The sequence below is a fragment of the Rhinatrema bivittatum genome, chromosome 1 (genome assembly GCF_901001135.1).
Source record: "Rhinatrema bivittatum chromosome 1, aRhiBiv1.1, whole genome shotgun sequence".
NCBI lineage: Eukaryota > Metazoa > Chordata > Amphibia > Gymnophiona > Rhinatrematidae > Rhinatrema > Rhinatrema bivittatum.
The window spans coordinates 279507455-279795812 of record NC_042615.1 but is presented as its reverse complement, the minus strand read 5'-3'; the positions used below and the strand labels follow the sequence as shown (position 1 = coordinate 279795812).

Below are 288358 nucleotides of genomic sequence, written 5' to 3'. Positions count from 1 at the left end.
TTTACGCGCACTGAGGTTTTTAAAATCCAGCCGTTAATGAATTTGCACTTACGTATCCAAAAATGAAGCATCGTTTACTTAACTGGAGCTGCAAACATGCTGAAAGTAAAGGCATCTCCACCGGCTTAATAATGCTTCTAAAGTTTTAGAAAAATAAGATTTCAAGACATTTTCTAACTATCTTTAAAAAAAAATTAAAATTACTGTTTTATAAGGGACAAGGGGCTTACCTTAAAATTGAAAGCAGAGAGCTTGCTCACAGCATGACTGCTAAACTCTCCAGGTTGCTTAGCTTTGAGTCAGGGACGCCGAGCATGCACATTCAGATCAAAAGGCTTTAATAGAACAGAAGGCAGCGCGGCAATTTGCTGGTGACAGCTAATGCGACACTGCGCATGCAGTGTCAACAGAATATTTTCTCTTCAAGATTAAAAGAATTGTTTGTCAACAAAGCAGCCGCACTTCCCTCAAAACTGAAAATGAAAAGCATGTTCACACAGAGCCAACGACACTTTCCCAAAATGTTTAATTTTAAAACAGGAACGCCGCGCATTTGCATTCACTTAAGGCCGGATTTTTAATGGCCTGCGCGCATAAAACACAGGGGTTACGCGCGCAGCCGGGCCATGCGTGCGCCACGCACATTTTAAAAGGAGCCCAGCCGCGCGCATATCCCCTGTTACGCCCACAAGAGCTGGGCCTCGACAGAGGGGCGGTCTGGGAGGGCGGGGCGGGGCTATAGGTGCCCGGTACAGCGGCCATTTGTCTCTGTGCTGGGTGTTCGCTCACCAGCACCCTGCCGGCGCACACAATTATTTCCTGCTCCTTTGCAGGAGCAAAATGTAAGTGAAAAAATGGGGGAGGGGCTAGGATAGGGTTAGGGGGCTGGTAGGATAGGGGAAGGGGAAGGGAGGTTAGGGTAGGGGTAGGGAAGTTCCCTCCCAGTCCGCTCCTTAATTGGAGTGGACTGGGAGGGAGCTGGGGAAGGCCGACAATGCATCGCCATGCGAATTCGTGAAATTATACCCCCCCTTGCGCGCACCAACTGGAATTTTATAACATGCGCACGCCAGCGCGCGCATGTTATAAAATCACGCGTCCATGCGTGTGCGGCGGGTAGCGCATGCACATGCACACGTGCGCATTCTTTTTTAAAATCTACCCCATATTAGGAAATTAATAGAAAGAATGCAGTGCATGCTGCCATATTTACACATTGAACATTTTGAGAAATGCTGCATTCCTCTGGCATTCCTCTTCCATGGGGTTGGTGCTGATCTTAGAAGAGAAAATTGTTGAAGTTACAATCTCACTTCACACACCGGATGATCAATCCATCCCACCCCCACAAATGTGTGTACAGTCATACCTCCGAAGTAGTCCACAGTGACCTTTGTGATGGACCTCATTCCTTCCTCCTTGCTGTGCTGTCTCTGCATGTGATAGGAGCGAACATTTCTTGCTCTGGCACCAGGTCTTGGTTGATGCCATACTGGAGGTCAATATTGTGCAGCATACGGCACACCACTTCAATGTCCGCCACTTTCTCCGGCGAATACTGTAGCGCGCCTCCAGAACACAGTGGAGGCAGCGGAACTTGCTTTTCAGAACCCCGAATGTGCGTTCATTAACAGCTCTGGTTTTCACATGTGCCTCGTACAAAATTTCTGCTGATGAATATGGTGCAGACAAGGGAGTGAGCAGCCTTGCTTTGCAGCCATAATCAGCATCGCCTGTTAAAAAAAAAGAAAGGAAATTGAATTCTATTGTTTTGCTATTTGTGTACTAATTTTCAGAACATTCTGTCTTTGGTACCCTCCCCTGTGAACTGACATGTGTAGCAGATTAGTAGGGGCGTTGGCACCTATGTACCTGAAATCACATATTATTCTGCCTTTGGTACCCACCCCAGTGAGCTTACCTTTAAATTTTTTGGTTGTTTTGGTACCCAGAGGCAGGCGTGACTTTCCCAATAAAGGTAAGGAGGGGGTTTTAGATAGGGCTGGGGGGTGGGTTAGATAGGGAAAGGGAGGGAAAGGTGTGGGGGGGCAGAAGGAAAGTTCCCTCCAAGGCCGCTCCGATTTCGGAGTGGCCTCGGAGGGAATGAAGGAAGGCTGCACGGCTTGGCGAGCGTAAGTTGCACAATTGTGCACCCCCTTGCATGCGCCGACCCTGGATTTTATAACATGCGCTGCAGCGCGCGGATGTTATAAAATCGGGCATAGATTTGTTCGCGCCGGGTTGCGCGAACAAATCTATGCCCACGCGCTGCCCCTTATTATTTCCCCCTTAGAGAGCGCCCAAAACAATTTTACAGGGAATTGGGAGAAGCATTCGTGCTTTTAAAATACCACCAACCAAATCTGAAACAGAAAAGTTCTGGAGAAAGTTACATGAGGATCTTGTAGAGCACAACAGAGAAGTACAATAGATACCTACTAGCATGCAGGAGAATATGGAAAAGGCAAACATTGAAAATATGGACATTAGAAATAAAAGAACTGGAAGCTAGGTTAAGAATCACCCCAAACTGGAAAAGTCCAGGCCCTGATAGAGGGCCCTACTTTTGGCTTAAACTTTTAACATCTCTCTACCAAGGCATGGCATACTGCAAAAATCAATTGATTAAGCAGACATAATTAACACCACAATAGTTAATTACAGGAAGAACACTTCTCCTTCCTAAAGGAGTCCCAAGTAACATCCCAAAAACACTCACTAATCTACTTATCTACTTACAATTCTCACTGCAATGGATACAGATAGAATATATGATCACATAAATGTTAATATCATCATGGCCACAGAACAGAAGGGCAACAAGAGAAGCATATGGAACACCAAACAGTTGATGCAGAAGAAAGCCATCATGGCCAGCTGTCAAAGAAACCCAAAACCTGGTATGGCTTGGATTAACTGGAAGAAAACTCATGATAGCATTACACACTTTTGGGTAACAAATTGCCCTGAAATATACAAAATAAACCCTGAATTTGTAGATGATTTGAAGCTTTATAGCTCCTGTGATTATAATTTAGAGGAAAAACCCAAATACTGAAAAACTTCTCAGAAGACATTGGGATAACATTTGGCTTGGACAAATATAATAAGGTGACCTTCCTCAGCAGAAAAATATAAGCAAAACTGGAAAAATCTCTCAGACTGAAGACTGTAATATAAAGGAACTAGAGCAGGATGGTGCATATAAATATCTAGGAGTAGATAAAGATTCAACAATCCAACACAACTGAAAGAAAAATATCAACAAATAGTATTACAGGAAACAGAAACTGATATTGAACAGTGCTTTAACAGTACGGAATAAGATACAAGCCATCAATCAACTTGTAACCCCAATACTTACATAAAGCTTTGGAATCATAGACTGGTTCCAGAAAGATATCAATTAATTGGATGTAAGAACAGAAAACTCCTCCTTTCCCAATAGCTAATCTAAAAGAAACCATGCATGTCAAGATTGTACATCCCAAGAGTTGAAGGTGGTTTGGGTCTTATAAAAATAGAATTCACATACAGAGCAACCATCATAGGCCTTCAGGCATCCTCAACAGTGCTGAAGTACAAAAGAAAATGGCCACAAAAGATCTCTATCCATAAACTTGGGCAAACCTTCTGAAGAGCAGAGATGCAATCAGATACCAAGAAAATGTGGCAGAAAGATACAGAAATAGTCCCAATTGTATTGGGTGCCACTGGCTTGATTAGAAAGAGCTTCAAGTGCCCCTTGGAATGATGCTTGTATATAATACATCCTGTGAGCTCCAAGAAGAGGCACACTTTGGCACACTACAAGCACTGAGATGAGCACTAGTAGTACATTTGTGAGGTTGAGATCATACCCAACATACCCTGGCTCATGAAGGAGGTTCATTCCTGTTATTGTCTATGCAAAGCAAACTACCCTGAAAGAAAGAAGGAAAGAGAATGAGGGGAAGGAGCAGAGGTGTGGATTTCGTAACTCATGCAATCTACACGTAAAACTAGGTGACAAGGCTTTCTTTCTGACTTATTTATCATGGAGTAAACACTGCATTACTTATTACACGTTAGAACATACCAGCAAAATGTCCAGTCAGCTCATTATTCCTTATTTGCATGTCCATTACCATATTTACATAGGCAACCATGCTAAGTTTTACCATGGCCATGATGACCTCATTTATCAAGGACTTACTAGAGGTGGCAAAGGATTAGTTCTGATGTTATGAGGAGTTTATTGTGACGTAGTGCCTTATTGTACTTTAATACTTCTACCCCTATATCTTTTTTCCTTTTTAAGAACATAAGAACATAAGAAAATGCCATACTGGGTCAGACCAGGGGTCCATCAAGCCCAGCATCCTGTTTCCAACAGTGGCCAATCCAGGCCATAAGAACCTGGCAAGTCTATTCCATGTAACCATTGCTAATGGCAGTGGCTATTCTCTAAGTGAACTTAATAGCAGGTAATGGACTTCTCCTCCAAGAACTTATCCAATCCTTTTTTAAACACAGCTATATTAACTGCACTAACCACATCCTCCGGCAACAAATTCCAGAGTCTAATTGTTCGTTGGGTAAAAAAGAACTTTTTCCGATTAGTTTTAAATGTGCCCCATGCTAACTTCATGGAGTGCCCCCTAGTCTTTCTACTATCCGAAAGAGTAAATAACCGATTCACATCTACCCGTTCTAGACCTCTCATGATTTTAAACACCTCTATCATATCCCCCCTCAGTCGTCTCTTCTCCAAGCTGAAAAGTCCTAACCTCTTTAGTCTTTCCTTATAGGAGAGTTGTTCCATTCCCCTTATCATTTTGGTAGCCCTTCTCTGTACCTTCTCCATCGCAATTATATCTTTTTTGAGATGCGGCAACCAGAATTGTACACAGTATTCAAGGTGCGGTCTCACCATGGAGTGATACAGAGGCATTATGACATTTTCCGTTTTATTCACCATTCCCTTTCTAATAATTCCCAACATTCTGTTTGCTTTTTTGACTGCTGCAGCACACTGTACCGACGATTTCAATGTGTTATCCACTATGACACCTAGATCTCTTTCTTGGGTTGTAGCACCTAATATGGAACCCAACATTGTGTAATTATTAGGGATGTGAATCGTGTCCTCGATCGTCTTAACGATCGATTTCGGCTGGGAGGGGGAGGGAATCGTATTGTTGCCGTTTGGGGGGGTAAAATATCGTGAAAAATCGTGAAAAATCGTGAAAAATCTAAAAATCTAAAAATCGCAAAACCGGCACATTAAAACCCCCTAAAACCCACCCCCGACCCTTTAAATTAAATCCCCCACCCTCCCGAACCCCCCCCCAAATGAGTTAAATAACCTGCGGGTCCAGCGGCGGTCCGGAACGGCAGCGGTCCGGAACGGGCTCCTGCTCCTGAATCTTGTTGTCTTCAGCCGGCGCCATTTTCCAAAATGGCGCCGAAAAATGGCGGCGGCCATAGACGAACACGATTGGACGGCAGGAGGTCCTTCCGGACCCCCGCTGGACTTTTGGCAAGTCTCGTGGGGGTCAGGAGGCCCCCCACAAGCTGGCCAAAAGTTCCTGGAGGTCCAGCGGGGGTCAGGGAGCGATTTCCTGCCGCGAATCGTTTTCGTACGGAAAATGGCGCCGGCAGGAGATCGACTGCAGGAGGTCGTTCAGCGAGGGTTCCGGCGCCTCGCTGAACAACCTCCTGCAGTCGATCTCCTGCCGGCGCCATTTTCCGTACGAAAACGATTCGCGGCGGGAAATCGCTCCCTGACCCCCGCTGGACCTCCAGGAACTTTTGGCCAGCTTGTGGGGGGCCTCCTGACCCCCACGAGACTTGCCAAAAGTCCAGCGGGGGTCCGGAAGGACCTCCTGCCGTCCAATCGTGTTCGTCTATGGCCGCCGCCATTTTTCGGCGCCATTTTGGAAAATGGCGCCGGCTGAAGACAACAAGATTCAGGAGCAGGAGCCCGTTCCGGACCGCTGCCGTTCCGGACCGCCGCTGGACCCGCAGGTTATTTAACTCATTTGGGGGGGGTTCGGGAGGGTGGGGGATTTAATTTAAAGGGTCGGGGGTGGGTTTTAGGGGGTTTTAGTGTGCCGGCTCACGATTCTAACGATTTATCGTTATAAATCGTTAGAATCTCTATTGTATTGTGTTCCATAACGGTTTAAGACGATATTAAAATTATCGGACGATAATTTTAATCGTCCTAAAACGATTCACATCCCTAGTAATTATAGCATGGGTTATTTTTCCCTATATGCATCATCTTGCACTTATCCACATTAAATTTCATCTGCCATTTGGATGCCCAATTTTCCAGTCTCACAAGGTCTTCCTGCAATTTATCACAATCTGCTTGTGATTTAACTACTCTGAACAATTTTGTGTCATCTGCAAATTTGATTATCACACTTGTCGTATTTCTTTCCAGATCATTTATAAATATATTGAAAAGTAAGGGTCCCAATACAGATCCCTGAGGCACTCCACTGTCCACTCCTTTCCACTGAGAAAATTGCCCATTTAATCCTACTCTCTGTTTCCTGTCTTTTAGCCAGTTTGCAATCCACGAAAGGACATCGCCACCTATCCCATGACTTTTTACTTTTCCTAGAAGCCTCTCATGAGGAACTTTGTCAAATGCCTTCTGAAAATCCAAGTATACTATATCTACCGGTTCACCTTTATCCACATGTTTATTAACTCCTTCAAAAAAGTGAAGCAGATTTGTGAGGCAAGACTTGCCCTGGGTAAAGCCATGCTGACTTTGTTCCATTAAACCATGTCTTTCTATATGTTCTGTGATTTTGATGTTTAGAACACTTTCCACTATTTTTCCTGGCACTGAAGTCAGGCTAACCGGTCTGTAGTTTCCCGGATCGCCCCTGGAGCCCTTTTTAAATATTGGGGTTACATTTGCTATCCTCCAGTCTTCAGGTACAATGGATGATTTTAATGATAAGTTACAAATTTTTACTAATAGGTCTGAAATTTCATTTTTTAGTTCCTTCAGAACTCTGGGGTGTATGCCATCCGGTCCAGGTGATTTACTACTCTTCAGTTTGTCAATCAGGCCTACCACATCTTCTAGGTTCACCGTGATTTGATTCAGTCCATCTGAATCATTACCCATGAAAACCTTCTCCATTACGGGTACCTCCCCAACATCCTCTTCAGTAAACACCGAAGCAAAGAAATCATTTAATCTTTCCGCGATGGCCTTATCTTCTCTAAGTACCCCTTTAACCCCTCAATCATCTAACAGTCCAACTGACTCCCTCACAGGCTTTCTGGTTCGGATATATTTAAAAAAGTTTCTACTGTGAGTTTTTGCCTCTACAGCCAACTTCTTTTCAAATTCTCTCTTAGCCTGTCTTATCAATGTCTTACATTTAACTTGCCAATGTTTATGCTTTACCCTATTTTCTTCTGTTGGATCCTTCTTCCAATTTTTGAATGAAGATCTTTTGGCTAAAATAGCTTCTTTCACCTCCCCTTTTAACTATGCTGGTAATTGTTTTGCCTTCTTTCCACCTTTCTTAATGTGTGGAATACATCTGGACTGGGCTTCTAGAATGGTATTTTTTAACAATGACCACGCCTCTTGCACATTTTTTACTTTTGTAGCTGCTCCTTTCAGTTTTTTTCTAACAATTTTTCTCATTTTATCAAAGTTTCCCTTTTGAAAGTTTAGCACGAGAGCCTTGGATTTGCACACTGTTCCTTTTCCAGTCATTAAATCAAATTTGATCATATTATGATTACTATTGCCAAGCGGCCCCACCACCGTTACCTCTCTCACCAAGTCCTGTGCTCCACTGAGAATTAGATCTAAAATTGCTCCCTCTCTTGTAGGTTCCTGAACCAATTGCTCCATAAAGCTATCATTTATTCCATCCAGGAACGTTATCTCTCTAGCGTGACCCGATGATACATTTACCCAGTCTATATTGGGGTAATTGAAGTCTCCCATTATTACTGCACTACCAATTTGGTTAGCTTCCCTAATTTCTCTTAGCATTTCACTGTCCATCTCACCATCTTGACCAGGTGGACGGTAGTATACCCCTATCACTATAGTCTTCCCCGACACACAAGGGATTTCTACCCATAAAGATTCAATTTTGTATTTAGTCTCATGCAGGATGGTTATCCTGTTGGACTCTATGCCATCCCAGACATAAAGTGCCACACCTCCTCCCGAGTGCTCCTCTCTGTCATTGCGATATAATTTGTACCCCATAGCACTGTCCCATTGGTTATCCTCTTTCCACCATGTCTCTGAGATGCCAATTAAGTCTATGTCATCATTTACTGCTATACATTCTAATTCTCCCATCTTACTTCTTAGACTTCTGGCATTAGCATACAAACATTTCAAAGTTTGTTTTTTGTTTGTATTTTCATTCTGCTTTTTAATTGATAGGATAAGTTAGAATTTTTTAGCTCAGGTGAGTTTTTAGTTACAGGCACTTGGACTACTTTTCTAATTATTGGAACCTCACTGTCGGGGTGCCCTAATTCTAATGCATCATTAGTATCCTTTAAAGATACCTCTCTCCGAACCATGCGCTGCTTATTCACAAATTTAAATAATCAGGTTGGACAGCTGAAGTATAACAAATACTGGAAAAACTGATAGAGAATGATAAATTCTCAACAAAAGTATCACCCTGGATTCGTTCGAACCTACCACCGCCTTAGAGATCCAATCTCTGTTGAAGAAAATGAAACCTTCCTCCCATCCCTTCGACCACATACCATCAAAACTGCTTCTGCTAATACCCGAAATCATCTCCAAACCCCTAGCGGACATTATAAATTGCTCCTTAATACAGGGAATCTTCCCTGAAGCCCTAAAAACCGCCTCTCTTAAACCTCTACTAAAGAAGCCAGATCTTGATCCCAAGAACCCAAACAACTTCCGCCCAATATCCAACCTGCCTTTTGTAGCAAAAATCATGGAAAAATTGGTCAATTCACAACTCTCCACTTACCTCGAAGATCACCAAATACTACACCCCACACAATATGGATTCCGCAAGGAGTTAAGCACTGAAACCCTACTCCTGTCGCTAACAGACCATTTCATCTTGGGCTTGGACAAAGGTCAATCATTCCTACTAATTCTACTGGACCTGTCGGCAGCATTCGACACCGTCAACCATGCCACCCTCCTCAACCGCCTCTCGGATATAGGAATAACAGGTGCCACTCACACATGGTTCAAAACATTCCTCTGTAACAGAGGATACAAAGTCAAAATCAATAATAAAGAATCCCCCCGCTACAATTCCTCTATAGGAGTTCCTCAAGGTTCCTCACTATCCCCGACACTATTCAACATTTACCTTCTTCCTCTATGTCAATTGTTAACCAACCTGCAACTAAAACATTACTTATACGCGGACGACGTGCAAATTCTGATACCCGTCAAAGAATCTATCACAAAAACACTCAAATTCTGGGATAACTGCCTCCAAGAGATCAACGGACTCCTCGCAAACTTAAACCTGATTCTAAACTCGGCTAAAACAGAACTCCTCCTCATCACCCCAGACAACAGCAACCCCCCACAAATTGCTCTAACTAACACCATGGTAACACAAGCAAGGGACCTAGGGGTAATAATAGACAAACACTTGAAGCTAAAAACATTCATTAACAATACAACCAAGAACTGCTTTTACAAGCTGCAAGTAATCAAAAGAATGAAACCACTCCTACACTTTCAGGACTTCAGAACAGTCCTACAATCCGTAATATTCTCCAAGATAGACTATTGCAACTCTATCTTGCTAGGTCTCCCATCTTCTTACATCAAACCACTTCAGATACTTCAGAATTCGGCTGCCAGAATCCTAACTAATACCAGAAGAAGAGACCACATCTCTCCCATTCTAATAAATCTACACTGGCTGCCAATACACTACAGAATCCTCTACAAGTCCTTCACCATCATCCATAAATCAATCCACTCCCAAGCCCCGCTCAACCTCCAAATCCCCCTCAGACTACACACATCATCCAGACCCATCAGAGAAGTCTACAAAGGTTCACTGACTGTTCCACCATCTAAATCCACACATCATATTGCTCTCAGAGACCGGGCCTTCTCTACAGCGGGCCCCGCTCTTTGGAATACCCTACCACCGGATCTTAGACTTGAACCTTGCCTATTAACCTTTAGAAAAAGGCTCAAGACTTGGCTATTTAAACAAGCCTTTCCCGAGTCTAATAGCCAGGGGGAGATCCTACGGCAGGGAGAGAACCTACGGTAATACCCATGGAGAGACCTTACTGCACAACTGAGAGACACTTCTGCACAATGTAAATAATTCCCATTAAGGGACATTACGGCACAATGTAAATAAGCTACCTCTGTAAAGATTATATAATTCTTGTCTTTCCCTGTCTCTTTCCTTCCCAGTTTCAACAACCTTGTTATATTGTAACTTTTTACTTCCTCGACACTGGTTAAAAGAAAGTTATTGCACCCCTTGTTATATGTAAACCGGCATGATATGATTGTATCATGAATGCCGGTATAGAAAAGCTTTAAATAAATAAATAAAATAAATAAAAATTGGATGAAAACATTGGAATTATTACAATATTATTAAACACTGGTTATCGAAGGCTGAATTACATGTTGACCAAATTTTGTATAAATAACATAACTGTGCAGTAAAGAGCTTAAAATGGTGAAATAACTAATCATGAGGTTTTTTTGTTTGTTTGCTTTTCTTCTTATAGGTAGAAAAACATTCAAAAATAAATTTGGTGTTTTAGTCTTTGGAAGACTAATTTTAAAATAATATCCTTTTGGGACTGGGGTAGGTTTTTCATTTACACACAACATTTTTTTAATTTTTTAAAGACTGCGTGTACATTTTCATCACAAAACTACCCATACCAAATAGGTGTATTTGTGTGCAGATAATATTGCTGGAATAATTTTCAAAGCAAACTTGCACACATGTGTTTACTTTGAAAATTAGTGTAATTTATGTGGGGCTGTTACATTATCCCCCTCCCCCCAAGGGGGCAATTTCCTAACTCTCTACACTGGGAAAAGTCTGCAGGCACATTCTACCCACGGGCTTTGCACCAGGTTTAGAAGAGAAAGCAGCTGTGCGTTCTTTCACATTGGAGTTTGCTGCAAGCACAGAGTATTTGAGATACCTGCCCCTCTCTGTGGATGCTTTTTCCAAGGAAAAGAATGTTCGTAGAGTTGAAAATTCAGTCTAGGTGTGTATTTCTGTCTCCATTGACCTCCACAAACCGCAGGGAAAGCCTCCTGTCAATGTAGCTAAAATTGCACACATTGCAAAACGATGTGCAAACTTGTAACCACAATGAGAGAGGGCAGCCTTCAGATGGCCAATTTATGGGGGTAGATCACTATATACCCATAGGAATGGGTTTTTTAATTGTGCTCTTAAATCCATTTCTGTGTAAATAATATGTTGGAATTTTTATAGTATATATGATGTAGAGGTAATAAATACCTACCTAGTATGAGGCCCTTATAACTAGTCTCTCTCTCTCTCTCTCTTCCCCTAGGTGGACACTCTGGGAGCATTCGGATTTGCATCGCATCACAGGCATTAACGCATGCGAAAACATCTTAGTGCATTTTGATAAATGAGGGGGTTAGCCAGCAAACCATTTCAATGTAGACCTCAGGGAAGCCAAGGATACTTAAACTAATGGCAGATGGAGTCAACAAGGCCTATTTAATCTGCCCCTATACCCTCTGTCTCTAATGATGTTTCCCCTCTACTAAGGATTTACTGTGTGCCTCCAAAACAATTCAACCAAGGCAGAATACAATAAATTAAATAAGCAGGTAAAGGTATAACCAAACAACTTGAAAAAAGCAAAACCAGGAAGGTCCCTACAATCATGCAAAACCCACAAATTATGTAACAGCACAACTTAAACAAGCAAATTACTGATATGATAAATATGAAGGTCCAAAGGAATCATGGATCTTACAGATAGTACCTAGGATAAATAGAACACATCATAGACATTGTTATATATGCATGTACACAAACATTTATACACAGGGTACAGTATCTAGACAATGAGAGGTTTCCAATTAAAGGCCTGACTGTAAAGCTTGGCTTTCACCTGCTTCCTGAACTAAAGGTTGTCCTGAGTTCGATGGAGCTCTTCTGGGACAGTTCCAGAGAGTGGATGCTACTGCCAAAAAAACCTGTTGACAGGTGTCAGATCTTTTCATTTCTTTTGGTAAGGGAGTGACTAAGGAGGTTACTTTTCTGTTACTGTCTTTGCCCCTACTGACTCCACTGGGAGGTTTTCCCATGCACTCACCACTCTTTCTGCAGGCACAGGTTTATGAATTAGTAGTTATATATTTGAAATGGTTTGCTTAAAAGATCTGAGAGATGAGAGCAGGGGTCTTCACCCCTCCCCAGAAAATAGTGCTTAGCTGAAAAACCATCTGGGGTATCTGAATCTTGTTCTATCTCCAAATCTGGCTCTGCCTTTTTTAAGACTGTAAATGTGTCTGTTTTTGCTTTAAACAGTGCTATAAATAAACTCCTCTGGCTTTCTAGTCACTAGTGTGGGAGGAACTTTCTGCTGTAATCAGAACCATGGGATGTGCTGAGTTGCGCTGCTTGTTTATCCTGTGGGCTTTCTTGTATTATTGATCTGATGAGCTGTTTGTTTCCCATCCAGGGGCTGGCACACAGTCTTCGCTTCCCTTAGTTCTGGCCCCCATATTTGTGTGCACAGTAATGATCATAAACAGAATCCTGAAATGTTTTGCCCACACAGCCGCTGAAAGAAGAACCATCTCTGGGGCGGATCCAGCAGCCATTACGTCATGTGTCAGTGTTAAGGCAGCACATTTATTAAACCCTGGAATCCAAATATATTGAACAAATAGATGAAGCAGCCTGGAAAAAAAAAATAATAAACATACTAGGAAAATGAGAACAAGTTTTAATCACGATTTGTGGGTTGTTGTTTTTTTTTTTTTGGCCCAGCTGCTTTGACCTGTTTCTTTTTGCTTCCAGCCCATCTGGAGCTGGCGTCTACTGAGCATACAGTGCGATAAGCTTTCATCCACAGCTACTCTGGTTTTTATCACATTTTACCACTCTCCTCCTCTCCTACCCCAACTAGCCCAGCCATTGGCCAATTCGCAGCAAACAGTCCTTGGCCAAGGTCCTTGGCCGGGCTCCCACCAGACTCCAACAGATGTGCAGCCCCCCTGAGCCTGATTACTGGGTGTGGCTGCTGAGTGATGTCACCAGGCTTCCTTCCCAGCCGGGGGCTATGAGCTCTGCCTCCGCAGCATCCTGAGCCTCAGCCAGCCTGAGGAGCAGAAAAAAAAAAAAGGACTCAGGAATCAAACTCAGGTCTCCTACATGGCAATGTGTAAGCATTGCTGCAGAACCACCAGGGCGGTGCTCATGAGCAAGATTAACTGGGTGCTCACAGACATATCTCTATCTTTACATGTCCTTACAGCGCTATATTGTTCAAACAATTTTTTGAGATCAGTTTTGATAATTTTATGAGTTTCTCCAGTATATTTATTAACTTTTGTCCCAGTTCTCTTTCGCTTTGTTCAGTCTGGCAGCCTGCTGCAATTCTGTAGGAGACACAGGAGAAATCCGGTTGGGGATTTCAGGCTAGTGCCCCTACCCAGGACTCTTTCATTGCTCTAGAGCAGTTTCATTTCCCATGTCCTGCAACAGAAAATCTTTCCTTTGTGCTCACACTGTCATTTTTTTCCTTCTCTGTGATGCTGTGAAACTAAAGAAGGTTCAGAGATGGATTCCCAGACTATAATTAGACAAAAGGGCCATTCATAAATATGTGACCCTCAGATGTTTCTTCTTTTCTTTTTTTTCCTGCCTGGCAGTCGTTCCCCCCCTGCTTCTTTGAAATTTCAGCTCACTCAATCTGCCCTAAATGAACTATGGCACCAGGAGCTTTCATTCCCAGCAGCTCATTTGTATTTCCTTATTTTATTTCCTGCCCTAATGAGCCCAGTCAGCCTCCAGCTGACAGCATTTGCCTTTGGAGCCTGGCACTTGTGTTCTTAGGTTCAGGACTCCCTCTTAGGGGCCGTGAGTGCTGCCTCCTCGGCGTCCCCGGCCCGTGTTGGTTTGAGGAGGAGATGCTCTGGCACTCAGCTTTTGCCTTTTACAGCTGGGTAAGAGAGAGGGGCTGCAGGGAGAGACTCAGTGCCTCTCTCTCCGCTTTTTCTTCCTTTCTCCTGAAGCATTGAGTATCTGCAGCAAAGCCATATGTCTGTCTGTCTGTCCTCCACACTGAGGAGCTGGGGGTCTGGAAATGGACTGACAAGGGCTGACTAAGGAGATTCAGTTTCCCTCTCTAAAGAAACCCAAAGATACAGGTCCTGGTTAAACCTTCATGAAAAGGCACTATATTTATTTATTTATTTTATTTATTGAGTATTCTGCTTTTCAGGCACTTCAAAGTGGATTAAACTCAAGGACTGCAGGTATTTCCCTATACCCAGAGGGTTTACAGTCTAATAGAGAGATTAACTAAACCACAATAATTTACCACAGGAGGGGCAAAATATCACGGGGCAGGGAAGTGGGGTTGGTCCCACAATATTTGCCACTCCCCGGGAAAGAATAAAATCACAGAACATATAGATAGAAATGGCTTAATGGGTCACAGCCAGCAAGGATTTACCCAAGGCTAGACTTGCCTCACAAATCTGCTTCATTTTTTTGAAGGGGTTAGCCATCTGGATAAAAATGAACCGGTAGATGTAGTGTATTTGGATTTTCAGAAGGCGTTTGACAAAGTCCCTCATGAGAAACTTCTAAGAAAACTAAAAAGTCATGAGATAGGAGGCAATGTCCTTTCGTGGATTGCAAACAGGTTAAAAGATAGGAAACAGAGAGTAGGATTAAATGGTCAATTTTCTCAGTGGCTCAGGGAATCTGTACTTGGACAGATGCTTTTTAATATATTTATAAATGATCTGGAAAGGGGAACAATGAATGAGGTGATTAAATTTGCAGATGACACAAAATTATTCAGAGTGGTTAAATCAGAAACGAATTGTGATAAAACGCAGGAGGACCTTGCGAGAATGGGGGGGGGGGGGGGGGGGGGGCGCTAGGGGGCACTCCATGAAGTCAGCAAGTAACACATTTAAAACAAATCAGAGAAAATTCTTTTTCACTCAACGCATAATTAAGCTCTGGAATTCAGTGCCAGAGGATGTAGTTAAGGCAGTTAGCTTAGCTGGGTTTAAAAAAGGTTTGGACATGTTCCTGAAGGAGAAGTCCATAAACTGCTATTAGTCAAGTTGATTTAGGGCCAGATTTTCAAAAGGTTATGCACACCAGGCCTATTTTCAAAAGGCCCAGTGACGCACGTAAAGCCCCAGGACACGTGTAAGTCCCGGGGCTTGCAAAAAGGGGTGGAGAGGGGGTGGAGGGGTTTGGGGGGGGGGGGGGCGGGATGGGGCAGGGTCAGAGGCTCCCGGCAGAGCGGCCATTTGCCGCTGTGCTGGGGATCGCGCGCCGGCACTTGGCCAGTGCATGCAACTTACTTCAGCCTTGGGGCTGAAGTAAGTTTTAAAACAAAAGGAAAAAAAAAGAAAAAGGTAGGGGGGGGGAGGGGGGGGAGTTAGGGGAAGGGAAGGTGGGGTGGCGGGGTAGGGAAGTTCCCTCCAAGGCCACTCTGATTTCGGAGCAGCCTGGGAGGGAACGGGGGAAGGCAGCGCAATTGTGCACCCCCTTGCACGCGCCGACTCCCGATTTTATAACACGCGCGCGCATGTTATAAAATCGCGTGTGCATGTGTGCAGTGGCTATCCCTTGGGGAATAGCCACTGCTATTGCCGGCATTAGTGGCATGGGATCTATTTAATGTTTGGGTACTTGCCATGTACTTGTTTCCTGGGTCGGCTACCTTTAGAAACAAAATGCTGGTCTGATCCAGTTTGGCAACTTAAATATTGTGGTGATATTTTTTAATGCAGAAAAAATCTATGATAAAATTATTGCTGCAAAACAAACAAAAAAAAAAAGCATCAGCTTAAAGGGCCATGAAGCCCCAAAAAGGACCCCCCCCCTCTCCCCAAAAGTGACAAAATCCTCCGGGGCTCTTTGTAGATCCCCGCCATCTGTTGAGGTAGCCCCATATAAACCAAAGAGAAAAAGTAGATTTAAAACTCACGTGTTGATACCCCACCCCCTACCCAAGCCCCTCCCTTCTGAAACAACCTCCCCTTTCTGGGGTTCAAACCACGCCCCCATTATCTGACCTCCCCTTCACCCCATGAGATCCCCTTGAGACCTCCCTGACCCCTAGTCACTGGGGTCTATTGGCCCTACCCCGATCCCTCTTCCATTTAATAAATCCCTAGAGGTCTATGGTGCCCCTACCCAGACCCTTCCACATCTTAACTTGAAATCCCTGGTAATGTAGGGGCGGGCCAGGCGCCCCATAGACTCGAGCCGATTGATGCCACTTTCTAAAATGGCACCAACAGACTTTTGCCCCTATCACATGTGGTAGGGGCAAAGGCCATTCGGCGCCAGTTTGAAAAATGGTGTCAATTGACCAGAAGTAGGGTCACTCAGGGCTGACCCTAGATTACCAGGGATTTAAAGATAAGGTACGGGGTTGGGTAGCACAGTTCCCTCTAAGCTGAGAATGTGAGCAATTCCTCATACATTTCAGAGCATCGCTCACAGGGCCAGATTTTCTAACCTACGCGTGGGCGTAGATTTGTGCGTGCAACCTGGCGTGCACAAATCTACGCCCGATTTTATAGCATGCGCGCGCAGCTGCGCACAAGTTATAAAATCTGGGGTCGGCACGCGCAAGGGGGTGCACACTTGTGCATCTTACACGTGCCGAGCCCTATGGGAGCCCCGAGGGAACGGGGAAAGCGGCCTCAGCGGGAACATTCCTTTTGGCCCCCCCCCGCACCTTCCCCTCCCTTCCCCTATCTAACCCGACCCCCAGCCCTACCTAAATCCCCCCCTACCTTTATTATTTGTTGCGCCTGCGTAGGTTGTGCGCGCCGGCACTAACAGGCCTTTGGAGGCCTCTGGCCATGCCCCCGCCCCGGACCGCCCATGCCCACCCCTTTTTTCAAGCCCCGGGACATATGCGCGTCCCGGGGCTTGTGTGCGTCGCCGAGCCTATGCAAAATAGACGCGCGTAACCCTTTGAAAATCCACCCCACAGGGTTTTAGATAGTCACTCACAAGATTCTTTGTGCTATATACAGAAATGCAACACTAATACTGGCACTCAAAAATTGTTGGTTTAAAAAAATTGTTGATCACATAAAAAAAAAAATGTGCACACACCTAGTCACTTCTTGGTATCTGCCAAGACCCCTGGGAAGATTTTTTTGCGCTGGGAAATGTAGTTATTTTCGTCCTCGTACATGTTATCATCCTGATGTTCCTGGAAAAAAATAACAACTCCTTCAAACGAGATAAAATAATGTCTTTTTCTAAATCAGTCATGTCATTCTATTTGCATTGTATTGCCTATGCATTAGCTGCTTTGCATGCATTATGCAATTGTATGCACGCAAATGCATGCAAATCAGCTAATTTCAATAGAGGATGAAATTTAAAAAAAAAACACAATATCGTGAATATTGTTCGATATCACTGAAATAATAATCACTATTTAACATGCATTATAGCTATATCACAGCTTAGTATATCTAGGTCTAAGTTTGTACTTGAGGCAATGGAAGGTGAAGTGACTTGCCCAAATTCACAAGGAGTGGCATAGGAATTTGTACCCTGGCTTCATTGGTTTTCTTTAGTGACAAAATATCTGCAACAGACTTAGAGTGAGGTTTATATGAGAAAAAGACAAGTTGGCTCATGAATTAACCTGCCATATTTTCTTGCAAGAGGAGTTACACATAGAAAAATGCAAAACAATGTCCTGAAACAAAAAACAAAAACCCCTGAAATTTATGGTGCTTTTACACATTTTCCTGCACATATCTCCTCTTACGCAAAATGACACAATTTACAGCCATTCACCATAATAATCTTCCACATGTAGTCCACTTCGTAAATAATGAGCTCATGTGATTCAAAAAATGCAAAGTAACTCATTATTTGTCAATTAATAGAAAATCGGTGCACAATAACATCTCAGCGAGGTGTAGTTATCTTTTTTCGGGCTGTCCCAGGCAGGACCAGTGCAAGGGGATTGGGCGCCCTAGGCACCTTCTACCTTGCACCCCCTCCCTCATCACCCCCTCCCCCCCCAGTCACGCCACCACCTCCATTGGTGGGTGCAAGCCTGCAGTGCCACCACCCATCTGGTCCCACCACCACCCCCGAGCCATGTGGGGCCGAGAGCGGCTGCGCCACGGCGGCAAAGAGGAGTGGAGATTGCTGAACCTCCGCTCTTCTTTGGCACCGCCGTTCGCAGCCCCACATAGTTCGCGCACCCTAATGGTCGCCACTTTCGGCCCAGGCCTAGTTTGCCTATTTTTGCATGAAAGTTTCTACCCAATTCATTTTCATTGGTAGGAAACTTTCACATGAAGAGACTACTAACTTGAGGAAAATCCCATGGGTTAGTCCATTGACCCCCCAGAGTTTTTCTTTTTCTTACCTTCTTCAGAAATTTAGATCAGCAATCTGCAACAGAGCCCAGATGAGGGATCTGACTGAGGCTGCTGGACAGCATTCACATGAGACACACTTCCATAGGGAGTCCAACTTTCAAAGATCTCCGCGTGGCCCCCATAACCATATGTACGGGGGTACGCGGAGATTTATCCAAGGTTTTTTTCAAATCTGTGTGGTACAATCTGCCAGGGCCGGATTTAAGATTACGGCACCCATAGGCAGAGGACCGGTGGTAGGAGACTTTGCCTACAGAAATCAGACAGCAGCAGAGAGAGTCCCGGTTTTTAGGCATTTTCAGAGTTTGGCACCCAAGGCACGAGCCTATATTACTTTTGCCTAAATCTGGCTCTGAAATCTGCACAGGTTTTAAAACATGCTTATCTCTGTCCCCCCAAATAAGTGCGTATTCTAGTGCACACGTACTTTTAGCTGTAATGTATGTGTGTACTTTCACATGGATTACATATCTGATTATACTGGGGCAGGCATGTCGGCAAAATGGCAGGCCCCAGCTAGGCCGGGGTGGGGATGCCCGGAGACTCGCCCTCCTGGTTACTGAGCAGGAGGGTGAACGCCTCCCTACCCGTGGATTGAAACACAACCTCAGGACCACGAGGAAGGCAATACAATCGCCATGCAGCTCACTGCCGGAGAGTAAGTGCCTAGAGAGGAAGTAGATTTAGAAGTGAGATATGTCTGGTAAGCGAAAGTACAGAATTTTGGATTCTGACTACTTTGTACTAGTTTTTGGCTATGATGTAGTTATGTAAACATTGTTATATGTTTGGTATTTTATTGGAACTGTAAACTTCTATGCATGTATGTTTTAGAAAACTGTTACAAGAAGTCTTCTATTTCAAAGTAAATGAGGTAGGATAAAGTGGATGCAGCTGAAAAGACACGTGCGCAATGTGAAAGCTTTTCCTCTCCACATGCTTTTCTGAACAAAGGGGAGGGATAAAGGATGGCTAAGCAAAGGAGCTTTAATGCCACATGGGCACAAACAGCCAGGCAGCAGGCCTATATGCAGAGTTGTGAGAGCACTACAGTAGGTGCCACGCACCAATGTGAGAATGTCATCTGCTATCTCACTATGACCAAAGGGCAAAAACACTCATAGAGGAGGAATGGGAGGGGTTCCCAAGGGAACAGCATACCTCAAAAATGCAAACTCTATATCCCCAAGTTGGATTGAGGGATGCAACATCTATAGATGCCTACAAGGGTAGGAAGGCACAAACCAAAGGAAGGGAGGGGTAATGTGGCAGCCAAGGGAAAAGGCTGTGATACTTGCCCCTTATGTTGTATCTCTCCTCTAAATATACATCTCTGTATCTTCTAATCTCTATAGACAGAGGACCTGAAAAAGAAGGCCCAGGAACTGAGGCATTTGGAATGGGACTGGATCTAGTGGCTGTGTGCTTGGCCAGATGTGCCAAGAGGCAAGGACATTAAATGTCCATGTGCTAGGTTTAAGCCTTGCCAACCAAAGTGAAGCCAGTGACTGTATAGATGTTTCCTCTATGGACATTGAAGCAGCACCAATGACTTCTACATCTATGGGTCAGTAATGCACAGACTAACCTACATCCTCCTTTAGAGGCTTAGGTGGCGACTACACTTAGATCCACTATTGTGCACACACGCGGTATATAAAAACAATTTAAAATAAATAAATAAATAAACTAGAGGCCCCTCATTGCTTCAGAGTAACTCCTAGCCTTCTTTTAGAGTCAACTGGGACTCCTACCACTATCTGTCAGGTTACAGTCATTCTCCACTGCTACAGACTCTCATTCCCACCCTGCCAGATCATCACCCCATGCACAAAAGGGTCTCTGTAACCCAACTGGTAATAGGGCAGCATGGGATCTACTTAGTGTTTGGGTACTTGCCAGGTTCTTATGGCCTGGATTGGCCACTGTTGGAAACAGGATGCTGGGCTTGATGGACCCTTGGTCTGATCCAGTATGGCAATTTTTTATGTTCTTAACTGGCCCCATAACAGTGGTGACAGCGAGCTGTTACTGTCCCATATACCTGCAGCAGGGCTGGGGGAGGGGGGCAGGAGAGTGTGGGGTGGTTAGTTTAAGAGAACTTTTCTCATAGGGTTGTTTTTTGGGGGAAGGGGGAGATTCACACACAAATACATACACTAAACTTGCACGATGTCAGGAACGCACCAAAATAGCCCTCCCCAGACCACAAAACAAATTTGGAAGTGCAAATTTGGTTAGGCACTCCCCTATTTGGCTACATAACATGCACAGGCGCCCAGGGACAGACCACATGTAGCACCAACAATTTTAATTCCCCAGGTCTTGGGAGGGGGCAGGAGGGTGGGGGGTTATTATTTGATTTAAAGGGTTGGGATTGGGGTTTTTTTTTGGGGGGGTGGGGGGTTCCCACAGAAATAGAAAGACAAAGGTTTTCTGATCTGAAGGGTAGGCAGTAGGCGGGGGGAGGTGATAGTGAGGGGAGGGAGAATGAGGGGAGAGGTGAGTGTGAGGGGAGAGAGTTGGAGTGGGGACAGGGGAGGGAAGGGGGGGTGAGTGACCAAGGGGGAGGAGGATGAGTGACGGAGGTAAATGAGGAAGGGGAAGGGAGGGTAAAGAACCTGACTCTGCCACTGCAACGCGTGGCTGGGTACCGCTAGTATGTTTATAAAATAGGTAGGAAAAATAAATATATATGTGTTCTGAAACAGCATGCACTTTTGGAGCGTTAAGTACATATTTATTTTTATTTTTATTTATTTAACAGTTTTTTTTATACCGACCTTCATAGTAAATTTACCATATCAGATCGGTTTACAATTTAACAAAGGGAAAAACTAGAGTAACAGATTCACGTAAACGAAAGATAACAATAAGTAGGAATAAGTCAAAGTTACAATCAACAGGGGGAGAGAACTTGGAATTGAATAAGGTGCGTGGCTCTCACTTGTTGCGTTTGGCTGGTCGCAGGTCCGTCCTGCGACTGGCTACTCTTACCTCCAGCCCCGGATCAAAGGGGGCTTGCTGATGCTGCGGCTGGGCCCCGGTCAAAGACGCGGCCGGTCGCCACACAGGCCAAATGCACCGCGTTCAGAATGCTGCTCAGCTGAGCGAGGTGCTCCTAGGCACGCACGACTCGGGCACTTTTAAAGGGCCCACAGTGGGAAATGCTCCGCGGTGCCCCTGGATGATGTCACAAGCCTCTTCCTATATAAGGCCTGCTCTGCCCTGCCTCAGATGCCTTGGCAATAGATCGAACTCCTCGGAGTAGCTGTTTGCCACATCGTTCCTGCTTCTGTTGCAGTGCCTTGCCTTCATGTTCCTGGTTTCTTCCTGCTTCTTCAGTGTTCCTGTGTTCTTCTCTGGAGGTCCCTCATCTGTCTTCGGTGTCTTCCTGCTGTTTTACCTTGCCTTCCTTCCCCTGAATTGATTCCTCCGCTTGGATCCCCAGATTTGTCTTTGTTTGGATTCCTAGCTTTACTTCGGACCTCTTCTCGACCACTTTGGAATGCTGCCTGCCCAGATCTTGGCCTGCTCTTGTCTCTGCTGTCTGCTACCTGCTCTGACCTCTGCTTGGACTGAGTTTGTACTCTTCCTACTGGCCAACTGTCTCTTCAGCGACAGATTCATCTCTGCACAGAGGCCCTTGCCTATGTCCAGCCGGCCCTGGCACTCAAGAGCTCAACCTAAGGGAAACAAGGGCAGGTATTGGTGAAGTTCCTGTTTGGCCTCTGCTCCAGCCAGCATAGCCTGTAGGGTTCCTCCCTGTGGGTAGCGCCAACCTCACCTCAATCCAAGGGTCCACACCCGCAACATCACTATGCCGTTTAAAAAATACTAGGATAAATCTCTGTGCATCCACTCACACGTGCACATGCAGTATCATGAATAGCTTTGAAAGTTAGGCTCCCTGAATTGTATTCTCACATGATTGCTGTCATGAGTTAGCTATCACATGGGTTGTTTCTACATCCTGATGTACATGCCCAAGAGTGCCTGCATGAGCAGAGCTACAATGTCCATATATCACCATAGCAACACAAAGGTTAGTCATCATCTTTTTTACCTCTGAATTTTAAAACTTGGGGTGGGTTTTGCATTATGCAGGTGTTACACATGTATTTGTAGCTGTTGTTATAACCGGACAAGACAGACATATCAACTAAATCAGCCTGCCATTGTGCATCCACTTCTGACATGATCCTTTTGTTTCTTTTAAAATGTGTCCTACCAGATCTGTGTAAAGAATAAGCATCTTTACATTTTTTTTTGGTCACTCTTCTATTACATTTTTTAGCTACTCGAAGAAGAGGCAACTCCCTACTGCACCTGGTTCATAATAAATTGTAGTGGTACCTCTTCATGCTATGTGTGGCGGTAAACTCCTGAGCTATTATTTCTGTTTTTTTATATTGAGTTTTGCATCATTTTCTCGGGTTTCATGCATTCTCAAAATTTGAAAGACTTTCTTGTACAAAAAGTTATCAAATAATGCAACTTGGTTGCTAAAATGATCAAATGAGTTTTCTGCCTGTAAGAGGTGTATATGTGCCACATAAAAATAAAAGACATTTTATAATCCTGTGGATTGCAAAGTATATACAATCAATTCATTTATCACTTTTGATCTGCAGCACATTATTTATGAAATTCAGTGTGTTTGTAAATATGAGATTGATTGCATTCCCAGATCACTTGAAAGAAGAGTTCAGGAACATGTTAAGCACTAATAAACTATGTTTACTGACATCTGGAGTAGATAAATCTTTGGGAAAATGTCAAAAGGGATGTAAGTATAAGTTTTCCCTCTTCAGGATTGTTAAAAAAACATAAAGCAATACAGGGAAGGAACTGGAAGCAGAGTTTATTACAAACAAAGAAACTCAGTGGATTTTTCAAGATGAACTCTGTATATCTTTTAAGGCTAAGTGAATAGTTGATTATAAAGGGGGATACTCATTAAAACTTGTGCATGCAGAAGCGTAGTGGATAGGATCCAATGTGTTTCTCTAGACAAGTCATTTAGACTATTTCATATGTCTCTGTGCTTATTAAAAAGTAAATTTAAAATACATATATAATAATAAATTATAATTTGGTATATGATTTTTAAAATATATTTATATTTATTAATTTTGATAGAATTAATATATTTAGACATGTTCCATTTCCACAAGTGATTCTCTTAACTTTCTCTGTATTTTGATTTTTAAATTAATTAATGCTAGTCATTAATTGATTAATGATTGATGCAGGTATGTTTTGTTCTTAAATACTGTTTGATTGTAAAGTTTTGAAGATTAGTCTCTACTTTCCAAAATCAGATTCTGCCAAATAATGCCATAGACATGAATAGGAAAAGGTACCTCGGTTTTTATAATAATATTTTTAAAAATAAAATGAAAATAATTGTGAAACAGGTTAATTGATAACTAGTGTAATAGTTAGAAAATGTAATTATTATAATCCATTTCTACTTAAATAAATCTATAGCTTTACAAAGAATTCAAAAAGGCAGGTAATAAATCCAAATAATAAAATAAATAATAATTTTTATTCACACTTGCATTACTGAATAATTAAGATAAGGGAATACACATAAATCAAAATGACACACACACACACATTTTTTTCATTTCTCAAAATGAATTTCCATTGAACACAGCTTCGCTTCTGAAACACCTTTCCACAAGCAAATTCATTTAAAAGAACATCATTTACACTGTACATAATACCATTACTAGATACTCGATGGCATCCGTCATGGAGATGGCACCAGACACTAGAATCCCTGCTAGCAAGGATGGGAGATAAGTGCAGTAACTTCTGTCTGTTTGGAGAGGAATGCTGCTTCCAGCACTCATGACCTTAGTTAACCTTTGATATTTAAGAGCACTGACACCCCAGTCCTTTCAAGCTCTTCAAAAAAGGATACCCCAAAGTCAAATTTTCATCCTAGAGAGATAGTGCATGATGTGACCTCACAGCAGGTGCAAAGGCAGAACTGTTTTTTTTTTTTTGGGAGGGAGCCCAAGGTTAACATAGGTGGGTGCTGGCCAGCCACCCTCCCGGCCTATCCCCCTCCCTTACCCCATCCTATCTGGATCTTAACAGCAGTGGCTCCAAAACCCTTTTAATTTCTGGCAACACTATCTCCTGTCTCTTCACTGTCTCCATGACCTGTTACTGCTGCTTCTCATTCCCTCTGTGGTTAAGGCAGTTACTTTATATAATGTTAATTTCTCAGACTGTTGTACATAAGCTTCCACCCAGCCTAAACATTCCTGAACTTAGAAGGGGATAAGAAGAGGGGGGGGGGGGGGATAAATAATTACCAGCCAAAAGTAGTCAAAGACTTTGATTGCCTCAGATTTTTACATGTCTAGCCCAAGGGCACTGGTGTTTCCCAAGTTAGCCCCCTTAAAGCGTCAGGGCATCAACTTGCAATGATTTCAGTGCCTCCACACCCTCTATCTCCTGCATCTTTAAGGGGCTGACTTAGAAGAGACATGACCCTGCTGCTGGGGGGGGGGGGAGGGGAAGGCTGAGCCAAAAATGAGGGGCCACAGACCCCCAAGACCCACCCGTAACTATGCCTCTGCCTCACATTCCTTCCAAGCTATGGAGAGCACTCTAGGGTCGCTTACATCGTTAGGATACAGCAGTCTCAACTGAAATGCATAAAGCAGGGGGTAGCTTTGGAGTAGTGCACACGGAGGTGGGAAAATTAAGCACATGAGCGGAGTGAGTTAGCAAGTGCTTGGTATACCTAAGCAATGCAATGTAGGCATAATCCCCCACCCCCGTTTACCAGGGTTCACCTTCTTAGTCCTGGAGAGCACTGGATTCGCTCAACTAGGGCGGGGGAAAAGGTTCTGAGTCCCTCCGTGTAGACTGCTCTCAGATTATGTGGCATGTCAATCTGCATCTTCCCTTGCAGGCCGGAAGACTTGACAGATTAAATCCTTGTCGCAAAAATGGTGGTGGCCACCTTGGATTCTGCAATCTCCATAACTCTTCACCTAATTTGGCTGAAATCTTCAGGGTGCCTTCTCCAGGTATGGGACGCATCTCCCAGCAACCCAAAAGCCCTCAAAACTCCATGGGCCCCAAGTTAGGTGGAATTTTTGTATAACCCCCATCCCATTCTGGTCCTGAATACAGGGGAACAGATGAAGGACCACAGAACATGCAAGGCCCCATGACCTCCCGGTATTCCCACACGGTGTGCGGGGGGAAATAAGAGTCTTTTCAAAGCCCTTATGGTTGAATTTTAAAAGCCCAATGTGCATGAAAGCTGGGAGATACGCATGTATGTCTAGTCGGCGTGCACCACGTGGATTTTAAAAGGCACTCAAATATGCACGCATCTCCAGTTATGCGCACAAATAAGAAGTTGAAAAAAAGGGGCAGGCATAGGTGTAGTCTCAGTGAGGAATTTGTCAGACAAGGGCGTTCCAGGTCTTTAACATGAAATGTGTGTGTATTTACGTGCACAAGCGCAAGCCAGTGTCCTCTGCCACGTATCTTTACTATTGCTATGGATGGCGTGTAAGTAATAAAATAAAAAATTCTAGGCTAGTCAGTGGGGTTTTAAGGGTTGGTGCTAACAGGGTAAAAGGGAGGCTATTTAGCTAGGGGGATTAGGTAGTCCTATCCCTTACCTGAGCAAACTGGGAACAAACTGGGGAAACTGGTAATTTTGTTGGCGCGCATGTCTACTAAAATCCCCTCACTTATGCAGTAGAGGTGGCATTTTCAAACACATGTATGTGTCCATATAAAATTGTGTGCACATGTACGCACATACAGCCTAATTTATACTATATGCACATATACGTGCATATGTTATAATACGGCCACGTCCTTTGGTGCGAGCTGGCATACGCGCATACGTGTGCGCCTGCGTGGCTGTTTCAAAGCCATCTTAGGGTTTTGCATACTTAGGAGCTATTCCTTCTCACCAGTCAAGCACTCCATAAAAAGACACTCTCCTCACCAGTGCTGGTGTTCAAAGCAAAACTCTTGACTGATGACTGATGTGATGGCAAGGAAAAATCAAAGTCCAGAAAATCTGGTCAGGAGGCCCCCCCAAGCTGGCCAAAAGTCCCTGGGGGTCCAGCGGGGGTCCCAGAGCGATCTCCTGCCCTCGGGCCATCGGCTGGGAGTAATCAAAATGGCGCCGATAGCCTTTGCCCATACTATGTCACAGGGGCTACCGGCGCCATTGGTCAGCTCCTGTCACATGGTAGAAGCAAAAGATGGTGCCGATGGCCATGTGACAGGGGCTGACCAATGGCGCCGGTAGCCCCTGTGACATAGTAGTTCAGAGGCTATCGGCACCATTTTGAGCGAGGCTGGCACGCTGGGCACGGAGGGACAAATGGCTCCCGGGACCCCGCTGGACCACCAAGGATGTTAGTAAGTTTTGGGGAGGGATCGGGATGGGGGGGGTGGTTGTATTATAGTTAATTTTAATGCTTGGGGTGATTTTTAATTAAAAAAAAAAAAATGTGCCCCTCTCCCCGTACAAACCCGAAAAACGGATTTTCCCCGAAGTTCGGGGTTCAGGGCCCCCGACCCACGATGAATTAGGCAATTTTGTTGTAATTGCCTAATTCGTGATAAACGATTGCACATCTCTATTACACACTCCCTTGTAGCTGAGTAGATAGAGTTTCCAATAAGCAGTAGAGAGAGGATAGGTAGCAACAGTCTGTGATCCTCAGCAGAGGAGTCCCGTTCCACAATGGTGGTGTAGGGCCTGATGCAGTTAGACAACAAGGAGCTGTAGATGAACAGACTGGGAGAAGTAGTACTCACTCTCTATAGCTGATAGGTGGTGTTCCAGCAGGTAGAAGAATTGGTAGCAGGCACCAGGATAGACACACAGGCCCTCAAGGAGCGAGTACCTGGATTCAGGATAGGTACCTGTAAATAAGCAGAGCCCCCGAGGAGCAGGTACCCAAGTTAGTAGAAAACCCCGGAGGGTGAAGAGAGCTTCTAGCAGCAGTGAGAAGCTGCAGAGCTGCTTAGACCGGAAATCCAATCCTTGCTAACTCGAATAGCAGAAAAGAGAGCAGGTTTAAATACCCCACAGGAGTGGGGAACTTCCAGGGCTGGCCCCGGGTATTTCCTGTGCTGGACCCTTTTAATGAAGGGCTGACATCGCCGCACATGTCCAGACGACGTCAGAGGGTGTGGCTTCGGCGGCGGCAGCACTCCCGCCATGGAGAAAGGCCTCTCGGTGTCTCCAGGACCGCGGATCTGCTGTGGAGGCGGGTAAGCACCGTCGGCCATGGTCTGAGTGGTCGACCGGCATAACACTTTGATACTTTGAAGTACTGAAAAGTGGAATATATAAATATTAAGCACCTTCCTGATGTTATCTAACATTTATCTTCCAGAGATGAAACCAGACTGGCCCTTGTCCTGGGGCCACTTATCTGCTATTTATTTTTATTTATTTAAAATCTTTTCTATACCGTCGCTAAGTTATATACCATCGCAACGGTTTACATGTAGGCACATATTTAATGTAGGTAAAAGTGTACTATACTATAGGGATGTGCAGAGCAAAATTTTATGTTCATATTTTTTATGTCCGAAAGGGGGTCCCACTTGCGGCCAATATGGACATAAAAAAAATCCAATGAGTTGGGTATATGTACATATGTGCAAAAAAAAAATTTAAACCCCCTCACCCTCCTTAATCCCCCCCCCAGACTTACCACAACTCCCTGGTGATCGAGCGAGGAGTGAGGACGTCATTTCTGCAATCCTTGGCGAGAAGCATGTGACGTCGGTGGCACGTCGAGTGACGCGGCGTCACGTGATTCCCGGCAAGTTCGCGCCGGACGGCTCGTTCGGCCCAAAAAGAACTTTTGGCCAGCTTGAGGGGGTCAGGAGGCCCCCCCAAGCTGGCCTCCTGACCCCCCCAAGCTGGCCAAAAGTTCTTTTTGGGCCGAATGAGCCGTCCGGCGCGAACGAGCCGGGAATCACGTGACGCCGGCGTCACTCGACGTGCCGCCGACGTCACATGCTTCTCACCAAGGATTGCAGAAATGGCGTCCTCACTCCTCGCTCCATCACCAGGGAGTTGTGGTAAGTCGGGGGGGGGGGGGATTAAGGAGGGTGAGGGGGTTTATATTTTTATTTTGGCTCAACAATCGCGATTTCCCACATATCGAACATATCTATGTTCGATATGTGGGAAATCCGATCGTTTATGTCGAATCAATTTTTTAAGTAAAAAAAAAATATGAGTTGCGTTTTACTAATGCGGTCAATCCGAATGCACACCCCTACTATACTATATTCTAACCAGTGCCGTGAAAGGTTCGGTTACAATATATCATTAGACATAATAATTTTTAGAGAAGTAGGTCATGATCGAGTGTACCGAAGGTACTTTCACGGGTAATTTATCATACATAGTGTTATCATTATGTTTATTGTGATGTAGAGTTCATAGACTACTCTACTGTACCGTCCTAAGTACTGTGTGTCGGTGCTCATCTGCCTATTTCTGAATAATTCCTATTCTCCCGTCTCTTTGTAAAATGCTTGTTTAAAAAGCCATGTTTTGAGGAGTTCGCCATTTTACCTGCCTACTCGCCTTCGCCACTTAGACGCACGTTGCTGTACGCACGCCGAGATAGGCGCCCGTTGCTAAGCGCATGCGGATAGGCGCAGGCTGGCTAAGTGCACGCCGCTAGGTTAGGCGCACGTTCATAGGCGCACATACATAGACGCACATCCATAATACGCCGTTGGTAGGCGCACATTCATAGGTGCACGTCCATAAGACGCCCGTTTATAGGCGCACGTTCATAAGCCGCCGTTGGTAGGCGCACATTCATAGCGCACGTTTATAAGACGCCGCTCATAAGATGCCGTTGGTAGGCGCACATTCATAGGCGCACGTTTATAAGACACCGTTGGTAGGCGCACATTCTTAAGACGTTGGGAGGCGCACATTCATAGGAGCACGTCCATAAGACGCCTGTTCTTAGGTGCACGTCCATAAGACGCCCGTCCCGGCATGATTGAAGGGATGGCTCCCGGACCCCCCGCTAGACCACCAGGTACATGTAAAAGGTTTGTGGCGGGGTCGGGAGGGTGGGAGAAGCAAAGGGGTAATTTGAAAAGGGTGGGGTGGGGGTTTTTTTTCGGGCCATCAGCGCCTTTTTATCAGTGGTAGCCAAAATGGCGCCGATGGCCCGAGAGCGGGAGATTGTGCCGGGGACCCCCCCCCCCCACTGGACCACCAGGTAATTTAACTTTTTTTTTGGGGGGGGGTTCGGTGGGGTTTTGTTTATCTGCTCAGGCCTCACTAAAAAATGAACATCACATCTAGTGTGTGCTTATGGAGTGATGGGTGTTTTTGTTCAGATCTGGCTATATCACTTCCACGTTCAGTTCTTGTCTTTTGGATTGTAACAATTATATTTTCACAAGACCTGAGCAAGGGAGGTATTAATTTACTGTTATTTTTTTTTTCCATAGTAGGTTCTCATCAGCACCAACAGAACAGCATTTGTAGAGGTAGCACTGCTGCTCAAGACATTTGCATTTACTATCCATGTGGGAAAATGAGTGGCACACTGACTGTAATTCACTTTACTTGGGATTTACCGTATTTCAGGAATTGCAGCTCTCCATATTTATTTATTTATTTAAACATTTCTATACCACAGTATCCAAGTTTCTATGTGGGGCACAAATAATAGCATTCGTAAAATAAAAGTAAACAAATGGCATATGGAGCAGTTTTTCAAAAGGTTACGCGCACCGGGCCTATTTTCAAAAGGCCCGGCAATGAGCATAAAGCCCTGGGACGCCTGTAAAAAAAGGGGTGGGGAGGGGAGGGAGTGAAGAGGTGGTGGTCCAGGGGGCGGGGCGGGGTGGGGCGGGACCAGAGGCTCCCGGCACAGTGGCCATTTGCCGCTCTGCTGGGGCTCGTGTGCCCAGGGCTGAAGTAAGTTTTGAAATAAAAGAATATTCGGCAAAAAGGTAGGGGGGAAAGGGCGAGGGAGGTAGGGGAAGGGAAGGTGGGGTGGGGGAGGTAGGGAAGTTCCCTCAGAGGCTGTTCCGATTTTGGAGCAGCCTGGGAGGGAACAGGGAAAGGCCGTGCTGCTCGGTGCGGGCTCGGCGTGCACAAAGTGCACAACTGTGCACCCCCTTGCATGTGTTGACCCCTGATTTTATAACGTGCAGGCGCCTGCGCACGCATGCTATGAAATCGCAAGTCCATGCCAGCGCACCGGGTAGCGTGCGCACATGGACGTGCTCATGCAAGTTTTAAAATCTACCCTATAGTATGCAGTGTGTGTGATATTTTATCCATGCCGTCTTTTATGCTGGCAAAACCAAGTATATTGGATCTAGACTTTAAATTGAATAAAAATGGTATGTGGGTACCTAAAATAGTTTATCCATCAGAGAACCCTAAAATAGGGTAAGTAACACCACATCACAGAGTCTGTTCTGCAAAGAGGCATTGAAGTCTGCTCCGGATACAGTTCCAGGAAAGAGACTTGAAAAGATTTCCAACACATTAAGAAGAGAGTGGAAATTCACAGATGATTATGCTGCACTTAGCAAGCTGTTAATTAACAACATTTGACTTCTTGAGACACTGAATTGACAAAGCGACATATAAAGAATCAACAATAAGAAATCAAGTCCTCTTCACTAAGGGGGGTCATTTTCGGAGCGTATCGCACGCGAAAAGGGACTTTTCACGTGCGATAGCTAGATTGGGGCAGAGTCGGGGTGTCTGCCGGCGCACGATCCCCAGCAGAGCGGCAAATGGCCGCTGTGCCGGAAGCCTCTGGTCCCACCCCACCCCCTGGACCACCCCTCCTCACCCCCTCCCCTCCCCACCCCTTTTTTACAGGCATCCCAGGGTAAGAATCCTTTTCGCTGCCAGTAGCGCACCCAATAGCACCACCTTTTACAATGGCGCTATTGGGTGCGAAAGCCAGCAGTGATCGCACCGCAGAGGTGCGATCACTGCTGGCTTTTGCAGGCCCACCCTCCTGATTCCTCCCCTGTCCCCCATTACCGCCGGACTCTCTAAGGTCTGCAACCTTAGAAAATCCAGACCTAAATACAGTCCATAGTATCAATGCAAGAATATTTATGAACATATTTTCCCCTGAGGAAGCCTGGATGGCGAAACAGAGGCCTTTATAGGGACAGAGAGAATACAGGATATAGCAGAAGTAGAACTGAGACTACAGAAACATCATTGGAACAACATTCCTGTGAAACAATTACAAAGTATCCTTTCTTGTGGACTGAGATTCAACTGTATTCCCTTTTTTAATGAAGGCATCTTCCGTGTGACTCATTTGCAATTCACAAAGTATCTTTCTTGAACTCCAGCTCTATTGCAAGTGTGTCATTGTTTCATTACAAGCACTTTGTATATATTTTGACAATGTTTTATGTCAATATCTATACATGTTATAAATACATAACAATACAGAGAGTTAAGAAGCAGTGTGAATGAGGAATGATTGACTAGAGCAATTGATAAATATATGTGTGTGTTATTGTGTCAATTTTATTTTTTGAAATATTTTGAATAGTTTTGCTATTCTTTGCCATTCTGTAATAAACCTTGCAACATTAATCATCTTTCAAATCATTTTAAAACATTAGTGGTACATATATCTGCGTGTGTGTGTTAGGGGTGTCCATCCGTTTTCCACGTATTTGTAATCCGCAACTTATTTTTTGCAATCTGTTGAATACGTGGGGAGGCGAAACGCATCGCGACTCCCCACGTATTCAACAGATATCCGTTGTATTCGGCCTCCTAAATAAACATTTAAACCCCCCATCCTCCTGACCCCCCCCCCCCCCAAGACTTACCAAAACTCCCTGGTGGTCCAGCGGGGAGTCAGGAAGCCATCCCTGCACTCGTTTGCGGTTTCCTCACGGCGCTGATAGCCTGTGTCACAGGGGCTGCCGTTGCCATTGGTCAGCCCCTGTCACATGGTCACCGGCGCCATCTTGTGCTCCTACCACGTGACAGGTAGGTCATTTATTTATTTATTTATTTAGCACTTTTCTATACCGACCTTCATGGTTAAGGACCATATCAGATCGGTTTATATCGAAAGGGGGAACTGTAACAAGAACCATAGGTAAAAATAGGAAGAACAAAGTTACATTTAACAGGGGTAGTAAACTTGGAAGCAAAGACTGCTAGAAAGCAAAAAAAGTTTAAGGAACGTAGTGATTAGGATATTAACAACAGTTAATGTGTCAGGTAGGCTCTTATTCAGAACTTGAAGTTAGAATGGAGATCCTTAGTTCAAAGGGGGTATTTATTCGTCTAATGTGTGTCTGAGGATTGAGGGTGCTTTCGCACCCAATAGCGCCAGCGTGAAAGGTGGTGCTATTGGGCGCGCTACTGGCAGTGATAAGGTGTCCTGCTTTTTCGCCAGCAACGAAGTCGTCACTGAGTCCACCCCAATGCCACCCCGACTCATCCCCTTCCGGAGGGACTCCGCCCCGATTTAGCTATCGCATGCGAAAAGGGACTTTTCGCGTGCGATCCCTTTAGAAAATGCCCCCCTATGCTTTTTAATTTTCCTGTTATCTGGCTTGCCTTCAAACATGGTCAAGAAATGCAAGGGGAAGGTCAGAAAAAGTTTCCCTATAAGCTCCTCATCGAGTTGCCAGATGTCCATCATTGGATTCATTCAGCCTGTGAGTCAGGTGGGTCCTGGGGGAGCATTGTAGTCAGAAGGTTCAATTCCTAGCTCTGGGGTTGATATATGTCTCAGCCCAGGCCCCAGAGTGACCCCCCTCCCAGTGGATTGAGGATTGGGGAATCCAGCAACTGATGCATCAGTCCTCAGTCATCGCAAGATCTGAGAAGGTGAGAAGCCCCACTCTGGTGAATGAAGATTACTGGAACATGTTGGGTTTCCCTGAATTATGGGACCAGAGGAGCTCAACGGCAGCATTTGAGATGGAAATCTGTGGTCACTCCCAGTCATGTGGAAGGAGGTCATGTGGAAGGAGGTCGCTCCGGGACCCTCGTTGGACCCAACCAGAACTTTTGGCCAGCTTGGGGGGCCTCCTGACCCCCACAAGACTTGCCAAAAGTCCAGCGGGGGTCCAGGAGCGACCTCCTTTCACGCCGTCCGTCCGATCCCAATACTCAAAATGGCGCCGATCGCCGCCATTTTGAGACTCAAAATCGCCGTCCCACCAATACTCAAAATGGCGCCGATCGCCTTTTGCGATCGGCGCCATTTTGACTATTGGGATCGGATGGACGGCGTGAAAGGAGGTCACTCCTGGACCCCCGCTGGACTTTTGGCAAGTCTTGTGGGGTCAGGAGGCCGCCCCAAGCTGGCCAAAAGTTCCAGTTGGGTCCAACGAGGGTCCCGGAGCGACCTCCTGCCACATGACCTGTCACGTGGTAGGAGCACAAGATGGCGCCGGTGACCATGTGACAGGGGCTGACCAATGGCACCGGCAGCCCCTGTGACACAGGCTATCGGCGCTGTGAGGAAACCACAAACGAGTGCAGGGATGGCTTCCTGACTCCCCGCTGGACCACCAGGGAGTTTTGGTAAGTCTTGGGGGGGGGGGGGGGTCAGGAGGGTGGGGGGTTGTAGTTAATTTAGTAGTAACGTATTTACAGATCGACAACTTATTGAATTCTCCATACGTTCGCATGGAACGGAATTGACCCCCCACGAATACGGATCGCGTACTCAACGAAAACTTTTTGCCTGCACATCTCTAGTGTGTGTGCATGTGCGCATGCATTCAATCCTTTTTCCGCTGGCTAATAGAACTTGGGGACACATTTAGGATCGTTTAGGCAACAAATCATCCCATGCTCCCTGAGTCCTTTCCCAACAGGACTTAAATTCTTTTAAAGTCCTTAGGCTTGTGGAATATTTTTCTGTCACGTTCCAGTTTTCTTTTTTTTTTTTTTTTAAGAAAAACCTGACAACGCTCATCTGGAGTTGTTGTAAATTAAATCAGTTTACTGGGATACTTGATGCAAATGAGCAATCTGGTATATAGTACACTTTTGTCTAATGCAATCCAGACAGAAATTAAAAATACAAAGTTAGAGGCTAAGATGGGCTTGATTTTCTAAACTATCGCGGCTCTGTGAATTCGGCTGTACCGGGGGGGGCGGGCCTGCGAAAGCCGGCAGCGATCGCACCTCCATGGCGCGTTCGCTGCCGGCTTTCGCACCCAATAGCGCCACCGTGAAAGGTGGTGCTATTGGGCGCGCTACTGGCAGTGATAAGGTGTCCTGCCTTTTCGCCAGCAGCGAAGTCGTCACTGAGTCCACCCCAATGCCACCCCGACTCCTCCCCTTCCGGAGGGACTCCGCCCCAATTTAGCTATCGCATGCGAAAAGGGACTTTTCGCGTGCGATCCCTTTAGAAAATGCCCCCCTATGCTTTTTAATTTTCCTGTTACCTGGCTTGCCTTCAAACATGGTCAAGAAATGCAAGGGGAAGGTCAGAAAAAGTTTCCCTATAAGCTCCTCATCGAGTTGCCAGATGTCCATCATTGGATTCATTCAGCCTGTGAGTCAGGTGGGTCCTGGGGGAGCATTGTAGTCAGAAGGTTCAGTTCCTAGCTCTGGGGTTGATGTATGTTTCAGCCCAGGCCCCAGAGTGACCCCCCTCCCAGTGGATTGAGGATTGGGGAATCCAGCAACTGATGCATCGGTCCTCAGTCATCGCAAGATCTGAGAAGGTGAGAAGCCCCACTCTGGTGAATGAAGATTACTGAAACATGTTGGGTTTCCCTGAATTATGGGACCAGAGGAGCTCAACGGCAGCATTTGAGATGGAATCTGTGGTCACTCCCAGTTCTGCGTTTTCCAGTGCCTCTGTTTGAGGGGTTATCTAGGTTTAAGTTGTTTCTCTCCACTAAATAGTTTCTTCACAGTGCAGGAACGTTTCCAATTACAAGAGTTCAGTATGGCAGCCCAGGCTCATAAATTGACTCATGTCTTGGGGAAAGTGAAACAACGACTATAGTTCAAGCTTTCATTGTTCAGGATAAAGTAGTTGTGAGTAAGAAAATTGAGCATTTTGAGAATTATATGAAACATAACATTTAAGGTTTATTAATTTTCCCAAGATGCATTCTGTCTCACCTATTGACTTATTTAAGAAGTACCTGGATCAGATACTGAGGATGCCTGAGAATAGTATATCCTGTGTGAGCAAAATATATTATTTGCCCACTGGAAGAATTGTGCAACAGGAAACTGGCTTGCCAATTAGGGAACAGTCACTCCATGCCTTAGACTTGATAGCGTTATTGGAGAGATCAGCAGAGGAAGAGGTCTCACGAGTGTCACTCCTAGCCTCTTTTGTTTTCAATCAGGATAAGGACTGAGTTCTTCATTTGTATTTTTGTAATAGATTTATTGTACATTTATTCTTGTTTTCTTTTCTTTTAATTGTATTATTGGGATAATACACTTCTATTTACACATCTCAAGTGAATGCTTGTGTAATGCATTGAAAATAGTAAATATGAAGTTTTAAAAAAAATTACAATGGTTACAGTCTCATAAATTTGCTGCACTAGGCCAGGGGTTGGCAACTCCAGTCCACAAATGGGTCAAGTTTTCAGGATACCCACAATGAATATTTATGAAATATAGAAACATAGAAATGACAGCAGAAAAGGACCAAATGATCCACCCGGTCTGCCCAGCAAGCTTATGCCAGTATTTGCTGCAATGTGCAGGTTACCCCCATGCTTATCACTTTCCCAGACTGTAAAAGTCAGGACCCTTGGATGCTTTTTGAAACCAGTCCCCCTTAACCATTGCCGTGGAAGCAGAGAGCAATGTTGGAGTTGCATCAAAAGTATCAGGCTTAATGATTAAGGGTAGTAAAAGCCATCTCAGCAAGTTTATGTTTATTCTGTTGAAAAATACGAAGGTAATAGTTAATTGATGTCATCTTTATAATATTTTTTCCCCAAACCATAAAAGTCGGGGCCCTGGTTGCTTGCTGTCTGAATCCAGTTCCCCTTTTCCCATTGCTATTGAAGCAAAGAGCAATGATGGAGTTGCATTAGCAGTATCAAGGCTTATTTGTTAAGGGTAGCAAGTTACTGCCACACCAGCAAGTTACCCCCAGTTACTGCCATGCACTCTTCTCTTTATTTCTATCCTCTAGCATTTAAGAATCAACAGTGTTTATCCGTTCCCCTTTGAATTCCTTCACTGTTTTCGTCTTCACCACCTCCTCTGGAAAGGCATTCCAGGCATTCACACTACCTTCTCCGTGAAGAAATATTTCCTGACATTGGTTCTGAGTCATCCCTCCTGGAGTTTCATTTTGTGACCCCCTAGCTCTACTGATTTCTTTCCAACAGAGAAGGTTTGTTGATTGTGCATCATTAAAGCCTTTCAGGTATCTGAAGGTCTGTATCATATCTCCCCTGCATCTCCTCTCTTCCAGGGTGTACATATCTGAGATATATTTGCATGCAATTGTAGCAGAGTATACAGATCTCTCTTGTGCAGATTCATTGTGGATATCCTGAAAACCTGACATGTTTATGGCAAGAGAGGATTTGACTTGCCTTCCTCTGTACTAGGGAAAACCTTTCTACAAGCTCCCTCTTTAAAGGTGCTCCCACTCCGGAACTTTCCCTGTATTCGTACCTGAGCAATATAGTGCAGATATCCAGTAGATGTAAGTGGAAAATACACCTGAACAAGAAAAGATAAGTTCCTGCAAACATTCCTTCAACAGAAACTCTGCATTAATATCACACTTCGGGCAGTTCTCCAAAGTTGAAATCCACTTTTCTAAGCAACTGATGTAAACACTCAGTGCAGACATGGCACTAACTCCCCTTTCATACAAGATCACCTTCTGGCTCTCTCACTTTTAGGATTCGCTTGGACCCAAGAAGATTCCCAAATCCTAGAGGCCCAGTAACTTCACCCTTCAGTCCCAGCCACTTTCCTAGAATAGAAGAGTGAAAAAGAGAACAGAGAGCTAAAATGGGATCCTCAGTTTTATAGAAATAGCACTCCCTGCAAGACACCTCCCTAAGTCCAGTGCTTCCATTGGGCAAACTAGGTGGTCGCCTAGAGCACCAAAACTTTGGAAGCAGTAAGATTTCACTGGTGTAAGGCCCAGGACCACTGGCAGAGCCCATCCTGTCAGCAGCCAAAGAAGAGGAAGAGGCCCTGGGGCAAGGCCATTGGTGCAGCCCATCCCACCAGTGGCTGAACAGGATGAGGCCTGGGACTGTTGGTGGAACTCCATCCTACTAATGACTAAAGAATACAGGAGGAGGCCTGGAGCTGCCACATAAGAATAGAAGAGAAAGAGGGAACTGAATGCCTCTAAATGTGGAAGAGCGAAAAGAGGGACAGAGAGTACTGAGAGGCTGGTGGAGTGAAGAAAGAATGTGTGCTGAGCTGGTGGAGATGGAGAGTGTATATGTTGAGTGTGTCAAGGAGGACAGAGAAATGGTAATGAGTGGGTGGGAGGGAGAGAGAGAGTGAGAGAGAGAGAGAGAGAGAGAGTGAGTGAGTGAGAGAGAGAGAAAAGATGCTGAGCAATTGCCCTACATTTGTCAATAAGCACCGATTATGCCTGTGCCTTGGGCAGAAAGCATTTAGGGGCAGCAGGTTAGCTAAGATGTTCCATCTTCCATCTCTGGTGAATCTCATTCAGTAGGGAATGGCCCTGAGATTCACTCTGCTACCCCGTGACAGACCCTTACAGAAGATAGGGAGAGTGGAAACACAAAAAGTGCCTAGGAGTGGCACAATCCTAAATCCATACCTGGTGGACAATGTCGAAGAAACGAAGAAAAGAACCACAACTTGTCTTGTTACTGTAAATACAAAAAACCAAAAAGACTAAGGATCCACTTCTTTAAAACTGTATACACCCGATATGCTGATAATTATTCAAGATTTATAATGTTTTTGATAAGACCGCATCAGCAAGCCAGGCAACGGCAGTAGGGTAACTTGCCATCCGGACTACTCGTCACTTGCGGCGTTGTTATTAATGAATTGAAAGTCTGTATTTAAATGAATAAATGCATAAGTGACATCTGTTCCTTCAATTGTGATTGAAGAATAAAGCCCGACAATGGCCGGTTTCGCGATGAAAATCGCTTCTTCAGGAGTCAATTGTATAAATTTCAATAGATATAGAACAGATGCTTCATCCCGGACGATGCTGTCTCTCATACGTAAATCTTCAGAACGGTCCCGTTCTGAAGATTTACGTATGAGAGACAGCAAAGTTACGCCTGCTGAAAGCAGGCATAACTTTGCGCAAGCCGGCCAGCAGCCCCGCTCCGTCCTCCGGTCCTGGGGGCTGGTCCGGAGGCCTCAACCATGCCCCCGGGCTGGCGCCACGCCCCCGGGCCCGCCCCCGAAACGCCGCGGCATGCCCCCTCCTGCCCCTTTTCAAAAGCCCCGGGACTTACGCGCGTCCTGGGGCTTTATGCGCGCCGGCGGCCTATGCAAAATAGGCGCACAGGCCTTTTAAAATCTACCCCAATGTGTCTTCTATATCATACACAGAGCTTGCACTCAAGGGACTTAATGGGATAATTCCCTGTTTTGTAGTCATTGTTTGTGTTTTTTTTGCACAAGCAGCAGATATATTTGGTATTTTTGTTTAGTAATGGCCAAGAAATCTTTATCTAATTGTAACTGATTTTTGTGGCTTTTGGACAACATGTTTATAGTATCTGACAGCCTACAAGAATAATATTTTTTCTCAGAGTCTGGTGGGTGTGTCTTCGTTCTCTGAAGAAAGAAAAATAGAATGGATACAGAGTCTTGTAGCATATTTGAGTTTGTTTTGCATGTTTTTGGCTGTAATTATGGCTGTGAGTGGGAAAAATGATGAAAAAGATAATATTACTTTCTGATGGCAAAATGGATGGCAAGGTATGGATGTCAGGGATGAATGTAGTGTGATTGAGTGTGTGTGTGTGTGTGTGTGTGAATGTTTGCATGTCTGTGAATCACTATAAGGTATACTCTGGGAGGTGGATTGAGAAAAGTAAGGGTTTTTATGGGTCACTAATGGTCATGGTGGAGGATCTAGGCTGGGTAGTCTCTCATCAATTGGTTTGTAAGATATTTTTGGTAAAAAAAATTTCTGTTTATCTTCTGAGTGATGGCTGATTTGAGAATAGTCTCTTTAAATGCGGATGGGATACATTCACCTATAAAAAGGAAAAAGATATTAAGCCTTTTTAAGAAAGCCAAATCTAATATAGCCTTTCTCCAAGAAAATGATAAAGTGATGAAAAACATGGGAAGCTCAAACATGATTGGGTTGGTCAGTGACATTATGCATCTTTTTCTAGTAGACAGAGGGGAGTAGCCTTTTAAATTCACAAAAATTGCCCATTTTTGGTGGAAAGGTGTTGCGTTCGTGCCTTTTCTCACCCCTCGCTCCACCCTCTCTTCCTGGGATGCGACTCCCTTCGGCTCTGACGGACAGATGCAGCCGCGGCTTCTCTTCGCCTCTTGGTCCTGGTTCCCCTGGGCTGGCCTGACCCTACGAATCCACCATGTTCCCGATGATGTAAGGGCGCGTGCGCGCGCTCCAGACTTTGTACCAGCAAGGGCGCGAACCTCGGGGGCATCCCCCCTTAGTGATGTCATCCATCTAACCTCTAACGAGTTGGCAAGGAACTCCAACAGGACTTGCTTTGGCAGTCCACAATACTTGCAACAACGATCCGAGTCTGCGAGGGGAATCCTTCTCCACTGCTCGGCCTTTTCAAACTTACCAGGAGTACCCGCTCCATGGGGGCTCTGCTCTCTCTTCTTGATTTCAGATTGCCAGAACACTCGGAAGACTCCTCATTGCCTTGAAGCAATCGCGGACGTGAAGATAGTGAGTTCTATTACATAGGAATCGGTACTCGCTCCTCAAGGGCCTACATTCCTAATGCCCTGAAGACTCCCTTCCGTCCAAGACATTATCACAGGTACAGAGATCTAGAGTTACATTGGCAAGATTACAGATAGGAACCGTACTTGCTCCACGAGGGCCCATGTTCCTAGAATCCTTTACAGACTCTCTTCTACTCTAGAAGCCATTTCATATACAGCTATTGTGAGTTCTTATTACAAACTGTTTATAGGAACCAGTGCTCACCTACTGCTCCTGTTCCTGAATGTACTGAAGACTCTCTGTGGCATAGAGACCATTGTAGACATCTACTATTCTGAGTGTACCATCTTGTATCCAGTATACCTTGTCTACTCACTACTTCTAGTCTCTCTCTACAGCTCAGCGACCCAGAGATTATATTCCAGTATTAGAAGGACTTCAGCCTTGCCGAACACAGTGACTCACTACTGCCACCCCTGGTGGTCCAGCTTCTAGTCTAATAAAGAACTATTGTGTTTATCTCAAATTCTAGCCTAGTCAGTGGTTCCTCTCAGGATCTCCTCTTGGGGCGCTGTCATCTGCCATCGGCCCAGGGATTCACCATTTCCTCCAAGTGGTCATTTCTTCACTATTGTCACCCTGTGGGAGCCAACCACTATAGACCACTAACTCCGCTCACGGAAGTATTATATAGACAACTACTCCTCTTACTTGAGACTTGCCAGCAGCTTATATATACAGATTGCTACTCCGTAGCGGAGGCATGATAGATTGCTATCTCAGTAGCGAAGTACAATATATCTATTGTTAGCTCCTCTTCTCAGAAGAGTATCATTATACAAGATTGCCAACTCCTCTTCCTTGGAGAGTTGACCCATAACAGATTGCTACTCCTTAACAGATTGGTATCAGATTGCTACCTCCTTTCATTACAGGAGCATCTAACAGCAGTTCGCTAACAGATCTACAGATACTACTCCCCTCTGGAGGAGCAGGTCATGTCATATCGCTACCCCTTCCCCTTTCAGGAGAATAGCAGAACAGCTTGCTAACTCCACCCTCCTGGTGGGGTGAGCGACAGCAGATTGCTAACTCCTCCCCTCTGGAGGAGGAAAGCATAACAGATTGCTAACTCTGTCCCTCAGGAGGAGGAGAGCATGACAAAAGGAAAATAACTGATAAAGAGGGATGATATCTAATCCTAGTTGGGACTATAGCTAATGTCAAATTAATGTTATACAATGTTTATGCTCCTAATGTCATTACACAAACATTCTTTTAGAAGTCAGTGGTAGAACTTGGACAAACTCTTAACTATAAATTGGTGATGGGGGGATTTTAATTTACTACTCACACAAGGGAGTCAGCGGTTAACCACAACATATAATCTATCACAGGAAATGTGGAACCCAAAAACAAATTCAAAAATGGCCTAAGAAGGTGTCAGCAAGCCTTGACGTTATGTGTCACTCTCAAGCAGACACTAACCGGTCTTATCTATCATTCACCTTCATCATAATTTTAATGCAACAAACTTTTTTTCTTTTTTTCAATTATTAAAAATGTCCTCCATTCTTGATAAACAAATGACTCTTTCAAATAGCATTAATAAGAAAAGCCCTACACGGGCCGGTGTTTCGCTGGGTAAGCTTCCTCAGGGGCATATAGAAACACTTCAGTCGTAGAGCCACATTTCTAAAAAGAGAATAAGTAAAGAAGAATTGCACATCAAATAAAATAAGAGGTGAAATCAATACTTATCTCATGACACCACGGCTACCATTTCAGACGGGACCAGACGTCTCAACCATCTTGGAAGGAAGAAAATGGAGGAACCCGAACCGAGGCTAGCGTTCCTTTAAATAATGTCGACCATGAACTTGAAACATCTGTCAGATGATCGTAATTTGAATGACGTCAGCCATCAATCATGAATCAGTGTTGAACAATCTATCAATCATGATTTAGAAAACAACCTAAAATTCAACCTAAAAAAACATGTAAGTCCAGCTCAGTGTTTAATCCTGATGGGTGAACAGTTTTTAAACGATAAATCCACCGCTGTTCAGATTGCAACAACATACGTTCCCGATTGCCTCCCCGCCAGTGTGCAGGAATGTGTTCAATGGCACAGAATCGTAAATCATCAAAAGTGTGTCCCATCTCTGTACAGTGGGATTTTAATTTACCAATTTCTTTGGAATTAGACACCAAACCAACGTGAACAAAGAGTTTTCATAAGGCTATTGAAGGGGTTTATCTTTGAATGAAAGAACTGTGATTATTTATTTATGTATTTTATTTATCTATTTATTTATTTAGCCATTTTATAAACCGTCATTACAAATGAAGATCACAACGCTTTACAACATGACATACAAATTAAAAGACAGGAAACAGAGAGTAGGATTAAATGATCAATTTTCTCAGTGGAAAAGGGTAAACAGTGGAGTGCCTCAGGGATCTGTTATTGGACCGGTGCTTTTCAATATATATATAAATGATCTGGAAAGGAATACGAAGAGTGAGGTTATCAAATTTGTGGATGATACAAAATTATTCAGAGTAGTTAAATCAAAAGTGAACTGTGATACATTACAGGAGGGCCATGCAAGACTGGAAGATTGGGCATCCAAATGGCAGATGAAATTTAATGTGGACAAGTGCAAGGTGTTGCATATAGGGAAAAATAACCTTTGCTGTAGTTACACGATGTTAGGTTCCATATTAGGAGCTACAACCCAGGAAAAAGATCTAGGCATCATAGTGGATAATAATTTAAAATCGTCAGCTCAGTGTGCTGCAGCAGTCAAAAAAGCAAACAGAATGTTAGGAATTATTAGGAAGGGAATGGTTAATAAAATGGAAAATGTCATAATGCCTCTATACTGCTCAATGGTGAGACCGCACCTTGAATACTGTGTACAATTCTGGTCGCCATATCTCAAAAAAGATATAGTTGTGATGGAGAAGGTCCAGAGAAGGGTGACCAAAATGATAAAGGGGATGAAACAGCTCTCCTAATGAGGAAAGGCTGAAGAGGTTAGAACTGTTCAGCTTGGAGAAGAGACGGCTGAGGGGGAATATGATAGAGGTCTTTAAGATTATGAGAGGTCTTGAATGAGTAGATGTGACTCGGTTATTTACACTTTCGAATAATAGAAGGACTAGGGGGCATTCCATGAAGTTAGCAAGTAGCACATTTAAGACTAATTGGAGAAAATTATTTTTCACTCAATGCACAATAAAGCTCTGGAATTTGTTGCCAGAGGATGTGGTTAGTGTAGTTAGTGTAGCTGGGTTCAAAAAAGGTTTGGATAAGTTATTGGAGGAGAAGCCCATTAACGGCTATTAATCAAGTTTACTTAGGGAATAGCCACTGCTATTAATTGTATCAGTAGCATGGGATCTTCTTGGTGTTTGGGTAATTGCCAGGTTCTTGTGGCCTGGTTTGGCCTCTGTTGGAAACAGGATGCTGGGCTTGATGGATCCTTGGTCTGTCCCAGCATGGCAATTTCTTATGTTCTTATGTTCTTATAAATCGACATGTACATTGACTTGATGTAATCATATAATAAAGATTTTAAAGATCACACATACATTGACTAAAGTAATCAGGGGTCATAAAGATCTACAGGGATGTTCTAGTACTTTTTAACTGAAAGGTACTGGGATGTAAGGTTGGTGGTTTGTGAACATGTTACAGTTTTATTTATTTGGAAGTTGTTGGGATGTGATGGGGTATATTGATCATTGTTATTAATGGATTAGTCCTTGAAGTGCTTGCTCTGTGTTGAGGTAATTTTAAGTTACGTTGTAGGCATTTTTAAATAACCATGTTTTTAGATCACATTTGAATATCTTTCTATCTGGAGTCAATCATAGTGTCTCAAGTAGAGAGTTCCATAGAATAGGGCCTGCTATGGAGTACGCATGGTCTCTTATTTTTGATAGATGAGTATTCTATAATGATGGCACAGCTAGTAATCCTTTGTTTTGAAATCTTAGTGATCTCTGTGGCTTGCATGGTTGTAGTTCAATGCCTACCAGACCAGAGTTGTTAGAATGGATGGTGGCATGTATTAATGTTAAGACTTTGTAGTTGATTTGGGATTGTACAGGTAGCCAATGTAGAGCTATCAGAGAGTGCGAGATGTGATCTAATTTTCTTGAACCTGTTAAGGGTCTTACTGCAGCATTTTGAAGTAATTGTAGTTGTTTTAGTAGACAATTAGGTACTCCTAATAGAAGAGAGTATGCAGGACCATGCGGAAGTCTTCATGAGTCAGTAATGGTTTCAGTCTGCGTAGTAAGCACAGTTTAGCATAGCCTGATTTGATTAATTTATTTATGTGTTTTTCAATTGTAAGGTTCTCGTCAATCTGTGTTCCTAAGTCCCAATCTTGGTTTGAGGGTATAATATTAAAGTTACCCAGGTCAAGTGTCTGTGGTGTCACTATAGGTAGATTTCTTCTTAACCATATGATTTCAGGGTGGGGGGGGGGGTTTGTGTTTAGAGTTAGTTTGAGTTTAGATAATTCATGTTGTATAGCCTTTATGTGTGTTGCGAGAGACAGTGTTGTAATTTCAGGTGAATTGGTGCATGGTATGTAGAACTGAATGTCGTTGGCATATAGGTAGAAGGTGATTCCTAGATCAGATAGTAGTTTACATAGAGGAAGCATATAAATGTTGAATAGAGTTGCCAAGAGTGCTGAACCCTGGGGGACACCTGCCTCAATTGGGAAGGTGTCAGACATATGATTGCCCAGTTTGGCTTGGAAGAACTTTTTAATAGGAAGGAGGTGAACCACTTAATAACATTGCCGTCAATTCTGATTTTTCTCAATTGATGGCATAGTATGGTATGGTCAACAGTGTCAAAGGCTGCTGTTAGTTCAATTAGTACCAGGATGTAGGATTTGTCATTGTTATATCCCCGTAGTATGGAGTCCAGTAGGGGTACGAGTAAGGCCTCAGTTGAGCAATTTTTTCTGAACCCAAATTGGTTTGGATGAAGAATGTGATGGTCATCTAGGTAGACTTCTAGTTGTGATAATACTGCTTTTTCAAGAATTTTTGAGACGAAGGGCAGGTTGGATATTGGTCGGTAATTCTCCCAATTGTCAGAACTGCTAGAATTATTTTTTAGTATTGGTTTTATCACTGCTTGTTTCGCCCTATCTGGGACTAAACCTTCTGAGAGTGATTGATTGATTAATGACATGATTGTTGGCGTAATAATGCTGTGTATTACTTGATGCATGCAATATATTACATGTGGTGGAGAGGGATTTTACCTTTTATTCAAAGGTTCACAATTCTTATTCAAGAATTTATTATTTTTTAATACCAACTACTTTGTTTCCCAAATTATGTTCTGCATCTATTGACACCATTACAATCTTAGAACATGTTCCTGGAAATAACTGTCCTGGAAATAACTACTGGCTCCTCGAAGGTGCCATCCTTTTCATGGAAATTGCATTCTGCTCTTTTTCATGATAATCAGTTCAAGAACTATGTGAGGCAAAAGGGAAGGATTATGTGAAGTTTAATGCATCAGATGAACTGACTGGTGAAATATCTTGGAATGCTGGGAAAGCAGTGTTTTGAAGCCAAATTATTGCATATGTGACGCATAAAAACAAGATGAGAGATAAGGAGATTCTTCATTTGTATGACAAATTAAAATCTCTAAAGAAGCAACACATTTCCACAATGCAGCCAGATGTGCTACAGCACATAAATGTGATTAGAGAATCCTTGAATCATTTATTTCAAAGGGAAACACACCACATAATGCAATATTAGAGAGCCTACTCTATAGACAAAGTAATAAAGCAGGCAAACTCTTAGGGGCAGATTTTCAAAGGGTTACGCATGTAACCCCGAAAACCTGCTCCTGCATGTGCCGAGCTTATTTTGCATAGGCTCAGTGACATGCGCAAGCCCCGGGATGCGCATATCTCCTGGGGCTTTGAAAAAGGGGCGGGAAGGGGACAGGGCCGTGGGCGTAGCACCGGTCCGGGGGTGGTCCGGGGCGGTCCGTGGGCGGGATTGAGGCCTCCGGCACAGAGGCTGTGCCAGGGGATGATGCACCGGCAGCTGGCCGGCGTGCACAAGTTACGCCTGCCGATTTTGGAGCGACCTCGGAGGGAATGGGGAAAGCCATCGGTGATCCCCTAGGGCTCGGCGCACGCAAGGTGCACAAGTGTGCAGCCCCTTGCGCGTGCTGACCCAGGATTTTATAACGTGCGCGCGGCTGCGCGCACGTTATAAAATCGGGCGTACATTTGTGCGTGCCGGGTAGCGCGCACAAATGTAGGCCGCGCGCGCAGGTTAGAAAATCTGCCCCACAGCGCATATGGTTAAAAATATCAAAGCTAAGTATTTCATCACGTCACTTACTGATAAGAGTGGTAAATTACATACAACCATGGAAGGTATTACAGAAATTATGTTAGAGTACTACCGGACCTTCTACTCGAAGAAGCCGGAAAATGAACAAGAGTGAGATACATTTTTTAGGGATCTTTCCTTACCTACAATATCCCCATTCCATCTTCATGGTCTTATTATCAGTTTAGATGCAGAAAAAGCATCTGACAATGTCCAGTGATCTTATATGTTTTGGATACTGCAAAATATGAAATTCCAGACTCCTTTATTAACTGGATTCATTTATTGTATATGTTAACTGAGGCAAGCTTATTAATTAATGATGCAGCTTCAAAACTATTGTCACTTAATGGTGGCACTTGCCAAGGATGCCCCTTATCTCCATTACTTTCCATTGAACTCCCTGTTCATAAAAGAAGACTAAGATGCTGCAATTCAGTGCTTTATAGTAGGTAGAAGAGAATATAAGATCTTTCTATTCTCAGATGATATGCTCTTATTTTTTCAGGATCCTTTGGTTTCTCTTGATACGACTTTAACTGTAATTAAACAATTTGGAACCTTCACTGGGCTAAAAATTAATTTCTCTAAATCGGAAGCACTGCCTGTCTTGGATTCTACCAAACTTAAATGGCCTGGTTTATTTTCCCTGGTTTGGTCAAAAGGACACTTTAAATACTTGGGAGTATGGATACCCCGAAAACTTGCAAAATTGTATGAGCTGACTATTACTAGGTTGCTTGAATCTAATGATGAGCAGTTACAGGTTTGGAAAGACTTCCCCATCATGCTGTTTGCCCATTATGCATTATTTAAAATGTCACTACTGTCAAAATTATTATATCAACTGCAGATTATTCCATTTGGTTGAATGCTAAAGATGTTGCTCATTTGAGATCGTCTCTCAGACAGTTCATTTGATGGAGAAAAGTTGCAAAGATAAGCTTTACCACACTTATGCGCTTTAAAAAATATGGGGGTTTGCATCTCCCCCATTTCCATTTCTACAATGTTGCACGCCAATTATAATTTTGATGGGAATGATGTAATCTACGGTTCAAATATGAAGTGCCCCAATTAATTAATTATATTGCTCATCCTTTGGGGGTTATCAATGTATTACCTGCATCTGATAGTATAATGGCAGTCAAGCTTAAAAGGCATGTTTTGATAAAACCTGTAGTGTTAGCATGGAGGTCTATGTGCAAGTGTGTGTGTGTGTGTGTGTGTGTGTGTGTGTGCGTGGGGTGACAACCCCTATGCCACCAAATTAACAGAAATAGTGGGGAATCGGGAATTTACTCCAGGTAAATTCAAACCATGGAAACAAAAAGGTTTGGTCAACATGAGAGATTTTTATTGTACAACACAGGATACAATTATGTCTTTTGAGCAGCTGAAACATTAGTTTGACTTGCCAATGTATAAATTTTATATGTACTTGCAAACCATGCATTATTTATTCAAGGTGCTGTCCCAGCTATCTAAGCCAATTGCACAAAATTCATTTGTAGCGATAGTTAAACAATTGAAAAGGCAGAATATACCTTGTCATTCTGGTATAACTTCTGTTTTCTTTTAGAGAAGTCTTCCATGCTTTCCTCTCTTGTACATATCTGGTCAACAGATCTAGGTAGTGGGATTACTGAAAGCGAAATGGTTAAATATTTTTATTTAGCACATAAATCACCAATAGATGCCCAGCTACAGGAATTGCAGTTCAAAATGATACATAGGATGCTCACAGAGTCCCAGATACCGTGAGGTGGTAGATACTGATATATGTGATGAATGTAATATTCATAGGGGCATACATATACATAAGTTTGTTTTATGCCCTGCATTGTTTCCATTCTGGGAATCAGTGTTGTATTGTTTATTTTATTTATTTATTTATTTTAGTTTTTTCTATACCGGCATTCGTGAGATGTATCACATCATGCCGGTTTACAATAAACAGAGGAGTGATAAAAGGTACAGTGAACGAATTAAATAACAGGTGCTAAACCAAGAAATAGTTACAGTTACAATAAAACAGGGAATAAGTACAACTAGGGGCAAGAAGAAGAAATGATAGGAACTTTAACATAGTATATTAACTGCAGTATTTAACATAGTATATTAACATATTTATTATATAGTATATATATATATATATATATATATATATATATATATATATATTATATAGTATATTAACATATTTATATTTAACATAGTATTTAACATAGTATATTAATTGCAGTATTGTTACTGGGTTCTGTACACAAGCTGAATGATACTTCAAAGCATGTGATTAAATGTATTTGAATTTTGTTACTATTTAAAAAAAGCAACTATATTATCTCATTATAGTCAAGCCAAGAATCCATCTAAATATGAGTGGTATCAGAAACTGGCTGACTGGATGCAAATGGAAAGGTTAGATGCACTCCTCACAAATAAGATCGTCCATAGAGACTATAGAAATCTTTGGAATGCCAACTTTGTCTTACTAGCTGAGTCTCCTCAAAATTCTTTAAATTTAGGTGGCTATTCCATGAAATGGACATCAATCTCTCTGTAAAACATAAATGCTCGTTGGTCCATTCAGACATAAGAGACCGGGCTTTCTCTACAGCCATTCCACCTTTATGGAACTCCATCCCCTCAAATCTCAGAACAGAACCATGCATCTCAACTTTCAAAAAAAGACTAAAGACCTGGATATTCACACAAGCTTTCCCGGACGCCAATTGATAGAACACCTCCAAGCCACCCCTTATCTCCAACTATACCATGGTTAACTAATCTCCAACATGGTTAACTAATCTCCAACTCGGTTAACTAATCTCCAAATACACCATGGTCATCCTTATCTTCTATCGTTTACCTGTGTGAATTTAATAACCTTTCCTTTCTCTTCCTTCTCAGCCAAGTTCTTATTACCCTGTTATATGTAACTGCCTTTTCAACACCATTGTTATAGTTATGTTTACTATGCACCCCTGTTTTATGTGAACCAGCACGATGTGACTTCTGTCTCGAATGCCGGTATATAAAAATCTGAAATAAATAAATAAATAAATAAATATCTATGGTTTTGTAATACACATGATTAGCAATATAATATAGTGATTGTGATTGTGTTATGTGAATGGGTATGAATGAGATGATTGGGTTGCAGGTATGTATTGCGGTTTCTTTCTATTTTGTTTTTATGTTCTCATATGTTAAAATGCTTGTACGGATGTTATTCAAGGGGTTCTACTGTTAGAAGTCTTAGCAGTCCAACAATACTATTACGTTATTTGCCACTGTTAGACTGAAGTTATGTTTCTTTTTGTTTCAATAACCGATATCCTTGCACATGCCCTAATTCAATAAATAAAGATGGGGAAAAAAAGAAATAGATTGTTTGCACATTGAATTGTGTAGTTCTAGGGAATTATGTCCATACTTATGAATGAAAGTCCCTTATGAAACTAATTCTACAGCATTGTTTCATTCCTGACGTCTGAGTCAGTGCATTGAGTTGCACTACAGCACTTGCTTTTCCATACAGCTATGTGATACTTTCAGCTTCTCTTTGCCATTAGAACTTACTATCTGTGTACCAGGAGTTCATTGGTTTGTACCGGGCCAGCATGAGAGGTGTGAGAGGCTTGGGGCAGCAGGGCAATTGCCTGGAGCCACTTGCCATATGGGTCCCTGTGGGCCTGCTTGGAGGAGAAAGAAGCACAACCCAGTCCCAGGCTTAACCTGCCATTGGTGGAGATCTTCAGGCAGTGCTTTGACAATGGGTGAGAAAATCAGCATGGAACCCGTGAGCCAGCACACTCTTACAGGCCCTGCAGCAGCTGCCTCATCCCCCCCCCAGCAGGCTTCTTGTTATCAAGAAAATGCGGGTAAAGGACAAGACCATGGTCAGCACTGGCTCACAGGCCCCCCCCCCCCCGTTAATTTTTCCCCCTATTGCCACCACCTGAAGATCATCATTAGCTGGAACCAGGTAAATGTGGAAAAGGGAGAGAAGGACCTGGGAAGAGGTCATGGGTGGGGGGCATGAGGAAGACAACCCAGGAAGGGGCCAAAAGAGAGGAGGGCGAAGGCTTGTTTTTTTTCAGGATCCATTGGGAGGTTCAAGGACTAGTGACAGGTGTAGGTGGTGACAGGTGTAAGTGGAGAGGATCCTGGAAGGGGCCATGAGAAAAGAGGAGGAAGGAAAGGATCTGAGATAGTGGGTGACAGGAGCAGGAGACCAGGGAGAGGAGGGAAGGACTGGATTGGGTGGAGAGAGTCATGAGGGAAGGTAGAGAACCCAAGTCGAGGGAAATTGGGATTGAGACCTCCCTTCTATGTTCTTCCTTGGGTCCCAACATGTATAACACTGGCCTTAGATTTGGATCCCAGGGTTATTAGTTCAGCCTTTCTTGTCTCTGAAAGGCTGAAGTAATAATCCTTGCATACAAACCTATGATCTTTGGATAAAATGAAGGCACATTGAAATTAACATATTATACTTGTATAACATGTTTCTAAAGTGCTCTAAAATTGCATTCTATGTAAATTGTTTATTGTTATAATTTTAGGACTCCTATTTCCATTGCTTAGTTGGGAAAATGTAACCGAGCATACACTACATAACTTCTCATTGAGAATTCTGTCTTCCTCATGCTCTGTGTGTGCATCTGTACATCCGGGCTAAAAATTACATCTGGAACTTTACTTCTGAACAAACCCTGAGCCACTATCATTTCCTACATTTCCCAGAGTGCACTGCCAAAACTGTGGGTCTTCGCTGCTCATTGTAAGGACAGAGCCTAAAAATCCAGACCACAATCCCAGCAGCACTCCTCCAGGCAAAGAAAATTATCTGGTAACAGCAAACACACAAACTGCGGGGGGGAAGAGAGTCTAAAACCGCATTGCTTAGCTGTTACCATTTAGTCATTTATAAAGGGAAAGAAAGGAAGAAGGATAAGGAGAGGAGCTTAATGAAGAGCGAGACAGTGGAGAAAGAGAGTGTGTGTGTGTGTGTGTGTGGGTGGGTGGGGGGCATGAGGACGTAAAGGATCAGAAAGAAAACGAGGGATTCACAAGGAAGAGTTCAAGGTAAGAGAGGTGAAAAAAAAGGACAAGAGAGGAGAAGGAAGGGGATAATGATGGAGTGTTCTCCGGTTACTAGTGTGGATGGAGGCAAGTAGCAGCCAGCCCTTTAACTACAATAATCAACAATATAACTACACAAAACATCCTTTCTCTCTCGCTCTCTTTTTTTTTTTTACAGGAACTCCACCCAAAAACTGTAAGAAAAAGAACTTGGCAAGCAAACAAAAATTGAAATAAAATTAGTAAAAGATAAGAAATGAATGATGAAAGGGGGGACTTTAGTTGCTGATATGATGCTGCAATATGCGGAAGGATATACTAAGAGAAAGGATGTTATATGTAAGCATCATCCAGCTGTAGTAGCAGCGGTAGTGAAAAACAGAACAAATGTTCTCAGCATGGGCGCAGCTAAAATTCTGCCGTGCTTGTGCAGAGTAGGTTAATGTGTCACCGCAGCTCACAGTTAAGGCTCCCATAAGATCAGGCTACACCAGAAAGCCAGGGTGATGTCACACCTCCAAATCTACCCCAGAAAATGTGAAAATCGCAAGACACATTGAAATGTGATTCAGTGGGTTCCACACTGGCCAGGACACAGCCTCTCCAAACCAGTTTTCAGAATACATTAAACACCGTGCCATCTACCCTTAGAAAGGTTCCCCACCCCATTTCCTAAAAGCCCCTATATATTTCTTCTCAAAACCGTATCAGCCTGTCACTTTGTTGGGTCTCTTCTTCCTCCTGTTCATTCTTTACTCCTCTTTTTGGACCTAAGCATCTGGAAGGTCTTGTTAGAAATGACTAGAGGCCAGCCTGTCACGATTTGTCTTGGTGTGAGAAATCTTCTCATCTGTGTTTCATCTCAGCCTCTCTCCTCACTAACTCCAAGCAATGGAGGCATGTTATGACGCTTTCCTCAGTCACTGCAAAGCATTCTGGGGCTTTTCCATTTTGCATTTCTATTAACTAAAATAGGTGTTAAAAATCCCAGCATGCTTAAAGATAGGAATAGAAAATCACCCAATTGGCTTAGAAGGTCCCTGTTGGTTTTGGATTTGGTTAAGAGGTACACAAGGCTCATTTTCGGTTTATACTTTATTTTCCCCAGAAATGTATTATGGGATAAAATCAGAGCAAAACAAAATAATAATAAAATGGAGAAATTACTTACCTGATAATTATGTTTTCCGTAGTGAAGACAGATGGATTCAGGACCAGTGGGTTATGCTCCGCTGCCAGCAGATGCAGAAGGAGCTAGCTGATGTCACAGATATTTATACTCCTGCAGTGACTCCAAGGGAGGCCAAAGATGCTTCACTCTCTTCAAAAGCAACTGTGGACAGACTAGCAAACAACATGATTAAAAACAGACAACCATAACTGTACTCAACCAACAAGAAACACTAAGCTCAAGTAAGAATATAGGTACCCCAATCTAGGGACTGGATGAACATTTACCAGTAATCCCTTGGGACCCAGAGCCGCACAGGAGGACTATTGACACAACCAATCAGCAGCCGAGGGCGGGAAGCTGACTCCATCTACCTACACTAAGGAAAACAAAATTATCAGGTATGCAATTTCTCCATTTCCTAGCATGTAGACACTTGGACTCAGGACCAGTGGAATGTACCAAAGCTACTCCCAAACAGGATGGGAGGCTGCCTGCAGTCCAGTTAACACCGCACGTGCAAAGGCTGCATCCTCCCGGGCCTGCACATCCAGACGATAAAACCTGGAAAAAGTGTGTAAGGAGGACCATATCGCAGCTCGGCAGATATCCACGGGAGACAACAGTCGACCTTCTGCCCATGACGCTGCCTGAGCCCGAGTAGAATGAGCCCTAACCTGAGTAGGCAACAGCTTTTCAGCATCCACATATGCGGCTGTAACCACCTCCTTAATCCAGCAAGCAATTGTTGCCCGCGAAGCTGGTTCACCCTGCTTCCTTCCACCATGGAGGAGAAACAGGTGCTCCATCTTCCAGAAAGATTCAGAAACCTCCAGATACCTCACGACAAGCCTTGAGGCATCCAAGGGATGCAGGAGATAATAGTCCTCCGCGTCCCTGACCTTATCCAGGAACAGCAAGGAAATGGACTGATTCAAATGGAACAGTACGCAGCTGCCATGCCCCTAGAGTCACCCGAAGGAACAGCTCCCAGCAAGACAAGGCCTGCAGCTTGGAAATTCGATACGCAGAACAAATAGGCACCAGGAACACTGTCTTCAAGGTCAATAACTGCAAGGAAAGGCAAGCAGTGAATAGAATATAGGGCCCGCCAAGAAATCCAGCACCAAATTAAGACTCCACAATGGAACCGGTAATCTCAAGGGAGGCCAAAGATAATTCACTCCCTTCAAAAAACAGGCCATATCAGGATGAGATGATAAGGAGTCACCATTCAATGGGCCTCTGAAGCAGACAAGAGCCACAACCTATACCTTCAAGGAATTAAGGGCCAATCCTTTATTCAACCCATCCTGCAAAAAGTCCAGAATGAGTGGGATCTTAACTGAACCTGCTCCTCTCTTGGCTGATTGGGACGTAAGGACTGAGACCTACCAAAAGGCCAAGTCCTCTGAAAGGTCGACCCTCTGTAGGGGTGAAACTGCTTGGATCCCCGGAGACAACCCCCTCATACCAAAAGGGGTTCTACAATTGCTTCTTAACCTCCGGCAACCGAGGAACTGGCAATTTGCCCCACTTACTGGCCAATTTCCCCACTTACTGGCTAATTTGCCCCACTTACTGGCCCAAACATGAGTGAGCCTTTAAAAGGAATTTTTGTAAGATTAGCTTTGGAGGCTGTGTCAGCTGACCAATTTCACAACCATAATTGACACCTGTCCACTACCACCGAAGCCACTCTTTTGACCGAGGTATGGACCAAATCACAGCCTGGATCTGCTAAAAAGGTGGCAGCGGATTCCATAGCTGCTCCAGAATTCACTCCAGAATCATCAACTTCCTGAGAGAGAAGCAGATAAGATTGTGCCACAAGGGTGCGACAGGAAGCTATCTGTAAAGTCATCGCTACTGCCTCAAAGGTTTGCTTGAGGGTAGCCTCAATCCTTCTATCATGCACATCCTTCAAGGTCGCTCCTCCCTCCATGGGGATAGTTGTCCGCTTAGAGATTGCCCAGACCAGTGCATCCACTTTGGGAAAACACAAATACTCTCTCACTGCCGGATCCAGAGGGTACAGAACCTCCAATGTCCTACCCCCTTTGAAATTTGCCTCTGGGCCTTCCCATTCAAGATCAATCAATTCCTGAATGGTGTCCATAACAGGCTTTACACAAGGAAATCAAAATGGGATTCCTCTTCAGCCCCGACAAGGAATCCATACCAGGAACACCCAGCATCTTCAAGATCCGATAAATCAGGCCCGGCAGTTCATCTCTATGAAAGAAACTGTAACATGGTCTGATAAGGTTTCAGTCCCAGAGGAATTTCCCCATCTTCAAGGGAATCAGGATCTTCCTCATCATCATCAGTGCCATCCGTGTTCCTGTCAGGAATACCCACAGTGAACCGAAGCATGCCCCACTGCCCCAGTGCCTCACCATAGGGCTAGAAGAGGGAGGGGGGCCATTGGCTGAGGGTCTGACTTGACAGAATTGGGTGAAGCTGAGGACTGCGGCTGAGGAAAGGCTTGTAAACCCTGAAAAAACTCCACCCAAGAAAAAGCAGCTGGATCCAGTCCAAACCCAGAAGGAACTGGAGTGGGGCCCACTGAACTGCCATCGCCAGCAGAGGAGCCAGTCAAGAGAGTACCAAGGTCTGGTGTACCTCCAGAAAGAGCTGAAACCAGACCATCATCAGGATGGGAGGATCCAGGCTTAGCGAAGTCCGAGGAAGACAACTCTCCCTGAGCGTCCAGACAGTGCAGACACATATTAGAGGCAGGTCAGGCTGAGAAGCCCGAATATGACAGGCAACACAGAGAGAAAGGCACTTAGGTTTCTTGTTCACCGGTGCCATCAGTGCAAGGTGACGGTGAATGTGCATCCAACAGCTCACGCTTAAAAAATGTATGTGCACAAAAATTAGGCACCTCAAAAGTAAGTGCTGTAAAACACATGCACAACTTGTGCGCCAAAGCCTGAATGCACCACCACACTTAAAACTTTGTGTGTGCAAAAGGCACACCCAGCAGCGGACTCATGATGTCGGACCGGCCTGGGTATTCGCCACCCAGGCCGTCCCAGGACACGTCATGTGGTCTGCCCGATCCCCCTTGTGGCACAATCTTATTGACCGATCCCCCGATGGGCCAATCCGCCCCTGGGCACACCCAAAACTGAGCACACAACGCGAGCGCAGAGCTGACACATTGCTCACACCGACGTCCTGCAGAGGGCAGTAAAGCATGCAGAAAAGTGCACAAACAGGCCCACGTGGCCTACCATGCGGCTCACAGGCAAAAGACCTAACTGCGAGACCTAGTCCACCAGGGCTGCTCAACCTGCCAGGCTGCTCAGTTCCCCTAACCCCCACAGGAGCAGGAACAAATGTTGGAACAGCCCATAGAGCACAGAGGCCAAAGGAAATTCTACAAACCCCTCTGTCTGTTTCTTAAGGTAAAGCATTTCTTTCTTTTATTTGTTTTAAAAACCTTACCTGAGCTCAGCCCTTACTGGCTGAATACAGAGATGGTCTCCGGCTGCGGGGGCAAAGGGCATCTGCCATCACAGTGCACTTGGCCTCCTGCACCCACTGCCTTTAAGCTGTGCAATCAGCTAAGTCCACGCTGAGAAACCCAGCTTCCGGACCAAGGCACACCTCTGAGGGACCACGGAAATCACCTCAGGAATTCTCAACTGGGGGAGGGACCATCTGGTATCACCGCAGGACGGCGGGGCTCTTCCTTCTTAATTTAAAATTCTCCTTCCAAAATCTGAAACAACCTCCATAGGGAGATGCACGTCCACCATCTGCTGGAGACGAGAGAATACTGACAGGCTGGGGTCACTGCAGGAGTATATATATATATATCTGTGACATCAGCTTGCTCCGTCTCCATCTGTCGGCAGGGGAGCATAACCCACTGGTCCTGCGTCCATCTGTCTCCACAGGCTAGGAAACTATTCATTTTTCTGAATAAATAGCAGAGAAGCATAATGTGTGGCTCAACCTTTCCCTCCTCTCCCTGGAAGGGCAGGAACTGAGGACCAGGGACTGTACTGGGGTGTGGGGGAATAAGCAATGAGATAATGGGCTGGAGGAAAACTACATTTGTGTGTGTTCAGTGTTATAACCTTAGAGTAAAAAATAGTTTAAAAGAATTAAAGTCTTTGAGGAACCCGGGACTGTTAGTTCTTGTAAAATGTATAGGTTTGAAATGAAAATGGAAGACCCTAAAAATACAATCAGACTGCTAAAGTAAAGTGAGCTCAGCTGGGTGCAGTGTTTTTACCCGTGGTTGGACACGTGTCCAACCCCCCCCCCCCCCCCCCATGAAATTAATAGCGCTCGTCACATGATGAGGCTATTGGCTTTTTGCCTGGGATACAGAAAAGAAAATGTGCACCCAATCCACACATTTTATGCTCAGAAATTTCTGAGCAGCCCATTAAAGTGTACAAACTCCCCTCCCCCCCCCCCCAGAAAATACTGCTTAATATCCCCACGATATTAAGTAGAAGGAAACAAAAGGTTAAAACAAAATTTAAAGTGCGGCAAACCAGGTTGGGAAAATGGGCGTTCGTAAAATTGAGCGTCGGTTTTCTGAACCCGCTGACAGGCCATCATCTCTCCTGGGCTTCCGCTGCTGGGGAGGCACTAGGGACGCGCTATTGTCCCTAGTGCCTCCTTTTTAGCCAGACCCATTTAAACGTGGCATCACATGCCCAGAAGAGGTGGCTGGGCGTGCGTTAGGAAAGTGGGCGCTCAACACCGAGCGCCCGTTTTCCTGTGCCCTTCTCTGTATCAGCCTGAGTATGTGTCCTAGTGTTACAGGTAAGTGAATGTCAGGACTGGAATGTGACATGTTCAGTCTCATTCTTGGACATTCTCAAGATTCCAGGCTGGGATATAACGAATTGTGTTTCAGTATGAGCGGTCAGATTTGGAAGTGTTTTTTTCTGTTCACTCATTAGTAATTGCTGTGCCTGAATAATTGCTTATTTATGCAATGAGGGGTGTGTTTTGGCCTCTCCTCTACCGGTTGAGAGTAACCTATGCTATTCTCCTTAAAAATGCCTTGGAAGGCTGGATCATGGCTTTATCCTGAGCTTCTGTGGTTCTCAGATGCCAGGGCTGTATTAGCATGAACACAGCAAAACCGAATACAAAACACAGACACAAGGGCTCCTTTATTTGGTAAATGGCATCCAATCTATCATAGAGCAAAACAGTTCTGGGTAGACTTAACAATTTTCTTTTTTTCTTTTTTTTGGAATGTCAGAACCTGAAGACCACCCCTCACCCCCACCATATCAGGTTTTAAAGGAGAGTTGACTGTATAGCATGTGGGTGGAGGTCCGCTTAACAGGACCTCTTTTGTTACAAACAGCACTCCTCTCCTCAAATATCTCCTGGCAGTGAAACAAGTCCAGGCATACCAGCCAGCAGAACTGCTTCCTTGGGGGGGCGGGAGGGGAGGGGGAATTAAATCCAACTCCACTTTAGCTCACCCTCTCAAAGCCCAGCAAAGCTTAATATTAAATACGAGTGCACAATTGGTTACATGCATACACACACAAAAACCAGCATTAAAATATCCCATTCCCATCAAGCAATTTATTTTCATGAGTGACATCATCTTTTCTTTTTTTAAGTCTGCGCTGCAGCATACAGAAATAGTGACAAAATATAAATAGACATTTCTTCAACAGTTTTTTTTTAATTATTATTATTTTTACTTTTGAATAAAAATTCTGAATTACACTTGGCAAAAATTCTATCTGGAAACAGAAAAACCATATAGTTAATCAACTCTCTGTGAAGGCAATGACATCATTATAACATAATTTCTCCCCAAATATGTGATTATTATCACTATTTACATCAAGGAATCACCTATTCAAATAGCAATTACAGTTCAAAGCTTCATTGCAAATCAAAATCCCCTCCCCCCCCAAAATGTGTAATGCCAAAAATAATACAATTATGTTATACAAAGATTGAAAAATACTATTAAAACTATTAAATACTATTAAATCCCCTTACAAACAGCAGTGATGTTGACTTTAAAAACCATTTTAAGTATTTAACTTTTACAGTAAGTACAATTCTGAAAACATCTCTTCGGCTTGAGGTAGGAAACCCTCTAGAATCAGCTTGAAATGTTAAAATACTGTATTTACAATAAACACTTTATATACACTACAGAATCTAAGGACATTTTTAAATCTCATAAGATTTATTTTAAAAAAATGGATACTTTGGTAAACAAAACTGTATGACATCTGTGCAGTCCTGTTTTTTTTTCCATAATAACCTTTGATAGAATCTAATACATTCATTACAAGAAAAAAATACATTTTTGCATCTTATTAGGATTATGTGTGCATATATATATATAAATATATTTTTCTAAACACATAGCTGTATACATACACACACATAAGATATATATATTTATATATCTATATATATCTACATACAGGTATCTCATTAATTTGCACAATGCAAACTACTAAATAATGAAAACAGTTCAAAACTAGACTGATAATACCGTTTAGCTGTTGTATCACTGAATTTTTAACTGGAAACCCTTTACTTAAGACAGTGTATCGATGAAGATAAAAAACATTTGAAAGTTCGTTTTTAGTCCTTCTCCCCCTTGAATCTAAGCCTGGAGACCCTGAGGGTATGCTGGTTTTAGCTCATAAACCCCCCTTTTTATTCTGAAGCCCCAAAGTGTGCAACAGAAAGAGCTAAAAAAAAAAAAAAAAAGAGAACGAAATTACTGAACGAGGACCAAGAGGCGGTGAGGGGAGGGGAGAAAGGCCTGAATATCGGGAAAGAAAAATAAATCCAAGCCTTCTCCCTTCCTCCAATACCCGCTCTCTGCCCCTTTTCCTAAAAGGGCGATTATTTTTTTCCATCTGTAAGCTGAAACGCACTCAACATTTTTCTCCTCTTACATCAGGATCCGAGGACTGTGATTGGTTGTAAACAGTTGAACACTCTAAAGAATAATAATGATAAAAGGTTCATTCTGCTGCTGGTCTCCTGCTAAAAAGATTTGGAAAGTGGAAACGATTTAGTGGGTTAGCGGTTTTTACTTGCTAAAATAAGTGCTGTTTTAATAAACAGAAAAAGGGGGGGGGGGAGAGAGAGAAGAAACAGCCTGAAGCAGGGCAGCTACAAAAAAAAATGGGGGGGGAGGGGAGTAGGGCGCACAGCAAAAGGATTTCCAACCCTAGCATCAACAGAGCAAGCCATGAATTAGAAGCTGCATTTGTGCGCTTTAGCTCACAGTCCTCGATTTATTTTATTTTATTTTTTTTTGCCTAGGAAGTTCTGCTGGCGACTAAGACTGAAAGCAAGCAACTGGTCTGCAGCTTCTCACGTCCTATAACCGTCAGCAAACCCTGTAGTAAGGACGCGTGGATATGTATATATAAATGTAAGCGGTCGAGTTTATAACGCTCTGAGACTGTTTTTAAAGACACCGGGAAAAAAAAAACCAAAAAACCAACCCACAAAAACAAACATGTATGTAACGACTACAATGCCATGTTTCTCCAGTACAGACCTTCTCTTAGGTGATGGCGGTAGGAAGAGGTGTAGATTTCAGAATCTAAAAAACAGGGCTACCGAGCCACAACGTTCCAGTTGTTATTTGAATGAACTAAATCTATCAGGACGTAAGGACTCGGTAAAGCATCCTCAACCTCCTCGATACTATCACAGGTAGCCAGGGGCACTAGGACCCCCGGGGGTGCCTTTCCTTCCACCATAACATACAAACAAAACGTAATCATCAACAGGCTACAAATGAAAAACAAACAAAGAAAATAACAAAACAAAAAAAAAAAAGTACTTTTTTTTTTTTTTTTTCAAGTGCAAATCCGATTTCTTCTTCTTCTTCTTCTTAGGATGGTGGTGATGCTGCTGCTCAGAATATTTTCAGTCTCCTGCCCCCCACCGCTCGGCCGCCCTTCAGCGCCCTCTGCGGCGGCTGCTCTTTGGAGAGGGGGCAGTACTTGATGGTGTGCGCGTTGTCCCCGTTGGCGCTGCACAGCGGGCAGGTGTAGGCGCGCAGGATGGGGCACAGCACGCGGCCGTCGGGGCTCTTCAGCACGTGCGAGCCGTACACCTCCTCGGGGGCGCCGTTGTTGCGGCAGAAGACGCAGATCTTGGGCTCCTGCTTGGCCCGGCCCCCGCCGGCCTTCCGCGCCTTCCTCTCGGCGCCGAAGAGGTCGAAGCCCCCGAAGGGCCCGCCGAAGCCCTCCCGCTCCGGGCCCGGCAGCAGGCCGGGGCCCGGGAAGGGGTTGAAGAGGGAGAAGCGCTCCTCCAGGTCCAGGAGGGAGCCGGGCGGGCTGGAGGAGGCGGACGGGCAGCAGGAGGAGGAGGAGCAGCAGCAGCAGCAGCAGCAGTCCGAGTGGCTGGCCCCGTCCTCCCGGGCCGCGCAGGGGCACGGGGAGGCGGAGGGGGAGGGGGAGGCATCGCCCAGCCCCAGCGAAGCCTTCAGCGACTCGGTGATGGAGTTGGGGCTGGGGCGCGCGCCGCTCTTGCCCGGGTTCTTGCCCACCAGCGTCGACAGCCCCAGGTAATCGTTCCAGAAATTGAAGGTGTAGTCGTAAGGCCCCCCGGCGCTCAAGTAGTTGTGCTTTAGGAAATCCATGACTGCGCGCCCCCGCTGGCCCTTCCGATCGGGGCTGGGGAGGGGGGGGACGGGGACGGCGACTCTGCTGCCAGCAGCCAAGGAAAACAGCGCGCAGTCCCCCCGGCACAGGATGGCTGTGAAAAACGTCTCCCCCCGCCCCCCTCTCACTCCCCTCTTCGAGCTGGGCTTCCTTTTCGTGCTCTCTCCCTCCTCCCGGGGACGTGGTTGTGGCAGCGCTGTGCTGGTCCTCCGCCGCTTCGCGCTCGCACGGGCTGCACTGGCTGCTGCTACTGTTATGGGGCCGGGACTGTTGAGATGCTTAGGAGGAGAGAGAGAGAGAGAGGGGAGGAGATGGAGGAGGAGGAGGAGGAACCTTCCTTTCAGTCCCCTTTCTGTCAACACAGAAGCTCCTTCCCTGGCAGCCCCTCTGCAGGGATGCAGGGAAGTCCAGGATTGGATTTCAGCCCCATCAAATCTCCTTCCCCCAACAACGGCTAAAGTGAAAGCTTGGAATGGATTATCACTGCCTGACCGGCATGTGCGGCTTTTGTGCACGATGCATAGACGCAAAATGCTGCCACTGCACAGCTTTTAAACTTTGATGAAAAGAATAAAACCATCACGCGCATTGCTGCCGTACTCAGGTGGCCTTTCACGGATTAAACAGAGAAATTGACAGCAGATACGAAGGGACAGGCTCTAAGACTGTCCATTCCTGGATACACCTGATCTCAGGCTTTAAGCTCACAACCAAGGATCTTCTGTATTTATTTCGTGCCTTCTTGAATTCTGTTATTAACTGTTTTGGCCTCCACCACTTCCACTGGGAGGCTGTTCTATGTATCCACCTTTGCGCCTGTGAAGAAATATTTCCTTATGCTGCTTCTCAGTAGGGCTGACTTTTGGCAGCTGCAGAAGGTGCTGGAGGAGCTCTGCTTTAGTTGCATCACACAGGCCTAAACATGACCTTAAAATGGCCCACTGGTAGGAGGAACCTTTTCCAGACTGGTGTGTGAGCCCCATTTTCTCCCTACACTAGTTCTTCTCCAAAGCTGAGGTCTGAGATGCAGAGAGGGAGATGAGGTAAAGAGAATAATTAAGTGGAGTACATTTCTCTCACCAAGTTTTGCTGAGTACCTTCAAATGGTGACATATAATATCTTGACCAAGTCTCAAGTAAGGTGCCCACCATTATTAAAATTATCATTACATTGGTTACAGATTTACTATCGAGTTCAATATAAAATATTGATGCTAACACATAGGATTATTTCTAATTTGGAATTAGTTTGGCTAGGATGGACCGCATACCTTTACACCTTGCACCTTGCATTATGCTTTGCAAATAGTGGCCTTCTTGATGCAGGCTCACTTAGGAATAATTTGTGAGAGAGCAATATCAGAGGTGCTTCACATCACGGTTGACTGCAAAGAGTTCAAGAAGGCACTAAAAACCTGGCTCTTTAAGAGGGCATTTATTTTCATTTATTTAAAAAAATGTATATTCTGTCTATCCGTAGAACTAGGCGGATTACATAAATACATACATAATAGTAAACAACTCTATAAACACAAAAACAATAGAACAGCAATTAAAATAAACAATTAAACATTAAATAAAATACATCAATCTGCTAAATTCTGCCAATAACGTTTTACTGGTTGAAAATTTTCTACATACCAAACAGTAATTTTAGGGTTGGCTCTGTGTAATTTTATGCTTATCGACTGGTAATTCAGAATGTTTGTTTGTTTTTAAAATGTATTTCCCTGTACATACCAGGATCATTCCAGACGATGGGTTATGTGCCCTGTCCAGCAGATGGAGTCAGAAACAGATTTCTGGGGGAGGTGCTACATTACCTCACCACCCTCGTCATCATCCTCAGTATCTTTCTGACTCCAGCAGATGCGGGTTGTGGAACTTGGGTTCCCCACAACTTTACCTTTATTATTAATTTTTCTCTCATTTTTCTTTAAGGGATCAAGTAAAAAGTTCTCCTTATTTTATAGCTAATTTCTTTATTTGGGAAAAGTTTAAAAAAAAAAAATTCTTTTGAGGGAAATTGGGTGCAGTAACGGTTTGTTACCTCACCGGGGCTTCCTGACAAGCCTCTTTTCTCTCTCTTTACTACTCTTTCTCCGTTTCTGTTTGGCTGGGGTAAGTGTTTTTCCTTTTTGAATTTAATTTTCAGGTTACCTCAGCGCTTTTTCGTCGACGTTTTCTACGGAGGGTGCACGCTGGTGGTCCAGCCTCTCCCCCACTTCCCCCCTCCTCCTCCCACAACGCTATCTAGTCGACCCGCGGTCCCGCGAAGTACATTCCCCGGGACCACCGGCTGCCGGGAAGGAGATACCCCGGCGGTTTTTCTCGGGTCGGCAGGGGGGAGTTTCTTCTCTTTATTTCTCGCAGCCATCTCAGCGCGAGGCTATTCTTGCCGCGCTTGCTCGCCCCTCCCCCCCTCTCCCTTCATTGTTTTTTTCAATGCCGCGGCCGGCGACCTGTGTAATTTGCGGCCGGCAGGGAGCTAAAATCGTCAGGGAGGGGCGTTGCTCGGGCTGCCTCCCCGATGGGGAAACATGTCCGACTGAGGGGGACGCCGAGGGAATGGTGGACCGCGACTCAAGAAAAAGACAGGCCCCGTTCCCGCTCAGCACAGAAACGGCAGCCATTTTAATGTCAGACTCGGAAGCGGGGTTATCAGAGGAGGACACCCCGATTATTTCAGCACTCCCTTTGAGAACCCAGCGGACCTCAGCAGAACCCAGTCACCGGGAGGGTGAGGCCTCAGGGGCCCCCTCTGGAGGATTTTCTGCTTTTTCACCGGAGTTTGTTGTTTTGATGCACAAAGCTTTCCTTCATTTCAGGGATGCTTCTTCGGACTTTTCTGTTCCCCCTCCACCAAAGTTGGCCCGCCTTTCATCATTGCAGGGGGAGTCCCCCTCTCAAGGGACTTCCTCTCCTTCTGGTGCTCCACCTCAGCCTTCCAAGGATCCCTCAGCTGTACCTCCACCACCGGTTTCGTGCTCAGGGGGGGACCCTCCGGGAGATCCTTCGGGAGATGATCCCACTTTGCTTTCTCATCTGGAGGGAGATGATCCAAGGATCCTACGTATTTTCCAATCGGAGGAATTAGAGGACCTGATTCCTCATATTTTGACGGAAATGGACATCGACCCCCCACCTGAGCCGGTTGGACCACAACCAAACGTCAGGAAAGGTGACCCTCTCCTTGCGGGCTTAAGGCCTTTGGCCAAGGCTTTTCCCACTCACCCTTCTTTTCTACAATTAATTTCCCGTGAGTGGGACACTCCTGAGGCAACCCTCAGAGTTAGTAGAGCTATGGAAAAGCTCTACCCACTCCCACAGGATTTTCTGGACATCCTCAAAGTTCCCGCCGTGGACTCGGCAGTATCAGCTGTGACCAAACACACTACCATACCGGTCACGGGAGGTACGGCTCTGAAAGACACTCAGGATAGAAAATTGGAAGTCTTTCTCAAAAGGATTTTTGAAGTTTCCGCACTAGGTATGCGAGCGTCCATTTGCAGTGCTCTTGCTCAGAGAGCAGGTCTGCGCTGGGTACAGCAGTTGCTTACCTCGCAGGAGTTACCAGATGCTGAGGCCCTACAGGCGGATCGCCTGGAGGCCGTGATGGCATATGGGGCGGATGCCTTTTATGACCTACTCAGAGTCCTCGCCCGTTCTATGGTAGCGGCAGTCTCAGCTCGACGTCTGCTCTGGCTGCGAAACTGGTCTGCGGACGCATCCTCTAAAACGCGTCTGGGATCCCTTCCCTTTAAGGGTAAGTTTCTTTTTGGGGAAGATTTGGATCAGATCATTAAATCTTTGAATGAGAATTCAGTGCATAAGCTTCCGGAAGATCGTCCACGATCCTCAAGGTTTTCTTACTCTTCTTCCAGATCTCGATACAGGAATCAGCGTAGGACACGAAACACTCGTCAACAAGCTCCTCGGAACCCATCCTCTCGTTCAGGTTCCTGGAACCGGCCCTTTCGAGGGCGCCGTCCCGGCAGGGAGGGTCAGGGACGGGGTTCCTCTAATTCCTCCTCCTTCAAGACAAACCAATGATGCCAGTCGGACCCACGACCCGGTTCCCCGGCTGGGGGGCCGGATCTCTCTTTTACAGCGAGTGGGTCCAAATTACATCGGACCAGTGGGTCCTGGATATTCTAAAGAACGGCTACGCATTGGATTTTGTCCATCCTCCCAGAGACAGGTTCCTTTTCTCTCCTTGCGGATCCAGTTACAAGCAAGAAGCTGTCGCTTCCACTCTCGACCGACTTTCCGCACTGGGAGCGATATCACCTGTTCCTCCCTACGATTGGGGTCGAGGTCATTACTCCATCTATTTTGTTGTCCCAAAGAAGGAAGGTACCTTTCGTCCCATCCTGGACCTCAAGATGGTGAACAGGTCTCTTCGAGTTCCCCGTTTTCGCATGGAGACTCTTCGATCAGTTCTAGCAGCGGTACATCGAGGAGAATTTCTAGCTTCTTTGGATCTCACCGAGGCCTACTTGCATATTCCTATTCTCAAGGATCATCACTGCTACCTAAGATTCAAGATCTTAGGTCAACATTTTCAGTTCCGAGCCTTACCTTTCGGTCTGGCGACGGCTCCACGGGTCTTCACGAAAATCATGGTAGTGGTGGCAGCTGCATTGCGCCGGCAGGGCGTTCTGGTACACCCTTACCTAGACGATTGGCTCATACGAGCGAAGTCATCGAACCAGGGTTGCCGGATGGTCAGTATAGTGCTCCGCATGCTCCGGTCTCTCGGGTGGATTGTCAACTATGCCAAGAGTCACCTAGTTCCTTCCCAGTCCCTGGATTTCCTGGGGGCACATTTCGACACGAAACAGGGCATGGTATTCCTCAAGAAAGAAAGGGTTCAGTCCCTTCACGATCAGGTTCTCCGATTCTTGGATCTTCAAGAACCCACAGCATGGGATTACCTTCAGCTCCTGGGCACGATGGCCTCCACTATCGATCTTGTTCCTTGGGCTTTTTCCCACCTCCGCCCTCTTCAAAGGTCTCTACTCTCCAGATGGAAGCCGTCCTCACAAGACTACCAGATGGTACTCCCAATTCCGATGGATACCATCAACAGTCTTCAATGGTGGCTAGAATACCGAAACCTAGCTCAGGGAGTCTCTCTGGACATGCCAGAGTGGATAGTGGTCACCACGGATGCCAGTCTATCAGGATGGGGGGCGGTCTGTCAGGAGAGCTCTCTACAAGGTCAATGGACGGTGGAACAAGCCCGGTGGCCCATCAATCGTCTGGAGACCAGGGCGGTACGTCTGGCGTTAAAAGGGTTCCTTCCTCGGTTGCGTCACAGAGCTGTCAGGGTCCTTTCCGACAATGCGACCACGGTGTCCTACATCAACAGACAGGGGGGCACACGAAGTCTTCAAGTATCCTTGGAAGCGGACAAATTAATGCTCTGGGCGGAAAGACATCTGTTGCGTTTGGCAGCCTCCCACATTGCGGGAGTAGACAATATACAGGTGGACTTCCTAAGTCGTCAACGCCTGGATCCCGGAGAATGGGAACTCTCGGGGGAGGCGATGAATTTGATAATCTCCCGATGGGGTCCTCCCCACCTGGATCTCATGGCCACAGCAAGCAATGCAAAGACTCCGCGTTTCTTCAGTCGCAGAAGAGAACACGACGCAGAAGGAATCGATGCTCTAGCCCTGCCTTGGCCGCGGAACATCCTACTTTATGTCTTTCCACCGTGGCCTCTCGTGGGAAAAGTGATTCGAAGAATCGAGAATCACCACGGTCCAGTGGTCCTCGTGGCGCCAGAGTGGCCTCGTCGACCGTGGTTTGCGGATCTTCTTCTCCTGACCATGGAAGGCCCTCTACGTCTCAGCCACATTCCACGCCTACTCCGGCAGGGACCCATATTTTTACAGCAGGCCGATCGCTTCTGTCTAGCGGCCTGGCTTTTGAGAGGCGCAAACTGAGGTACAGAGGCTACCAGGAGGAGGTCATCTCGACTCTATTGCTTGCTCGTAAGAGATCTACTTCAGTCACTTATGTAAGAGTTTGGAAGGTCTTCGAAAATTGGTGCGGATCTCACGACATTCAGCCCACCAATGCATCCGTATCTCAAATTCTCTCCTTCCTTCAGGAAGGACTAGATCTCGGTCTCGCTTACAACTCACTTCGTGTACAGGTCGCGGCTTTGGGCGCTCTCTTATATAGTGGCGAGGGATCGCGTCTCTCCTCTCATCCGGATGTGGGTCGTTTCCTTAGAGGGGTGCGTCACTTGAAGCCTCCGTTACGTCCTCCTTGTCCGTCCTGGAATCTGAACTTAGTTTTACGAGCACTTAGCGGTTCACCTTTTGAACCCTTAAGATTTTCCTCTCTTAAGGATCTGACTTTTAAAACTATCTTCTTGGTGGCAATCTGTTCAGCGCGACGAACTTCAGAACTACAGGCGCTATCCTGTCGAGAACCGTATCTCCGTTTTTCAGATGACGGTGTGTCCCTCCGCACGGTTCCATCTTTTCTTCCTAAAGTGGTTTCGGCCTTCCACCTTAATCAGTCAGTTGAGTTGCCTTCCTTCAATTCAAACGAACCCAGGGATTTACGTCTTTTGGATGTAAAGCGATGCCTGTTGCGTTATTTGGAAGTTACCAATGAGTTTCGTCTTTCCGACCATCTCTTCGTTCTCTGGTCGGGTCCCAGGAAGGGTCACATGGCATCCAAAACGTCTATCGCTCGCTGGCTGAAGGGGACGATTGCTTCGGCTTATATTGGGGTCGGTAAGCAACCTCCTTTGGGGGTTAAGGCCCATTCCGTTCGCGCACAGGCGGCGTCATGGGCAGAGTCTAGCTCTGTTTCAATCCAGGAGATTTGCAGAGCGGCGACGTGGAAGTCTCTCCATACTTTCGCAAGGCATTATCGTCTGGATGTTTCGGCACCATCAGACGGTTCTTTTGGGGATCGAGTCATCCGAGCAGGGCTATCCATGGCCCGCCCATAGGAGGGAAGCTTGGGTACATCCCATCGTCTGGAATGATCCTGGTATGTACAGGGAAAAGAAAATTATTCCTTACCTGCTAATTTTCGTTCCTGTAATACCATGGATCATTCCAGACACCCTCCCGTTAGTTATTAGCAGGATTTAATTAGGGTGGGCTATCTCTGCTCGACTATGCTCTCCTTATTTTTCTGCTCACTCTAGCACTCAGAGTTGTTTGTTCAATATTTATGTGTTAACAAGTTCTCTGTTGAGGTTATCATTCTGTTCTTTAACAGTTTTTAAACTTTAAATTTTAGTTAATACGTTTCCTTGATCCCTCTCTTCCTCTTGGGCTTGGCTTTGCTAGGCTAGATACTGAGGATGATGACGAGGGTGGTGAGGTAATGTAGCACCTCCCCCAGAAATCTGTTTCTGACTCCATCTGCTGGACAGGGCACATAACCCATCGTCTGGAATGATCCATGGTATTACAGGAACGAAAATTAGCAGGTAAGGAATAATTTTCTTATGTTTGTAATTAGAAATTTCTTTGTTTTTTTATAATTATGGATGTTATGTTGTAAGCCGCCATGAACCGTGGCATGTGCGGCTAAGAAATACTAAATAAATAACTAAAGTATTAAAGGAAGGAAAAAGAAATATTTGCAGTGGCCGCCCATTGCCCAGGACAAAAAGGTGCCCATCATTATCTTCAGTACTAGGGCTAATGATGGTGGTAACAATAGTGCAGACCCTTTAGGTGAAGAAAACACCCCAGGAAAAAGGTAAAAGAACAACAGTCAGAGCAATTGGAGGTGGTAATGGGTGAGATATTGGTAAATGAGATTGATGTAGCACATGAGGATGAAAGCAATGTAAGACAGTCCAGGGAGCAGGCAGGAGAGAGATCAGGAGACAGAGGATGCATAACTGAGTGCCTAGCCTAAGTGGAAATGTTATTTATTTATATAAAAATGTATGTGCCACATTATCCAAAATTCTAAGTGGTTCACAATAAACCATTTGCAGTCATAATGTATTGACATAAATATATACATGTTCGCAGATGACATTAAGCTACATCTCCCTGAGACAAATAATATTTTGCCTGAACAAACTCTGCATTTGTTTTCAGCTGCCACACTATAAAAGATCACGGCACCTGTTATAATTGCGCTGCATAATCAGACTATTGCAGGTTAAGTACCTTGCTAAATAAAAATGTTTTCACGTGCTGTTTAAAAGTTCTAAAGCATGCCACTCTCCAAAGAGACTTTGGCAGTGAGTTCCATAGCATTGATCATGCTGCTGCGAACAACCTCTGGATATGAATGCCGGCATCCAGAAAAGGGAAAGACTACCTAACATAAACCTGACACCCAAAGTAAAAAGAACCCCCCCCCCCCCCCAAACACGATATATAAAATCAACAAGGCCATCAGCATAAAGGGACCATCTATTGATATCACACACACACACATAAATCAGATACTATATTGTGCAGCAAGACTCAATGGTGAGAGAGTCCTACCAACAAGGACACAGTGCCAGAAAAAAAAAGGTGAAAGATAACTCCTCCCTGGAAAAAAAAACAGATGGGGAAAAAAAATCACTGCGTGCAGACATTTCACTGGTAGATGAATACCTTCAAGGATTGAGGAGGCCAACAATAAAGAGAAAAATTCAAAACATCAAACTGCAACATGCTGCACTAACTGAAGATCTTAAGTTCAGATGCTCCAATAACGAACTGAAAATAGCAGCAGAATATGAAGCCTTGCAGAGATATTAAGAAGAAGGGGGGCAGCGCCTTTCAACACAGAATGGCAAACCTACTGAGGAGGGCTTTAAGTTAGAAACACTGGGGTGAGTGAACAAAACCCTTAAGGTAAGTAAAACATTAAATACTTCTTTGTGTACTTGATTTATATTCCACTTTTCAGTACTTCAGAGCAAATTACATTCAGGTACTGTAGGTATATAGAAATGGGAAATATGGGGAAAAAAAGGCAATATTTGGAAAGCTATGTAAACTAATGCTCACAGTATTGGGAATAAAATCTCAGGTCTAGAGGCAGTGATGGAAGAAGCTGATTTAGATATTGTAGCTGTCAGGGAGACCTGATACATGGAAACCCATGACTGGGTTATAGTTATGCCCTGCTTCAAACTATTCAGGAAGGACTGGGTAGGAAGGAAATGAGGAGGCGTGGCATTATATATTAAAACAGCTGCATTGCTTGGCATAAAAGGTGAGGAGGAGGCGCTGTGGGTTAATCAGGAAAGGGGGAATGGAATATCTATTTATATTGATGTAATATACAGGCTTCCATCACAAACAGAGGAAATGGAGAGTGATTTAATGGAGCATATTCACAGGATTGCTGTGAAAGGGGAGGTGCTGCAGCTAGGGGATTTTAATCTTCCAGATGTTGATTGGGCAGTATCTTCTAAAAGCAGGGAAATCCTGGATCCTTTGCAAAGGAGCACTGATCTTGGAACCCACATGGGAGGGGGCGATACTGGACTTGGTGTTCACCAACGGGGACAGTGTTTCTGATGTTGAAGTGGATGATCAGGTGGGAACTAGTGACCACTGGATGGTGTGGTTCAATATTAGGACACGAGAGATGAAAATTCATTCTAAGGTGAGGAAAACTAACGTTTTCAAAATAGGGGAGTACCACAAAAAAACACAGATAAGACTGGAAGTGAGATAAATCTCAGATGATTTTCAGAACAGTGTGAGGAGCTAATTAAACATAAAGTAGAAAAGGCGATGGGGTCAGCTGGGATACCTCCGAGGGTACAAAGGGAACTTAGAGATGTCCTAGCAGCTCCGCTGGCTGACTTTTTAATGCTTCTTTAGAATCTGGAGTAATTGTGGGGGACACTTACCTAAAAACTCACCTTGAGTTACTAGGCGGGCCTCCCATAGAGATATAAATATCTCTCTCTTTCTCCCTCCCCCCCCCCCCCCCCCCCCCCCCCCCGCTCTGATAGTAAACATGGTCCCCCCAGTGGTTGTATGTAGGAAATACCACAATTCTGGCACTTATCTCAAAGTGTGAAAAAGTTATCGCAATTTGTGATAACTTAGCTCTTCACATAGGTATTAGCACAAATTGCGATAAACTGACCATCACCATAAAACACACCCCTTTTTCTATCGCATGCGGATATTCAGTGGTGCAGCCGTGCTGCTGAATATACCCAGATAATTTTAAAGTTAGCTGGATAAGATAATCGGCTAACTTTAGACCTGCTCAATAGGAGGTCTAAAGTCAGTTGGATACCTTAGCTGAATAAGTGAGTATCGCTGCTTATCTGGCTATGTTAGCCGATAAGTAACTCCTGCCAGTTTCACCCCCGGAATGCCTTTTTTTTTTTTTTTTAATCTGGCTAGATTTTATCCAGATAATAACTTATCCAGCTAAAATGGATAAGCGGGATAAGAGGCTAAATATACCAAAACTTGCCATTTAGATGAATAACTTAAAGTTATCCACCTAAATGGATCCTGAATATCTGCCTCAGAATACACAATCACTTAGATGTTAATAACATCATGGCAACAGAACAGAAGGGCAACAAAAGAGGAGCATATGGTACCAAAAACTAGTTCGTGCTGAATAAAGCCATCAGGTTGAAAACTCAGTATATCATGGATTGAGTATAAAAAAGGTTTTGATAGCATTCCACACTTCTTGGATAATAAGATGTCTTGAAATGTTAGAGTGAACCCTGGTTTGATTGAGTACATCAAGTGTACCATGAAAATGTGGCAGACTACACGCCATCTGAATTATGAAGATGGGCAATATGTTATTCCTATCACCAACATCCAGCAAGGAATATTTCAGGGAGATTTTGTGTAATTATTCTTGTTTTGTCTTGCACAGAATCCACCAAGTGCCTGGGCTATGAATTTAAGTCCTAATCCTTGAGGCACTAATAATCCACAGATAATATTGCACCCTTTATTTGTAGATAATTTCAAGCTTTATAGCTGCTGTGATTGTCATTTAGCAGTGCAACCTTGAATAGTGAAAAATTTCTCAGATGATATTAGGCTGAAATTTGGCCTCAATAAATGTGCTAAAGTGATCCTCCTTAAAAGAAAATTAGGGAAAACTGAAAATATCTCTTTGACTAAAGACTGTAGCAAAAAAGAACTTGAACATGAAGGTGTATATAATATATATATATATATATATATATATCTAGGAGTAGAAGAAGATGCAACAATCTCATAAATTACTGAGTGAAAAGATCAGTAAAGAATGCTATAAGAGATTGCAGTTGTTACTGAAAGCACTTTAACAGCACGGAATAAGATACAAGCTATCACTTCCCTACTGTTTTGGACTGTGTATACTGGCCCAATAAAGATTTCAAACAATTAAATGTAAGACCAAGAAAATTCCTTCATGCCAGCCAAGTTTCAAGAATCAATGTATTTTGAGAATACACATTCCAAGGGACAATATGGGCCTTATAGAAAATGATTAAACATATAGAGCTGCTATTAAAACTTTTAAAAAGAACTTGAAAACTTGGCTATTCGGAATTGCGTTTAAAGAGAGTGATTGAGAATATCTTAATTATTATATTTTATAAGCTCACTGAGCAGCTATCGTTTACAACTGAGAGCACTAGACTGAAAACTTCACTTAAGTACTGTGAATATTAGGACGCTTTTCACTGATTTTATATCATTAACACATTTTATTGTGATTTTTTTTATTTGATTAATTTGTTTTAGTGGGGTGAAGTAATTTTATTTTTTTTTTTAATTTGTGATAATTTTTATTCTTATAAGTAATTAGATTTGTTTTATATGAATTTAAACTGTATTTTTACTGCATTTTATGCTTGGAAACCTTTGTGATGGCCTGTCTGAACAACGGTATATAAGAATTTAATAAATAAACAAATAAATAAATAAATATTATAGGCGGTGTCCCAGGTTTACTGAGGTCGATTCTGAGGCAAGAGTTGGCAAATTCTCTGGTAGATTTTTCAAAATTCTGCACTAATTATGTACAAAGGGCTGGATTTTAAGAGGTACGCACAGGCGTAGATTTGTGCGCGCAACCCGGCGCGCACAAATCTACGACTGATTTTATAACATGTGCTTCAGCCACACGCATGTTATAAAATCCAGGGTCGGTGTGCGCAAGGGGATGCACACTTGTGCACCTTGCACGTACCGAGGCCTAGGGGAGCCTCGATGGCTTTCCCTGTTCCCTCCGAGGCCGCTCCAAAATCGGAGCGGCCTCGGAGGGAACTTTCCTTCTGCCCCCCCCCCCCCCCACCTTCCCCTCCCTTCCCTTCCCCTCCCTAACCCGCCCCCCCCCAGCCCTACCTAAACCCCCCGGACCTTTGTTTGTAAAGTTGCATGCACCGACCTAGATGCCCTACGGAGGCCTCTGGCCACGCCCCCACCCTGGACCGCCCCGCCCCTTTTTTCAAGTCCCGGGACATACACGTGTCCCGGGGCTTGCGCGCGTCACCGGGCCTATGCAAAATAGGCTCGGCGCACGTAACCCCCCTGCGTGCGTAAATCCAGCTGGATTTTACGCGCGCAGGGCTTTTAAAATCTGCCCCAAAATTTGTATAAATGCATATTTTTTGCGTATTGCAATACATTTTTTTACTTTGTAAAAATAGTCATTTTCTGAAATTTCCGTGTCCTGTTAATTTATTTCATTCTTTATTAGAGGGAAAGGGACCTTAGTACTTAGGGCTTTGGAAGAAGGAGGGGACGGGGTCTTGGAATGCAGAGACGAGATGTCAGAAGATGGAAAGACTCTCAGAGGAGGGAAATGAAGGTGGGATCTCAGGCAGGAGGGGTTGTGGAATAAGGGATGGAGAAGGATAGAAGCACAGAGGGAAGAGAGGATGGAGGAATCAGGGGGAAAGAGAATGAGGAGGAGGGAGGATTGAGGATAGGAAGGTGGAAAGAAAGGGAGGCTTGGGGATGGGGTAGAAGAGCAGGAGAAGATCAGGAGGAAGGATATGGAAGAGAAAGGAGGAGGAGAGAAGATTGGGATGGGGTGGAGAAGGAGAAAAGATCAGAGACAGGTAAAAGAAGCAAAGGAAAAAAATGGGGAAGAAGGGAGGAGAACAGGTGGAGAGGCAAATCTTGAGAACTTGTGGAGTGAGATCCGTAGGGGGAAGTGTCCCTTCCCTGGCTCCAGCCCTGTTCCCTTCACATCCCAACCCCATCCTTCTCCCTCCTTTCCTGTTTCCAGCCCCAGTTCTTTTATTGTTCCCTATCCCACCTGCCCATACTAACACCCATCCACCCTTCCCCAGTATTTCTTTCACACAAACTCTTGATGCCCCAGTCTTCCTATCACTCACTTCCCATCTCCCTAGTCCCTGGTCACAAATCTTCTCCCAGCCCCTCCATCGCATTCCCTGGCTCCCAGCCCCTTTCTCATAATCCCTCCAACCTCGCTATCACATCCTCATCCTCTGTTTCACCCAACCCCCACAGTCTTTTCCTTATTCCTCCAACCTCTCATTTTTCATACAACCCACCTATCACTATTCCTTATCCCCCACCTTGCCTCTTCCTTTCTTACACAATATACCCTGTTCTTTTACCGTCACACCCCTCCTATCTCTTCCTTATTGTATTAGACAGGGACCGATAATGTGAAAAATCTTGGTGTTATGGGGCCAGTTAGGCCTCCAAAGAATTGAACCACTGACTGAGCTGAATAAATTATGAATATATCCTTATATATCAGGGTCACTTATAATGCTATGTATACACAAAACAATCCAAAAAACTTCCTGTTTTTTTATCATCAATACTCAAGTTTATATTGGACCATCATACTAAGCACTACCGATTGAAAAACCTTCATTGCTTTTCTCATAGTCATCGGACCAATTACTATATTTTTTTCTTTTTTTATCCCTTTTTGCATATCAAATTGATTATCCAGCTTATCTTGCAGTGCTGCTCTTGTGTTATATTTCTTTCAGTTCTCCTGACATGCGCCGTGTTTTGAGGCTCTCATCTGCATCATGGGATATTCCAGAAGTGTTTTTTGTGCAGTATTTTATCTCTAAAGGAACCAAAATACAAATAATATAAATAATATAAATGAATACAGCTTCCAGCACACAAATAAATATCAGTTCTCACCACTTACTTTTAGACACCATCATCCTCGAGTTCAAATCCAATCCCAGAAGTACAAAAAGTGTCTTATAAACTCACTAATTTTTTCATTGCATCAATTGAAACATCAATCTAAAATGACATCAGTAGCCCAGGCTTGTGTTTTTGGAGAATAATCTGGATAAAAGGAGCAACAGTATCTCTGACGTCATCTGTATCTATCATGTGTCAGTCAGATAAGAGAATATCACTCTGTTTCTGTATCGAGACCCAGAGGAGTGATATAGTGTAGGATATAGATCCTAGATCCAAAATTGATCCCTGCAATTCAGTCTTGCATCCAATTTCTCTCCCTGAGCAGAGGGGAGAATCTGGTCAATGATCCATCATCACAGGTCAGTAAATTCATGGGAGAATTCCATACTATAGGCCACCATCGGTGCTTGTAATTTCTTTTTATGAATACAACTCTTATGTTCTGTCAGACGAGTTTTTATCATCCTACTTGTTCTTCCTATATACAACATCTCACATGGACATTTTATGGCACAGAGTACATTTTTGAACATGCAATCTGTCTGAGCCCATAGACTGTATGTGCATCCTGAATGGAGGTCCTGCCTCACTGTAACTTCCAGTGTGGTGTTACACATTGGGAACTGTCCACAGGGTATGTGGCCTGTTAAAGGGGTGCCTTGTTCAACTGTATTAGGTGAAAGGAAAGACCTCACCATAAAATCTCTCAAACTCTTGCCTTTTGTATAAGCCACCAATAGATAGTGTTGAAAGATTGGATGGAGATGCAGTACATGCCAATGCTTTCGCAATATCAACACTATTGAATGTGCTTTTTCAGAATACCTTACTGTGTACACTAATCGGTTCTGTTCAGGATTCACATAATCTAAAAGTAGCTATCGAAGCTCAGTGCTTAAAGCCCTTTTGTACGTTGGTTTTATAATGCATTGGATAACCCTTCTGTAATAATCTTTAACAGAGATCCTGACCTGCTTCTCAAAATTATGTTTGTTAGAACTTATTGGGGCAGATTTTAAAACCTGTGCGCGGGTGCAGATTTGTTCGTGCAACCCTGCGCGAACAAATCTACGCCCAATTTTTTTTTTTTAAATTTTTAATTTATGCTTTTAACAAAAACATACAAGAATACCTCTTGACAAGAAAAACCAAGGAATTTCCACAATAATAATATCCATCAATCTCAAAACAATTTCTCAATATCAATTCCTTAACTATAGCCCTCTAAATGGGGCGGATACAATCCTCAACCTAACGAATTTTATATCAAAGTAATATTGTAGTCATTATAAACAACAGCATAATTAATATATTGGAACTAGCCAAAAGCTTACGGCTGTGTAGTATCAGAGGAACACTAACTGGTGTTTTCCCCACTAAAAATTGGGTCAATTGTGGAGGGTCATAAAAAATATTAGTAAAAATAGACCCCCCAGTTGTTGAACTTGAGTTCTCATCACCAGAAATTGTTTCCTTTTTTTCTGTGTGCTTCTTGAAACATCCGGGAATACCCTCACATTTTGACTTAGAAACTGTTCATTTCTGTGGCGGAAAAACAATCTCAGAAGCCAATCTTTGTCTGGCTCAAGAGTTAAAGTTACAATCAATGTAGCTGGGACTGCAAGTTCAGAATCTGATGTTTCGAGTAGTGTAGAGACTTGTATCCTTAATAGGAACCAGTATCTCTGGCCCTTCTCCCTGTATTGACACAGGAGCTTTTTTTTGGTGAGGTACATAATAGGCTTTAGATACTGGTGGTATCGCATTCTCAGGAATTTTTAACACTTCTAAGCGATATCTTTTAAACATCTCTCTTGATGGTATCAATTTTTTTTTTACCCGTCCTTTTATTAATAATTTTATTTTGTTTAAATATCTTATTGTATTTTAACTACCAGAATTTATTGTTGCTTTTATGATTTTATGATTCTATGATGTGAACCGTTGTGATGGTTCTTGCGAATGACGGCATACAAAATTTCCAAATAAATAAATGGTGTATGAGGAAAATTTATAAGCCTTAAGTTTCTATTCCTCCTTATTTTTCTGCTGAAGAGTCGATCCAAGAGTATTCGATTCCTTGATGGGAACAACGAGGCATATATTTAAATTGACAGCTACAAGAACCGCCATGGTCCACACCAGATCACAATATCATCAGAATTTGAATCTACAGTTCTGGTACAATGCTTACACCAGCCCAAATGATTGTATTGAACAAATTATTTTTTTGTTTGTATCTTTCTATGGCCATGACCTGTTTCTGTGCCACATTGATCTGTATACATTTTCCAGATTGTTACAAATTAAATTATTTTACCAAAATTCCTCTGAAAAAATGGATATTTCAATCATGATTCCAAATTCTTCATCGCTTCCTGAGGGACTTAGGGCCTCATTTTCTAAAGTATTGCAGGCCTGCGATACTTTAGAAGATGAGGGGCGGGGGGCTGAAACGGAGGGCAGGCCTGCGCTAGCCGGCAGCGATCGCACCATCGCGCCTTTCCAGAAAAAGATTCAGGCATATATGAAGGTGTGCTGGGCCAAAGGATTGAGTGCTGTTAGTGCCAGGAACACCCAACCTTGCCGTTCCCTCTGACATCTTCTTTGCCTGCTTGCAGAACCTATTTAAACTTTCGTGCAGTGGTGAATGAGTGGAAGCCTTTCTGGGAGAAGATTTGAGCATACCTGAGGGTGTGCTGGTCCAAAGGATTGATTGCAGTTAGCGCCGGGAACACCCATCCTTGCTGTTTACTCTGATGCCATCTTTGCCCACCCGCTGCACCTATTTAAACTTTGATGCAGTGGCGCACAGCTGCTGGTGCATAGCTGAAGTTGTGTGCCAAAGGGGTGTGCCCCGGGTGAAATTTTGGAAAGGCTCCTCTCCCCCCTTAGATTGAAAGGAAAAGGAAAGCTAGAGCAATTACCTCTACGCCAGCAGTGAGAGCAGTGAAGGGGCTGATGAATACTCATCTTGCTTGAAGAGTGAGTCAAACATTGAGAGAATCTATTCCTGATATTTCTTTTTCATCAGGAGCTTCAGCTGGTCCTGGCCATAACCAGTCCTCTCATACTCCCTCTGGACTTGTCAGTGCTAGCTCACCAGTTAATAACTTTGATCCAGTGGAGTCAACATCTTTACTGCCAATTACTGATAGAGGGAGCATGCAGCCCTTATAGGCTGTGCCTAATAGGGATGTGAATCGGGCTTCGAACGATTGAAAATATCGGACGATATTTTCAAAATCGTCAGAAATCGGGGGCTCCCCCAAAACGATAGGAAAACCCCACGATATTGATCGTGGGAGTTCTCTTATCGTTTTGGGGGAGGGCGGGAAAAAGGCACACAAAAATAACCCCTAAACCCACCCCAACCCTTTAAAACTAATCCCTTAGCTTCCCCCACCCTCCCGACCCCCCAAAAAATATTTTACAGGTACCTGGTGGTCCAGTGGGAGTTCCTGGAGCAATCTCCCACTCCCGAGCCATCGGCTGCCACTAATCAAAATGGGGCCGATGGCCCTTTGCCCTTACCATGTGACAGGGTATCCGTGCCATTGGCCGGACCCTGTCACATGGTAGGAGCACGGGATGGCCGGCGCCATCTTGTGCTCCTACCATGTGACAGGGGCTGACCAATGGCACCGGTAGCCCCTGTGACATAGTAAGGGCAAAGGCTATCGACGCTAGAGATGTGCTTCGTTGTTCGCCCGAAGTAGGAAATTGCCCGAAATTTCCTACTTCGGGTTTTTTTCGGAGGCCCGAAACCCGAAAAGAATTTTCCCCGACTTTCGGGGAAATTTCGGTTTTCGGGTTTGCCTGGGGGAGGAGCACACATTATTGGCAAGCCTTGGGGGGGTCAGGAGGGTCAGGAGCCCCCCTTCTGACCCCCCCAAGGCTTGCCAATAATCTCTGGGGGTCCAGCGGGGATCCGGGAGCCATTTCGTTGTCGGCTGCCAGTAATCAAAATGGCGCTGATAGCCTTTGCCCATATTATGTCACAGAGGCTTTCGGCGCCATTGGTCAGCTCCAGTCACATGACAGGAGCACAAGATGGCGCCGATGGCCATGTGACAGGGGCTGACCAATGGCGCCGGTAGCCCCTGTGACATGGTGTTCAGAGGCTGCGCGTCACCATTTTAAAGAGCACGGCTGCAGAAACATGGGCACGGAGGAGGGCAAATGGATCCCGGGACCCCGCTGGACCACCAGGGATCTACTTTGTAAGTCTTGGGGAGGGATCGGGATGGGGGGGTGGTGGTAGTGATAGATATGTAAAAAAAGAATTTTAAATGCTTGGGGTGTTTTTTTTTAAAGATTCCTTTGCCGTTTCGTTTTTTGGCCCGGTTTCGGGTTTCCTCATTTCGTTTTTTCGAAAAACGAGACGAGGAAACCCGAAATTTACCACGAAGTATCCGAGTCAAAAAACGACCCGGCAGGAAAAAACGAAGCACATCTCTAAGACGCCATTTTGAATACTGGCAGCTGACGGTCCAAGTGCAGGAGGTCGCTCCCGGACCCCCGCTGGACTTTTGGCAAGTCTTGTGGGGGTCAGGAGGGTCCCCCAAGACTTGCCAAAAGCCCCTGGTGGTCCATTGTAGTATTTTCTTTTTTTTCCCTTTGGTAAGCTTCCCAGTTTTTAAATGTGGACTGGATTTATTGGAATACTTTGTAATGAGTAGAAATGTCATCATGAAGGTTTGGATATTTTCCTTTATACTCCAATTTGTTTACTTTACTTTTTTTCATTGTATAATGATTGTTAAGAGTTTGATAATATATATGAAAAAAAGCCATCAGACAAGGGGGGGGGGCGCATAGTGGTACAGAACAGAGATGATTATGTCAGGCCAACACTGGTAAACAAAGTTTTTGTTTCCTTCAGGCTTTTTTGTGTTCTAAATAGATTTTTTGATGCTGATCACAGATATTACTTCGAAATTTGTACATCACATAAGGTTTTTGAGAAACGGACAAATTTGTGTTACAATAATTGTGAAATTTTAAAACATTTCGCTTACATATATTTTCTTGCTGGACAGTAGTTTTTATGATTTCTAAAATGCATGACCAATGGCACCGGTAGCCCCTGTGACATAGTAGGTCAAAGGCTATTGGCACCATTTTGATGCAAGGCAGGCCACACAGCCCGATGGCACGGAGGGACAAATCACTCGCGGGACCCTGCTGGACCACCAGGGATGGGGAGGGATCGGGATGGTGGGGGGTTGTATTTAATGTATTATTGTAAATTTTAATGCTTGGGGTGGTTTTTTATTTGAAAAAAATAAAATGTGGTTCCCCCCCCCCCCCATAGAAACCCGAAAACCACATTTTTCTCATAGTTCGGGGAAAATCTGTTTTGGGGGTGGGGCCCCTGAACTTCAACGAATTAGGCAATTTTGTTGAAATTGCCTAATTCGTCATAAATGAATGCACATCTCTAATGTCGAACTGGTTGAAAATCTGCTTCAGGCATACAAATTGATGAAGTGCAACATGTCATTGAAGATACATTTTCTTCTTTTCCAATTGGGCTTCTTCCCAGACAACATTGGCGCTGTGAGTGAAGAACATGGTGAAAGGTTTCATCAAGATATTAGAGATGTGTATCGTGTGATCGATCGTCTTAACGATCGATTTCGGCTGGGGGGGGAATCGGATCGTCGCGGTTTTGTTTTTTAAAATATTGTGTAAATCGGGGGAGGGCGGGAAAACCGGCACACTAAAACATCCCTAAAACCCACCCCGACCCTTTAAAATAAATCCCCCACCCTCCCGAACCCCCCCAAAATGTCTTAAATTACCTGGGGTCCAGTGGGGGGGTCCTGTTGTGATCTTCCACTCTTGGGCCACGAGTGCGTTGATAGAAAATGGCGCCGGCGCTACCTTTGCCCTGTCATATGACAGGGCAAAGGTAGCGCCGGTGCCATTTTGGTTCCTGTCCCTGACGTCACGAGCGTAGAAGATCGCTCCCGGACCCCCACCGTAAGGCAATATGGCCATATGGCCGGCACCATTTTTCATTACGGCAACACGACTCGAGCGCAGGAGGTCGTTCCCGGACCCCCGCTGGACTTTTGGCAAGTCTTGTGGGGGTCAGGAGGCCCCCCAAGCTGGCCAAAAGTCCCTGGGGGTCCAGGAATGACCTCCTGCACTCGAATCGTGTTGCTGTACGGCCGGCGCCATTTTGCAAAATGGCGCCGGCCGTACGGCAACACCTGTACTCCAAAAGAGCTTTTGGAGTGGCTGGAGGGCTACCCCATGGAAACCACCCCTTTGGGGCTGGTGTTTTGACAGTTTGTGAAGGCCATGAGCTTAGTGAACACATCTTCACAAGAGGCCTTCGTAGCCTTGTCTTCATCCAAGTTCTCAGCCTTGACTTTATCCAAGTCTTCATCTTTATCTACATCTAAGCCTTCAGTATGGTTCTTCTTTTCAGTTTTTGAAGTCAAATTATCCTTGGATCCTGTTTCTCTACCCTCGAGCCCCCAGTCGGTAAAGGATTTCCTTCTTCTCCTTAGAAGCAGAAGAGAGGAGGTTGGAAGAGGGGCTTTGAGGAGGGGGTACTGTTAAGATTACAACTCGTGGGAGGGTCCCATGAGCGGCTTTGCTCACCCGATTCTGGTGGACACCGCCTTTATTTTTTTGTGGCCTTGAAATGCTTCTGACTCTGCTTCTGCTGTTGTGGCGGGGATCGCTGCCATCTTCTGATGCTGCTGCTTCCCTCAGCAGAGAGTGTCCTCCAGCTCTTGCGGCCAAATGTCACCACCACAATTTATGCTCCTGTGCACACTAGGGACACGCATGTTTCATCTTCAGTTAAAGGGCCTGAGGTAGGAAAGCCCACAGCATCTTCAGTTGACATCATTGCCAGCTGCTCTATAAAAGGGCTCTTCAGACCTTCCATCAGGGCCTTCGCAAGGTTGGAAAGTTGCCTGTTTCCTGTGGCCTTCGTGTTCAGCATCCTGTTTTCAGCCTGTTTTGGTCTTTGCTTTGTTCCAGCACCTGGTCCAGTGTTCCATTGTCTTCAGCTTGTGTCAGTATCTTGCTAGCGTCCTGTGTCTTCAGTCTGTCCAGCTCCTGATGTCGTCAGCTTTAAGGCCAGTGTCCTGTTCCAAGTCTTCCAAGTCCTGCTCCTCAGTTCCTAATCCTGATCCATAGTCTTCTGAGTTCCTGCGTATTCTCTTCAGGAGCCTTGGTCCTGCTTTGGTCTGTTTGGTCCTTGTTCTCAGTCTTCGCCCTGTCCCTTGTCTTGCCTGGACTCCTTGACTTCAGTTTTTGCCTGGTTCCTCATCTTGCTTGGACTCCATGTCTTTAGTCTTCAGCTTTAGCCTAGCCCATGCCTGGATCTCCTTACCCGCCAGTAGCGCGGACCATGGCCAGCCCTGGGGCTGTGTCGGTCGCATCATGGAGCCGGGGCTCATACACACCTGTAGTTCAAAAGGGCTTTTGGAGTGACCGGATGACTAACCCCTGGACACCACCCCTTTGGGGCTGGCGTTCCTGACAATCATATGTTTGGGACACAAAACACATGCTCAGCAGGTTAGCAATAATTAATGAGGATATACAATCATGTCTTTTAGTATTCCTAGATGTGCAGTCTTTGTACACTAATGTCTCCCAATGAGAAGCATTACTGATCATGGAGTCAGTTTTAGAAAGGAGACTGAATATCACAGGATATCAACGGAGTTTATTGTCCAGGTGGCACAGATTGCATTAACTCAGAACTATTTTTGGTTCCAAGAAAGAATGTATTTACAAAAACATGGCATAATGATGGGGGCCACGATGGCTCCCAGTATAGCAAATTTATATGTGGCTGACTTTGAAGAAAAGTATGTTTATTCATCACCCTTTTGTGTCAATATACATGTGTAGTCAAGATATATTGACTTTTTTTTTTTTTTTTGCCCCTCTACAAAGGAGAAATGAAACACGTTTATGACATGGCTTAATTCGAGAAACCCACATCTGCAATTTACTATGGAGGTCCATTCTTAACATTTGTTGTTTTTAGACATGTGGATTTACAAACAAGGAACAAGACTAGCAACAACAGTATACAGAAAACCAACAGACTGGAATAATCTTTTATGATTTGATAGTTTTCACTCCCACAGCCTCCTTTCCAGTTAACCAGTGAGTCAGTTTTTGCAATTATGCAGAATATGTTCTAACAAACAAAATTTTGAGAAGCAGGCTCAGGATCTCTGTTAAAGATTATTACAGTTGGATTATCAAATGCGCGTTATAAAATCAGCATACAAAAGCACTTTAAATGTTGCACATCGATGGCTACTTTTAGATTATGTGTGGAACCTGAAGAGAACCAATTAGTGTGCACAATAAGGTATGCTGAAAAAGCACACTCAATATTGTTGATGTTGTGAAAGCATTGTCATGTATTGCAACTCCATCCAATCTTTCAACACTATCCATTGGTGGCTTATACAAAAGACAAGAGTTTGAAAGATTTTATGGTGAGGGCCTTTTAAAGGCCACACACCCTGTGGACAGTGCCCAATGTGTAACACCACTTTGAAAGTTACAGCAAGGTTGGACCCCAGTTCAGGACGCAACTACAATCTATGGACTGAAACAGATTGCACATTAAAAAATGTAGTCTGTGCCATAAAATGTCCATGTGAGATGTACATAGGAAGAACAAGTAGGATGATAATAACTCATCTGACAGAACATAAGAGTTTGGGTTCTGCTGCTCTCAGTGTTTGGCACTGGCAGCAGCACTTTTTCCTTAACTGCAAGGACTGTGAGCTAGGGCATGCCCACTGTCCCAGGGATGAAGTATTCTGGCACTGTGAGCAGCAGAGCCTAAAGCCATCCCACTGCACAACATTTTGAAGCTGTCTAGGGTGGCAATATTTCTTGCACTGACCCTGCCTCCTTCAGAGGAAGATTGCTAAGCTCCAGAAGGGATAAAAGAGGTGATGGGTGATGGGGTTAGTTATTTCTAAAGGTGTCTGTAAGCCAGGGAATGTTTCACATCAGTGGCAATGAGCATCAGGAAGTGCCAGCCACTGGCTCCCTGTCTCTTTCAGGATGAAGGCTACTTTAACTGAGGGGAACCTTGTAATAAATTAAAGATGCGGTGAGAAAACGACCTCACACTAGTTGGAGGATACAGCATTACTCGGAATCATTCCACTATCTATTTTTACCAAGTCATGTTTAGAACCACCAACCAAACCTCATGCCATCATAAGATTGTTTTAATCTAGTGCCAATTTTGTCACTTGGTGCATTCTGCCAGAAAATAAGCCCCACACTGCCCCAGGGCATGAGCTGGAAAGCCAGAACTGGGTTAGCATCTCATAATGGCATGGAATTTGGCTGGCAATTCTCCAACATGATCTCATTCCCTAAAATACATCATTCAAAGTGCCAATTAACTTGCATTATCTGAGTTATAAAGCAAATAACTATCCATTTGTGTTACTTTTAGTTCTTTTTTTTTGTATATGATACAACATTTCCACTCTTTCTAAAAATGGCAACAGGTTCAAAGACAAGGTCATTTTTGTTATTCTGTCTTAAGGACCTTTTGAAATGCCCAAAAGAGCCTGTTGAACAAGTTTAATTGCTTTTCATTTATACAAAATGAATTTATTACAGAATTCCTCTTACACAGTATGTGCTGAGTGTTTTGTTTTTCTCACTTTCACAATGGGTCTCAAATAGTCTAGTGCTTGAGATATTGAAAAACCCATAATAGGTCTTGTTAACCAAATAGGCAAATTAACTTGGTTCTTTCAGCAAATATATAGCCAGAAAGATAGATTCACACACACACACACATGTATGTCATGAAAGTATGACAAGATGGAGATTCTCAAGGATACGATTTGTAACCCTTGGGAATAAAATCATGATGTGATACTATGACAATTTTAGAGTAATTAGTTATTGTAACTAATTGCATTCACATGACATTACATTTATATGCTTCTCAATAGTTACTTTGCATTTTGAGGAATGAATGCTTGTGTTCTGCATGCCACATTTGTGCAGTCTTAACCAGCTTAGTATCTTTCCTTCTTAATACCTGGTAACTACTCACTCACCCTCCCCCAAGCTCAAAAAACCTCTCCAGTTCTCTGCCCTTTATGGCTTGAACTCCTTCCCTATGCTTGATCATTTTTTTTCTTCTCGGGTGACAAGTCAATCCCCCAGTTGGCTTGCTACCTCCCCCACTCCCCACCAGTTTTCTGTCTCTACCACTCCCCAGGAAAATTCTCAGCCTTGGACCCCATTCTTTCCAGTTTTTCTCTCTCTCTACCCCCCTGCAAGACCAACAACTTTATCTCCCCCGCCCTCAGGTTTGATCACCTGTTCCCAGCTCCCTATCTCTCTCTTTCTGCTGCCTCCAGCAAACCCCCCAATTTTCTCTCTGCCCTACACAAAGCTTGAACTCCTCAGCTCTCTCTCTCTGCTCCTCCTCAGTTCTCTTCCCTTACCCCATAAAGACTCCATAGTTTTCTCACTGCCCCCCTGACCCCTTTAGCAAAACCACAGCTTTCTCTCTGTCTGTCTTTCTTCCCCCATCCAGGTTTCATTCCTGGAGAAGCAGAAAGAGAGAAAGCTCCCCCAGTTCTCCCCCTGCACACTAGCAAGATCCCCACCACACTTTAGCAAGGCCCTCTAACTTTCTCTCTGTCTGCCACCCACTCTTTAGCAAGACCTGTAGGTCTCTCCTACCTTCCCCCTAGTTGCAATTTCTGCTTCTCTTGTTCAGGCTCCACTGGATCTCACTGCTTCTTCCTCTTTTCGGGCCAAGCAGACCAAGGCCGAAACTGTAAGCTCATTTCTTCCGGCCATTTCTTCCGGTCAGCCTAGGCCATCCTGCATCTCCTCCTTTTTTGCTTCCAGCTGACACAGATGCTATTTCTTCCTCTCTTTCAGCCCATATAGGCCTTCACTGTTATTGCTGCTGCTTCCTGGACCCCATGCCTAATTCTGTGGGTCAAATACATGATTCAGTGCAGGAGGGGGAATTCTGCGCAAATTGGGGTGAATTTTAAAAGCCAGGCTCATGCCAAAGCCGGGGAAATATGCGCAGACGTTGGGCTGGTGCGTGCCTTGTGGATTTTAAAAGGCGCCCGCATAGGCGCGTGTCTCCTGGTAGGCGCACAAATATTTTTTTCCAAAAAGGGGTGAGAAATGGGTGTGGTCTGGGGGGAGTATGGGCATTCCAGGATTTATGATTGAAACTAGCACATAAATACTTATGCCCACAAGCACGCTCTGGGGTCCACTACTGTGTAACTTTACTTCAGCTATGGATGGTGTGTAAATCCTAAAACAAAAAAGCCTAGGCTAGTCAGCGGGGTTTTAAGGGCAGAGGCTAACAGGGTAAATGGGAGGCTAAATAACTAGGGGGGTTAGAAAGTCCTATCCTTTACCTGGGCGAACTGGGAACAAACTGGGGAAGCTGGTAATTGTGTTGGTGCGTTATTACTAAAATCCCCCCACTTACACGGTAGAAGTGGCATTTACTCACACATGCGCACATCCATACAAAATTGTGCGTACATGTATGTGCGTACAGCCTATGTTATACCATGCATGCATATACATGCGAATGTGATAAAATGGCTGCGTCCTTTGGGGTGAGCCATCGCATGCACGAACATGTGCGCCTGCGCATTGCTATCAAATTTACCGTCATTCTGTACAACTTTGCAATACAGAATTCCCCTAGGAGTAAACAGTTATGTCTCGATAGAGTTGCTGGAGGGCTTTATTGGTGCCTGACCTAAAGTAGTAATTAATCACTTTTTTGCCCTGTTTACAAGACAGGATACCTTTGTTATTCTGAGATTTTTCCACTATTTAGAGGTGTTTTATGTTTTCTAACATTCGGAATGTAGTAAACAATTACATAAAAAGGATCAGTGTTTATTGGCCCATGGGCACAATAACTCTCCAAAAAAGGGATGAACATTTACCAAAATTTGGCATGCAGGAAGAAAATATGAATATCTCAGACCAGTTTGAAAATCAGAAACATCAGGTAGTTATTTTTAGAGAAGTCTCCCTTAAGTCTAGGACTCTCATCATAAAATGAACTATTGCCTGTGTTCTAACACTGAACCACATGATCCAGTGATCACTGGATCCAAGACTATCATCAACTATGACATCAGAAACACGCTCCTCATTGGTAACTACAAAGTCTAGAATTGTCTCTTCCCATGTGAGTTCTTTTACCAGTTGACAGAACAGTTCTCCCTGCAGAGAATCCAGAATCTCCCAGCTTCTAGAAGACACTGCAGCCAGGATCTCCCAATTAACATCTGGCAGACTGAAATCATCTAGCAATAGCACTTCCTCTTTCATAGCAATTTTGTGAATATCCTCCATTAAATCTCTATTACCTTTGCCTGCAAGGGAGGTCTGTATATTACACCAGTATAAACAGAGCAAGTTTGCTGCTGTAAATAGTGTTTTCCGTAGATAGCAGAATGAATTAGCCATGGCATGGGGGTGATTTCAGCTGGTGGCATAGAATGAACACATCTCTTCTAGCTAGTACAGCTTTGAGCTATACTGAGCATGTGCAGTAATTTCCATGTAGGTGTTGTCTCATGAGCATCCTCAGTTGATATCAGAGCTAATACTAGCCAGGCAGTGGAGTTTCCAGGGAGGTAAGTAGATATTTATCATTACTAATTCATCCTACTAACTATGGAAAACACCATTTATGGTAAGCAAATTTGTTTTTTCTGTCAATAAGCAGGCTGAATTAGCCATGACATGTGGAGCATCCCAAGATGAGGACTGCAGCGAAGCATTTACTTAAAAAGCAACTCAGACTCCACTGTTGCGAGTTGACTACTATGAGAATAAGTTATACAAAACTGCTTGTCCAAATTTACTGTCAGTCCTCCAGACAGTAGTGGGACCTAAACGCATGTATTGATGATCATGTTGCAACTTTGCAGATGTCGTCAAGAGGCACCTCTTGGAGGTGAGCAATGGAAGGGGCCATAGCTTTAAATTGATGAACTTTGATAGTGTGTGATTTTTAGGCCTGTGGCTGTGCAGCAGTGCTGAATAAAGTCTGCTATCCAATTGGACAAGGTACGTTCGGTGACTGCTGTACCACGCATCTTAGGGTCATGAGATACAACAGCTGAGAAGTCTGGTGATATGATTTAATCCTCTAGTGCGGCAGCCTCCCCTAAAATGATGTCCCTATGCCCATGAACTTACCTGGTTCTGGAGCTAGGCAACGTAGCCAGGGATATTCGATAAGTGTTGGCAATGTAGCAATTGCGCTTCAAATACTGCAACAAAGTATAACATTTGGCCGGCCACGGGATGGCCCCATGACCAGTCGCACTCACCATGGGAGGCCACCAGCCCCTTCCAACACTATGTTCCTCTTTTTGTGGCCTGAACACCACCACTTCTGCGCGCACACACACACACACACACACACACACACAATTTCTTTATAGGTCCCATGGCGGGAAACATGTCTCAGTTCCTCCTGATAATGTCAGGTCCCCTGGGCCATATAAAACCAGCTGGACCTCTGGATCTTCACCTCAGCAACAGATCCTCCTGCTTTGCAGTGCATTTTGCTACCTTCCTGTACCTCATTGCCCTGCCGTTTTGCCTTGCCTTGTTGCCCTGTCTTGCCCAGTCTGCCCTGCCTTGTCCTTGGTCCTCAGTGTCTCATCTTGTCTGTCTTGGCCTGATTTCTGGTTCCGATCTCTGCTACAGATTGATTCTGACTACTCTTTTGGTTTGCTGCCTGTTTTAACAACCCAGATACTAGGTGTTTTAAACAACCCAGATACTAGGGGTGTGCATTTGTTTTTGACGTATTGGCAATCCGCAACGTATATGTCCCTATTTGTTGTATTTGTGGGGTCGCGAAACGTGTGGCGAACCCCTACGAATACAACGTATCTAACGAATAAACCCCCCACCCTCCTGACCCCCCCCCCCCCCCCCCCAAGACTTACCAAAAGTCCCTGGTGGTCCAGCGGGGATCCTGGAGCGATCTCCTGCACTCGGGCTGTCGGCTGCTGGTATTCAAAATGGCGCCGATAGCCTTTGCCCTCACTATGTCACAGGGGCTACCGGTGCCATTGGTCGGCCCCTGTCACATGGTAGGAGCAATGGATGGCCAGTGCCGTCTTGTGCTCCTACCATGTGACATGGGCAGACCAATGGCACCGGTAGCCCCTGTGACATAGTAAGGGCAAAGGCTATCGCACTATTTTGAATACCGGCAGCCGACAGCCCGAGTGCAGGAGATCATACCAGGACCCCCGCTGGACCACCAGGGACTTTTGGTAAATCTTGGGGGGTCAGGAGGGTGGGTGTTTGTAGTTAATTAAATTTAAAGGGTTGGGATGGGGTTTTTTGGGGGAAACAAATACATACGTAACTAATGAACAGATCGGGGTCCCCCGAGAACGGATGCAATGGATTTGGCTCCCCACGAATACGAATACCGAATGGGACGAATCCGTCCCTGCTGCACATCCCTACCAGATACTGTCTCCTTGCTGCCTGCCATAGCCTTGGTCTGGAGCCAGATACTGTCTGCTTGCTGCCTGTCTAACCTTGGCCTGGACACAAATATTGTCTGCTCGCTGCCAGCCCTGACTGCAGCCTAAATCTTGACTATGTCTGACCGCTCCTTATGTGACATTTGCATAAGCCCTGCTGACCCCTGGAACTCAAGGGCTTAACTTGTGGAGAACAGGGTTGGTATAGCTGACGCTCCAACTCCAGTCCCAGTAAAAGCGAGTTCACCAGCTATAGGCATGGGCATAGTAGATTCACCTGCTAAGCTGTGTCAACCACACCACAGCTCAAGGGCTCACATCTGTGACACAAAGGGTCTACTAGGAACTGTTTTCTTGGTCCACTGTAAGTGGAGAGCTGCCAGAGAGAGGCTGTGTCAGCTTAAACCCTTGAAATTGACATGTGTTGGAGAAAGCCAGTGTTTCTAAATGTCACCAGCACCTGCAGGGTTAACAAGTTGAAAACATAGGGAACCCAGCTGTTCCCCCTCTGCTGACACAGTGCATAGTGAATGCAGGAGCCAATCAGAACAGCAAGATCACCTGGGAGGTTGGGTTGAGTTTCCTGAGCTGGGGTTTTGAGCCCTTAGAGGTAGATTTTAAAACAAGCGCGTGTGCGCAAATACAAAAGCATATCGGCGCGCGAGCAAGGACATGCTAGAATTTTTAATTGTATGTGTACTTGCGTGCATTATGTTTTAAAATGCACCAATCACATGTAAGTATGCTCCTAATTTTAAGAGGTTACTCGAGCACAGCTAGCACATGTGTCTTCCATAGGACCTTGTCAGCTTTTACCTGCGTATGTCAGCGAATTTTAAAACATGCTCTCATGAGGAGCATTCTCGGTTGTGCAATTAGTCCACCAGTTTTTCCAGTTAATAGCAAGGTCTTTCAGATGACTCTAGTTCTTCATCCTACATGACCCCAGTTGACCTGGACCTCTCACCCTGTCCTATAAGTCCTAAAACTTGAGATCTACAGACTTGCTCCTCATCAGGAGCAGTAAACGTTACGTGGATATCTAGCGTGCACGTGCTGCGATTTTCAGTTTTAAAATTTGGAGTTATGCACGTAAGTCTTGGCCTCATCCCGGAACAATCATTCCCTGCCCCTTTTCTGCCCTCTTATTCCTTACGCATGTATGGGTGCATTTTGCGGCTTTTTAAAATCCACATTGCTTGCACGCAGCCCACATACAAATGTATGTGAGCAATTTTGTGAGAGCAACGCTTTTGAAATTCATCTGTTAGTTTTTCTTCAGAGAGAGAGAGAGAGACTGGAAAAAATAACGAGTACTGAGAACAGGAGAGCCAGAACAGCAAAGAGTGCAGCCTTTAGCCAGCTGGAGAGAGATAGGTGACCATATTCCTGAAAGAAAAAGGAGAAACAGCATAGGAGCTGCCAGTGCCAATCAAGGAGCTGGTGTTCACCAGTGGGAGACATTCTGGGATTTCTGGACCAAATGCTGGGTGGCTGAATCCTCCATTCAGAAAAGGATTAAGATAAGTAAACACAAAACAAGAAGGAAGAGTACAATAGACTTTCAGAAAAGCTGTTAAGAAATGGAGAGTTTTTTTCTGCCTTAGTAATTGATGCAGAATCACAGTTCAGAGTAAACATAGCCATTTCACACTACCGTACCCATTTAGATTTGCTGACAACCTTTTATATCAACCTGAAAGGGCCCCAACTTTTGATATGCACATGTATATAGTGACTGGAGACAGACAATTAGGGATGAGATTTCTGGGCTCCCAGTGATAAACTGATTCTGGAGTTTATTTAGTGCTTGCACTCTTCAAATTCAAATTAAGCTTCAACCGAAGGAGATTATTACCTGCACTTTAACCATCAGTACTACTGTGTTGTTTCTGCTTTGCTTTCTTTAATTACAAATTGCCATACTTTATCTTCTAAAAGCACTGGCTAACTGTTATCTTATAGCTGTTAACATCATTGACTTTCCAGGCTAAATGTATATGGCTTTATTCACAGCTTGCTAGTACAAATTACCAGCTGTTTTCCTTGGTGTGTTAGCTGCCTAGGGTATATAGTGAGATGAATAAGGGGTTACCTGAGAAGGGCACTGATTATGGTATCAGGGTTGGGGACAACTTCTAGACCTCACTGCAAACTTGTAAGCATATTTATCTGTTTCTAGCTATTTGTTTCTTCTATGGTGATATTCCCCTTCCCTGGCCAAGGGAATAAATACATACTTCCAAATAAGCTAAGGCTCTTTTTTCAATCCAAAGTATGATGGGCCTACTCTACTTCATGTGTGTGTGGCGTGGAAAAAAATTTAGGCAGAACAATAGATTGATTGATATGAAAAGCCAAGGAAATCTTTGAAAGAAGCTTTGGGTGAGTAAGGAGCACCACCCTGTTGTGGAAGAACTGCATATATGATGGATTGGATAGTGAACCAGAACATGGAATTTGCTGACTCTTTTGGGGGATGTAACGTCTTCCAGAAACACTACTTTCCATGACAGGAATTGTAGAGGAGCAGAATCTAATGGTTTGAAAGGCAGTTTCATGAGTTGAGAGAGGATAATTTTCAGGTCCCATAGAATCAGAGGTTAATGCACCAAAAATGTAACCTGCAATAAGACTTTTATAAATTTTGATACCAATGGGTGAGTTGAGATTGGTTTCTTGTCAGTTGTACCATAGTGGGCCACTTTTGCGCTGAGATGTACTCTTATAGAAGATATAGCAAGGCCAGATTGAAAAAAGAAGAGTAAGTCAGTAATTGCTTAGGCTCACATGAAAACAAGTCCAAGGCATTTTGTTGACACCATATAGAAAATCTTTTCCATTTGAAACCAGAAGCTCCTTTGGTTGATGGCTTTCTAGCAAAAACTATTATGTCCTCAATCTTTCTAGGTAAATAGAGCTGAGCTATCACTATGTGTTCAACCTCCAAGTCATCAATTGAAGGGATGAGAGGTTTGGATGAAATAGTTTCTTTGTCTTGAGTTAACAATGCAGGGTCTGCTCCCAGATGAATGAGAAGACTTCTGAAAAGTTGAACAAGATCTGCCTGGGCCATGCTGGAGCTAAGACAATCAATCAAGCTCGGTCCTGTATTACTTTCTGCACTGTTTTGGTGATCATAGTTATCAATAGGAAAGAGTACATGAGATCTGTATTCCAACCTGAATTGGTAGAATCTAGTACAATTTCTCTAGCTTTCTGTCCTGATCCAATGCAAATAGGTTGATTGTTGGTAGATCCCATAAGTTGAATAGAACGTCTGGTGTTGATTGTTATAGAGATCACTCTTGCAGACTGAGACTCTGCTGAGATGATCTGCCAGAGTGTTGAAGATCCCTAGAAGGTAGGTGGCTTAAAGGATAGTTTGATACCTGCTTGCTCATTGCCAGATCTTTAAGAGAAGAGAGTTCAGGACCCTTTGCCCCCCCCCCCCCCGGTTTGTGATTTGGTTCTTGATTTGTATGAAAATGCTCTTCCTTTGGAAATGTGTGAAAGTCATCAGAGTATATCTGATTGCTCTTAATTCTAGGAGATTTATCTGAAAGTGAGTTTCCTCGAAGGAGCAAGTGCCTTGGGTTCAAAGAGATCCTGTATGGGAACCCATCCTTTTGTTGCTAAAGTTACTTGATGGGGAGGGCACGAAGTCCTGCTTAATGTTCCTGGCACTTGTAACATGGTTATCAAGGGTTGAGTTAGATGGTCCCACTGACAGTGCAGATCCCACTGTAGGTGATGGATGTGGAGGTGGGTTAGTGGAACCACATGAATGATCACCACCATGTGACCCAAAACAATGAGAATCATTCTGGCTGTCGAGCATTGCAAGGTCAGTAGCTTGTGAATAAATTATCTCATAGTGCTCGCTTGTTTTGATAGTAGAAAAGCTCTGTCCTACAAAGGGTCTATCCATGCTCTGATAAACTTTATTTTCTGGAATGGAACAAGGTTTGACTTCTTGGAATTCACTGAAATTCCCAATTTCTGTAGAAGCTGATGTATCTGAAACATTTTTCAGATACATCAGTGAAAAGAGATGTATCTGAAACATTTTTCAGATACATCAGTGAAAAGAGAAAAGTTCAAAGTGGTATAGTGAAATTGAAAGGTGGAAAGGATCAATGTGTGGAGAGAGACGAAGAAATGGCAGAAATATTAAATGAATACTTCAGTTCTGTGTTCACTAAAGAGGACCCTGGAGAAGGACCGTCACTAGTTAACAAGAAACTGGAGGGGAATGGAGTAGATGTAACTCCATTTACAGTAGAAAATGTATGGGAAGAGCTGGTGAAACTGAAAGTGGACAAAGCCATGGGGCCTGATGAAGTTCATCCCAGAATACTGAGGGAGCTCAGAGATGTGCTGGTGGGTCCGCTGTGTGACCTGTTCAATAGATCCCTAGAAACGGGAGTGGTGCCGAATGATTGGAGGAGAGCGGTGGTGGTCCCGCTTCACAAGAGTGGGAACAGAGAAGAGGCTGGTAACTACAGACCGGTTAGCCTCACTTCGGTGGTGGGAAAAGTAATGGAGTCACTGTTGAAAGAGAGAATAGTGAACTATCTACAGTCGGGAGAATTGCTGGACCAGAGGCAGCATGGATTCACCATTGGAAGATCCTGTCAGACAAATCTGATTGACTTTTTTGACTGGGTAACCAAGGAATTGGATCAAGGAAGAGCACGCGATGTCATCTACTTGGATTTCAGCAAAGCTTTTGACACTGTCCCGCACAGGAGACTGGTGAATAAAATGAGAAGCTTAGGAGTGAGTGCAGAGGTGGTGGCCTGGATTGCAAACTGGTTGACGGACAGAAGACAATATGTGATGGTAAATGGAACTCTCTCTGAAGAGAGAGCGGTTTTAAGCGGTGTACCGCAGGGATCAGTGTTGGGACAGGTCCTTTTCAATATCTTTGTGAGCGACATTGCGGAAGGGATAGAAGGTAAGGTATGTCTTTTTGCGGATGACACTAAGATCTGCAACAGAGTGGACACGCCGGAAGGAGTGGAGAGAATGAGACGGGATTTAAGGAAGATGGAAGAGTGGTCGAAGATATGGCAGCTGACATTCAATGCCAAGAAGTGCAGAGTCATGCATATGGGGAGTGGAAATCCGAATGAACTGTATTCGATGGGGGGAGAAAGGCTGATGTGCACAGAGCAGGAGAGAGACCTTGGGATGATGGTGTCTAATGAACTGAAGTCAGCGAAACAATGTGACAAGGCGATAGCTAAAGCCAGAAGAATGCTGGGCTGCATAGAGAGAGGAATATTGAGTAAGAAAAGGGAAGTGATTATCCCCTTGTACAGGTCCTTGGTGAGACCTCACCTGGAGTATTGTGTTCAGTTCTGGAGACCGTATCTCCGAAGAGACAGAGACAAGATGGAGGCGGTCCAGAGAAGGGCGACCAAAAAGGTGGAAGGTCTTCATCAAATGACTTATAAGGAGAGATTGAAGAATCTAAATATGTACACCCTGGAGGAAAGGAGGAGCAGAGGTGATATGATACAGACTTTCAGATACTTGAAAGGTTTTAATGATCCAAAGACAACGACAAACCTTTTCCGTAGGAAAAAAATCAGCAGAACCAGGGGTCACGATTTGAAGCTCCAGGGAGGAAGATTCAGAACCAATGTCAGGAAGTATTTCTTCACGGAGAGGGTGGTGGATGCCTGGAATGCCCTTACGAAGGCAGTGGTGAAGACCAGAACTGTGAAGGACTTCAAAGGAGCGTGGGATAAACACTGTGGATCCATAAAATCAAGAGGCCGTCAATAAAGAGTGGGTGGCTTACCAGAATGACGGCTACTGCCTGGAGATAAAACCCTTATTCAATAAACATACACATGGTTAACTGTGACTCCAACATCGCTCTAACCTACAACAGCAAGAGGAAATGTGGAAAAAAGGATTCACACTCACAAAGCAGGGATTAGCTGGCTTGTTACGGCGGTTACTACCCCAAACCAAATAAGCCTGATACTTCACTTTCAATGCATATCCAGCATAGCTCTCTGCTTCAACGGCAGGAGAGAAGAAAAACTGATACTTCACGCATATCCAGCATAGCTCTCTGCTTCAACGGCAGGGGAGAAGAAAAACTGATACTTCACGCATATCCAGCATAGCTCTCTGCTTCAACGGCAGGGGAGAAGAAAACCTGATACTTCACGCATATCCAGCATAGCTCTCTGCTTCAATGGCAGGGGAGAAGAAAAACTGATACTTCACGCATATCAAGCATAGCTCTCTGCTTCAACGGCAGGGGAGAAGAAAAACTGATACTTCACGCATATCCAGCATAGCTCCCTGCTTCAACGGCAGGGGAGAAGAAAAACTGATACTTCACGCATATCCAGCATAGCTCCCTGATTCAACGGCAGGGGAGAAGAAAAACTGATACTTCACGCATATCCAGCATAGCTCTCTGCTTCAACGGCAGGGGAGAAGAAAAACTGATACTTCACGCATATCCAGCATAGCTCCCTGCTTCAACGGCAGGGGAGAAGAAAAACTGATACTTCACGCATATCCAGCATAGCTCTCTGCTTCAACGGCAGGGGAGAAGAAAAAAGGATTCGCACTCACAAAGCGGGGAGTAGCTGGCTTGTTACGGCGGTTACTACCCCAAACCAAATAAGCCTGATACTTCACTTTCAATGCATATCCAGCATAGCTCTCTGCTTCAACGGCAGGGGAGAAGAAAAACTGATACTTCACGCATATCCAGCATAGCTCTCTGCTTCAACGGCAGGGGAGAAGAAAAACTGATACTTCACGCATATCCAGCATAGCTCCCTGCTTCAACGGCAGGGGAGAAGAAAAACAACCAATAAGGGCTGAATAACATAGTCTGGGTAAAACAAATAAGCATGGGTGTAGCTTGCTTATTGCGGCGGTTACTTCCCCTACTACCCCTAACTAATCAAGCTTGATATTTCACTTGGATGCAGCTCCATCACTGCTCTCTACATTAATGGTGGGGGTGGAAGGGAAATAGAACCAAAGAGCTAAGAGAAACAGATGTATGAGAAAAAAAATGTGTGAAGCTTGCTGGGCAGACTGGATGGGCCGTTTGGTCTTCTTCTGCCGTCATTTCTATGTTTCTATGTTTCTATGTATTGTGTAGTGTCTGCAATACTTCCTCCTGGGACTTAGCCGTGACTAGCCAATTGTCCAGGTATGGGAAGACTTGGACTTCTTGATATTGTAGGAATGCACTTGGTGAAAACTCTCGGAGTTGCTGACAGGCCAAATGGAAGTACTTGGTATTGATAATGGGAAGAATCCACCTTGAAGTGAAGGTAGCACCAATGTATAGGATGGATGGGTACGTGAGCATATGTATCTTTCAGATCAAGAGTGCACATCCATTCTCCCTTCTGGATGTAGGGAAGAATCACACTGAGGGAATTCATTTTGAATACTTTCGGAATAGATGTTTGTTCAGCTTTCTCAAATCTAGAATGGTTCTCAATCCCCCTGTCTTTTTGGGGATGAGAAAATATCAGAAATAGAACCCCTGGGATGTAGGGACTGACTCTAAAGCCCATTGCTGAAGAAGAGGTTCCACTTCCAGATGGATCTGAATTGAGAGTTCAACAATGAGGAAGCGATGGTAGCCAGTAAAAATGCAACTGGTATCCAAACTCCATGATCTTGAGAACCCAAAGGTCCTTTATTATTTGGTTCCTTTCTCTAGAAAGTGTGACTGATGGAGATTTGGAGGGATTAAAAACTAGCCTAGGCTTTGACTGGGTCTGCTGTGCAGCCTTAGGTTGCCAGCATTCATGTTGATGAGGGCTAGGTGCAAGTTGCTGCTGTTGCTTCTTTTCAAAGGAAAACAATGCCAGTTGTTTGCCATTTTGGGAACTGGTATAATGTAAACATGTTAAAATAGCCCACATACTGTACACACAATGTGGGTTATTGAAAATTATTTCAAGGGAGGACAATTTTCAGAAACCATTTAGCCAGGTAAATATCGAGTTTACCAGGGTAAATTGGTATTTGAAACTTGCCCAGCCCTCACCTGTCTAAAGGTTCATGTGGAAATCAGGAATGTTCTTACTTTTAGGCAGGTAATAGGCAGGCATTCCCAGGAGTGTGTTTAGGTCTAGGGAGGAAATAACACAGTTGGATTTCATTTTCAAATTTATACGTGTGCTATTTTCAAGAGAAAAAATGCCTGCAGAAAAAGCATATACAAATCTCTACAAGTAGTTTTTCCTGGAACAATTCTTAAAATTGGTGGAAAATTCCTGGGTGATTACATTACTATGTTACTATGGGTAAAAGTATCCATGGACTTAACAATACAAGCATTTTTGAAAATTGTCCCCTTAATGCCTATATATGCCAGTCTTTTAGTACAGGGATAGCCAACTCTGGTCCTCAAGAGCTACAAATAGACTTGGTTTCCAGGATATTCTCAGCTTGAGATAGTTTTACATGTGCTGCCTCCATAGTATGCAGATATATTCCATTCTTATATATTGTGGATAACCTGAACAATCATACTTGTTTGTGGCTCTTGAGGACCGGCACTGGCCAAGATAGATTTTTCTTCTTCTCTGGTAAAGGTCTGGCCTAAACTACATATTCAAGGTTAAAACAGGGAGTGAGCCGCAGGGGCCCCCATGACTCCATGAGAAAGACTTACTGTGAAGTAGAGATGACTCATAACTCTTCTGGGGCAGCATGCAAGAGTATTTTACTTGGGGAACTGGGATTAAGAAAACAACAAACATTATATACACAGGTTCATGGTTCTTTACAGGTGAATGAGCAGAACAATAGGCAGGGAGGAATATGAAGGACTTGCTTACTAGTAAAGGTTTACATCCTATCTTGGAAACCCTTACAGCCCCACCCGTTCCCATACAGGGTCAGGTGACACATCTGTCTAGCCTGAAGCATGACCTTTTGCTATCGTTCATTCAACAGGCCGTCCCTGTTTTAGTATATGTCTAGCAACGTTTTGCTTTGACTTGATCCATTACCCAAAGAGGGACATAGAGATAGTGCCATTTTGACTTCTCAGAAAACTTCTTATGAACTACTGTCTCAGTAGGATAAAGACAGGTTAGCTTGAAGTGTTGTGGTCCTACTTGGTTCCACCCAGTGGCCATCATTCCATTTAGCTACCAGAAGTTCAGCCACATTACAATGCCCATGGTTTCACCATTCATGAACTCTGAAACTTCAGGTTGTGGTACAGCAGGATAAATTATGGTTGGCTAATCATTCCCCATTGTTAGGGTATCTATAGAGATCTCCATGTCTGGACAACAACTAATCTATTGTAGGAGTACCCTTCCCAACAAATCTTAGTGTTTGTGTTGCATCTCATTAAAGTTAAAAACCATCATTAAGTTCTTACTACAAGTTCTCTATCTCCTTCCCAACAAAGGCCTAGGTTTCACGTAATGAAAGGCTTCCTGAGGGAAGTATTGTAAAGACAAAGCTATAACCATATGATGCATGTAAAACCCTTTTGTTCGGCTGAAATACTTGTGTCCTTTTGTAAAAAATGCAGCTTCACTATTAAAGAAGAAACACATTCAACTTGATGATACTGTCTCCTATGATAATATGTGTTTATTTCTGGCATTAGTAAGTTTCCAATAGTGTGTTACGCTGTAGCATTCCCCAATTGCCATACATCAAAATGGCGCTATCCAGTGGGTTGAATGCGCCAGAGTTGATTAACTTCAGTACAACCCCAGCGGACAGTGTCAGAAGAAAAAAGTGGATAACGAGGGAGCAGTGCGAGGCCTGGGCTTTGGGCCTGGGCCTTACCCAAGGCTAAGGCCCATGTGTCAGGACCAGGTCTCCAGGCCAGGTGCTGACATTGGGCCTAGGTCCGTGCCTAGGTTCTGGCATCAAGACCCAGCCTTCTGGATGGGTTGCACCATTGGACCTGGGGCTGGTCCAATGGTGCAACCAGGCATTGGGACCTGGCCTCCAGGTTGGGTCACGACATTGGTCTGGGATCAGGCCAAGATTCCAGCATCGGGACCCAACTTCTGGGCCAGGTCGCGGTGTCAGGCTTGGGTCTGGGTTCCGGTCTAGGCTGAGGCCTAGGCATCGGGACCTACCCTCCAGGCAAGTCTGCAATGTCAGGCCTGGGCCCAGGCTCCATTCTAGGCCCAGACTCTGTGACCCGAGGCCCAGCTTTGCCATCAGATATCCCCAATGGATCAGGTAAGAGACCCCAGCGTTGTACTCGGGCCTAGATCACGGGCTTTACTTTGGGCCTTGGTCTTTGCCTTAGCCAAGGCCCTGGCTTCGGGTCTAGGCCTAGGCCTAGGCCGAGGCGCCGGTGTCATGCTAAGGCATAGGCTGTGGCCCCTTCTTTGGGCCTCGGCCTATGCTTTAGGTGAGACCCGAGCTTCAGGCCTAGACTTAGGCCCGATGCATTCATTTCAAATGAATGCAACAAATTGCCCTTATTCGTTGCATTTTTTAAATTTGTTTTAAACAAATGCACATTCTTATTGAATACAGATAGCTATCTTAAAGTTATCCAGCTAACTATAGCCACATAACTTTAGGACAGCTCTTTGGCCAACCAGACCTAGCCGGCTAAGTCATCCAGCTAACTCTGAATATCGGACTTATTTGGCTAACTAACTAGTCAACTCAACTCCTCCCAGTTACGCCCCTGGAATGCCTCTAACTTAGCCGTCTAAATTCTAGCTGGTTATTTTATTAACCAGCTAGAATTTAGCCGTATAAGTGTCCAAATATTCATTTAGCCAGCTAACAACATAGAACTAATTACCAACACTCATACATTAACAACCCTTCCTATGAAAAAGCAGCATTGCAAATATTATACCAGGCCCTAAAGTACCTTCTGTTAGGAAAACAGAACAAGGTAGGGATCTACCACAACTCTAACAGAAACTACAAGCTAGCAGAATATCTCACATTGGTCAGACATGCAAAACACAGATAGACTCTTAATCACAGAATAAAGAGAAACTAAAGTATAAATAGAAATATGCAGACAAAATCTGAACTGGAAACAACAAGCCAAACTCTGTATGCAGTACAACAATGAAAAAAACATTCCTCTTAAAAGATCAAACAATAAAATCAAGAAGTATAAAATATCAATCATAATAGTAAAACTATACTAATAAAAATACATATTTAAAAACAATTGGGGGTAGATTTTCAAACCGCGCGATTTGGCGTACTTTTGCTGGCGCATCAGGCGCCAGCAAAAGTACGCGGGATTTTAGTAGATACGCGCGTAGCCGCGCGTATCCGCTAAAATCCTGGATCGGCGCGCGCAAGGCTATCAATTCCGTATAGCCGGCGCGCGCCGAGCTGCGCAGCCTACCCCCGTTCCCTCCAAGGCCGCTCCGAAATCGGAGCGGCCTCGGAGGGAACTTTCTTTTGCCCTCCCCTCACCTTCCCCTCCCTTCCCCTACCTAACCCACCCGCCCGGCCCTGTCTAAACCACCCCCTTACCTTTGTCGGGCGATTTACGCCTCCCGGAGGGAGACGTAAATCCCCGCGCGCCAGCGGGCCGCTAGCGCGCCAGGACGCAACCTGGGGGAGGGTCCGGAGGGCGCGGCCACGCCCCCGGGCCCGCCCCCGGAACGCTCCCGACACGCCCCGAAAACGCTGTGCAGTTCGGGCCCACCCCCCGACACGCCCCCGACATGCCCCCCTCAGAAAACCCCGGGACTTACGCGAGTCCCGGGGCTCTGCGCGCACCGGTAGGCCTATGTAAAATAGGCCTACCGGCGCGCAGGGCCCTGCTCGCCTAAATCTGCCCGGATTTGGGCAGATTTAGGCGAGCAGGGCTCTTAAAATCCGCCCCTTGATGAATAGAATATCAAATAAATATTTATAAAAAAATGTTAAAACATTTCCCAAACCCCAATAAAATATTTCAAAACAGCAGATACATCAAACACCTGTTATGGTGCAGACCCGTACCTCTCAAGCGGGAGAGTCCTCCCGACATGATGCGCTCTCTTCCTGCTGGCAGCATGGCCATGTGCCGCACTGCAGCGCACATATCAGCCTGGTGAGGCTCCTCTCCCCACTCTAACATTACTGACAGGCCCTGCGCCAGCACGGGAAAAATTGTTACTTGAACCGGCTTTTCATCACCATCGAATGCCTCTGCTATAGGCTTGCTTGTGCTGGTGCTCTTCATTTGGATTCCTTTTCTCCTTGTGACCTGGACTGTCTTTTGGATTGTTTGTTCTCTGCCTACCTCTGACCCAGACTGCCTTGTGGATTGTTTTCTCTCTGCCTGCCTCGAACCTGGGCTGTCTTTTGGATTGTTTTCTCTTTGCCTGCCTTGAACCTGGACTGCCTTGTGGATTGTTTGCTCGCTGCCTGCCTCTGACCTGGACTGTATTTGATCTCCCACCTGCTGCCTGTCTCTGACCCGGACTACAGGTAGATCCCGTCTCCTGACCACCTTGGCCGAAACTCGGAGCGATCTTATTCAAGGTAGTCTGTTATTCTATCACTTGGGTCCGCATACCTAACAACAACAAATAATTAAAATCAATAAGGATAAAAAAAAATCCCCTGCTCTCCATACCTAGGAACTGATTTCAAATACCCAGAGATTGTCGAGGGGTATGCACAGATTCTCTTGTTTCACTCTCACTTACACATACTCTCTCACACTCTCACTGACACAAATGTCCAGTCACATACTTCCTCACACTCACTGACACCATGTTTTCGTCTTCACTGCCTTTTCTCTCCTTCAGCTCTATGGGAGGGCTGGTTGTTTTTTTCCTTCAGGCATATCCATACCAGACTTTCTTCCAATGGGCACACAATTACATTAGCACAAATGTCCATGATAGTACGATACCCCCATCACTTTTACCAGGGCACTGTTCACACCCCTCAACAGTTCTAGACTTCTTTGTACAAATCTCCCCATTGCCACCCCAGACACAGCATTGGTAAGGACTTCTTGAGACAATACCTCAGAACAATTGTCCTTCTCTTGAACACAGTTTCTTCTCTCCTGGAGCATTCTGCTGTGCACCTTTGTGGGTAAATCCTTGTGAGGAGGACAAAAAAGATTCCACATTCCAGCCACTGACCTCTCCACGTCACCATTATGGTAAACTCCTCTGGGGGTGGAGGACACCTCTCCTTTCCAGCTGTGCTAGATTCCCCAGACCCCACACATAAGGAACCACTACAGGGCAGGTTCCCCACTGGGTTAACTCACCCTTCTATGTTAACTTCTTTTGACATATGGTTGTTCCCTTGGGAGGAAAAAACCCCACTACTTGCCACTCTGATACTTCTTGGCACCCGGTCCAACCCTAAAGGTGAACGAACACGTCTCCAACTCTAGAGGATTCCACTCCACTTGAAAGGTCCCCAGCAGGCCTTCCAGCCCATAGGCTGGATACTCCAGTGTGGTCACATAATCCCCACTCTAGACTGAGGCAGGGCAGAAGAGGAAAGGGCAAAACCCGCCAAAACCTTCCCTTTATACTGCCCACCCTATAGAATCCACCAATAATAAAGTCTCACTCTATTAAGGGGACATACATTCTTTTCCCAAAAAGCATCTTAAACAATTTACATCATGACTCATTTTATTTATTTATTTATTTATTTTTAATTTTTATATACCGAGGTTCTTATAGAGACTACAAATCACTCCGGTTTACATATAACGATAAACTGCCCAACAGAGATAAGGGGCTTTACATAGAACAGTGGCACATATGGAACAATATAACTGGATGACAATTTAACATAATGATAATAAATAATATAGTATAGTTTAACATTGTAATTAATAAAATTATGTAATATAATCTGTATAATTTAACTATTTAACTTGGATATAGTGACATATTAACCATGCCAGATATAAATAATAAGATAAAATGAATTTTTGAACTTAGAAATTGTAGTCCAGTTGCAGAGGAAAATATAAATAATAAGATTAATTTTTAGAACTCAAAGATTGTTGTCCAGTTGCAGAGACCTGAAGGTAGGACTTGGTATGGTGACCATAATTAGGGGATACTTCTTATTTGGGAAGACTTTCCGTCTTGGTAGGATTGTGAGTCTGGGAAGGCTTGTTGGAAAAGAAGAGTCTTTAGTCTTTTTTTGAACTCTTGATGATTGGGTTCAAGTCTTAGATTTGGGGGGAGCATGTTCCACTGGTGGGGGCCTGCTAAGGATAGCGCTCTTTTGCTCAGAGATGATTTACTTGTTGGGCATGCAGTGTTCCTTTGTAAGCGCTTCTGATTGGTCTAGAAGATGTGTGCGGTTGGAGTTGAAAGCTTAACGTGATGGGAGCTATTTTGTTTGTCGCTTTGTGGATGATTGTGAGTACCTTATAGAGTATCCTTTGTTTAATGGGAAGCCAATGTAGGTTACTAAGGATTGGGGTGATGTGATCTTTTTTGTTAGTGCTTGTTAGAATTCTAGCAGCAGAATTCTGTACCATCTGTAATGGTTTGATCGTGTTGTTGGGTAGACCTAGTAGCAGGGAGTTGCAATAGTCGAGCTTAGATAATATAATGGATTGAAGTACCAGCCTGAAGTCGGAGAAGTAAAGGAGGGGTTTAAATTTTTTGAGGACTTGCAGTTTGTAAAAGCAGTCCTTCGTGGTATTGTTTACGAACTTTTTTAGGTTAAGATGATTGTCAAGCCATGCTCCAAGGTCTCTGACGTCTGGTGAGAACATGTTATTAGCGTTTGGTAGAGAGAGGCTAGAAGAGATTGTGAAGGGATCCTGAGAGACAATGAGCATTTCGGTTTTATTGGCATTCAATACTAGGTTGAGGCTTGAGAGTAATTCCTTAATGGGCTGTAGGCATTCGTTCCAGTAAGTGATGGTTTTTTGAAGCGATTCTGTAATCGGGAGAAGGATTTGAATGTCGTCTGCATAGAGGTAATGGGTAAGCTTGAGGTTTGAGAGTAGGTGGCAGAGAGGGAGGAGGTAGATATTGAATAGGGTGGGAGAAAGTGATGATCCTTGCGGGACTCCTTGCTCTGTAAGGATTGGATGCGATTCTTTGTTGTTTATCCTTACTTTGTAGAATCTGTTGCTTAGGAAGGAGTGAAACCATTTGAGAGCTGTGCCTTTGATCCCTATATTAGCTAGTTGGTCTATAAGTGTAGTATGTTTTACCGTATCAAACGCCACAGAAAGATCAAGTAGAACCAGCAGGTAAGATTGTTTTTTCTCCAGGTTCACAAGGATGGTATCAGTGAGCGATAATAAGAGAGATTCGGTGTTTAGTCGTTTTCGGAAGCCATATTGAGCTGGGGATAGAATGTTATGATCTTCCAGATATTCTGACAGTTGCTTGTTGACAATTTTTTCCATCAGTTTGGCGATGAGTGGTAAGTTTGCAATAGGTCGGAAGTTAGCTGGGTCTGATGGAGAAGCATTTGGTTTCTTTAGTAACGGTTTGAGGATTGCCAATTTTAACTGGTTAGGAACTGAGCCTTGAGACAGGGATGTGTTGATAATTTCTGCTATTGGTTTGAGATGGTGTTTGGTATGGCAATGAGGAGATTTGTTGGTAATGGGTCTGATGGGTGTGAGGATGGTTTTAGTTTTTTGAGTGTATTTTCAATCTCCAGTGAAGAAGTGAGCTCGAATGAGTCCAAGCTTGTGTTTTGTTGAGGTACTGTTGTTAGATGGTGTGTTAAGGTGGGGCTATTGGATGTAATTGAATGGGTAAGGTTAGTGATTTTTGTCTTGAAGTAGTTGGCTAGTTCGTTAGCTTTGTTGAGCGCTTGGTGGTCTGGGATAGTGGGAGGAGATGGTTTGGTTAAAGAGGAGACGTAAGAAAAAAGAGCCTTTGAGTCGAAAATGAAGTTGTGTATTTTTTTTGCGTAGAATTCTTTCTTTGTTCTAAGGATAGTATTCCTGTAGGTGTTGAGGTGGGATTTGTAGATGGTTTGTGTCGAAGTGGATGAGTTTTTTCTCCAGCTTTGTTCTTTTTTTCTAAGAGATTGTTTGAGGGATTTAAGTTCGGCTGTAAACCAAGGTTTTCTATTGTCTAATGTAGGTTGTATGGTTTTGGTTGTAGTTGGGCAGATTTTATCTGCAATTTTATTGTTAATATTGATCCAAGAGGTGGTAGCAGTTGTTGCGTCTGTGAGGTCAAGTTGATTTAAAGCCCATCCAGTTGTCATTCCATGCAGAGGCAGTTCTATAATGAGGCAGGGTGAGGTAGCTGCTTCAGGCGGCCCCTCTCAGAACACCGCTGTGGCATCCATCTCACCCTGTTTGCCCCTACTGCGGCTGCCAACCCAGGCTGAAGGGAGAACAGACACTGTTGTGTGCCGTCGCAGGAGGCCAAGCCGGCAGTAGCTGAAGGGAGGAGGGATGGAGGGATGGGGGGAGGGGGCGGGGGAGTGGGGGGCAGGGTAGAGCAGGGGGCAGGGCAGAGCAGGGGGCAGGGTGGGGGCACCATCACATCCCTCGCCTCAGGTGGCAGATTGTCTTGAGCCACCCCTGATTCCATGGTACAACATGATATCTACTGAACACTTTTGCTAACCAGTCAGCACATGATTAGAGCAGAGGCTCCCCCAACTAGACGGTTTTGTAAACTCTGACCCAGCATAAAAAGAGTTATCCCAAGGGGGTCACCATAGTAGTCAAGGTAAAACAAATAAATCAGGATGTATTCCAGTCTCTGAATTAATAGTATTTCCATAATCAAACTTGCAACTGCAGATTTCCAAAAGTGCAATTGGCTGAATCCAATTCTGTTCAAGTGCAAAAGAGGCAACACATTAAACTTCAAAAATGACATTGGTGCCTGTCTCCACATCATATGAATATCTCACTCAGGGTTGAATAAGTGTTCTTCAGCAGTCTCTAATCCACTCAGCTAACTCAATCTGTCACAGCCATGCCCACTCTGCAGGACTCTAGGGTTCTCATCTTCATTCCAGAAAAGTATGGATAATATCAGGTTCAGTCCTATCCATTAAGTGGATTTTACTTACTGAGCCTATTAGGTAATGGCTACACAGGTCAGAAGTAACAATGAAGAACATCCTCCAGAGTCCTTAGGCTTTACTCTTTCCAGAAGATGGCTAGCAAAGATTAATTCTGTCAAGGGCATAGAAGTAGTCTTTCTTTGCCAGCTAACTCATTTATTTATTTAAAAATCTTATAAACCCATCTTCTCATGATTCAGACTCAGTGTGGTTTACAATGAACACATTCATAAAACACATAAAACCATCAACATACCAATAAAACATTACAAAAATTCAAAAGAATTAAACATAAAATCATCCCTTACCCATACACCTCTTTAAACAACAGCGTCTTAATCTGCTTTCTAAATTCATTTCAGCAACAGTCTTCAACCACAATTCGCTCTGCATTAGATCTCCAACAAAAGCTGACGGTAACTTCTAACAACTGTAGCACAGCAAGACTTTAGCAGGGCCTGAAGGCACCATTCCATCCATCAAGAAGAAGAGCAACCTTTGATGCTGACTGCCTCAATGTCTCTCCTACACGATAAATTCACTGGATCTTTCTGACTCCTCTCACCAGTTATATACATCACAAAAATAATAGGGGCTGTAAGTTTAATATTTTCTAGCTTTTAGAAAAGTAAGTGCCCAATTTAGGGACTCTGCCATGAGAAATTGTAAGCTCTCTACTTGCCTGTTTGATTACACTGCAAAATCTGGTGAATTGGCAGCTATGTAGAATCTAGTTATCTTAATGACAACTAAATGTAGCTATATACAAATGGCCAAGATTAGGATTTTTAACTAGATTTTTTTATACAAGAAACTAGTGGATCTAAATGCACTATTCTTTTTAACTAAGAGGGTCTCTATACTAAACTTATTACCGCTAAAGCAGACATTTCACATGTGTTGACCACGTTAGACAACATATAAGTTTGCAGAGCCGCAACTCATATTGTATAAGTTTTACCTCACCTGCATTAATCCTAATGTTGGCCTGTACTTCAGTAATGCTAACAACCTTGGGAATGAGTTGATAAGATGCAAAAGTACACTGATCAACTCATTACACTTTAACGCAGGATTTGATAATGCATGTTAAATCCCACCAAGTTTAACGCAGGACCTTTAATGCCAAAAGTATAGCTTATTTGCATTTTATATGTGGCAACCTATAAAAGTTCACCAGTTTAATCCAACACAAATTGTAGCTTGCCCTAGAACACCTGCAGAGAGGAGGTACGATGAGGTGCATTTTGGCAAGTTAAAAAGTCACTTCAGGTGTTTGGACAAATCAGGCAGTGCCTTAGTGTTGTACACCCCTCTCAAAAGGGCGAAGATTATACTCGTAAACTTCATTATATTTCGTCAGGCACTGAATCAGAGCTGATATAAATTCAGGTCTTGAGGAGGATCCCCTCTACCCCCTTCAGATGTCAAGAAAACTACTGATATTAGGATTCAGGTACTTTGTTGATATGTGATAGAAATTGAAAAGTATTTGCTTTAGAGAAGGAGGGTGCAACCTGAACAAGCACAACTACCATTTCATTACTTATTCCTTTATTTGTAGGCTGCTACTACTACTCTCTGTCCTCCTCTGAGTACTTTCTTTTCTGGAGCCATATAGAAGGTACCTCATGACAAGGGGGAGTCCAATTTACATTGAGGGTAGGACTTTGGTGCCTGTAGTACAGCAGCCCTGTCATCCAATCTGCCCAGGCCTGAACAGGTACATCTACAATGGGCAGAGTGTAGGAGGCAAGGGGTGTGTCTGTCGCATGGGCTCCATCTCAAACAGGCTACACTGGAAAGGCTGTAGGGCCCACCACAGGTTATAGAACAATGAAAGGTGTGAGTTGCTGGCCACACTGGTGTCTTATAAAGAATAATGCAGCCAGCCTATAGCTACTCTATGAACGTAACTAAATCCAGCCATGCAATACATGGTTAGGTTGTGGTTAAAAGTTATCCTAAAGTCAACTTGGCAGGCTTTAATATAGCCAGAGTGTCTCTTTGAAAATGTATCCAGATGAGGCAAAGAACCCCCTGATCAGCCATCCATCCCATGTCGACCCTCCTATAGATTGGCCCCATTCAGGGGCCCATTCCCCATTCCCCACTCCCAATCCCCCAAATGTAAAAAAAACCCTCCCTCTACACCTCATCCCGATCCCAAAAGCGACAAAGGAACATATACCCCCATCCCGAAGCTCTAACCCTTTCAATCTCCCGCCGCACCCCATGAGCCAAAATAATCCCCTCCTGAACCATCAAACCTCTTTCCCCCTTTCCCCAATCTGAACCACAATTACCCAGTTTCAAACTGCACCTCTTCAGACCCCATTCCTAATCCCCATAGTTTACAAACTCCTCCCCTGATCTCTGCATAATTGCAGATATCCTCCCCAACCATGCCCTCAGGAGTGCCTCCTGTCCCTGCGAGTAAACTTATGCACATGCAGGCCCTATGCACAGAAGTTTACCTGCACATAGGATGGGCAATTTTCTAAAAGCCCAGTTCTATAGGTAAAGCACTGTTTTACGCAGGGAAATGGCTTTTAAAATGACCTTCCTTATGATTAAAAAGCGGAATATAAATCAAATAAATTAATTGTTAGCTGCTTAGCCCCTGGCAGTTTTCAAAGGGACTGCTTTACCTGCCTAACTCCTGATATTATGCAGCTAGATCATTTGAAAATTGATTCCTAAGATAGAAACATTTGAAGGCTATTCAGAACAGGTGCCTTCAAAGAAATAAGATACTATACAAATCTTGAAAAATGCTATGATTTTGTAAAAGATTCTTCTTTATACTACTGTAGCCCTTGATAAAACATCACAGTACTCTGCCACATCAAAGGGATATATTACTGTTTTGTCCATCTTAGAGTTCCAAAAGAACTAAAACTAGAAATTGCAGACACACGCATTTGCAATTTTTCACTAACAAAGGCTGCTGTACCAGAGAACTGGAAGGTAGCCAATGTGACTCCAACTTTTAAGAAGGGCTTGGGGGTGGGAGTTGGAGGAACCAGAAAATTATAGACCTATAAGTCTGACATCAATACCAGGTAAGATGATGGAGCAGTGTTGCCAACCTTGCTTATTTACTGTGAGTTTGTGCTTGTTTTTTTTTTTGTTTTTTATTATTGGGCTTATTTTTTTTCAACTCATGTGTTTTTTGGGCTTGATGGGCGGGACTTGTGCCCTGATGTTTCTGTCACCTCTTGACTGACTGCTGCTGCTGCAATTTCCTGTCTCTCTTCCACCCAACCTCTAAGCCCAGTTGTCAATATGGGGATTGTGACTACAGCGTTAATAGCAAATTAAAACTAAAGGTCTGGGCCAAGAAGAAAATTATCCTGTGTGAACCCAGGTAAAAAAAAAAATCCAGGAGGAAAACATTTTAAACCCAGAAACAAGCAGTTCAGCTACTTCAAGCCCAATGGCGCGCTCTCTGCTGGTAGCGATTGCTTTCATAGTAGCATGATTCGGTCCCGCACAGGACGCTCATGAATAAAATGAGAAGCCTGGGAGCGAGTTCTAAGGTCGTGGAAAGGCTTGAAAATTGGCTGAGTGACAGATGTCAGTGAATAGCGGTAAATGGAGTCTGCTCTGAAGAGGGAAGAGTGATAACTGGAGTTCTTTAAAGACCTGTTCTGGGACTACTTTTTGTTCAATATCCTTGTGAATGATATTGCAAAGGCCAATGCAACTCTTTCGGCAAGATTACAAGTGCGTCATGGAATGAGACGCTGGGGTATTTGCTGTGCCAGCCGGTAATGTGCTGAAGCGATTCAATGAAAATATGTATCTTGACAATGCTGACAATACAGAGGATGAAGAGGTACTGGCTGTTGTCATCAATTGTCAGACCTTTTTTTAGTTAACTGTGAGAGGTACAATTTTTCCCTCCATTACACACACAAAAGTATTTTTTAAAGTACTTTCTAAGAAAAGTAATTTAAATCTCATGTGTTTTGGGCTTGTTTTTTCAGCAAAGCGCGTTGTTCTTTCATAACTACATGGCAACACTATGATGGAGACAATTATCAAAATCTTTAAGCACTTTTATGTGGAAATGGTATAATTAGGAATACCCAGCATGGATTCTGGGAAGGCAATTTATGTCTCATGAATTTGTTAGAATTCTTTAAATTGTAACTATGCACATAGATGTTGGAGAACCAATCAACATTGTGTATTTGGACTTTAAAAAGGCATTTGACAAAGTACTATATAAGAGAGAATTCTCTGGAAATTGATAGGCTATGGAATAGACGGTAACGTATGTGCATGGATCAGTAACTGGTTAAAGGGAAGGAGGAAGCAAGAAGGATTGAATGGTCAGTTCTCAAACTGGAAGGGGATTCATAGCGGGATGCCCCAAGAGTCTGCACTAGGCCCGGTATCATTCAATTTATTTATAAATAATTTAGAAGAGAGAGTAACAAGTGAGGTTGCAAAATTTTCAAATGATACCCAACTATGGAGAATAGTTAAAATGCAAGCTAACTGTGCAAAACTGCAGGATGATCTAGCTAGACTGGAAACTTGGGCATTCAGTATAATTTAATATAGACAGGTGCAAAGTGATGCATGTTGGAGAAAAAAAATATCCAAACTACCAGTACACACTATAGGGGTCCACCCTGGAAAACTGCTATCACGAAAGAAATCTTGTAATTATTGTGGACAACACATTGAAACCATCAGTACAGGGAGTAAGAGCAGCCAAAAAATCTAGCTGTATGTTAGAAATAATTTGGAAAGGATATGAAGAAAATTCGAAAGATATTATCATGCCTCTGTACAGAATGCTTGTGCAACCATACCTGGAGTTCTTCGTACAGTTCTGGTCACCCCACTTCAAAAAGATTTGACGGCACTCAAGAAGAGAAGAGCAACCAAAATGGTGAGAGGATTGGGCCATCTTTCATACTAAAAAAGGCTAAAAATATTAGGGATTTTTAGCTTCGAAAAGAGAAAACAGGGTAGGGGAGGACATGATAGAAGTCTACAAGATCATAAAAGGAAAAGAACAAGCCTAAAGCAAGTGGTTGCTTACCCTGTCCAAGAACACTAGGACCAGAAAGTATCCAATGAATCTATGCTAGAAATTTCAAGATGAACTCATGAAAGTGTTTCATTAGTCAGCAGAGAATTAAACTGTGGAATCTGCTGCTGCCAAATGTAGTCACAGCAAGCAGCATAGCAGGGTTCAAGATGGATCTGGAAGACCTGGACATAAATGGATATTAGAGATTGAGTGGGGTCCAAGTGGAGAACTTAAATGAGCTCTGGTTTTCATCTGGTCACTTTGGGGCCACTGTCAGAGACCAGGTTGCTGGGCTAGATGAACCACTGGTCTGTCCCAGCCTGGCCATTCTTATGTTTGTGTATAAACATGATGGCAGAAAGAGATTATACAGCCCATCTTGTCTGCTCAGCTCTATAATCCCTGCCACTCCCTCTGAATAGAAGTATATGTTCCCAACAATGCTCTGGAGCACAGCAGGTGCTCACCTGAAACAGCATATTCATTGTGAATGTCATGAAAACTAGACCTGTTTGTGACATTCCAGGACTGGAGTTGCCTACCCTTCAGCTTTCAGGTCATTCTCCATAAGATGGAAGAATATAATTCAAGTTCCTACTGATGGGAAATGGTAAACAGCGGTTCTTACTCTCCGGAAATAATTCACAGTAATGACAGTTAATTGTTCCTAAGACTGTTCTCTTTACTTCAAACAATTAGAAAAATAATTTTACATAATAAAACCCATGGGGAGGGCAATATTAAAAGCCATTTCTCTAGGTAAAATAGCATTTTACCCGCAGAAATGAGTTATTAGAAAATCACCCAAACTCAATCACCCAAATTTTTGAAGCCTAGCGCACGTAAAATCCGGGAGATAAATGTGTGGCCGGGCTGTGTGCATGCCGAGAGCATTTTAAAAATGGCACGGCCATGCATATATATCCCCATAGGCGTAAAAGTGCCAGGCTTGATGAAAGGGGTGGGGCGGGGCAGAAGCCAACTGGGACAGCGGCCATTAGGCCTGTTCCGGGGAAGCATGTGCCGGCAGCCAGCCAGCACTCAGAACTTACACCTGCTCAGAGAAGCGAGGAAGTTTTAAAACAAAATATTCTAGGGTAGATAGGGTTAGTTTAGGGGTCAGGAAGGAGAGGGGAAAAGGGAGGAAGGGTAGGTAGGGGGATAGGGAAGTTTCCTCCTAGTCTGCTCCTTAACTGGCGTGGACTGGGAGTGAACTGGGAAAGGCCTACTTGCGTCGCCACACGTATTTTTGTAAAATACCCCCCTTGCACACACGGGATAACACCTGCTCACACATGTGCGAGCAGATATTAAAATCCGGTGTGCATGTGCGTGTGAGAATCATATTTTATAACATGCTCGCGCTGACGACGAAGGCTTGAATGCCACTGGAGAAAACAAAAATCTCAATGAGATAGGGAAGATTGTAGAATGCACCAATTAATCTACCGCAAGGTCATCAGAGAAGCAAAAACTTCTCCAAGACAATTGTCCAAGCTAAAAACTCCCCAAGAGAACTCTTCCGCATAATCAAAAAGGTCCTTGGAACTGAAACACCTGAAAGACCTTCTCTAGCTACACACTCCAGCAATGAACGCATGGATTTCTTTCCTAACAAGTTCAACAACTTCAGAGCGGAACTAGACACCAACCCCAATGACCTACCTTGCTGGACTCAACAAACCACACCATCTCACTTCCTCATCAACTTTTATCCCATGACTCTAGATAAACTGGATTCAATTCCACAAATTTCCTAGAATATGCCTGCTCATCATGGCTTATCACACAGATCAAACAGTGTCTACCAAACCACCTCTAGGTCATCATCAACACCTCTCTATTAGAAGGACACCTCCCTAAATGCCTTAAAAAGCAGCAGTTAGACCCTTACTTAAGAAACCTGGACTAGACCAAAAATCTTTAGCAACTACCGACCAGACTCAATTCTTCCCTTCCTCAGCAAAATCATTGAAAAGTGATGTTGCTACAACTAAAACTACTACAAACTATGAACATCTGGACCTCTTCCAGTCTGACTCTGGACCCTTTCATAGCACAGAAACTGCACTATCGTGCCTCATGAATGATCTAGACTTATACCTAGTCAGAGGCAGCAGGTTCTACATGTCCTCTTTGATCTCTTGTTCTACCCTATTTCCCATCAACTTCTCATATCCCGCCTAAGTGGCCTAGGAGCTCTCCTGATTCAAATCATTTCTTTATGACCACACCTACGTTATCTCACATAGTCAGGCCTTCTCCTGCATGCACTCTCTCCTATGTGGTGTGCCACAAGACTCAATCCCCAATATCTACCTGGCACCAGTGAATAAACTAATCAGAGACTTCCAGATTCCATACCATATTTATGTGGATGATATTTAGCTACTGTGCCCCTTAGGCTATGACCCCAACCAGGTAATCTCAAATCTGAACAACTGCCTGAAATCAATAGCAAACTGGCTTCACCTAAACAAGCTAAAGCTAAATCCTCAAAAGACCAAAGTATGTTGGATTGGGAAAACTGACTATATTCACATCCACTCTAGAGTAATTCTAGAAAGATCCATTGTGCCTTTCAACCACAAAGTCCATAGCCCAAACCTTGTACTAAACTCAAAACTCTCATATGAGGCACAAATATTAGCAGTGACAAAGTCTGTCTTCCATCAACTACGTAAACTTCATCATCTTTGCCCGCTATTTAACAACTTAGCCTTCACCACTGTTGTCCAGGCTTGTGTTATCTCCCACCTGGATTACTGCAATCCTTGTATGCCAGTCTCCTGAAAAAGCTAAATCATCACTTACAATGTATACAAAATGCTGCAGCGCGGTGCCTGCTTAATACTAGCAAATTTGCATAGATCACCCCGCTGCTACAATCTCTACATTGGCTCCTAAACTCCTATGCCTCATTTTCAAGGTCCTAGTCCTGGCTTTCAGAGCACTCAAGGGCCTGGCTCCTGCCTACCAGAAAGACTGACTATCCCTGAGCACCCCCCTCCCCTTCTCTGTGCACATTGCCTTAAACTTAACTCCCAAGGAAATGCAGTCGCCCACACAAGAAAGAGAACCTTCACAGGATTAGCCCTGACCCTCTGAAACTCATTACTGCTGGACATCAGACTTGCACCTGACCTCCTCAGTTTTAGGAAGAGACTGTAAATTTGGCTGTTCTTTGAAGACTTTGGACCATAAACCAATCAAACAAGACCCACACCCCCACAATAAGAACTTCACACCAGGTCCCTGCTAGCAATGCTGCAACATCTCCCTGACTCTGACCCGCTCCTTGATATATTAATACAGTTCAATACTTTGCCAATTATTTTTCTGTTACAGAATGCACAATCTTATACTGTTTGCTCCCCCCTCCCCTGTGTTAAATTCAAAGTTTCTCTAGAGCCACCATTTTGGTACAGAAGCCCCAAATAATTCACCACTCCATATCATTTAAATTCTGTCTACTGGATACCACCTTAAGAAGCTTCCCTAAACTGACTCAGAACTTAGGAAGCTTCCCTATTCTGACTCAGACCTGCCTCCCTGGTCCACACATCCCCCTTTTTTACTTCTATCAGTAGTTTGTTACATAGTTTGATGCTTACTATATCATAACTAAGTATTTAAGATTTGCCATACTGGGTCAGCCAAAGATTCATAATGCTCAGTATCCTGTTTCCAACAGTGGCCAAGCCAGGTCATAAGTATCTGGCAGGATCCCAAGGGATAGATAGATTCCATGTTGCTTTTCCCAGAGAAAAGAAGTAGATGTCTGCAACTTCACCTCAATAATGGTTTATGGACTTTTTCTCCCGGAACTTGTGCAAACCTTTTTGAAATGCAGCTATACTAATAACTTTCACTAAATCCTCTGGCAACAAATTCCAGAGATGAATTATGCAATGAGTAAAAAAATATTTTCTCTTATTAGTTTTAAATGTATCATAGTAATTCCATTGTATGTGCCCTAGTCTGTCTATTCTTTGTAAGACTAAACAACTGATTTGCATTTACCTGTTCCACTCTACTCATTATTTTATAGACCTCTATCACATCTCCCCTCTTCCATCTCTTCTCCGGGCTGAACAGTCCTAATCTCCTTAGCCTTTCCTCATAGAAGAATTGTTCTATGCCCTTTATCATTTTGGTTGCCATTTTCTGTACCTTTTCTAATTCTGCTAAATGTTTGTGAGATTTGACCAGAACTGCACATAATTGAGATTGCACCATGGAGCAATACAGAGACATTATGATATTATCTGTTTTATTCTCCATTTCTTTCCTACTAACTCCTTGCATTCAATTTGCTTTCTTGGTTGCTGCTATACCCTGAGCAAAGATTTCAACACATTATTTTTATTTTATTTATTTATATATACCGACATTCATCTCAATTGAGATATCACACCAGTTTACATTCAGGTACTGTAGGTATTTTTCTATCCCCAGAGGGCTTACAATCTAAGTTTTTTGTACCTGAGGCAATGTAGGGTCACAAGGAGCGATAGCAGGACTTGAACCTTGGTCTTCTGGTCCATAGTCCAGCGCTCTAACCACTAGGCTATTCCTCCTCCCTGAATGATCTAGGCATCATCAAGATCTAGGCATCATCAATGATGATGCCTAGATCTTTTTCCTGAATAGTGACTTCTAATGTGGAACTTTGCATTGTGTAGCCATTATTTGAGTTACTCTTCCCTAAGTGAATCACTTTGCACTTGTATACATTAAATTTCATTTGCCATTCGCAAGCTCAGTCTTCCAGTTTTGCAAGGTCCTCTTGCAATTTCTCACAATCCTCTTGTGATTTAACAACTTTGAATAATTTTGTGTCATTGGCAATTTTGATCACCTCAATTGTTGTTCCCATTTCCAGGTCATTTATAAATATATTAAAAAGCAATGGTCCCAGAACGAATCTCTGGGATACTCCACTATTAGCCTTTCTCCTTTGGGAAAATTTACAATATAGCCCTATTCTATTTTCTATCTTTTAACCAGTTCATAATCCATAGGAGGATGCTGCTTCCTATCCCATGACTTTTTAATTTCCTAAATCATGTCTCATGAGGGATTTTGTCAAATAATTTCTGGAAATCCAGGTACACTTTATCAACTGGCTCACCTTTATCCACATATTTATTTATGCCCTCAAAGAAATGTGGCAGATTGGTGAGGCAAGTCTTCCCTTGGCTAAATCCTTATTGGCTTTCTCCCATTAAAATCTGCCTATCTATATGCTCAGCAATTTTGTTCGTTATGATAGTTTCTACCATTTTGCATGGCACAGATGTCAGACTTACTGGTCTGTAGTTTCCTTTATCACCCCTGGATCCCTTTCAAAAATTGATATTATACTGACAACCCTCCAGTGTTTTAATGTTGGTTTAAAAAATTACTAATAGCAGGTCTGCAGTTTCATTTTTCAGGATGTATACCATCTGTTCCAGGTGATGTGCTACTCTTTAGTTTGTTAATTTGCCCTGTTACATCTTCCAGGTACACTGAGATTTGTTTCAGTTCTGCTGAATTATCACCTTTGAATATCATTTCTGGCATGGTATCTCTCTTACATCTTCCTCAGTGAAGACCAAAACAAAGAATTAATTTAGTCTCTCTACTATGGTTTTGTCATTCCTAAGGGTCCCTTTTATCCCTTGATCATATAATGGTCCAACTGACTCTCTCACAGGCTTTTTACTTCTAATGTACCTATAAAGTTTTTATTATGATTTTTTGCTTCCATAGCAAACTTCTTTTCAAATTCTGTCTTAGCCTTCCTTATCAATATTTTGCATCTAACTTGCCTGTGCTTATGCTGTTTCCTGTTTTCATTTGGATTCTTTTTTCATTTCTTGATGAGCATGATGTAAATTCTTAACTTTTGCAGATGCTCCTTTAAGAATGTTCTTAACCATTTTCCTCATTTTATCATAGTCATCCTTCTGAAAGTTAAATGCTATCACTGTAGATTTCTTTAGTGTCCTTTCTCCAGTTATTAAGTCAAATTTGATCATGTTGTTATCACTATTGCCAAGTGGCTCCAACACTGTTACTTCTTGCATCAAATCCTGTGTTTCACTAAGGATTAGGTCTAAAATAATTTCCTCTCTTGTTGATTCTTGTACCAACTGCTTCATGAAGCAGTCATTTATTTCATCTAGGAACTTTACCTCTCTAGCATGTCCTGATGTGATATTCACTCATTCAATACCGGGGTAACTGAAATCATCCATTATTACTGTGTTGCTGATTTTATTAGCTTCCCTAATTTCTTTTAGCATTTCATTGTCTTTTTGTTCATTTTGGCCAGGTGGACAGTAATATACATCCCCTGCTAGTTTATTTCCCTTTTCACCTGGAATTTCTATCCATAAAGATTCAACATTTAGAATCCAATGGATTGCAAGATTCAAGGCAGCATTGTTTTACCAGAGGTAAAGCTTATCAGATGAATCTGATCAAATTCTTTGATTGGGTGACAGAGAGTTGGATCAAGGGAGAGCACTAGACATAGTGTACTTGGATTTCAGCAAGGCCTTTGACACATCTCCGCACAGAAGACTTCTAAATAAATTGTGTACTCTTGGTATGAATCCTAGAATGACTGACTGGGTTAGAAATTGGCTGAGTGGGAGGTAACAAAATGTGGTGGTATATGGAGTTTTCTATGAGGAGGTGGTTGTTACTATCAGCGTGGTTCAGGGATCAGTCCTTTGGCTGGTTTTTTGTTTGTTTTTTTTAACATTTTCGTGAGTGACGTAATGGAAGGGTTGTCGGAAAAGGTTTGGTTTTTTTGCCGATGATACCAAAATCTGTAACAGGGTGGACAGCCAGAAAGCAGTGGAAAACGTGAGAAATGATCTAGCGAAGCTCAAGGAATGGTCTAAGGTCTGACAGCTAAGATTTAATGCTAAAAATTGCAGGGTAATGCATTTAAGGTGCAAAATCCCAAGGGAAAAGTACAGTATTGGAGGTAAAATTCTTCTAAGCACAAAGGAAGAGCAGGATCTGGAGGTAATTGTATCTGATGATCTTAAGGTGGCCAAACAGGTGGATAAAGTGACTGTAAAAGCCAGAAAGATGCTTGACTGCATAGAGAGAGGAATGTTCAAAGAGGAACGTTCAGCAGAAAAAGGGAGGTGATATTGCCCTGTATAGGTCCCTGGTGAGACTTTACTTGGAATACTGTGTACAATTCTGGATACCGCACCTTCAAAAGGATATACACATGATGGAGTTCGCCCAGAGGATGACTAGTAAAATGGTCAGTGGTCTTCATTATAAAGCATATGGGGATAGCCTTGAAGATCTAAATAATTATGCATACTCTGGGGGGGAAATGAGATAGGGGAGATATGTCAGAGACATTCAAATTCCTCAAAGATTTTCATGCATAGGAAGTGAGCCTTTTTCAGTGGAAAGGAGGCTCTAGAATGAAGGGTTATGAGATGAGGTTGAAAGGGATAGATCAGGAGTCAACTTGGGAAATATTTCTTTACTCAGAGGGTAGTTGATGTGTGGACCAGCCTCCTAGTGGAAGTGGTAAAGACAACAACAGTATCTGAATTCAAGAAAGCATGGGATAAATACAGAGGATCTCTAAGGAAATGATGAGAATTATAATGCTAAATTAATTGGACAAATGGGCAGACTGGATGGGCCATGCGGTCTTTTTCTGCTGTCATGTTTCTATTTTCTGTTTCTAACATTGCATTTTGTTTCTTTCAGAACTTTTATTCTGTTTGACTCAATGCCATCTTTAATATATAGTGTCACCTCTCCACCAGTTTGATCCATCCTATCATTTTGATATAATCTGTTCCCTATCACAGTGACAGTCCTACCAGGACTCTGAGATGCCAGGTATATCAACCTCTTCATCCAGTGCTATACATTCTAACACTCCCATCTTATTTTTCAGACTTCTAGCATTTGTACACAAACATTTCAAAGTATGTTTTTTTGTGTGTGTTAACAACCTGGTTATCAGTTGACAGGTGTAATTTGGAAAATTTCTGCTCTGTCTGCTCTTTACTTAAAGGCACCTGGTTCATGTTAGCATTTATAGCAACCTCTCTATGGGGATGCCCTAAATTCCATTTTCTTAGTTTCCTTAAAAGATATATCATTCCAAACCATGTGCATGTAAGTGACTATCTGCTTTCCCCCATCATCTAGCTTAAAAGCTACTTTATCTCCTTTGTAAAGGTTAGTGCCAGCATCCTGATTCTACTCTGGTTTCGGTGGAGCCCAGCCTTTCAGAAAAGGTCCTCCTTTCCCCAAAATGATGCCCAGTTCCTAACAAATCTAAAACCCTCTTTCCTGCACCATCAACATGTGTAAGATTTAACTATGCAATGTAAGTAGTATAGGTTGATAAATTATCTGATACAGGTGTTAGGTAAAGCGATAGATCCATTCTGATTGGAGGAGGAATGACGTTAGGCACGCAGAAGGTACGTCGAAATGAGGTGCCATATGATAGGATAGAGGTAATTTAAAAGTCGGCGTTTTTCGCGGTTAGGTAGTTATGTTATGGGAAGGTTGGCAGCAGCAGTGAACCCGGTCAGGCTGCGGTAAAACTTTTGGAAATATCATTTGAATGTTGGAGATTGGCTGCCGGTAATAGAGCTGGTAACGATTTGGAGTTGCAGTTCAATTTAAAGACTTTAAGTCCGGTAAGTGTAAGTATTTGGTAAGTTAGAAAGTTGTAGGAATAGGTTGGTGATGTGATAAGCAGTTTATGGATTGACTATATGTGTTGTAGGAACTCAAGGCAAATCGCTTGTTTGAAGTGAAGAGACTTTTTACTCGTAACACTGCCACGGAGCCCTGTGGGCTGATGTATCTCAGATATTGATGTAAAAAAATATATAAGCAAAAGTCTTGCGAGCGGCAAGCCAGATGCTGGTAATTCACTGAAGGTGTATAAAAAAGGAAAAAATTGTTTCATGAATTTGGGTAAGAATATATCTGGCACTATCTTATTTAAATATTTGGTGATTTATTGAAGTTACCGATACTTAAAACAGTTGTGATGTCTATTTAATGTTTTTCAGTTAGAGGCAGTGTGGGGACCCTATGCATGTTATGGAGAGATATATGATATAATTCTGTGAAGACACGATGTCAATTTATGATACATGATCAACAGAAGGAATGTATACAATCAAATTACAGCATGTAAATTGATTTGTAAATATTATTATACCAAACCCTTGTATGTGATCCGTGGAGTTTCCCTGAAGAAGCCTGTTTATGCAGGCGAAACGAGAAATCTCGTCGGAGTATATTAGAATATGTTAATGGGTTTTCTCTGATGAATAATATCATATTACAGATGATGTATATATTCACACGAATGTATATGTATAGAGGATTTTTATGAATGTATGGAGTGTATGGAGTATGAATGTAGGTTTAATGGTTAAATTAATTAGATTTTAAAGTTTATTGTATATGCACAAGTGTCCCATACATGTCTAGATATTGTATGTATTGATAATTTTGTATACAAAATAAAAAAAAAAAATTTTGGGCATATGATATTGCCTAGTTCCTCTGGAATGATGCTATAGTTAATCAATAGGAAACAGCCAGCCACTGCTTGTTGCTAGTACTAGTAGCATGGGATCCATTTAATGTCTGGGAACTTGCCATGTACTTGTGACTTGGATTGGCCACTACTGGAGACAGAATAATGGGCTTGATGGACCCTTGGTCTGATCCAGTATGGCATATCATCTGCTTTTATGATCTTATGAGGGGTTTTATATCTAACATCTTACCAAAACACACTCAAGTCACATCACATGGCCTCAATTACTGTTTCCTATAAACATTCTGAAAGAGCTTTTGAACAGCACTTTGCTCCAGGCTGGATTTCTTTCCCATCTCTTTCACCTTCTGTTTTTTGGTAAAAAGCCTTAACTATTAAATCCAGCCCCCATCCAGCTGTTGTCTACGGTATATCCACCCTCACAAGGCATTGTTGACCTTGATGTAAGGCTTGCATTGTCTGCCTGCAGCTTTATTAAGAACACTTGCTCTGGACACCGTACTTATAAGTGATCCAGGCCAGGGATGAGTGGCTGATTATAAAAATTCTTTAGACCCACTAGGCATGAACTTAATTATCCGACTGGCCAATATTTAAGGATATGAGAACAGTTTTAAATGAACAGTGAATATAGGCAAGGAAGGAATGCACAAACTCCCCCCTCACTCCCCATCCTATGTAACTTATGTACAAGCAATGCAACACTGCAAAACAACATAGACATGCTGATTACTGCAAGGCTCAGGAGGACAGAGAAACAGAGGCCTCACAATGCACTGGTGTGATGTGCAAAAAGTGGGGATCAGACAAACATGTGGCCATGACATCTTGGGCCTGAAAAGAATAAGCTGGTTGTGCTATTTTCAGGCTCTCTGTGATTTTGCAATCTTGCCTTCACTTTTCAAGAAATCCCTAGAATGTTGGTGTTCCTTAAAAGCAGTGCTTCTCTAGCTTTTTCAATTCAGGATCCACTTAGAAGCTATTGTGTAATCACAGGCTCCACCTAGGGTGACCAACTGCCCGGTTTTCGACCCAACAGCCCAGTTTTCCAGCCTGTTGTACAGTGTCCGGTTAGAAGGATAACCGGACACTATAAAATCCGGTCAGGCAAGGCCAGGGGCCAATCAGTGGTGGCAGCCTGGCAGCGCTCCAATCTCCTGCCTGTTTTCAGGGCTCGGTTTGACTCTCCTCCTCCTCCTCTGCCTCTTCCATAACTGTGGAATTGACCTCCTCTAAATCCCATGCAGTGAGGCCCCATCTCTCCAACTAAAGATAATTAGTTGTGCCACACTTGTTGCTGCTTCGCGTTGTCCTCCTGGGAGTCGAAGAGGAAGAGGAGAGTCAAACCAGAGGCCCAAAGACAGGCAGGCAGAGTCTGCCTAGGAAAAAAATCAATGCTCGATTTAAAGGGCACCCACAGCAGTGTCCGGTCCTGCTCCATGGAAAAGTTGACAACCCTAGATCCACCACAAAATAAAATGACTTTTCTAAATCAAAACTTGGTGCTTTTTCATAATTCTGTTTTATATATATGATTCTATGGGGCAGATGTTCAAAGGGATACGCGCGTAAGATACGCGCGTAACCCCCGAAAAGCTGCCCCTGCGCGCGCCGAGCCTATCTTGCATAGGCTCGGTGGCGCGCACAAGCCCGGGAGCGCGAATGTCCCAGGGCTTGCAAAAAGGGGCGGGGAATGGGCGGTCCGGGGCGGTCTGGGGGGGGCGAGGCCTGAGCCTCCAGGCACAGCGGCCATTTGCTGCTGTGCCTGGGATTGTGGGCCGGCCGTTGGCCTCCCGGCAGGCGTGACTTCCTCAACAAAGGTAAGGGGGTGGTTCTAGGTAGGGCTGGGGGGCGGGTAAGTAGGGGAAGGGAGGGGAGGGGAAGGTGCGGGGGGGGGGGGGGCGGAAGGAAAGTTCCCTCCGAGGCCGCTCCAATTTCGGAGCGGCCTCGGAGGGAACAGAGGCAGGCTGTGCGGCTCGGCGCGAGCAAGTTGCACAATCGTGCACCCCTTTGCGCGCGCTGACCCTGGATTTTATAACATGTGCACGGCTGCGTGCGCATGTTGTAAAATCGGGCATATATTTGTTTGCGCCGGGTTGCGCGAACAAATCTGCTCCTGCGCACAGGTTTTAAAATCTGCCCCTATGAGTGTAAAATTATTTGCAGATCCTTTCCATGCTGTTCTACTTGGTAATTTTAATTTTGCCTGCTTTGGTGATCATAGAGCTGCTTTCTCTCCTGATCTGCCTGCATGTCCTGTCCAGCCCTAGCTTGGAAATGCCCATTTTCAGAGAAATGTTCAAAGAATGGGAACTGTTAGCAGCTACGCATATAAGAGGCATTTAAAAAATCAATCAGGGCCCAGTACACATAAAAATATGCCCAATTTCACATATACTTTCATGCACACTGAGAAGAGGCATTCTGGGGGCAGAGTTAGGCCAGGAATGTGACTTACATGCATACTCTTAGATTATAAAAGGTATTGTATGTGCATAAGTTCACCAGCAGAAGTTATGCCCTCAATAGAGCAGGTGTAACTTTGTGCAGGTAAGTATATGCAGCTTCTCAGCCGATTACCAGAGTATTTTCAAAGTAAGCTTACACATGCAAGTTTGCTTTGAAAATCCTTACTACAGTTTGCCTGTAAAAAAATAAAAATAATAATAATAATGTATTTCCCTGGGCCCCTGAACTTCAGAGGATAGGGAAATATTTCCAGTACTTGAATGTAATAGGCTTTGAAAGTGCTCGAAAAGCAGACTATAAATAAATAAATAAATACATACATACATAAGGAATGGTCCTGGGAGAGAGAGAGATTGAAGCAGGGTTGCATTAGTTCTAACAGTGAGTTCCTGTGCTTTTTTTTTTTTTTAATTAATTGATGCTGACCTGAAGAGCTCCTGCAGGAAGGAATTATAAACAAAAAAAATCACTTGGATAGGGAAGAAAAGTAAGAATATAAGAATATAAGAAATTGCCATGCTGAATCAGACCAAGGGTCCATCAAGCCCAGCATCCTGTTTCCAACAGATCTCTAGTGTATGTAAAGGGCAGAAATCATAGGGATGGGGTGAAAGAGAGATTGAGAGGACCAGGGATGGGAAGAGGAAGGGAGGTGGACCAGAAATGAGAAGAGGAAAAGACAGGACCAGAGATGGGGAAGAACAAGGGGGTGGGGGTGGGGTGTGGAGAATGCACACACAACAGGAATTTGGGGATGGACAAGAGGAGGGATTGGGAGGGAAGTTCTGGGATAGAGGAGGGGTAGGCTCCAGATCTGAGAGAAGGGAGAGGTAAGAAGGATCAGAAGTTTCTGGATCTGAAGGAGAGAACCCAAGATCAAAAGAGAAAGGATATGAATTACAGTAGGGGGCATGAGATGGGGCGTGGAGGAGGTAGGTGTCCCTACTGTAAACTTATCCTGCTCTCCCTTGCATCCCCTCCCTAACCTCTCACCAAATCTAGCATAGACACACACATGCCCAGCGAGCACCAATCCTTTCTCTCTCACCCACAGAAACATTTCCTCCCTCCTCCATTCCTCTCAGACACAAGGATCCCAGCTGATCCCTTCTCATCCCCTAGTGATCCTCCACTCATTCCCTCCTAACATCACCAAAATGATCCCCTTTGCTCAGTATGTTCCGGGCTCACCTCTCCCCGCCTGTTCCCTGCACATTGCCTAGGACGAGAGGGGGTGGATCAGGTTACAGAGAGTTGCTCTCTGTTGAGTGAGATCAGCAAAGCTGAAAAGCAGTAAATCTTCAACCAGCCTGCTGTCCCTCCATGCACAGGTTTAGTGAGCCTATTGACAAATCCAGGCCTGTCTGTGACCAAAAAACTACTTTTATTTTTCTTTGAGGCCTGCACAGTGTTTGATTGGAAATAAATCTCCTAATTAATAAATGGGGAAAGAAAATCTAAGGAAGATTTCTCTGCTAACCAAAATCTTCCTCTTCTTGAGCTGTATGCCAGTAAGACTGACAGACATACAATCAGAGAAAGAAAAGTAAATCTGAGTATCTGGCAAAAATTAGATAAGGATTCCTATTTTTTTCCAGTTCAGTGGTTCCAGCGAATGAGGCATACGCATACCTAGATTCTGCCGGAAGATAACTTGTGCAAAGATTAGAGAGTCTCTCGCTTTGATTTAGTAAAGCACAGGAGAGTAGTGTGGTGAACATGGACAGGAGAACCAGATGACAAAGATTTCAAGAAGGAGAAAGCATGCCCGCCACTCCAGCAGCACCAGCAAGGGCTGCAGAACTGTGAGCGACTTCTTGCACACCTGTTATTCAGGTGTGCAAGAAGTCGCTTTACTGGCCAGAAACACAGAGGAGCACAGACAGAAAATGCACCCAGAAATACTCAGAGACACAGAAACTGGTGCACAGAGAGAGGCACAAGGAAAGACTGACGGAAATTTAGTGCTCTCACCTCTTGAGTACTGAAGATAATCTATATTTTCCTGGCGATATTCTGAATAAGAACTGAAATCTGCAAGAAACAAAGAGTGAAAAAAGGTTGATACAAGAATCATAATTATGGTTTATGAAATTTGCACTACAAGTTTCTGTTGGTCATTTGAACTGAAACATGGTGGTGAATCCTTGTACCTGCAAGGTAAAAGAAAAAAAAAGTTGAACGTTTTTGAAAAACCTGTAAAGGAAAAGGAAAGTATTAAATTTTGAAAGGTAAACAGTTAAAGAAAATATTCTTACCTGCTGATTATTTCATGTGAAGTGGTTAAAGTATGTTCCTGGAAAGTATGTGTAAAAAAAAATGAACTTTTTATCAAAATAACTTTTCTTCAACTTGTGTTCTTTCATTAAATAAATTCACTAGAATTTGAGTCAAGGTATTTGTTGCTGTGAATTAACCCTTATTGAATTTCAGGATTTTATTATTGATTTTTTTTTTCACTTATTTCTCTCTTCCTTGCCTCTAGGGAAACCACTTGTACTGTTAATAATCACGATACAGAGAAGAAGGGTTCTTGCATGTACGACCGCCATTGGAGGAAAAGTGAGGGAGAGAGGATTTTCAGTTTTGTTCTGTGATCGTACTAAAGTTCTCCCTTTCCTGTTCCGCCCATACATATACTCTGCCTGGGCCTTTCCCTTCTTGGTACCTGCTGTTTGATGTATGCAGCACTGTCCTGGATATAGATAGAGTTGAGCTTCTCTTGATACTCTATTGAACAGCAACTGAGAAGTAAATACTCCCAGTCTGACAATGCTTATTCTGACACCATACAGAAATCCACTTTCAAGCCCTCAAGGGAAACCTCCAGCGAAATACAAGGCGTATGGGACTAATTCTCTTTTCACTACTCTTCACCTCTCTTGGTTCTCTCAACCTCAGGATTCTGCTTGGACCCTCAAGAAATCCCTCTTCTGGGAAGCCGGAGAGTTTTTTCCAACTTTGAACCTCAGCCACCTTCCCAGGATGGAAGACCGGATGAAAGAAGATGAGCCAAAGTGGCCTCATACGTTTCGTGAAATCACATTCCTCAGAAGACACCTCCCAATGGGGAGAGTTAAGGAGCGCTGTACATTCCTATGCTTTGAAAGATGCCCTCCCCATAAATGATTTGCTTGTTTATGTGCTGTCCACTCTTGTCATATTTATGCCGACTTTTCTGGACATAACGTTCGAAAGGAATTACGTGCATAAACCCTGGTTTGATGCACATAAATGGGCTTTTGAAGCTCAGTGGGTGGGGGATGGGGGGATAGTGCACATAAAAGTGTGTGTGTGGTTTACGTTTCCAGCCCAATGTAAGCAAAGGCTGCATTGGAGATCGTGGAGAGCAGGTAAGTTCCGATCTCACTCCCTGCAGCAGCAATTTTTTGGGTTCAGGAGGATGGGGGGAGGCTCTAGGAGTATGTGTGGGGGGGAGGGGGGTGCCAAATATTTAAACTGCAGGGAGATGGGGGGAAGGCAGTACTAGTTGTTATTATAGAAAGAACCGAGGAAGGATCTTGAGGGGAGGGAAGCAGCAGAGCCAGGCGCATTTTTACAAATGGACTTCTTGGGAGTAACATCTAAGAAGTAGCTTCTATCTATTTTGTCAGACCCCAGCATAGATGAGGAAATTACATTTATGAGATGTTATAGTATTAATTTTGGTATTTGCCACCCAAAACGTATGTGGTATCAAAGTATTCGTTTTGGTGACTGCCACCCCAATTTATGGAGCTCATTTCTATATGAGCTGTACATGGGAAGTTGCACAAAGTCATTTAAAATGATATTGAAAACCTATCTTTTAAATCTTGCAAAATCTCCAGTTCACTTCCTTTCTCTTCTGGCCCCATTCCCAGTTCACTCAGTCCCTCCCATCCTCAATTCACTCTGTCCCTCCTTCTCTCTGCAACCCCCAGTTCACTCTGTCCCTTCCTTCTTCCTGATCCCCAGTAGATTCACTCCCTTCCTTCCTCCCTGCTGAGTCACTCCATTTCTCCAACTCTATCACACCTTCCCCTCCCCACAAAAGCCGAGTCACTCGGTGCCCATCCTGGACCCCTCACTCACCCATTCATTCAGTTAAACATGAACACTGGAAGAGTAAACAGTGGGTCACATTCAATTCCAGCGCTACTTCTGACAGAAACAGCGCTAGAGCCCCAGGAGTGGGTAAGTTAATATCTCAGTCCCGGAAATGATTATATCAATGTTGGGGGGATGGGAGGGAAGAGATCCAGAGAGTGGGTGCCGGCCCAGCATTTGTACTTCAGGTGGGTGGGGGGACCCAAGGGGGAGAAGTCTTAATTTTAGATCCTTTATAGTAATGGCAAAGGGTGGTGGTAGGGGGGAGGGGCGGCCTGCAGACCATGGTAATTGCTTTGGACCCTTCGAAGGGGTTAGAGGGTCTTGGAGGCATGGTCCAACAAGACCTTATCTTAAAATGGGAGTGAGGAGGGAGAAACTCAGGCCGTGGGCCCATTTAAAGTTTTTTCTTTTTTTTTTATTATGACAGCGCAAATTATTACCCGAATATCAATGCAGACATCCGGGTAAGTAGTTCGTTATCCGACCACATAACTTAGCAGGGTATAGTTTAAAATCAGGGATGGTAACTTTAAAATGAGCGCACAGGTGCCCATATACACGTGCATGCTTAGGCTCGCACATTTACGATTTAAAATACACCAAGCACGTCAATATGTGCTACTAATTTTAAGTGGTTACAAGAGCAAACGTAATTCTTGTATCTTCCTTAAGACTTTGTCGGCTTTAAGGCACGCACGTAAGCGGATTTTAAAACGTGTGTGTGTGTGTGGAAGGACATCCAAGTTTTCCCAATTAGTCCACCAATTTGCCCTACTTGAGGCCATCCAGATCTTTCTGGTTCCTCCGCCTGCACTCCCCCCAGTTTACCCAGGTCCTTTACCCAGTGATTTTAGGTCTAAGAAGAGATTTCTGCACCTCATCAAGAACACAAGGAAATAAGCGCAGGTAACAGTTCAATGTGCACTGTGGGCATAAGATTTATACACATAACTGTTGGGCTCCCCCTTAACTCTGTACCTTTTTTTCCACCAATTGAGTTGCTCGTACACGTGCATATGTGCATGCAATTGGGCTGGTTTCAAACCTGAGTGGCTCGTACAAGCAACTCTTTAAAAATTATCCCCTTAATTAACTGGCAACTTAAGTCCTCCCTGAAATGCCCCCAGAGCATTTTTTTAATCTGGCTAGATTTTAGCCAGATAATTTCCATTTAGATAACATCCGAAGTGTCCGGCTCTGAGCTGTCCCCCCCGGACAGGAAAGAGACCGGAGAGGGTGCTTTGACATGGGAACCCCAAAGCTGCTAGAGGCTGAGAGTGATACCGGGGGTCCCGGCTCACTCGCTCTCAGCGGGACCGCTCTGACAAGCAAAAAAAAAAAAAGAGCAGTTATTTCTTTTCACTTTCCCTGGCCTAGTGGTCACTCTGGATCTTCTCCCTTCCGACGCTGTTTTTCGCCGTCTGATCCTGCATTGCTCCATTCCCAGGGGGGTGGGGGGAGGCCATTCGGCACCGTGGTTCTTTTTTCGGATTTGCAGCTAATCGAGGCTGGGGATCATGCCTCGTGGTGTGGGCCTGCTTGGCCTGTGGCAGCATGCGCTGAAATCTGCACAGACTGCTTGTCGGGCAGTGAAGGGCATTCAAAGCAGCCAATTCAGCACAAGCCAACAGAACAAGCCGATCGGCAGCATCAGCCCCTGGATCTTTTTCATCTCAGTGCCGGGACTGAGGCCTTGCTGCAGACTTTCAGTGATCAAGAGAGGGCATCGCTGGAGGAAAGGATCTCCCCACCGCCTCTTTCCCCTAGGCCTGCTGCTCCTGATGGGGTCGGATTGCCAGGGGGGCACAACGATTCTTCAGAGGAGGGGCAGGACCAGGATTCTGATGGGTCTTCCTCTTCATTCTCGTTGGAGTTTGTGCGGTTCATGCACAAGGTCTTTAAGGCCCGTAAGACGGTCAGGGGACATCGTCACAAGGTCCCATGTTGGCCCCATCATCGGTGGGGGCCATGAGCAGTCCTACTTCCCGTAAGCGTGCCAAATCACCCAGCGGAATGGAGGGTCCCAAGTCAAAGCACCCTCTCCGGTCTCTTTCCTGCCTGGGGGGACAGCTCAGAGCCGGATGATGGACGTTCTTCTCCGCAGGCCCCAGGGGAGGGGCTGGATGCGGATCCTCCTCTGCAAGCAGGCGAGCTTGCCTATGGTAGAGGGCGATGACCCAAAGGTGGTGCACTTGTTCCGGAAGGATGAACTGGGTCCCCTTATTCTGGCTATTATGGAGGAGCTGGGCATCGACATGCCTCCAGAGGATTCCCATTTTGGGGCCATGGATCCAGTGATGGTGGGGCTCAGGGGTCCAACTCGATCCTTTCCTTTTCATATGTCAGTTACGGATCTCTTGTTCAAGGAGTGGGACACTCCGGACCTTGGTTTGAAGGTGAGTCAAGCTATGGACAAACTGTACCTGCTTCTGGAGGAGGCCCTGTAGATTCTCAAGACTCCAAAGGTGGACGCCGCAGTCTCAGCTGTGACTAAGAAGACAACTATCCCAGTAAAGGGAGCCACTACCCTAAAGGATTTACAGGATAGGAAATTGGAGTTGCAGGTGAAGAAGATATTTGAGGTGTCGGCTCTGGGAGTCCGAGCTGCTATATTGATCAGTTTTGCGCTGCAAGCCAGTCTCCGCTGGGTGCAGGATTTACAGGCAGCAGCATTCCTCTCTGACGCAGAAGTGGTGCAAGCCAGCTGTCTAGAGGCTGCAGTGGCGTACAGGGTGGACACGCTGTATGACCTGTTGCGCACTTCAGGGAGGACCATGGTTTCGGCTGTCTCCGCTCGCAGGCGCCTCTGGCTTAGGCATTGGGCTGCGGATGTCTCCTCTAAGACGCAGTTGGGTTCCTTACCCTTCAAGGGCAAGCTGCTGTTTGGGCAACAGCTGGATGACATGATTAAGTCTCTGGGAGAGAACAAGGTCCATAAGTTGCCGGAGGATAGACCCAGATCGAGAGGATCCTTCCCTCAGCGGGCGAGATTTCGGTTTTGCCTCCCCTCCAGCAGATGGAGACAGAGACGTTTTAATGGACTCCATCCTATACCCCTGAGGTGCCACCTAGAGTCTGTCAGTATTACACTGTACCCAAGCAGAAAGATTAAAGCATAACTTCCACATAAACAACCTCCAACGAATGAAACCATGTGTTGACATTCCACCCATGAGGCCACTTGCGATCGAGTAGAATGAGCTTTAAAACCAACCAGAATTGGATGGCCCTGAACAAAGTAAGCCGAAACAATATCTTCCTTTAGCCAGCACATGATAGTGGCCCTTGAAGCTTTATGACCCTTCCTGGGTCCACTCCATAGAACGAATAGATGGTCCGAAAGACAGAAACTGTTCGTGACCTCCAAGTAACGCAAAAACAACCTCTTTACGTCCAACTTCCTTAAATCCCTAGACTCTGGAGTAGAAGAATCCAGACCCGCGAAAGAAGGGAGCACCACTGACTGATTCAAATGAAAGGAGGACACCACTTTCAGGAGAAAGGAGGAAACTGTTCTTAGGGAGACTCCTGCTTCAGAAATCCGTAAGAAGGGTTCCCTGCAAGATAAGGCCTGAAGCTCAGAAACACGCCTTGCTGAGGAAATAGCCACAAGAAAAATGACCTTCAATGTCAGATTTTTCAGGGTTGCTCGTTTTAATGGCTCAAAATGAGCATTACAAAGGGTGCAGAGAACCAGATTGAGCCTCCATGAAGGACAGGGGTTCCGGACAGGAGGACGCATATGCTTAGCCTCTCTCAGAAAATGAACCACATCTGGATGAGATGCTAGCGCAACCCCCTGCACCTTTCCACGAAAATAACCTGAACTCGTAGGGAAACAATTGATGAGATTCACCATGTCACTTTGCAACTTGCAGGTCAACGAGTCCAGAAACCATGCCCAGATTTTCAGGAATTATTACTGAGATGACAATTTTCCATTCAGCACTGACATTTTTTCCATAATCATCAGATGGTGCATGTGGATCTTCCACATTGTAACTGATGAAGGTTCTTTATCTATCCATTGAACCATTATACATTGACGAATAATCACACAAGATTTACGTACAAAAAGTAACAGATTTTCATCATTCGTCTCATAGTCATCTGACATATTTAAAAGACATAGATTTGGGTCTAAAGGCAAGGAAGAGCTGCCCAACCGAAAATACAGTGAAACACATCTCTCCCAAATTTCTTAATACAAGGACACTCCCAGAAACAATGAAGGAATGAGCTTGCTACTATTTCACATTTAAAACAGTTCCCAGAGACATAAATTGAGGCTTTCTGAGCCTGAAGTGGGTGGATGTGCATTCTATGCAGAAACTTAAAATGAAGCTCCCTCAAACTCACGCTTTCCACTAATATGAGTATTCACTCTAAGCTACTTGTAAAATCATTCACTCCTATATCCTTTCTCAGATCTAAGCTCCATTTACGCACCATCAAAAGATCAGAATCAGACAACTCTTGACTCACACATTTATACAGGTTAGAGAGCAATTTAGGGCGAGATTTAAGTTTCAAGATATAATTTTCAAAGCCTCCAGCCCTAAAAGTCCCTTGCTCCTGCTGCAACAAGGATTGAATATAATAATGATACACTTGTAGGTATGCATAAAGTCCTTATCATCCAGCCCAAACCTGGCTTTCAAGTGCTGAAATTCACAAATCCCATCCCTATCTTCCATCAAGAACTGCCCCAAGGTTAACATCCTTTTCCTGCCCATCTTCTAAAAATCTCATTCTTCAGACCCAGCAAAAACTCTTTACTACCAATTGTGAGACAACATAAAATGCTTGGCAATAGACCATAACTCTTTCGCACCCACCAAGTGGATTAACTAATACATGTACCTGAATGTAATCCACTTTGAAGCGCTGAAAAAATTGTGAAAAGAGGAATATAAATCTAAATAATTAAAAATAATTAAAATGATTTCTAATGCCAGCCTCTAAATATTTTGCGGGAGCATGGAGGACATAGGACAGTGACAACGGAGAAACCAGATGTTGTTCCAGGTCTACGTCTCCCACAGTGGAAAAAGAAAAAAATCCAGTCTCTAATAATTCTTCATAAACAGGCCATATTATAAAGCTGAATGTCTGGTAAATTCCAGCCTCCTGCCATCACTGTCCAGTGCAACACTTTAAAACAAAGTCTTACCTTTCCAAAGAAATTCTGAGACCATTTTATTCCATGTCCCCACATCTTCTTTCTTTAACATCACTGGCAGATGTTGCAATTGCTACAACCACTTGGGTAATATAATCATTTTAATCAGCTGAATATGGTCAAAGATAGATTACAGATAAGTTCTCTTAGCTCTCTAACAATTTTGCAGTTTCATTCATCAACAGCTTCATATTTAAGGAATATAGTTGATCAAATTTTATGGGAATAGTCAGGCCTAAATACTTTAACATCCAGTGCCCAGTGCAAAGGACATTCACCCACCCATAACAATCGCAAATGTCCCAAGACATCTGAGACTAGAGATTTCCCCATATTTATCTTCAGCCCAGAAAAAAACTGCAAAATTCCTCAAAATCACTATCAAATGCTCCAAGGATTCCCTTGGATTGGCCGGGCATACTAGCAGATCATCAGTAAATAAAGCCACTTTCATACCCACTGTGCCAAAGTTGACCATGGGGACCTCATATGCTAATATAATTTTCCTGGCCACTAGCTTCATGCTCACAATGAACAGTAATAGTGAAAGGGGACATCCTTACTGAGTGCCCCTTGACAGAGGAAATTGCTCTGAGATAATATCATTACAGAGCACTGCTGCCACCAGATGTTCATATAAAATTTTAATCCTGTCAAGTATGACAACTCGGAACCCAAATCTTTTCAGAGTAAAAAATAGGTAGTCCCAAGATAACTGGTCAAAGGCCTTTTCTAAGTCAAAGCTAATGAGTAAAGGGTCACTGCTAACAAATTTATCATCTGCCAGTGATACCAAGGTCCTATGCACATTTGCCTTGGTGTTCTGCCCTTGTATGAACCCGAGCAGGGAGAAGCACGGACATTCTAGTAGCCAAAATCTTGGCATATATTTTAACATCCACTGTACTGAACAACAACCCGATGACCCAATCAAACCAATATGAAATCACCAACTAGAAAGGGTCCAATATCAAGAAACTTTCTTGAACCTTCTGGTATCATAAACAGTGTGGGCAGTCAATTCAATTAGGCAAAGGCACCAATAATTTAATCATGTACCAGACTATTGCCCAATAGATTTTACTTTTTTTATGAATTTCATAAATTTTATGATACTAGCAGGTTCAAAAACGTTTCTTGATATATATTAATGTACACATTTAACAGTGAGATTGGCCTATATGAGGCCAGGGATTCCAAGTCCTTCCTTTTTTTTTTTTACAACACCATTATAAAAGCTCCATTAAGAGAAGGTGGAAGGTTCCTACTTTCCACCGCACTGGCAAACCTGACCCGCAATGAGCGAGCAACAAACTCATTCAGTATTTTGTAAAATTCTGATGGAAAACCATCAGGCCCAGGAAACTTGTGATTTTCCAATGTACCAATCACTGCTGACAATTCCTTCACAGTTAGTGTCCTATTCAGCCATTCCAGCTTATCTGGATCAAGCTGTGGCAAAGAATTCCTCTCTGCATATAGGGTTATCCCCAGATGAAGCATATGAGGAAGCATAATATTTCTGAAAAATAGAAGCTATCTCCTTGTTAGAGTGAACGCAATCTCCTGTGCCATTAAGCATAGTATTTATAAAGCAAGAACCCCTTACACTTACTTCGGCAAGCCAAACCCTGACCCACCTTGTTGCCATATATTAAGAATTTTTGTTTCTGAAATAACAAAGTGCAAGAGGGTCTTTGTTGCAGTAGAGCATTCAAGTTGTTTTGAGTTATATATATCCGCTCCCTGTGCTCTGTCACATTTCCAGCCAACTCCAATCATGCCCTATGCAACTGTTCTTCTACTGCCACAATACTCTTGTTCAGTTGCTTTTTTTTTGCTATCAAATAGATGATAATTTCACCGTATAAGACCGCCTTAGCAGTTTCTGAGTATAATTAGATTCTGAGACATGCTGCCCTTTAAATTCCTGAAACTCCTTCCATTTATCAATTATAATTGCATAAATTCTGCATCATCTATCAAATGCACTGGCATTCGCCAACAATAAGATCTATCCAACCTACTAAACCCAAACTCCAATGTCACTGGAGCATGATCTGAAACTGCATGGGTCCTTATATCAGATATCTGAACCCTAGAAAAAATATTCTTATTCCCCAAGTAATCTAAGCAACTCTGTTAAATGAGCTGGAGATGCATGTATGTACTCCTTCTCCCCAAGATGAAGCACCTTCTACACCTCTAAAAGACTTAAATGTCTGCACAGAAAGGGCACACCTTTACAAACATCCACACACATCCGGGGCTCTGCGGGATTTTTATCCATAAGAGGACCACAATACAATTAAGTTTCCCCCCCCCCCCCCCTAATTTTGATAGAAATATCTCCTAAAGCTCCCAGTGCCTCTTCAATAGCAGAGAAAAAGGAGTGTAAATATACATTGTTAGCATACACCGAACACAAAGCCAATCTAATCTCAAAAAATAGTCCCAGGCAAAGTAATAAAGCGACCTTCAGGGTCACTTATAACTCGTTCCTCAGTGTATGCCACAGAGTGGTGTAAAAGGATAGCCACTTCAGCTTTCCTAGATACCGGTGCTGAAGCTGCATAACGCAGTCGCATATTAACCCATTCCCTCTTCAATTTGGCATGCTCAACAGCACAAAGATGTGTTCCCTGCAATAGCTCTATTTTAGCACTGTGTCTCTTTAAGGAAGTTAAAACCTTTTCCTTTTAATCAGGGATCCATTTCTTTCCACATTCCAAGAAATAATATGGTTACTCACAGTGTCCTGAATGGAGAGGAGTATCATATAACATAGAATTGTAGTAAAAAGGAATCTGTGCTTCCCACCCTAAGCACAGACCCAAAGAAACAAACAGACACCCTCCACACACCCCCAACTGCACTCTCCCTCACAGATTTTGAGTCAAGATCCCAGCCCCACCAATCACTCCCACCCCAGCTCTCACCCTCTCCTCCAGATGCCCCACATACTACATCCTCTCTTCAGAGAGTAGCGATCACTGCTATCACTCATGTATCACATTTCCCATACAACTCATTCACAGCTTAGAGCTGCCACCCCCACCCACCTAAATTATCATCAATAACACATGCTTACCCACCAATCATACCCCCCTCAACTCCCTACCATGCACACCAAACGCATACAATATCCCTCAGCTAAAATACCCAATCTACAGTATATTCCAGCATCATGTAATACAGATCTTAAAATTCAGCTCAGAGAATATCATAAACAGGGGTAAGAACAATGCATAAAAATAGCATAAACCGCAGCCACATGACATATATCGCGAAGACAGATAAAACCGTTGTGCAGCTGGCTATTCTTACGACCATCGTGAACAAAAAAACTCTCGGCGTTCCACTAAACAGCAAATCCCAAAGTAGTGTAACAACTTATCTTCAACAGTGACTGGTCACACTCCAGATTGTAAATCCAGAGCCTGATAGCCCTCTGTAGCCAGTCCTGACATCTGTAAACTATAAATTGACAGAAAGCTTCAGTTGAGAAGCAAATATTAGCAAGATTCAGTTGTCATGCTGTTGGTTTCCCTGGCCTTCCAAGAAGCATCTTGCTTCCATCGCTGAAGTCAATTTATACTGCTGCCCCTTGTTTTAGATCCTCAGCTTGGTGGGAAATTGCAGTGTGAAACGCAGTTTCTTTTCCATCAAGACGGTACAAATTGGAGCCATTTCTTTTCTCTTTGCTATGACTGCTGCTGAAAAACCAGGATTTTCCCCATCTTCACAGCGCAGCTCACAGAAATTATTTCTTGTCGTTAAAATCCAGAACTTTCACCTGCTGCTCCATGAGGTTCCATGCAATGGACGCGCTCAAAACGAATGCCAACTTGGGCCTTGTCACTCATACCTAACGCTTCCAGAAAATGTGAATGGAACCAATTCAGCAACTGTGCTTCAGGGACATTTTTGGATAAGCCCAAAATCTCTAGATTATTTTTGCGGCTTTGATTCTCAAGGTTTTCAAATTTTTTCTCACACCATTTGTATTGCTTGTTCTAAACCCACCAGCTGTGACTCCAGCATGTTTACCTTCAAATTTGTTGCTGCAGCATCTGTTTCAATGTCTGTAAAGTGGTACACAAAGCAAAGACTGAATTTTGCATCCATTGCTGCCACAGACATATTAATTTTATCCAATTTCAAATCGACAGCAGCTGCCACCTCAGAGGAGACTTCACGGATAATTGACGCCAAGTCAGACCCTGCTGTTTCCTAGGCCTCCTCCACCATCTTAGGCTCCATAGCTTTTGCTTTCATCTTGTCCCTTTTGTAAGCTTTCACTGCCATAAAACCTTCAAGCCTGATTACCCAACAAAATTACTGTTCTTACCAAAAGTCTTTTCCATTAAGCAGACCAGAGAGCAAAGTAAATGGAGAAATCAATGGGTTAGTAGGGGTGTCACATGGCACCACTCTTTCTCACACCCTAGCATCTCACAGCATCACATGATCTCTGAACAACTTTAAGTTATCTGTCTAAATGGATTTTGAATATTGACCTCTTCCTGATTTTTGTTTTATTTATAGCTAGATTAAAAATGCACACTAATAGTATTAGTCTGAGTTGTAGGGAATTTTCACAAGATTTGCTGTGAGCTTATTGAGAGAAGAGAGGGAATTTTCTTAGAATTTGGTGAAAATTGTCTGGTCTACATGGATCGCAGATCATGTATCTCCCAAGCATCAGCAATTGCTTAATCATCCTTCTGGACTGCAGAGAAGTTTGTCTAAAGGATTCAACCATCATGTGACATTAAACTGAAAACTTATGCCAATATTCTGGCCAGAACTTAGAAGGGAATTTTGAAATCCAACATTTTGGTTTTCTTAAAGTGAACTGAACTGAGATAAATGGCAGGGTTTGTTATAATTTGTAAAAAAAACTAATTTTCTTTATTTTCCTGTGCTAATAAACAGGTCGATACAGTAAGGTCGAGGTAGAAACAGTGAGGCAGTGTCAGGCGCACCCTTCCTCCCCGCACGCACAGTTCTCTTCACTAACTCCCCGATACTCTCCTCTAATCGCATGCAAATGCATGCCGCAGCTTTAAAGCGGTAGGGAAGGGTTATGCCCGCGTAACCCATTTTACTGTATAGGCGCTTAATACAGCGCCTATACAGTAACCTGGGTGCGCTGGTACCTGTCATTTCAAATGACAGGCACCAGGAAGTGTAAAAATCAAAATTTCTAAATACCTGTCGGAGGGCCGCGTGGGTCCAGGTGGCCGGCGGGATCCGGGGGGCCAGTGGTCGCGTGTTAAATCTAGGCCGCGGGCGGGTGGGCGCCTGTTCCGGGCGGCGGGTGGACGCGCGTTAGTTTCAGACGGCCGCGTGGGTCCAGGCGGCCGGCGGCGGCGGGAGCCGGGTGGTCGCGTGTTAAATCTAGGCCGGGTCCGCACAGGCGCGCATTCATTCACTGCCGGTGGGGGCTGCAGCCCCCACCGGCATTTTCTCGATCATCTCTGTATCGCTTTTTTTTTTAAATTGTGTTTTATTGTTTTTGAGTATCTTAAGCGGTGTCGATGGATTTGTTACTAGACTCACAGTCCTAACTCCTACTAGGGGGAGGCGGTAAACTAACACGTTACGGCCGCGGCAAAACAGTGCGTTACTAATGAGAGAACCTGAGTGCCCTTTACGGTATCGGAGGGGAATAGCTAATTCCTTCATTATACAGCTAATTCGTTCATTTACATGCCGGGTGCAGGAAGGGTTACGCGTCTGTTTTAAGAAGCGCTACGGACGCGCAAAACTGGAGACTGTATCGCTGGTTTGCCTTACGTGTCCGAATTGTGCGCAGCGAGCTTGTTACAGACGAGAAATCTTCAACTGAACTTTACTGTATCGAGCTGAAAGTCTTCTTTCACTATAATGTCTTGTGCTTCTGTTTCCTATAGCATATAAGAATCTAAGGGGTAGATTTTAAAACATGGCCATGCCGATTTTATAACATGCGTGCTCCGGCATGTGCATGTTATAAAATTGGATGGCCGTGCGTTCCAATTAAGGAGCGGACTGGGAGGGAACTTCCCTACCCACCTACCTAAACTCCTTCTCTCTTCCCCTCTCCTCTCCTCTTCTCTTCTCTCCTCCCCACCCCTAAACCCTTCCTATTGACTTATGTTTGTTTTGTTTTATGATTTACTGCTCCTCTGAAGCAGAAATAGTTTGTGCGCGCTGGCCGGCTGCCGGCGCGTGCTTCCTCAGGACAGTGACTATTGGCCACTGTCCCGGTCAGCCTCCATCCCACCCCGTCCTGCCCTGCCCAGACCACGCCTCCCCGGCCGGCACTTTTTCAGGGCCTGGCACTTGTGTGCATATCGGGACTTACGCACATGGCCGGGCCCTTTTGAAACTGCGCGTGGTGCACGCAGGGCCCAGTCACGCACATAAAGTCCCGATTTTCACGCGCATGGCCGTTTTAAAATTCGGCCTTAAATATGTTAAGAAAATGTGCATGCACTGTTTTTGCTTATATTACTTGCAATAGTAAAACTGTGTGTTTATTTTATTTTATATTATTTTTCTTTTCTGCTTCAGCCTTTCCTTCCTACCTACTCAGAGAACCTATAGTTGTGTGGGAGTGTTACTTATGCCCTTTCTAAACTGCACCGCTGAGAGGTGGTGTTGTTTATGTGGGTTTACATTAGCATAGATAAATGTACAGTACACACAAAACTGCTTGCGCACATACTTTTACATAGCCAACTCCCTGGGTAATTTTTAAAAGGCCATTTACATGCATAAAACCAGGGTTTATGTGAGTAAATCCTTTTGAAAATTATCCCCATAAGATTGATGTCATTTCCTTAGTGTGTACTTTCATTATACCTGCCTTAACAACCTTAACTGAAGATGAAATAAAATAAAAATGATTTTCCCATGGGATACCAAGATTGCAATTTTCTATGCGTTTCACATGGGTAAAAACATGCTTATGAGCCATAAGACGGCATTCTGATTGCAGCCCTGCCTCTGTGTGTCCTTCAACATGTAGGGAGAAGGGCATGCGTTGGCTCAGTACACATCTGACCATGCACTGGGGGCGAATCTACATGCCACATAGCAGCACACATATTTTAGGTTGCTAAGGAAAGAGGCGTTCTTGGAGGCAGTTCCCTCCTCCCATAATTTTTAACGAGCAAAAGTTTATATTTTACTTGTCAGAGCAACATGGCCGCTTGTTTGCATAAGCAGCCACACTGGGCCCGTGGTACATTGCACATGAAAAGTGCCCACATGCTTTGCACCTGCTATTTGCGTGAGCGGCCGAGAGGAGGTAAAATAGTGCGTGCACGTTTGAAAATGTCAAATAGATGGTGCTGTTTTCCTCCCCCGACCTAAACACTCCCTCCTGGGGAATGCCTCTTTTCAGTCTGGCTCCAAGTATGTAAGATGTGAAAGCTTATGGGCACTTTTAACTATCAAAGGAGGGGAATTGTCAGCCAAGCCACTCTACCTGGGTAAGTCGCATTTTATTCAGGTAAATGGCTGTGCAGATTGTTCTCATTAAGATGTAGAATTAGATCGGGGGTGGAATTTATGACCATGACATTTCTGAGGGTTTCCAAGTTAATTTAATATTAAATAAGTCTTTGCTACGGCGAAGGACACATTACTCTTTTCAGTGGGTTCATTATCTAGATCCATCAGTAATAAAACATAGACCTAACTTATCATAAAGAACACCTCCTTGTTAAGTAAATTCACAAGCCACAGCTTGTCCAATCTGATATATGAGGAGTTAATTTTCTGGAATATAAAAACAGTAAGTTATTAAGTGACTCTAAATCTGTCAGCCCTGCACCACAGTCTCTACATGTTTCAGTAGCTGGCCCACTTTTCCCGGCAGCAGGAGAGAGATCATACACATCATCAGTTACTCAAACTCTCTAGCAATCCATTACCAATTTACTTTGGAAATCTGGGGGCTCTCCAATCACGGTCCCGTGTTGTGAACCATGCAGCTGGCATCTAGAGTTCATCCAGGTTTGTAGAATTAATTGATGTGTACAATGACATCCAGGCATCCAGTTCCCTGGTTCCAATCATTCTGCTGATTAATTCCATCTCCTGTATTTAAAAAAAAAAAAAAAAAAAAGCTAGAGTGGTCACATGTTCTGCTTTCGGAAAGAGAATTCTGGGTTTGTTTGTTTTTTATGTTTTCTGAATCCTGCTTAAGCCAGAGTAAGCTGCACAATTATCTTACATGGGTAGATCAAGGTTTTTTTTAAAAAAGGGGAGGCAGATGGTATGGTGATTCATCATTCCCCTACTCTTTCCTCACTCTAATGCTAATCCTACCTTCTATTCCTTCTCTCCTTCTCACCCCTCCCCCCCCAATCCTTTCAGGTTCTCCTTCATCCTCACTGCTTCCATCCTCATTTTTCTCTATCTTGCCCCCCCCCCCCAAGTTCTTCTCTGTCTCCCCTCCTCTCTCTCAGATATATCTCCTTCTCTCTACCAACCCTCTCTTAGGTTCATCTCCATCTCTCTCCCTGTCTCATGCTACTCTCTATCTCCTTCTCACTTCTTCCCGGGTTTCTCTCCATCTCCTTCTCCCCTACCAGGGTCCTCTTAATCTCTCCCTACTCTCGGATTCTTATCTCTCTTGTCCCTTCTTTCCCTTCAAAATCTCATCAGGTTTAATTCCATCTCCACATTCCTAATCAGACTTCTCTCTTATCCCTCGCTTCCAGATTCCTCTCTATCTTCCTTTTCCCTCCTTCAAATTCTTCTCAGTTTCTTGGGTCACAGCACTATAAATAGAGTAGTGAAAGGCCAGCAGGGTGGGGATACTGTCAGACTGGAGTTGGATTTTGGTGTGTGAAGGCATGTATGTGTTTGCAGCTGCAGTAATGGGAAATGAGAAACAGAAGGTCTGCAGGGAAGCATGGTTGGAGAGAGGATGCCAAGCTTCTGGTTAAGCCTTGAACCTGACCTGTGAGTTTCCAGTGAGGAAGGACATAGAACAGTAAGTAAAATGGGATCCTCCTAACACACCTACAGGCCGATGAAATATAATGCACTTGGCCGAGCATACGGCTTTACAAGCACATGGATGTGCATTTTGGACACATGTCCAAAACTCCTCATGCAATAAGGGGATTAGCACATCCAAAACACACGCCCAAACCAACGCAAAGCTAATAGCACTTATCACATGTAAATTCATGTTGATGAGGCTATTAGCTATTATCCCCCAATGCAAAAAAAAAAAAAAAAAGGTGCACTTGATGTGCACATTTTTACTTTAAAAAATTTACACCTGCCCCAGAGCAGGTATTAATTCTTGAGGAGCCCTGAAAGTTTACAGAAAAGCACAAAATATTGCTTTTCTGTAATTCCTCCAACTTAATATCATGGTGATATCAATAGAAAATTACCCCAAAGAGAGGAAGCATTCAGTAAAGAAGGACTAATAAGATCCATTCTTTTGGAAAGCTGGGGAGAAGCCTCATACTTTTAAAATACTGGAGATTTACTCTGCGTAATATATCGGAAGTTGGAATAAAATGTATTCATGATTTTTCTGTTGAATTTAGAACAGTGATCTCAAAGTTCCTGCTAAAGCCAATAATAGCAGAAAGTTTGTAAAGGAGAGAGATATGTGTAATCTGTGATCTCAGGAAGGCTTGGAGAATTTTGAAAAAGGCTTGGCAATTTTGAAAATTGCCTACGGAAAAAAGTACCTGCAGACACTTGCACCTCCTTTTTCTGAAATCTCTGCTGTAAGTCCGCTAAATGTGGGTTAAGGCCCACATGGTGTGGAATTTCATGCACCCTTTTACCTGCATATGGGATAGGAAGTTTTGAAAGAGCTAAAATGCTGTTTTACTCACAGAAATAGCTTTGAAAATTGCCAGGGTAAATGGGAGGATAAGGCTGTAGCAGAATTCTTTGCTTCAGTCAGATAAATGAACACTTCAGAACACTTTAACCCACACACACACACACTCAGGAAATAAAGAAAGTCAGGGTAACCAGTTATTACAGAACAAAAGTTATATCCTTAAATTTCAATCAAATGGAAAGCGAAAGAGAAGAAAAGGATTTTACTTGGGTAAATCACTGTTTACTCAGATAAATGGCTTTGAACAATGTCCTTATAAAATATAATTACCAATCGAGCAATTTTCAAAGGATTTTCCTGGGTAAAGATGTCTCTTGGATTCTCAAAAGGGAAAGAGCACTGCACCATCTCTGTCTCTGGCAGACAGTTAAAAAATTAGGCTCTTTCTATTAGTTGTTGTTACCTCTTTCTATTAGTTGTTACCTCTTTCTATTGTTGTTACCTCTTTCTATTAGTTGTTGTTACCATCATTATCAGTTTTCTTTTTCTTGCTTCTTCTGCTCTCTGTCTGATTCCTTTCTTTTTTGTGGTCTAATGGAGAAGTAAAGATATATATATTTATATATTTTTTTTCTTTATGGAGCAATTTGCATGGCTGTTATACAGTATGGGCCAGATTTTAAAAAAGTACGCGCGTGCGTACTTTTGTTCGCACAACTGGCGCAAACAAAAGTACGCTGGGTTTTAAAAGATACGCGCGTAGCCACGCGTATCTTTTAAAATCTGGAGTCGGCGCACACAAGGCTGTGCAAAATCTGTAGCCTGCGCGTGCCGAGCCGCACAGCCTACCTCCGTTCCCTCCGAGGCCGCTCCGAAATCGGAGCGGCCTCAGAGGGAACTTTCTTTCCGGCACCCCCCACCTTCCCTTTCCTTCCCCTAACTAACCTGCCCCCTCCCCCGGTCCTAACTAATTTCCCCCCCCCCCCCCACCTTTATTTCAAAAGTTACACCTGCCCGCCATGTTCTGGTCCGGGGGCTGGTCCGGAGGCCGCGTCCATGCCCCCGGAACGCCCCTGGGCCAGAACCACGCACATGGCCCCGCCCCCGGAATGCCCCCCGATGATGCGCCGGCCGCGACACGCCCCCCAGGAAAGCCCCGGGACTTATGCGCGTCCCGGGGCTTGCGTGCGCCGCCGAGCCTATGCAAGATAGGCTCGGCGCGCACAGGGGGTGGAAGGGGCAGCTTTTCAGGGGTTACGCGCGTATCTTATGCATGTAACCCTTTGAAAATCTGCTCCTGTGTACCTTGCTTTTCTTATCAATTGCTTGATGTAAACATTTTGAAATGCAAATATTAAAAAATATTTAGATCCTTTTTAAAGACTTGGCTTTTCAAACAAGCCTTCCCTCAAATCCCTTAACAACCCCCTGCTCCTCACCCCTCATATACACCTCATTCTATTCTACACTGTATATAATTGCTCCTGCTTAAATATTGTGCTGTCTATAATCGCTCCATTTTTACCATTATTCATAGCTGTTTTTTACCTTGTACATAGCCGTTTTATAACTATATATTAATCGCTCCTTCCACTTGTTGCTATTTATCCTCATGTTGCCCGTTGCGATTGTTCTCTCTCTTTTCCTTGCTTGTTTCTAGTTAATTGTATCCGTTCCCCTTTCCCTGTTCAATGTAATTTCCATTCTGCTAGTTCGCTGTAAACCGATATGATGCCCTCACTAATATCAGTATAGAAGACTTTTAAAACAAACAAACAAATAAACAAATAAACAAATAAATAAATAAATAAACAATATCATTTTATCCACTTAAATCATCTATCTAAAAACTCCCCCACCCCCTAACATGTAGGTACAATTAGGCTCGCAGTTCCAAAACCCACTTACTTTTACCTGCATTGTAATGAAGGTATTTGGGGTCAGGGCAGAAATATGCACATAATTTTGGATTTTCAGCTGTGCTTGGTCAGAAAAAGTATGCCTACACACTATATATATGTGTCAACAATTGGCCTATTTGGTTTGTGAAATGTATTAGTAGTCATCTTTATTATGTGATTATTTCTAATTTAATCCATGTTACATCTCCTTAAGCTCCTTGATAGATCTCTCTTGCTAGTTCCACAAATCTTTTACTAGCCTGATTTTTGTAATTTTTCTTTTATGTAGAAATAGGAGCACTGGTGGCTAAAAGGAATCAGTAAGTTTTGCTTGGGAATTTTTTTTTTTTAAGTATTGGGGAAAACTAAACTATTGGGTTATATTATTTAGTGTGTTTGTGCTTTTAATAGTCAGTAAGGCAGCTAATAAACAGAAGTTAGCATCCCTGGTGCTGCCTTGGAGGAAGAAGGTCTCATGATCGGAGAGCATTAACCTGGTGCAGCAGAAAAGGATCCTGTGGCAAGGACCTGCTCTCCAGGTGGTGCATTGTCCTTTCGCACTGAGGATGTGTCTCCCAGGGCTACTGCCAGGAGGCAAGGGTTAGGTCGGCCGTCATAGTTGGTGATTCAATTATTAGGAATGTAGACAGCTGGGTGGCTGGTGGGCATGAGGATCGCCTGGTAACATGCCTACCTGGTGCGAAGGTGGCAGACCTCACGCGTCACCTAGATAGGATTTTAGATAGTGCTGGGGAAGAGCCGGCTGTCATGGTACATGTGGGCACCAACGACATAGGAAAACATGGGAGGGAGGTTCTGGAAGCCAAATTTAGGCTCTTAGGTAGAAAGCTGAAATCCAGAACCTCTGAAATGCTCCCTGTTCCATGTGCAGGTCCCCAGTGGCAGGCAGAGCTCCGGAGTCTCAATGCGTGGATGAGACAATGGTGCAAGGAAGAGGAATTCAGTTTTGTAAGGAACTGGGGAACCTTTTGGGGAAGGGGAGTCTTTTCTGAAGGGATGGGCTCCACCTTAACCAGGGTGGAACCAGACTGCTGGCGCTAACCTTTAAAAAGGAGATAAAGCAGCTTTTAAACTAGAGCGAAGGGGAAAGCCGACAGTCGCTCAGCAGTGCATGGTTCGGAGGGAGGTATCTTCAAAGGATACTAATGATGCATTAGAATTAGGGCATCCCAACAGTGAGGTTCCAATAATAAGACAAGTAGTCCAAGTGCCTGTAACTAAAAACTCACCTGAGCTAAAAAATTCCAATTTATCCCTATCAATTAATATGCAGAATGAAAATACAAACAAAAAAACACACTTTGAAATGTTTGTATGCTAATGCCAGAAGTCTAAGAAGTAAGCTGGGAGAATTAGAATGTATAGCAGTGAATGATGATATAGGCTTAATTGGCATCTCAGAGACATGGTGGAAGGAGCATAACCGATGGGACAATGCTATACCGGGGTACAAATTATATCTCAATTACAGAGAGGAGCACTCGGGAGGCAATGTAGCACTTTATTTCTGGGATGGCATAGAGTCCAACAGGATAAACAACCTGCATGAGACAAAATGCACAATCAAATCTTTATGGGTACAAATCCCTTGTGTGTTGGGGAAGAGTATAGTGATAGGAGTATACTACCTTCCACCTGGCCAAGATGGTGAGATGGATGGTGGAATGCTAAGAGAAATTAGGGAAGCTAACCAAATTGGTAGTGAAGTAATAATGGAAGATTCCAATTACCCCAATATTGACTTGGTAAATGTATCATCGGAATATGCTAGATAGATAAAGTTCCTGGATGGAATAAATGACAGTTTTATGGAGCAATTGGTTCAGGAACTGATGAGAGACGGAGCAATTTTGGATCTAATTCTCAGTGGGGCACTGGATTTGATGAGAGAGGTAATGGTGGTGGGGCCACTTGGCAATAGTGATCATAATATGATCAAATTTGAATTAATGACTGGAAGGGAGACAGTAAGCATATCCACGGCTCTAGTGCTAAACTTTCAAAAGGATAAACTTTGATAAATTGAGAAAAATAGTTAGAATAAAACTGAAAGGAGCAGCTACAAAGGTAAAACGTGTGCAAGAGGTGTGGGCATTGTTAAAAAAAAAAAATCATCCTAGGAGCACAGTCCAGATGTATTTCACACATTAGGAAAGGTGGAAGGAAGGCAAAATGATTACTAGCATGGTTAAAAGGTGAGGTGAAAGAGCTATTTTAGCCAAAAGATCTTCATGCAAAAATTGGAAGAAGGATCCAACAAAAGAAAATAGGATAAAGCATAAGCGTTGGCAGGCTAAGAGAGAATTTCAAAAGAAGATGGCCGTAGAGGCAAAAACTCACAGTAAAAACTTTTAAAAATATATCCGAAGCAGAAAGCCTGCAAGGGAGTTAACTGGATCATTAGATGATCGAGGGGTTAAAAGGGCACTTAGAGAAGATAAGGCATTGCGGAAAAATTAAACAATTTCTTTGCTTTGGTGTTTACCGAAGAGGATGTTGGGGATATACCCGTTCCGTAGAAGGTTTTCATGGGTAATGATTCAGATAGACTGAACCAAATCACAGTGAACCTAGAAGATGTGGTAGGCCTGATTGACAAACTGAAGAGTAGTAAATCACCTGGACCGAATGGTATACACCCGAGGGTTCTGAAGGAACTAAAAAATGAAATTTCAGTTCTATTAGTAAAAATTTGTAACCTATCATTAAAATCATCCATTGTACCTGAAGACTGGAGGGTGGCTAATGTAACCCCAATATTTAAAAATGGCTTCCAGAGTGATCCGGGAAACTACAGACCAGTTAGCCTGACTTCAGTGCCAGGAAAAATAGTGGAAAATGTTCTAAATATCAAAATCACAGAACATATAGAAAGACATGGTTTAATGGAACAAAGTCAGCATGGCTTTACCCAAGGCAAGTTTTGCATCACAAATCTGCTTCACTTTTTTGAAGGGGTTAATAAACATGTAGATAAAGATGACCCAATAGATGTAGTGTATTTGGATTTTCAGAAGACATTTGACAAAGTTCCTCATGAGAGGTTTCTAGGAAAAGTAAAATGTCATGGGAGAGGTGGCAATGTCGTTTTGTGGATTACAAACTGGTTAAAAGACAGGAAACAGAGAGTAGGATTAAATGGACAATTTTCTCCCACTCCCCTCAGTGGAGGGGAGTGGGCAGTGGAGTGCCTCAGGGATCTTTACTGGGACCCATGCTTTTCAATATATTTATAAATGATCTGAAAAGGAATATGACGAGTGAGGTAATCAAATTTGCAGATGATACAAAATTGTTTAGAGTACTTAAATCACAAGCAGATTATGATAAACTACAGAAAGACCTTGTGAGACTGGAAAATTGGGCATCCAAATAGCAAATAAAATTTAATGTGGATAAGTCAAGGTGATGCATATAGGGAAAAATAACCCATTCTATAGTTACACAATGTTAGATTCCATATTACGAGCTAGGCGTCATAGTGGATAGCACATTGAAATCGTCGGTTCAGTGTGCTGCGGCAATTAAAAAACAAACAGAATGTTGGGAATTATTAGAAAGGGAAGGGTGAATAAAACGGAAAATGTCATAATGCCTCTGTATCGCTCCATGGTGAGACCGCACCTTGAATATTGTGTACAATTCTGGTCGCTGCATCTCAAAAAAGATATAATTGCGATGGAGAAGATACAGAGATAATGATATACATAATGATAAAGGGGATGGAACAGCTCCCCTATGAGGAAAGTCTAAAGAGGTTAGGACTGTTCAGCTTGGAGAAGAGACGGCTGAGGGGGGATATGATAGAGGTATTTAAAATCATGAGAGATCTAGAACAGGTAAATGTGAATCGGTTATTTACTGTTTCGGACAACAGTTTACTGACTTACTACACTTACATAAAGTATCTTTAAATTACACAGAAAAAAAAGGTGCAAAATCTCTGCAGTTAATTTTTCTTTCTGCAATTTTAAAAGTAAAAGTGCGTGGCTACGTGCACATTTTTACTTTGAAAACTGGTGTAAAGCCTGATGGTGAAAAATACAGTCTGGGGAGTATGAAAAATGCTTCTTACATGTCATTCTTGTAATGACAAAGCATCACTACTACCTAGATTCTTCAAAATATCTATTTTCCTGTTTCTTGGCACTGTAACTTTCTGGTTTGATCTTATTCCTTTCATTTGTCTCCTGAGATGCAGTATTTTCTTATATTTCATACTTTTTTGCAATAAAAGTTATGCACCACTTATCATGGCTACATTTTCATCTTCCAAAATGTCCTCTTAGTTTTAGTCTTTAGTTGTGCCTTCTGTTTGTATGTATTTGCAGAGTTTTAACAAGGTTCAGCACAGCAGAGCATGATTTACTTAGTTCATGTGGTTAGCTATGGCTAAGCAGGATTAAAATGTGAAGCAGTAAAAAAAGGTAAATCTGATTTTGGAGTATATTTATTAAGATGTTACGTGCATTATTGAGCATTATTAGTGAATAGATCCCATGTGAAATAATGGGAAGGGTGGTAAATAACACACATTACACATATTACCCAGCATGAACTTTAATATATAGATCCCTTTAGTTTACACATTTTATTAGCTCTGCTACTTTAAATAGGATTTTCAGAAACAATTTTTCTATTTAAAATAAGACTTTTGAAATATGAAGAACTTATAATTAGTTGTTCAAAAGCCACTCACATTTGCATCAAAACGGATCATACTAAAAGTATGAGCCAATCAAATAAAATCATCGTCTCTCATATCTCTATGAGGGTCTCATGCAGAGGCATACCAGATCACAGTGTGGCAACAGGTTAAAATACACACACATTTCATTATGATTTTACCCTTTGTAAATTCCAAGGCAAACACACTATCACATCCTCTTATTTACTAGAATACTCACACCTGTGGTTTTTCAGTGATGGAACTGCTGAGGTTTGGGTTGCAGCTCTGGCACTGAAAGGACACATGAGTTACTCTTTCAAACTTTAGTATGCTCCACACTGTATCAATACATAATCCAGGCATTCTGAATCTGAAATTCATCATTATTTTTGCATTAGCATCCATGATACTAATTGTTACACCATGGGAATTTGGGAATTATTTGATTCATTTCTAGAATCAACATGGGATGGGGTGAGTTGGGGGAGGAATTGGAAGGTCATAAAAGGCAGTGTGAGAGAGGAAGGATTCACAAGGGACAGTCATATAGAGACAAACAGGAAGCCTCCTCCAGGGAACAAGGGGAGGAGATAACAGATGCTGAAGGAAAAGGAACTATACCCAAGGAAAGTTAATACTATCCTTGTCTTTTAATTTAGGCCTATGGACTGGAAGGAAACTGCAAGAGGCAGCCTAATTCCTTTAACTAAGACAGACCCCTCTAGCAAAATTTCAGACACGTTCTGAAGCTCCTCCATCACCCTGATTCAAAAGGAATAGCAAAGCTAGTTTCTCCTATCATTCCAGCTATACTTGCACAGATATACAATAAACTGTGAACTCCCCTGACATTACTGGTACAGGAGCGCACAGAGATTGTGGAATAAACAGGAGCACACAGGAAGCATATAATTTAAAATAAGGTGTGTGTCCAGAATGTGTAACCTTTCCCAATGACACAAAGTATTGTGCCAAATCTTCATCCAGAAAAATATTTATTTTTCAATTTCAAGCTTCCAAGCAATTACAGTACCCCGACATGGCCGTGTTTCACCATGTTGGCTGGGTCAGGAGGGATCCAAAGGAGCAGATTTACATCTGTATAAAGAACAAGAAAATTATAAATAGAACAGTGGCAAAAAACATTATTTATTTATTTAAGTCTTTTATATACCGACATTCATGAAAAAGTATCATATCACATCGGTTTACAGGGAACTGGGGTATTATAACATTAGCAGTAACAAAAAGAGAGAAATTACAAAAAACAAGGTGTTATGGTAACTTGGGAAACTGAGAGCGAAGACAGCAGATGTTTAAATAATTATAAGTTTAACAAGTAAATTACTGTATGTGCAAGGGTCACATATAGCGCACTCTGTAAAATACAGAAATAGATACCTAACTAGAATATGTGCAAATAGAAAGTACACACCAAGTAGTAGTTCATAATATGAATATATAGGCAAAATGTCAAAGTAGCTTGTAGGCAAACAAAAAAGTAAAATTACTGTACAAAATCTTCTAAACATAGAGAAAAAAGATGGGGTAAAGGCATAATACATACCGAGTGGCATATGGTAAACAGAGGGTTAAGGTGATCATCAAAACATATTTTCAGAATATTCTAAAAGGTAACAGGATAAAAGTTACAATACCAAGGATATAGGAAATATTAAGGAAATTTATAGGACAACAATTGTTTAAAAGTGCATATTTACCTTTCTCAAAAAATGGGTTTAGAAGACCAGATTCGGCCGCATGGAAGGACACCTACTGAATGATTGGAAGAAATGTTTTAAAGGGATATTATTTAAAAAAAAAAAAAAAAAGGCAGCAAAACACGTTAAAAAACTAGCCAATCCTGTGCAAGTAGAATCAGACAGGTGAGAAGGAGTAAGAAAAATGAATGAAATGAGCCATCTGAGTGCAAGCAGGAACAGGAGGACCTGAAAGAAAACTTGGTCAATATAAAGACATTAGAAGAAGACCTGAAAGGGAACTAACTAGTCAATGCAAAGTTGATAAAATGCTTTACTCAAGAGTAACTTTACAGACAGGAAGGACTACATAAAGGATACCCACCAATGACTGAAGAAAAGTTTTAAAGGGGTAATTCAAAAAGCACAGAACTGCTAGGATACTAGACAAATTGCATAAGAATAGTAGGGATGGGAATCAGGTCAAGGAGGTGTGAGCCGAAAAATAGGGAACCTGAAAGAGAACTTAGTAAATATAGTGATGAAGGCGGAAATTGTACAAGAACGTGGACCACTCAATTTCTTTATTAAGACCAACAGGGGTGAGGGAGCCAAGTTCAAAAATCCAACATTGTTCATGCCAGATTAAGCTGTGAACTGTATGCACAGGTACATACGTACAGTTCACAACTTCCCTCATTGATATTGCTATGATTAATTAGTTTGGATGAAATAAACGCATCTGCCCATCAGCTTCAACCCTTCTTCCAGATTGCCATGTTGGGAAATTATTTGTCTGTGGCAATCCAGAGGAAGCCAAAGTAAAAACATGGCAGGGCTCATGCCAGTTCTGTTACCCAGTCTGACTGCCTTCCCGACACATTCCTCTGGATCAGCATTAAATCAATCCAAATCCCAGAGTACCTCTAGCAATGTTGTCTAACGGAAATTCAAATATTTTTAGTACAGTGGCTAAAAATACCTCTGACAGCAGCATATTCCACACTTTACAGGAACGATAATGCCACTACGTATGTCCCAAAAATTCCTCTTCCCTAAATCCTACTCTTGTAGTTCTCGAGTAATGCTTAGCACTGGAAGCCCCCTCCCCCCCTCCCCCCTTGAGCTTTTAAATTTGTTAAAAAAAAAAAATTCCCATTGAACATGAACTATGGCTTTTTAGAAGCTTGCTAACAATAAGGCTTTCATCTGACATGTTTGCCCTGGAGCACATCAGAGCGAGGGGCAGGTCTGAGAGAGCCACATGCATTATAGCAGCTTTTACAGCCCCAGCAGAACTTTGAAGTGCTAAAGGCCAGTCCTGGGGGAGCCTTTCTAAGAGGCTGCAGTCCTCTTTCAACTTAAGCTTTTTATTAGCAAACAAATAAAGCAGTAGGGATACTTTCCAGTAATGGTAGGGATTGCTGGAGAGTTACAGGGAGGAGAATAAGGGCCAGATTTAAATTCTGGACAAAAGTAGGTCATAAAAGCCTGCAAGTTACTTTTGTTTGTACAGTTTTGAAATAGCACATCTTTTGTCCCGGGCTTCAATTTCCTGCAGTTTTAGGAAGAGAAAAAAATCCACAGGAAAACAAAAAAAAAAAAAATTATCCATTTATAGAAGAGAGAGGGTTTGAATGGAGCTGGCAAACCTGAAAGTGAAGTGTAGGACCAAGCAGCGGGGCCAGACAGGAGACACATTAGGATACAATGAAAGCGGAGAGGTGCTGGTAGCTCCACTAATGTTTCTATGCATTTATACAATCATTCTTCACAGACAAAAGTGGGTCCAAATAGGGGTCTGATTTAGTTTGAAACAAAAGAAAAATAACTTGAACATTTTTTTTTTACTTTTGTTTTGTTTTGCTTACTGATTCTCCTTCTGCCACTCCGCCAACTAAACACACAAAAAAAAAGCCCCATCCCACTCCCCTGCATTTTGCGCCACAGCCCAGGTCCGAATGTTGCTGGGGCAGACCTCAATCACTTCTTCCCCATGGGATCTCTACTCAAAAATGCTGCTGGTCTCAGGTTTCAGCCAGCTCCATTTTGAAGCACAGCACTGGCGGAGCAGCGACAGTGGGGGATTGCTTTTGCCCCATTTGGACCCTGGCAATAGGATAAGATGCAAATTAACAGTAAGCAAATGAATGGACCTGCTGCTAAAACAGAGGGTATTGCAGTTTCCGGAATCCAGTGGATTACAAGATCCAAGGCAGCATGGCTTTATCAGAAGTAGGTCTTCTCAGACAAATCTGAGCAGTTTTTTTTGCGCGCGCATGTTACAAAATATGATATCCGGGCACACATGCAGGCCAGATTTTAACATCCTCGTGCGGTTGGGTGGGCTGTTCCGCACGGGGGGGGGATTCTGTAAATTACGCGCGGCAATGCGATCGGCCTTTTTCCCAGTCTGCTCCAATTAAGGAGCGGACTGGGAGGGAACTTCCTTACCCCCCTACCTAACCTTCCTCCCCTTTCCCCTCTACACACCGACCCTTAACCCCTACCTATCTACCCCAAATGTTTTTGTTTCAATACTTACTGCTCCTCTGGAGCAGAAGAATCTTCCGCTCGCCAGCCAGCTGCCGACATGCGCTTCCCCGCCCAGACCGCACACCCCCGGCCCGCCCCTTTTGAAAGGCCCAGCACTTCTACGCCTACCGGGGGGGTTACGAGCATGGCTGGGCCCGTTCTAAACATAGTCCCCAGATTTTACGCGCACATGGGTTTTAAAATCGGGCTGAAATTGAGCATCCTTGTTATGGGCCCTAAAATGACTGGCTTGGTTAGAAACTGGTTGAGTGGGAGGCAACAAAAGATAGTGACAAATAGGAGCATTACTAGCAGTGTCCCACAGGATCGGTCCTTGAACTGGTTCTTTTCAGCATTTTTCTGACCAGTGCTGGAGAGTGATTATCGGGAAAGGCTTGTCTTTTTGACAATGATAGCAAAATCTGCTACAGGACAGACAGACAGCAAGGAAGGTGTGGAAAACATGATAAGCAATCTAGCAAAGCTCAAGAAATGGTTTGGGGTCTGGCAGTTAAAATTTAATATTAAAAGATGCAGATTTATGCATTTAGGATGCAAAAACCCATGGGAGAGGTCAATATAGGGGGTGAAATTCTTCTAAGCATGAAAGAAGGCGTGAGATCTGGGAGTGATCATATTTGATGACTTTAAGTTGGCCAAACAGGTAGATAAGGTGAAAGCAAATGCCAGAAAAATACTTGGCTACATAGGGAGAGGAATGGTCAGCAGGAAAAAGGAGGTGATATTGCCCCAGGATAAATCCCTGGTGAAACCTCTGCTTGAGGCAGAAAAGGAAGGCTGCCGGGCCATGAGCGGAGCCCATCCCATTCACGGCAGAAAAAGAGGGAGGCCGCTGGGCTGAGAGTGGTAGAAGCAGGGCCGGTGGAAGCACTAGGTGGCCACCTAGAGCGCTACGGGTCTGGGGCCAGCAATTGTGTAGCCTTTTCTTCTTCCCACCCACGCAGCCTGGAAGAGGAAGTGGTGGTTCCGTGCGGGTGGGGAGAAGGAAAGGCCATGCAGTCGTGGTCTGAAGCAGGAGGAAGATCAGCGCGTGTCCCGGGTCATCACAGGAAGAGGCAGAATCGGCGTTTGAGTGCACGTGGAGCAGAAAAGGCATTGCCCCCCTCCCCACCGCAGGTGCAGGAAGCAGAGCCACACCAGCCCCTGTGGCCTCAAGAAAATGAAGAGTCCCCGACTGTCATGGGGGCTAAAGGAGGAAGCTGCTGCTGTGCTTCTGATGGGGAGAGGAGTAGGAAGAGAAAGACAGCGTGTTTGTGACTATGTGTGTGTTTGTGTGTGTATCTGGGAAACTCTGTGTGTGTCTGTGTGTTAGAGCATGCATGTGTGTGTGTGTGTGTAAGTGAGGGTGCATGTTTGTGTGTGAGAGAAGAAGCCTGTCAGAAGGGGTGTGTATGTGTGAGAGAGAGACAAATAGAGGGAGCCTGTGTGCAGGGGTGTGTGAAAGGTTATGCAAGAGAGAGAGAGCCTGTCTGAGAGAGAGGGGAACCGGAAATCAGTGGGTGGGGAGAGGAGACAGAGAAGTGAATCTAGAGGGGTGCTAAATACCTTAGGTATGCCACTGATATGGAGACAGACTTAAAGATCTAAACACAGAGGAAATGTGGGCTAGGGGAAATATGATAGAGATATTTAAATACCTCCTAGATTTCCATGCAGAGGAGGTGAGCCTATTTCAAAGGAAAGAAGGCTCTAGAACAAGGGGTCATGGAATGAAAGTGAAAGGGGGTAGACTCAGGAGTAATCTAAGGAAATATTTCTTTACAGAGAGTGTAGTGGATGCATGGAACAGCCTCCCCACAAAAGTGGTGGAGACAAAGACAATATCTGAATTCAAGAAAGCATGGGATAAACATAGAGGATCTCTGAGGGCGTGATAGGGATTATAAAGCTAAATAGTTGGTGTGGACGGGCAGACTAAATAGACCTTGATGATCGTTTTCTGCTGTCATGTTTCTATGAGGAGAAAGCCTGGCGGATACTCACTTCATCACTGGTTGTTACCTCTGCCATCTTCCCCCATGGTTCTCCAGCCATACCTAAATACAGGGGGAAACTCTATTGTCTTAAGTCTATTTGACATCCCCCTTCAATGAGTAGAACTATTGAGTCTCTACTGTTGCAGTTCCAATGAATCACTTCTTTCCCCAGTTCCGATTCTTCTTTTTCCCGACACAATGCTAATCTACCAGAACTCCTGCTACTCCAGACCAGAACTATCCCTGCTCTGTGATTTCCCTGTCCTGCTTCTTTCATTGTTAAAATACTCACTTCAAACAGTCCACTCTGAAACCACAATGTACTTGTATCCAGCATGACTGTTCAGCCTGCATGGTGTAGGTCTCCAAATTCTCACAGTCTCCAAATTGGTTGAACCACCGTTTCCAAAAAATCTTTAACACCCTTTATTCCTTCCCTATTGTTATTTGCATGGGTCAATGTAGTCAACTTTTCACAAAAGAAAACTATTTCAGGGCAAGAGACTTCCAAATGAAGTGAATGATATACAAATGTAATAGCAAACACGTTCTGCTGAAACTTTATACAAAGAATTAGCAAACTCATTCTGGAACCACATTATTTAAATCCCCTCGATTGCCCACAATCCAATCAGAAAAATATGCTAATGTCATGGATCTTAAGTCAATCAAAGAAGATTATGTCATTCTATAAATGAAATCAAACTTATGGGATGCAAGGTCTGGAGGTGGTAAATCCATCTTTGTTACTTCAAAATTAAGAGGTCATCTTGGTGCCCTTCTTGTGGATTACTGGGCAAGCATTCAATGACAAAAACAGCATAGATCTGAAAAAAAAGATATAAAAATATTAACAATGCTCTAGGAGAGGACCTTCCATCCTAAAATTCTTTAAGCAGCTTGTGAAGCCGATATTCAGAGCCATTTGTCCGGCTAAGTTCGGACTTAGCCGGACAAATGGCAGGATTTGAAAACACTTACTGGCTGACTGCCATTGAGTTATCCGGCTAAATAGTTAGCCAGATAAAACTTAGCTGGATAACTTGGAGGTGTTTCAGGGTGGAGTTAATTTATGCAGCTAACTCCAATATTCAGTTAGCCGTATAATGTAGCCAGCTAACTCTGATCATGCTGTAGAGCAGTCCTAAGGTTAGCCAGATAAAGTTATCTAGCTACCTTTAAAATAGTTGGTTATATTCAGTAGCTCTACTGCACCGCTGAAAATCTTAACAAAGTTAGGGCCTCATTTTCTAAAGTATCACAGGCCTTTAGAAGATGAGGGGCGGGGGGCCGAAACGGGGGGCGGGCCTGTGCTAGCCGGCAGCGATCGCACCGTCGTGGTGCGATCGCTGCCGGTTTCGCACCCAATAGCACCACCATAGGAGGTATAGCTATTGGGAGTGAAATAGGCAGTGAAAAGGCCCTTAGCTTTTCGCTGTGCGTGCCGTCGTTGCGGAGTCGGCCCCGGTGACGCCCCAACTCCTCTTTTTCCGGGGCCGACTCCACCGCCATTTTGGTATTGCACGCGAAAAGGGACATCTCGCGTGCGAAACGTCCCTTACCGCGTGTGATACTTTTGGAAAATAAGGCCCTTAGTCAGATAGGTTTATCCGACTAACATTACTGGCCAGATAGTTGCTGAAAATTGACCCTCCCTTGTGTTCAGATACACATTTCCTTAATATTCTGGTGAATTTTCCTATGTACAATAATTGGCAAGGAGAAATCAATATATACACAACATTAGCAGACTGACAGTTGAAAAAATGACACAATGTATAAGTCCAATGCGAAGTAGGATGCTGAAAACAGAAGAGATAATGTGATAGCACAAAAGATGTAACGTCCAGAGGCATAATGCTTGACGGAATTCTCAGCATGACTCAATAGAGAAACAAATGAAGATGGTAAAGTAGCTAGTGGAGAAGATCGGCCTGGTTTTTTGATTGCTTCAGTAGAATAAGCCTCTCTCTGACGGGTTTCCCTGATTTGCCTTGCAAGTGGGTGCACACACAGCTACATGAACTCCTGCCCACAGTTTTTGCCCTCAGCACCTTGTTATGCTGTTACCAGTTGCCACTCTTGCTGCTACTGCTCAGTCCTGCATCTGTATTGTTATACCATTCTTGTGGCCTGTCTCTTCCTCCAATTGTGCCTCTCTCTCTCTTACGGGAGTGCTTTGGCTCCAAAATAAAAATATTATAAAGAAAAAGAAACATCTTCTCCTTCCCTACCCTTCTATAGATGTCTTAGGATCCAGTAAACTTGCTTCTACTGCTGCCTGGCCTGCTCTTGCTGTTCAGACCAGTCCTTGTTCCCTGCCTGTCACTTGGTTCGGTGCCTTGCTGTTTTGTTGTACTACTCTTGAGTCTCAGTCTGTTCCTTCAGTTGTACCTCTCTCTTGGTTCAGCGCATTGCTATGTTATTGTACCACTCTTGCAGCTCAGCTTTGTCCTCCCGCTCTGTCTCTCTCTTAATTATAATGGAATATTTGGTGCCAAAAATAAAATAAAATCTTTCTTCTTCCACCTCACCTTTCTCCTGGTTCAGTGTCTTGCTGTTTTTTCCTTCATTATTATTATTATTATTATTATTATTTAACATTTTTATATACCGACATTCGTTCGGAACATCATATCGGTTTCCACAGAACTAGAAATGCAGCCAACAGAGCTTTACAGTGAACGATTTTAACACAGTAAAAAACAGTTGAGACACATAGTTAATGGGGGGCTAAGGGAGGACATAACAAAACAAGTATCTTTCGCGTTGCGTAAGTACACAGATAATTAATGATGCATAGGGAGGTTTAAAATTACTAATTAACTGGAGCTGAAGAAAATTAGGAATATTGAAAAGAGAGAAAGAGGGGGCTGAGGGAAAGGATTGAATAGATAAACATTGTTTAGGGGGCAGGGGGGTATATACATTGTTACTAGGGAAGTGCATTCATTAGAAATGAAATAGTAAATGAAACAAAATTTCCTATTTTGTTTAATTTTGTTCTCAAAATAAAACGATTGAAAATCTGACAAAATTTTGTTGGTTTTCAGGTTTTGTTTTGAAAACATAAAAAAAGTCATTGATTGGGCCTAGTCTTAGGCCCAGGCCCAAGGCCGAGGCCTCGCTTAGAGAATAGACTGAAGCTGAAAGCAGGGGCTGCAGCCCTCCCTTGAGCGTGACCCAGTGTCTCGGCCTAGATCTAGGCCAGGACCTCACCTAGGATTAGGCCGCAGCCCAACGCAGGAGCAGTGGCTTACGGCCGAGCATGACGCCAGGATCTCAGCCTCTGCCCAGGTCTGCTGCTGGGGCCTTGGCTGAGATCCAAGCAGAGGCCCAGGCCCCAAAACTTTGTCAGGGCCAGGAAACTTCCCGGCCCCCACTTATTTTATCCATCAGGGATCTGATGCCATGGTGCCGGCACAGGCTCATTGGCAGGGCCCAGCCCAGAGGCAGGATCCCGACTCCAGGGCCTCATCCTAGGCTCAGGTCCGACACTGGGGCCCAGCTCCTTCGCCACAGATGCCATAAGGAAAATCATCGGACCCCCTACAGAGATTTCCTCTAGTTTCTCCCTGCTAAGAGATAGTAAGTTCACCATCTTCCAACTTTTAGATGGTTAAATTAGTCTTTTGCCCTATAGACAGATCTGAGGACCAATGTGCATGTTAAGACCACTGTGGACCTCCTCTAGAGATTTGCTCTGGCTTCGCCCTGCTCAGAGATAGTAGATTCACCTTTGTCTGACAGATGGTTCTGTTAATCATTTGCTCTGTACCTAGGTTTGCCCATCATGACTACTGCAGACCTTCTCCAGAGTTTTTCTTGCTTCAGTTCATGGTTCTTGATGGTTTTCCCCTCTCGTGCACAGGAGTTTCTAGCATGAGAGAGCAGCCACTCAATTAATCCTGACTGAAGAAAGGTGCTTCTTCTATTGGGGAAGGTCTTCCTTTTTTAAACAACTGCACATCTTCCAGAGGGATTAGCATAGAGTGGTCAGAGAGGAAGGGGAAGGGAAAACTCACCCAATGTTCCTTCTAATTTTTGGAAAGGCTATGTGTGCAAAAATTTTCTTTTCTGCAAATTTTTATGAGCTGAGTTCAAATTTGTGTTATGAGCCAGTATAATGCAAATTATATTGTGTGTACTATGTTTTGCCACGTGTGTAGGGCGGTTCACAACCTGTGTGCATGTGTACAAACGCACAGCATAGAGGGAACATGTCACCCACCTACCCAGCCAGATCAGCCAAATCAACCTTAGTGATCAGTGGGGTGACAGATGTCATAGCCAGATCGCCATCACATGCCTCTCATGGTGTCTTGGGGGGGGGGGGGGTCTTAGCACTTTTGTTGTTCCCTTTGCTCCTTATTTGTAGCTTTGGAGTATTCTTGCCAATGTGGGTGCTGCTTCGCCCCTCTCATGGTGCCGTGGAGAGTTCATGCCACTGTTTGTACTGCTTTGACCCTCTATTGGTGTCTTGGCATGTTCCTGCCAATTTTGGTGCTGTTTTCCCCTCTCCTAGTGCCTAAATGTGTTTCTGCCACTGTCGGTGATTCTTTCCTGGCCTTTTGGTGCCTTGGGCTGTTCATGCCACTGGAGTCGGTGCCCTGTGCCCCTCTTTGTGAGTCCTGAAGTGGTCCTCATGCTACTGTTGGTGCTGCCTTGATCCTTCAAGGTGCCTTCGGGTGCCGCTGCCTCTGTGTGGGCTGTTTTGCCTTGTCAGAGTACCTTAGACTATTCATGCCAATTTTGGTGCCACTTCATCTCACTCTTTATGTTTTGGAGTGCTCTTTCCTCTGCCGCTGATATTCACTTGCACGGTTCCATAAAACTTGGGTAGGTAACCCCAATTTTAAAGCCAATTTTAAAGCCTCCATTGACATTAATGAAAAATGAATGACCATAAATTAATGCTTTTTTTTTTTTTTTGGCCCCAAAACAAATGAAACAAATCACTGAGCCAAACAAATGAAAGAACAAAATGAACCAAAACTTTTTTTCATGCACGATACTTCATATTCATTCTGAAAGCTAGAGGTGCAACGCCAATTTCAGCCCCCTCTGTGATCCTCATTATACGCAAATTATTCAACCAGATTCTGCTTTCAAAATCTTCCTGCCTTCTTGATGGCACACAGCATTTTTGAATGTGAGGTTATGAGAGTTTGTACCTTATGCACCTGATCATCCATCTCAGTAGTCCCTCCATTCAATTTCTTGCACTCAGCCGGTTAGACTTCTCAGCACTCAGCTGGTTAAAACCTTTTTTAGTATTTGTTGGTGAAGTGAACCCTTGGGCCAAGGCAGAATTGACACTTCCTGTGGGGGGGGGGGGGGGAGTCCCACAGGTCTCCGCCATCAGCAGGCAGAAGCAGAGGCCCAACTGGAGCTTCACCACTACTAGCCCACGTTCCCCTCAGGTTGAGCCCTCAGTTGCCTGGGCCGGCTGGACTTAGGTGCAGGCCTTGCTTATGATCTGTGGAGTAGTAGGTGCAAGCCAGTGCAGAAGGGTGAGCCCAGGAACAGAAGTGGACAGAGGAGGCAAGGAAGGAATGTTCAGAGTCCATGTCCAGTCCAAGGTTGAGGCAGGCAGCGTTCAACAGTGTCAAGGTCCAGGCAGTAACCTCGGCAGGCGGAATATAGTCGTAAGTAATAGGAAGGCAATGGTCAGAGGCAGGCAGCGGTCAAACAGCGTCATGTTCAAACCTGGGTCAAGCCAGGAATCCAATAGAAGACACACAGTAGAGGAAGGCTGAGGACCAGGAACGAGGAGACGCTGAAGACAAATGGAGGAGACTGACCACGAAAACTAACTCATGAAGAGGCTGCCACAAGGGACCACAGGAGACATGAGGATGCTCAGGAGCAGGACTGGAATGAAGAACAAGCAACTCTCAGGAGAGATGACCCATTGCCAAGGCACTAGAGGGAAGGTAAAGGAATTTTATATAGGGAGGAAGGAATGATGTCATCAGAAGGCGACCTTGGGTAGTTCCTGCCAATGGTCCTTTAAATCAGAGGCTTTTGAGGATGCGCATGCATGGGGATGCCCGGTACGCAGATGGAGTTGGAGGCAGGCAGGGCCTGCTGCATGCCAGCGGGTGCACCGGCCCACGGTGGATGGCCACACCAAGGTGCCAAGGAATTGACCAGCTTGGTAGGCTGGAAACAAGAAGGACGGCCACGCCATGGAGCTGGAAGGGAATGACATCTTTGGGAGCGAGGGTGAGTGCAGCGGTCCACAGCCTTGTCCCCTGGACCGGCAAACGTAACAGTATCATGATGTCATTGCCCACTGCTCATATGGTGGAATGAAGTAGTCTTAGATCAATAAGAACTTTGTGAATGTTGTCCACTGAGTCCGGCTCTGCCTTGTTTGCCACCATCATTTTCTTCTTCTCTGCCTCAATGCTGTTCAGTTTCCTGTTCTACACTATTTTTAAAATGTCTATTTCAGAAACATATTACAGTTTTCTATCTAGCATTGTTTGTCTTCTCTTACAGTCATGCTTGGAATCTGCAAAGTTAGATGTGAGTGGATGGAACCCGTGAAGGTTGGGAGCAGCAGGCTCACACATCCATCTTTGCTCACTAGCCCCATGTGACTCCCCCACCTCTTCAACCTGTGTCTTTATTCTACATGTTTATTTAAAGTCATTTTATAGTGAGTTGGGAAACAACGTTATTTTAAAAAATGAATATATGCAGTTTTTCCATATCAGTTTTGCATCTAACAGTGCTCCCCATCAGCCATCAGCTTTACATTACCAGTGCCTGTCTTTACCCACTACACCCTGTCCTCTAAACTGAAAGCAAACTGATTCTCCAAACCAAACATAAAAGCCTCCCTGCAGCAAAGTTTCCATCCATTATCATGAGAACATGTAATGAAGTTAATATGTTTGGTTTGGGGAATCAGTTTTTATCTATTATAACCAGGCCTCTTTTAAGTGGTTTATGCTTGTGTTGCCGTGCTGGTTCTAAGTGAAGCGTGCTTTATTTACCATGCCCATTGTAAGTGGAGTGGCCTGTGAGACTGATTAATTGTAACCAGGTTTGTTACACTGCAGAGACCAAGTGTGCTTTAGAACCAGCTCTCTTAAAAGTAGAATTTGCTGCGTAAAACAGATTATCCATAACGGCCAAGTGCAAAGGACTTAAACTGCAGTCAGAAAGATCAGAAAACTCACCTAGACAGTTCTGGTTATAAGATGAGGGTAGGATTTTTTTTTTTTTTCAGGGGGGAGGGAGTTTAAGAAAAATGCCTCTTGGCTTCCTCTCAGAATTGTGGACTAGGCTCCAGGAATGTATATGCCCATGGGACAGAAACGAGCAGCATAATCCAGCACTGGAGATAACAATGGGCCAGTGAGCCAGGTGAGGGATGAGAGAAGAGGGGGGGGGGGGCGGAGAGGAGAGGAGAAAAAGCAGAGGGAGGCGAGTAGGAAAGGATTAAAGGGGATGGTGACGGTTCGGATAAGGAGAGGGGAGGGGAGGGGAGAAGAAGTAGGAAAAAATTGCCAGTTAAAATGTCTTCTTTCATGAAAGTTGGCTGATCCCTGGCCCGGCACATCTACACCAGCTCTCATACTTATGGTTTCAAATCTACTCTCCTCAGAAACAGGGGTCATGTTACATTTGAGACTTATCTTCAGGCCCATACAGCAGTTTCAATGAGAAACAAGACTCTCTAATGCAAATGAATTTCAGATACCATGACTGTGATGCTATTTGTCGATAATCTGGCACTTCTCTGAGCAACCATCAAGGTATTTCAGCTGCCGAGAGATCGATATTCAAAGCGTTTGTCAAGTGACTGGCACAAATTCCAAGTTTTCAGTATTTTCCCCTGCTGACTGGCTAAATTTTGTCCAGATAATCATCACTAGCACATATTTCAGCCAGACAAAATAGCGATAGAGGCTTCCTGGGGGTGTGGTTAAATTTTAGCCGGTGAGTACTGATATTCAGTGCTTCCCAGCTAGAGATAGCCAGGTAAGTCTGGTCAAAAAATATATTTTTCCTAAATTAACTGAATAACTTTATCAGGATAATTTTAACAGGATATATTCAGCATAACATTCATTTTGCTGAATAAACTCATAACCTTCCCCCTCATCAATCCATCTACTGAATATTTATATTATATACCAACATTTGATCTGAGATATCACATTGGTTTACATTCAGGTACTGTAGTTATTTCCTTATCCCCAGAGGGCTTACAATCTAACAGGCCGATACAGTACCTCCACCTGAGCGCACTGTTAACCCGCATTTGGATGCGCGTTTTTGGTGCGCATTTTCGACATGCTAGCTTTACCCCTTATTCAGTAAGGGGTAATAGCGCATCGAAAATGCGCGTCCAACCCCACCGAGACTAATAGCGCCCGCGACATGCAAAGGCATGTTGATGGCCCTATTAGTCATTCCCGCGCGATACAGTAAGTAAAATGTGCAGCCAAGCCGCACATTTTACTTTAAGAAATTAGCGCCTACCCAAAGGTAGGCGCTAATTTCTGCCGGCACCAGGGAAGTAAAAACTGCTTTTCTGTGCACCCTCCGACTTAATATCATGGCGATATTAAGTCGGAGGTCCCAAAAGTTAAAAAAAGTTAAAAATAAAAAAAAATAAAAAAATTTAAAATCAGCCCGCAGCTCGCGGGTTGAAAACCGGACGCTCAATTTTGCCGGTGTCCGGTTTCCGAACATGTGGCTGTCAGCGGGCTCGAGAACTGACGCCGGCAAAATTGAACGTCGGCTGTCAAACCCGCTGATAGCCGCCGCTCCTGTCCAAAAAGAGGCACTAGGGACGTGCTAGTGTCCCTAGCGCCTCTTTTTACCGTGGGCCCTAATTTAAATATTTTGTTTTACTGTATGGTGTGCACAGGACACTGGCCTGTGCAGGGAGAGCAGATGCTTGCCCACTCTCTGTGAACTTTACTGTATTGGCCTGTAAGTTTGTACCTGAGGCAATGGAGGGTATTAGGGTAAAATGATTTGCCCAAGGTGTAACAGCAGGGCTTGACCCCTGGTCTCCTGGTTGTTAGCCTACTGCTCTAACCACTAGGCTATTCCTCCCCCTTAAGCTTGCAAAGCTTTTTGCTTTTACATACAGGATAACTAAAGTGTAGTGTGTTGTGTAATTGATCATATATTTTACCAATAAAGTATGTGCACTGGGATAGATAATAAAAACAGCCGCGGTCTGGCAACCCCATAGGTAGTTTTTATCCATGGGATTTGCTGCAATAACCAAAGCAAAACTACATGAGTAGTTTTGCTTTGATTACTAACCCCCCTGAAAAGTGCTCACACAAACTTGCCACCTGCTTCTTATGCTGGTATTCTTTTAAGGTAAAACTACGTGGGTAGTAGCATTCCCCAACTTAATCCAGGGACCTCCTGCAAGAAACAAAGGGAACAGTACACAAGTTGTTGATACAGACAAGTATTTTTACTCACCTAGAGGGCAGGCAATAATCAAACAGCCCATTTCTGCAGGTAAAACATGGCTTTCATTATTGCCCTTGTTATGTATGGTTTAGTTTATACAACCAATTCTTGTTTCATCTCTGTTTTCAAAGAAGCAGAGAACTCTGATGGGCTAGATTTGGATTTAATGCACAAGATTTGTGCTGGCACAGTTATTGCAGAGTACCTGTTTTGTGTCTTACTTTTAGCTCTATGTTGTTGCATTTCTGTGGATTCTGCAAGATTTAGTCTGTGTTGCCTAGGTATTTTTGGGGGAAGGGCTTGTATATGTACTATGCATAATGCTACACCACTTAGTTAAATATAGAAACATAGAAATGACAGCAGAAGAAGACCAATGGCCCATCCAGTCTGCCCAACAAGATTCATACTTATTTTTCTCATACTTATCTGTTACTCTGACCACTGAGGTCAGGGCCCTTATTGGTAACTTTTAGGTTCTAATTTCCTTTCACCCCCACCATTGATGTAGAGAGCGGTGCTGGAGCTGCATCAATGTGAAGTATCAAGCCTAATTGGTTAGGGGTAGTAGTAGTAGTAACCGCCGCAATAAGCAAGCTACTCCCACGCTTATTTGTTTACCCAGCCTTTGCAATATAGTCCTTGTTGGTTGTTGTCTGAATATAAGTCATCTTTTCTTCATTCCCTCCTGCCATTGAAGCAGTGAGCTGTGCAGTATATGTATTCTAAGTGAAGTATCAGGCATGATTGGTTCAGGGTACTAGCCGCCGCAACAAGCAAGCTACTCCCATGCTTATTTGTTTGTCCAGCCTGTGCAGTTTAGCCTTTGCTGGTTGTTTGAATATAAATCCTCTTTTCTTCATTCCCCCTGCCATTGAAGCAGAGAGCTGCTTGGATATGCATTGAAAGTGAAGTATCAGGCTAATTTGGGTTGGGGTAGTAACCGCCGCAACAAGCAAGCTACTCCCAAGCTTATTTGTGAATGCAGATCCTTTTCCCCACATTTCCTCTTGCCGTTGAAGCATAGAGCAATGTTGGAGTCACATTAACTGTGTGTATGTTTATTGAATAAGGGTAGTAGCCATCATTCCCGCAAACCATCCCCATGCATCTTCTCATTTCATTCACAATCCTCAAGACTTTACTTCATTCCTTACCCCCCTGCCATTGAAGCAGAGAGCTAACTTGCATTGAAAGTGAAGTATCAGACTTTCTCCCCTGCCGTCCCCTGCCGTTGAAGCAGAGAGCTGTGCTGGATATGCGTGAAGTATCAGACTTTCTCCCTTGCCGTTGAAGCAGAGAGCTATGCTGGATAGGCATTGAAAGTGAAGTATCAGGCTTATTTGGTTAGGAGTAGTAACCGCCGTAACCAGCAAGCTACTCCCCACATTTTTTGTGACTGGAAATCCACAAATAACTGGGGAGGGAGACAAATGGGCTGCAACATATTATACAGAATAGTTTGCAGCTCTGGAGGATGTGAAAGATTTTTGCACTCTATTTTCACAATTAATCCAAACAAATTTTAAAAAGGCTGTTATCAGTCAGCACTAATGTACCACTTGAACGGCTTGCACATTCGCAGATGACAAGAACTTTCCAAGCACTCTGCTGGCACCCGGCTCTTTTCATAGAGCCCGCAGTTCAACTTCTGCCACTTCCATCCTTAAAGGAGGCACCCCGAGGTAGTCACACACATTGAGGCAGCAGTGACACTCATCCACTTAGATGGACAAGCCTGACTGAGGTGACTTCATTTCCTTCCCAAGGAGCAATGACATGGTGAAGCAAGGGAGCAGGGTTGCTCCCTTTCACTTGGTGCTGGCTTCTGCTTCTGACTCCTCAGCAGCAGAGCCTGCACCTCTGCCAGCCGGCTGCTGCAACTCTTGCAAGCTCAGGCTGCTACCGCACACTTCCAGCTGTTTGCCGGGCTAGTAAGCTACTCGTTCAAACCCTTTAGAGCAAGTCCAGGTCACACCTGGCTAGAACTATTTTCCATCCCTGCACAGGGTTCACTGGAGCATACCATAGAGGGCCGGTAACTGGGGGTTACCTTGGCATGTTTGTCTTGGATTCCATAACGTTTTTACTCAGACTGCATCATAGTGAACAAAGAAATATGATAACCTTTCTTCTGGATAATAATATAGAATATTGCATCAAACATGGCAAACAATATCATTCAAGAGAACTGAAAACTCGTAAAGGAAGCCAGGCTAAATTAGTATTTTCCTTTGGCTCAGAGGGATTCTGGTTTTTCCTTTTCTTTTAGTTATGAGACCTTCTTCACAAATGTCAAGTTTCAAAGGGATCTAGCCAGGCAAGTAAGGACTTATACAGCTAGAATGAAGACTTTCAAAATCCACTCAGCTGAGTGGATAAATTTAGCCAGCTAAGTTTCTCTGAGCAGTTAAATTTAGGCGCTTAAATTCTGGGTGGGCGAAGATGGGACAGGAGGAGAAAGTTAGGGAGCTAGCACTGATTTCCAGCGTTAACTTCATAACTTGGTCGGACAAATTTAGGGAATGCTATAGCAGGGCTAAATCTGATCAGCCAGAGTTTCTCCCCTGCTGAAAGCTAAGGGTCAGATAAGAGGGGGGCCCCGTCAGCACCATCCACCCCTGCAAGATCCCCTGCCTGAGGAGACTAGTCTCTCTGGGATGGATGGAGAGAACATGATGTTCCTCTCCCGAGAAACACACACACACAATTCTCCTCCCACCACCTCCCCTCACTAGAGGTTTAAAAATCAGATATCCCTTATCCATGTCCTTTGCTCCCTCCATGCACCTGAAATTTCACACCCAAACAGGCCGAAGCAATATAGTGCGCTTGGCTGAGCACATGGCTTTGCATGCGCTTAGACGCGCATCCAAAATTCCTCATCCAACAAGAGGATTAGCCCATCCAAAAAGCGCTTCCAAACCAGCGCATTAGCTAACAGCACACATCGCATGTAAATTCATGTGGATGAGGCTATTAGATATTCCCCTCCCTCGATGCAAAAAAAAAAAAAATGTGGGCACGACACGCAATTTTAACTCTCAAAAAATTAACGCCTGCCCTGGAGCAGGCATTAATTCTTGAGAAACCCCAAAAGGTAACAGAAAAGCAGAAAATACTGCTGCTCTGTAGGTCCTCTGACTTAATATCGTGGCAATATTAAGTCGGAGGAACCAAACAAAGGAGAACCGGAAAAAAAATGAATAAATAAAATCTCTCTGGCGGTCAGCTTAGGAAAACGGATGCTCCTAAAATTGAGCGTCCGTTTTCCTAACCCACACTGACGGCCGCCTCTCCCGGGCGCCCGCTGCCGTGGAGGCTCTAGGGATGCACAATTTTCCTTAGCGCCTCCTTTTTTACTGCGGCAGCCCATTTAAATATTAAATCGGATGGCCAGGAGAGCTTCCATCATTACCTGCCTACCAACTTGCACCCATTCCAAGCCCTCACACTCACCCACAGTGACCCCAAGTGGAGCTGGGGCAGAAGAACTCACTCTTCCCTCCAGCATCGTGGTAGCAACATTACTTTTGGGGGATCTGTTACCTGGTACTTGTGATCTGAACAGGCTACTGTCGGAAACAGGATGCTGGGCGTTTTAGATCTGGATCTGACTTAGCAAGGCACGTCTTATGTTCTTATGGATGCTGAACCAGCAAGGTGGAATACTCCTACCCCCTCAGCTTGGGGCTCATTGTGAGTGAGTTTGGGGGAATGCAGTGAGTGCAGATTGGGAGGGGAATAATGTGGGGGCAACAAGATCTTGGAGATGGGGGCAGGAGGGGGAGATGGCAGATAGGGTATTTTTATATACGAAATATCGGCTGCCTGGAGGGAGTGGAGGATAATGGATAGGGGATCGTTTGATTTCAAAACATTGGATGCAGAGAGATGTGGGAGGGAGGGTTGTGGGGAAGCGGTGGGGGGGGGGGGGGGGGGGGGGGGGGGGGCAGTTGTCAGCTTTCTCCCTCCCAGCTGACTGACCACTTCGGGCAAGAGGGATGGGGGATCATAGGGGATTGGGGCTGTTGGCCCCCACTCATTAGTTTAAGTCAGTCAGGAGGTAGGGGGGTATTGCAGGGGGCCATGTCTTTACCCTTTCAATTTTATTGTGGCAGTGAGAGAGGACTCAGCCAATTATCAGCTGAAAATCTAGCTGGATAGATTCAGCTGAAAATCAGTTTAACTTAGCTTCATTTTGGTTGGCTAATTTAAGAACTCGGGCATTTTTTGAATATTGACCACTTTAAAACTTTTGCCATTGGCATAGAATGGGAAAAGTCACATTCTTTGACAATGGAAAAGGTCCTTTTTGAATAAGACAACTAGATGGTCTTTCTAGTAGTAGACTCTTATGGGAAGGAGAGTTCTGCTGGGCTTGGAGGTGGCTGGAACTGATGCCTTCACGCTTGGCAGGATCGGCATCCTTTCCATCGTTTCCTTCGTCATGCAGAGTTTCCTATTCCCAGTCTCCACTGTAGTGGTCTAAACTCTCACCATTTGTCAGGTGCCCTCAAATTCTGATATAAAGTCTACCATTTGTCCTAGGTAGTGTAAGCAGGCTTGTTATAGAAACTAACATGGAAATGCAATGACACATACAAGTTTTCTCCCTGCTGATTTTGTGGCTTCTGTCCTCCTCATGAGGATCCGAGAAGACTTGAGGGCAATGCCCATATTCTGCAGGTTGGTATTTTTATCATGTCTTGAGTCTCTCGTCTTTGCTGCAAGCTACCCTAAGCCACGGAGGTGGGTAAGATTCGCAGAACTGCCAAGTGATCCAGTCTCTGGAGGGAGGCTTCAGGCCAGTCCTGGCGTTTGACAGCACTCTCCACAAATACTTTGGTACCTCTAGTGCTGACGTGAAAGGAAAGAGGCAGGAGGGTAGATAGCACAATGCACTGGAATGTGAATTCAGAACTCAGGCACGTCTGGAAGTCTCTCTCTAGAATTGGCATCGCCTACCAGCTGTGAGCATGGAGTTTTCTTCCTGCTTATATGGGAAATTGGATGCTTGTTTCTGCTCTTCACTTGGCTATGCTGCCTCCTTCCTTTGATCAAACTGCGGTGGTCTAAGGAGATGTCATGCAGATTTAAGGTCACCTCCTGTGGGGATCAGTAGCAGCTGTGTTTGTAATAACAGGTAAGTACTTGGAAGTTGCTTGTGGATTAGGAGTCATCAATATTGTAAAGGTCAGTCAGGAACCTATAATGACTCAATTAATATAATTGTTTTCCCCTGGTTTCTAAATGGAACAAGACAATTTTGAAATGTATTGGCGAATTCTAAATTTCCTTTTACTTACAGGATTCAGCTTCAGCTGCTCTGGATCATTTAAATCTATTAAATCTCCAGGTTAGGCCCCTTTAAACAAAATTATGGATGAACAGAACAATATAATTAAGTAAAAAGCTACCTCCTTTTTGAAGTGGGGTGGCAGCATTAAAAGGTAAGATGGAGCTCATGAATTTAGCAAGAAGTTACTCTGATATGAAATCAATTTGAAACCTGTATAAACAGAAGAGTAAAAACAGTGCTATAAAACGATCAGTGCTGTGTCTGCTGGGTTTTTAGCAGGGTATTCAGCAGTACAAAACTTTTCTGGAAAGATCCACCATTGTCTCAGGAGCCAAAGTGGCTTCCTCAGATTGCTCTTCAGGCATGAGAATGAGCTGTCCATACATCCTCCACCCACCTGCTGAATCTCCTTCCTCCATTGCACAACCTTCTAATTTTATAACTCAAGGCGTCGAGGTAAAGTGTGCATATGCACAACGTTCGTGGACCCTTGAGCCGGTTGGGACAGTGGATGGTATGCTATGGAAGACCACAGCAAGCGTCCCAGCCGGGAGGCAGCTCAGAGAGACTCAGAAGAGGCTTCACCATTGGAAGTCCGAGGTCCCCCCAGGAGGAGCCTGTAGGGACCCGGACCTCTTGGACTTAGGTGGAGTCCTATGCGACCAAGGACCCAGGCAGCGGCTGAAGAGATGGACGAGGACTGGACCCAGGTAGCTGAAGAGTCTTCACCCTCGGAAGCCCGCAGCTCCTCCGGGAGGAGCCCGTGAGAGCCCGAGCTGCTGGGACGTAGGAGAATCCTTCTGGGCCCGCAAGTACCGGAAACCTGAGGTAAGGAAGAAGCTGAAGTCGGAGTCCAGGAGCGAAACCAGGTCAGAAGCCAGGAGTCAGAGATCCAAACCAAAGCCTGGGACGAAGCAGAAGATGGAGTCGTGGACAGAGCCGGGTCGGAAGCCAGAAGTTAGACGTCGATACCAAAACCAAGGGACGGAAGCAGAAGAGAAGTCAGGAAGCAAGCCGGGTTGGAGACAGAAGCAATCCAAAGTATTCGCAGCAACTAGCAAGTCAGGAAACCTGAGGAACCTCTTTGCAAGGCAAAGGCTGATGAAGCTGCAGGGTTTAAATGCCCTGCAGTGTGTGACGTCACCCGGAGGCCCTCCTATGATTTTCCCGCGCTGGCCCCTTTAAGGGTCGAGCCCCCGCACCTAAGGGGCGGGGCCCAGCGTGTCGGGTTGGCGGCATTCTCCTTGCTCGAGGGAGAGCCGCGGCAGGTGAAGGATTAGGCCTACACGGCCTAGGAGCGTTCCGTACGGGCCGGTCCGGCTCGGAGGTAGGAGGAGGGACCGGGGCACGGCCTGGTCCCGTAACAATAAAGTCTGCATGAGGATTTTCAAAGCCAATTTACTGTGTATAGCTTTGCTTTGAAAAGCCTTCCTTCATTGACCAGGTATGCGCAAGGCCGGTGGAAGCACTAGGCAAACTAGGCCTGGGCCTAGGGCACCGAGTTTTAGGGGGTACCATGAGCAGTGCTATCTTGAGGGGAACCAATGCCCCCAGTCGCAGGGAGGCTCATGCGGCCACCGGTGGACCTCATCCCACTGGTGGCTGAGCAGTGACATATAGCAGGCAGATCAGCAGGGCCGTGGTGGAGCTCACGTCACCACGGCCCGAAGAAAAAGGTTGCGTTCAAGCCTGCAGGTGCTCCTCCTCCTTCCTGCCTGTGCGGCCCAGAAGAAAACGTTGCCAGAGACGCACGGGCAGGAAGAAGGAGGAGCATCAGCCGCGTGTAGAAGAGGAGTAGCACTTATGGGCCGCCACGAATCCCAAGTCGCAGCGGCCCTAGAAGAGGAAGAGGCCCGGTAGCATGGCTGCCGCGGATCCCACATTGCAGGCAGCCCTAGAAGATCAGGGCCGCTGCAGAGTCCATCCTGCGGAGACCCGTGAAGAGGAGGCCCCGAAGTGAGAGAGAGGCTGAGGGCCTGTAGAGTGTGTATGTGCTTGTATGAGATGAGTTGAGAGATTGTGTGTGAGAGTGAGTTGAGAGACTGTGTGTGGGAGTGAGGACCTGAATGTTTGCAGAGACAGCATGTGAGAGCCTCTGTGTGTGTGAGAGAGATAGCATGTGACAGTGAGAGCCTTTGCTTGAGCAAGACAGCATGTAGAAGTGAGAGAGAGCCTGTGTGAGTGAGACTCAGACAGCATGTGCCAGTGAGAGACTGTGTGTATGAATGATTGTATGAGAGAGAGCATGTGACAGTGAGAGCCTGTGCTTGAGCAAGACAGCATGTGGGAGTGAGAGAGAGCCTGTGTGTGTGAGACTTAGACAGCATGTGCCAGTGAGAGACTGTGTGTATGAATGATTGTATGAGAGAGAGCATGTGACAGTGAGAGCCTGGGTTTGAGCAAGACAGCATGTGTGAGTGAGAGAGAGCGTGGGTGTGTGAGTCAGACAGCATGTGCCAGTGAGAGACTGTGTGTATGAATGATTGTATGAGAGAGAGCATGTGACAGTGAGAGCCTGTGTGTGTGTATGAGAGAGAACGCATATGAGAATGAGAACCTGACTGTGTTTGAGAGAAGAAGATGGAGAGAAAAGAAATAGAAAAAAAGACAATATAAAAGGAATTGGCAAAAAAATAAGAAAGGGAAGGTGGAAAAAAAAGCCTGTGACCAACCGATTAGAAAACTAAGATCAGACAGCAAAGGTTAAAAAAAAATTACTTTTTAGTGATTGGCACATGTAATCTTTGGGAATGTGCAAGAGTAGCACTTTCTCCATGCGGATCTCACAATGTACGAGATCAGCATGGAGGAAGTGGAAGCCACGGGGCCAGCACAGAGGAGGCAGCAGAATGGGCTTCAGTGCCAGTAGCAGCAATCGGCGCCTCCCCAATAGCCATGCGGCAGCAGTAACAGTGGCAGCAGAGGAATGAGAGAGGTTCCGAGGTTGCTGGCAAAAGAAAGAGAGGGGGTCTGCCTGTAGTGTATGCATGTGTATGAATGGGACTCTGCCTGGGGGTGTATGTGTGTGAATGCATAGGTGCCTGCCTGGGGGTCTGTGTGTGTGAGAATGAATGTGTGCATGCCTGGGGGATGGGGAGGGAGTGGTGTGAAAATGAATGGGTACCTGCCTGGGGGATGGTGAGGGAGTGGTGTGAAAATGAATGGGAGCCTGCCTGGGGGTCAGTGTGTATGTGAGAATGACTGGGAGCTTGCCTGGGTGTGTGTGTTTGTGTGTATGTGAGGGAGCCAGTGAGTGTGAGAGCATGAGTGTGTATGAGAAAATCCAGGGGAGTAAGAGTTTGTGTGTGGGAGGTGTGTGTGGAGGGGGAGAGAGTGTCTTAGAGCCTGAGAGTGTGTCAGTGTCTGTGAGAGCGAGAGGTTATGGTGGGTATAAGAGCATGAATGTGTATGTATGTGACAGTGTATGTGTGAAAGAGAATGGACATGTGAGTATGTGTGAGAGAGAGAGGATAACCTCCTAATCCTCGACAATATCAGCGTGACTGGCAATCAAGAGCTCCCACAGAAGGGGACAGCAGGGGCTTTTTAAAATCCTTATTAGTTTTAATTATTGAATGTTATGTGATATATGTGCTGTTTTGAAATATTTTATTGGTGGTTTGGGAAATTGTAAAAAATATATATGATTTTAATTAATAGAAATTCTATTTATCAGTAGTTTTAAAATATTCTTTTATTATGGTTTTACTATTATAACTGATGCTTTATGTTTCTTGATTTTATTTGTTTTATGAGGAATGGTGGTTCTGGTTTTCCATTGTTAATACACAGAGTCTGGCTTCTTGGGGTTTCCATTTCAGTTTTTCTAATTTGTGCTCCTTTATTTTGTATTCTGTATTTGGTGAGGGTCTGTCTCTGCTCTGTGTGTGTGACCGTGATGAGAGATTCTGCTAGCATGTATTGTCTGTATAGGGATCTATAGCAATAGGGTTTGTTTTGTTTCCTCAGTAGGTGGTGTATTGGTATTCTAGGACCCAGTGTAATATTTACCCTTACTTATTCACAGGTAGGGTTATTGTTGTTTGAGTCCTTGGTGTTATTACTGTTATGTTATGAAGGGATTGCAGTATAGATTTTGAGTGTCTTTTTTGCGGGGTTTTGTGTTAGTTCACAATGTGCCTGGCAGTGGAAGGTGTTTGTGCTGCTATTACTGTGAGGTGACACCAGAATTTGGAAATATCTTTTAGTTTGCTGAGCTGTAAGGGAAACATCCAAGCTCCATTGTTTGGGGGGAATTTCAATGGATGCACAGAGTTAGAGAACTGGAGGTGCAGGATTTGTATTGACTTTCTGTCCCTTCCTATATAGTCCAGACTTCACTCTCACAGCCATACAGAATTAGTTGAATGAGGCCATCAAATAATTTTATAGTGTGAAACTGGGCAGCTTTTAAAATTATGCAGAAGACCCTTTGGACTTTTTTATTAACACTTTTTTTAATAACCAATTTTAAAGCAGGATCCATGCTATAGAGGTGGGTGTGATGAAGAAATGTCATTTTGGCTCCCCCCCCCCCAAAAAAAAATTCTTCTGTCTAGAGATGCCACTGATTTTCTGTGACCTTAAGCATTAGTACAAGAAGGATTATGGGGGGATGCTGGAGAGGCACATAAATGCATTAGCTGGAGACCCTTGGTGCGCCACTAGGTGCGAACCATATGGGGCCGCAAGTGGCGGCAAAGAGCAGTGGAGATTTGGCGGGCCGCGAGCAGTGCCCAACCTGCTCGTGACCGAGAAAACCACACAGTCAGCAGGCGTGATCAAGAATGATGTAGGAGTCGGGGCTGAGACCGGGGGGGGGGGGGGGGGGGGGGGGTTCAAGGGAGAAGGCTCACTTAGGGCTCCTAATCCCCTTGCACCGGCCCTGGGTACGCGTCCACGTACAAAGTTACGCCTGCTCCAAGCAGTCCGTATCTTGGGCAAAGCAATTTACATACATACTTTTGAAAAATGCAAAATATATGTGTGCGCAGGCTGTGTTTCCCACTCCAGCTCCACCCTTCTGAATGCCTACTCCCAGTTCATGTAATAGTACCCGTGAAACTGGGTTTATGCGCACACTGGGCCTATTTTGCCACCATCATTTACATGTACAAGATTGAGTTTTGTGCATGGAAACAGTGTGAAAGTCAGTCCCTCAGACACCCTGTCATCTTTTCTTCTAACTTTCATCCACTGTCCTTTCAGGGACACCCAGAGCATCTCTTTAAGAACATTCTACCGCATGGTATCTTTCAAGCCACAGGCAGTTTAATCCCAGAAATGCCACAATGTTTGGCTTTGCTGTCCATGGTCCATGACAACTTAAATGGAAATGTCCAGCTCTCTCGGAAAACCTTTCCCTCTTTCTAGCCTCTTTCTGCCTCATTCTGTTGTCCTCAGTGGCAGAAGCAGACACTGCAGTCAGCAAACCGTCTTCTGAATCGACGCTGCATGCATGCGCCTCAGGAATTAGGTACATTTCCCTTTTCCTACTCTCGCACGGGAGCAAACCCAGGCGCATGGCAAAAAAAACTTTGAAAATCCCCACGAGAAAATGAACAAAAACCCCCACCGTTAATAGATTTGCCTAGTTGTTGCTTTTCTGTGGGGAAAATGTCATCACAGCAGAAAAGCTTGGATCAAGCAGAGCGAGGAGGGAAGATGGGGAGGGATTTGCAAATGTGCAATGCTGCACTTTTTTTTTTTTTACCATTTTCTGAGTGCACCTCAGAAAAGCTTCAATCGGCCCCCATTGTCTGTTCCTAGTGGCGAGCAGCACTTATTATTGTCTGTTGCAGATGGAAAGTGTTGTACCACCAAAGGGCTGGTCTAAGCTTCCCTGTCATACACATGGAGTGCCCTCCAGCCATAAGGTGTGCCAGGTCCCTGCTGTTGTGAGCATTTAATGCATTCTTCAAGTGGTTTGAAAGCATTCAGCCTTCAGCCTCACATAAGGCATGCTAGAGTAGAAACCCTGCAAAACACGCAGACTGTTTCATTGCTTTTAGAACCTTTGCAGAAGACTGTAGCATGTCTCTAAATTATTCAGAACTGTTTTGCTTGAAATTTTTTTTTTTAATGTCTACATTTAACTGTCCCAAGAGGCTGCCCTGATATTGCCTGCTTCATTCACAGTAGTTGCAGCACACATGCCCTATTCATCCTGCTTCTGGCTGTGTAAACATTTTCATGTCTCAGCAATGGTACTTGACTGAGCAAAGAATCCGGTGAATTGCAGCCTTTCTTCAGTCCTGCCTTTTAAGGAAAATGTCATCGGGTCGGACTTCCCAGAGAAGCCTGAAGCCTTTCGCGCTCCTCCGGTTCTCTCTTTCTCATTGCCTCAATCCAGCTTAATTCCAAGGACTTTTATTGGCAGGCCATGCACAGTTAGAGGCACAATTAGTATATGGAATAATTAAAAATCTACATTGAACGGCATTTCTCTTACATACATACACATACACATACACACACACACACACACACACACACACACACAAACCCATATAGGCCTAGTCTCACTCTATCTCTCCCTCTCAGCTCAGGCCACATAAAATCACATGGGGTCAAGCTTCAAAAGATTGACATGGTTGTAATCAATCTTCTGTTAATCTAACCAATTTAAAAATCTCTTCCCCTCATCCCACCCCTGCTAACCAGCTAAAATGTGTGCACACAAAATCAGTGTGCACAGATTTAGCCAGACAAAAAGGGACTAGCTCAGGATGTGCCTGGGGTGGGGGACTTTAAATGTAGCCTTTTAGTGTAATAAGTGCGCTGGCACGAATATTTGGCCTAAATCTGATTACACATGGTCGAATTTACCCAGGTACTTGGCCGCGCACTTAGGGGCTGATTATTTCAAAGCACTCCATGCACATAAGTCCCTGTTTTAGGCATTCAAATCGTGCTTTGCAAATTAGCCAGAAGGTTCTGCAGGTGAAAGCCCACACGAGGCCCGATTTGGCCGGCACTATTACCCGCTTTCCAAGCAGGCATTCCAGGGGCTGGGGTTGGTGCAGGGGAACGGATTTAGGAGCATAAATCTGCACGCATCTGCTATGAGCAAAGGTGTGACTTTCTGGCAAAAGTCTATGTGCACCACAGCCAAACCTGCAAATTTTCAGAGCACAAGTCAGCTTTGAAAATCTGGGCTACCCTCAGGTTTCAGCCCTAGGTGGGCTGTCTGGAAATTCCCCTCTCTTTCGGTTAGGTGCAGCTGAATATCTGGAAAAAAGATATATGGGTAAAGTTATCGCTCTGCAGCCGCTGAGTATTGGCCCCACAGAAAACATTGCACACAAGGTAACAAAGACATGTGCAATGCTTAGCAGAAGTGGGCCCAGAAAAATAGCACTGCAAGAGCGGAAGCTTTGATAACAGCATTAATTGCGCACAAGTTGCAGATATTAACGATGTCAATCATTTTTCTGCTTGACATTTTTAAGCAGTGGCACCATTTCATGGTTCCAACAGTCGCTGCTGCCCACTCACTTGCCTCACTCTCTTGCAATGCTTGCAAACACACGGGCCGATACCCCGCGATTGGATGCACGTTTTGGACGTGCTAGCTTTACCCCTTATTCAGTAAGGGGTAATAGCGCGTCCAAAACGTGCGTCCAACCCCCCCGAACCTAATAGCGCCCGCAACATGCAAATGCATGCTGATGGTCCTGTTAGGTATTCCCGCGCGATACAGAAAGTAAAATGCGCAGTCAAGCTGCACATTTTACTTTCATAAATTAGCGCCTACCCAAAGGTAGGCACTAATTTCTCCAGGCACTGGGGAAAGTGCACAGAAAAGCAGTAAAAACTGCTTTTCTGTGCACCCTCCGACTTAATATCGCCATGATATTAAGTCGGAGGGTGCACAGAAAAGCAGTTAAAGAGTAAGTTAAAGTAAGTTAAAGAGTAAAAAAATAGAAAAAAAAATTGGAAATAGGCCCGCGGCTCGCGGGTCGAAAACCGGACGCTCAATTTTGCCAGCGTCTGGTTTCTGAACCCGTGGCTGTCAGCGGGCTTGAGAACTGATGCTGGCAAAATTGAGCGTCGGCTGTCAAACTCGCTGACAGCCGCCGCTCCTGTCCAAAAAGAGGCGTTAGGGACGCGCCTCCGTGTCCCTAATTAAAATAAATTAAAATACTGAATCGCGCGCACAGGAGAGCAGGCGTTTGCCCGCTCTCCCGCGTTTTTACTGTATCGGCCCGCTAGAAGGCTATACTATCAGACACAGTCACTTTGGATTAAGAGCAGAGGGAGGGACCCCGAGTCTGAAAGAGAACCCACAAAGGGACAGATTAAGGAGGAAGATTAAGGGGATTGGCTGGGGGGGGGGAGGGGAGAGGGATTGGGAGGGGTGGGGGGGTGGATCCATGGCTTCTGTACTATCCAAGGCCCAAAGCACCTTTCATCTCTCCATGTTCAGACAGTCACACACTGCACTTTTTTCTTTAAAAAAAACAAAAAAGGAATCATGAGCTGAAAAATGTTTATAAAAAATGCTGTTTCCAAAAGTGATGGAAAATTGTAGTCAATCCTGCCACCATCAAAGACATTTTACCCTTATGGGCAGCCCTATTGCCAAGTCTTCTGCATCTCATGGGAGTCTCCTGGAGTGAGAAGCTCAGGAATGGGAAACTCCGGAGAGCAGGAGACAAGAGAAGCCCAGGGGAGGGTATCTCACTGGCACTGAAGGGGTTAAAGAGACAGGAAAAGAAAGAGGAGAGGAATGAGAGAGGGGGGGGGGAGTTGAATGGGTTGGGTGCCTCCTCCTCTAACCATGACTCCCTCCTTCCATACCCCCACTCCTCCCTCTTCAAAACTGCCTGCAAACTGGGATTTCGGCTCATCACGTTTCTCACTAATTTCACATTGAAACATTTTGCAATATGATGAATAAACAAGAATAATAAAAGTAATTATTCTGCTGCCCTATACCTCTCACATCCCAGCTCCATGCAGTAAAGTATTTCAACAGTGCTCTAGTATTTGTGCAAAGTCATTTTTAAGTCCCAAACTGAATTTTCCATTTATTTTTAAATTGCTTTGTCAGAATAAGTTTTCCTTTCTGAGTAGATATTTTGCTTTCATGATAGTTAGACACCTTCACTTTCATCTTTTGATTTTATTTTTCCTGGGAATTTCAATTTTATAACAAAAAGAATCATTTTTCCACTGATTTTTTTTTTTATATATAACATTGAAATTCCCAGGAAAAATAAAATATAACATGGAAAACAAGGGTTCCCTAATGATGGTCTATAAACACTTTATTTGTTTCTATTCACTTCTTTCAGGAAGAGCAGAGATGGAAATATGTACATTGCCCGTTCTCTGGCTCTGCGTTTTTGCAGACAATTCTTCAAGCTGGATGAGGCAATCTTGTTAATAAGGGGCCAATTCAAAGTAACTGCTCAGCTTCATATGTGCTCGAAATAGCTCAGTCAATCAATTTGATCACCCGATTCAGCCATTTCTAGCAAACGTCAACAGGAAGAGTGACTGAGATACAATAAAATATTTCTTATATCATCCTCTGGACGGGGAAAACATAAAACATCAGGATGCAGTCCTCAAAACACCAGGGTCCCCAAACTTGTCAAAGGAAAGGCCAAATAGGAAATTTGAAATCATCAAGAAAGCAGGGGGTGTAAATACCCCCGGGAGTTTCCTGATTAGGGCTGGTGGGGGAGGGCATATCTGGCCTTTGGTTGATGGGAAAGGAGAGAACAGAATTCCCAATGGTGTGGCGGAGAGAGGACCAATAATAAATCTTCCAGATTTCTCAGAAGTTGTCACCTTTCCACACCACCAAGAACCCTGCTCCCAGCCTTCCCCTGCAGGTGTGAGTGTGTGTGTGTGGCACACCACTTCCTCTCCCTTCACTCCTATTTCCACTCACTCCCTTTCCTTTCTCCACCCCTTTCATTCCCTCCCCTCCAGTCACTCCTCTCAGTCACTCCCACCTCTTTTATCTCACTCACTCCACTTTACACCCTTTCCTGCCCTCCCCTCACTCATCCCTCTCATTCACTCCCTTCCTTTCCCTTCCTTCCCCTCTCACCCATGCCACTCCCTCTCCTCCCTCCTTTTGTCTTCACTCACTCACCTCTCTTATGTTGTCAGAGCCTTGCCTCCCCACCAGCCGTGTCTTTCAGCTGTGTGGGTAGGACTGCCTCTTCCCCCTCTGGTGGGGTATGGCCTATCTGCCAGTGGCTTTCTTGAGCATCGTGGGTCCCAGCGCCTCTTTTCTCGGTGGTGGGGCCTGGCAACCTCTGCCAGTCTTTCTGCCAATGCCTTGGATTAAAAAAAAAAAACAAAACAACTTCCTCGACGGGCCCAATGCCGTGTGTAAGAAGAGCATGGCGAGCTGACTATATGAGCACTGCAGGCCGGGCCTACAGGTCATAATTTGGGGAACCCCTAACTCATACTAAAGGTGTGCAAAGCTTATCCGACCTCACAGGTAGGGCTGCTTCAGGAACTTCACATTTTTCATGTCTACGGGACTAGCGCTGTACACTTACTTTGACCTGATTGTGCTTGGAAAAGTTGTGCACATGATGAAAAGCTCATGCAGCTGGTCGCTAGGCATGTCCTACTTTCTCTAGCTCCAGTTATTAATAAACAGAATCTGTTTATTTTCATCTCACTGTCCTTTCAGTCCTGGCACTCTCTGTGTTTGGATGCAGATTCAAGAAAGTCTATTGGCCGGCCAATGTGTGCATATGTTGCCAAAGTAATCCCTAATGGGGCTGTTTTTTCAATAAGCTGGCCAGGTGCAAGGCAAGTGGGGCACTTTTGCTCTCATATAATTTTGGAATAAAAATGTGCTTAACCCTTACAAAGTGCCGGCGCATTTTGCCCCTGCTGCTTCTGCGCGCGGTAAGACGATGTGCGGACATTTGCTAAGACGGTTTGACATTGTGTGATTTCCTCCCCTCACCTATGCGTGTTCCTGGGAGAGCCTCTTCTAATGCAGCTACAGGTCTGTGTGCACAGGTAGTTTTAGTGCAAATTAGCTAACCAGCAACATCCCTTTGAGAACTGACTTCAAAATGGTAAAAAAAAAAAAAAAAAAAGAAGAAGAAGAAGAAAATTACAAACTGGACAACAGTAATGTGCTCAGGATTATTTCTGGTCAGATGACGTTTCTGGCCGAGTAGCAGGACATAACATATTTTGCTGCTAAAGCTGTTTCTCCCTTTTTTTCTTTTTTCTGTCTCTTCTCTGTCTCTTTAAATGCGACCTAATAATATGGCTATTCAAAAATGCATAAAACCCAACTTAAAAATCTCAAAATGTAAGAGAACTACAGTAACGAGAAGGATGAGAGATTTTAATTGAAGCATGAGGAATAAAGTTATAACGAGAGATTGAAATAATCTCAATACAGTGTACTGACTATTATGTGACATTTGTAATATTAATTTACTGTACTTCATGCCTTAGGTCTTAGATCTTTAGTAAGAAGTGTAATATGTTATGGAGCATTTCATTTGCTATATGTCAATTCCTGTCTATGAATACGATTTCCGTAAATGTCAATATTTGTTGATTTATAGCTATGAATGTTACTTTCGGAAACCGTTGTGATCTTAATATGGAACGACGGTATATAAAATGTCTAAATAAATGAAATAAATCTCTCTGTTCCCTCCATTCACATTCTTTGGTCTCTCTCCTTTCTTCCCTTCCCCTCTCTGTTTTTTTTTCTGTTTCTCAGTCAAAATTTACTTCAATTCAAACAAAAAAATGGAGGATGTCAAGTTTGTTAAAAACGGTCTTCCTCAAGATATACTCTCTCTGTAGCACTTCTTCTTTTTCACGCCTTCCTCTACTGCATCTTTCTAGCTGTCCGGCTGCCTTCTCTTTCTCATCTGCACTCTGCTGGGGAATCTGGCCATCTCTCTGAAGTCCTCCACACTGGAGGCATTTCCTTAATGGGAGAAGCACTCTTCTCATTTCCTGCAGCCTGAGAAGTTCAAGCTAGTCTTTTTCTAAAGCCCTTTTATTCTTTTTTTAGTTTTCAAGTCAACAGTGCCTTAAATTTGAAGAAAATGTAACTAAAAACTGTGTGCATTTCCTTCAGTTGACTAAATAAAAAAAAACCTACAATGACTGGCCTCATACAACCAGGAGATCAAAGCAGTGCTGATGATTAAAGTTAGTTACTCACCTCCTCCTCCTCCACCCTCAAGCATCTCTCTTGTTCCACTGCTCCTTTTACTCCCCTTGACCCCCCCTTGCATGGCTAAGTTTTAGCATGAGAGAAGGGGGAGAGAGAGAATGTATGTGTGTGTGTGTGTATGTGTGTGTGTGTGTGTGTGCGTGCATGCAGACAAATATACATTTATATGCAAAGAACAAAGAAATTAGAGCTTATGTACTAAAATACTTATTAACCTTTTTTATTTTTTATTTTTTTTGTGGGCTCATGCTAAAGTTCTCCTTAACAAGGGATGCACTCGATTTTTTTTACATGCCCACTAAGATGAAGCCTCTTTAACAGGAGTGCAAAATTAGTATGCAGTCTAAGGCAAAAAAAAAAAATTTAGCTTATGCACATGTCTCCAAATTCCCTGTGAAGACCAATTAGGTCAGGGGATTTGAAGAAGTAGCATGCATGCTAAAAAGTATGCATCTGTTCTGAGACACGCGTTAACCTTTAGGGTATGCTGGACAAACAATGGGGCGCATTTTAAAAGGGTTCCGCACGTAACCCTTTAAAACCCGCTCCTGCGCGCGCCAAGCCTATTTTGCATAGGCCTGGCGACGCGCGCAAGCCCCGGGATGCGCGTATGTCCCAGGGTTTGAAAAAAGGGGTGGGAAGTGGGTGGGGCGGTCCGGGGGTGGGGCAGGGACAGGACCGAGGCCTCCGGCACAGCGAGTGTGCCGGGGGATTGTGCGCCGGCACTTGACCGGTGCGCGCAACCTATGCTTGCCCAGAGGCAGGCGTAAATAAAAAAATAAGGTGGGGGGAGGGCTGGGGGGTGGGTTAGATAGGGGAATGTGGGGGGAAGGTGGAGGGGCGGAGGGAATGGGGAAAGCCATCGGGGCTCCCCTAGGGCTCGGAGTGCGCAAAGTGCACAAGTGTGCATCCCCTTGCGTGCGCCAACCCCAGATTTTATAACATGCACACGGCTGCGCGTGCATGTTATAAAATTGGGCATAGATATGTGTGTGCCATGTTGCGCGCACAAATCTACGCCCGCACATAATTCTTAAAATCCAGCCCAGTGGGTTTTGAAAATCCTGCCACTTTCACTGCTTGACCCAACAGGCTAAGTAGTTATCCAGCTAAAAACCTAGCTGGATATGGAATGGAGCAATGATTTCCATATAACTTAGTGGAAATTCAGCATTATCTGGCTAACTAGGAAATGCATCAAGCTGCAATAGGGCTCTAATGCACATTATACAGTGTATATTATGCAATATATGTGATCATTTCCATGGGCTTCACCAAGATTCCCTCCTCTATTACAATGAGCTGCTTTGCATGCATGAATTTTGCAAATCCACACAAAGCAACTCATTAATAGTCATTTTAATGTTAATAACTTATCACAGCTGATTTACTTACTTTTTCGCAGCCCTCCTCCGAAGACGGATATCGGCTCCCCTGCCTCCTGGAGGTGAAGATAGATGCCTGCACGGGCAAAAGCGGCCCCTGTGCGTGCAATTGGGCCGCTCAAGATGTGACGTCACATGCTGTGATGCCAAACGTCGTGACGTCACGCCTTGAGTGGCCCAATTGCACGAACATTGACATTTGAAATGACAGATACCAGCGTGTCCGTGAAACATGCTTCATGGACGCTTCTTGAATGCGGCTTGCATTTGCAAGCAATTTAAATACAGTATGGAGCGGTAGGTGAGCCAGGCTGTGCGTGCGGCAACCGCGGGTGCGCCCGGCACTAACGCAGCTCTTCCTACCCCTCCTTACTGTATCGACCTGTTAGTTTGGCTGCTGCTCGCTTTCCATTTCCAGCCATTTAGGGGTCTCATACACATCCATTATTTTATTTTCAGGATCATAAAGCTAAAGCTTTTCACGAACAGCTACAGCACTTCTGCCTGGAGATTAAGTTCTCAAATGACCATTATCACATGCTTACTTCTACATCCGATCTTGCAAGTTTGGGCGTGCCTATGCAAAATACCTTGCATGCAGTTCATCACCTTTTGTTGAGAATTTATACCAGCAAAACTACCTACAGTGCCTGGGTCATAATACATTTTCTTTAAAATCTGTTGGTGCATGCTTGTTTTATATGGCTGTAACCACAGAGGTCTGTTTCTTAAAAGAAAACTAAATCCTTGTTTTATCCCCATTTGAAGCCCAACAACTTCCAAAACACAACACCCTGCTGTTAATTATCCTTTGCTCAGATTTCACTCTGCAAGGATAGGGATGGTTGGGGGTTGGGGCATGTGTATCTACAGTGAGGGGAGGAGGGAAGGGGGGGGGGGGATTCTCCTTGTCTCTGTGTATAGAATGAGAGAAAGCTTCCTGCCAGCTCACAGCTAGTAACTTTTAAAACAGAGGGCCTAGAAAAAAAAGCATGCTTCTGGCTCTGTCATCATTAAAAAGCATCAGGGACATTTCTGCTGATGTTCTAGGGGGCGCATTTTTAGGGTTGGTTTGGGTTTTGTATTGTACTTCTGGTGAGATCATCAAAAACACCAGAGTCCATTAATTCTGTCATCATTAAAACGTGACAGGGCCCTTCCAGATGATATTCTAGGGGGTGTGTTTTTGGGGGTGTGGTAAGGGATGGACTTCTGGTGATATCATACCCATAACATCATAGGGGGTTTGGCTTGGGTTGGGGCATAGGCGGGGCCACCAGTGACATCATAGGGGGTTGGTTTGGGGGCGGGGCGTGGGAAGGACATCTCCATTCACTTCTATTGGGGGAGGAGCATGGGCAGGGTCTGGGTGGAGCTAGGGGAGGGGTCGGGGTGGGAGGGGTGTGGTCAGGGTTGGGATGAGGTGGGGTTGAGGGCAGGAGGAGGCGGGAGGGATGGGGCCACAACCCCATTCACTTCTATGGGGAGTGGGCAGGGTGTGGTGTGGCTTAGATCAGAAGTGAATGCTGATTGGCAGCTGTCATCTTATCTCACCTGTCAATCAGTTTGACATGTTGTGTATCCATAGACTACTTCCATGCATTAAAAAGATGGAAGGAAGGCAAAACGACTGCCAGCATGGTTAAAGGATGAGGTGAAAGAAGCTATTCTAGTCAAAAGAACATCTTTCAAAAAATGAAGAAAACACAAAACTGCATAAGCACTAGCATTGTTGAGGAAAGCAAAAGTAGAATATGAAAATTTGCTGTGGAAGCAAAAAGTCATAATAAAGACTTTTCAGGTACATTTGAAGCAAAAAGTCTGCAATGAAGTCAGTTGAACCATTAGATGATTGAAGGTTAAAAGGTGCACTAAGAGAGGACAAAGCCATAGTGGAGAGATTACAGACTAATATAGTAACATAGTAATGGTGGCAGATAAAGAGCAAATGGTCTGTCCAGTCTGCCCAGCAAGTTGTTCATGGTAGTAACTGCCACTCTGTGCAGGTTTCTCCCATGGACCCTTTTCTTCATTTCCAACCAAGAGTAGATTGGCCTATTTGGACTTCGGGCATGCCCCAATGGGCCAGTCCACCCTACCACGTAATTGGTGAGGGTTGCAGCAGCTTCTTGGCTGCAGAGCCTCTAGCTCTGGCCCCTTCTAAGGGTGCACATGTACCAACAGTGCCCCTTTTAAAGGGCTCGCAGTGGGAAAACCTCTGAAGCACCTGAAGATGAGGACACCAGCTGAGGCCTATAAGAGGCCACTTTGGCAGCCCTTCCATGCCTCAGCAATAGCTTGACTCAATAGGAGAAGTGCATTGCCTCTGCATTCCTGGTTCCTGTTCCCTGATACCTGCTTCCTGGTTCCTGTTTCTGCTGTGTGTTGTTCCTGAGTTCTGGTGTTCCGTTCCTGGTGCCTTGGTAGTCCGGTTTGTGTTCTGAGTTCTTGTCTTCGTGGTCAGTTTCCCCTTCATCTGTCTTCAGTGTCCCATCTTGCTCCTATGATTCCTCCTTGTTCCTTTTCTCATCAAATTGGACTTCTGGCTTGACCTTTGATTGGACCTTGATGTTGCTTGACCTTTACTTGCCACTGACCACTGCCTGTTTACTGATACTGACTGAACTCTGCCTGTCCCAATCACTGCCTGAACCTTGACACTGAAAACTCTGCCTGCCTCTAACCACAGCCAGATCCTGACCCTGCTTTGTCTATCACCTGCCCTGACTATTGCTTGTCCTGACCCTGTTGTCTTCTCATGCTGATCTGCAATGTATTCTACATCACAGATCTTCACCGCCATTGAGGACTGTACCTAAGTTCAGCTTTGGCACCCAAAAGCTCAACCTAAGGGGAAGAAGGGCTGATATTGATGAAGCTCCAGGTGGGCCTCTGCTTCAGGCAGCTCTGCTTGCCAATAGTGGGGACCAACTATTGGCAAGAGTTGATCCAACTCTTCAATCCAAGGGTCCATACCTGCAACATCAATATTTTTATGAGTGACATAGCAGAAGGATTGTCAGGAAAAGTTTGTCTTTTTGCCAATGATACCAAATCTCCAACAGGGTAGATAGCCAAGAAGATATGGAAAGCATGAGAAGGGGTCTAGAAAAGCTAAAGCAATGATCAAAGGTCTGGCATCTAATATTTAATGCTAAAATATGGAGAATAATGAATTTTGGCTGTAAAAACCCATGGAAGAGGTAAAGTATTGGGGATGAAATTATTCTAAGCAATAAAGAAAAGTAGAATCTTGGGGTGAATGTATGTGATGATCTTAAGTGGTGAAACAAGTGGATATTAGGGATGTGCATTTGTTTTCAATGCATGGGCAATCTGCAACACATAAGTCCCTATTCGTTGTTTTCGTGGGTTCGCGAAACGCATCATGATCCCCCATGAATAAAACATATCATATTAGTTTCATTCTTTTGGCTCGCAGAGATTTCTTAGCAGCCATTTGAAATAGGAGAAGGCCATGTGGGAGTATCCATAGTAAAAACCAGTCCTTTCCTGTGAGTCATAAGTGACCTCACAACCTTGTCATAGAGTGGGTCAGACAGGTTGGCAAGGAGACCAGAATGCAACCTATCAGAGCTAAGCATTTTTCTAATGCAGCCAATTGCCGCTCTCACTCAGTGCTCTGTGACACTATTCCTGATGACGCAGCACTATTTATACTTTAAGCACGTGGCGTACTATGCACTTTCTGTGCGGGGGTGGTCTGGGGAGGTGGTCCAGGGATGGTGGCTTTACTCAGAGCTAGTCTGAATGTCTCAAATCTGTATTCAATTGCTAGCTACTTTGATAGACTTTTCCATTGAAAAAAATATTTGTTCGATTTGGCTGCAGTGCCAGCTAGCCATGTTTTTTTTGACCGCACTTTTTTTTATTGATCTGAGATGGTCTCTCTGTCTGTGCCACTGAGAGAAGGTGCTAGCAGTGGCATTTTGCTGCTTATTTTACCCCCTGGGGTAGGTTGCAAGCAGGATGTGGGTGTTGGTGGGAGATATATTCAATTTCTAACTAGTTTGATAGAATTGCCATTGAAAAAGATATTTTATCGTTTTTGCTGCTGTGCAAGCCAGGCTTTTTATTTAACTGCAGTTTTTTTTTATTGTGCTCTTTTAGGTCAAGAAGGCAGTGCAGTGGGGGTCTGTGGGCAGTTTTGCAGACTCACATATATTGGGACAGTGGTGCTCTCTGAAGCCAAATCCCTAGTGGGCCTCTTTTCTCACAGTAGAAGTGTACATCTAGGCACTGCCATGTGGGCCTGTGGGCAGTTTTGCAGACTCACGTATATTGGGACGGCGGTGCTCTCTGAAGCCAAATCCCCAGTGGGCCTCTTTTGGAAATAATTATTTTAATTGAAATCCCTAGTAGGTAGTGACATTGTCGAGTGATTGGGACTGGCAAAGGAGGCAGTTCAAAAGGCAGTGCCAGTCCCCCATTAAAGTTAAAAAGGGACCTGTTCCAATCTAAAATCTCTGGAGGGGCAGGCAGTTCCATCCGGAAAAAAATGAAATTTAAAGATGATGCATCGCCACCACCTGTTTCTGACCCTGTAGTTTTGGAGGTGATGGAAGGGGAGGCTGAGTCATGCAAGACAAAATGGCAACACCCAAAAGCATCAGTGTGAGAGCAGACTCAACTTAGCATTGAAAATGTAGCGCAGGCACTGTTTGCTTCTGATTCTGATGAAGACTCATCTTGTGTGGGATTCTCATCATCAGAAATGGAAGAAGTAATTGCTGAAGAAGGTTTAGGAGGATTAATTAGTCCTGTCTTAGCCTCCACTTCAGTGCTGCAGGGGAGAGATGAAACTGATGATGATGACAAGGAAGAGCAGTCAGCGCAGGCACAGAGTGTGACTGATGTGCCTGGCATTGCTTTCAGGGTGCACACACTACTTCAGCTCCAGTGCCGGCATCCACCCCGAAGGCTAAAGAGAAGGGACCTGCATTTTGCTCAGTGTAATTACTATGCTAGGGCTATTAGTAGAGGCAAGCAAATGGGACATCTAACTAATTTTGGCATGATGCAACATATGCAGAGGCAACACCCAACAGTACTGCCATCTGGGGATGGTGACAGTACCAGTCAGGGGACCCCTTTTTCCAGGCAGCATAAAGTGGTTGAAAAGGAGCAGAGTCACCCCAGGCCCTCAGCCCCTTCTAGCATCAGGTGGAAGGCCAGCAGCCCGCTGCCATGTGGCAGAAGCGACAACCCACCATGGAGGAAATAGGGTGGTGTTCAGTAACGCTATCTAGGGTAGGAGGCAGGCAGCCTCAAAAGTTGTAACCAGGAGCATTGGGGAAATGATTGCCCTTGATGACCAGCCCTTGCAGATAGTGAAGAATGTGGGTTTCAAGCATTTGCTGAAGGTCTTAGTTCCAAATTACAAAATCCCCTCCAGAACCACATTTAGCAGAAAAGTCATCCCCAGCCTGTACAACCAGTGTCGCAATCGTATCCAAGCACTACTAGCTAAGGCACAGGGGAGTGTGCATTTCACCTGTGATATCTGGACTGCCATGCATGCTGCACACTCTTACCTCTCCCTGACAGCACACTGGTGGGACTTGGCTGAGGCAGGGGCAGGCAGCAGCGCTATTAGTGAACAAGTATCAGGGTGGAGGTGGGCTTTACTGCACATGCACCTCATGGACGAGGCCCATACCTCAGCCAATATTCTAGCATGCATCAGACAGATGCTGGCGGGCTGGCAGCTACACCAGCAAGACAGGAATCTTCAGGCAGGGTTCTTTGTCACAGACAATGGTGCAAACATGGTAAAGGCAATATGCGACGGGTGCTTTCAGAAAATCTGATGTTTTGCACACACTCTGCACCTGGTGGTGAAGTCAGCTCTGGGGTTGGAGTCCAATCACCAAGAGAATGAATACCTGCGTACGTTAATACACAAGTGCAGGAACATAGCAGCGCACCTTCACAGAAGTGTGAAGGCAGGGCAGGTTCTCCAACAAAAGCAGACTGATATGGAGATGCCTCACAAGCGTCTCATTCAAGAAATTTCCACCCGGTGGAATTCCACCTGTATGATGCTGCAGAGGTTAGTGGAGCAGCAGACATTCCTTCATAAACTTTCTGCAGCAATGGACATAGGTGGGCAGAATCCCCTAGGGCATCATGATTGGGTAGTCATGAGTCAGCTGGTAAAAACTCTTCAAGGATGCCACAGAGGAGCTAAGTTCCAGAAGTGAGACCTTGGCTGACATCATCCCTATAATTAATTTTCTGGAGGAAAATTTGGAGGGCTTTAAACAGGAAGCGGGAACGGCAGCAGAGGTGCTGCATTGTCTGGACTTTTTGCAGAAGCAGGTGCAAGAGAGATTAAGGCTTTTAACAGAAGACCAGACATACATGCTCACCACAGTCTGTGATCCCCGTGTGAAAGGGAAACTCGCCCTACAGTCCAATTGTCTCACATTTGTGAAGGACCTACTGTTACTAAAAGTCCGTGAACAGGAGCGCCATAGGCAGAGACAGATTAGGCATGAAGCAGAGGAGGAAACAGCGGGCACTTCAGAGAGTTGTGCTAGCCCAAGCAGGAGCAGCACTCTGTCAGCGACAGCTAGTACTTCCTCCTCCTCCACTTCAGAACGCCAAAGCCATGTTGCCCATAAAGAATCATCTGTTCTGTTATGGGCTAGAGAGAAAGCAGCTGGCATGAGTGACTCTCAGCCCATCCAAGCAAAGGAGACACCAGCACAAATGTCAGTGACACGATATCTCTCAGAGCCCACAGAGGACATGCAGACAGATCCACTGGCATATTGGGCACACAAGTCCACTGTCTGGCCACACCTAGCCAAAGTGGCTCAGCGATATCTGTCATGTCCACCAACCAGTGTGCCCAGTGAATGTGTATTTTCAATGACAGGGGATATCATGAGCCCTCACCGCTCAAGGCTGGCACCGGAGTTGATGGAAATGCTAGTATTTTTTAAAATAAACATGCCTTTGCTTGGGTTTGAAAATTTTCTCTGTGAATGGCAAGATGAATAAAAGCAATTGAAAGCCTTGTAGCAGCTCCAACTGCCTCCTATGCTCCAGATAATATCAGCACATGTACCTGTCCTGAAACGCTGTGCCTGTCGGTCCACTGTCCAAACCGTACGCCCCTACAAGGGCCTAACCTCAAACGCTGTGCCTGTCTGAGTTTAATTCTAGTATTTCTAATTTCAGTTTCATGTATTTGTGCATCACTTCTTTCCAGAATATTCTTTTTCCTGTTTTGCAACATTTGGAATGTAAGAACATAAAAGCCTTCGGTCTCAGACGGCTTCAATCTCTGTGCCAGTACAGTTAATAGTTTCTGGGTATCAGATGTTTGGAGCTTGCATATTTCATATGCTCAATAGTTTTCATGACCTTCATAATACAGGCCATTTTCCCTAGATGTTTCTTAGGTGCCACCATTAATGTTTCTAGTTCTTTAGAAAACTAGTGGTAGTTGCACTCTAGTTCATCCTCTGTGTTCCCATAGTTTACAGAGGAACTGTGTAAACTACAAAGTCAACATAGGTTGATATTGTAGATGTGGACTTGATTAGCAGTTTTCTTATTTCTGAGAGTTCTTCCTGTTCCTTTGTCAGCAACTGAAGTGTATAAGTACAGTTAATAGCTTCTGGGTATTTACAAGAGCTTGACCTCAAACGCTGTGCCTGTCTGTCCAGGCCTTACGTCCCTATAAGGGCTTGACCATTAATACTGTGCCTGTCCATCCAGGATTTACGTCTTTACAAGGGTTTGACCTCGAATGCTGTGCCTAACCGTCCAGGCCTTATGTCCCTAAAAGGGCTTGACCTCTATCCTCGAATGTTGTGCCTGTCCATCCAGGCCTTATATCCCTACAAGAGCTTGACCTCTAATGCTGTGCCTGTCCGTCCAGGCCTTATGTCCCTACAAGAGCTTGACCTCTATCCTTGAATGCTATGTGTTGCGTCTGTCGGTCTCAGATGGCTTCGATCTCTGTGCCAGTACAGTTAATAGCTTCTGGGTATTCACTAGATGACAACGGAACCACCACACTCTAGGGGCCAACCCATTTCAGGGAGCAGTTTCCTGCGCAAAGGAAAGGGAACTCTCCCCAGGTGTAGCCAGCCTATCTCTTAGTACCCATTAATCCATATTGAACCAGATCCGCTGTTCACATGGAAACCTCCTCCACGTCTACTCGCCACGCTTTGAAGGCTCATGCTCCACTCTAGGGGCCAACCCATTTCAGCAAGCCCTTTCCTGCGCAAAGGAAAGGAAACTCTCCCCGGGTGTAGCCAGCCTATCTCTTAACGCTCGCTGACCCTGTTGAACCGCTGTTCACATGGAAACCTCCTCCATGTCAGCTCGCCATGCTTTGAAGGCTAGTGCTCCACTCTAGGGGCCAACAACCCATTCTAGGGAGCCCTTTCCTGTGCAAAGCAAAAGGGAACTCTCCCAGGGTGTAGCCAGCCTATCTCTTAGCACCCGTTGACCCATGTTGAACCGCTGTTCACATGGAAACCTCCTCCGCTTTGGCCTTGAAAATTCTCGTTTGTATATCTGCTATGTCCACCAGATTTTAAAAGGCCAGTGAGAGCTCATTAGATGCCAACAGAAACACTCCAGTCTAGGGACCAACCCATTCTAGGGAGCCCTTTCCTGCGCAAAGGAAAGGGAACTCTCCCCGGGGCCAGCCTGTCTTGCCCCTATCAAAACCACAGGGACCAGACTACCTCTGCCCTGCCACTCTGCCTTGCTGCCATACACCAGAAGACTTACTCTACTCCTTGTGGTGTTTTTGCCATTATCACGGTTCCTCAGTGAGTTGGTTCTAGTCTTTCTGCTGCTTTGTCCCTTTATCGGCGCCTCGTGGTTTTTTCTGACACTCTTTCTGCTTGCTATATTCCCCCTTCATTGTGCTGTAGGATGTTGATGCCACTTGTCTTGCCACTTTGCCTGTCGTGCTGCGTTTGAGGGTTCATGCAGCTGTTATCGGGGCTCTCTTTTGAAGCTGTGGTGTGTTTTTGACACTCTCGCTGCTCTTTGCACCTCTGTTAAAGCACTCATGCCACTCCTGGTACCCCTTTGCCCCTTTACAGTGCCTTAGGCTATTCATGCCACTTTGGTGCCACTTTGCTACAGTCTAAGTACCTTGGAGCTCTTTTCTCGTTCTGATGATTGCTCCAAAGAAGTTTCATCAGAATTGATAAGAAAACCCCAATTCTGCAGCCAAAAATAGGCTGCAAATACTTCCCTCTTTGACTTTAATGGGAAAACGGACAACGAATAAAACTAATCAACAAATTGTTTCCCCCCCAAAATAGGGTCCCGGTGAAACAGATACTAAATCGAAACAAATTTTTTCCTTCTGCACATCCCTAGTGGATATAGTGACTGCATAATACAGAAAGATGCTTGGCTGCATAGGGAGAGGAATGGTTGCTAGAAAAAGGGAAGTAATATTGCCCCTGTATAAGTCCCTGGTGAGACCTCATTTGCAATTCTGACTACAGTTCTAGAGACCACACTTTTGAAAGGATATAGACTGGTTGGAGTTGTTCCAGAAGGTGGCTACTCAAATGGTCAGTGCTTTTCTTTCTAAAGCAGAGATACGTGCCACAAACAGGTCTGATTTTCAGGACATCCCCAATGAATATGCATGCAATGAAGGCAATACATACAAATATACCTCAGGCATATCACAATATATTCATTGCGGACATTCTGAAAGCCAAACCTGGTTGTGGCCCTCCAGGACCAAAGTTGCCTACTCTTTCTAAAATATATGGGGACAGACTTAAATATCTAAACATGTACACCCTGGAGGAAAGGTGGAATGGGGGAGATGTAATAGAGGCATTTAAATATTTCCAAGGTTTCTATGCACAGGAAACGAACCTCTTTCAATAGGGAGAGACTGTAGAATGAGGGGGTCATGGGATGAGGGTGAAAAGGGACAGACTCAGAAATAATCATAGGAAATATTTCTTTACAGAGAGGGTAGTGGATACATGGAACACACTCCCAGTAAATGGTAGCTGAATTCAAGAAAGCATGGGATAAACAATCATCTCTGAGGAAATGATGGGAATTGTAAAGTTAAATTAGTTGGGTGGATGGGCAAGCTAGATAGGCCATATGGTCTTTTTCTGCAGACACAGTTCTCTGTTTCTATGTAAACAAAAGTATAAAATGTGACAAATGAACCCATTTTAATTTCATTTCAAATAAACCAAACAATTAAACAAAAACAAAACAAAATATTTTGTCAGTTTTTTGTTTTTGGGAAAGAGTCGCACTGCAAATAGGGCACACTATTTGCTAATAGTGCGTTCTATTAGCAAAATAGAAAGCCCAATTAACAAAATAGTATGCTCTATTTACAAATAATGTGCATTATTTGCAAAAAATACGCACAAATTGCTAATATTGCACATTTTTTTTCTCAAAAATGAAAAACACACAAAAAAAAAAGAAAAACCCAGAAAACAAAAAATGAATAAAAATTATCTGAAAAATGAAACAATGAAATGAAGACAAAAACTTAGATGGTAACTTTAAAATAAAAGCACGGGTGCCCATATACGTGTGTTTGGGCGTGAGCCGACATACATTGGAATTTTAAATCGTGTGTGCAGTTGTGCATATATGATTTAAAATATGCCTACTTCGCTTATGTGTACTCCTAATTTTAAGCTGTTACTCAAACAGATTTTATGTATCTTCCTTGGGCCTTTGTTGGCTTTAACGCATGCAGGTAAGCGGATTTTAAAACATGCTCACATAAAGGACATTTCCAGTTTTACCAGTTAGTTCACCAGTTTCCCCAGTTCATCTCGAGGTCACCCAGATCCCTCTCGTTCTTCAGCCTGCACTCCCCGCAGTTGATCCATATACCTCACCCTGTCATTTTAGACCTAAACAGTTATTTCTACAAACTTACACCTCATCAAGAGCAGCAGTAAACATACGTGGCTAAAAGTCCTGCAAGCGTAATTTTTGGCCTCACCCTGGAAGGCCCCTTGACACACCCCATATCCACCCCCTTTTTTATTTTTCTTGCACACGTTCATATATGCACATAATATGCAGCTTTTAAAAAATGTGATCCTTTGATGGGGGGGTGGGGGAAGTTCTTTGATTTGGGGGAAAGGGGGGGGGGGGGGAATGGAAAAGGGAGGGTTGGTGGGGCGGGCCAGTAGGAGAATTCATGTATCTCTAATTATCTTTTGTGATTGTCTGGGGGTGTTTAAGTATCACAACAGCTCTGATCCGCTGTTTTGTTGTAATGTTCATTTAAAACAATAAAACGTTTAAAATTAAAAAATGTGATCCTCATGCGTGGCCCAGATAATTGCTTAGTTCGGCCTTTTAAAATTCACCCCCAAATATCTACATCCCTATTTTAAACCTACCTCTAGCAATAATCATAGTATATTCAGTTAGGTTTAAAGTTGTCCAGGTAAGAGTACCCAGATAACTTTAGGCAAATATATTCAACGGGGAAACCTGTCCGCTTATAGCTTCTCTGAATATTGTTTGGTAAATAGTGGGTAGAGGAGAGCATATTATGCTGTTTGCTATGTGCAAATGAAATCCTAATATGTATGGACTCTCTACCTGGGTAACATCAAGCCAGTTAGAGAGAACATTGCACAAATCTCATCTTTGGGTGAGTTTCCTCACTCCGAAGGCCATCAAATCTTCACAGAAGACCACTGTGCTGTTCGTACATCTCACGTTGCATGTCAAAGTGGCCCCTAACCCCTACAATAATACCTAACCCTCACCTCGAGTTACTAGGTGGGCCTACCATAGGGATACAAATACCTATCTAGGGAGAGAACATCATAGCTAGTCTCAGTCTCTCTCTCTCTCTCTCTCTCTCTCTCTCTCTCTCTCTCTCTCTCTCTCTCTCTCTCTCTCTCTCCTCTCCCCTCTCCCTCTCCCTCTCCCTCCCCCCCCCCCCCCCCCCCCCCATGGCTAGGCTGGTGTTCCAGGAAGACCTATTGCATGCATTGAGGAGGTCAGTTTGGAAGCAGAGGCTAGTTATACCCAGAGGTACTGATGTCATGCAGTAGAGCCACCCCCAGGTTCCCACCATGATGTGTACTTGAGCATCAGAGCTGTGTGTGCTCATGCCCTCAGAGGCCACAGAAGTGAGCATAGTGGATGGGGCCATCCATGCTGGTCTGAGAACACCTCAGAACCAGAGACAGCCATCTTGCCTAAAGAGAGGGAAAGGGGAGAAAAAGAGGTAAGGCAGAGTGGTCACAGCCATCTGTGACCAATGGACACAACAGTAGCCATTTGAAGTAAGTTTTGCAACAATAAAAAGAAATCAACAAAGGGAAGGTGGGGGTGGGGTAGGGAACTGGAGAAGGCAGCGCAGCTCAGAGTGGGCTTGGCACACGAGACACCGGATTTTATAACATGCGCGCGCACGCTCCTTTTTAAAATCTACCCCTTTATGTGAAATTGTGCATAATATTTTTCTCCTAGGGCTTTAGTATAAATAAGCCAGATAGAAAATTTCATATAAAGTTTTTCTTTGGGAAATTTTGCAAAAAAGAAAAAAGAACATCTCATAGAAGAGTAGGTTAATTTTTTCACTATATTCAGCCTGTCAAGCAAATTTTATACACTGTCTTATCACGTTAACAGTTAATGAGCTGCTTTCCATCATTTTGCACCGCAGCAGCTTATTAACTATTTATTTGAATACAATTTCACATGTGGAAAGCTATGCATTAAATTTTTCTCTTTGCAAAGGTGAACAACTTTGCAAATTATGTTTCACAGGCTAAAATGGCAAATAGTGTGCGCTATCACAAATATCTGCCATTTTAGTACACAAAGCACCATTTGCAAAGTTTTTCTGTCCTCAGGAGCGGATTTTCAAAGGGTTATGCACGCAATATACATATATATAGTGTAAAATATATATATAGTGCCAGCGCGCGATCCCCCGGCATGACCGCTGTGCTGGAGGCCTCGGTCCCATCCCTGGATCACCCCACCCTGCCCACTCCCCGCCCCTTTTTTCAAGCCCTGGGACATACGTGCATCCTGGGGCTTGCGCTCGTCGCTGGGCCTATGCAAAATTAGAGATGAGCTTCATTTTTCTGGCTCAGGTCGGGTTTCAGTTCGGGCGCTTCGTGGGAAAACTTGTTTTCCCGCGGATCGTTTTTCGACAAAAACGAAGCTGGAACCCAAACCCGAAACCGGAAAAACGAATAAAAAAAAAATCCGAATCGGAAAAGAACCCACCCCAACCCTTCACATTTACTGTATTACAACCCCCCACCATCCCGATCCCTCCCCAAGACTTACTAAAAGCCCTGGTGGTCCAGCGGGGTCCCGCAAGCGATCTCTCCCTCTGGGCCATCGGGCCTGCTACGAATCAAAATGGCACCGATAACCCTTTACCCTTACGTTGTCACAGGGGCTACCGGTGCCATTGGTCGGCCACTGTCACATGGTAGGAGCAATGGACGGCCTACACCATCTTGTGCTCCTACCATGTGACAGGGGCCAACCAATGGCAGTGGTAGCCCCTGTGACATAGTAAGGGCAAAGGCTATCAGCGCCATTTTGAATACTGGCAGCCGACAGCCCGAGTGCAGGAGATCGCTCCAGGTCCCCCGCTGGACCACCAGGAACTTTTGGCAAGTCTTGGGGGGGGACTTTGGTTGGCCCCTGTCACATGGTAGGAGCACAAGATGGCGCCAGCCGTCCATTGCTCCTACCATGTGACAGAGGCCGACCAATGGCACCAGTAAGGGCAAAGGGCCATCGGCGCCATTTTGATTCGTAGCAGGCCAGACAGCCTGATGGCCCAGAGAGAGAGATCACTCGCGGGACCCCGCTGGACCACCAGAGCTTTTAGTAAGTCTTGGGGAGGGATTGGGATGGTGGGGGGGGTTATAATACAGTAAATGTGAAGGGTTGGTTTTTTTTTCGGAGTGGCCTCGGAGTGGCCTCGGAGGGAACGGGGAAAGTCATCAGGGCTCCCCTAGGGCTCGGCGCGCGCAAGGTGCACAAGTGTGCACCCCCTTGCACACGATGACCCTGGATTTTATAACATGCGCGCGGCTGCACATACATGTTATAAAATCGGGCATAGATTTGTGCACGCTGGGTTGCGCGCACAAATCTACGCCCGCTCGTAGGTCTTAAAATTCGGCCCTCAGTGCATAATTCTCCTAGAGTTAGGATGAAAATGTTGTTAGCAAGTTGCTCTAACAGAGCATTCAGACTGGTGGTAGGGTTGGTGCTGATCTCCATGTATTGTGATGACCTTGTGATCTATAAGTATCTAGCAATATTTAAGGAACTTTAGAACAGCTCAGTTTTTCACTGGTGAGCCCTTGCTTAGTAAACATTTGCAGACTGCAAATTATTAAAATTTTCCCACGCTTACAAATCAGTTTTTGTGAAAGAGAGACTTGGTTTTCCTACATGTTCCTAGTTGATGCCTGCCAGGTCATATTTAATTAGAATTATTTTCCTACCTTCACAGTGAAAATGCTAGGGGATTTTTTTTTTTGGGGGGGGGGGGGGGGGGAGCGCGGGTTACCCAGTTGTATAGGGTATCTCAGCACTGCAGTTTCATTGTATCGGATCTTGAATCACAATCTGCTTAATCCAGCCCAATAGGAAATATCTGGGTTAGTGGTGGCATTTTGGATTAAAATCCAAGATCATGATTTTCTAGTCCACTCCTGTCAATACAAACTCTATTTCACTCATTGAATCTGATCACACATTTTTGCCTCCTGTCCATGATCATGATCAGTTCTATTTTCCATTCGCATTTCATACAGGAGCAAAGTTCACAAGTTAAAAATACACATGTGCATGTGTTACAGTATGTGTGGAGATTTCAAAATGAAATCTCTGTGAATGCTCTCACATCCCTGAATTAACCCCTCCCATTTCTTCACACTGTGAAACATCGCACACACTTTTACCAAGACTGAGGAGCTAGGGAGGGACAATATTCAAAAGGGTAACATCACTTCTAGGATCCACAATAAAGTTAATGGTTTTATTAGCACAAGTAGGACATTTTTGAAGCTTTGGTGAAGTATCAGTGCACACAAGTTTCAAATGTGCCAATTCAACCATTTGTCTGATTTACCATTACCAGAATGGTTCTTACATCTAAAATCTAGGTAGTGAAGGAATAAGATTTGGTCCAAAACAAAACTCCCTCATAGTGTTGTTCAATGTTTAAAACCTCAAATGTAATTTAGAGCCCTAAATGCAACTGAAATTTCCAGTTCATATGAATTCTCTTTAACAGTAAATTATAGCAGTGGTGGTCAGTAGCCACATCCTTCCATTGCCACAGATGACAAATGACTGACTGCCAGAAACCCTTTGCCTACTTGTAGCTGGATTTCCACTCGCACCGCTATAGGTGTTTTGATTTTTAGGAATGGGATAGAATACTTTTTACCGCTTTGGCTACAGCCTGACCCCTTTCCCCCCCCCCCCCCCCCCCCCCCCCCCCCCCCCACACACCTTTGCAATATCCACAGTAGTTGATCGATCTGGGCCAATGTCTGTCCAAAATGTGAACATTATAATATGCTTCATATTTTCCTCTTCATACTACACCGAGGCATAACTATAGTACAATGTTACAGTCAATTCCAGTCTGGCAAGGTGATAATACTGAGGGGGAGGTGAACCTTGAGGCTTGTACCTTGCTGATTTGAGACCATTAATAAACTGCATCACATGCACACACTTCCCTAATTTCTCTCCCCTACCTTCTACTCTCTCCAATGAAAGCAAAGTGAAACGACTCAAGAGGATGAGATCCTTGCTGTGCAAAGGTTTGGTGATGGGAGGCATAAAGTTGATATTTGTGCCCCTCTTCATTTTTATATTCCCGTTTTACAAGTTTTTTTTTTAAATAAAATCTAGTTTTTAACTAATACCTACTTTGTTCTGTGTGCTGGGATTTACTTTAAACCCATAATACCAGGTAAGGTTTTATCTCAGGAGCATTCGCATAGGAACAGTGAAGGGTCCGGGGAATCCAGCTTATACTTCATGCACCACCCTTCTCCCCAGACGTCAGAAAAAAACAGTGTGGTTTTAATTACTACTGATGCTTAAAATAAACCAGAGGCTTTTCTTTCCTCTGTCAGCACTGATGTGAACAGCCACTATTTTACAGCCCAGCGAGTGCACATAATCTTTGTCATTTCTATCACAAAACAGTTCACATAGAAATACCAGACAAGAGTTAAGTTCTGCGTACAACATTGATGGAGAGGTTACAGGCTAAAACAACAATACAGTAACTCTTCCCACTAGTGCGAGTACTGTATTTACTGTATCTCTCTAGGTTGGAGAGGTGTTAGAACATAAGAACCTAAGATATGCCATACTGGGTCAGACCAAGGGTCCATCAAGCCCAGCATCCTGTTTCCAACAGTGGCCAATCCAGGCTACAAGTACCTGGCAAGACCCAAACTCTAAGTAGATCCCATGATACTGATGCTAGTAATAGCTGGGTGGCTGGTGGATGTGAGGATCGCCTGGTAACATGCTTACCTGGTGCGAAGGTGGCGGACCTCACGCGTCACCTAGATAGGATTTTAGACAGTGCTGGGGAGGAGCCGGCTGTCATGGTACATGTGGGCACCAACAACATAGGAAAATGTGGGAGGGAGGTTCTGGAAGCCTAATTTAGGCTCTTAGGTAGACAGCTGAAATCCAGAACCTCTGAAATGCTCCCGTTCCATGCACAGGTCCCCAGAGGCAGGCAGAGCTCTGGAGACTCAATGCGTGGATGAGACAATGGTGCAAGGAAGAGGGATTCAGTTTTGTAAGGAACTGGGGAACCTTTTGGGGAAGGGGGAGTCTTTTCCGAAGGGATGGGCTCCACCTTAACCAGGGTGGAACCAGATTGCTGGCGCTAACCTTTAAAAGGAGATAGAGCAGCTTTTAAACTAGAACGAAGGGGAAAGCCGACAGTCGCTCAGTAGCACATGGTTCGGAAGGAGGTATCTTCAAAGGATACTAATGATGCATTAGAATTAGGGCATCCCGACAGTGAGGTTCCAATAATAAGAAAAGTTATCCAAGTGCCTGTAACTAAAAACTCACCTCAGCTAAAAAATTCTAACTTATCCCTATCAATTAAAAAGCAGAATGAAAATACAATCAAAAAACAAACTTTGAAATGTTTGTATGCTAATGCCAGACGTCTAAGAAGTAAGATGGGAGAATTAGAATTTATAGCAGTGAATGATGACATAGACTTAATTGGCATCTCAGAGACATGGTGGAAAGAGGATAACCAATGGGACAGTGCTATACCGGGGTACAAATTATATCGCAATGACAGAGAGGAGCACTCGGGAGGCGGTGTGGCGCTTTATGTCCGAGATAGCATAGAGTCCAACAGGATAAACATCCTGCATGAGACTAAATACAAAATTGAATCTTTATGAGTAGAAATCCCTTGTGTGTCGGGGAAGACTATAGTGATAGGAGTATACTACCATCCACCTGGTCAAGATGGTGAGATGGACAGTGAAATGCTAAGAGAAATTAGGGAAGCTAACCAAATTGGTAGTGCAATAATAATGGGAGACTTCAATTACCGCAAGTACACACAGTGCAGATATCTGCACTGTGTGTACTTTTATATGACTTTCAGAGTATTCTGTCAGGATTGAACATTTATCTGCACTGTGTGTACTTTGCGATATTGCCTGAGGTGCAGTACTTGCTCATTTTGGTTTCTTAGACTTCAATTACCCCAATATTGACTGGGTAAATGTATCATCGGGACATGCTAGAGAGAGAACATTCCTGGATGGAATAAATGATAGCTTTATGGAGCAATTGGTTCAGGAACCGACGAGAGAGGGAGCAATTTTAGATCTAATTCTCAGTGGAGCACAGGACTTGGTGAGAGAGGTAATGGTGGCGGGGCCGCTTGGCAATAGTGATCATAATATGATCAAATTTGATTTAATGACTGGAAGAGGAATAGTATGCAAATCCACGGCTCTCGTGCTAAACGTTCAAAAGGGAAACTTTGATAAAAAGAGAAAAATTGTTAGAAAAAAACTGAAAGGAGCAGCTACAAGAGTAAAAAATGTCGAAGAGGCGTGGTCATTGTTAAAAAATACCATTCTAGAAGCACAGTCCAGATGTATTCCACACATTAAGAAAGGTGGAAAGAAGGCAAAACGATTACCAGCATGGTTAAAAGGGGAGGTGAAGGAAGCTATTTTAGCCAAAAGATCTTCATTCAAAAATTGGAAGAAGGATCCAACAGAAGAAAATAGGATAAAGCATAAACGTTGGCAAGTTAAATAAGAACATAAGAACATAAGAAAATGCCATACTGGGTCAGACCAAGGGTCCATCAAGCCCAGCATCCTGTTTCCAACAGTGGCCAATCCAGGCCATAAGAACCTGGCAAGTACCCAAAAACTAAGTCTATTCCATGTAACCATTGCTAATGGCAGTGGCTATTCTCTAAGGGGCGGATTTTCAGACTCCGCGAATAGGCCTACTTTTGTTTGCGCTCCAGGCGCAAACAAAAGTACGCTGGATTTTAGTAGATACGCACGGATCCGCGCGTATCTGCTAAAAACCTGGATCGGCGCGCGCAAGGCTATCGATTTTGTATAGCCGGCGCGCCGAGCCGCACAGCCTACCCCCGTTCCCTCCAAGGCCGCTCCGAAATCGGAGCGGCCTTGGAGGGAATCCTCTAACGCCCTCCCCTCACCTTCCCCTCCCTTCCTCTACCTAACCCACCCGCCCGGCCCTGTCTACACCCCCCCTTACCTTTCTCCGGTGATTTACGCCTCCCGGAGGGAGAAGTAAATCCCCGCGCGCGAGTGGGCCTCCTGCGCGCCGGGCCGCGACCTGGGGGCGAGTACGGAGGGCGCAGCCACGCCCCTGGACCGCCCCGGGCCGTAGCCACGCCCCATCCCCGCCCCCAAAACGCTGCCAACACGCCCCCGAAACGCCGCGACGACCGGGCCCGCCCCCCGACACGCCCCCGACACGCCCCCTCGGAGAACCCCGGGACTTACGCGAGTCCCGGGGCTCTGCGCGTGCCGGTAGGCCTATGTAAAATAGGCTCACCGGCGCGCAGGGCCCTGCTCGCCTAAATCCGCCCGGTTTTGGGCGGATTTAGGCGAGCAGGGCTCTGAAAATCCGCCCCTAAGTGAACTTAATAGCAGGTAATGGACTTCTCCTCCAAGAACTTATCCAATCCTTTTTTAAACACAGCTATACTAACTGCACGAACCACATTCTCTGGCAACAAATTCCAGAGTTTAATTGTGCGTTGAGTAAAAAAGAACTTTCTCCGATTAGTTTTAAATGTGCTCTCCGATTAGTTTTAAATGTAAGACATTGATAAGACAGGCTAAGAGAGAATTTGAAAAGAAGTTGGCCTTAGAGGCAAAAACTTACAGTAAAAACTTTTTTAAATATATCCAAAGCAGAAAGCCTGTGAGGGAGTCAGTTGGACCGTTAGATGATCGAGGGGTTAAAGGGGCACTTAGAGAAGATAAGGCCATCGCGAAAAGATTAAATGATTTCTTTGCTTCGGTGTTTACTGAAGAGGATGTTGGGGAGGTACCCGTACTGGAGAAGGTTTTCATGGGTAATGATTCAGATAGACTGAATCAAATCACAGTGAACCTAGAAGATGTGGAAGGCCTGATTGACAAACTGAAGAGTAGTAAATCACCTGGACTGGATGGTATACACCCCAGAGTTCTGAAGGAACTAAAAAATGAAATTTCAGACCTATTAGTAAAAATTTGTAACCTATCATTAAAATCATCCATTGTACCTGAAGACTGGAGGATAGCAAATGTAACCCCAATATTTAAAAAGGGCTCCAGGGGCAATCCAGGAAACTACAGACCGGTTAGCCTGACTTCAGTGCCAGGAAAAATAGTGGAAAGTGTTCTAAACATCAAAATCACAGAACATATAGAAAGACATGGTTTAATGGAACAAAGTCAGCATGGCTTTACCCAAGGCAAGTCTTGCCTCACAAATTTGCTTCACTTTTTTGAAGGAGTTAATAAACATGTGGATAAAGGTGAACCGGTAGATATAGTATACTTGGATTTTCAGAAGGCGTTTGACAAAGTTTCTCATGAGAGGCTTCTAGGAAAAGTAAAAAGTGATGGGATAGGTGGCGATGTCCTTTCGTGGATTGCAAACTGGCTAAAAGACAGGAAACAGAGAATAGGATTAAATGGACAATTTTCTCAGTGGAAGGGAGTGGGCAGTGGAGTGCCTCAGGGATCTGTATTGGGACCCTTACTTTTCAATATATTTATAAATGATCTGGAAAGAAATACGACGAGTGAGATAATCAAATTTGCAGATGACACAAAATTGTTCAGTCAAGTTAAATCACAAGCAGATTGTGATAAATTGCAGGAAGACCTTGTGAGACTGGAAAATTGTGCATCCAAATGGCAGATGAAATTTAATGTGGATAAGTGCAAGTTGATGCATATAGGGAAAAATAACCCATGCTATAGTTACACAATGTTGGGTTCCATATTAGGTGCTACAACCCAAGAAAGGTGTCATAGTAGATAACACATTGAAATCATCGGTTCAGTGTTCTGCGGCAATCAAAAAAGTCAACAGAATGTTGGGAATTATTAGAAAGGGAATGGTGAATAAAACGGAAAATATCATAGTGCCTCTCTGTCGCTCCATGGTGAGACCGCACCTTGAATACTATGTACAATTCTGGTCGCCGCATCTCAAAAAAGATATAATTGTGATGGAGAAGGTACAGAGAAGGGCTTCCAAAATGATAAGGGGAATGGAACAGCTCCCCTATGAGGAAAGACTAAAGAGGTTAGGACTTTTCAGCTTGGAGAAGAGACGGCTGAGGGGGGATATGATAGAGATGTTTAAAATCATGAGAGGTCTAGAACGGGTAGATGTGAATCGGTTATTTATTCTTTTGGATTATAGAAAGACTAGGGGGCACTCCATAAAGTTAGCATGTGGCACATTCAAAACTAATCGGAGAAAGTTCTTTTTTACTCAACGCACAGTTAAACTCTGGAATTTGTTGCCAGAGGATGTGGTTAGTACAGTTAGTGTAGCTGTGTTTAAAAAAGGATTGGATAAGTTGTTGGAGGGGAAGTCCATTACCTGCTATTAAGTTCACTTAGAGCAGTGGTTCTCAACCTTTCTAATGCCGTGACCCCGTAATACAGTTCCTCATGTTGCGGTGACCCCTCGCCCCGCCCTCGCCCTCGCAGGGCGAGGGCGGGGCGGGGCGAGGGGTGACATTTATAAACAGAACCACCATTCCTTATAAAACAATAAAATTAAGAAACATAAAGCATCAGTTATAATAGTAAAACCATACTAATAAAAGAATACTTTAAAATTACTGATAAATAGAATTTCTATTAATTAAAATCATATACATTTTTATAATTTCCCAAACACCAATAAAATATTTCAAAACAGCACATATATCAAATAACACACAATAATTAAAACTAATAAGGATTTTAAAAAGCTCCTGCTGTCCATACATGGGAGCTCTTGATTTCCAGTCACCCTGATATTGTCGAGGATTAGGAGGTTATCCTCTCTCTCTCACACATACTCTCACATGTCCATTCTCTCTCACACATATACTGTCACATACATACACATTCATGCTCTTATACCCACCATAACCTCTCGCTCTCACAGACACTGATACACTCTCAGGGTGTAAGACACTCTCTCCCCCCCCTCCCCACTCACACACACTCTTACTCCCCTGGATTTTCTCATACACACTCATGCTCTCACTCTTACTGGCTCCCTCACAACCTCAGAGCCTCTCAGATAAAACTCTATGCAGCAGAAATAATGCTGAATGTTGAGAATTGTGTTATGCAGACTAATCTGGAAAATGCACTAATTTCTACATGAGTCATAATGAATCAGTCCTCAGCTGCAGGCTTCAATTGATTATCCTGGCTCCCTTTAATTTAATGTTTGCCAAATACAGTTCATGTGTAACAGCAATCCTAATTCTCCACCAGATCAAGCTGATTTCACATCCCACTTCATACTTTGTCACCTCCAGCTGAGTAAAACAATTAATCTAATTATTGCCACTGCTGCCACGTGGCTATTGGGGAGGCGCTGATTGCTGCTATTGGCACTGAAGCCCATTCTGCTGCCTCCTCTGTGCAGGCCCCCTGGGTTTCCACTTCCTCCATGTTGATCTCGTACATTGTGAGATCTGCCATAGAGAAAGTGCTACTCTTGCACATTCCCAAAGATTACATGTACCAAATCAGTAAAAAGTAATTTATTTTTTTTTACATCTGCTTCCCTTTATTTTTTTTGCAATTTCCTTTTATATTGCCTTTTTTTCTGTTTCTTTTCTCTCCACCTGTCTTCTTCCCTCAAACACACAGTCAGGTTCTCATTCTCACATGCATTTCTCTCTCACACGCACATACACACACAGGATCTCACTGTCACATGCTCTTTCTGTCATGCAATCATTCATACACACAGTCTCTCACTGGCACAGGCTGTCTGAGTCTCACACACAGGCTCTCTCACACCACCACATGCTGCCTTGCTCAAGCACAGGCTCTCACTGTCACATGCTGTCTCTTTCACACACACAGAGGCTCTCACATGCTGTCTCTGCAAACACACACAGTCTCTCAATTCACTCTCACACACAATCTCTCAACTCATCTCATACTCGCACACACCTCTCTCTCACCTCTGGGCCTCTTCTTTACGGTTGCCACAGGATGGGCTCTGCAACGGCCCTAGTCTTCCCGGCCCCGCTGCTCCTCTTCTGCACGCGGCTGACGCGCCTCCTCCTTCCTGCCCGTGCGGCTCCGGCAACATTTGTCTTCCGGGGCAGGGCGGGCAGGAAGTAAGTAGGAGGAGCACCGCGACGCGCTCCCTTTTGGGGTTAGAGGAGGCAGGTCTCCAGCTTCGCCCCGCCTCCCCGCAGCAGCCGCGGCGCCGCGGACCAGCAAAAATCCCCAACGGCCCGGTACTGGTCTGCGGACCGGGCCGTTGGGGTCGGTCCGCAGACCAGTTTTGGTCGAACGACCTGTGTTTTGGTCGTTCGATCCCCGCCGGGGTCGCGACCCACAGGTTGAGAACCGCTGACTTAGAGAATAGCCACTGCCATTAGCAACGGTAACATGGAATAGACTTAGTTTTTGGGTACTTGCCAGGTTCTTATGGCCTGGATTGGCCACTGTTGGAAACAGGATGCTGGGCTTGATGGATCCTTGGTCTGACCCAGTATGGCATGTTCTTATGTTCTATTCTCTAACCTAATGGGTAGATTTTCAAAAAGTTGTGTGTGTTAAAAAAGGGGGTTATGCGCATCTTCAAAGGGGCCTGGCCACGCACATAACCCCCGTTACGTGCTGAAGTGCCAGGCCCAAATAAAGGGGCAGGCAGGGGTAGTCTGGGGGTGGGGAGGGGTGGGGCTGGAGGCAGCAGGTACAGCTGTGCACGCAAGTTGCTACTGCTTTATTGGAGCAGTAAGCAACAAAACAAAAAAAATATAAAGATAGAAGAAATGGTTTAGGGAGTTGGGCGGACAGGGGAAGGGGAAGGGAGGTTAGAGTAGGGGGTAGATAATTTCCCTCCCAGTCCTCTCCTTAATTGGAGCGGACTGGGAGGGAACTGGGGAAACCCAGGATGTGTCGCTATGCGAAAATTGCATAATTCCACCCCACCTTGCGTACGCCGCATGCACATGCATGCGCAGATTATAAAATCTGGCGCGTCCATGTATTAAAATCTACCCCATGTCAACTTGATTAATAGCAATTAATGAACTTCTCCTCCAAGAACTTATCCAAACCGTTTTTAAACCCATTTATTCTAACTGCACTAAGCACATCCTCTGGCAGCAAATTCCAGAGCTTTATTGTGCGTTGAGTGAAAAAGAATATTTTCCGATTAGTTTTAAATGTGCTACTTGCTAACTTCATGGAGTGCCCCCTAGTCCTTCTATTATCTGAAAGGGAACATAACCGATTCACATTCACCCATTCTAGAACTCTCATGATTTTAAAGACCTCTATCATATCCCCCCTCATCTGGCTCTTCTCCACGCTGATCAGCCCTAACCTCTTTAGGCTTTCCTCATAGTGTAGCTGTTCCATCCCATTTATCATTTTGATCGCCCTTCTCCATTGCAACTATATCTTTTTTGAGCTGTGGCGACCAGAATTGTACTCAGTACTCAAAGTATGATCTCACAATGAAGTGATACAGAGGCATTATGACATTTTTCATTTTATTCACCATTCCCTTCTTAATAATTCCTAACATTCTGTTTGTTTTTTTGACTGCTGCAGCACACTGAGCTGTTGATTTCAATGTATTGTCTACTATGACACCTAGAACTTTTTCCTGGGTGGTGGCTCCTAATATGGAACCTAACATTGTGTAACTATTGCATGAGTTATTTTTCCCTATATGCATCACCTTGCACTTGTCCATATTCAGTTTTATCTATCATTTGGATGCCCATTCTTCCAGTCTCACAAGGTCCTCTTGCAATTTATCACAATACGCTTGATATTTAACTACTCTGAATAATTTTGTATCATCTGCAAATCTGATTACATCACTCGTCATATTCCTTTCCAGATCATTTATAAATATATCGAAAAGCAACAGGTTCACAGAGATTTGGTTCAGTTCATCTGGCTCAACACCCTTGAAAACCATCTCCAGAACCAGTATCTCCCCAACATCCTCATTAGTAAACACAGAAGCAAAGAATTAATTTAATCTTTCTGCAATGACCTTATCTTCCCTAAGAGCCCCTTTATACCCTCGGTCATCTAACGGTCCAACTGACTCCCTCAAAGTTGTCTTGCTTTGGATATATTTTTAAAAGTTTTATTATGAGTTTTTGCCTCTACGGCCAACTTCAATTCAAATTCACTCTTCGCCTGCTTTATCAATATTTTACACTTAACTTGAAAATGCTTTTGCTTTTTCCTATTTTCTTCAGATGGCTCCTTCTTCCAATTTTTGAAGGATGATTTTTTTTTTTTTAAAATAGCCTCTTTCACCTCACCTTTTAACCATGCTGGTAATCATTTGTCTTCCTTCCACTTTTCTTAATGCGTGGAATACATCTGGACTGTGCTTCTAAGATTGCATTTTTAAACAATATCCATACCGGTTGTACACCTTTAACCTTTCAGTTTCATCTATTTTCCTCATTTTATCATTTTATCAAAGTTTCCCTTTTGAAAATTTAGTGTTAGAGCTGTAGATTTACATATTGTCCCCCTTCTAGTCATTAGTTCAAATGTAATCATGTAATGATCACTATTACCAAGTGGCCCCACCACCGTAACCTCTCTCACCAAATCCTGCATTCCTCTAAAAATTAAATCTAAAATAGCTCCCTCTCTCATTGATTCCTGAACCAATTGCTCCATGAAGCAGTGTTTATTCCATCCAGGAACTTTATGTCTCTAGGCTAAAGGGGCACTTAGAGAAGATAAAGCCGTTGTGGAAAGATGAAATGATTTATTTGCTTCTGTTTTTACTGAAGAGAATGTTGGAGAGATACCTGTTCCAAAGAAGGTTTTCATGGGAGATAATTCAGATCAACTGAACCAAATCACAGTGAACCTAGAAGATGTGGTAGGCCTGGTGACAAACTGAAGAGTAGTAAATCACCTGGACCGAATGGTATACACCCCAGGATTCTGAAACAACTTAAAAATGAAATTTCAGATCTATTTCAATTAATTTGTAACCTATCATTAAAATCATCTGATGTGCCTGAAGATTGAAGATGGACAATGTAAGGCCTATAGTCAAAAGAGGATTTAGTGGTGATCCAGGAAATTATAGCCCGGTGAGCCTGACTTTCATGCCGGGAAAAATTGTGGAATCTATTATAAAGAATAAAATCACAAAACATTTAGATAGACATGGTTTGATGGAACATTGCCAACATGGATTTACCAAGGGAAGTCTTGCCTCATAAATCTCCTACATTTTTTTGAAGGGATGAATAAAATATGGACAAATGTGAACCAGTATATGTGGTGTATTTGGATTTTAAGAAGGCGTTCGACAAAGTCCCACATGAGAGGCTTCTAAAAAAACTAAAAGTCATGGGAGAGGAGGCGATGCCCTTTTGTGGATTGCAAGTTGCTTAAAACACAGGAAACAGAAAGTAGGATTATTTATTTATTTATTTATTTATTTACTTTTATATACTGACATTCGATCGAGATATCACATCGGTTTACATAAAACTGAGTGAATAGGGCAAGGTCTGCCCTATTTTACATCATAACAAGGTAACTTATCTATGATCTAAAGAAATGGGTGGAAATAGTAACAAATATGATATATTAAGGGGATAGCATTTAAAATAACATTAATATTACTTTGTAATGAGGTAATTTGTATCTTATAACATTTTACATTGTAACGAGGTCACTTAAATAACATATAATACTTATATACATTGTAATGAGGTCATTTATATAACATAACATTTTACATTGTAATGAGGTAACATATTAGGGCTAGAGAGAAACATTTCAAATTGATATGATGACATTGCTTGGGAGAGTAGGATTGGTTGGGGGATTTGGTAGAGGCTTCGGGAGGTTAGCTGGGGGAGGCAGGGGTGGGGAGGGACGAATAAAGAGAGGTAGTGGGAGGTTACCTAGGTGGGGTGTGGGCCAGTGTGAATGGGTGTGCCGGAGTGGGTGAGGGCAGGGAGGGAGATTTAATTAGGGGTAAGGGTTGATACCGGGGAGGGAGCTAAGTGTCTGGCGGGGAGGTTTCCATTTTTTAGGGAAGTGTTGAGCTCATCTAAATGGCCAGTTATCACAGTGAAAAAAGGTAAACAGTGGAGTGCCTCAGGGATCTGTACTTGGATCGATGCTTTTTAATATATTTATAAATGATCTGGAAAGGAGTACAACGAGTGAGGTGATCAAATTTGCAGATGACACAAAATTATAGAAAGTAGTTAAATCTCAAGCAGATTGTGATGAATTGCAGGAGGACCTTGCAAGACTGGAAGACTGTGCTTCCAAATGGCAGATGAAATTTAATGGAGACAAGTGCAAAGTGATGCATATAGGGAAAAATAACCCTTGCTATATTTACACAATGTTAGGATTCATAGGCGTTACCACCCAGGAAAGAGATCTAGGCATCATAGTGGATATTGGATAATGCATTGAAATTGTCGGCCCAGTGTGCTGTGGTGATCAAAAAAATCAAACAGAATGTTAGGAATTATTAGGAAGGAAATGGAAAATAAAACAAAGGATGTCATAATGCCTCTGTATTGTTCCATGATGAGACTGCACCTTGAATACTGTGTGCAATTCAGGCCACACATCTCAAAAAGGATATAGCTACCCTGGAGAAAGTGCCGAGAAGGGCGACCAAAATGATAAGGGGCATGGAATGGCTGCCCTATGAGGAAAGGCTAAAGAAGTTAAGGCTGTTCAGTTTGGAGAAGAGACGACTGAGGGGGATATGATAGAAGTCTACAAAATCATGAAAAGACTTGAACAAGTTAATTTAAATAGGATATTTACTCTCTTACATTATAGAAGGACCAGGGGGCATTCCATGAAGTTAGCCAGTAGTTCATTTAAAATAAATCGAAGAAAATTCTTTTTCACTCAGCACATGGTTAAGCTCTGGAATTCATTGCCAGAGGATGTGGTTACAGCAGTTAGTATAACTGGGTTTAGAAAAGGATAAGTTCCTAGAGGAAAAATCCATAAACTGCTATTATGGTAATTAATAAGCAATAATAGCTTGTGATTTATCTAATGTTTGGGTTGTTGCTGTTGTGATCCCACTCGTGGCAGGGCCGCGAGCAGGCTCTTACCTCCAAGGCCTGGAGGCCGCCCCAAAGTCTCGCTTCTTCCTTCGGCATGGAGGCCGAAGCTGCTGCTCCCTCACGATCCGGAGACCACACACGCCTTCTTCTGGGATTTAAAGGGCAGTGAGGGAGAGGCCCTCCTGGCTCCGCCTACTGATATCATCTGGGCGTTGCCTCCTTAGCCCTACAAAAGGACTCCTCTATCATTTCCAACTTGCCTTCGCAAGGAGCAAGTCTTCCTTAGGACCACATCTTCCAGCTTCTCCTAGGCACTATGTTCTATGTGGGATCCCTCGTCTTCGTCTTTCCGTGGTCTCTTGTCTCCGTCCTGATGTCTTCAGTGTCCTGGTAATTGAAATCTAAATGAATATGTCAGCAAGCCTGACGTTGTGAAACTTCAAAGAAACCAACCGGTCTTTTAATCATTCACCTTCAAAAAATCTTTTTAATTTTTAATTCAAAAAGTAATCAAACTTCTTTTTTCATTTTTTATGTATTTTGTAAAAATGTCCTCGATCCTCGGAGTATGTCAATAATATATCCATAATATAGCATATCCAGCATAGCTCTCTGCTTCAACGGCAGGGGAGAAGAAAAACAACCAATAAGGGCTGAATAACACAGTCTGGGTAAAACAAATAAGCATGGGTGTAGCTTGCTTATTGCGGCGGTTACTTCCCCTACTACCCATAACTAATCAAGCTTCATATTTCACTTGGTTGCAGCTCCATCACTGCTCTCTACATTAATGGTGGGGGTGGAAGGGAAATAGAACCAAAGAGCTAAGAGAAACAGATAAGTATGAGAAAAAAATGTAAAGCTTGCTGGGCAGACTGGATGGGCCGTTTGGTCTTCTTCTGCCGTCATTTCTATGTTTCTATGTTTCTATAATAGACTCTTTAACATTATAAACAAACAGCCCAACACGGCTGGTGTTTCACAGCACAGCTTCCTCAGGGGCATGTGAACATCATTAAACATAGAGTCTTAAATAACAATGGTACTATTTTAAAAGGTATGCTAATAATGAAGATGAAAAAGTACTTATCTCAGTATCAAAGGCTACCATCTCAAAATGGACACTGCGTCTCGACCATCTGTTTACTGGAACGGAGGAACTGAAGCCGACGCTCGCGTCTCTTTAAATCTCCAATTCTCGTATGACGTCACTGAAATGCAAAACATCAGTGCTCTTTCATCCTAAGTACACATGTAAATCAAGTTCACTGTTTAGCCCATGTGGAATAACAGTATTTAATCTGTAAATCCATTGTTGTTCAGTTTGTAGCAGTAGTAATTCGCGATCACCTCCGCACCAATGTGGAGGAATATGATCAATGGCACAAAAGGAAAAATCATTGAAACAATGTCCAAATTCAATACAATGTGATACCATTGGTTCATCAACTCGGGCATGTTTTATGTTAGACCGATATTCTATCATCCGAATTTTTAGAAGACGCTTAGTCTTTCCAATGTAGGGAAGCTCAAAGGGACATTGACTCAGATAAATCACCATTGTAGAAATGCATGTAGTTTTATATTTCAGGAAAGATCTTGTAACCTGTTTTCAAAACCAGCAAATCCTGACTAGACATTGAACAACTATTACACAGATTGTGTGATCCTGTAATGATTTCATCTGAATCAGGAAAAATAGAACAGTCTGATCTTACCAATTCAATCTCCTCATATATGAGAATGTCAGTTGATTGAGCTTTCTTAATAATCAAGATCATGAGATCTAGACTGCATTTATTTAATACAGCATTCCAATCAGACATAAATTCAGCATCTTCCTTATACAAATGTGGCACTTTGAAAATGCGGAGACCTCGTGGAATGCGTTGGACGCGGCAGTATTCTAATAGTGTGACTGCATGTAGTGTCGTATGAATAGAACGGCATAGTAATTTTTGTAAGGTGAACCATCGTAGATCAGAAGAGGATGAAGGGTCGGAAGACGATGAAAAGGAAGATGGCTTCTCTGTAAATCAGTGTCGGAGAAACTAAGGGTCTTTAAAGGAATAATGGCTTCATATTCCATGACTCAGTATAGTGATACACAACTTGAACACAGGGAGTCTGTAGTTACCCACACTAGTTAGTATCACAAAAAAAGTGGGAACCAAAAATCTTTAATTATAACAAAGCCTAAATGAAGGTGTCAGCAAGCCTGACATCTTCTTTTTCATCATCTTCCGACTCTTCTTCCTCTTCTGATGTACATACAACACTACATGCAGACACACTATTAGAATACTGCCGTGTCCAATGCATTCCACGAGGTCTCTGCATTTTCAAAGAGCCACATTTGTATAAGGAAGATGCTAAATTTATGTCTGATTGGAACGCTGTATTAAATAAATGCAGTCTAGATCTCATGATCTTGGTTATTAAGAAAGTTCAATCAACTGACATTCTCATACATGAGGAGATTGAATTGACCAAGACTATGCTGGCATCGACTATGAAATCTGATCAATTTACCATTCAGATGAGATCTACTGAAGAACTGATGGAAAAATTTCGATCTGACTTAAGGAAGTTTAAGTTTGAAAAATTTTGCCTCGATGAGCGCGATTATAATAAAGGTTTTGTTTACCCGTGGATGGCCAAGAATAACACCTCTAAGTCATCAAGACATGTCACCTTTGATTCAAGTGGTGAAGACTCATCCGGTGATGATGAGACATGCACCCATCTTCTGCAGTGAAACCTTCCTCTTCTTCTTTTTTAGGACAGAGCACATGCGGTTCTCGGCACCCGTACAACAGTTGACACAATTGATATCCTGCCACTCCATATCAAGACAATTTTGATCCTCCGATGCGAATCACCCACTCTCAATATGCAAAGAATCCTTAGTTTTAAATCTATCTTCTTGGAATTTATCATCTGTACAACTGAGTGTGTTAAAACGGGGTTTATCCTTTGTTCCCACTTCACGGGCTGATAGATTTTCTTTGCAAGTGGCTTTTTTTCGGTTTGTCCAAAATTTGAAATTAAAATATTTTTTTGAGTTACATCCACTGTCCTTTGATCCATCTACCATATCTAACCCTTCCACTTGGGTTCCCCCTGATCCTGAGGAACTGGCCATTAAAGTTTTTTACCAATTGGTTTCATAAGATATGTCATCTCTACAGACTTCCACACCTAATCAATCATTTTCAAATTTGTCACGGATTGAGAGAACTGCCCTTCAGGAATTATGTTCTGCTAAAGATCTAATTATCAAACCGGCGGACAAAGGTGGCAAAATTGTTCTACAAGACCGTTCTGATTATGAACAAGAAATCTGTCACCAGTTGAATGACACTCATTTTTATAAGCGCTTGGATCAAGATCCAACCACTGCAATACAACAAGCGATTATTCAAATCGTAAAAAATGGGACCGAATCTGGCTTTTTGACCACAAAGGAAGCTAAATTTCTAGTCAAGATTCATCCTCGTGTTCCTATATTCTACACGTTACCAAAGATTCATAAAAATCTGCATCATCCTCCTGGTTGTCCGATAGTCTCTAGCTGTGGATCTCTATTAGAACCACTTTCACGATTCATTGACCATTTTTTAGCACCATTTGTCCCTTTATTTATTTATTTATTTATTTGTATGTTTTTATATACTGAGGTTTGGCAGATGCCTTCACTCCGGTTCACAGTTGAAACAACATATTACATTCATTAACGATTAACGTTAAAAAAGCACAAAAACATTTTTACAGTAGGTAACGTTACTAACAATGAGGTCAGTGATTAAACATTTGAATTATGTACATTAAGATCAAGGCATAAAAATATAGTGGAATTTACAATGCAATATAGAAGACCATATTGTGCTATTTATATTATTGTGAAAACTATGGAGGTCCTAGTATTTCCATATAATATGGAATCTTATGGGGTGTTGCTATCTGAGGGGGAGATGGGAAAGTGACTTATTATGGGATACTATTGTAATATGATTTGTTAGTATGTGCTGTACAGGGTTATCTAAGGTGTTGATGTTGTCCTTCTGCTCTAGCCAAGTTTCTCTGTATCTCCATCTCCCCTTCTTGTCCCTCAGATACCTCCCCATCTCCCAGCCCCTTTAAATTTATCTGCACCTACCCACAGTGAAACCCTCTAACTGTACAAGAATCAGCTATAACTGCACAAGTATTTAAAGATGGATTTTATTTTGCCTTAAACTAATCAGTAAATTATTATTTAACACTCAGTTCCTGGTCTTGCCAATTTATTTACAGCATCACCCTCCTGGGGATGCCACAGCTAGAAAAACACACAAGAGAGACACTAAAGTTCTTTCTCACTGTCTAGGCCAAAGATGAGAGTCTCTCCCCATAGAAAAAAATCCCCCCCAGGGATTGAGAATCAAGTTGAGGAGTCAGCTAGCCAGAGCAGCCCAGAAGGTTATAAATACATGTGACTTGGATTGGCCACTGTTGGAAACAGGATTTTGGGCTTGATGGACCCTTGGTCTAACCCAATTTGCCATTTTTTATGTGCTTAAATACAATTGTATGCCCTTGGGAGTAAACACCCTGGGTAAGGGTTACATGTGCTTTTCACATCCCATACAGTGCAGATAGCCCCAGGTCTGCAGGATAACTTCCTGGACCCTGGGCACTTACTCAAGGTCTCAATAGTGGATAGTAATAATCATGATGGAAACAGATGGGTGTTCCAACACAGCTTTACTGGAAGATGTTTTCAGCATAAAAAAAATAGTGTTTCTTGCAAGTCTCATACTTTGCTGCAGAAATACAATAAACAAAGTTATATTTGGTAAATCTGTGACCATGGATAATTTTCTTCAAGCATGAAATGTCCAAACAGCTCCCCCTCTACTCTACTGGTAGCTGTGCTCTTTCTGGAAAGTCTTTACTGGCAGGGCATCTAACCAACGGTTTACTTCCATTTTCTATACCCTGATTCAGATGCCATGGTAATCACTTCTTTATTCCTGTGGTACCTGAGTGGCACTTCCTTCTCCAGTCCCTAGATACCGGGTGGATATTTGAATGGACATCCTCTTCACCTCTTCCTTGGTACCTTTGCTGCTCTCAGGCACTGGATTAATGTCTGAGCTCTGCTCCCTGACCTGGTTAAGCAGATTCTGTATCTCTCACTTGCAGACAGATGGGAGAACAAGCTGGAATCATTCCGGCACTTACAGAGGATGGATGGGTGGAAAAACTTCCTTCAAAGTAAAACAGAAAATACTCCAGCTCTTCCCTCACAAAAAAAAAAAAGAAAGTCTATGAATTTTTCACCTAATCCAAGCCACAGGATGTGGGGCCTAGGATCCCTTCTTAAAGCTAAAATCTGAAACTCAAACAAAACACTCCTCACCCCCTAATGTTCGACTAAAATCCACAAATCCAAAAAGGGGAGCTGTCCTTGAATGGGGAACAGGCAACAACTAATGCAGCACCTTCACGAGGGGATGCTATAAAATACACAGTCTGGCTACCAAGCTATACTTTTGTAGGCAACCCAATGAAGCCCTACATAAAGGGTGATTCATGAGCAGAACTGTAGCAAGCCAGACAATAAACTTCTTAGGTTATTTCCTTTAGCTACCAAAACATCCTGAATCTCAGCAGTTTATTTCCCTGATGGTGATCACAACCAGCAATGTGCTTGAGTTGCATTATATCTGTAAATTGGCACGCTTCGCCCTTTACATAGCAATGTTGTGTGTTGACTTTGCAGTTTCCAACTAGCAGCCAGAAACAAATGAGTTTATATAAATTTCCCTTGTCACATGGAAAGCTCTCATTTCCTTATTAGCTTCCTTTTCATCACATAGCTTGCAGACTGAATAAAGATTTCATTAGGTTTAAATATCTTCTGGTTGTTTCTAACAGCCTTATAGACATGTAACAATCATATACTGAATAATAGTCCTTGGAGGTAAGTTTCAAAGACTTGCGCAGGGGTTATGCGTGTATAGAGACCTCTTGGGGGTCTCCACTAGATGTCAAATCATTCATTACAGCATCTCCCCAAGAGTTTGCCTAGAATTGGATGTCCCTTAGGCACGGGGGAGGGGGGGTTAGTTTTGGAGAGAGTAGGGCAGATATACTTTGCTTTTCACAAGGGAAGGTGTGTTTTATGTGTGCTCTCTGACAGGCCGATTCAGTAAAAGTCGCGAGAGCACGGGCAAGCACCCGCTCTCCTGTGTGCACGATTCAGGGGGGAAGAACATGCAAATTAGGGCCTGCGGTAAAAAGAGGCGCTAGGGACACTAGCACATCCCTAGCGCCTCCTTTTTGACAGGAGCAGCAGCTGTCAGCAGGTTTGACAGCCGACGCTCAATTTTTCCGGCGTCGGTTCTCGAGTCCACTGACAGCTACGGGTTTGGAAAACAGACTCTGGCTAAATTAAACGTCCGTCTTCTGACCCCCGGGCCTCCAGCCGATTTAAATTATTTTTTTTTATTTTTTTTAAATTTTGGGGCCTCCAACTTAATATCACTATGATATTAAGTCAGAGGGTTACAGAAAAGCAGTTTTTTCTGCTTTTCTGTACATTTCCCTGGTGCCGGCCGAAATTAACGCCAGCCTTTGGCAGGCATTAATTTCTGAAAGTAAAATGTGCGGCTTGGCTGCACCAGTCATTGTTAGGATTGATTGATTGTACCAGTCACTGTTAGGATTCCCCATCCACCTTGGGATAATCATCTTTCCTTACCATGGAGGATACTCCTGTTCCAAGCCCCTGCCTGGAGGGACATTTTCACAGACTTAGGGCCTCATTTTCCATGCCGCTCGCACGCAATAAGGGACCTTTTGCACGCGAAAAGTCCCTTATCGCGTGCGATACCAGGATGGGGGTGGAGTCGGGGCGGAGTTGGCCCCAGAAGAGGAGGAGTCGGGGCATCACTGGGGCCGACTCTGCGCCGACGCCGCAGACAGCGAAAAGGTAAGGGCCTTTTCGCGGCAGCTTTTGCTCCCAATAGCTACACCTCCTATGGTGGCGCTATTGGGTGCGAAACCGGCAGCAATCGCACCGCGATTGCTGCCGCACCGCATCTTCTAAAGTATCACAGGCCTGCGATACTTTAGAAAATGAGGCCCTTAGAGAGTTAGAAGTAACTGAACACTTTATACTTTACATCTATTGATTCTTTTATATTTATATTCCGCTTTTCGCACTTTTTCAGTGCTTCAAAGTGGATTACATTCAGGTTCTGTAGGTATTTCCCTATCCCCAGTGGGCTTACAATCTAACCCCCCTCATTTATCAAAATGTGCATGCGATAGCACCATATCGTATGGTGTGATACAAATCCGAAAAAGAGGAGGAGTGGGCTGGCTTTACAATTTTGCAAAGTCCTATTGCATGGCTTTTAGTGATGTCCCTCAAAGGCCTGTTGTAGTAGGTTTGAAGCTCCTGGAACACCAGCCTAGCCATCTGGGGAGAGGAAGGGAGAGAGAGAGGCTAGCATAATGTCCTCTCCCTAGATAGGTATTTATATCTCTATGGGAGGCCCACCTAGTAACTCAAGGAAAGGTTTTGGTATTAGTGTAGGGGGTTAGGGGCCACTTTGACATTCAACGTGAGACGTACAAACAGAACAGTGGTCTCTTGTGAAGATTTGATGACCTTTGGAGTGAGGAAACTCACCCAAAGATGAGATTTGTGCAATGTTCTCTCCACCTAGCTTGACGTTACCCAGGTAGAGAGTCCATCAAGGGTAAAGTGACTTGCCCAAGGGCACCAGGAGCAACAGCAGGACTCAAACCCTGGTCTACTGGTTCATAGTCCACTGCTTTAACCTCTCGGTTACTCCTCCACACAGGAAACTCTGATTTGAACACCCATCCAGTGAGTCCTGCCTGGTTTGAAAGTGTACCTATCCCAAAGAGCTATGGTAACACACACTCATGGGAGAACCCTACTGCTTGGACCAAGAAGATTAGCCTTCACCCCCACAGAAAGGACCCACACCTTGGGGACTCAGGGAAGGGGAATGAGAACTGAGAGAACAGCTCCAGTTACAAATTCTTTTATGGCCCTTCAGGATATGTAAAGAAAAGGGATTTGCTCAATTAAATGCAACTTCTTTTCAAAAAGTGTCGAAATTAAGCATCATTCAATATCAGACTGCTAACTTACAACATGCTAGTTCAATGAAATATATTTTATGATATATAGGACCATCATAAACCCACACTAGGGTTACTTATATGGTCCTATATATCATATATGTGATGTATTAAATAAAAAAGAACAATGATGGAACTTTAATATGAATATTGTTGCTCCAGGAGGACTCAATACAGAAAGTGAATGAATCTGGCAATCTAGATTGTCAACATTGATACTGTCACCTTATATGTACTTTTAAATGAATGACAGTTTAGAATAACAACTCATTGTTAGTAATATGATTTTAAGCAACCAATCAAATTCTAAGGAATATCACTCATTGGTGGTCAATTACAATAAATATGTGACGTATTCCTTGAACTAATGGCATTTGAATTTGCATCATTATTGACACATGATGTGGTCCACTCACAGTCAATCAGATATTTTAATACATTCTCTTCCTTTTTCTATCCTCTTCATCTGTTTTTCCTCTTTTTGTCTTCTTATTCTTCCTACATTCTCTCCTTTCACCATTTTGCCTCCTCTTTCTCACATGCTCGCTCTTCCATTTTTCTTACCCTTCCTCCTACATTATCTTCCTGGATTCCTACCTCCTCCCCCCCCCCCCTCCCCCCACAAGTCAACCAATCCAGGGTCCTCGCCTTCTCCTGTCATCCTCGTTCCTGTTTTCCCCCTTTATCTTCCTCCTTCCCTCCCCCTAGTCTCTTGCTCTCATCTCTCTCTTCTCATTCTTACTGTTTGCCCCCTACCAACTCTTGAATGCCAATCTCTGTCTCTCACACTCATCACACACACCACACACACACACACACTTGCCCCCTCTCCTTCTCTTGCTCTCTCCTCTCACTGATCGTATTGAGCTCCCATTTTCCTATCATATGCACAGCCATCTCTCCTGGGCGCCTGATTTAATATTTAAATGAGCTGGTGCGGTAAAAAGAACGCGCTAGGGATAAATTGTGTGTCTCTAGCACTCAAAAACATCAGGTGCCCAGGAGACATGACTGTTTGCTACAAGCACTCAGTACAATTGCTGCGGGCCTTCTTGTTTCCGGCAGGTTTTGGTTAAATTACATTTTCCCTTCAGGCAGCATAGAAGACCCTAGCAGCCCACTTGTAATAGGACCAGCTGGGGGTTGCGGATTCCGCAGATACTGGGGAAATGACCAGGCACCCCTGACTCAGTGCTATTAATACCCCTATACCTGAGCAGAAGGACACAGGATAAAACACTGCATGCTGCAACATTTAAATTATTTTCCTTTTATCTGGTGGAGAGAACCATAAAGGCAATGATGAAATAGTAAACACATGGGAAAATGCAAACAACAGTAAATAGAAACAGAACAAATATATACAGATGAAAACATATCAGGATAGTATTTTCTGTAAAGCCGGCAGATGCCAGACAACAGAAGAATGGCCACTTAGAACTATTAACAGCCTGCCTGAAAATCAGTGTACCCTGATATATGTAGAAGGCAGTTACCCCAGCCCTGAAATATATTTAGCACCTGGGGAGAGAGCAGAGCAGTAGACAAGAAGGAAAGCTTTTGTTTTTAAGTTTCTGTTTTTCTTTTAGGTTTAGTAGCTGCACTCAGCCTTAGTGTGGCTTGAAATCGTCGGCCCAGTGTGCTGTGGTGATCAAAAAAGCAAACAGAATTTTAGGAATTATTAAGAAGGGAATGGCAAATAAAACCGAGGATGTCATAATGCCTCTGTATCACTCCATGGTGAGACCGCACCTTGAATACTGTGTGCAATTCTGGTCACTGCATCTCAGAAAGGATATAACTGCACCGGAGAAAGTGCAGAGAAGGGTAACCAAAATGATAAGGGGCATGGAACGGCTGCCCTATGAGGAAAGGCTAAAGAAGTTAGGGCTGTTCAGTTTAGAGAAGAGATGACTGAGGGGGGATATGATAGAAGTCTACAAAATCATGAAAGGACTTGAACAAGTTAATGTAAATCAGTTATTTACTCTCTCAGATAATAGAAGGAGCAGGGGGCACTCCATGAAGTTAGCAAGTAGCTCATTTAAAACAAATCGAAGAAAATTATTTTTCATTCAGTGCATAGTTAAGCTCTGGAATTCATTGACAGAGGATGTGGTTATAGCAGTTAGTGTATCTGGATTTAAAAAAGGTTTGGATAAGTTCCTAAAGGAAAAATCCATAAACTGCTATTAATTAATAAGCAATAGTAGCTTGTGATTTATTTAATGTTTGAGTCCTTGCCAGGTACTTGTGATTTGGATTGGCCACTATTGGAAACAGGATATTGGGCTTGATGGACCCTTTGTCTGACCCAGGAAGGCATATCTTATGTGTTTATGTTCAAAATGATAAGGAGACTCCCCAAGGGTCAAAGTCCCCTTCAGTTTGAAAGCCCAGGTAAGGGAACTTCAGGTTCCCTACCTGCTCACCTTAGCGGACATCCTGATGGGCTAGCTCCAGAGGCAAAGAAAGATGTGGGAGAGCAGCTATCGATTTTCCTTCAAAATCGAAGTTGGAATAGTAAAGCTACTGAGAGCTCCTCAAAGATCTAAACAAGAAACTCCCTGGTGAAAGATCTGAAAGTGATGCTTTCTCCCCTTGGTTTCCCTGCCCCGCTTACTAGCCCTAGAAGGATTCCAATTAGGAGGATAGGGAAAGGAAGCAGTCAGACAAAATGCAGATTGGGAGAAGTCTAAGCCTCAGAAGGCCCCCCCAATCTGGAAGCCTGGGAGAAGGGACATCGGAGCCCCCCCTTCCCCTGTCAGGCACCCAAAAAGAGACCTTAACTATAGCAGAAAATAAGACTTTGACTATCCCAGATCCAGTGGTAATTAAAATCAGGGCAACCATTGATCCCCTAAGCGGAGAAAAAAACCTATCTCCTCATAAAGGGGAATCCAGATCCCCTCGGTCAGCATGGGAGGAAAGAGCCAGCTGGAAAGAGACATCTTAGCTGCTTCCAACCCCCAATCCCCTCCCCTCACAACCATTCATGACCCCCCCAGGGAGAAAACATCACCCCTTCTGCAGATGATTCCACCTTTATTGCGGGGGCACCCCAGGGGAGTCGGACAACAGCGGGTGCAGTTGAGCATGAGGAATGGCTAGAAAGCTTTTCTTGTTCTGGAAACAGAGGAAGAACATGAGGGTCAAGGGGGATATTTGGAAGCTGAAAGGATATTCAGCCTGCTGACTGGCCACTTCCAGCACCTCCCTTTTTAGAGATCCTCTCTTTATAAAAGAGGAGCTTATTGATAATGCGGGAGACACAATGGTGATACATAAAGGGATGCAGGAAAATCCCCAAGAGTCAGAAACCAATCTGGATTTTCTAGGTCTCCACGGGAAGAGTGTGGTGGGGATGGAAGAGGAGAGGGAAGGGGAGGCCCTCCCCACAGAACGAGAGCCAGAGGCAGAGTCACATCAAATGCCTCTGAACCCATTATCCTCCACACCTTCCATAAGTGAGCCAATTAATGCCACACATGACGGAGAAGGAAGACTTTAAGCTCCCTCTCCACCAGCAGGACAGAACAAACCATCTGACACTGCAGAAACACAGGGAACCACCCTATTGGTGTGAGCCCCCATATTTTGAAGGATCTCCTAGGAGAAACATCTTCTCTCATCAAGCTGCCAGGGGTGTCTGTAGTCCCTTATGAAATCTTCTCTTTTGAGGCAGCCCCCCAGGACCATGGGAGCACAAAGAATTGCTTTGGAAGGGGGTGGAGAAACGCTAGATGGCCCCACCTCATTTAAGCAATTTCCTGCTGAGGTGAGAGACACTTCAAAGAGAGGAACCCCTCTCCAGAGAGATGAGAAGGGAAAAAGAGCCACAGAAGAAGCTGGGACAGTTTCACTTGCCCAGCTTAAAAAAACCTCACAAAGCAGCTGAAGCATTAGCCAGCAACATATGTTCTTGTGCCATATGCTGCCAGGTTATAACATCCACCATTTCCCCTCTGCAGTCGCTAAAGTGGTAGGGCCCAAAATGGATATTAGGGACAACTAAGGCAAGCGGGGAGGCTGTTGTACCCCTCGCTTCTAAGACTGCAGTTACTGTAGCCTTAAGAGAGGACATTAAGATCGGGGGTACCGTGACGTGTTTGGAATCCCTCAAGGAGCCGGAAGAGAGGGTGTTACTGTCAAATATACCACCCTACCTCCTGGATGACATTTTGAGGTCACACTTGAGTGTCCTAGGGGAGATTATTTCAGACATCTCAGCAATACCTCTGGGGCACAGGGAAGTTGCGGCACCTAGAATCCTTCAAGTGCCGGGTCATCATCTGGTTGCCTGGAGAACAGCAAGGGGCGAGAGGGTGGTTTTGAGTTTTTTACTTGGCCACCCCTATAAGGTATATTACTGCACTAACGAAGAGCGATGCTTTCACTGTCGCAAACCAGGATGCACCAAAAGGTGGTGCCTGGATATGAGAACATCTCCCTCGCACCCCCTGCTTCCAAGGCTCTTGAACCCAGAGGAATTTCATTTCTCCGCAACCCAGGAAATTAAGTGGTGTGGCTACAATGTCATTAGAGACTGGGAGAGTGTCCAAACAGCCCAGCTCCTCAGATATACCATTTTTCCCTGAAAATAAGATCTACCCAGAAAATAAGCCCTAGCATGATTTTTCAGGATTTTTGAGGATGCTCGAAATATAAACCCTACTCTAAAAATAAGCCCTGGTTACAGTTCATAAAAAAAAGTCAATTTAAATAGTGTCCAGGCAGCTATATATATAAAAAAAAAAAGTAAAATCAATTGCAACAGAATGCAGCAGGACAGATAGATCCTTCACCAAGGAAAGCAGACACCCCCAAAAGAATCGCATTCAAAAGACCCCACAAGACCCAAAACAATAAGGATTAGCAAGTGCCGAGGTCTCACACACAGATCGGGTAGTCCCTCTGGTGTCACTCTACTCCCAAGCCCATTATATTAGAGCATTGTGGCTGCTTCCGTTCACCAGGGGGAGCCAACTGCTACACTTGGCTGCATTGGAACGTGGAAGAGAGCAGCTGGAACACCAAGGGACCTGACAGCACGCAACACGCCTGTAATGGGAGTGATGCCAGCAGGACTACCTGATCTGTGTGTGAGAGCCTGGCACTTGCTAATCCTTATTGTTTTGGGTCTCGTGGGGTCTTTTGAGTGTGATTCTTTTGGGGGGGTCTGCTTTTCTTGGTGAAGGGTCAGGGTTTGGAGAGTTATGATGATGTTCCAGAATGTGATGACATGACTATATTTGAATAAATGTTGATTTTTTGTTCAAGAATAAATGTAGATTGTTGTTCATGGAAAAATAAGACATTCCCTGAAAATAAGCCCTAACGCATCTTTTAGAGTAAAAATTAGTATAAGACCCTGTCTTAATTTCGGGGAAACAGGGTAGTCCCACTAAAACATATGGCCAGTAGAGAGTTATCTCCCAGGGTCACCTTTGTTCTCTCCCCAAAAGGGAAGCCTTGAGACACCACAGGCAAAAGAGAGGAGAGAAAAGTATTTACCAGAAGGGTAGGAGCAGGTAAAGGAAAGAAGACACGGAAGGTCAGCCCCTCTTCCAGATGTGTAGTAAAACCACAGGGAGATGGGAAGATAGTGCAGGCTAAAATGGCTCGCCCACTGATTCCCTGCCCTAAGTTTGTAGATAAAGCACAGAGGGAAAAAGCAATTGCAAAGGGACAGACAAGAAAGAGACCTTTCCACATTAAAGAGAAGTCAACATCAGAGCCATCATCCTTCTTGGAGGCCCCAGGACCATCATCACTGCCTCCATCTGTGAGCATAACAGTGAGTAACCCTCCCCTTGCTCTTTCATCCCAACCTCCAGCTTCAGGTGAGATAGGATCCTGGGCCAGGAAGAGGGAAGTAAACATCCAAGCAGTCACGTGCTGTACAGCCATAGATGTGGTGCATGACTCCCATAGTCCCCCTGGTAAATCCGCTCTCCACGCACACACACACACACCACCCCAAAGCATAGGAAATGGGGAAAAGGGGAGAGTGATTTGAACAGGGAAGTGAATGTGCAGGTATCCCTCCAACAGAGGAAGGGCTTAACAGAAGACTGACCCTGGAAATGGGGACACCCCGGGTGACTTGGATGGAGCCTCCTGGGGTGGCCTCCACTTTAACATTAGAGGAGTCAGACCTCCTCCCTTAAGATAAAAAATGAGGATAAACATCATCCAGAGTGCCTATTACGTTTCCTAAGGAAAAAGGAATCCAAAAATTGATTATTCAGCTAAGCTAGTTCATATTTTATGATCCCTGTCAAGAAGACAAATGGCAGGTTACATTTTTTTTTCAACTAGTTGTATATACTTAAATCAGGTTGGTTCTGAAAGGAATTAAAATGGGGGGGACGGGACCTCTAGTTTTTAAAATTGAACAGATTATTTTTTCCTCTGAAAAAGTCTATGGATCAAGGGGGGAAAACCCCATAACTGTTCTTCCTTTCCTCTAATCTAGAAGATGTTGGAACTCGATATTTCAAATTCAGAATCCAAGTATGATTATTTCTTTATTCTTCCTTGGAAAAACATATTGCGTAAGTGTGTAATCACACTAGTTGGCTGTGCGACGTGATCCTTACCATGATTAATGGTCAGCTGAGATTACTCCTGCTTCCTGAAGCTGCCCAGCACATTGAAGGTATCTTCTGGTGTCTAAGTGCCAGTTAAGACATTTTGTTTAATGGTTAGACTGGTTTCTGTCTTTTGATGTGATATTCCACTATTGTGGAATAACGCTTTACTGTTATTGGTTTCCTTGGCTCAAGTGGAATCACCGTAAGTCGTCTCCATCCCAGCCTGTTAAAATATATCAACTCAGTTATCAGGAGGGAGCTGGGGAGGCTTCAGAGAGCAGTGAAACAGGGGCATTACACTGACAGACAGTTCATAGCAGTTCCCTTTAGTTTTATTCTTATTTATTGGACTAGGGGACGGCCAGCAATTGTGAGTGTCTCATCATGTGTGAGTTCAGGTGTCACTAAGAAGTTCTTGCTCTGCTCAGCTCATGTGCACACACCAGCTCTTGGGGACAGGCAAACTGTATCATAGTACCTTGACACAGTATCATTATACCAGAAAAGCACTGGGATCACGACCCATAGAGAACGAAGAAATTGTGATCACTGAGCCATCCCCATTATGACAGATAAAAAGCATGATGCAAGGAAACTGGATATTGTGGTAAAAGAGAAAAGCACAAGGCCAGCATTACCGATAGATGTGTCAGTACCAGGTGACTATTCTGTGGATCATATGGTCAGAGAGGTAGAGAGAAAAGGGGAAGTGGATTCAGACCCCAACCAATGTTGGGTCCTGACTTTTATGGTTCAGGGTAGTGATATGCAGGCATTGGGGAAAAAGCACAGGACTGCTTCTACGGCCAAGTCCAAAAGCAAAGCACGTTCAAGCAGCAGCAGCATTGTATGAATTATCAGGAAGGCTGCTCACCCTGTAAAAATGTTGCTAGCAGTAATTTTGTTTTGGGTTTGATAGTTGCATGGTTTTGATTTTTAATATTATTACCCTCAACATAAGGCCTGGGGGTAACCTGCATGGAGAGGCAATTACTACTCTTAACAGAAACATGGGGGTAATCTGCACAAAGTGATAGTTACTACCATGAGAAGCTTGTTGGGCAGACTGGATGAGCCAATTGGTCTTTTTCTGCCATCATTACTATGTTACTAGGAAAGTGCCAAATGATACAAGATAGAGAAATTGTTCCAAGTGTATTGAGTGCCACTGGCCTGATGAAAAAGAACTTCCAGGCACATCAAGACATGTTGCCTGTGTTTATAACACCCTATGAATTCCAGAAAGAAGCTCTGTTTGGCACAATGCCACTATTAAGAAGGGCATTAGCAGTAAATTAGAGAGACTAAGATCAGATTCAAAATACCTTGACTTACAAGCGAAGTTCATTCCTGTCAAAGTATGTGCAAATTAACCTGTTTGGAAACATTATCCCGGGGAAAAGGTCTTTTGTACAGGGCTCTCGTACAAATTATTGAGTCCTCCGATTTTATTCCAGTGACATTCGGCACCACCTTAAAAATATAGTTATTCATCTACATCCTACATAAACCTGTGGATTAAGGTTAAATCCAAGTTCTGTGTTGTTTCTCGCTTTAATTCTCGAATCCCCCTGGGATAGAAGAGCCATCTCTTTGCACATACCACTTCAACTCTTTGTTTGCTTCATTATTGACTGTTGCCTTCAGAGGGCCTGAGGGCTCATTGCGTTGCCGTTAGCCCTCAAAGATGAAGAAATAATCTATGCATTATAGCGATTACCCATACTGGACCAGGGTACAACTATATATGTCCAGGAAAGTATATTGTTAGGCCTAGCAAATAAGGCAGCAATGTATCCTCAGGGGTTATGATAATTTAAAGGTATACCAGGCCTTGTGACCAACAAATACAAAGTTATATATTATTCACAGTTTAAGGACAGAGAGGCATTGCTTTGCACTATATATAGAGAGATGTTTAATGCCTGTCTATGTTTAACCGTTATGTGCCGCTCTTCTACCACAGTCCAGGTTCCTGAAATAATAAAAGCTGTGGTGTGCTCAATGGTTCACAGATAAAGGGGGTGGGTGCACTATTAGAATACTCATTTCAGGGATAGTTCCTCTCAGAAGTCTATTCTCACAGAAGGAATCTATCTGTCATTATACAGACCTCATCCCTGGGTGGAGCTACATACATACATACACTCCCACAATTATTTTCAAATTCATGTCATTCACCTCGTGTATTTACCATATCATGGGAGAAAGGGAGAGACAAGCCCTTCAAACTGTGCTCAACATCTTCCCACCCTTCATCCCCATTCCATGCCAGCAGGAGAAGTCTCTTAACCTCATATTGGCTCAGTTTTTGCTAAAGATCTGCTGCACAGCACGTGATTGTAGGTGCCATTAGGCGGCATCAGATCATCTTTAGAAGCCACACCAGAGCTAGCCGGATAAATTATTTGGCTACTTCAGTTCTGCCCTGGAACACCCCCAGAAATGCCTCCCACTTATCCAGATAAATTTTGTCCAGATAATGTCTTATCTGAATAAAATCTATCTGGAGAAGTGTTGCCAATATTGAAACTTCAGCATTTATCTGGATGATTCAATATGTTATCTGGATAAGTGCCTTTGACTATTGACCTCTGTGTGACTAAGAGTAAAAGCAAGGAGCGCATGATCTTGCTGCCACCTCACAGCCACTGAGCAGGATGTGATCTCCAGCTATTACAAGGATTCTTCCTTCTTTTCATCAACAAAGGATGCAGCAGAACTCAAATTCAGTGATTCTTCAACATGAAGGGGAGGACGGGAAATGGTGATCTCTTATTTAGGTCAGAGTCTGTGGATGATAAAGTTCAAAGGAAGAGGAGTATGATGGAGCCAATGAACAATTACCTTACTTTTCTCCTTCTCTTTCTTCTTCCCTTCCCCCAGGTTGGTTTTGTCCAGCAGTATTTCCCTGCTTACAGTTAGAACCAAAGGTCAACAAGCAAGTTGTAGATGATTCCATTTTACTGGACTTGCTTAATACATCTGTGACTAGTTTCCAAGAGCTCTGCTCCCTTCATCCTTTACTGCTTCCACTTGAAATTCCTCTCAGGCGCCGAGTAGCTCACTAGCAAATCAGCAACAGCAACAAAATGAAGGGGGCAGAGAGCCAAGCACAGCTGAATGGAAAGCTCCATGAAAATAACCTTCCTTCTGCCTCTTTTCTCGGTCTCTCATTCTCTCTCTCTCTCTCTCTCTCTGTTCATTCTTATTTTAAGGCTACCTCTTCATTCCTTTACCTTTTTCTATGCTCGTCTTGCTTTTCACTTTCATATCCCCTCTCACCAATGATACATCACGACAACTTCAATTTTACTTTTTCTTTTCTCCTCTTATATTTTTGTTTATCCTCATTTTCCCCACTTTCTTTCCCTCAAGTTATTCTTCAGCTGACAATTACCCTTGTATTGTCTGTCTGCGTTGCTAAGCCTCCTTATTTAAGAGAGGGGAGACCCCCATTCTTGTGCTATAAATGTTACTATTTTTTTTCAATTAATCCCTCTTAAAATTTCCCTGACTTCAATCCATTTCAATGAGAAATTCCCTTTTTCTTTCAACAACGTTCCTTCTTCGGTTTTCAAATTGGCATGTGATACGTAGGGTCCGAGTGTGCAGGAAAGGATCCCAGTGCATACCGTGGGTGCATTATGAGGCACAAACTCAAGGTTTAAGTAGCTTCAGTGCCTAGAAAGTCCATTAAAATCCTTGAATGCGTGCCCGGGAGTGTATTTCACTTATACAATTCCCTGTGGCCAAAAAAAACCAACCTCACTTAACTTGCTTTTAAACAGAAAAAAAAGTTAACTTTAAATATTTTTTAATTGTATGTTGAATTGATTCAGCTGAAGTTTGAGAAAGAGGAATCTGGAGCATATTGTGATGTCATCAGTTAAAAGCTAAACTGAATGTACCGATACTGAAGGCAATGTGACTGAATAGAACACAAGGTATTAATCCCTCTGAATACCCGGCTCGTGCCCTGCTTTTCAGAATGTTAGAGTCAACTGCTTATTTTCTTAAAAACATAGATAAAGAAAATCAAAGCATAAAAAAAAATGTTCATCTTATAATAGCAATCATCCTTTCTGGACAGAGAGCAATGAGAGTAGAGGATCAACTTGCTGGTGGCTGGAAAGAATAGTAAGTACTGCTTGGAGACGTTTTTAAAACTTAAAATTATTGGGTGTATTTGTGTGTTTTCATTTAAATAAGTAGTCAGAAAGTCAGGCAACAAACAGAAGTTTGTGTGTTTATATTTCCCAACCCTCCCACTCCTCTCCCACCCACCCCTAGCTCATCCTTTAATTTATAGACAGGTGTCACTTTCACACTAAAAAACAATTTAAAAAAAATCAGCCTTTTAACTTAAATTCAGAAATTCCCCACACCTTATCAAGAGTTTGATCATTCCCTTGTAGGTCACTAACAGATATATAGTGAATACACTAATACATTTTAAGGACCCTAATTGTATGCATTCCTACTCCCATAGCAACCTAAAACTTAACTAGGAACTGAACAAATTTAAGATGAAGGCAGCAGTCCAGCAGCAAGAGGGGGGCCTCCCAGTCTTTTGCATCAAGGGTCACATGTATGATTTTTTACCCACTGGTGAGAAGTTGTTAGTGTGCATCTGATGGAAAGAGCTCCTGTCTCTCAGAGAATGAGTCCGATCTCTGGAGGTTAGAGTGGCAGACCTGGTGGAGCTGAGGCAGACAGAGACCTATATAGATGAGACCTTCAGGGACATAGTAGCCAAGTCCCAACTCCAGTCTGGCATCCCTGGTGCTGCTTTGGAGGAGGAAGGTCTTATGATCTGAGAGCATCAACCTGGTGCAGCAGGAAATGATCCTGTAGCAAGGACCTGATCTCGAGGTGGTGCATCATCCTCTCACACTTAGGATGTGTCTCCCAGGGCTTCTACCAAGGAGGGAAGGGTTAGTTCGGCCATCATATTTGGTGATTTGATTATTAGGAATGTAGACAGCTGGGTGGCTGGTGGGTGTGAAGATTGCCTGGTAACCTACCTGGTTCAAAGGTGCTGAACCTCACACGTCACCTATATAGGATTTTAGACAGTGCTGGGCAGAAGTCAGTTTTCGTTGTACCTGTGGGCATCAACGACATAGGAAAATGTGGGAGGGAGGTTCTGGAAGCCAAATTTAGGCTCTTAGGTAGAAAGCTGAAATCCAGAACCTCCAGGGTAGCATTCTCTGAAATGCTCCCTGTTCCATGAGCAGGTCCTCAGAGACAGGCAGAGCTCTGGAGTCTCAATGCATGGATGAGACGATGGTGCATGGAGGAGGGATTCATTTTGTAAGAAACTGGGGAACCTTTTGGGGAAGGGGGAATCTTTTCTGAAGGGTTGGGCTCCACCTTAACCAGGGTGGAACCAGGCTGCCTGCATTAACCTTTATAAAGGAGATAGAGCAGCTTTTAAACTAGAACAAAGGGGAAAGTCGACAGTCGCTCAGCAGCGCATGGTTCAGAGGGAGGTATCTTCAAAGGATACTAATGAAGCATTAGAGTTAGGGCATCCCAACAGAGAGGTTCTAATAATAAGAAAAGTAGTCCAAGTGTTTATGATTAAAAACTCACCTGAGCTAAAAGATTCCAATGTATCCCTGTCAACTGAAAAGCAGAATGTAAATACAAACAAAAATCTCACTTTGAAATGTTTGTATGCTAATGCTAGAAGTTTAAGAAGTAAGATGGGAGAATTAGAATGTATAACAGTGAATGATGACATAGTCTTAATTGGTATCTCAGAGACATGGTGGAAAGAGGATAACCAAAGGGATAGTGCTATACCGGGGTACAAATTATATCACAATGACAGCGAGGAGCATCTTGGTGGCGGGGTGGCACTTTATGTCCGAGATGGCATAGAGTCCAACAGGATAAAGATCCTGTATGAGACTAAGGGGTAGATTTTTAAAGAAGTGCACACACGTCCATGTGTGCACGCTTCCCAGTGCACACACGATTTTATAACATGCATGCACCGGCGCACACATGTTATAAAATCCCTCCCAGTCCGCTCCAATTAAGGAGTGGACTGGAAGGGAACTTCTCTACCTTAACCTCCCTTCTGCTTCCTGTCTCCTTCCCAATCCCTAAATCCAACCTTTTTTTTCCTTGTTTTTCAACTTACTTCAGGGCTCGACCTGAAGTAGGTTGCGTGTGCTGGCAGCCAGTCGGCACATGAGGCTCCGGGACAGCGATGAATGGAGCTGTCCCGGCTCGCCCCCCGCCCTGCCCAGAACATGCCACCAGGCCCACCCCCTTCAAAGAGGCCCGGCAGTTCTGTGCATAATGGGGATTATGTGCGTGGCTGGGCCCCTTTAATAATGTGCGCGGTCCGCACAAGGCTCAGCCACACGCTTAACCCATTTTTAACATGCGCAGCTATTGAAAATCTCCCCTTAAATGTACAATCAAATCTTACGGGTAGAAAAGAATAGTGAGAAAAGAATAGTGATAGGAGTATTCTACCATCCACCTGGCCAAAATGGCGTGGCAGACAGTAAAATGCTAAGAGAAATTAGGGAAGCTGACCAAACTGGTAGTGCAATAATAATGGGAGATTTCAATTACCACGCAACAACACGGGTGCAAGATCAAAATTTAATCACCACAATTTCTATGGTGGTTATTAGCAATTCCAATAATGGGAAGACTCAATTTTTATAGTGGCAACTCCATGCGTTCAACAAAACAGAATTCGAACAGGTCCCCCGACACGGTCCCGTGTTTCGCTGGGCTGCTTCGGGAGGGACCAGGGGTATATTTTAATCTAAGACATAAAACAAATATCAGTGAGTATAAACAATGGTGAAGAAAGGCTACACAGTACCGACCTTTACAAATGTACATACCTTTATGAAAATACCCGGAGCGCGCAAGCTCACACAGGTGTAGGGCATTTAAACACAGAAAAGGCGCTGTTCGAATTCTGTTGCCACTATAAAAATTGAGTCTTCCCATTATTGGAATTGCTAATAACCACCATAGAAATTGTGGTGATTAAATTTTGATCTTGCACCCGTGTTGTTGCGTGATACTTGCTTATGTGCAAGGGTTCGCTCCTTCTTCATTTGGACTAGATTTCAATTACCCCAATATTGACTGGGTAAGTGAAACATCAGGACGTGCTAGAGAGATAAAGTTCCTGGATGGAAAAAATGAAAGTTTTATGGAGCAATTGGTTCAGGAGCCGACAAGAGAGGGAGGAATTTTAGACCTAATTCTCAGTGGAGAGTAGGATTTGGTGAGAGAGGTAATGGTGGTGGGGCTGCTTGGCAATAGTGTTCAAAATATGACCAAATATGAATTAATGACTGGAAAGGGGACAGTATGTAAATCCATAGCTCTAGCGCTAAAATTTCAAAAGGGAAACTTTGACAAAATGAGAAAAATAGTTAGAAAAAAACTGAAAGGTGCAGCTACAAAAGTAAAAAGTGTGCAATAGGCATGGACATAGTTTAAAAATACAATCCTAGAGGCGCAGACCAGTTGTATTCCATGCATTAAGAATGGCGGAAGGAAGGCAAAACAATTACCGGCATGGTTAAAACATGAGGTGAAAGAGGCTATATCAGCCAAAAGATTTTCATTAAAAAATTGAAAGAAGGATCCATCAGAAGAAAATAGGATAAAGCATAAGCATCGACAAGTTAAATGTAAGACATTGATAAGACAGGCTAAGAGAAAATTTGAAAAGAAGTTGGCCATAGAGGCAAAAACTCACAATAGTAACTTTTTAAAATATATCCAAAGCAGAAAACCTGCAAGGAAATCAGTGGGAACATTGCATGGTCAAGAGTTTAAATGGGCACTTAGAGAAGATATGGTCATCGCGGAAGGATTAAACAATTTCTTTGCTTCAGTGTTTACTGAAGAGGATATTGGAGAGGTTTTCATGTTTCCGCGATGACCATATCTTTTCAAAGTGCCCATTTAAACCCTTGACCATTCAATGTTCCCACTGATTTCCTTGCAGGTTTTCTGCTTTGGATATATTTTAAAAAGTTACTATTGTGAGATTTTGCCTCTCCTGTAGAGGGCCTTTAAATGGTGTCAAGTGACACGCACATATGCCTAGGAAGCCCAGGGTGTGCTGTGCAGGCAGGCCTGGACGGGGCTCGGCCGTGTCCCGGCTGGGAAGGAGTAGCAGAGTCGGAGGCCTGGCGAGGAACCAGTGTGGGTGGAGCGCGTCTGCCGTGGCTCCCCGCGGATGCGAGCCTCCCAGGGCAGATGAGCGGCGGACAGCCACGCCGGTAGGTGGAGGGAACCGGTCACGGCCTACTGCGGCCAGTTCCTGTAATAAGACTATACTAGATTGAGGAAAATGATTAGGAAAAACTGAAAGGAGCAGCATGAAAGTTTAAGATTTTACATCAGGCATAGATGTTGTTTAAAAATACCATCTTGAAAGCCCAGACCAGTTGTATTCCATGCATTTAAAAAGGTGGAATGAAGGCTAAACAGCTGCCAGCATGGTGAAGTAAGAGAGGCTATTATAGCCAAAGAACATCTCTTTAAAAAAATAGAAAAGGGATCTGAATGAAAAAACAGGAAACAGCATAAGCATTAGCAAGTTAGATGCAAAGCATTGATAAGGAAGCAAAGAGAGAATTTGAAAAGAATCTTGCCATGGATGCAAAATCTCATAATACAAAAATCATCAGGTACATTCGAAGCAAAAAGCCTGTGAATAAGGCTGATGCGTCCATTAGCAAATTAGGTGGTCACCTAGAGAACCAAAATTTTGAGGATGGTAAAATACCACCAGCATAAGGCCCGGAGGGGGAGGACCAGTAGTGCTATAAAAGGGAGGGCTGTGCTAGAGCTCCTACCAGTAGGTAAGTTGGGGGTGGGGAGTGTATGACTGAAGGCTTGCCTAGGGTACCAAATATTCTTGTGCCTGTCCTGCCTGCAAAGGAGTCAGTTGGAACGTTAAATGAACGAGGGGTAAAAGGGGCACTAAGGGAGGATGGTCATATGGAGAGATTTAATAAATTATTGAAAAGAAGTTAGTTGGCCACAGAGGCAAAAACTCACAGTAAAAACCTTTTTAAATATATCAGAAGCAGAAAGCCTGTGAGGGAGTCAGTTGGACCGTTAGATGATCGAGGGGTTAAACGGGCAATTAGAGAAGAAAAGGCCATTGCGGAAAGTTTAAATGATTTTTTTTTGCTTCAGTGTTTACTGAAGAGGATGTTGGAGAGATACCCTTATCGGAGAAGGTGTTCATGGGTGATAATTCAGATGGACTGAAACAAATCATAGTGAACCTAGAAGATGTAGTAGGCCTGAATGACAAACTGAAGAGTAGTAAATCACCTGGACCAGATGGTATACATCCCAGGGTTCTGAAGGAACTAAAAAATGAAATTTCAGACCTATTAGTAAAAATTTGTAAACTATCATTAAAATCATCCATTTTACCTGAAGACTGGAGGGTAGCAAATGTAACCCCAATATTTAAAAAGGGCTCCAGGGGCGATCCGGGAAACTCCAGGGGCGGTCCCGAGTCCTCCGGCACTGCTGTGCTGGGGGACGGCGCGCTGGCAGCTGGCCGGCACGCGCAAGTTACATCTGCCTCGGGCAGGCGTAACTTAAACAACAAAGGTAGCAGGGGGGATTTAGGTAGGGCTGGGGGTGGGTTAGATAGGGGAAGGGAGGGGAAGCGAAAGGAAAGTTCCCTCTGAAGCCGCTCCGATTTTAGGAGCGGCCTTGGAGGGAACGGGGAAAGCCATTGGGCCTCCCTTAGGGCTCGGCGCGCGCAAGGTGCACAAGTGGGCACCCCCTTGCGCGTGCTGACCCCGGATTTTATAACATGCGCGTGGCAGCGCACGAATGTTATAAAATCGGGTGTACATTTGTGCGCGCCGGGTAGCACCGGGTAGTGCGCACAAATGTACTCCGCACGCGCTCCTCTAAAAATCTGCCCCACTATGAGCAAAATTAAAATGGGGAGCTAAACACATAAAACTAATACACAATAACAATTTAAAATTTGAAGTCAGAAAAACCTTGAACCTTAGGGTAAAAGAAAAAAAATATAATATGAAATAAAAAAGGATAGGTATAAAAAAATATTGAAGGACTGAATACTTGCAAAAAGAGCAAGGTTTTAGGCTCTTTTGAAATGTAATAAAATCCTTCTTCAAATGCAGTGAAAAGCTGAAGGAATTCCATAAAATTGGGTCAAGGGAAGAAAATGATGTCTCTCAGGTAGTCTCTAGCCAGATTTCTTTACCTGTGGGAATCTTCAATAACGTGTGATGGGAGAAGCGAAGGGTTCAGCTTGGGCAGTAGGAGGACATTGCCTAACTAAAGAGTCGTCTCCCAACAATACACCTTAAAGGTAAGGCAACTGATTTTATACTGAATCCAAAAAAAATAAATAAGGATAAGTGAAGTTCTTTCAGCAGGAGGATGACATGATCAATTTTTTCTTACTAAAAATAAGCTTAGCAATCAGTCAATTAAGTGTGATGATAAACCAGGATAAATAACATTACAGTAATCGAAGCATTTAATACAGGTGAATAAATTAAGGTTTTTCAATCACAAGTGTCTAAAACAAAAATCACAAGTGTCTAAAAAAAAGTGTCAAATAAAATGTAAATAAAAATAGGAGCACTGTACCATATTGGAAACAAACTTGTGGGATAAATTTAAGTTGAGAGTCAAGCTTAATTCCTCAAGGAAGTGACTACTTATTTTAACTGAATCAGTAGTCCGGACAACTCTCCTGGCAAAACCACGTGGCTTCAGATTTATCCATGTGAACTTTAAGTTGTCACAGATGTGAGCCTTTGGGCTGTGGCATGGCTGACATGCCTAGTGGGTAAATCCACTAGGCCCATGCCAACAACTGATGGACTCGCTCTTACTGGGACTGGAACTGGAGCCCATTCCCTGCAGGTTGAGCCCTTGGACTCCAGGGGCCAGCAGGGCTTAGGCGAAAGTCCTGTAAGGAGCTCGTTTCTAGGGTTTAGGTTCAAGTGAGCTGAAGGCTGCCAGCCAGTTGATGTTCATGAGAAGAAAGCACACACTTTGTGAGGGTTAAACCATCCCATCACAGAGGGGGAAAGTCTCCCTGTTCAGTAAAGAAATCACCTTAAGCACACCCACTACAACAACAGCTTGACCACCATTTCCAAGAACCCAGTAACTAATGAAATGATTTGGTATCTGGTTACATTTATGTGCACCAAGCTGGGGCTGCACTAGCAGCCCTGCAGCTCTGGCCACCATCTTATCACACTGTCTGGCTTCATTGAGATTATCTAACACTATTATGCTAAGATCTCTTCCTAGTCGGTGCACATCACTATTTTACTGATATACAAAAAAGGGGACAGTAAACGATAATTAATCTAAACTAAATACATTCACAAAAGAAATCATTAATGCTCACAAATAAATAATAAAAAAAAACTGAAATGAAAAAGTCTCAGTCATTCCAAAGCTTTGCTCCCTTATGCATTCATAGGGGTAGATTTTCAAAGGGTTACGCGCGTAGGTTACGCACGTAACCCCCGAAAACCTACCCCAAAACCCCTCTGCACATGCCGAGCCTATCTTGCATAGGCTCGGCGACGCGCACAAGTCCCAGGACGCGCATAAGTCCCGGGGCTTTCCTGGGGGCGTGTCGGGGGGGGGTCATGGCGGCACGTCATCCGGAGGCATTCCGTGGGTGGGGCCGCGGGCGTGGTTCCAGCCCAGGGATGTTCCGGGGGGCATGGCCGCGGCCTCCGGACCAGCCCCCGGACCAGAACATGGCGTGCCGGCAGCTGGCCCGCGCACACGAATTATGCCTGCCTCGAGCAGGCGTAACTTCTGGAATAAAGGTAGGGGAGGTTTAGATAGGGCTGGGGGGTGGGTTAGGTAGGAGAAGGGAGGGGAAGGTGGGGGGAGGCAGAAGGAAAGTTCCTTCCGAGGCCGCTTCGATTTTGGAGAGGCCTCGGAGGGAACGGAGGCCGGCTGCGCAGCTCAGTGCGCGCAGGCTGCCGATTTTGCTCAGCCTTGCGCACGCCGATCTAGGATTTTAACAGATACGCGCGGCTACGCATGTATCTATTAAAATCCCGCATACTCTTGTTCGCACCTGGTGCACGAACAAAAGTACGCGTGTGCGTAATTTTGTAAAATCTACCCCATATTGAGTAAGCCATGGAGTAGAAAAGTTATCCAAGCAAAGTTGCCCAGATAACTTTAACCAGACATTCAGCAGAACATACCTGGATAACTTTCTCTGAATATACCCGGATAAAGTTATCCATATCTTTAGCACCTGTATTTTTTCAACCAGAAGTAGCTGGGTACCTTTGTACAGGCAGTGCTGAATATTAAAGCTGCCAGGACAAAGTGAAATCACCCCCAGTATATTACAAGAATATTACACGCGTAATGCCGAAAACCCGCTCCTGTGTGCGCCAAGCCTATTTTGCATAGGCTCGACGACGAGCGCAAGCCCTGGGACGTGCGTATATCCCGGGGCTTGAAAATAAGGGCGGGATGTGGGGGGTCCGGGGCGGAGGCGTGGCCAGAGGCCTCCGAAGGCCTGCTAGGACGGGGAATCGTGCGCCGGCACTCAGCTGGTGAGCGCAACCTACGCCTGCCCAGAGGCAGGCGCAACTTAAATAATAAAGGTAGGGAGGATTTACGTAGGGCTGGGGGGCAGGTTAGATAGGGGAAGGGTGGGAAAAGTGAGGGGGGGGGCGAAGCGGCCTCGGAGGGAACGGGTAAAACCATCGGGGCTCCCCTAGGGCTCGGCGCGCGCAAGGTGCACAAGTTTGCACCCCCTTGCGCGCGCCGACCCTGGATTTTATAACGTGCTTGTGGCTGCGCGCGCATGTTATAAAATTGGGCGTAGATTTGTGCGCGCCGGGTTGCGCGCACAAATCTACCCCCAAGCATAGGTTAGAAAATCTCGCCTTTTGTGTGGGCAACAAAATTTAGCTGAGGCACAGGGAGAAATATTCAAATCTTGGGTTATGTCCAAGTAACTCCATAAGTTACCTGGACAAACCTTTTGAATATTGACCTCTTATATTTCAAGCTTCAAATGCATCACTCTGCACTTTTTTTGCATTCAGTCTTTTTTTCTAGGCATGAAACATATCAGGAGGTGGGGAGGAGGGGGAGCTTGAAGAACAATGGCAGGAAGTGAGGGGGTGGTAGGGACTGAAGAGCAGTGGCTGGAGGTGGAATGGAGAGTCCAAGGAACAGCTGAAGGATGAAGGGGAGAGTGAGGGACCATGGGGCAGTGGCGCGTGAGGTCTGGGAGTGAGATAAAGCTTGAAGGATAGCAGCAGAAGGCAGGAGGAGGGAGATCCTGTGAGGGGCTGCTGAAGATGGGATATGGGAGAGCCTAAGGAGGGGAGGAAGAGGACCCAAAGGTTAGTGGCAGGAGGTGGGGGAAGGAAGGGCCAGAGAATGAACGGAAGTGGGCGGTAGAGCTCAAGGAATGGCACCTGGAAGCAGACAGGCAGGGAGGATATGAGGTCGGCCAGTAAGAAATGATGGCGGGCAAAGTGCCCAAGAAACAGCAGCAGCAGCATGGGATGAAGGGTCCCAGAAGAGGCAGCATAAGGACAGAAGAGGAGAGTCTATGGACCAGCAGGAAGAGACAGGCAGGCAGCAGAGGGCTTAAAGATTGGGCGCACCCCAACTATTTTTACACAGGTCATTTGCAGTGTCCTGCAACTGAATTTCAATGAGGCCTCTAAACTATATGTGGCCCCCTTTGGTCCGGACTATGAATTACCCCTATGCTTGGGGTGGGGAGTACCACATGAGAAATTGTATTTACTAATAGGATTTATCTTCAAGTTCGTAGCCTGAGTTGGGGGATGAGACAGGGTCCCGGTCACCCTGATACCACAATTCTGTGCCCTTCCCAAACATCCTCTCAGTTGTGGCACCACAGACCATATAAAGTCATCACACCAGAATAAAACAGTAATTAACTCTCGTACTAGTATTATGTAAGTAGACAGGAAATCCAGCCAGAACATTACATGGGAAAAGTACAATAATGAAGTATAATATAAACGTGCAGTTTTCTTATTTTATATCAAGCAATGCAAAAATAACACTGGGTATGGCCTGTTAGTCAGGGCAACCAACATATTCATATGGATAGTAAAAAAAATAAAGAATGCTAATAGAGAAAGGTTAGGGGAGAAGCAGTGAAGTTCACAACTTTCAAAAATTGTCTTTTACCCCTGAGTATTCAAAAAGGGTGGTGGGGGGGGGGGGGGGGGGGGGGGGACAGATCCACCCTAATGTCACCAGTTTGTAAAGGGTGCACCCTGTCCCAAACACAAAATTGTGTGGAAAAAAAACAAGCAAGAAAGTGAAGAAGTCCCTCTTGATGGTGGAGCTGGCTAGATGACAAATCAAATAGATGAGCAATGCAGTGTGTGAAAGGTCTCTCTCTCTCTCTCTCCTGGGAAGCTTCCCCAAATGGTTTTCTTGGTACTAAACAGAAAGCTGACCTGGTTTCAGCCTCTTACAGAAAGACCACAGCCCACCCTAGCGCCTCCTTTTGGATCGGAGCAGCGGCTGTCAGCGGGTTTGACAGCCGACGCTCAATTTTACCGGCATCGGTTCTCGAGCCCGCTGACAGCCATGGGCTCGGAAACCGGATGCTGGCAAAATTGAGCGTCTGGTTTTTGACCCGAAAGCCGCGGGCCAACTTCCAATTTTTTTTTTTGGAAACTTTCGGGACTTCCGACAATATTGTCATGATATTAAGTCGGAGGGTGCACAGAAAAGCAGTTTTTACTGCTTTTCTGTGCACTTTTCTGGTGCCCGAAGAAATTAGCGCCTACCTTTGGTTGCACATTTTCTTTTCTGAATCGTGCGGGAATACCTAATAGGGCCATCAACATGCATTTGCATGTTGCGGGCGCTATTAGGTTCGGGGATTGGACGCGCGTTTTCGGCCCCTTACTGAATAAGGTGTAACGCTAGCGCATCAAAAACGCGCGTCCAAAAGACGGAGCGCACTGTACTGTTATGGCCCGTATGTTAGCAGAATTCCTTATGCTGGCCTTGTGGAAAGATTAAGTGCCCTGTTTGACTTGGACCATGCACTGGTGACATTGGTTCCATCATTAAACAAACAAATTAATGCAGTCTAGGTCTTGCATTGGGAAGAAAAGGGACAGAGTGAGGCGCCAGTGAATAACAGAGCCAAATGCCTGTCCCTTTTCTGTCCACAGTCTACAAGGTTTATTTGATGGAAATCTTAGAATTGGAGGCCAAAATCACACATGTGTATAGTTCATGAAAGTTTGCCAATTTATTGTATTCTATCCTGCAGTAAGAAGAAATGCAGGACTTGCAAATATACAGTATATATAAGTACACATTCCTATTGCACACAACTAACCTACAGAAATAAGTGACTATTCACCTGCCACTCCAGCAACGTGGTATACCTCAACCATTGCAGGAAATACCTAAACAGACCCACCAAAGCAAGATGAATGGCTGCCGATGTATTATATCCAAGCCCACCAAGAACATAGTATGCTAGTTCTGCTTTTTTAGCTTTCCTCATAATCTTTCTTTATTCTGTTTATCTTTGCTGCAACCCACAAGTCTGGTTTGTGCCCCCTCTAATTTTATTCTTTTTTTCATTCTCTCTCTCTCCTCTCATTGGCACAGTAGAGTTTCTCATTTTGACACTATAGATGTTCTGTTCTGCTTTTACTTGCTCATACAAATATTTTAGGGGATTATTTTTTTTTTTTAGATCTCTTTCATTTGCTCTATTTCTTCAAATCTTTAATGTTCTGCCTTTCTCCCAGCTTAGCTTTCAGGGAGGAAAAAGTCAGTTACCCTTCCTTCTGAGCATTTTCTCTCAGACTCTTTCTTTTATTCTTTTGCCCCTATTTTCATCTGAAGAAACACCACAGTAAGTCTCTAACTAGCTCTATTCATGCCCTGCCAGCTCAGAGCTCTGCTGCCTGTAGTTAATATCAGGCAGAGTGCTGTGTCTGGGAGTGGAATTTCAGGAATCCTTGGGCCAGAGTAAACATAGGCCGGTGGAAGCTTAAATCTCATTCAAGCTGTTTTCCTTTTCTCTAGAAGTCTGGAATTTCTTTCTCCAGCTGTTAAGAGCAGAGTTGATAACTTCTACTTATTTAACCTAAAAAGTTACTAGATTATACTATCCCCCCACCAAACAATAAAGTCCCATCACTCTTAGGTATTTCAGTGGGCAACGCAGGTATGTTCTTTTTGCTGACACCGGATCTCTCTTTAAAGAACTTTTCCAGCATTGGCATGTTTAGAAAAGGGCATTGGGAGTAGAGGAGAAAGCACAGTGTCTGCAAGTAGCAACAATGTCATGGAAACATGCGGGGACTGGAAGAAAGGCAGATTTTTTTTTCTTTTACATTTTTTTGCTTCTGTAATAAAATTAGTTATTGGCCTCTACTCAAAGCCCAGGCAGCATTGAGATGCTGTTAGGAATACTGCTGGACTAAAACAAAACTCACTAAAGCTAGATGCCTTTAATCTGAAACAGAGTTTTTATCTGGGATGAATAAGAGAAAAACTTGCCATGGGGCAAATTTATTCCCAGTGAATTTTGGGCTCCACAAAGTGAATATCTCAGGAAATTCAGGATTTACCTAACAGCGACTGTTGTAAAAGGGTAGGCATATTTGGGAACTATGCCTGATGGCCAAAAAATATTTGGCATGGCTCAAAAATAGAAATTCAGAGAGGGTAGGGGGTGGAGCCACCATAGAAGAGGCTCTTTTAACCCTTTCCACTCCTGCCATGGACTGGCCCACATTCACTCAGCACACATGCCATTTTAACTCACCATCCTGAACCCCAAATCCTGAATATGTTTACTCCAGCCTAGGGTAGGAGTATCTCTAGCAAAGCGCTTGCTGCATCTTGGCAGCTCCTATTATACTCTATAGGAGTCATTTTGACACTTTCATTGCCCATCCCATTTGTGGGTGAAAGTACACAAGGGATCAACAATACACTTATTTTTACATGCAGAAGAAGTAGGTGGGATGAGAAGCAAGTTTAGGTCAGGGAAGGCGTCAAAGCATGTAGTTTTGCATTTTCTAAACTATGCGCATTGTTTTTCAGGTAAGAGTATCCATAGAAAAAGGAGGTGCAAATCTCTATAGTACTAAATTTTCAAAGGGAAAGTATGTGCATACTTTGCCTTTGAGAATTGATGCAAAATCCACAGGCAAAAGTACCTGCAAACTTTGCAACAATCCACATAGTTATGAAAACTGCCCGCAAAGACAATCAGTCTGTCTTTTTATACCACAATAACTGCACTGATCTGCCTACCATACATCATGCAACACAGTTGTGAAGACAAAACAACCCACTCCAGATATCCTTGGCAACCAGCAAAGACATTTTCTATAAATCTTGGTAGCCAAGACACCAACTTGCTGTAGCTTTCTAATACATGCATGACTTCACTCCGATTAGACACTACTACTAACAAAGCATGCAGAATAAATCCATATAAGGAGGACACACTGTTTGTCTCTTTGCGGATGCTACCAAAATCTGCAACAGGGTAGAAACCCAGAAAAGTATGGAAAAACATGAGGAGGAAGCTAGCAAAACTTGCGGAATGGTCTAGACTCTTGCAGCTAAGTTTTAATGCTAAAAAATGCAGGGTCATGTTTGTGGGTTGCAAAAAAACAAGGGAGAAGTACAATATAAGAGGTGAAATAAATCAAGAGATGGATCTGGAGCTGATCATATTTGGTGATCTTAAGGTGGCCAAACAGGTGAATAAATTGACAACAAAAGCCAGAAAGATACTTGGGTGCATAGGGAAAGGAATGGTTAGCAAAAAAAAGGAGGTGGTATTGCCCCTATATAAGACCTCATTTGCAATATTGTGACAATTCTGGAGAATCCACCTTCAAAAAGATATAAACTGGATGGAGACTGTCCAGAGGGTGGCTACAAAACTGGTCAGGAGTCTTACTTGTAAAGATTATATGTTCAGACTTAATCGAAATATGTATACCCTAGACTAGGGGAGATATGATAGACACATTTAAATACCTCCTAATTATCAATGCACAGGAGATGGACCTCCTTCAACAGAAAGGAGGCTCTGTAAAGAGAGATCATGGGATGGGGATGAAAAGCGAGAAGTAATCTAAGAAAATATTTCTTTACAGAGAAGGTGGTGGATATATGGAACAGCCTCCCAGTGGAGGTGGTGGAGACAAGGACAGTATCTGAATTCAAGAAAGCATGAGACAAGCACATGGGATCTCTGAAGGAGTGGTAGGGATTGGAGAGATGGGCAGACTAGATAGGCCATATGAGCTTTTTCTGCCATCATGTTTTTATGTATCGATCCATAATATCAAAACAAGGTCCCTCAATAAAATTGCTATAGATGGAAACTAAACGGCCACAATATACACCACCTATAATCCAGATCTCAAAGAATATGTTAATAGACCATCATACTAGGCTTCATCAATGGAGTGCACCAAAACACTACAAAAACCGTTGGCCTTATATATAATCATTGGCCTATATTAGTGTCCCACGTCTTTTATGTATTTTTCTTTGCATATAAAAACAATTATGATTGCATTGCAACATTCAAAATAGTGTGTAACTTATCTGGTAAAACACTTCCCATGGTGAATATTCTCTATCAAGGACTCTGTACAGGTAATTTCAGGCTCCATTAGTCAAAAGACGCCATCAGAAAGCACTTAAAAACCACCACCACCACTTTTTCAAAACTCTGCCGACACAGGTCCGTGTTTCGAAGTGTTGTTCTTCATCAGGGTAATTATATCCCAGTTAGTCTATAAAAGAAACCAATTTTTATGGTAGAAAAAGCTTAGTTTAGTAGAAACCAATGTCCAAAATACTCACTACAACAATTGCATCTGATCAGGAAATGACGTTAATCCCTCGGCTCAAAATGCCAGCTCATTTAGAAGAAACAATCTGTCAGCAAACATCACCCAAGATGTTATCCATGATGTGCCATAGCAGCGAAAACCAATCAACCTCACTATTTAAACCATTGGGAGATATGGTGTCAAGATGATATATCCAATACTGCTCTCTATAATTTAGTTGATACACCAGGTCTCCCCCGTGCGGATTATTCAGAACTTTCTCAATAATTCTCTTATTTCCTGGAATGAATGTGAATGATCCATGCAATGCTATACCATAGGTGCTTGTAATTTACCTGTTGTAACACAGCTACGATGTTCAATAATGCGTTTGTTAATCAAACGAGATGTCTATCCAATATACTTTTTATTGCATAGACAGATAAATATATATATCACATAAGATGTCTTGCAATCCGTATACATTGCGCAGAGTATTACCTCCCATTACTATCATCTCTCCATGTGGGCCCTGTTAGCGCTTGTCCACATATGGAACAATCGCCACAGGTCCAATGTCCATTCAATGATGAGTCCTCTTGAGCATCTGCTGTTGGCAATCCTGGTAACCAGGAATGTACCACATAGTTCCTTATATTCCTCCCATGCTTATAGGCAATCAAGGGCCTCTTCTGAAAAATAGAATGACACTGCAATAAGGGCCAATATTTATATATTAATGATGCCACGGCACCTGCCTTTACCATCAGCCCATATTATACTATGGGCTGATGAGTAAAGATGGCCGGCGCCATCTTTAAAGATGGCGCCGGCCATCCAGTGCTCCTACCATGTGACAGGGGCCGGCCAATGGCACGGATACCCTGTCACATGGTAAGGGCAAAGGGGCATCGGCGCCATTTTTTTTTTTTTTTTAGAACAGGTGATGCCTGGGAAATCTTTCCCCGAGGCCCCCCTGGATCTCTCCCCGAGGTCCCCCGAGGCCCCCCTGGACCACCAGGTAACTTTAAAAGGTTTTGGGGGGGTCGGGAGGGGGGGGTCGATTTAAAGGGTCGGATGGGTTTTGTTTTTTTTTTTTTGCGGCGCGGGCCTCCGTAAAAAAATAATTAGCGATGGGTCGGGTCGGGTCGGGAGGGGGGGGGTCGATTTAAGGGGTCGGATGGGTTATTTTGGTTTTTTTTGCGGCGCGGGCCTCCATAAAAAAATAATTAGCGATGGGTCAGGTCGGGAGGGGAGGGGTCGATTTAAAGGGTCGGATGTGGTTTGTTTGTTTTTTTGCGGCGCGGGCCTCCGTAAAAAAATAATTAGCGATGGGTCAGGTCGGGAGGTCGATTTAAAGGGTCGGATGTGGTTTTTTTTTGTTTTTTTTTGCGGTGCGAGCCTCCTAAAAAAATGTGAATTGGAATCAGAAATGATTCCAATTCACATATCGTAACGATCAGATTTGAGCCCCCCCGCAGCCGAATCTGATCGTTAAGACGATCTGGCACACGATTCACATCTCTATTATCTTTTGTAAGGTCCCCAGAAGGAAAGTACTCAAAAGGAGGGCAGAACAGGGCAGTGGCATGCTTCTAATAAAGGAATAAGCAATGCAAGGTAGATTGTGCTTGCTAAGGTTGCACGTCTCCCTCTCCATAGCAAATGACTTTCAAATGCCATGTAAATGTCTAGCACTTATATTTATTATTTTCAAGATTTATAACCCGCTCAATCCAAAATACTTGACGGGTAACAAGTCAAGTACATAATCACTACACAAAGAAGCAAAGACCTCCAAAATCAAGCCTCTGTGCACCTGTTTCCCACTTGCAATAATTTCCCAGATACTTACTTACAGGGGACCCAGAATATCTGCCTCGAGATTGAGATTAATATTGCCTGGGTTTCAATACCCAATAACAATATTATGAAAGATTCAGCAGGCAAGCAGAAGAGTGAAGTATTGTAAGGCACCACCTTTGTCCAAACCTCTGGAGTGACTTTTTAAGATGCCAAAAGTGTACTTGATGACAGAGTAAGTGAATGTATATGCCTCATTGTAACTCCTCTCTGTAGGCATCCTTTATTTTATTTATTTATATTCTGCAGCACTTCAAAGTGGATTACATTCAGGTTCTGTAGGTATTTCCCTATCCCCAGAGAACTTACAGTCTAAGCTTGTACCTGAGGCAATGGAGGGTAAAGTGACTTGCCCAAGGTCACAAGGAACGGCAGCGGGACTCAAACCCTGGTCTCCTGGTTTGTAGCTCACTCCTCCAACTACTAGGCTACTCCTCCACCCCTTAAGTGACCTACAGACATGAGCAGGCACAGTCAACACTTATATCCTGTGTCAACTGTGGAAAAGAAATGAGATTGTGTCAATAGGATACAGGTGCTCTTGTGTGTTTCAGTTATGTGCTTGCTACATGTCAGATACAGATATCTCTGCCATCCAGGGTGAGGCTTCATGAAAGTCAGAGTTAGTCCTGGGAATTAGTCAGTAGAGAAACATCCTTGTGAGTTGGTCCTTAGCAGACATGATGCATCTGCATCACATCATCATGGTGACGTATCTCAGGCATGCACATAACTGGCAGTGAGATTTTAAAATATTGAGGAACACTTACCCAGCAACCATCCTCAAGCATACCTGCCCTCAATAAACTGGCAGGAAAAGGCAGCATGACGCAGGTTATAAGAGCCATGGCAGGACCCTGGGAATCTGGGAATCACATTCAGAATGTTCATTGCATGTCACACAATGCCTGCACTTTCAGGGAATTAAACTGCTTGCAGATGCAGAAGGCCACTTATTTATATAAAAATTTGAATATTCTGCTGCTTCCATCATTGGGCCTAATTTAATAAGCATTTTTCCTATAGACACAGAATGGAAAAAAAGCCTTAGTAAATCAGGTCAATTGTTTGCATAGTGGATCACAGATCATGTATTCATAATAAAATTACCTCATTTCCCTGTCATGAGGTACAATCAGCATAATATGCATGCACCCATCCCATTTGGTAGCCTGGCAATGTCATAGAAATTGTTTTTGAAGATCTGACATTGTCGCCTCGGGGTAGTGATTCTGATATAATCCATAACCCATCTAGTCATGACTTGTATTAGCTGACTGAAACATTGGAAAATGGACTGCTCTTTTCTTCCCATTACAACTACAATAGCTTAAAAAGAGCCCGAGGTAAGAAAATGTATCAAGCTCAATAGCTTGACAAGGTCAAATGTGGCATAAGACTTGCCTATGAAAAGATCAATGTCATCTTTACAGTCTTTATATAAAGCCATATTGGCCATTGAGCTTAGCTGGTGCCCTTTTACTGCTTCTGCCTCCACAAGGCCCAACAGTGTTTTGAGGGTACCAAAAATGTACTTACATTGCTGCCTGCATGACATCCTGTGGTCTTGGTCTAAAAGCACCTCTCCCCTTTCCTTTTCCACTTCTTCCTCATCCATTGCTCCATAAATATTGTCTCCTCTATCATGCTCCTGCTGCTGTTTCAACAGATGTCAGAGTAGCAAATACAGCTCTAAAGCAATAAAGATCTTTCCTATCAGGGGAAGCTAAACTTCAGGGCCTATTAGCATGTTGATCAGGGACCTGGGTTTCTAATATTCAAACTTTCTTCTTCCAAAGAAAACACTTTCCTGAAAATAAACTTCTGCAACAGAAAAAAATTTCACATATATCATATTTGATTAGAGTGCAATCCAAATACTCCATTTATTATGCACTGCACTTCTATGGATTTGGTCCACTATCTTTAACCCTCAGCAAGAAGTATGCAGGGCACAAACATTTCTGACAGGGTTTCCTGGCTCTGTTATATTTATTTTCAAATTCTCAGAGCTTCTCTAGGGAATATCTCCATTTCCCAATATTCTCAATAGATATTCTATTTGGGACAATTCCTTTAGGGATTTCTTCTAACCTGTCTCCTTCTAACAGGATCCAATATCTGGAGATCCTTGCTCCTTAAATAGTTCTCATGCCACAAACTGAAGGCAAGACTCCTCTCCTGAACACCTTGTTGCACTGGCTGAACACTCTAACTCAGGTAAGCCAGACTTCTTAACTCCTTAACCCCCATACGTTTCACGGTGTTCTGCTGCATTAGGTCTCCAGCAAGATCTCTGGAGACTCTTTGGTGAACTTTTTTTCTAACCTGAGAAGATTCTCTACTGGTTCCTTCTCTGAACTCAGGATTTATCCCTTTTGAGAAATACTGATTTTTTTCTCAGTGCATTTAGCCATATGTAATTCTGATTTCCCTAAAAGAAGCAGGGCAGGATTAGATCTCCATGTATGCAAGGAGGTAAAAATTCAAGACTGGCTAAACCTGTCCTTTTTGACATGGATATATATGGTCACCCTCATGACATCTCAAGCTGGCAGAGGCAAACATAACTACTCAGCTTTGCAGTAATGATTTTAGGTAGGAAGCTGAAATCCAGAACCTCCAGGGTGGCATTCTCTGAAATGCTTCCTGTTCCACGGGCAGGTCCCCAGAGGCAGGCAGAGCTCCAGAGTTTCAATGAGTGGATGAGACGATGGTGCAGGGAAGAGGGATTCAGTTTTGTAAGGATCTGGGGAAACTTTTGGGGAAAGCGGAGACTTTTCCGAAAGGATGGACTCCACCTTAACCAGAGTGCAACCAAGCTGTTGGCACTAACTTTTAAAAAGGAGATAGAGCAGCTTTTAAACTAGAACAAGGGGGAAAGCCATCAGTCACTCAGCAGTGCATGGTTCAGAGAAATGTATCCTTGAAGGATACTAATGAAACAGGAGAGTTAGGGCATCCCAACAGAGAGGTTCCATTAAAAGCAAACATAGTCCATGTCCCTATATGTAAAAAATCACTGAAGCTAATGATTTCCGAATTATCCCTAACAACTGAAAAGCAGGTTGTTAATACAAACAAAAAACACACTTTGAAATGTCTGTATGCCAATGCCAGAAGTCTAAGAAGTAAGATGGGAGAGTTAGAGTGTATAGCAGCAAATGATGAGATTGACATAATTGGCATTCCAGAGACTTAGTGGAAGGAGGATAACCAATGGAACAGTGCTATATCAGGGTACAAATTATATCACAATGGTAGGGAGGACCAACTTGGTGGGGGTGTGGTACTTTTATGTCCGGGAGGATATAGAGTCCAACAGGATAAAGATCATACAAGAGACTAAATGCTCAGTAGAATCTATATGGGTAGAAATCCCATGTGTGTTGGGTAAGAGTATAGCGATAGGAGTATACTACCGTCCACCTGGACAAAATGGTCAGACAGATGATGAAATGCTAAGAGAAATCAGGGAAGCTAACCAATTTGGCAGTGCAATAATAATGGGAGATTTCAATTACCAAATAGCAACAAGAGCAAGACCTGCACTTAAGCAAGTAACATCCACACAACAGTGCAAGTAAATGTAGTAGTCCCAAAGAAGTTCATCAAAGGATTTATTATATTATCACACTGTTATGCAGCAACTCCACTGACTTTAAACAACAGTCTTTACACAGGGGTCCCCCGACACGGACCCGTGTTTCGCCAAGGCTGCGTCGGGAGGGACATGGGGCTTCAAAAAAGAATCTAAAAAGAAAATACATACATACAGGGACTGTATTAAACAATGGACTAGACAGCCGACCAGAATCAGACAAGAATATTACAAAATTCATACCTTAATGTAAATATTTCAAACGTGGCAGGGAGTGCGCCTAACCAATGCTCAAATTGACCTTTAAACATAACGGAGTCAAGGCGCATAGGGGAGAGCCAATCACGAGACGCCAGCAAACCAATCAAAGCCCTCTGCTGACCCCAAGGCGCCAAACGCAATCAGACGAACAAATACCATTCAAGTTCTCTGTTAAGACCCGACGGAATTACAGTGTCTAATGTGTGGATCCATCTCTGTTCTATTCGACCAAGGTGTTCTGAGTAGTCACCGCCCCGGGAGGGGCGTGTGACCACTTCCACCACAAAGAAGAAAAGATCAGGGATGGAATGTGACAAATGTTCCCAATGTTCTACTAAGGGCTCACTCTCCCGAGAGTTCCTAATGTTAGAACAATGCTCAATAATGCAGGTCTTCACCATCCTGGTAGTTTTGCCAACATATAACAAAGGGCATGGGCATTTTATGACACATATATAACCCCTTGCGTCGTGCAGTCTGACAGAGCCCACAAGTGACCCATTTTTTTCGTTACAGGGTTCGCAAAGGACGACAGCGTTATCAGTATGACAACACATAGTACAGTGTCCACACGGTCTGTGGAGTCCCGGCAACTGAGCCTGAATATTCCCAGTCAAAAATTCAGTGTGAACTAGTCTATCCCTAAGATTCCTGCCCCTACGGTATGTGAACCTCAATGGGTCATGAAACACATGTTGTAAAGACAACGCATGCCAATGTTTACGGACTATGCCAGTAACAGCCCTGCTCAGGGTAGAAAAAGGTAGTATACAGTTATTCACTTTATCCGATGACTGAGTGTGAGGAAGGAATAACAAGTCTCGGTTCACATAGAGTGCACGCTTAAAAGCCTTTTTAATCACTTTAGTAGGGTACCTTCTTTCCGCAAACCGGACGGACATCTCCTTAGCTTGGACTAGAAAATCAGAACGTGAGGAACAAAGCCGTCGTAGCCTTAAAAACTGACCTGTTGGTATGTTATTCCTCAATGTTCTTAGGTGGCAACTGCTAAAAAACAGTAGTGTATTCCTGTCAGTATCCTTTCAAAACAACGTAGTAGAAAACTTCTCGCCCTCAGACGAAATTAAGATATCCAAGAAGGAAATCTGCAATGGGTCTATACTGAAATTGAACTGTAGGTTTTTATTAAGTGTATTGAGCCAGTCCATAAACATGTAAAACTGTATGTCTGCTCCAAGCCAAATAATAAAAACATCATCAATAAAGCGCAACCAAAGGTGAATAAAACTAAACCACTCCGCTGGATACACACAAGTCTCCTCAAATTTGGACACATATAGGCACGCCAGGCTCGGGGCCATGGTGGCCCCCATGGCTGTGCCTTTTATTTGTTGGTAAAAAGTACTGTCAAAACGAAAAAAAAATTTTGTTAACGCTATCTCCGCCAACTCCACCAGAAAGGAAGTTGACACCCAATGAGGAGAGGGACGCGAGTTCAAAACATCCTCAATCAATACTAGTGCCTCGTCTTGCGGAATGTTTGAGTAGAGAGAAACCACTAGGGATGTGAATCGTTTTTTGACGATTTAAAATATCGTCGATATATTTTAAATCGTCAAAAATCGTTAGAGCCGTGATACAATAACAATTCCCCCGATTTATCGTCAAAAAATCGTAAATCGGGGGAAGGGGGAGGGGAAGGGGGAGGGCGGGAAAACCAGCACACTAAAACAACCCTAAAACCCACCCCGACCCTTTAAAATAAATCCCCCACCCTCCCGAACCCCCCAAAATGCCTTAAATTACCTGGGGTCCAGAGGAAGGGTCCCGGTGTGATCTTTTACTCTCGGACCTCCGTGCGTTGTAGAAATGGCGCCGGCGCTACCTTTGACCTGTCATATGACAGGTCAAAGGTAGCGCCGGCACCATTTTGTTTTTTTGTCCCCCGACGTCAGGAGCGTAGGAGATCGCTCCCGGACCCCCGCTGGACCCCCAGGGACTTTTGGCCAGCTTGGGGGGGCCTCCTGACCCCCACAAGACTTGCCAAAAGTCCAGCGGGGGTCCGGAACGATCTCCTACCGCGAATCGTTTTTCCGTATGGAAAAACGATTCGACTGCAGGAGGTCTTTACGGACCCCCGCTTGGACCCCCAGGGACTTTTGGCCAGCTTGGGGGGGCCTCCTGACCCCCACAAGACTATCCAAAAGTCCAGCGGGGGTCCGGAACGACCTCCTGCAGTCGAATCGTGTTGCCGTATGGCCGGCGCCATTTTGCGGGGTGGGTTTTAGGGTTGTTTTAGTGTGCCGGTTTTCCCGCCCTCCCCCTCCCCCTCCCCCCCCCCACTGGACCCCAGGTAATTTAAGGCATTTTGGGGGGGTTCGGGAGGGTGGGGGATTTATTTTAAAGGGTCGGGGTGGGTTTTAAGGATGTTTTAGTGTGCCGGTTTTCGATTTACACGATATACACGATATTTAAAAAACCCAAACTGTGATGATCCGTTTCCCTCCCCCTCCCAGCCGAAATCGATCATTAAGACGATCAATCACACGATTCACATCTCTAGAAACCACATCCAATGTCACATAAAAAAATGGACCTGGTGGTATGCACAAGTCCTCCAAAATAGAAATGAGGTGAGACGAGTCCCGTACATAAGACCTGATCTTGGGCACGAAAGGCTTCAGAAATAAATCCACAAATTTGGAAAGGGGCTCCAAAATAGATCCTATACCAGACACGATGGGTCGACCGGGTGGTTTAATCAGTGTTTTATGAACCGGGGTGATCGGAAATTCAACTAACAAAAATCTACCCTCACGGTTTGTTATCATTTTACTGTCTACAGATTGCTGTACTATAGCCTTAATCTGATTTTGTAGACACTCCGTAGGATCCCCGGGTAATGGCAAATAAAAAGAAGAATCATTCAACTGCCGCAAAACTTCAGTTTCATAGTCTCCTCTATCCTGGACCACAATCCCTCCCCCTTTATCTGCGGACTTACTCACAACATCCGGATCACGTTCATTATTACTGATAGCCAGATTCTCACTTTTAGTAAGATTATAGCGAACATATCTATTTTTCAACCAAAGGGTATGAACATCCATATTAACCAAACGTTCAAAAGCTAGGACCAGAGGATCTATAGGTCCCGGAGGCATCCATCGAGACTTGTTGGAAACCAGAGACCCGTCCTGAATGGGTGGAGAGTCTGCAAAAAACAGTTTTAATTTTAAAGACCTAAAGAAACGGTATAGGTGTATCTGTAAATCAAAAAGGTTACATTTTACAGTTGGTACAAAAGAAAGACCCTTCTCTAGGACACATAATTTGTCCTTTGATAAAGGGCGAGATGACAAGTTAAACACCACATTAGAATTCATTGCCAAGGGTCCCCTTGTTGGCGGGTTGATCTGGTAATCCTTTGGGACCTTTGAGAGTTCATCCGTCCTCGGGAGCGCGTACTGCAGCTGTCCCGTGGTACCTGTCCCGAGTCCAAAAAAGACACCGTAATAGAAGAATATCGTGTAGATGCTGGCGCCATGTTGATTGCGGCGGGTTCTATCACCGGCAAAGTGTCTACCCAATTGGAGCGTCCCGGACCCCAGCCCAACTCCTCTCCTGAAGATTCGTCCGAGGAATCCTGGGCAAACGTGACTTTCTTCAGTTGTTGACGATTCTTGGCCATCCATTGGTAAACAAAACCTTTTTTATAATCAGTCTCATCCCTTAAGAACTTTCTGAACTTGACTGCTTTTAAATCGTTCTTAAATTTGGTCAAATTCTCATGAAACTCACAAAGCTGTTTATCAAAGGCTTCAATCAGAGAGGAGTTTTTAATGATTTCCAATTGGTTCGAAAGGTCATCCTGATGAGTGATTTGTAGTTGTTTCATTGTTTCAATGATGAGGACCATAAGGTCGAATGAGCACTTGTTCAAAATTTGGTTCCAACGGGTCAAAAAAGAGGAATTATCCACATGTAACCGGGGTTCTTTCTGGATGTGAAGCCCCCTTGGAATACGTCTCACCCTGCAATATTCGATCAAGGTTGAGGCATGAAGTTCTGCCCGACTTAGATGTTTCTGCAGATTAATCACGTCAATCCAGGAAACTTTAAGCACATCCACTGTAGGGGACTCGGAAAAAAATGGCTTGTCCGTCAAGACTGCATTGAATTCGTCTTCTGTATAACTGAAAATTTGATCATCGACTGTAGCCATTTAAATGCTCTATTCAAAGGGCAAATCCAAACAGCAACAAGAGCAAGACCTGCACTTAAGCAAGTAACATCCACACAACAGTGCAAGTAAATGTAGTAGTCCCAAAGAAGTTAATCAAAGGATTTATTATATTATCACATTGTTATGTGGCAACTCCACTGACTTTAAACAACAGTCTTTACACAGGGGTCCCCCGACACGGACCCCATGTCCCCCCATGGGGACATGGGGTCCGTGTCCCCCATGTCCCCATGGGGGGACACGGACCCCATGTCCCCATGGGGGGACATGGGGTCCGTGTCGGGGGACCCCTGTGTAAAGACATGGGGGGGGACATGGGGGTCCCCCCCCCATGGGGGGACATGGGGTCCCCACGGACCCCATGGGGACACGGACCCCATGTCCCTCCCGATGCAGCCAAGGCTGCATCGGGAGGGACATGGGGCTTCAAAAAAGAATCTAAAAAGAAAATACATACATACAGGGACTGTATTAAACAATGGACTAGACAGCCGACCAGAATCAGACAAGAATATTACAAAATTCATACCTTAATGTAAATATTTCAAACATGGCAGCGAGTGCGCCTAACCAATGTTCAAACTGACCTTTAAACATAACGGAGTCAAGGCACGTAGGGGAGAGCCAATCACGAGACTCCAGTGAACCAATCAAAGCCCTCTGCTGACCCCAAGGAGCCAAACGCAATCAGACGAACAAATACCATTCAAGTTCTCTGTTAAGACCCGACGGAATTACAGTGTCTAATGTGTGGATCCATCTCTGTTCTTTTCGACCAGTGCCATTGGTCGGCCCCTGTCACATGGTAGGAGCACAAGATGGTGCTGGCCATCCATTGCTCCTACCATGTGACATGGGCCGTCCAATGGCACCGGTAGCTCCTGTGACATAGTAAGGGCAAAGGCTATCGGCGCCATTTTGAATACCGACAGCCGACGGCCCGAGTGCAGGAGATCGCTCCAGGACCCCCGCTGGACCACCATAGACATTTGGCAAGTCTTGGGGGGGTCAGGAGTGTGGGGGGTTATAGTAAATTAAATTTAAAGGGTTAGGATGGGTTTGTTTTTTTTGGTGAAATGAATACATATGTAACTAATGAACGGATCGGGGTCCCCCGAGAACGGATGCAATGGATTTGGATCCTGACGAATCCAAATACCAAATGGGACGAATCCGTCCCTGTTGCACATCCCTAGTGGATAATACTTTAAAATCGTCAGCTCAGTGTGATGCAGCAGTCAAAAAAGCAAACAGAATGCTAGGAATTATTAGGAAGGGAATGGTTAATAAAACGGAAAATGTCATAATGCCTCTATATCGTTCCATGGTGAGACCTCACCTTGAATACTGTGTACAATTCTGGTCGCCGCATCTCAAAAAAGATATAGTTGAGATGAAGAAGGTACAGAGAAGGGAGACCAAAATGATAAAGGGGATGGAACAGCTCCCCTATGAGGAAAGGCTAAAGAGGTTAGGGCTGTTCAGCTTGGAGAAGAGACGGCTGGGGGGGATATGATAGAGGTCTTTAAGATCATGAGAGGTCTTGAACGATGTGATGTGAATTGGTTATTTACACTTTCGAATAATAGAAGGACTAGGGGGCATTCCATTAAGTTAGCAAGTAGCACATTTAAGACTAATCGGAGAAAATTCTTTTTCACTCAACGCACAATAAAGCTCTGGAATATGTGTTGGAAACAGGATGCTGGGCTTGATGGATTCTTGGTCTGACCCAGCATGGCAATTTCTTATGTTCTTATGTTCTTAATATATACCAAAGCTCTGGATTTCAGTCTGAACAGCTGAGTATTCAAATGTGTAATGTAGTGTGTTGATTTGTGAGTGCATAGTTTTCAGGTAGTCCCTTGCAGGTGGTTGACGTCTTCTCTGATGTGTTGGATCAGTTTTGGCTGGGCTGCACCCTCATAGTTGCCATTTGATTCTTACCACCGAAGATCAGTAGAAAGTTTGGTCTCCCTATTCTCAAACAAAATCAATGCAAGAAACATGTCTACACTCTCATATCCTTCTTCTGAAATCTAGAGAAAGAATATGTTACCTCGCATTATCTGGCTTCCCTAGTGAATACTATATTCTAGCTAAGAAAACAAATTTAACCAAAGTGTTGACCTGTTTCTATTTTGAAATAGAAAAGGAAAAAGAAATGATAAATAAAGAATCGTACTGAAGCAGCTTTTCTGCATAATGATGGCCACTGTCAGCTTTGGTTTTCCGCATTGCGATTATATAATAAACTGGGCCTCATTTACTAAGCATTTTCCCCATAGACAAGAATGGTAGAAAAACCTTAGTAAATCAGATCCTGGGCTATTTATCATAAGAACATAAGAAATTGCCATGCTGGGTCAGACCAAGGGTCCATCAAGCCCAGCATCCTGTTTCCAACAGAGACCAAACCAGGTCACAAGAACCTGGCAATTACCCAAACACTAAGAAGATCCCATGCTACTGATGCAATTAATAGCAGTAGCTATTCCCTAAGTCAACTTGATTAATAGCCATTAATGGACTTCTCCAAGAACTTATCCAAACCTTTTTTGAACCCAGCTACACTAACTGCACTAACCACATCCTCTGGCAACAAATTCCAGAGCTTTATTGTGCGTTGAGCATTAGAAGAAAGTCACTTTACTAGAAGAAATAAAATGAGTTGTTTTTATATCATTATAATCTAAATTAGTTATTGGAGAAATAAGAACTCTGTGGGTTTAATTATGATTGTAATATAAGAGAGTACACTCAAAGTTTATGCAAAACTTTATTCAAACAAATTATTGGAGAAATTGGACTAATCATGACTACAATTTAGAAGAGTTTTTCCAAAATCTATGTAATGCTTTTAAGGTATTCCCTAAATTTATGCAACATGAAAACAGTTTTTAAACAATAAAAAAGAAATATTGTTAAGAATCAAAATGGAGGCTGGAGGTTTTTTGACCTATGATTGAAACAATGATGCTTTTATTGAGTATTATAGCTGTACCATTGGTATTTTGAAGTATTTTTTCCTCCATTAAAAAAAATCTGAAATTGACTAGGTGAAGGTCTGTTTGGTTGAGCTGACTGAACTACATTACTTGTCTGCATTTTGGTTTGATTTATCTATTTGTAATGTTTCCAGTAAATGTGAATTAACCCTCAGAGATACACCTTCCAGTTTAGCAGAAGGCTTGGGGGTAGATTGCACAGAGTGGCAGTTGCTACTACCCTTAAAAGAAAAAAATTTAAAAACTTGCTAGCAGACTTAGGACAATTTTGGTCTTTATTTGCCTTCATTCACTATGTTACTATATTGTCAGCCACTGCAAAATTTAGAATTGCATTTTTGTCAGCCTTAATCAGTTTTACAGCAAAATCCTACTACAATGACTTCAAAAGCAGTAAGTTTTCTCTATCAGTCTCCATATCATATGTGGCAATATAATCTCGTTCAGTGATGTGCTCATAGAACAATGCCTATTATAATTAATGCTTTTCAAATTTCTAACTTTTCTGTTTCCACTTAAAGCATGCATAGTGAACTTCCTTTTCCTGTATTAATAGCTAAGAAGACTTAAATTACTGCCAAATTCCAAACATTTAGAGAATTTTCCTCAGCACTCTCTTCTCTCTTTCTCAGAGTAACCCAAAAGCAGTTTTCCCTCTGAACTTCCGAATTGCTGTAACTGAATTGCTCCAGAACCAATCTACACAATATACTTATCTCTTCAACACAGATACAAACAGAAAAGCAAAACTTCCTCTCTTAACTTTGTAAATACAAGATATTCACAATATACCTGTTTATTTCTTTTGCAGTAGAAACAACAATAAATACAGAACTGTTTTCCCTCAAACACTGGCTGTCTCTCTGTCTCTCTCCCCAAATGATCTGTGTGTCTGTATATGCTAAGCTGTAACCCTTCCCTGCTTCTGCTTTCTCTTGGGCCTGCAGGCTGTGACTCAACCTCCAGCTGTTTGTTTACTGTGCTTACCTGTGCTTTGTGCTGGTGGTTTTTCTCCTTGCTGGCTATTTGCTGCTTTCTTTTCTGCCCCCCTCCCGCATGTTTGTGAGATCCTGTCTGTATATAAGAGAGTGAGGGAGCCTGCATGTGTATGAAAGTGAGCCTGTGTGTGTAGGACAACAGAAAGCCCGAATGTGTATGTAAGAGCCACTTGTGTATGAGAGAGAGAGAGAGCTTGTGCCAAACTATGATCCCTCCCATATCTGTTAGAGATCTAATGTGTTCTTCAGGCTCTTCATGTCTGTGATCTCATGTTCCTGCCATGTTCTCCCTACTTTACAAGGCTGTGATCTTTGCCTTTCGGAGACATGTTGTGTGCTCCCTGCTCTGCTCTGCTAGACTGTGATCTTCTGTATGCTCACTTTGAATATCCTGTTCTTTTTTCTGCTCTTAGATGTTTGAAAGTGCACCTGCCTTACAGGCACAAATAGGAGTTTAAATGTTTTTTTCTGTAAACTTCTTTGAAACTGCAGCTATGGATATTTAATTTGAAGTCATCCATGTTCCTTATTTACCTTTTTTTTTTTTTAATTTTGCCACAGTTCAAACTCTGTTCCACTTCAGTACACTAAATCTTGAGGTTTTTAGGAAGCTGAGGGCTGAACAGACTCTCTTTTATCTTCTCTGCAGTGGATGGCAGGCAAAATTTGCCTCCCAAGGTTTTCAAACTGATTGCTTCTGTATCCTGTCAGCACACACCCATGATCTCTCCACAAACGCTTTCTATGTAGAAGAGACTTGGGTCATCGCAGAGTCACCTGGACAAACACAGGCAAATCTGCCAAACTCCTGGAAACATAACTGTTGTAAACCTCATTGCTTTGCATTTACCCTGGATTCTTGTATAACACAAAACAACTGGGTATTTCATCCCCAGTCCACTGTGCAAGTCATACCAGATTCCCATTTAGCAGTGAGCCATTTGCTTTTAGCAAATTAAAATAGTTGCGGGCCGATACAGTAAAGCGCGGCCGCGGTTACCCCGTTTCTAACCCTCTCTGTACGAACAATTTGGGCGCGTATGTCTAACCCATGATTCAGTATCCGATTTTACGCGCCCTTAGCGCTTCTTGAAATCGACGCGTATCCCTTTCCGCCCGCGGCATGTATATGATATGTTAATGATCGCATTAGCTATTCCCTCCGATACAGTAACGTGCTCTCAGATTATCGCCTTTTTAACCAGCTATTTTGCCGCGTCTTTAACCTGCAAATTTACTGCCTACCCAGACCCTGGTGTTAGTGGTGGTGTTCGGTCAGCTTCATACCGGACAGCGCCATGAACAACATGTATATTATTGCTCTGGTGCTGTTTTTCATTCGGTTGAGAAGGAGAAGGAGAATAAATGCTGCACTGAGAAACGCTGGAAATGCTCGGCAGATTGGAGAGGTGAACAGGGGCGGTCCGCAGCATGGAGAACCCGTCCGACCGGAGAACCCAGCAGCAAGACCGGAGGAGGTATGCGATATTTTTCGGTTTAGTTCTGCCCTCCATCCATCCATCCATGGGCCTCTGAGGCTCCGGACATGGACGTACAGATCTGCACCCATTAAGAACGGCGTCCGTGTCTCCACGCGCCTCTACGGACGGAGAGATGGGCGCTCTTAAAGAAAGGCGCCCGTAAAGGCAGAGACATGGACGCCGAAGAGATGGGCGCCCGTAAAGGCAGAGACACAGGCGCCTCTACGGACGCAGGGGAGATTGGGCGCCCGTAAAGAGAGGCGCCCATAAAGGCGGAGACACGGACGCTTCTACAGACGCCTATACGGCAGCCTATATGGAGGCTTTCTCCTGCACCTGGAATAAGGCTGTATTAGACGCTGAAATAAGAACGGATAGCAGATTTAAGAATACAAACTTGAGAATAACAGTGTTGCTGATGCATGTATGTTCATCTCCCCCTAACCCACGTCCATGCTTCTTTTTATATATTTTCTGGTTTTAAATGTGACAGCTTGTATTTCACCTATATCTGCATTGAAATGAATGTAAAAAATACTCCTGTGAGTAGACAGTGAGTAGATAGTTAACTCTGAACAGTGGTGGAGGTTTATCTTTCCCTTCCTCCCTCCCCACATTGATCTGTTACATATTTGTTTGTGCTGCCATTCAACTGTACACCAGAGAGCCGGCAGTGTGGCAGATGTAAGCATGTATGATTTGTTAAAGGATTTATATGTGCTCATCTATTAATTTGAATTTCGTGTGTTTGCCTCTGTTGTATTCCATACAGGCAGAGCACCGCGCCATCGTCATGCCAAGCCATCAGCGGGCCATAGACAGGCCGCGACGTTCCATTCACATACGGACAACTCTTTTTGGCATGTGTGAGTGAGATGTTGTCCGAACCTACCGGCTGAGCTCACAGACAATCTTGTCCCTCTATGAAGATCTGCGTGGGGACCTAGACCCCCTGGCCAATCGACACCATGCTGTGCCAGCATTGAATAAACTTCTCTGCGCCTTAAATGTTTTGGTACCGGAAGTTTTCAAAACCCGGTCAGTGTAATTGCTCGTATGACGCAGGCCTCCGTTTCACGGCATCTGTCACAGGTGTTGAAGGCCATGATGAAGCGGATGAGGAAGTACATCGTCTATCCTACGGATCCAGCTAAACTGCAACAGATCCGCAGCAGATTCATGGCTATAGCGGGGATGCCTAACATGTTAGGCGCTATTGACTGCACTCATATTGCGTTTACTCCCAGGTTGAAAGAAGAGAGTGCGTTCCGGAATCGCAAGCACTTCCATTCCATGAATGTGCAAGTGGTTTGTGATGCACGCCTTCGTATTCTAAATGTTGTAGCGAAGTTTCCTGGGAGCTGCCATGACGCCTACATTCTCGCACATTCAGCTCTGGGGACCCAATTCCCAGAAGGAAAGTACGGTGAAGGTTGGCTGCTTGGTAAGTTACAATGGCTACTTCCTGTGATTCTGTCTGTCATGTGTTCATGTGTCCGGATGCTCAGGATGATCGGAATACAGTAATGTTTATGATGTCATTCAATGTAAATGGTGTTTTGCGCTGCAAAGTTGTTTTTGATGTATTCCAGATTATTGATCCTATAGGTGATGGCGGCTATGGCTGTAAGCCCTGGTTGCTAACTCCACTCCAGTCCCCACGCACAGCCACCGAAAAACGCTACAATGAGGCTCATGGCAGCACTAGAAACATGATCGAGCGCACTTTTGGAGTTCTGAAAGGGCATTTCCGATGTCTGGATCGCTCAGGGGGGGCTCTGCAGTACAGTGCAGAAAAGGTGGTGAGCATAATTGTTGCCTGCTGCATGCTACACAACATATGTCAGAGATTCGGTGTGCATGCAGAGGTAGATGAAAACTTGCCACCAGATCTGCCAGTGGAGCTGGCAGCTGAAGCGGACAACACTGCACGGGGTCATGAAGTGCGACGAAGGGTCATCAAAAATTATTTCTGTAAGTTAAATGTCATACATTTTTTTACCTTACTGTACCACTCCTGTCTTCAGCGCCCCATGATGATGTGGCACATTCATTTTAGTTCATCGCTGTGCTTTATTGTAGATATAAATCATTAGCATTCCTGTACACTATTTACTCTTGTCTTTTTTTCTTTTTGTTTCAGAATCCGAGATGGACCAATCGAAAAATTAATTCCTCAAAACAGAACATATAACATGAAGATGGCCCCTCCATCAAACCTTTTACAATCCACAACGATTTTCTTTCTTATCCATATTAAGTGAAATGTTAGTTGTCGAGGTAGAGAATGTAAAAATGTAAGCATATTAAAATTTCGAAACCTGCTAAAATCTGCTAAACCTGCTAAAATCTGCGAAACCTGCTAAAATCTTTCCTCTTGTCTGGTCATCTATGCCTTTTCTAGCCACCGAAACAATAACAATAGGCCAAAGTTGTCTATGGTTGAATAAATATCACATAAATAATGTGTCTACCATTGTATAAAACACTACCTGTCTTTGATGCTCTTGCATGTGGAGCGCCCCTCCAGCACAAAGGATTTAGCCCCCCCCCCCCTGCCCTTCCCACGCTGTCTGCGCCTTTAAGCCTGGCCCGGGGTATGGGGTGGCATTGACCTTATGAACACGGTATGTCCCCACGCCTACCACGGTAACAAGGAAGCTCTTATTCCCACCTACCGCATGTTCTGTTCCCTTGCCATGCCCATCCTATCCCCCATGTGTAAACCTATAAGAATTTGCTAGTAGTAGTGACTTTGACAAGTTAACCCATTTTTACCATAAGCAATGAATGATATAACATAAAAGGAAACGTAGGCAAATTTGCACCAAAAATAAAACTTTTATTAAAACTTTTATTAATGGTCAAAGGAACGAAAACTAGAGGCCACTTCTCAGAATGCGCCGATCCATGCTGCCACACTTTCTCGGATAATATTTTCTTGGACAGCCATACTTTCTCTCTGAACAGCGATCATTTCCGCCGTACACTCTCTAATAACATTTGCTTGAGCGGCCATCCCAGCGTTGATGTCTGCTCTCAGCTGCCGCACTTCCTGGAGGAGTTGCTCATTATGGCAATCCAGATGCGAGGTTATTCCACCCAGAAATTGCTCACTCAGGCCATCGTCGGCAAAAAGTGACAGCTTCAGGTCTGGCACCACTGGCGCAGTTTCCGTGATCATTGGAGCATCAACCATTAGCTGGGATGGTTCCGACTCTAGAAATGTTTGCGGGGGTGCTGAATCCTCGCGGCTCAGGGTAACTTCAGGTGCTTGGCTGGGAGAGACATTGTACAAATCCAGTGTCACCATGTCCTCTGTTGACATCTGTTGGCCGGGGGAGTCTGCACTCGCCATAGGAAAGATGAATTCTGGAGTCTCGCTGGAGTCTTCACTGTTCACATCGCCATTGTCCGTTGTTTCTGTGGATAAAGATAAAGAAATAGGTCGCCTTCATTCCATAAGCAGCGAAGAGTTCATCGTAATTTATAGCGGTACCGTTGTCAAATTAATAAATTTTAATGTATATCTTATCAAACAAGAATTTGAACAGGAGAGACATGACACAATTGCTAAATGCTATCAGATATTATTACCATAAGTTTGGTGACAGTAGGGCAATCAATGATGCACAATTACATCACAGTATGACAAAGTAAAAACATAGGGAAAAGAGCGATCACACATCGGTTGACCGATCGTGACCCAAACAGTTAACATGCTACGGCTACCAGATTTAGCAGTATGCATACCTCCACATGCTGCCGAATCGGCACCGTACTGCATCTGCACGCCCACCACGACCTCTGTCCTGATAGTTCAGAGAACCATCTCCTCCACAGGTGTCAGTACGATGTTGCAGGGTGGCCCTCCACCGGTCCTCCTGGCAGAGGCGTCGATTTTAGCGGCCTTCTCTTTCACCTCTTTCCGGGTGTCCCGCCACCAGTGCTGCACCTGTTTAACATCCCTGGGCGCAACCGAAAGGGAGCTGACATCCTGGGCAATCTTTTCCCAAATCTTTTTCCTGCTGGAACACGAGATCTTCAACTTGAAGAGAACGTTATCTTTTTCGCAGACTGCATGGCACAACACTTCTTTTTCTTCGTCCGTAATGCGAACGTTACGGGTTTGCTTTCTGGATGGCTGGCTACAGCTTGTGCCCTCCCCCAGTTCCAGCTGGACGGCATGCTCCTCTACCTCTGCGATAGTGCACTTTCCTGGCATGGTTACACCTGAAGGGTTATAAAGAGCATGTGATTAACGGACAGCACGATGGAGATCAAATCTGTACTAATAGAATATACTAGAATATATTGCGGCCCCTGTATAGCACCAAGCAAGAGCCAGAAGAGCGTTCCACAACTGGTTGCCGGTCTCCGGGCTCCACCTCCACCCGTGCAATGCTATGTTTCCTGGGCATCATTGCCTGAATCGGAGAAAACAACAAGGGGAACAAGGGTTAATGACTGTTGAAAACTGTTGCAAATGACAAAGGCGCAGGGCGCAATGGAGAGCATACAGCCAAGAGTCTACGCTGAAACATCCGAAAAAGAAAAAGGCACAGAAGTGGGCAACATAAATAGGCAACTGTTAAATACCGAACATCTAAAACAGTAAAAATGCAGATAAAAGGGTTTCATATACAGGCACTGCAAGTTGCAAACATTAGAAAAAGACTGAATGCAAATAAGAGGGAAACATATCCAGGTTACATTGAAATAACGAACATCAAAAACACAATAAATGCAAAGAAGAGGCTAGCATATATCGGGGCTAAAAATTACAAACCTCGAAATCTCCGCCAACAGCAGTAGCACCATACAGCAAAAACCCACCCTGAAAATCAAACAAAATAGCTGGTCCCATAAAGAAGAGGCGATCAGAATATTGCAAACAAATGAACAATAGAGCTGCCACCATGGATACCGAGGCCGTGGAGGATAGAGAGAAAAAGGCGGGAACGTCCTTGTTCGTCTGCCATTTTAACTTTCCAACGTCCATGGCCAGTGCGGAACCAAAGGGAAGCCAAACTACTCTTCATGCATGAACGCACAAGTCAAAGCGCCTAGAAAAGAGTAGCGCAGGCTTCAGCTTCAGCTCAGTGAGTACTACTTCAGTCTGTCTCATCTTCAGCTTCAGCGCTCAGGATTTACATCCGGGACCTCTCCCTGCTATGCCACGCTACCTATCACCTACTCGAATATGAGACTGGTCTCCTCTGCTGAGGACCCCTGGACTACTTCACTGGACTACCTTTCCTGCTGTCCGCCCCGGGCAGTACCATCAAGCTGTACAATAAATACTACTTCTCTGGGTCTGCGTGTATAGAGTCTAGCCTAGTACTGCGGTTCCTCACGGGGCTCCTCCCTGTGGGAGTGGCCATCACCACAGTACCCAAGAATCCACTCCAACATCTCATAACCATAACTGGTTCCCACCAGAGAGTCCTTAAAGGTAGACTCAGTGGTGCACGCGCGCGCCTAGGAAGATCTGGAGGAAGCATGGAGGTCGGCGGCGTCCCAGCTGCCATGAGAAGTCCCGGGAGATAGGCAGCATGCGTCGGGAGCGGCTAGCCACAGCCGTGAGCTTGCCCGGAGAGGAGAGCAGGGCAGCACATGACATGAATTGGGTTGGCCGCGGGCGGCCGCAACCGACGATCATAACATCAGGACTTAGGCATGGGTTTCTCAAGCATGGAGCCAGAAGACAGAAGGTAGAAGCAGAATCAGGTGAACCGGGGATGAGGCTGGCAGTTGACAAGAGAAACCAGGAACAGGTGAACTATTGGGGCAAGCAGCAGTTTGCAGAGGCAAGGAGGCAAGCCGAAGGTCAGGGCAGGCAGAAGACAAGCAGAGGTGAATTTCCAGGCAGAAGGTCAGGGCCAAGAGTCCAATCCAAAAAGAAAGGGAGCAAGGCAGGAACCAGAGGCCGAGATCAGGAGTGCTGGTACCAGGAGTCAGGAACAGAAGGAAAGGCAGAGTCAGGAATGCAGGGATCAGGAACATAGACTACTCACACTCTCTGAAGAGCAGGACCCGTTGCTGAGGTGAAGTGGAAGCGGCAAGGCAGTGTTTAAGTACCCGCCTAGCCTGACGTCATCTTTCCAGGCCTCAGGGAGCTTTCCCGCCGCTGGCCCTTTAAATTCTATGACTCAGCGAGCGCACACGCACCTAGGGAGATGGCCTTGAGGTCCCGGCATCAGCGGCGTTCGGGGCACTGCAAGAGCAGGCCGTGGGTGAAGTCAGCAGCAGGGTAGCAGCAACGGAGAGGGCTGAGACGGGCCTCCAGCTGGCGCAGGTGAGGGGACCCGGGTGCGGACCCACACGGCCAGGGATCCTAACAGTACCACCCCCCTTTATGCTGCCTCTTAGAAGGCCCAGGCTTCTCAGGATGAGAGGTGTAAAACTGACAAAGAAGTGTTTTGTCGAGTATGTTGGAGGCAGGCTCCCAAGTGTATTCATCGGGCCCAAAACCCTCCCAAGCAATTAGGTATTTCCACCTTCTGTGATGGCGTTGTACATCCAGTATTTCTTTTCCTTGATAGATTTCTTCTTCCGCTGACAGGACCTGGGATTCTGGAGTCTCCCGTCATGGCCAGGAAGATACTAAAGGCTTAAGAAGTGACAAGTGAAATTTATTGTGTATCTTTAAAGAAGAAGGCAGCCTCAGGCGATAGGTAACTGGACTGATTCGTTCAGCGATGGAAAAAGGACCGATGTACCAGGGGGCCAGCCAAATGTGGTCTATGCTAAGCCATACCCAGTCTCCAGGGTTGAAGAGAGGTGCGGGCCACCAATGCTTATTGGCTGTCCTTTCCGCTTCCTCAGTGTTGTGACTGCCGATCGCGGCGAACCACGACCGGAGGGCCGGTCACTCACCTCCGTTTCATCGGGGCCGTCGTCGAAGGCTGCCTCCGAGGCAGCATTGCTGCCTTCCAAGATGGCTGCCGCATCTTCGACGCGGCTAGGCCACGCCCCCTGAGGTTCTCTTAGGCCCGCGCGGGCAGCTAGTGCCCGGCCTTAAAGGAACCCCTACAGGAAATGTAGGGGGTTCCTTCCTGTTGTCTCCAGCTTCCCTGCACTACTTAAGGCAAGGTCTGGGGCCTCAGACCTTGCCTCAGCTTCGTGGCTCCAGTGTTGTTGGTTCCGGTTCCTGCTTGCTTCTGTGTTTGATCCCTGGACTGGCTTTCGTTCCTGTTTGGCTCCTGACTTCTGGATTTGGCTGCAGACTCTCGTTGTTTCTGAACTCCTGGACTGGCTGTGGTTTCTTATGGCTCTTGACCCTGGACTGGCTGCGGATTCTTCCTGCGTTATACCCCTGGACTGGCTGCGGAGTGAGTTGGCTCTGACTCTCTGGACTACTTTGTTACTTCTTCAGTTTCCACGACCTGCTGGAGGCGCCAGCTTCGGTTTCACGACCCACTGGAGGTGCCCATCTTTATTCGCTCGACCTGCTGGAGGCGCCAGCTATCTGGACTAAACGACCTGCAGGAGGCGCCTGCGTCCAGATCTTCTTCTAGTACCTCCAGGGACATTCGTGATTGGCCTCGCCCACCGACGAGGGGTCTGCAATCCTCGCCGGACCAAGGGTCCACCTCTCAAGTCATAACACTTAGCTGCCTGTCAAAGATGTTCCTGTGTGCGGGTCCAAAGATCGCACAGTTGCTGTGCGGTGAACTGTGCTGCTGGAGAAGGCACCAAAAGAGGCATGGGAATGTTTTCTGATTTTACAGAAATGAAAGACATTGCTGATTCTAATGAAATAAGCCCTGATACAGAAACATAGTTTCAAAACACAGACTGTGTCAGGATATGGATTCTTTAAACAAGATAAGTTTTATATGCATACTAGAAAAGTTTCAAAAAAATTGTACAAAATTATAGCAAATGATTATTCATAGGACAATAAAAGTCTTTGGACCCATAGGGTCTACTATGATGGCTATATTTATCGTGTTTATATTGGTATGAGGGAAAGCACTGTTGTGAATTATTGTCTCTTGGTTTTCCCTGATTTCACACTAGGATCTAGTGAAAGAATATGAAAGAGCCATAGAGGGTGAGCAACAGTGAGACAGAATAAAACAAAAGACCAGGAGAGGGTGGCAAGAGAATGAAGAAAAAGAAAGCAAAAGAATGAAATGCTGAGACAGTATCATGTTAGCTGTTTCTTCTCATAATACCAGAAGGAAGTTAGTAAAATATTGTGGCTGACCAAGCAATAGCACAAGGCTTGAGGCAAAGGCTGGAAACCTAAGCCAAAACAAACTGCTCCTGAACAAGCTCAACATTCTCCTGTCTTACTGACATTTTATGACGGTCATTAAAAATGTCATTTGAAGCAACTTCTTTGAATGATCAAAGCTGGCAGATCCATCCTCTCCCTCCCTTAACTCTGACAGACTATAAATAATAAGAAGGGGGCTTTTGTTTTCCATCTTAAGGTGAACCCAGGGACATCCTGACACAATCTTTGCTCATGTGTTCCCAGAACAGGGGATGCTAGATTTTTTTATTTTCCTGTACAACAATTGAGACGGCGTTCATAGAGACATGCCGGGTGGTGCCAGCTCTAGCCCTTCCAAATAAAACATAAAAAAACATAGTAATGGAAAGTCTTTAAGGCAACAGGTACTGCAAGTGACATCTACTGCTGTGTCAAAGATGTCATCATCTTGCACTGATTTGCCGAAAGCAAGTTAAAGCTGCACACCTGTTTCGGATGCACCTCATTTGCAGCACCTATTAATATACTTGTATTTGCACTATGGGTTCTTTATGTAACCATTTGTTCAGGGCGTCAATTCCTGACAATCTAAGGATTATTTAGTAAGTTGTCAATCAGGTAATGTAGTGGACTATTCATGAACAGATTCAAGCAAAAGTGTGACAAAATCCTTTGTGTGGCAGCAGATGTGCATTTGTTTTTGCTGAATTGGACAATTTCAATGAAATTGTCCAATTCGGCATGTTTCGGGGAGCCCGAAAAACGATCGGGATTTTCCCGTTTTTTCACGAAAAATCTTTTTTCGGGTTAGTGCGCGCTAACAAAAACTAACAAAAAGTAACAAAATCTAATGGTTTTTGTTAGCGCGCGCTAATGGGAGTTAGTGCGCGCTAACTCCCGTTATCATGCACTAACCCAAAAAACAATTTTTCGCGAAAAAACCCCCGAACTGCAAAAAAACGACATTTCCTGCGGTGGCTGAAAAATGAAGAATGACACGAACACAAAAAACGATTCACATCTCTAACTAATAGCTGGAGTCATTAGCAGAAATAATTGTGAATACTTCCCAAGTTGCACTCTTATTTACATAGGAAAATATTGACAATTCTATTGCACAGGCACAATCTGAGTGAACACAGTTTTCGAGTTTGCTATGCAGATTAAGTGGGTTAATTTCAAGGTTCCTCTTCAGAGATAAACTATTCTATATCACTCCCTTTCTAATAAGATTTTTTATGGAAAATGTGCAGTGAAAGGTAAATTTTAAAAGCCTCATGTGTGCAAAAATAGCCACTTATGTATGTAAGTGGCCTGAGCAGGAGCTACTTAAATTTTAAAGAGCTAGGAAGGGTATGTGTGTACATTGAGGAAAGGGTTCCCAGAAAGGGGGGAGAGGCGGGGGGAGAGAGAGAAAGAAAATCTCTTTATAGGGTTCACACTGATATTCTATATATGGGCCACTGTAAGGGGGCACTTTCATTTGGGATGAGTGTTTGGGAGGTGGGTTGGGGTTAGGGGAGGTGTTGTTACAGACACATTCAGAGATATCCATTGTAAAATTCACATCATTTTTTGACCTTGAAAGTGATGAAAATTCTAAAATGAAGAGTTGATGGAGTCTGCTAGCTGCATTGTACAAATCAACTCCTTTTCATCACTTATAAGTCAAAAAATCTTTAATCATGTAAATTTTACAATGGATACTTCTGAATGTGTCTGTACAACACCACCCTAACCCCATCCACTTCCTGTAAACTCACCCCGAATCAAACTCACCCCTTACAATGGTCCATATATAGAGTATCAGACTGAGCCCTATAAAAAGGTTCTCTCTCTCTCTCTCTCTCTCTCTCATGATCACCAGACTCCTGCACTTAACAGAGAGCAGACACATGAAGAGTATTTTATAACCTGTGCGCAGCAAGATAATGCACGTTTATGGGTGCACGTGCAGCCCTTTGAAAATCTACTGTCAAGGATGTGAAAGCATGCTGCTTCTTCCGATTTTCCTCAGATAGTTATAGATTTTATAATTCATTCTCCCCTATAAACTTCCTCTTTTTAATGGTTTTGATTTGGAGCTTCAGGATCATGTTCTACAGTTCAATAGTAAAATCATTGATACATATGAATCCAACTTTAGATATTCTTCTCAGAGTAAACCTCCACAATTTTCAAGCATGTGGCTTCTCCCCAACCTATCCAAGGGAGGGATCTTCTGACTCATTCACTAGAGAACACATACATTTTAAATGGATTCCCTGTCATTCCTTTCTGTTCCAGCACTGCAGTACCAGATGATAGTGTCTAGGGTATTCCTAGAGTGTGCATGTTGAAAGGTTCCCTTTTATTCACTGTTTCAGATCTTTACTGCTCAAACACTCTTAGAGTTAGGACTGCATACTAGGAGATGGGCTTCTTCCATATTACATATAGCCTGGATTCACTAAGCTACCATATTTTATCGTGGGAGAGGTCTAACATCGTGAGGGATGGACCTTTTAACACGTGCAACTCTTAAAATTCACCCCATCATGAGCACTGCTTTTACCTTGTCTAGATATAAACTTATATCATTTAATAGTGCAGCAAGTGCTGATTCAGTGCTACTGGGCCTATCTACTGGGACTATCTGGGACAGAACTATCTGGGACAGAACTATCTGGGACAGAACACTAAAAGGTAAATTTTAAAAGCCCGGCGCATGCCAAAATCAGGAAATGTGCCCACAAGTCAGGCTCGAACAACCCCTCTGAATTTTAAAGGCATCAAGATGTACGCATATCTCCCACGGTGTGCACATTTCACTTCAGTTCAAAAAGGGACTCGGTCTGGGCAGGGCATGGGCATTTCAGGGCGTGGCCAAGAGGCGTGCACATAAATACTGTTGCGGCCCAGCGCGCACCCAGGAACACTGCCACATAACTTTACTTCTGCTAGAGGAGGTGTAACTTAAGAAATAAAAGAAATTAGCAGGGGGTTTGGAGAACCTATCTCTAAACTGGGCACACTGGTGGACAAACTGATGAAACTGGCAGTGGTGTGGACATGTGTCCAATATATAATACCCTGAATCGAGATTTAAGCAGCTAGGCTTGCACCCACTTATTATTGGGTGCGCAAGCGCATGCTCTCAAGTATTTTATAATATGGGCACATAGGTGCGCACAAGTTATAACATTGTCATGCATCTGGGTGCATGCCGATGCACATGCGCCAAAATGCATCTGTGTGCTGTTTTTAAATTAACCGTCCCTGGTACTCTCAAACAAAAGATGAATTAGAAAACGACAACTTTTTCTAAAACTTTTGAAAGACTGGCATCAATATATTCTACTAGACTGGCATCAATATATTACCACCCCGACTCCCAAAGTTGGTCATATTTTAGATTTATTGTTTCTCAATTCCTCATTCTTTCACTGTGACTCCTCTACCATTTCATCTTCTGCAATCCCCTGGTCAGACCATTATTTAATCGATATTTCAATCAGATATATTTCTTCATACTCTAAACCCCTTCTATCATCTGAAGTTATTCTTAAATGAAAACATGTTGATCCTTTAATTTTTAAAGACACTTTTCTCCCATTAATCTCTGACAAGCCTAATACCAGTACTGATGACATGGTTAACAGATGGGATACAGTGTTAGTCCACACTATGAATAAGCTTTCTCCGGTCCAAAATCTATCATGCATTAGAACTTCATATGCTCCCTGGTATATACATATGCTGGATTTGCAAAAAAGACCAACATAACTTGAACCTTTTTCATACTGCCAAAAAATCTTATTATTCAAATCATATTCACCAAGCCAATAATAACTCCAAAGTTCTCTTGAACACCATTAGAACATTATCTAGACAACATAATTCTTATCACAACTACCCTAAAGCCAGCTCCTCTCAAGAGCTATGTGATTCCTTTAAAAACCATTTTGACGAAAAGATTCAAAATATTGTCAAAACATTCTCTTTGACCATACCGAATACACCAATCATTCCCTCTATGGAACATCATCCTCCTTCCCCTAAGGCAGCTTTCTGATCCTAAAGAATTTAAGAAAGCTTTGAAATCTTAACTGTTTAAACAAGCTTTCAGAGATCTGTGCGAATCCCAGCCTTAGTTCTATATTTGTTTTATTTGCTGTTGATGCATTTTCTATATGATGTATTTCATTTTATCTCTTTTCTTTTAGTTGTTAGTTGTACATATTTATTTTTATGTTTTTTTATTTGATTATGTTTTATTATCTTATTAGTTATGAATGTACTATTGTAAACTGTCTCAAACTTTGGCGGGCATGGCATAAATACATTTAAATAAATAAATAAATAAATAAATAGATAGATAAATTAGAAATAGGTCTGTAATTATCACCAATTGCAGGATCTGCATAATGTTTCTTGAGTACTAGGTGAATTTTTGCATTTTTCAAATCAGGCACAAAACTTTGTTGCAGACTGGAACTGATGATGTCTGCTAGAATGGGTAGTAAACCCATATCAGAATTCCTCATAACAGACAAAGGTAAAAGATCCAATGAAGATGACGAGGGTTTCATTTGCAAGGGTGTACAGGAATAAAAATTTCTTGGTTTTTGTTGTTTTTTGTGGGGTTCCCCACAAATTTCATTTCATTTTATGTTTATTTTGTTTCTTTATTAAAAAAAAAAAAAAAGAGAGAAAGAAACATAAAAAAAAAAAAAAAGGAATGGGGCTCCTGAGGCCTCCCATATTCACTATCCATCCCTCCCAACCAAAAAGATTCTGTGGCCAGGATTCCCCTGCACCCCTTACCCAGACCAGAAGAGACCTTGCATAGGTGTAGGGCATGATAGGTTGCCATGACCTCTGCCGGCCCTATAGAAGGCCCAGGCTTGGAGGCCTAATATCGAGGCCTGGGCCTTGTCCTAAGCCAGGGCCTGGGACTAGGCCCTGGTATGATGCTGAAACCTGGCCCAGAGCCTGGTCGCAATACTTTGGCCTCAGCCCAAGCGCAGATCCAACATCAGCATCAAAATGGTGCCCTTCACTGGAGACGATGCACTGAAGTTGGTTAACTCCAGAGCATCCTGAGCAGGTGCTGTCATTTGAAGAGTGAAGTAAGAAGAAAGAAGATGTCAGAAGAGGGCCTCCGAAGCCTATACTCTGGGCCTGATCCTGGGCTGAGGCCCCAGCGTCAGGACCTGTTTTTCTGGCTGAGCCCCTCCAGCATTGGGCCTGGCCTAGGCCAAGGCCCAGGCATTGGGACCTGGCCTCTGGATCAGGCCCCGGCCTAGGCCAAGGCCCATTTATCAAGATGGCCTCCAGGCCAGGCCCTGGCATTGGCCCTGGGCTTGGACCGAGGTCCAGGTATTGGGACTGGGCCTCCAGGATAGACACTGGCATTGGACCAGGCCCCAGCATCAGGTATAGACCAGGACCTTGGCCTATGCCAAAGCCCAGGCATCAGGACCCTGCTTCTGGACCTGGTCGTGGTGTCAGAACCCTGATGGAGAAGATAAGTGGGAGTCAGGAAATTTCATGACCCCTGACAAAATCTTTCAGGCCTGGACCCTATCTCTGGTCTTGGTTGTTGCCCCAGCTTCAGGTCCAGATCTAGGTCAAGGCTCCAGTGTTGTACTCAGGAGTAGGCTGCAGATCCTCCTTTGGGTCTCGGCCTATTCCATAAGCAGGGCCTTAGCCTAGGCCCAACATGACGTTTTTGATTTTTTTTAGATTTTCAAAACAAAACAAGATTCAAACAAAATATCGGAATTTAAATCATTTTGTTATGAAAATGACCCAAAACAAAATAGGAAATTTCATTGTCATTTCCTATTTCGTTCCTCCTGAATGCACATGCCTGTTCATTTGTTTTAAGATGAGTGATAATCTTGCAACATAAATTGGATTAAAGACTGAAAATGTACTTGTATTTGGAGAATTATTTGAAAAGCAAGAGAATCTAAATCTAGAATAAGCTTTGTTGTAGAAGAAATTAGGTCAAATTTTGTACTACTATTAGTCTGTCTTGGCTACAAAGGCTGAGCAAAATCATCAGTCCTAAGACAAGATACTTTTTGAATAAAGGTCTGGAGACAAACTTGGAAAGTTTGATACTAGTTTTAAAAGTTTTTATGGATGATTATCAGCCTTGTTATGAGCTTCCTTAAAATAAACTTTTCTTGCTGTCTTAATTTCCAGAATATAATGTTTAATATTTTTTTAAGCAAGCACTTGTTTTTCTAGACTTTTTTTTCCACCATCTATAATCTAATTGTCGAGTTTGTTTTTTTTAAAATGTTTAGGCTTGGATGAAACCATGCGATTCCATTTGTTCTCAGGGAACAATATGTTGGGGGAGGGGATGGGGCTACATGATCATAAGTATCCTTAGGTGTCTTGTTCCATATTAAAATCTTGTCAGAATAAGATCGCTGAAGTCCTCTGGGAAAACAAAACCTTGTGCTGGGTCATTAAAGTTCAAATTTTTTATTTTCCTACTTTGGTGGTCTGGAACAAGGAACATTACCATAAGTAGAAAATTTAACCAAACTATGATCTGTCCAGATAAAGGGGATCAAGAGGATCAAAGGTTCAGGAATTTTTCCATTATCAGAAGAAAAAACTAGGTCCAAAATATGGCCATCTCTTTGTCTAGGGTAACAAATCCATTGAATTAGTTTTAAATCAGACATAGCCAAAAAGAATCTTCCCTCAGTTGGCTTATGAACCTCATCTGCATGGGACGTTAAAATTTCCTACTACGAGAAAAGTCATACTTCTCATAGAACAATCATTAATAAGAGAGGTGAGGTCATTTAGATCTGAACTAAAGACTGGTGGTGACTGATATATGAGTAATATGTTAAATGTAAGATTGTTATGAACTTGTAAAAATAAGATATTCAGTGGATTTAACAGTTAAGGCTGTCAGCTCCTTCAGTTTAAATGAACTTTGATAAGTGACAGCAATGCCGTTACCTCTTTTCTGAGATCTATCTTTTTGAAGAAAGGAGAAACTGGGTAGGCAAGCTTGTTAAAGGCCTGCCATTTCTCCAGGTTTTAACCATGTCTCTGTGATAAAGAGAATATATTACTTGTTGAACTTAATAATGTCCAATAAGCTTTGTTATTGAAAGAATGGGCATTTATCAAAGCACAGGACAATAAGGCAGTAGACGAGGATGACAAATTCAAAGTATCAAAATAACTAAAGGAAGGTTTTATCATCTGGCAAAATGATGATCTTTGTCTAGGCCAGTGGTTCTCAATCTTTTTTCTGTCGGGACACACTTGACAGATGGTTCTCACATGTGTGACACACTGAACACATGACCATCATAGGGCTAAATGTAAAAGTACAGTTTGCATCCACAGAAACCCCCTGACTCACAATTATGGATGTAAAGCCTCTCTCAATCCGCCCCCTGCTACCTAACCTAACCTAACCGAAAATCAAGATTTTTTAGCACTCAAAACTGTTTACCCTTGTACATACTACTATGATGTTTTTTTGTCCACGACATCGACTATTTTAGTTATCCTCATGTTACGGAGTTATTGTTCGCTTGTTGCTTTGATATTGCTTGTTGCTTTGATATTTTCCTCCCTACACTTGTGTGATCCCAGCCCCAGTTTACTAAGCCCTGTTAATATGTAATTTCAAACTTGCTGTTCAAATGTGAACCGGTATGATGTCCCCACTAATACCAGTATATAAAAAGTCTTTAAATAAAATAAATAAATAAAATAAATTATGACATATTCTGGTTCTAGTGTCATCTCAGTAACAGCAACACAAACTCCTACTACCAGACTCAATAGACCTACTTCTGAAAAGACAGCAGTTTATCATCAGTGCATGTCCTTTGGAGAAAATACAACAAATAAGACTGATATACAAACGCTTACATGCTAGTAAAATGCCTTACCTCGGTCACATACATAGAACCGACCTAACATACTCCCAGGATCTGTAGTAATGCACATAAACTAATCCGCACACAGTTACACCTGTATTATGGAATGCACTCAAGCAGGAGCAACCCTATCTATGAAAAGGCAACACTACAAATATTAAATCAGGCCCTAAAAACCAATACACCTCTTATTAGGAAAACAGAACTAGCAAGCAGCTATAGATCCCAATACAAAAATAATTGTATAACTATACTAATAAGCAGAATAAATGTTTCACAACAACTATGAACAGAATAATATCCAACAATTAAAAACTCATGAAAATTATTTAAAATTCTCCAAACACTAATAAAATATTTCAAAACAGCAGACACATCACATAATATTTAGTAATTAAAATAGCAATCAAGAAAAATAAACTTAAAAAGTCACCTTTACTAACACCCAGAAAAATTAATGATTGGAAATCTCTTTGTTTATGTTTATCATTTGTATATATCACTATTATGAATGTTTTTATGTTCCCCGCCTTGTACTATGAATTGTTACAAAGGTTTTAAATAAAAATAAAAATGGAAAGGTAAAGTGACAGAAAGTTGCATTGTCTCAATCTGCCTAAAAGTGCGTGTGACTTTCGGTAGTGGTCATACTTTTAGCCAGACTGCGAGGAGGCGCTTCTAGGTTGAGGGAGGAGGAAAACACACAGAGGTATTCTTTTCAAATCTACGTGCATTATTTTTCATTGAAGTTTCACTCACACAGAACATGGGCACAATGTCCATGGATCCTTTGGACCCATAAACAATTTTCAAAGACATAGTATGTGCATAATTTCCCTTTGGATATTGAGTCCAAGATCTGCAGTACAATGTACCTGTAGACTTTGCACTTGGGTGGGGAGTTTAAAAATTGCTCCCCAGCTGTCATGAGCAAAGCATTGTGCTTGCTGTGCTGGTCCGTTTGGATATGTGGAATTGAGGGTCAGCAAACAAGCTGTAAGTGATAGGGATGTGAATCGTTTTTCAACGATTAAAATTATCGTCCGATAATGTTAATATCGTCTTAAATCGTTATAGAACACGATACAATAGAAATTCTAACGATTTATCGTTAAAAATCGTTAAATCGTGTTAGTGCGCACTAACGGGAGTTAGTGCGCACTAACTCCCAGTTAGTGCGCACTAACTCGATTTAGTGCGCACTAACTGAAAATGATACAAATAAACACTTTCCAGGTCACCGAAGGTCAGTTAGGAATGAATATGTGTTCCTATTGGCTGGCTGCCCTCTTATCTATTGATGTTACCAAGGTTACCACTGAGGTGATGGTTGGGGGGATGGGAAATGGAACTGGAAACTAACGAACACCAACAGAAAATGAAACAAAGTGTTCACACTTCCCAGGTCAGTAAAGGTCACTTAGGAATGAATATGTATTCCTATTGGCTGGCTGTGCTCTTATCTATTGATGTTACCAAGGCTAACACTGAGGTAATGGTTGAGGGGATGTGAAATGGAAACAGTTGGAAGCTTGACAAAAAAAGTAATGTAATGATCAGCACTCACGTGACTAGAACTTGTTTGTTTATTATTTTTGTTAGCAGGCACCTGAAATGCTAGTGCATGTTGAATTTGCCAATCACTGTGCATTTTAGAAAGGTGGTCCTGGCTGGAACTGTACACAGTTCAAATATATGTAATTGATTGTTGGTAAGTGTAGATTTTAAGTGATTTTCCTGCACACAGTGCCCTAACCCTGGCACCAGGGGTGTTGTGATCTTCCTGCACACAGTGCCCTAACCCTGATACCAGTCTGAGACAGCTCCCTCCCTGCATTACTAGTGAGAGGCTGGCTTCACAGACAGGGGGGAGCTGCCTGACCCTCACTCCTGACTTCCCCCATGTCCCAGCTAGTGAATGGTGTGTGGGTGAGGGGGGGGGAGGATGGTGAAGTCTGAGACAGCTCCCTCCCTGCATTACTAGTGAGAGGCTGGCTTCACAGACAGGGGGGAGCTGCCTGACCCTCACTCCTGACTTCCCCCATGTCCCAGCTAGTGAATGGTGTGTGGGTGAGGGGGGGGGGAGGATGGTGAAGTCTGAGACAGCTCCCTCCCTGCATTACTAGTGAGAGGCTGGCTTCACAGACAGGGGGGAGCTGCCGGACCCTCACTCCTGACTTCCCCCATGTCCCAGCTAGTGAATGGTGTGTGGGTGAGGGGGGGGGGGGGAGGAGGATGGTGAAGTCTGAGACAGCTCCCTCCCTGCATTACTAGTGAGAGGCTGGCTTCACAGACAGGGGGGAGCTGCCTGACCCTCACTCCTGACTTCCCCCATGTCCCAGCTAGTGAATGGTGTGTGGGTGAGGGGGGGGGAGGATGGTGAAGTCTGAGACAGCTCCCTCCCTGCATTACTAGTGAGAGGCTGGCTTCACAGACAGGGGGGAGCTGCCTGACCCTCACTCCTGACTTCCCCCATGTCCCAGCTAGTGAATGGTTTGTGGGTGAGGGGGGGGGAGGATGGTGAAGTCTGAGACAGCTCCCTCCCTGCATTACTAGTGAGAGGCTGGCTTCACAGACAGGGGGGAGCTGCCTGACCCTCACTCCTGACTTCCCCCATGTCCCAGCTAGTGAATGGTGTGTGGGTGAGGGGGGGGGGAGGAGGATGGTGAAGTCTGAGACAGCTCCCTCCCTGCATTACTAGTGAGAGGCTGGCTTCACAGACAGGGGGGAGCTGCCTGACCCTCACTCCTGACTTCCCCCATGTCCCAGCTAGTGAATGGTGTGTGGGTGAGGGGGGGGAGGATGGTGAAGTCTGAGACAGCTCCCTCCCTGCATTACTAGTGAGAGGCTGGCTTCACAGACAGGGGGGAGCTGCCTGACCCTCACTCCTGACTTCCCCCATGTCCCCGCTAGTGAATGGTGTGTGGGTGAGGGGGGGGGGGGGAGGAGGATGGTGAAGTCTGAGACAGCTCCCTCCCTGCATTACTAGTGAGAGGCTGGCTTCACAGACAGGGGGGAGCTGCCTGACCCTCACTCCTCCGGGGTGATCTTCCTGCACACAGTGCCCTATCCCTGATACCAGAGGTGTTGTGATCTTCCTGCATGCAGTGCCCTATCCCTATTAATACCAGGAGTGTTGTGATCTTCCTGCACGCAGTGCCCTATCCCTAATACCAGGGGTGTTGTGATCTTCCTGCATGCAGTGCCCTATCCCTGATACCGGGATGTGTGCAAGAAGATCCCAACACCCCCGGTATCAGGAATAGGGCACTGTGTGCAGGAAGATCACAATACCCCTGGTATCAGGGTTAGGGCACAAGTTCTAGTCACATTGACTGATCACATTACTTGTTTTGTCAAGCTACCAACTGTTTCCATTTCCCATCCCCCATATACTGTCAGTGGGAAGCTTGGTAACATGAATAAATAAGAGGGCAGCCAATAGGAATACATATTCATTCCTAAACTGACCTTAACTGACCTGAAAAGTGTCAAATTGTATCATTTTCAGTTAGTGCGCACTAACTCTCCGTTAGTGCGCACTAACTCCCGTTAGTGCGCACTAACTCGAGTTAGTGCGCACTAATCGGAAAAAACGATTTTTAACGATTTTTTAACTAAAAAATCGTGCCTAACACGATTTTCTTGCCCTGCCACATGATTTCTATCGTTAAGACGATATGGAAAACGATTCACATCCCTAGTAAGTGATACCTTTTATTGGACTAGCTTAATACATCTGTCACTAGCTTTTGAGAGTTCTCCGCTCTTCATCAGCTCAGGAAACAAAAGACCTCTAAATATCTAAGTCTAAGACCCCACTGGGATCCCTGCTAAGGTGTGGCCTTGGAGAAGGGTCATGCATTTAGAGGAGGAGAGAAGAATCACCCATGTGAGGCTGCTGTCATAGACTCATCCTCCTGGTAGAAAAGGAAGTGCTCCTAGTGGTCTTTAAGGATTCTGCTTTTGACAAGGAAGGAACTTTTCTGTTCAGTTCCTGATAACTTGTAAAAGTGAGGCCCTGAGCTTTAGGATATGTATTTATTATTATTTATTGGATTTGATTGACTGCCGTTCAGTTTTTACACTATCATAGTGGTTAACAATAAAAAAAACCCCATAAGCACAACCCCCCCCCCCCCCCCAAATATGTTTCTTATAACAATAAGTAAATTCAGTAAAAATAAAAAGATTGTTAAAGTAAAATACATTTAAGATAAGGAGCCCGAGGAAAAGTAAGGAGGTTTTCAATCTTAAATTCACAGCCAGTGAGTAATAAATTTACTCCTAAGTGATTTTTGAGTCTCATTTTTAAGAAACTGATTTTGTTTTGGGAGGAAATTCCCATCCACCATTCCTCCCAAGTAGAATAAGAGAGGAGCTGTTTGTTCAGCCGTGATTCCCCTAATCCTGGAGGTTGAAATACTGAACCAGCAAGGGAAGGAGACGTGGATACCCAACTGGTCCTAAAGTCAGGGAAGAAAGAGGAGAAAGAAGTTACCTTCAGCTGCTCATCATCAGCTATTTGTTGTGAAGTTGACAGAGTTAACAATGGAGAACTCCATGCTGAGCTGCGGATTGCAGGTATTTCAAGGGGACTCCTAACAGGAACGGAATACCCGTAGTCCGAAGTGCCCATGAGAGTTTCATATTTAGTTCAAAGATAAGGAAGGGACCCTAAGGAATAGACCAAAAGATCACAGTCTTACCTAGACACAGAGGCACAGATTTACAAATTTCAGTACCTGGATATATACTCTAAGGAGAGTGGTAGAAAATGCCATTTTTCATGTTTGAACAATGTCCTCAGTAACGTTATGTTGCAACAGCAGTACTGTGACTAGCTGCATCACTGGGATTTATTAATAGACAGATATTTAACACCTAGGGGCCAGGAGGTGATCTTTCCGTCCTCTGTGAACTCAATGGAGGACCCTGCACCGGGGAAGAGAAATGAAAGACATTGTGGATCCATAGATTTAGCCTCATATTTAAGAGGTGAATTTTAAAAGCCTGGCACTTGCCAAAATTTGGAGATATGCACACACTGAAGTTTATAAACTGCCCAGATGTGTGCATATCTCCCACTGTGCGTACATCTAAATTTTTCAGTAAGGGGCGTGGCATTGGCATGGCATGGGAGGGACATGGGCATTTCAGGGTGTGGTCAAGAGATGTGCGCGTAAATACTTATGCACCTGGCCATTCGCCCAGATCCCCTGCTACGTAAGTTGACTTCTGCTACAGATGAGGTGTAAGTTAAAAAATAATAAGAAAGAGCCATTTCTCAGAAATTTAAAGGCTCTGGGGTAGCCGGGGGAGTGCAGACAATCAAACCATGGGATTTTGGAGGACATAGCTGTTAATTGGGTGAACTGGTGGACAAATTGGTAAAACTGGCAACGGCATGGACGCGCGCCCCTTTTAAAATTCCCTGCCTTAATGCAGTAGAAGCAGGATTTATGTGCATAGGCGTGCATCCATGGGTGCACATGTGCACGTGGTCGGGTTGTTTTATAACATGAATGCATATATGCATGCAAGTTGTAAAATGGCCACGTATCTAGATGCAAATTGACACATTCGCACCAAAGAGCACCTGCGAGCCGGTTTGAAAGTTACCATCCCTGAGTATACCCTGCATCGTATTGAGGAGTCCCCTAGAAGAGGGGCTACCTAAAACTTATGGGGAAAATGATTAAACATGGTGGGATCCATATTCAGTAGGACCTTTAGTGGATAAGTGCGCTTCGCTTCCATTGTAGTTGCCTAGCAATGGCAGAAGCATCCCCGAAAGTGCCGCACCCAGATCACGGTAGCAGGCCACTGCGATCCTGGCCATCAACTTTAAATAAAGGTACTGGGCAGGGGGGTGGGTGGGAGAAGGGAAAGGGTTGGGGTGGGTGTTGGGGAGGTGATTTTGAGGGCCACTAAATTTAAAATTTGCGCTTCTAATGGGAAGTTGGAGCAGCGGGTGGGGGAGGGGGGTTCTCCCAGCGCTATTACATTTTTATTTTAATTAAATGGGTCGTTTTTGGGAGGTGGAAAGTTTGGCCCCAGGGGGCCTTTGCAGCTCGGGTGGGAGGGAGGCGGGGGGGATAGGCCGCATTGGGATTTTTTATTTCTTGAGTGTAACTTAACCGGAAATATTCTTTTTTTAATATATCCAGTTAAGTCTCAAGTTATATGGCCCCTCAAGGCCGGATAACTTTAGATCAGCTGGAAGCAAGTCTAATTTATCCAGATATACCCAATATTCGGTTAAGTTAGTCGGATAACAGAACCCCTCCCTGGAATGCCCCCAAAATACCTTTTTATATTCAGTTAAATTATAGACGGATAACAACATATTAGACTATGATTTAAGCCAAATAAGAGAATCAATATGCCGTTTAAGGCATTTAATTGAATAACTTGTAAGTTATCTGGCTAAATGGCTTTTAAATATCTACCCCAATGTTTTTTAAAGTCTCAAACAATATTTCTATAGGGTGCAAGGAAAAGAATCACATTCACTTAAATCAGATGTAACCAGAAAATCAATCAGAGAGAAACTCCTTGCATTCTCAGTTGTAGTACTAAAATAAAATTAACACAATACAGTTAGAAGTAAATTTAATAAGCTACTTAAAAAAATGTAGATAAAATAGAACTGTATTATGGAAAGGTCACAACATAGTTCACTGTTGTGTGTCTCTTAGCCATTATTAGGTATTTAAAAGCAGTAATCTGGATGTATGTAGTATCACTTTTCATCTATACAAGATCTCAGTTTCACAGTATTTCCAAACAGATGTCAAACTGCTGGTGCAAGGTGACCCTTTCTTTCCATGCTCTTTTCTCTTCCTTCTCTCTGGTTCATCAAGCTTTTCCAAACTCTCCATCCCACACAATAATTGTTTATTCTTTGCCTCCAGTTTCAGTCAATCTCCCTCCTCCAGAAAGCAGAACTCCATGCTTTCTGCTGCTCTTTCAACCACCAATCTTTTATAACACAATAAAGAAAACATTGCAAGTATTATTTAAACTACGAGACAGTGGAATTGCCGTATCTCACAATAAAATTCACCTTGAATATTTGGTTCAAAAAGTTGGGACTCTCTTTCTGTCCTTCCCTTCATTTGATGTTTGCCATTAATAAGTGCAGAGCCTACTCTGTTTCTGCTTGTCAGTGTATCTAGACCAATGTCTTAGATATTTGAAAAAAGGAGAAGGATACAAAAACGATTCTTCAAAATGATTGATTTATACAATTTTTAGATTATTACAAGTATGTTTATTTTTCAGTGACACATTCACTACTAACGATCTCTCGGTGGTTCAACCTAAATCACAATGGATTCCTCTAGGACCATCCTTATATAAAAACTTTTATGGACCTGGTCTTAGAAGATGTGTCTTACTTAGAACAGCATCTGCCTCCTCTATCACATAATTTATCTCATGCGCATATGTCAGCTTTAAAAGAACTACAACAGAAAAAAGATCTTATGATTAGACCTGCAGACAATGTCTCAGTATGTGACAGAAACATGTAGCCAATTTAATGACTCTTATACTAAATTAAGCAGTGATCCTATTGTATACATCAAAAAAGTAATTGATTAAGAAATATTGGGGGCTATAGCTGCAGGTTTTTTGACAAAAAGAGAGATTTCTTATTTGACACCAAAAGTACCAGCATTTTACACAGTTCCTAAAATTCACAAACGGTTGCAAAATCCACCGGGCCAACCCATCGTATCATCAATAGGGTCTATCCTTGAACTGTTCTCCTCATTTGTTGATGTTCTTTTGCAAGAAGAGGTAAAAAATGCTAAATAGTATGTTCGAGACACCCCACACATGCTAACCATTTTGCAGACAGTGCTAATACAAGAATCCAACTTTCTACTAGCTACTTTGGACATTTGGGGGTAGATTTTAAAAGGAGCGCGCGCGGAGTACATGTGCGCACACTACCTGTCGCGCACACATGCACGCCTAATTTTATAACATGCGTGCGCAGGCGTGCGCATGTTATATAATCGGGGGTCAGTGCGCGCAAGGGGGTGCACAATTGTGCACCTTGCGTGTGCCGAGCCACGCTGCCTTCCCCCGTTCCCTCCCAGGCCACTACAAAATTGGAGCGGTCTCAGAGGGACTTCCCTACCCCCCACCCCACCTTCCCTTCCCCTACCTCTCCCGCCCTTTCCCCCCTACCTTTTACTTTGTTTTTTTTTTAAATTTTGAAACTTACTTCAGCCCTGGGGCTGAAGTAAGTTGCGCACGCCAGCCGACTGCCGGCGCACGATCCCCGACACAGCAGCAAATAATGCCGCTGTACCGGGAGCCTGACCCCACTGTCCCCCGCCCCCTCCCCCGCCCCTTTTTGCAAGCCCCGGGACTTACAAGCATCTCGGGGCTTTATGCACATCACCGGGCCTTTTTAAAATAGGCCTGGCTCGTGTAACCCTTTTAAAATGCAGTCCTTGTTCTCTATACACTAACATACCACAGCAAGCTGCTTTGAGAACTATTGAAAATGTTATGTCACGTTGCTGTAGACCACAGCACATTCCTTCCACCTTTATTTATAATCTGGCAAAGATCACTCTTACTTGGAATTATTTTTGCTTTGCACAAGACGTGTACTTGTAATGTCATGGTATAGCTATGGGGGCAACCATGGCCCTTAGTGTGCCTACTTTGTAAGTAGCTCATTTTGAAGAAAAGTTTTTGTATCCTTCTACTTTATTCAAATATATAAGACATTGGTCTAGATACACTGATGACATATTCTTTCTTTGGACATCATCTTCAGAACACCTCTTAGGATTCATTAGGTGGTTGAATTCTGTTGACAGAGCTCTCCTCCTTCCCATATCAGAGTTAAAACATCAAGTCACTATTCAATGTCTCCTCATGTTTGCATGCACAGTAATCTGAAAAGCAGAATGTATCCATTTAAAATGCAAAGTAAATATTCAAAACCTGGGCACACAGTATGTTAGCCTGCAAAATCCATATTTCAGCACTATAATAGCCAGTTTCATGTGTGTACCTACCATGTATCATGGAAGACAGCTGTGAAGGCAAAACATCCAACTAAGTATAGCTCTTCAGTATTCATATAGGTCAATATTCAAAGGTTTGGACCAGATAACTTTTGAAGCTACCCAGGCAAAAAAATGAGATTTCAAAAATCCCTCCCCCCCCCCCCCCCCCCCCAGCACTCCCTGGCTAAATTTTATCTGGGGTAACTGATTACCGCAAACAAAATGTAGCTGACTAAAAAGAGACTGTGCTGGGGGTTCTTCTGGAAACAGGCTTAAACCTTAGCCAGAGAGTGCTGATATGCAGCATTATTCAGGTAAAGTTAGCTGGGAAAGTCTGGTCAGAAAACTAGCTGTCAGAAAGTTATCCGGGTTCATTCAACACAACACTTACCCAGCTAAATTCCTTTGAGTATCTGGGCAAAGTTACCAAGATAATTTCCTTTCTTCTTGGCCTACTGCATACCAACCTCATATTGCTGATCTTTGCAGATGCAAAGGGTGAAGAAGAAATTAGTCTAAGAAGGGCATGGAGTAGGCAAGATAACAACCCCCATCTGCCAAGTAAAGAAATGAAAAAAGAAGGGTACTCAGGAGGTGACCTGAAGAAGGGAAATATGCAAATGTAAGGGCCAGGATGAGGTTGCCTACCTCTTCATTTCAGCCACTCCTTATGAGCCACCTTCGGCTCTTGGATCTTGGTGTCCATGAGCATAGAATCTAGAAGACAAATATAAATGTTGCTAATCTCAGGAGAGCACCTTTGTATGTCTGAAAAGGGCTAATGAAGCTTATGCATTGGGCTGTGCATTTGTTTAAAAAAAATAAGAAATCCAAAATGAATCAGGCCGATTTGTTTTGGATTTTTCAAAATGAATATGAATAACCAGTAATCCCAAAATCAACACAAATTTTTGTTTGCACTTATTTTCATTTCCCATTAAAGTCTATGGGACAAGCAAAACTGCAAGGGTTTCTTTTCTTCTCAAGGCAGCTAGCAGAGTATTTAGCAACCAATGATGTCACACTAGACTGAATGGAGCTGGGATGGGAAGGGAGAGTGAGCAAGTCAGGAAGCAAGACCAAACAAGGAGAAGCAAGCTGTTCTAACCCTTTCAGAGTTCCTTAAGGTGTTCATGCTACTCTTGCTACTGCTTTGTTGCTCTTTAGGTGCCACTATTGTTGGCACCCTTTATTGTCATGTGGTACTCATACCACTATTGTGGCATGCTGTTTTCCCATAAACTGTGACAGCATTTGTGGAAAAAAAATTACCACTAGGATGCACAGGCA

The 288358-nt window shown here is 43.9% G+C and overlaps 1 protein-coding gene across 1 annotated transcript; it reads right to left on the bottom strand.

The window, feature by feature from the left end:
- Positions 1-58793: 58793 nt before the first annotated feature.
- On the bottom strand, positions 58794-62142 carry LOC115087932 (nanos homolog 1-like). The gene has a single exon (XM_029595692.1). It carries the CDS (start codon positions 61866-61868, stop codon positions 61140-61142), a length of 729 nt encoding a protein of 242 aa, XP_029451552.1. The 5' UTR covers positions 61869-62142; the 3' UTR covers positions 58794-61139.
- Positions 62143-288358: the final 226216 nt, after the last annotated feature.

Excerpts from the sequence above, each read along its gene's own strand:
- LOC115087932 (XM_029595692.1), bottom strand. The coding sequence starts at position 61,868 with ATGGATTTCCTAAAGCACAACTACTTGAGCGCCGGGGGGCCTTACGAC.